The sequence below is a fragment of the Lemur catta genome, chromosome 1 (genome assembly GCF_020740605.2).
Source record: "Lemur catta isolate mLemCat1 chromosome 1, mLemCat1.pri, whole genome shotgun sequence".
In the NCBI taxonomy this organism is placed as follows: Eukaryota; Metazoa; Chordata; class Mammalia; order Primates; family Lemuridae; genus Lemur; species Lemur catta.
This window is the reverse complement of record NC_059128.1, coordinates 214,950,787-215,239,144: the sequence shown is the minus strand read 5'-3', so window position 1 is coordinate 215,239,144 and position 288,358 is coordinate 214,950,787. Positions and strand designations below refer to the sequence as shown.

Here is a 288,358-nt window from a genome sequence, read left to right as displayed (position 1 = left end):
GACAAGTGATGCCAAACGCTAACCAAGAGAGATGCTAAGGATATATTGTTTCTCAGATACAAGGAATTTTTAAAAAGTCAAATGAGTGAGGAATTGAAAGACACTATCAAAAATAGGACCCCAACAGCCTTTTGAGTTACCCAAGATTTGAAGTTCTCAGAGGGCCAAATAGCAATCGTATCTGATTTCAGATACAATTCATTAAAACACAAAACATGGGCTTGATCCCAAAGTGAATGACTCTTGACCCTGAAAGCAGCTATCATATCTCTAGCTGATAGAAGCTCCCATAGCTCAGTTTAATTTATGGTTTAGTAAATTTCTTTCTCTGGACCTTATTTTACTCATTTTAAAATGTGGGTCCGGGCTAGGTGTGGGCAGTAGAATGCCTGAATACATGGTACAATACATATGAGATAATTCTAAGAGTCTGTGATTCCATAGTCTCTAAGTGTGTTTTTGAAGTAGTGAAGAATAATCAAAAAAATTTATTAAAGAGATGGTGACATGGGGATAGTTGTGGATAGTAAGGTCTAATTAAGAAAATATCATCTTTATCTTTGTACAGCCAATTTCCAGCACAACTAGTATCTGCTATTTTTTAACTGAAAATCAATTATAAAAGAGCTTGAATCAGGGATTAAAAATAGTTTGTTTAGTGAAGAGTGCATGGACTCTGAAGATCAACTGCCCGGGGTTGAGTCCTACCTCTATCACCTGCTAGCTAAGTGACCATGGGCAAGGACTCAAACTCTCTGTACTCTAATTTCCTCATGAGATAAATGGGAATGATAATACCTTCCTATGTAGTTTTTATGAATATCACACAAACCAATGCCTGAGAAAGGCTAAGAGTTATTACCTGACACATAATAAAGGATCCACAAATGCTTGACATTACTAAAGAGAAAGAATACAAAATGGGTTGTGTAATAAGTGTCACACACAGTGTTAGGTATTTTAAAATAAATTATATCATCTGATTCCAGCTATTAAAAACTATAGATCGGAATCCTAGCCTTAAGTATTTTCTCATATCCCTGTACCTGGGTATATCAATTATTCAAGTCATTTGAGTATGTGTGGGACTATACTAGGAGTCACCCCAATTCTGGGGATTGTTTGAATCTTATGATTAGTAGTATGAGAAAAGTGTCACATTGAAAACAAAAAGAAACTAAGGAGCATCTTTATCGTGGATCTGTACAGTATTTGCCATGTTTCATTTTGTTTATCTCTAAATTCAGTACTACAGCTGACTTTTCTGTATCTGATTAGCATACCTGAAATGACAACACAGAACATAGTCATATTGTATGGATAATAAGCACATGTCCTTATTTCCCTTAGTAGCTCTGAGAGTCTAGAATGTTTCAGTGTTAAACAGCTTTAATGTCTGCTAATTTTGAGTCCAGATGGATTTCATATTTAATCTATCTTTAGGTTCATAAACAACTTAGGGCTTACATTTTTACCTATCTATTCAGCACAAAAATGCAAATTTGCTCTTGCTAAGCCATGTCTGCATAATGACTTCCACTTTTTATTATTAATAACACAGTGATATTTTACGGTTCTAAAAATAAAACCATCTTGGGTTGTTTAAAAAGTAAAATAACATTGAAACAGGATAGGATCTTTTTTTTCAATTTTTTTTCCTATCTCTGATTTCCTCCCAAATGATCATTTCATGTTGAGAATTGTTTGTAGAACCCCAAACAAACATTTAGAATTTTAAGTGCCAATATCAAGCAGCTGCATGCTTGAGAGCAATGATTACAGGGGGAAACAGAGGATTGAACAACATCAGTGTTATTTATCATCATTCCTGGGCTGCTGGATATCATGTTCCTTTAATTGTTGACATTTGTGTTGCATATTTCAGCTTACAGCAAAATTGTCATGTGGAATATGTCCTTATGTAACCCTATAAAGAGGTGTCATCTTTCCCCTCTTAGACCATGAAACTGAGGTACACAAAGGCAAGTCAGTAACAGAACAAGGGCCAAACGTTCTGAGTCCCCTCCAATCCTACCATCATCCCCATTGCCAAATCATGTCTTCCTAATCCAAATAACACTTCTCACTATTCTACATGATTTCATGGTTATTATTTAGGTTTCCAATCAGAATACCTGTTGCCATGTGTTTAAAATGCAGACCTATAAGGGACCACTTAACTCAAGAGTGCTGCCTTTCAACAAAATAAGGATCATCCCTTCATTGGTCTATTTATTCTTTAATATTCTTCATTTCAGAAAAAAAAAATTCATTTTATTTCTTTACCCTCAATCCAAAGGCACTAGACAACTTGTCTTATTTGCACTGATGCTTCAGAATTTGCAGTCTTATGAACAATAGACAAGCTGTTAAATTTCAGTAATTTGACAATGCAATAGTGTGTTCACCTGGCTCTTCAACAGCTTTAAAGGCCCAGACTTCCAGCCAGGTACAGAAGAGACAGAAATTCCTAAATCATTCCAGGTAAGTAATGCTAAACTTTGCTGAACATTAGAATCACCGGGGGAGCTTTTGAAACATGCCAATGCCCAGGTCCCTCCTCTAGGGAGTCTCATTTAATTGGTCTGGCATGCCGCCTGAGCACTGGGATTTCTTAAACCTCCCTGAGTGATTCCAATGTGCATCCAGGGGTGGGAAACACTAACTTAAGACATAACCCCAAGCAGTACTTCTCAACACTGGCCATATATTAGAATTTCCTGGAGGATTTTTTAGAACTACTGATGCCAAAACCCAATTAAAGCAGAATCTCTTTGAGTAAGGTGCAGGCATTGGTGATTTTTAAAGCTCCACAGGTGATTCTGACATGTCGTCATGTATGGAAACCATTTTTCTAAAATAGTTACAACTCAGTATGTGGTCTACAGATTAGTAAAAAGAAACAAACAAGCAAACAAACAAAACAAGTAGCATCTGAAAGCTTGCTAAAATTGCAGAGTCTGAGACTTTACTCCAGAGGTACTGAGTCAGAATCTGCATTTTAATGTGAATTCCAGGTAACGAGCATGCACTCTAAAATGTGCAAAGCTGTTTTCGACTGCTTTTCTAAAGACCTAAGGAAACTGTTCACTTTACCTAATTCCTCCATTTCTTCTTCTCATTTGACTTTCAAGTTCCATATGAAAATATTCTACTCATTAAGGGCCATTGGAAGTAAATCCCTACCATGCATGCCTAATTGCCACACAGTACAAAAATGATTACTTACACCTAATTATCATTAAATAGCTCTACTAAGCTAGTATTTGAACCTGGAGTTCAAGGCCTTTCATAATATAAACTGATTTAACCTCTTTCTTGACAACTTTACCCCATGTATTTCCACCCAGGTACTCTACCCAAATATAAAAAGCTCAGTTTTCCCAAGCATGATCCACACCTTCTAGCCTCCTACCTATGTATCCATCTCTACCTAACATGCCTTCCTTCCATGTTCAAGCATATCCTTTAAAGTTCAGTTAATGCTATTGTTCAATGAAGATTTCTATAATTCCAGCCCATTCCTATCTGGTAATAACTTCTTCTAGTACTGAATGCTCATAGTGTCCTACCTATACATCTCTTGTGGCCCATTTTACATTCTTCTTTATGTTAGTTTTCTGGACTTGTTTTATATCCTCTATTAGATAATAAGTTATGTTAGGAAATAATTCACTTCTATAAAATTCACACAACTTTTCACAGAGCCATGTTTATAGTAGGTAATTTTTTATCTTTCTTCTTATAATTTCTTATGCTTACCCAGTTCATGTCAGTCTTCTTGATATAGTCAGTCTGTTCTTATGCTCTCTGCCTAGGATACATTTAGATCAGAGTTTCACAAACTGTGGTCTTTGCAGAATGTGCATTATGAATTTCTAAGGAAGATATTGTATGGAGCAGTTTGGAACCTTATATGCCAAATACCTTTATTAATGAGCTTATCACAGGCATCGTGTGATCTGCACTCTTTGAGATATTTTTAATAATAATGAATAATAAATCATCCAAGATAAAGTTAGGACTGTTCACTATTCAGGCTTTCAAGGCTTACCCAGGTATATCATCACCATTTCTTCCTTTGCAATGGGAACATGAGAGTTCTAGCCAAAAGAGACAGAATGCTGCATTAGTATTACTCTTAGACTGAAGAGGTAAAAATTTAGAACCAAATATCATCATATGAAAAAAACAAGAAAATACAGACAAAAACACTATGTTGTTCTGTTGGTGGGGTAGGAAACCTGTGGTCTTTGGCCCTCATGTGGCCTTCTGGATCCTTGAATGCAGCATTTTATTAAAAGGATTTGTTTTGCAAAGTTTGGATTCAGTTGAGAGGCCATGCTCAAGCATCCAGAAGGCCACATGAGGCAACAACATGGATGGAAATGGAGAACACTAAGTGAAATAAGTTAAGCACAGAAAGATAAATTTGACATGTTCTCACTCATACAATTGATCTCATGGAAACAGAGAGTAGAATGATGGTTACCAGAGGTACCACAGGGTGGGAAGGGTAACAGGGAGTGAGAATGGTTAATGAGTACAAAAATATACTTAGATAGTTAGATAGAATGAACAATATTTGATAGCACAACAAAGTGACTATAATCAACAATAAGTTAGGGTATACTTTAAAATAACTAAAAGAGAGAAATTAGAATGTTCCTAGCACAAAGAAATGATAAATGCCTGAGGTGATGGATACTGCAGTTACCCTGATTTGATTAATATACATTGTATGCTGGTATCAAAATATTACATATACCATATAAAGATTTATGAACTGTTATTACCCATAGTAGCTAAAAAATTAAAAATTAAAAACCAAAAAATCAAAGAAAAAAAAACACCATGTTGTTATTGCTAGGGAAAATTTTGTGTTATACAGGATGATTCACTAAGGACCGCTGGTATACTGTCAGTAATGTCTGAGAAATAAGAAAGTGCCTATTAGGTTCAAATTATTCTAGGAAAACCTTTTTTTTCCCTATTTCTAATAAACTTTTTATTTTGAGAAAATTTTAGGTTGGTGGTATAGCGGTGAGCATAGCTGCCTTCTAGGAAAATCTTAACAGTAGCGATGGTCTTAGATGTAGTGTATTCTACTCTGCTTCCTTGAAAAATATGAAATAAAAGTAGGAAAGCAGGTAGAAAAATGCTTTTAGTACCTTTGAAAGTCTTAGAAGCTTTTATTATTTTAATAAACAACAAAGAAAGCCACAGAATTATACCATTGTAACACATGGTATAATTACCATCTTAAAATTCACTGGAAACTATGTCAAAGTTGACTGGCTGTTTGCAAAAATATTTCCGACCTGTTCTTCTCAAAATACTTTCATAAATATATTGGGACATTTTACACCATTTTATTAATTTTGAGAAATCCAAAAGAATAAGACATGGTGTCATGGACACTATTTTCTTATTGTTTCCCAGCAATGTCAGTTCCCTGTCAAAGCTGATGCCAGAGCATCCCTCCCTTTCCTACTTGATGACTTTAGTATGGATTGGAGGAGATAAGTAGTGTAGTCTTTATAGCTAAAGACTAATACAAAGATGTCAGGCATATTTATGTCATGTCTTTCTGACATATATTTATCTCTGTTGACTCCATAGTTCAGATCATCTCAATGACTACGTCTTTTGTTTTCTGCTTCCTACAAAAGGATAAAATGTACGTCTGGAGTCTTTCTTATTGATGGTTCCAGAAACACATGGACTAGAATTATGGGATTCTTGGTACAAAAAAGTTTCATACTGACTTGCTTTGCATCTTTTCAAATGTTTTTTAAGCAAAGCCCCATTACTTCTAATCACTGGTTACAGTGACACTGTAAAAACACACCTATCACACAACTTTCCCCATTAATAAACTTTTTTTAAGTTATTTAAATACTTATAAATATCTACATTAATTAAATTGTCAAAGAATTTGACAACATTTTTTACTGTCACTTGGACTAGTGGTTTCTAACTTTATCTCTAAAATCTGAAATTACCTTAGCATTTATAAAAATATTGATGCCCAGGCCCCATGTTCAGAGATACCTATTAATTAGTCATGGATGTGGCCTGGGGACCAGTATTTTTTAAATCTTCCTACATAATTCTAAGATGTAGACAAGGTTGAAAAACAACAATTTTGACCAAGCTTTTCAAAAACGGATTTTAATAACCCCTTTAAACTTAGGTGTATCGATGGCATGAATTCTAATCTTCACTTTGCCATTTTATTATTTTATTTTAGACTTTTTATTGGCTACTCCCCAAGTTCAGGAAATCCTTCTGAACATTAGACTTCAAATCTAAAGATGACCTACTTAACAGGGTACTGATAAAGACTAGGTAGTAAATGACCTGCAAAATCCCTTTCCAGAAAGAGAAGGACACTGAAATGCATAGTTGCCACAATGTTAGGGATGCTACATCCATTACCTCTAATAGCCACCTGAAATTCTGATATTTTTCCCCATCCACTGTGAATATGACCTTAATAGCCACTTCTTTCCTTCGTTACTTTCAGATACTTCTAGAGATTGAATGCACATTTCCTTCATTCTTTGCTTTTTATATTTCTATGAAAGTCATAACAATAAGTGATTTTAGATAACTGAATTATAGCCAATAGTTACAAACCTGTGAATCAAATTATAAACCTGTTTAGAAGTCTAATGCATAAAAACCAATATATAAAAATGTAAATTAATGCCAAAAGCAATTAGCTCAATGTGACATTCATGTAGTTTCTCCTTCTGGACTCCATGTTCTTTCCAGTAAAACACCAACTGCATTACATCTCACATGGAAAATAGCCAAGGTGAATGGCCCTTATAAAAAATAGTTACATTTTCCAGGAAATAACTTTCAATGGTTGAAAAACAGCTCAAATGTGAGAAAAGTTATTAATTGAGGTTAGACTCAATACAGAAATGGGAACAAAATTAGCAGCTGCGGTATTCACTGATACCTAGATATAGTCACAACCCCCCTCCATAATTTCTCATCTTTCAAATTGTAGAAGATTCTTTTTGTAAACTACCCTAAGCCTATTTGACATGCCCAAGTACAGGGTCTTTTGGTAGATAACATTAAATAGTAGTTGCTGAATAAGTTTGAGTTGGGTAAACTCTCCCCCACAGCATTGTTACCAAATTATAAACAAAGTAACCCACAACTAATGGACGTGGTGAGTGTTGCAGGGTGGAAAGGGCATGCCTCAAATCATGGCTTAGGTTTGGCAAAGTCATAACATGTAACCAAAATGTTTGTGCCCCCATAATATCCTGAAATAAAAAAAAAAGAAGGCAAATCTCAGATAAATTTTTCTACATACAGACATTTATTAATTAAACATTTATTAGCAAGTTAGCACAAGATAAACTTTGCAATCTATTCCAGGGCTTAACAAAATACAATCTTCTTGTTCTTTCAGGTATTAAAATACCATCTTTCAAGAAAATTTCACTGGAGATAGTCGTATCAAGATTCCAGAAGCAGGATTCTGTTATCATTATAGATGTTACCCTTATAATTTTCACCAGACATGCAGAAATCAGCATTTACAGCTGTATACTGTATCTTTTGGGATTTAGTTGATTAAGGGTATTGGCCTTGCTGGATTCTTAGACTCTGTTCATACAAGTGTACAATGTGTTTCTTAAATATTTTTGACAATACATTTCTTTTGGAAAGCTGTAATTTTACCAATAAAGGATTCATCTACTCATCTTTCTAACAGTATACCAAGTTTGCCAGTTAAAACCCATTTCTGGCATTCAGGGTGAAAACCAGCAAAACTTTGGTTGTAGCCCAAGCTATACAAACTAGTCACAGCTGCCTCTGGAATAGAGGCTTGCTAATAAGAATGCTAGTGGTCCAGAGTGTGTGTCCTTGATTAGAATTCTAGTTGTACCTGGGGGTTGCTTAGTGATACATTTAGTTTCTGATTATATCTATATATATAAATATATATATAAATAGAAAACAAAAATATATGTCTATATGTAGGTATATATATAAAATCACATTGTCTACAACAAATTATTTAAAATAACTTAGTCATTATAACAATGCTGCTTCTTATTCTATTCTGGAATTTGTTTTCTTTTGTTTCATCATATTTTTACATGACTCCTTCCCTTGATGACACAAATATGCTGTTTATTTATGTCTCCTCCACCTCCACATTTTTGGCATGATAATTCATATACAAATATATTTAATAAGTATTTTGAATACATAAACTATTTTCTGGATTTTCTAATTCGTATTCTATGTTTAATATTTTAGCTCTCAAAAATCATTTTATTTAAAATTATGTTTTGATATTTTTACCTGAAAAAAATGTGAATCTAAGCAGACTTGGTCATTTTATCTGAGGAAAGGGGAAATCTAGGCAAAAATGGCTTTGTGGCCATTAGACAGAAATTAAATGATCACTCTTTGTCATTTTTAGGGAAAAAAAAAACTGCAAGTGGCCTCACATGACTCAACAGCCTGGTACAGAACACTTTTTCCAAACCAAGACCACACAGTTGTCATTGCTAACAAACAGCCCCACGGTAATCTCAAATCCTAGCCACTCACTTCGTCAGAAACAAGATCAATAGAAAATACGCACTCATCATTAGTCATCTACCTTGCTGGGGTCTCCATCTATTGTTCTCCAGTGTCTTCCTCACAGGCATGTTACAAGATAGATGTGATATGGTTTGCCAGATTCATTTTGAAAAATCACTGATTGGGAGATTAAAACTGACATTTATTTTTGCTTCTTTATTATAAAGGCTGAATTTTGAAATACCTAACCATTAAAATTCTTTAAGAGTGAATAACTCTTAAGATCCTCTGACAATTTGTGAGGCTAATTGTATCTCTCACAGTTTTACCCATAATCTGAATTCGTTAGATTTGTCTCTCAGCAGACAGCCTTTCCTTGGAAACAATATAGATGGACACAAAGCATAAATCATTAAATTTCTCTACATGGTTGTCGGAGCTTCTCTGTGGACTAGGATTATTAGACAAGAGATGAGGACCTTGTTCCTTAATGCTGCAGCTTCTGCAGTCTCTAGATGCACTCACCTTTAGAGTTGAATTTGAAAGTCAGCTTCTCAGGGGATGTACGTTGTTTAGTCACCCCCAAAGAGGAATGCACCAAAAACAGTAACTAATACCATTTTCTGGCTCAGTTCTTGTACTGTTCTATCTCTCTACACACCTTGGAATTAAATTTACCAGGTGTGCCCTTGAAAGTAGAATGAGGCAGAGTCTCCATTGTGACTAAGTAAATAAAAAGCATCTTCAGGACTAGGGAAGTTAAAAAATGAATAAAATTGTCCAATTTGTGAAATTCTGAATTTTTCTGAAGTTATGTATCATAGCTCTGCACTAAATAGAAAGACTCCAGTTCAGTTGTGTAGAAGTAATAATATATATGACTGGACATGAGTCTCTGGAGCATTATCTCACTGTCTGATTTACCTTCCAGGACAATTTTCTATCTGTTGACTTTAATACAGTAAATATAAAGGGTATTGTGTAAGAGATCATAAGAGACAAATTGATAAATGAAATATGTCCTTCTGCTGGGAGAATGGACACAAACAACAGTTGACTGATTTCAGCTATTGTAATACGTGGAAAACACATAAAAACATTAAATTAGGGATTGTAAAAAAAATGGAAATAACCTAAGACATTAACTCTATAGAAAACAGCCTCAAATATGATTACAAGAATAAAGAATTAGAAAAGAGGAATGTTATTGTATAATAAAAGTAATTATTAGAAAGCTCTAAAATGGTAACAGAAAGCAGTAAGGAACTGAAAATACCCACTGAGGTCAAATAAAGTTGATCTCTGACAAACAGAAATCATTAAAACTTCTTTCCACTACTGAGTCATGGTACATAGTACCTCACAACTGAGGTACATTACATAGAATTTGAGTACAGCAACAACTAAAGTATGAGAGATTTTTAATGGTGTGCCACTCTGTCATAAGTTGGAACAGACATGAAGCTTCCCTTTTAATAACTTCAGTCACACTTCTTGCCTTTCTGTTTGCTATCTTGTGTGGGAGACCAAGCTAGAGCTACTTTCAGGGAGTTGCAAAAACCTCATCTATTAGATGTGCCAGAGCAAAACGCAGGAAGCAAACAAACCAATGCACCAACAGAAAAAGCGGAGAACTTGTTTGTGATCAATACTCCCTGACACATAGAGACTTGGCAGAGGGTAATTAACAAATGCTCTATCTATTTAATATGTGCTTATACTTCAGGAATGTTCTCTCTGCAGAAACTACGTCAGTATTATTTCTTTACTTCTCTGAATTTACAGTGCCGAAAAAGATTAAGCTTAAAGAGTTAACTCTCAAGAAGCCGAAATTTAATAAAAGGCATGGTGAAAGTACATGCTGCTACAATTTACTGAGTATTTATATTTTTCTGGTTTGCTAAGCTTTTTACATATATTATCTCACATAATCCTCATCAATACTTATGAGTTTGGTATGATTATCTCTATTAATAAGAAATATGAGGCTTTAAGAATTTAAGAAAGCTTATGTGATGTTGTATAAATATTGGTCAGAGAATTGGAATTCCGCACTAAATTTATCCAATATCAAAATCAATGATTATCTCCATATAGCCTCAAATAACAATAATGAAGTTAAAACACCGTAAGTGCCATAAGATGGTAAAGTAAGAACTGTTGGGTTGGGAGATGAGAGAGACCTCTCTGAGACAGAGTCATAGAAAAGCTTTAAAATACAGGTAGTAGATAAGGATCTTATACAGTTGTCCCTCAGTATATGAGGAGGATTGGTTCCAGGACCGCCCACATATACCTAAATCTGTCAATCCTCCATATACATGGGTTCAAGTCAATCGTCTATATACATGGGTTACAATGCATCCTAAGAATACTGTATTTTAGGTCTGAGTTTGGTCGAAAAAACATCTGCATATAAGTAGACCCATATACATACATATATATATATATATATATGCACACACACACACACACGAGGGAGGGGCGGGGAGATTACAAGGAACTGGAACTAGCTATTGTGATTGTGGACGCTGAAAAATTTTACAATCTGCCATCTCTAATCTGGACACCCAGGGAAGCCAGGGCTATAGTTCCAGTCTGAGTCTAGAGGCCTGAGAACCAGGAGAGTTGACGGTGTAAGTACCAGTCTGAGGGTGGAAAGAGATACCCCAGCTCAGCAGTCAGGTAGAGAGAGTACATTCTCCCTCCCTCCACCTTTTTGTTCTATCTGGGCCCTTGATGGGTTGGATGATGCCCACTCACATTGGTGAGGGTGATCTGTTTTACACAGTCTACTGTTCAAATGCTAATCTCATCTGGAAACACCCTCACAGGCATACCCAGAAATAATATTTAAGTAAATATCTAGGCAACTCAGTGCCCAGTCAAGTTGACACATAAAATTAACCATCACAGATATGAACCAAACTAGCATAAAGGCATCATAGAGTCCCTGTGTCTTAGGAGATTTTTGTTCAATCCCTTCAGCCTATTTCTCTCATGTAGGTCAAATTACCAATTGAATTATGAGTGTAGCACTGCCTTTGGGACTGACATACATTACTGAGAAGAAACAAACTTAATGGGGAAATTGCTATCTTCTCATTTTCTCCCAAGAACTGCAAAAATCTGCAAATTTTGTCTGACAGTCAGGAAATCGTTTATAATGTGTTATTTTCCAACTCTTGGTCTTGAAGGAACTTTATTTGCATTATTGATTGAAACGTAATTTAAATCACCTCTGCACTAAAGTGGCTTGTGAAGTGAGTATAATTTTTTAAGGATGTCTTAGAAAACAAACACAATGTCCAGGTCTCATTAGCAAGATCAAATAACAAAAACAGTTAGTGTGTTCTAGCCCATCTTCAGTTTATCCTCTAGTTTGAGTGGGTTGATGAAATAGGGGTAGATAGAGCTCCCAAATCTGTGTGCTTCATCAAGACATCTGGGTAGCCTTGAATCCACACCATGAATCTTAGAGATTCTCCAAGTGTGGAGTAGTTCTAAAACTCTTATGTTTTTAATAATTTTCTTTTATAGAGAGATCACCACTCATTTAATGATCAAAATAATCTTGTTTACTTTTGATTCTTAGTTGCCAGAGGCAAATCTATTTTAAAGTTTATTTATTGTGAAAACATAATAATTACATAAATTAAGAAAAACCTACGGTAATTTTATTCCCTCAACTTTAAAATTCTTTTTTTGTTGTTTTTCTTGTTTTTCTGTACCTTTCCCTAAAAAAGACAATTTTATCTTAGTTATACATAATATTTTGCAATTTTATTTTTATCAATTATAGCAGAAGCATTTTCCATGTCACTAGTCTTCATATTTAACATTTTAATGACTAAAAAAATCTTTAATGATTCATTTATTATTTCACATGATTTTCTTTAAATTCTTGTCAAAGTAAAATATAATATTCAATTTTAAAATCGCTGAATCCTAAGTTTTGGGAGTAATTATTATTGTGTTTTATTTCTCTACATGATTTCTGAAACATGCATTGATATCTATTCTTCTTTCTTATTTATATGTGCTATTTTAAGTATTCTCAAATTATTTCTGAAAGTATGAGGAATGTATCTAACTAAATGAGATAAACAAGCAAATAAACATATCCTAAAATTCACATGTTGGATTTTGTTCTAGTGAGGGACAAGGGAGGTAGCAGGCAAAAATGGAAAGGAGATCATTATTTTGATTCTATAGCTGTCATCTCATTGATGTTGCGTCTCACTATTTTCCCTTACTCCCGTTTGATCCTGGTGACAAATCTTTGCTCTCAGAATATAAGGCAAAGGACAACAACTTTTTAAAGGGTTACTTTTCTAATCATGAAATTTCTGGCAATATATTTCATGGAGAAAACATTTAAGGAGACTTTCTTGAACCACTGAAATTTAGTTAAAAGTTTGTCCTAGTTACCCTTATGGCATATGGGAGTGTGTCAGAAAGATTTTTGTAGTCATGGCGTCTTCTAGTCATTTTTCAAAACATAACTCAGGTCTACTCTGCTCTGGGGTCCACCACATTTGGGGCCTACTCCCACCACAGGTTCATTTTTATAGGTTCTACTTCTCCACTGATAGGTCATGTTTTTCATATATTATGAGTGCAGTTTTCTATTAATAAAACCATAGTTTATTAATTGCCTAAATGTATTTTTCTCCTTATTCTAACATTTGGGCCATCCCAAGTTTAGCTTCCATTATTGTTTATTCTCTTGAGAATGGGTCAGATTTATTCTTCCAAAGAATGATATTTTTCTTTAGTAAGCAATTACTTTGTTGGACATAAACTGCAAACTTTTTCTCCTAGGCAGCAGCTCCATTCCATCTGGATTTTGTTTGTTTGTTTGTTTTCTTTTGTTGTGTCTCCATAGGATTGCTTAGAGGCTACCCACACATGTATGGTTCAAGGGTCAGCCAGAGATTTGAGTAAAGTTTATATACAGAATAAGGGGTCCTTCTCTCTAGTTTTATCTTTTCTGGGATTCTGCCCTCACTATCCAGAAGTCGTAATTACCCTGAACTCTTTTCTCTGATTCTTGAGGTCAGAAAGTCTGAAAATTTTTAAGGTTTTAGTCTTTATGCTCAACACTAAATACCACCTGCCCTCAGGCTAAAACACCAGGAAACTCACTCCGTACATGTCCCTTCTTCCTTCCAATTTTCAATTCCCCTCGTGTTCACTCTACAGATCCATTAGGTAGTTACTTTTTGCATTTTGTTCAGAGTTTGAAGTTGATATCTATGGGAAAATAAGCTCACTTGGCCATTACAGAAGCAGAATCTTGCTTTCTAATTCCTTTAAAACAGACAGAAGTAGAAAATTAGAATATCCAGAAAAAATCAAAGCCGAGCCATGGAGATTCTTGGATTTATGCCCAACTTGGGCATGAGGAGTTTCTTTACGAATAAAGGGCAAAATCATTGAGGGTAACTTTATGAGCTTTCAGGAGCCAGTCACCTGTTGCCTGCACATGTCAATAGTTCTTCTAGAACAACTCTAGTAGAGATCTCATCCACATTACCCTGGACTTCTGCAATTGCTTGCTAAATCATTTCTCCTCTTACAGCTTCTCTCTCCTTCCAATCTGGTCTCAACATTAGTTTGAGCATCTCTCTGCTAGAATATTTTAATGATCCATTGTCTACTTAATTAATTCTAAACCCCTCTGCCCACTCTTATTTTTTTCACTTTCCCCTTCAAAATTGGTGTGAGGTGAATGTGATAAAATCTACTCCATGGAAACCTGTTCCTCTCCTTCATAATTGGTAAGTAAAAACAAACAAACAAAAATATTCTACTGAAGATGTACTGGGAAAATCAGCACACAAGTCCATATTGTGTAGCATATGTAAAATCAAATATGTAGTTTATATAATGAAGCAGAGAAGCCATCCCAACATGTTCAAATCCAAGCTTTATCCTTAATAGTACTGCAAGTCTGAACAGGTTTTTAAACCTCTCTGGAGCTCATTTCCCTACCAGTAAAGTGGAATTAGTGTAATACTGTATCATAAGGTTGTTTTACAGATTGAATCAGGGAATACTTGAAGGGATCTTAGACCAGTGCCTGGCACATGATGACCCAGTAACTGTTAGATAGTACTATCATTATCTGTGACTTTGCTGAGTTCTCTGTAAAATGGGAGATATAATTCTATTTGAAAGATTAATGGCTTACATGAAAGGAGTGTTTAAACATTTAAAATACTTCTCAAATTTGAAGGCAAAAGAATTCAGCTTCAGATACATAGAACTATTTGTCGTTTCTTGCTCTGTACAATATGCAATTTATACCATCCCACATCGAGATGATTTTCATATGTGAAATTACCATCTTTCCTTTCTATCTGTTGAATTTCTTGTCTTTCTTTAAGGCTTAACCAAACAAAACACTCAACCCACTCTAAAACCATACCTAATCTTACCCAACTAATAATCTCTCCTTTCTCTAGCCTTCCAAAGAGGCACATCTTGCATTTCGTATGTCATTTTTCCATTCATGCCGTATTCTTTGCTCTGGACTGTGGGTTACTTAACATTAGTAGCTACAGTTTATCTATCATTGCATCTATAGCAATACCTACATATAGTGTCAATAAATATCTGTTGAACTGAATTAAAACAAGACACTCATATTAGCAAACAAGAAAAATAAATTTGAAAAATGTCCATGTTTATAACCAGGAAAAATAAAATGCTATATAAATGATCATATTTCTTAAATGATAACCCAAATAGGTAATATTATCTTTAAAATGAGAAAAATTTCTCTCTGGAGCATATTTTAGGACTTTGGTTCACAGGCAGTTGAATTTCGTGGTATAACTAATGACATTATTTCAAAATCCAAAGTCCAGCCACATGGCCTCTTTGGCTCAGTGCAATTCACAGCTAGCAAAAACTGCTTAGTGCTGGATTTCACACCTGGTCTCTGGGGACCGGATGGAGGTGCAGTAAATAATACTGAGAAAGATCATATAGATGCCAGAGAACCATCTGCACACAGTGGTATAAATGACAAACCAAAGCATTTCATCTGTCATCCCCAAAGTTAACCTCCTACCTAAGGGACTAAGACATAAACAAAAGCGGAGTTTCTTTCTGCTGGGCTGGCAGCAGCTTTGTTCTCCCATCTGACTAAAAGCAAATGCAAAGCATGCAGGCAAATAAAGCCTGCCCCATTATCAAGTGCTTTCTCTTGCTGCAGCAGTGTGATTCTATAAGGCTGCCCTTTCAAGCTGTCTTTCTAAGATCCATCTGGAATTGTTTACACAAGGGCAAATCTTATTTGTTTACTTCTAGACATCACTATTTGTCCTCTACCTGGCTTAAATGCTGCTCTATAGATCCAGACACATAAAAAGAGACTGCTTAATGGGTTGAGGAATGACAAATACAATTTTAACTTTTAAAACACCACAGATGATAAACTACAGGTACTCTAAGAGATTGTATATCTCTCTTTCTTTGTTTTGCAATTGTGGAAATAAGCTTCTATGCCACAATAACACCAAAAATTCAAAGCAATGAAAGCCCAAAAATGTGGAATGTATAGCCTGGCTCTCCCACCTACAAGCTGGTGATTGAGGGGTTTACACCTCTAAATCATGGCTGTGTCTTCTGTTAAACAAGCAGATTTTTAAAAGTTATTGAAGGTCATTCTAGCTCTAAGTCTCTCAGTCAAATCACCTATGATTCTTTCAAGATTATTTAGGTTAGGTTGTTGAGAGAATTTATTTCCTTGGGGTTGTAAAATTGAAGTTCCCATTTTCTTGCTAGCTGTTGGCTAGGGACAGCTCTTAGCTCTTAAAAAGATGAAATGGATTAATTCATGTAAATCAACTTGAATAACACCCAGCACCTAATCAGTGCTGAGTAATTGATGATATTCTTATGCCAACCACCTTGTTGGTCTCTGTGATAAGTTTTAATCATTTGTAAACTTTCTATGAGGCTTATATAAATTACTTTCTTAAAAAGTAATGACTATTTTATTTCTTCTCTTTCAATTCTTAAAATCATACTAATTATTATCTTTAATAATATATAATCTGGTACTTTCATTACAATGTTGAATTTAAGCAGTTATCATAGAAACCTTGTCTTTTTCCTCAATGTAATGATAATCCTTCTAATACTTATCCTTGAACATAATTATTGTGAAGATTTGATATGTATATTTTATCAAGTTAGAAAAAGTTTTCTTCTATTTTTGTTTACATTATCTAAAGAAAATAAGTCACCAGTTTTCCCTCTTTGCTCTCTGAAACTATTTTTATAAAATCTATTTCTTGAAATTTAAAAGAAAGTAATTTATAAAACTATCTGAACCTCGTATCTTTTTTTTTCAAGGATATATTGATAATATAGTTCTGATTACCAAAGAGATTTTAAATATTTTCTTGGTTTATTTCCTTTTTCAACTTTTTCTTGAGTCAATATTTAAATTGTTTTCTCTAGAAGTAATTTAGAGATAAGGTTAAAATAGACCATACAGTTTCTGCCTGTTTCTCTTGGGACTCACACTCAGAAAGTCTTAAGTTGCTAGGCAAAATAAAATAACTACCTCAGTCCAGTGCAGTAGCTCATGCCTGTAATCCTAGCACTCTGGGAGGCCAAGGCAAGAGGACTGCTTGAGGTCAGGAATTTGAGACCAGCCTGAGCAAGACCAAGGCCCCATCTCTACTAAAAAATATAAAAATTAGCCAGGCATGATGGCACACACCTATAGTCCCAGCTACTTAGGAGGCTGAGGCAGGAGGATCACTTGAGACAAAAGTTTGAGGTTGCAGTGAGCTATGATGATGCCACTGCACTCTAGCCTGGGCAACAAAGTGAGACTCTGTCTCAAAAAAAAAAGCATGTGAATATTTTCTCCCATTTTTCAGGTTGGCTATTTGCTCTGTTGATTGTTTCCTTGGCTGTGCAGAAGCTCTTTAATTTAATGAAGTCCCTTTTATTTATTTTTGTTGTGGCTATGATTGCCCTTGGGGCCTTCTTCATAAATTCTTTGCCTAGGCTGATATCTAGAAGAGTTTTTCCAGCATTTTCTTCTAGAATTCTTATGGCTCCATGGCTTAGATCTAAGTCTGTTACTCATCTTGAATTAATTTTTATGAGTGGTGAGAGATATGGATCCTGTTTCAATCTTCTACATGTGGCTGTCCGATTTTACCAGCACCATTTATTGACTAGGCATTCTTTTCCCCAGTGTATTTTGCTCTCTACTTTGTCAAAGATCAGATGGCAACATGTGGATGATTTTATATCTGGGTTCTCTGTTCTTTTCCATTTGTCTATGTCTCTATTTCTGTGCCAGTACCATGCTGTTTTGGTTACTATTGCCTTGTAGTGTAGCTTAAAGTCTGGTAAAGTGATGCCTCTAGATTTGTTCCTTTTGCTTAAGGTTGCTTTGGTTTTTCAGGTTCTTTTCTGCTTCCAAATGAGGCATAGAATTATTTTATCTAGATCTGTGAAAAATAATGTTGGAACTTTAATGGAGATTGCATTGAATCTGTAAATAATTTTGGCTAATACAGACATTTTAACAATGTTGATTTTGCTGACCCATGAGCATGGTATATTTTTCCATTTGTTTACATCCTCTGCTATTTCATTCCGGAGTGTTTCATAGTTCTCTCTGTAGAGGTCTTTCATTTACTTGGTTAAGTATATTCCTAGGTATTTTATTTTCTTTGTTGCTATTGCGAAAGGTATTAAGTCTTTGATTTGATTCACGGCTTGACTGTTGTTGGCGTATATGAATGCTACTGATTTGTGTACATTGATTTTGTAACCTGAAACTTTGCTGAATTTATTTATCAATTCCAGGAGTCTCTTAGCTGAATCTTCGGGGTTTTCTAGATATGAGATCCTTTTAGATCTTTGAGGAATCAAAGCTTCTGTTCATGTCTTTTGCCCTCTTTTTAATGGAGTTGTTTGATTTTTTCTTGCTGATTTGCTTGAGTTCTTTGTACATGCTGGGTATTAGCCCTGAATGGGCTTTTCAAAAGAAGTTAGATGAATGGCCAATAAACATAGGAAAAAAATGCTCAGTGTCACTAATAATCAGAGAAATTGCAAATCAGAACCACAATGAGATATTACCTAACCCTGTTGAAAATGGCTTTTATCAAAACTCCCCAAACATTAGATGCTGGTGTGGATGTAGAGAGAAAGAAACACTTATACACTGTTGGTGGGACTGCAAACTGGTTCAACTTCTATGGAAAATAGTATGCAAATTCCTCAAAGATCTAAAAGTAGACCTACCATTTGATCCTGCAATCCCACTACTGGGTATTTACTGAAAGAAGAAGAAGTCATTTTATCAAAAAGACACTTGCACTCGAATTCTGATTGCAGCACAATTCACAATTGTAAAGATGCGGAATCAACCCAAGTACCCATCAATTCATAAGCTGATTAATAAAATGTGGTATATGTACACCATGGAGTACTACTCAGCCATAAAAAATGAATTAATATCTTTTGCAACAATCTATATGGAACTCGGGACCATCCTCCTAAGTGAAGTCTTGCAAGAATGGAAGAACAAACACCACATGTACTCATTATTAAATTGTAACTAACTGATCAGCACTCATGTGAATAGATGGAAGTAAAACTCAACAGAAATCATGCAGGTGGGAGGAGGGGATAGGTGAAATCATACCTAATGGGTAGAATGTATCATATCTGGGTGATGGGCACCCTTAGAACTTTGACTCAAGCAGTACAAAAGCAATCCATGTAATCAAAACATTTGCACTCCCATAATATTTTGAAATTTTAAAAAATGGGGGAAAAAAAGCCTACCTCATAGCCACCATGAAGAGAAACTACATGAAGAAATCACATGCAGACAGATGCCTGAGGAGCTCCAGATGTTCCAACACAGAGATGGTGGAGTCCTAGCTGTGGTAGGTCGAATTCTACAATGACCTCAAAGATTCTCACCCCTGGTATATATGCCTTCTGTAAACCACCACTACAACCACCACTTGAGTATGAGTAGGACTATAAATATGATGACTTAACTTTCAGAATTAGGTTATGCTATATGACAATGGCTAAGGGATTTTGCAGATGTAATTGAGTTCTCAAATCAATTGATTTTGAGTTATCTTTTAAAAGGTAGATTATCCTGTCTGGGTTTGACCTAATCAGAAGTGTCCTTAAAAGGGATAGGACCCTTCCTGAAAGAAGCAATTGTGACAGTCTCTCGACTGCTAACTTGGAAGGAACAAACTCTCATGTTGTAGAGCAAACAATGTGGCAGGGTAAAGAGCGACCTCCAAGAGCTGAGAACAACCCCCAACTGACAACCAGAAAGAAAGTTTCTTAGCCCTATGATAGCAAGGCATTGAATTCTGAAAATGACTATTAAGCTAGGAAGAGAAATTTGAGACTCAGATGAAATCTCCGCTCTGGTCAACACCTTAATTTCAGCCAAGTGAAACTCTAAGCAGAGAACCGAATTTGTGTTTCCATTTTTATTTATCTCATTTGTATTTTTATTTATCTTTTTTGGCTGATATTGTACACTTTAAACTCCATCACTCCTGTCTTTATTCAATTCTAAAATATTCTCAGCTAATAGCTCAATATCTCTTCAAATATTTCATTGGCATTATCTCTATTCTCCTCTTCTGGAACTCTTATTAGACATATATTGAATCCTCCTAATCTATCATTCATCACTATTTTTGACTTCTTTTTTAACCAGATCCATTTTTAATAAATTTATCACTACTATAATAAAAATAAATTATTATACTATAAATAACACTTATTTTAAAGTCTTTGTAAAACTGCTCTATAACATTAATTTCATGTAGAGTGAATTAGTGATCTAATCATTGCTTTTCTTGGCTGTATTTCTTACTATTAAATAACTTCATGCAATTAGAATTAAGGACTTCAAGTTTATTTTAAGGGAAACGGTTGATTTATTTTTATATTTACTTTTTCACTTTCCCTTTATACTCACTTATCATTGTCCAGCAGTTTCTACTTACATCTTCCAACCCATCAATCTAGAACTGCATTTACAATAACACTTCCCAAGTCTAACACTGCAACAAAATAGGGACCCTGCAGATCCAGTCATTCAGACAGGAGTAGTTTGATTCAGTTCTTTTCTGAAAGCTACGTCTGTACTCCTTCCTTCACTTCTCTATTCAGGACTCCATATAAACTGTGACACCAGGGAGCAGTGGATAACTGTTCTAGTCAGCTTTCTCAGATAAGGAAGACTGTCACACTCTATTCCTGTGTCCAAGTAACAAGATTCCAAGCCCCCAACTTGTGTGGAATACTCATTCTTTGTTACCCTATAGAAACAAACCTTCAGTTACCACTATTGATTTTTCAACACAGACTAAGGCATTCATTATAGCTCCTTTACTACTAAACACTATGTTTAACTCTCTCTCAACCACTGAGATAGTCATGTTGTTATTACTCTGAATATGCCTTGCTATCTTATTTGCTTTACCTTTATCTAACCAACTAGCATATAAAATGTTATTGCTAAATGTTTGGTCCCAAGGGTTTTTTTTAGTATGAACTTACCATACCTTTTGACTCAAAGACACAATGAATTTTTACATAATCCATAAATTATTTAGAAGGAATTTTTATTATTTTTTTGTCCATTTGTACCTCTTAGTAACTTTGTTACCAAAGTTATCGGTAAAGATGGTGTTTATTTTACTCCATTTAGTTTTTATCTTGACAATTTTATTTGTCACTCCTAGGATTTCTATTTGGTCCACTCACAAATTTATTTCTTAAGTCTATTCTCTTTTTCAAATTTTATTCTTAATTCCTGGATTCTCTTCTATTTTTTTTTTCAAAATTTAAACATACCTAAAGTTCCTAGCAGATGAGTCCTTGTTATCTTGTACCTTGGGTGTCAGGTACAAGATTTTCCTATCTGTTATATTCACTAGCTGTTTCTCATAACCATGTATGGTCTCCCATGTGGTGAAATTTGTGCCTATAATGTTATTTTTAGTGGTTATTCTCTTCCACCCTGAAAGGTAGTTTTGTAATTACCTTTACTCAGCCCTACTGGGCTCACTGGTTCCATAACATTTTTTTATAGTTTTCAATTTTTTCTTTTCTTTCTTGTTCTCAACATTGAATAGGTAGTGGAATTTCCACCCTATATCTTCATTCATCAAAAGTTGGATGTCCCAAACACACCCCCCAAAATAATTATTTTTATACACAAAGACAGGGTCAGGTGACTATATCCTTAGTGTGTTTGGCTAAGTTTTTCTAGGATGATGATTATGGTGATGAACATCTCTTGAAGATTCCTGGTTTATTTATTTTTTTCCTTGAACTTATTACCATTCTACATTATTTGAATTTTGATATAAATTTTATTTATTCTTTATTTTTATAGATAGAGGGGGTACAAGTGAAGTTTCATTACATGGGTATATTATGTAGTGGTGAAGTCTGGGCTTTCAGTGTATCTATCCATCACCCAAATAATGTACATTATACCCCTTAAGTAATTTCTCAGCCTTCACCCCCCTTCCCAGCCTCCCACCCTTCTGAGTCTGTAATGTCTGTTAGTCCATTATCTATGTCTATGCATACACATTATTTAGCTCCCACTTAAAAGTGAGAACATATGGTATTTGACTGTTTCTGAGTTATTGCCCTTACAATAGTAGCCTCCAGTTCCATCCATGTTGCTACAAAAGACATGATTTCATTCTTTTCTATGGCTGGGCAGTATTCCATAGTATGTGTGTGTATATACACACACACTACATTTTCTTTATTCAGTCATCCCTTGATGGACACTTAGGTTGATTCCTTATCTTTGCCATTGTGAATAGTGCTGTGATAAACATATGAATGTAGGTATCTTTTTAATGTAATGATTTCTTTTCCTCTGGGCAGATAGCCAGTAGTGGGATTGCTGGACAGAATGGCAGTTTTATTTTTAGAACATTAAGAAATATCTGTACTGTTTTCCATAGAGGTTGTACTAATTTACATTCCTACCAACAGTGTATAAGTGTTCCCTTTTCTCCACATTCTCACCAATATCTGTTATTTTTTGACTTTTTAGTAATAGCCGTTCTGACTGGTGTAAGATGGTTTCTTATTTATTGGGATTTTAATTTGCATTTCTGTGATGATTACTGATGTTGAGCATTTTTTCATATGCTTGTTGGCCATTTGTATGTCTTCCTTTGAAAAATGTTTATTCATGTCTTTTGCCCACTTTTTAATGAAGTTACTTGGGTCTTTTGTTGAGTTGTTTGGGTTCCTTGTAGATTTTGGATATTAGTCCCTTGTTAGATGCATAGTTCACAAATATTTTCTCCCAAAACTAAAAAGCTTCTGTACAGCAAAAGAAATAATCAACAGAGTGAACAGATTCCTGGTTTATGAAGGAAGCTCAGTTCAAAAGTTATTAGCTAGCGTGATCCTGGTCTTTTTGTGGACTTTAAAATGTTAATAGTCATGATAGCTTTGTTCTTGTGTTGTATATGAAAGGAAGTCACTATTCCTACTCACTTTGGAGCTATGCATTCATCTTTGACACCTGAAAGATATCCCTTTCTTGTTTGACTCACAGTATCATTTTGAACAGAAGCATAACATTTTATTTTTATTGCCTGCAAGCATGTGGAAGTTGAAAGGAGTTAAATAAGTAAAAGATAACTTTTTAACATCTAAAACTGTCTAATAGTGAAACAGGTCTAGAAAATAAGTGAGTTCTCTATTACAATATGTGACAAATCACAGGATAGAGGGCTATATCTATCAGAGGTGACTAAAGCAATTTCTTTTTGTGTAAGAAGTTTGATGAGGCTACTTAAATTCTTTAGTTTAATGATCTAAATAAATGTGTAAATGTTCTATTAAGACATTTTATAAAGCTGCATAATGTATCCTCAAAGCCTTAGCTCTCCCACCTAAAAGCTGTGTGACTTTGGGCAAGTCATTTTCCTTTTAAGGGTCACAGATTCACCATCTGTAAAATGAGAGAGATATGGATCACATTATCCCTAAGCTTTAAAATTCTTATGAGTCTATGACTCTCACTTTCCTTCAGTTGGCTTTATATAAGAAAAAAATTTAACAGAAGTCTGACTCTTGAACTGCTGACTGAAACACTCTTAAGATTTTTCATGCCCATAAAGTACATTAAAGTGCTGGGAGAAATGACTTTCTCTGACCATGGGATTATATGCCACACTCATTTAGTGCTAATATAAATTCAGAACCTCTACATAGATCCTCAGCTTGAAAGTTTATATTGCTCTTAAACTGTTGGGCAGAAAAGCAGACATTTTTCAGTTCTAATGATCAGCTTAAATTGGCAAGAATACATGAAACTGGTGGCTAAAAAAAAAAAGCTTATTATTAGCAAACCATTTAATCATACCTCTTATCATAATGAATTCTAATTGTCTGTTTTCTTCTCATGTCCTCTTAAGTAGACTGAAAGATTCTTGAGTATAGTAGTTTCTATGTAGACATCAGTAGAACCTGATATAATAAAAATAATAGCTATGTGCTATAATGCTGAGTATTGCTTACATGTATTATTTAAGATGCTATTTTAAATATTGTCAGGATTACCTAACCTTTTAAGAAAAGTACAAATATTATCCCAATTTTACACATGAGAAAATTAAGGAAAAGAGAGGCTGAATAATTTACTGACGTACTTTAAGTGGTAGAGGCAAGATTCTTATTTTGACTGACTCTAAAGCCTACGGAACTATCTTGTATGGTATATTATAGTAAGTAGCATATATTTGCTTATATTTATTAGCCTATTAAGTGAACCATCATTATCAGGAGCCAGGTACTTTGATAGGTAATTGGAAAGCTACAGAGAGAGTAGAAGGTAGTTTTTGCATATAGGGTTCAGAGTCTAGGAGAATAAATAAGATTGAACACAAATGACATTATTACAAGTCAGAGAGATTAAGGGCTTTAAGGAAAGTACTGAGTGCTTTAGCGGTTCAAATGAAAGAGAGGTTGCAACCTCATCACAATAGACTTCACAGAGGAGATGTATTTGAGAAAAGCCATGAAAATAGATAAGATTTTCATAAGAAGATTTTGATTAGAAGAAATATTATGGGGGTAAAGAATGAAGATGGCATAAGTCACAGTCAGGAAAAAGGTACAAGTAATAGTTTGGTTCAAGCGAAGGGTGTCTGCACAAAAGTGGATAATGAGACTTTAAAAAGATAGCTAAGGGCATCCAGTTCTCATTTTCTTCCCTCTCCTTCTACGCAGAGCTTTCCTGGTGACCATTACTGTTTGGGCAAGAATATCAAACAATATATTAGCTGACATTCTAATTCTAATTGTACTATATCCAGGATTGAGATGTGATCTTTGATGCCCAAGAATTATATGTCATGGCCATTGACAAAAAATATTGCCAGAAATTATATCGTTTTCTGAATTGTTCCCTTTCCTAGAGATTTGACAAGAAAAAAAAATCAGATTCTACCCTCATCTGTATATTGTATTTTTTCTTAGACCCAGAGAACTATAGCAGTAGAGAAAGCCTCAAGAAATCATAGACACTCAAGGTTGAAAGGTGCTTTTAGTGTCTTCCAGTCAGTCGCTTTTCCCCATCTTCCTGGAATTTTTTCTATGTCTGCACTAAATGGCTTCCTAGTCTCTTCTTATAGTTCCCCAGAGGAAATTAGTCTCTAAGTCATCTCTAGGTCACATGTTCCTTCATTTTCAAGTATGGAAATGGTCTGATTGCCCTGACTTAGAGTCATGCATTAGCGCTTCTGCCAAGAAGTGTCAAGTGACACCAAGGGTGTCAAGAAGGATGGATTGCAACCTTGTGAATTTGTGACAAATAGAGCATGTTATTTAGAATGGCAGAAGATGTGACGAGTGAATGAGAACTTGAAGCCTAAATCTCAAGAAATTTTCTTCTCTTCATGATAATAGGGTGAAGTTATTCAATTTGTTGGTGCCTGCATTTTCCCTGTCCCCAAAATGAAAAGACTAGTGTCATATTATGAAAATCTTTGAGATGCTTCCATAGCTTAAGGTAATAATAAAAACAAAAAGTATATAGCTACAAAATATAATATATACCCATAAAATTCTACCATTTTATGTGAAGCACAGTGTATGTGTTTAGTTCTTACTCTTTGCTTACTTTCTATTACTTAACTAGAATATAAGTTAGATGAGGGTAGATCCATTCCTCTCAGCTTCCAGCATAACCTCTGGCCCCCTCAAAAAAGGGAATTTAATAAATTGAATTTTTTTGCATTTTACCTTGCCAGAATTGCCATTTAGAAAGTTTTTTATTAAATTTTTGGTCACTTTATTTGATTTTCCTTTTTTTTATTATGTAACTCACAATGATTGCATCATTACTTGGCTGTAAGAATTATGATTTAATTGTAGAATAAATGTCAGAAATTTTGTCTGCTTGCATATAATTCATAAACAAAAGATTTTTATCCCCAAGACTATTTAGAAATTCACTGGAAGCTAATGTGAAAACAATTATATTAGGACACATGCAAGCAATTTATTCTTCACAATTAAATAATATCTCCTTGAAAATAGGTTGTACAAAAAACCAGTGAAAGGCTATGTGTTAATCTGAAATATTACAAGCACAGCAAAGAAAATTGATTTGTAAGGTTTAGGCCACATGCATTTTCTAGGACACCAAAAGATTTTGGCATTTGAAACCACCATTTTGCCCTTTTCACCTGCTTAGGAGATTATTCATAGTTGCATTAAATTATTTTTAAGGTAAAAAAGAAACTAAAGAACACATGAATTCCCCTCATTTGAGTACCCGAAAACATTTTCCTTAGTGAAACTATACCACCGAATAGAAATAGTCAAGCTCACACTCAGCACTCAGACAGACACTCAAGTCAGATGCCAGGAGATGCCCACTCCTTGCATAGCTACCCCGAACTTCTTCGATGGAATTAATCATGAACAACCCAAGAAAATTTCTTAAGTAGCAAATTTCTACTAACAGTTTCTTTATCGAACTAAGTTAGAAGAGTGAGCCTGAAGTGTTTAAAGCTGCTTGTTTTGTGTTTTTAAGAAGCCTGTCCTTTTTTTAAATGCCTGCTTTTGGATTGACTCTATTTTCATGTTATTGGTAACAGAATTACTGCTTACATATAGAAAGCCACTTTCATCTTGAATTCTAAAGACCTGTATGACTGTACATGTAAGACACATTAATATGGGGAATGTCATGAGCTCTGAGGCACCAACCCTCACCTCCTTCTGTGGGAGGTAATGGTTGGAAGTAGGCCAGATATACAGGAAGCTTTTGTCTGGAAATGAGCACTTCATTTAAGTAAGCCTACTTTAATCTGTATCTTGTCAGCATGTCCAAGGGGCTGGGAGCACACCAGTGTTGGCTAAGGTAGCAGGGAGTAAGCCTTCAAATAGCAGCTGTTTATTTTACAGGGCCCAAAATATTTTGAGGTGTCTCCACTCTGGATATACTGCGGCATCCAATGACATCCAATGAGAGAAACTTTACTGAATTACAGCGCTGCTGAAATGCCTGGATATTTTTGTATAATTTGATTTGCAATTAAACAACAACACAGTTCAGTATTGTTAACACATTATCTCTGGGTGGTAGGATCAAAGATGAGTTTATTTTCCTCTTTGTACTCTTTTGCATTTTAAAGTTCTCAAAAAAAAAATATAAGACAATTATTTGGGGGGACAGTAGGATGTAATGAGGTGGAGCACAAACAGTGGAGCCAGACTACCAGTTACAATCCTTGTTTAGGCATTTACCAGCTGTATGACCTTAGGCATGTTACTTAGCCTCTGTGGGCAGGAGCATCCTCACTCACAAAGCAGGGATGATGATAATAATTGTAAGTACCTTAACAGGTGTTGTGAGGATTCATTAAGTTAAAATAAGTAACGCAATTAAAATGACACTGGCGTAAAGTACCCACTTTATAAATATTAATGATTATTTTCTTAAAAACACATTTCCACCAATGATGCTGTTTATCCATAGCATGACATGGTAACATCTTTCATCTCTATGGCTCACTTCAGATCCTGTATCAAAGCAAACATCTCCAATATTGATAATAGATTATTTTTTAAATTCTCAACATTGATCTATTTCTAAGAAAATAACAATGTTAGCACTAGACAGTATAGTAGAGGCTTGAAAGGAATTCAAGAGAATAGGGTAGCAAGGATGAAAGAACATTAAAACTGGGATGAAGACATCTCATTGTTAGTGTCAGTTCTGTTACTAATTATTCATGTAACCTCAGGCAAGTTACTTGTTTTCTCTGAGCCTTCTCAGCTTCTTAATCTGCACTATTGTCTATTCCAATTCCCTGTTATCCATTTCCTCTGCTGCTTTATCAGTAAGATCAAGAGAAAAGTATAACCTGCTGAATAAACAGTAAACAGTAAAATATTCAAAATAGTACGTCCATGCAAAACATCTTAGAGTCCTGCACTCGTACAGTGAGAGTGAGCTGATCCTCAAAACGTTTCTATGATGGAAATAATACCTCTCCTCTACCTTAGAAGTTAAATAACTGACACTTTGGAAGTTTAAATTTAGACATCATACAACTTTCATCAAAGGCAGAGTGCAAAGGAGAGCAATCGAGCATCTGTTAAGTGGATATGGAAGTGTGTTGTTCTTCCTCAACCCCCCATGGGGGAATTTAAATGATTCATTGTCTTTGCCTACTAGTATAGCACTATATATTTCCATTCTTCATCATTCCTCCTCTTTTCTAGGTAAGGGGAATGTTTAATAAATCAATAAGAAATGATATCTGTACCAAGTTAGTTATCTTTGATGATTAAATACACACTGATGAGAAGGGGACATTCAGAGATGATCTTGCCCCGTGTCCCATAAAAGGGGTAGACGGGTACACCAAAGATCAAGTTACAGAGGTCACATATGGCAGGTGCCATATAACCTTCTAGGCTCTGAAAAGATTCTAATAAGATGAAATGACTTTTGCTTCAATTTACATAAATTCAAAATGACTTTGGTTCATTGTTATCATCTTCTAAAATATTTAATAGTACTTCTCAAAGGATCTATACTTAAGCCAGTATTTAATAAAGATTCTCAAGCATCAAAAATGAATACTTTAATATTCTTATAAATTACAATATAAATGAATCCCCACAAAATAAAAGGGGAAACAACAAAAGCATAGCAAAAATCATTTATTGTATAGCATTTATGTTTCCAGACTCAAGGACCATGCTATAGAATACCAGAAATTCAAGGAATCTTCAATAATTCTTCCTTCCCAACCAAGTAATTTTATACACAAGGACCCCAAAAATCACAAATGTAAAGGGATTTACCCAAGGTCATATAACTCAACTTGACATATTGGGAACAAAAACTCAAGTGTTTGCACTTCTACATAAGCGTTCTGGAAATTTTTTTTATATCGCCTATGTGACCATCTTTGTTCTCTATGTTCTCATTCTTCTTTTTAGAGAGGTTTATGCAAAAAGATAGTCTCTTCTCAGTTTTCTCTTATACAAATTATCCACTTTAGATAAAAATCATTCTCCTAACTTATTGAGAACATGCTCTTTTTTTCAAGTTGCCTATCTTAACCTTCATTATGGTAACCTACAAATGTTGGTTCACCTTCCTTTCTTCTTTCAAAGGACTTCTACAGTGAAATGGAGAAGGACAAAAGGGTAAGAAAGATCATTTTAATGCTTCAGAGTATGACCATTTTTTACCTATTACCCCTTCAATTATTCACATAAGTCAATATCCACATCCACAGTAATTCTATATATATGAAAATAAAATTGCAAAGACATGACTGTACCCTCAGAAAAGAAGCATTGTCTCTGGTTACTTTTTTTTTTTTTTTTGAGACAGAGTCTCACTCTGTTGCCTGGGCTAGAGTGCCATGGCATCCCCCTAGCTCACAGCAACCTCAAACTCCTGGGCTCAAGTGATCCTTCTGCCTCAGCCTCCTGAGTAGCTGGGACTGCAGGCATGCGCCACCATGCCTGGCTAACTTTTTCTATATATTTTTAGTTGTCCAGCTAATTTCTTTCTATTTTTAGTAGAGATGGGGTCTCACTCTTGCTCAGGCTGGTCTCAAACTCGTGAGCTCAAACCATCCATGTGCCTTGGCTTCCCAGATGAACTATGTTACTTTTATTCCCTACTTCCTCATTTGGTGTTTGTGTGTGGGTGGGTGTGTATTCAGGTCTTAACTTTAATTTGGAAAATAGATGGGCAACAATCCTTTCATACCATAAGACCAAGGGCATGTCATCTAATCACTGAAACTTCTATGGTCATTATCACCTGACAATTCTAGCTGACAAAATGTAGAATGCCTATAATATTTATATTACTAAGACAAATAGATTGGATAAATCTATTTTTAATTCCAGAGATTCTATTAACTCTTGATGACTCTGTAGCCTATTCATGACCATAATATTGCTAAAATTATAATAGCCCAAAATAAAACTATATCTTCTCAATATAAAAATTATGCTGCCTATCACCTGTCAACTTTATCCATTCAGGCTGCTATAACTGAATAACCTAAGGTGTTAGCTGATAAACAACAGAAATTTATCTCTCACAGTGCTGGAAACTGGAAAATCCAAAGTCAAAGTGCTCGCAGATTCTGAGTCAAGGAAAGCCTTGTTTCCTGTTTGGTAGGTGGCCATATTCTCACTGTGTCTTTATGTGGTGGAATGGACCAAGGGTGCTCTCTGGGGCTTCTTTTGTAAGGGCACTAATTCCATTCATGAAGGCTCTACTGTCAAGACCTAATCACCTCCAACAAGTGCTTTCAGATTCCATCTCACTGGGGATTAGGTTTTAACATATGAATTTGGAGGGGACACAAACATTCAATCTATAGCACTTGTTACCCCAGCACACTCTGAATCTCTCAATGCTTTGACCTTGGACTTCCCAGTCTCCAGCACTGTGAGAAATAAATTTCTGTTGTTTATAAGCCACCACTTATAGCATCCTGAATGGATAAAGTTAACAGGTGACAGGTAGCATAATTTTTATATTGAGAGGGTATAGTTTTATTCTGGGTTATTATAATTTTAAGAATATTATAGTCATGCATAGGCTACAGAGTCATCAAGAGTTACTAGAATCTCTGGCATTAAAAATAGATTTATCCAATCTATTTGTCTTAGTAATATAAATATTATACGCATTCTGTATTTTGTCAACTAGAATTGTCAGGTGATAATTGTCAGCACATATTTCTAAAACCTACTGAATAATGTGTTCAACATGGGAGAACAAGAGTAAATCCAATCCTGTGTATTCTTCAATTCTTTAGATAAAGAATTCTCAAAATTTTTGAGAAAAAGATCTATTTCTGTAAAAATGTGCATGTCTGTGAGGAAAGCAGGAGGTGCTCACTGCTATCAGTTTTGATCCTCTTCCTCTTGAAATCCTGAAAAACCACCGTGAGGAGAGAAAGGAGAATTATAGTAGTGATAACACAGGTAAATGCTGTGTAAGATGTACAGAAAAAATAATGTGGAGCTGCTTCCCAAAATAATTTCTTTATTTTAAAAAATATGTGTATATGTTAGAGAAGCCAATATTTGACTGTTTGGCTGACACTGGATCCCCAGTATGAAATCAGACTCCTCGTAAGTTCCAGTAGACTACACTTATTGATGGTCTATGGTCACCAAATGCCGTATGTCCAAGGCAAAACCTCTCATCAAAATTTGAAGCTTTAGAAATAAATGGTATAAATATGTTGATTCTTCCTCTCTTTTCTGAACATTAGCCATCCTATTATTTTTAGTTGTAGTGTGTTTTTAGCTACAGTTCAATTCTCTCTATTGCATCTTCAATTTACTTCAATTTAAACTATATTAACAATTTTCAAACTAACCAGGCAGAAATATACTGAACTATAGCCCCAGAAATGAAATCAATGTTACTAAATCTGCATGCAGTGATTATAGATAGAAAAATTCCATTGTTGCCATGACAATGCCACAATGCCTTTGATTTTTTTCTTTATGGAATAACAAAATGTGCATTTAATAGAGATGTCTAATTGTCTTTCACTCTGGTTTTTGCTCATCGACATAGCAACATGCTTTTTGCTAAACATTACAGTATTGAAGGTGCTCTGCCTCCAGCTGCCATTAACATATTTTGTATTCATGCTTTGTATAAATTCTGGAAAATGTTTGCAGTTAAGCTTCCCAACTATCATTTAATTTATATTTAATGAGATAGGAGAATGTAAAGTAAATGTAAATTGATTAACTTAAACTAGATGCATTGATGTTTATTAACCTAACAGTAGGTAATTTCATGACCACTTTCTGAAGCTATTAAACCATCATACCTAAACATCTTTTCTAGTTGAAGTTAAAGGTAAATTTAAGCAGTAGCAGAATTAGATGATCCAGGGACTGGCCCTTTCCTGCAATTAAAGTTGTGAATATCCCAATTGTCCCAAGCAATTCATGGCAGTTTATGAACAGGCCCTTGGAACTTTTTTAGGCCTTCTAGCAAATGTAGAACTTTCTTTTATGGCCAAACCAGTGGATGGTTATGCTCAGCCACCTTTACGCTATGAGTCAAAATACACTTAGACACTCTATTCTAAGTCTAGGAAGCTCCAATGGTTAGAAAAATCTCCATTCAAGCCATACTTTGTTAATGTAAATATTACTATTAGTCCTAAATTGTGACATTCATGGTATAGAACTTTAAGCATTTAAGACAGCTCTCGAGTTTCCCATAAAACTATTCTTTTGTTGACAAATTAATCCCAGGTACATGGATAAAATTTATACTACCGACTGCACACCCATCTAAGCTGGCTGTCTCTATATGTCAGTTTCTTCCTTAAATTATGAATTTAGTGTTCATATATGGTAGAAGCAGGCTATAATTCCTTATCTTTGTACTACATCCCAGCCCTTCCAACACAAATTCTCCCCAAATTCCATCAATAAAGGTTATGACAAATGTTTAAGTATTTTGATAAATATGCTATCAAACCATCAGTCTGACTTTCATTAACTTTGATTTCTTTTAGGTGCAAAAATTAAGCAATGCTTTTTGACATGAAAGACCTTCAATGGAACTAGTTACCAGCTATGAGGCTATATGGCAATGCCATTTTGACATTTCAAGAAAGTGACCTTTCGAGATAAAATCTAGAAAACACAACTTAAATGAAATAATAGAAGCCTGGCTAAAAATATATATATATATTGCTTACTGAAAGTCAATGGGACTTATAACTGAAAATTTCTGGGTATATTGCAATGAAGAAAGATATACTATGTAGTGAACTCCTCTTAAAAGCCTTAATTCATACAATTATTTCTTTAATTAATAGATTTCTCTCAGAGGCCAAGGGGGGAGGATCTCTTGAGGTCAGGAGTTTGACACCAGCCTGAGGAAGAGCGAGACCCCATCTCTACTAAAAAAAATATAGAAAGAAATTAGCTGGACAACTAAAAATATATAGAAAAAATTATCCAGACATGGTGTGCATGCCTGTAGTCCCAGCTACTCGGGAGGCTGAGGCAGAAGCATCACTTAAGCCCAGGAGTTTGAGGTTGCTGTGAGCTAGGCTGACGCCACGGCACTCTAGCCTGGGCAACATGGTCATGCCATAGCTGAGTAGCAGATCCAAGATTCAAACTCCAGTCTATGACTTTAATGCCAGTGCACTTTTTATTATACCCAGCTCCCTTAATACTGAGACCTCCCTAGAAAGTAGAACAGACAACAAACTCCACCACAAGCCAAGGAATTTTCTCACTGTATTTACCATATGAGTTACAGTATTAACTAACCCTGAAACCCGGGGCATAAGGGCAGATCATAAAGACTGGTCAAAGTCTACTCTAAATTACTAACTCAGAGAGGGTTTCAGGTCAGAGTGGGACACCAGCAAGTTACCAGGGGTCTTTGTTTTTTGTGGATCTATCATTTTACCCTTAAATTAGCACCTTCTCATGAATTCGCTATTTATGTGAATAACATTAGTATCCTTCCTCTTCCATTCTAAATACCATAAATTGAGGAACCTGGATATATGGCCTCCAAATGACAATGGGCACACCTGAGTCACTCTCCTTCACATGCCTACCTCTGCCTCACAGTATTACCCAAAAAACACCCCCCACATGCTTTCACTGTCTCTGTTCTGGATGCCGCATTTCCAGGATACCCTACATAATTTACTAAATTAATCTTTTTAGAATGTACTTCCAAACGTGTCAACTACCTAACCAAAAGTGTCTGGATACCCTATTACCTATAACATAGTTAATTGTTTGTCATTTAAAGAGCTTGAAAGTACGTCTCATTTCTATTTTTTCAGTCTCATTTCACATTATCTTGGATTTATATCATATATTCCAGCCAAACTTCCCTATTTTATTTTCCAAACATGCACTAAATTTTCTCATTTATAGGCCATTACCTTAAGACTAAAATGATTTCCCTAACCCGGGGTTATCCTAGTCAACTGCAGTTGATCACTGAAGACCCACATCAAGTGAATCTGTAGTACTGAAGCCTATTCTTGTTTTGCAAGCACCATCATATTGAGATCTTAACTGTTTTTAAATTCCTCATAGATATTACTTAAAATACTGTAATTATATTATGTATCTCTCTCACACACACACACACACACACACACACACACATATACTCTTGCCTTGCATATTCCTTCTAGATTCAATTACTCATCTCTACATCTCTCACAGAGTCTCACTCATGGAGTTCTGATAACAAGTACCCCATAAGTGTTGCTTGAAATAAATTAAAGTAACATAAAGCACGCTCCTTTGCAAAAGATTGAAAAAATGTCCCAGTGTTTGCATACCAATATGCTTAGTAGTGAATACTACTATGCCTTCCTACAATAATAAAGCTGCCTGACTTCACTAATGCAAGGTCAGAAATATGGGCCAGCTTGGTGCAGTAAGCACTTTCACATCTTCCTCATTCTCACCCCACCATACACCGAGGAACAGTTTTTTTTTGTTTTTTTTTTAACCAAGTAACAGATGGCATAAGAGAGAAAAATGGAAGAACAGCTGGTAGTTCCACAAAGGTACCTTGGGCTCTCTCAGAAGCTCAGTTCAAACTGTCCCCGTAGCCAGAACAAAGCAGTGAAAGAAGCAAAATTGCCTGACAATAAAGCACTTTATTTCACTTGAATTGCCCTGAATTGCCTCTACCCTCTGTTTAGCTTTAACTTAGGTGACCTGGCAGGTACAACTGCAGTATGCGGGCTCCCTTAATAACAGCAACAGAGGCATAGTCCCTGAAACTGCCAAAAGTGATAGCCTCTAGGTGTCGCTGGCCAGCCTGAGCATAGGTAGTGAGAAAAAAAAAAATACAAAGAGGGATGAAATGATGGAGAAGTCAGAAAAATGGGAAAGAACAACTAAGTGGTAGAATGGAGAGACACATGCTCATTCCTCTGCAAAACAGTGTTACCTGTAAAATTGGCAACAACTCCTTCAAAAATTTAGTAGATATCCTGTCTGAATAGATTGTATAGTTTACATTTTGAGCAGAAGAAAGTAAAATAAGGAGAAGCTCAGTACAAAACATATTTTATATTTATGTAGCATATTCGCCAGGAAAAAAAAAAAGATTTTTGCACCAGATTTTGGAATTGGATAAATAATTCTCTATTATGTGTAATTCTAGGTTTAATATACAAACCTGAACTTTTTCTCTTATTGAAAACCTCTCTGGAGTTTCATTCTTCAAAATACAACCTCCAATTTGAAACCATGACCCAACCCTCCTAGGAAAAATATATTTATTTATAAAATAAACATCAAGTACTTACTATGTGCCAGGCAATACCATTAACAAAAGACACAGTCCCCAGACCTCATGGAGCTTATATTTCAGTAGAGGAAGCAAGGACTGGTGGGTAAGGTGAGGAGAAGAGAGAGATACAAAGAGAAACATAAGTAAGCCAGATATTTTGGATAATCCTAAATGATCTAAATAATACAAAATAAAGCAATGTGATAGAGAAGAATTGTCAGCTTTGGATTAGGCCTATAATTAAGGTCATCAGGAAAGGAAAGTTTTCCTGAAAATGGGATATTTGAATTGTGGCCTGAATGACAAAATTAAATAGATATCAGGAAGAGAGAGAAAGGGGAGAGAGAAGAGGGACAAAACAATTGAGTAAAATATGAACCCAGAGCATTCTAAGCAAATGGTCCAGCATACTAGAATATTTCTGCCCCAAAGTATTCGAAGATACAGAAGCCCTAAGGTGGAAATTAGTTGGAATAAGCTTGCTGTACTTGACAAGTGCAAACAAAGCCACTGTGGCTGGCTCATAGTGAACAGAGTGAAAAGTGCTAATATGGAAAGCTGGAATAGTAGCCAGTGGTCAGATATTGCAGGGTATTTAAGACCCTGGAAAGGACATTGAATTTGATTCTAAGTTCAGTAATAGAAAGGATCACCTTTGAGGATTTTACACAGAGGAACAACATGATCTCATTTGCATTTTAAAAAGATGACTCCAACTTCTGTGAGGAGAATGGACAGTGTAGAGCGAGAGCAAAGAAGAGAAAGAAGAAAGGTAGGGAAGAGTTCAGGTGAGAGCTGTTGGTGGCTTGACTCAGAAGGGGAGTGACACTACCTTCACCACGCTTCTGCAGTACTCTGAATGGAACTCTGCTATTGCATTACTGCACTGCATGATGTTCTAATTTTATGTGAATCTGTTACCTGTATGAGACAATAAACCATTTGAAAATTGAGACTGCACCTTATTCATCTTCATAGCCCCCACCATTCGGGGTACAATACATAGCTGACCCTCAGTAAATGTTAGTGTCATGGATCATAGTACTATATTTTTTCCCTGTGATTCTGAAAGAAAGCATGAATGTAAAAGCCAAAAACCCATGATGCCAACCTTGGTCCAATACTTATAACTGGTCAACTAGACTAGATAATTTGACCACAACATCCCCCAAGCCTCAGTTTCTTCACCTGTAAAACTGTATGCCACCATTTAAACTTGTAGTCTTATTAAGAGCAAACTAGACAATGGAAGAGAAAGGCCCTGTAAAATTACATTCCAGAGTCCAATTGAATGTAAAGCATTAACCATCAGTTCTGTTCTCTTCTTAAATATTTGCCTTTTTTACCATAGAGATTTTTTCCCCAAAATCAAAATTCACTCAAAGTCTCTTTGGAAATCATGGGAGATCTAATTATGATGGGGATGCAGACAAATCACTTGATTCTCCTCATCACTTGATTCTCAATTCTGACACAACTACCTATAGTTAGCCCAGATCCCACAGGTTAAGGGCTCAGTCCTACAAGACTGCTTCCACTTCAGATGTCAGCAACAGTGGGCTCCTCAGGATACCTCACTTCTACCTGGCCAACTATAAATTTAGGGGTTCCCTTCAGGTTTGATAATTTACTGGAATGACTCAGAGAACTATATTTACAATTATTGTTTTATTGTAAAGGATTCAATTCAGGAACAGCCAAATGGAAGAGACGCATAGGGCAAGGTATTGGGGGAGAGGGACGTGCAGAGTTTCCATGCCTTCTCTGGGTACACCACGCTCTCAGCACATGGATATATTCAGCAAACTGGAAGCTCCTTTAACACAGTTTTTGTTTTGTTTTGTTTTGTTTTTAGAGACGGAAGTATTGCTATGTCACTCAGGCAGGAGTGCAGTGGCTATTCACAGGCATGATCACAGCACACTACAGCTCAAATTCCTGGGCTCAAGTGATCCTCTTTCCTCGGCCTCCTGAGTAGCTGGGACAATAGGCACATGCCACTGGGACTGGCTATATTTCAGAGTTTTTATGGAAGTTTCATTACATAGACATGATTGTTTAAAAAGTATTAGCCATTAAATTCAATCTCTAGCTCTTCTTGCTTTCTTGGAGGTTGGTGATAAGGCTAATAGTTTAAATCCTCTGACCAGGTAGTTGGTTTTTCTTACAGCAACTAGTCTCCATCCGGAGCTATCTAGGTGCCCTCCAAGAGTCACTTCAGTAGCATAAACTCCGGAATGGTGGGGAAGGGCTCATTATGAATATCAAAAGGCACTCCCACCACTGAGGAAATTCCAATGTTTTTAAATGTTTTGTGGCAGGAACCAGAGACAAAGACCAAATACGTATAATTTTTATTATACCACAAATGACAATCAACTAGATTATTTCTAGTTTTTCTTCCAGTTCTAAATATTCTGCCATTGGTTGAGTTTTATTTATACTCCAGTCCTTAAAGTTATAAACTGCACTATTGAGCACAAAACCACATGAGTTTAGATGTATGAGGACTATATGAAAAACACAACAGTGGTATAAAAATGGTTAACTCTGCATTCCTTATCATCATCACAAAAAGAAAAGATTCTCAACGTTAATAAAATTTCCCAAGATTAGGTAGAAAGAAATAGGAGCAAAAATAAGCATTCGAGAAGTGGAGAAAGAAAACAATTTAATGCAATAAATTTCATTAATTCTGACTTCCTTAAAGGTTTTATCATATCTTAGACTACATATAATAGCAAATGGTTTTTCCCACAGACAATTCAAATGAATAGAATGAACATACTTTCTGACAGGAATACTTAAAACCTATGTAAGATAATTAAGTTAAATATCAGAAATACCTACACATATTCATGAACGAAAAATATAAATAATGATATGCTGCTTACAACAATATAACTCATCATCAAAACACAAAGCAAAGAATTCCAAATTGTAAAAAAAAAAAAAAAAAAAAAAATTTAGAAAGAGAGGTAAGAAAGAAAAAAAGAAAAAAAAAAAGGAAACTAGCCTTAGTTCCTATAAGTTAAAAACAACGAGAACTTTCTGTTCTTGTGTTTTCCTTCCATTTTTGTTTTTGTGGGAATTGTAACCAGAGATTTTTCACTTTGGGATACAGGCAGTTATGGTAAAGATTTTGCTCTTTACCTTGAGAACAAAGAAAATGTCATATTTTTATCCAGATCATTTCCTGTACATTCTCTCATGGCCTGTAACAGGTAATCAGAAAGTCGCTGATAAACGCTTTATAGTTAACCAGCAAGAAACCACAAAGCACAGGGTATGGCAGCTAAATTCCCAAGTATTCCAAAATGTACCAAAGGTGTTGTATTTTTCAGCCAGTAAAGGGAAGTCACATTTATAGCACCACCTTGTGAAAGAATTAAGGAACTACCTTGCCCAGGTTAGGAGCAAAGAGAAAGCCTTCCCAAACTCATTAAAGGAAATTATTTAAAAAATTCATTTCCTTTTAATTGTCTATTTGTTCTTTCACATACATATATGCATATGTATGGGCAACTCAATTTGGAAAATTTTTCTACTGATTTTCAGTATTTTTCTCTCAGCATAAAAACTTTTGATATTAATCATTAGAGCCACATGAAATAAAAACTCTATGTATTGTACTTAAACAAATATGATTTTATATTCAGGAAAATTATTATATTCATTCCTTTTATGCATTTCAGTATTATATTCTTTTAACCTCCTTTCTTGTCCCTCTGTAGATACCAGGACACTCTATTGTTTAAAAATGAATGGAAAAAAATAGAGATCCCAGAATTCAATTCTAATAATGTCTCATAGCAGGCATGAATCAGAGTAACATAAATTGTGTGCATAGCATCTAGTACTCCAATCAATATATGTTCTACAAAGTTAGAAATGGAAAATGTATGGATGCTATGTTGCTTATTATTAAACTGGTTTTCTGAATTTTAGGAATAAAACTCATCAAATGTTTTACTCCTTAAATTGTGTAAATTGTCATTCTAGATGTTTCCTTTTTCTAATTATCTGCAATGTGTGCAATTACCTAGTCCAAGGTTTTCAGACTTTAGTGTGCATAAGAAACATTTAGAGTATTTCTTACTTGTTCCAGAGAGCTAAAGCGGGAACCCTACAGTCTGCATCAACAAGGCTGACAGATCACTATAAAGTGGGTAACCCATGACAACACTTTAAGGAATAACGGTCTGATTCTATATCCTCTCATTTTGCCATTTGAATCTGTTGGCCTCTTATGGGATCCTTGATTTGTGCTTACTTACCTCCTCCCCCATTTAATCAGTTAATTTTTCTCCTCTACCATATTTTCCATGTAATAAATATCTTGGCCCTGGATCTATAGCTGTCCTATTGTTCAATTTTCTGAATTCCTTAGTATAACATAGATTTATTACCCAGTGTTTGACTTTGGATGAAGGAACAGTCTGTTAATGTCTAGAACAAAAGAGACACTTAATAGTACAACAATTAAAGATGTCTTGACAAGATTTTGAATTGCTGAGGGACTTGTGTATCCTATTTACCACAATATCTCCATGACCTAGCATAATACCTAGCTTGTAATAGATAGTCAATACATATTTGCTAAATAATGACTAATTGAATAAACAGATATTGAAAATAATACAGCTTGCCATTCCTATGAAAGCAGTCAGTTACTGACATTTGTCAATTTCTACTTTCTCATTTTACAGATAGGTATATGTTCCTGAGGAACACACATACAGCAAGCCAATTATAGAAACAGGACCCCAGTCAGAAGTAAAATGCTCCCTCCGTTACTATAGCAGATAATCTAGGTGTTTTCACATTAAATGACCTTATGGCTATTTAGTAGTTGTTTTTAACTGACATGCAATTCTATCCATACTGCTTTTCCTGAAATACTTGGGATTTTTGAGGGCCGATATCTCTCCACTCTTGTTCTCTGACCTTCAACCTCCAAAATCTAATTATCTCCAGCTTTAAAATCTGCTTGAGTAAAATCCTTAAGTAGGAAGAACAGGCACAGCTGTACTCTAAGCACAGCTCTATTTACTACAATTGTTTTAACTTTTCTAATTAAAGTTTCTACAGTCGGGCATTTATAAGTATGTGCAGTAATTTTGTTTTCACTATACTCAAGGTAGGTCATTAGTCCTCACAGTTGATGTAAGAATAAGATAGAGGAAATATTTGTATATATACTGTATATATAATGTATACATTATAAATGTATGTAGATATATAGCATACATATATACATATAAATAATAGACAGGAAGCCATTGCTGTCGTAGAGAGAACTCTATACACTGGTTATTGGGCAACATGAATCTAAGCTTTGATTCTGCCACTAGCTTTTGCAACATTCCCTTCCTTGTCTGTGCTCTGTCATCTTCCAAATCAGTGGTGTGAATTTGATGGTCTAGGGAAGTCTAGCATTCCTTTGAGATCCAGTATCTTGGGAATTTTAAAGTCACAGAACAGTCAAAGTGCTCACTTTATAAATTATCAAATCTCTACTATTAAAGCTAGAAAGTCTTTTGTACATTAGGAAAACCTGGGCCACAATTCTACTTTCAGCCCATTTGTAGTATGCATCGACAAGTTCCACCCCGGCAAAGGAAAGTGGAAACTAAGGCTGTTGCTTCTGTCATTGCTCACAGTGGCTGAGCTATCCTTTTCATCTCTTAGACCCTTTGTTCTGAGCCTGAATTTTGAGATCACTGAGGATTGTTTGTGTGTTTCCAGTAGTGTCATCTCTTGGTTTCATGGCAGTTTATCATGCTCCTCTTCATTCCTAACAAAAAACACCAATTCTCCCACCTTCAAGAACCCAGCTTGGAATCTTTTACAAAAGCTTATTCTGTAATCCCAGTACTGAACTTCAAAAAGTTCATAAGATGATTAAAAATATTCAGCTGATGGAGAATCCTATCTCTGCCACTTACATTCTCTGACACCTTGACCAAGCTCCTTTGTTGCACTGTGCCTCTACAAATGAGGATTATAACACCCACCTCCCCAAATTGGTGTTGACATCAAAGAGGATGGTGTACAAAGAATCTGTCCCAGAGTCTGGCCCTCACAAGTGGCTAAAAACTGTCAGTGCCCCAGAGGCCCTTTCCACTCCTCCCGTTTAAAAGGGAGATGTGTGAGAGAAATTTCATTTTACATGATTTGAAGTCTGTAAAAATATGATGCTATTGTCATTATTTGAGAAACAAAGTTCAGTGCTGTACAAAGAATGCACAGAAAGCTGCCCAGGCAAACCCTATCACGGTCATTTAGGAAACAGTTGTAATTCCACCAAAAAAAGAGGGAGGGGGCGGGGGACGGGGGGAGGGGGAGAGAGAGAGAGAGATGCAGATATGAAGATATGCAGCTGTATCTGATTCTACCTGATTTCTGACTTTGTATGTGGGTAAATCACTTGCCCACTGTGAATGCCGAGGACCTCATCTGTAAAGCGATGGAATGGAGCTGAGCGACCTCTAAGTGTCCTTCCTTTTCAAAGATTGCAGCAGTATAGTCAGACGGAGGCTCTGCCATCGCAGCCCTGCGCCCCGGGCTGGCGCTCTGCCAGAGCGACGCCCGCCTCCCCGGGAAGGGCTTCCCCCAGCCGGCGGCTCCAAGGAGGCTGCAGGCGAGCGGGGGCGGCTCTCCCGCGCAGCTCCTCGGAGACAGGCGAGTGCTGCCTTCCATCCATTAATAACGCAGTCTTTTGTCAGCAATAAATTCCCTCCAAAATTAATGAAACAGCCCTTTTAAATCCTCCTGTCACTGTCTCATACAGCAGGAGCTGGGCTAGGCTTCCTGCTCTCTAAATAAATATAAAAGCCACGTAAGCTGTCTGGAGGCGCTATCTAGCTTGCTGGGCCACCATCTAATCTTCCTCAGCCGCCTGCAGAAACAAGGAGACACACGGACAACCCAGCACCAGGGTTTGATCTTTATTGCAGCTGGCACTCACTCTATCATGCACACGAGAGCCCACACACCTGGGCAGAAGTTTATGGGCATCCATCTTCCCTGTTACTTCCACTTTGCAGTTTTCGGCAATGTGACCTAGAGGATACCCTTAAGGATACTAGAGATAAGGGGACTTTAGATATTACCTAGGCACACCCTCTTTCTTTACAGGTGAAGAAACCAAAGCCCAGAGGAAGAAACAAAGAGCCACAATTTGCAATCTAGTGTCCTAGTGTTCTAAATCTGTGCTTCTCACATTTTAATGTGCATAAGATTAAGCAGGTCTCTGGTGAGGCTGTGAGAGTGTTCGTTTCTAAGAAGCTCCCAAATGCCTGTGCTGGTGCATGAGCCACGTTTTTAGTATCAAGTGTTAAAAAATCCATGGGCTCCACTGTGGTAGAGCCAGACTTATTTTTACTATGTTCCTAGCACCTAACACAACTTCAATGCAGTAGGTGTTTAATAAAAATTTGCTGAATAATTAATTGGAGTACATAAGAGGCAGCATTGCACTGCGGCTAGAAACACAGACTCTGGAGCCATACTACCTAGGTTCACATTCTGACAAGGGAGAGAAATGAGCTAATATAAATAAAGCACTTAGAATAATATCTGGAAAGTGGTTGGTAATATAGATATCTGACTTGCTTATGGCATAACTACTTAGAGAATCTGGACCACTACTTTACTTCAGTATCATCAATCAATAGCTGACAGAAGAAGAACATTCTATGTATTTAGTTATGAAGGATAGCATTTCCACCCTACAAACCTTTAGAGTTGTAAAAGGTAAATCACATAAAAAGACACTGTCTGATTGAAGGTAGCAAATAATTGAATGTACACATGTAAGCCAACCAAAACCTCACACAGATATGACTTAGCAATGAAAAGAAGCCCTAGATATGAGTTCAAATTCCAGGTCATTCGCATCCTAACAGTGTACAGATGAACCAGTATTTCTCTCAAAATGACATTTGGCATATGAATAAAATGGAGAAATATCTAATTTAGAAGGTTGAGGTAGAGAATAAATGAGATAATGAGTGTAGGGCATATAATGCTGCTTTGCACATAGGAAAAGCTCAAGAAATAATAGCTAGTAATGGTGGTGGTAGTAAAGCCATAAAAGCATTACAACAGGTAAGACTGAAAAAAAGGAACTATTTATCTGTTCCATAAAAAGGTGGACTGGTAGATTGTTCATGCTTCCTCCAGCTCTGACATAGTATAATACCATAGTTTGTCTCCGGAACAATAGAAAGGTATAACTTGCAATGTGGGGTAGAGACTGTTTCAAGCCAGAGAAAAACCTGATGGAAATAAGGAGAGGGACCAGAATAGGGCCTGCCTAGGACCCAAAAGGTCCAGAGAGGAATGGTGGATTGTCATATGACCTTAGGGACCCTTAGAGATAATACATTAGAATTCTCTCCTTTTAACATGGGGAAATTGAGACAGATTGTTTTCCCTCTAAGAAGAATTTAAACATGAATGGATGAGTAATACAAACCATCAGTACAACCTGAAGCCCATGCCCAACCTCAAATAGTAACCCCATCAGCTCATGCCCCAAAGTTCATAAAATTATATGAGGGAAAACTGCTGGGATCATCTTTAATATGTAAAGAGCCTAGAAGTCATCAATAAGAAAAAACTAGACAAACTAAAACAACGACTTTTCTTGGACTTATCAGAGAACTGAAATCAAACACTACTTGATCTCAAGACTTCCTATAAAGCTACAGAAATGAAGATAGCATAGTATACTGGCAAAAGAATAGAAATATAGTTTGATGGAACTGAATAGAGAGACTAAAAATAGACCCATACAAAATAGTCAACTGATTTTGAAAAAGGCACAAATGGAATTCAATAGAGAAAAGATGGTCTTTTCAACAAATAGTACTGGAAAAACTGGATGTACATATGCAGAGACACAGACAGACAGAGCCTAGACACAGAGCTTACACATCACGCAAAAATTAACTCAACACAGATCATAGGCCAAAATATAGAATACAACACTACACATTTTCTTATTGGAGAAATTTAGGTGACGTTGACTTTGAGCATGAGTTTTTAGAAACAGCCTTCAAGTAAATGTGTGATTGATCCTTTAAAGACTAACTTAATAATTTGAATTTTATTAAAATTTCAAACCTTTGATTTATGAAAAATACTGTCAAGACTCAAAGTGCAAGACAAGACTGGGAGAAAATATTTGCAAAACACTGATAAAGACCTTATATCCAAAACATGTAAAGAACTCTTACAACTTTGTAAGATAACAAACAACCCAATTTTTAAAAAATTAAGCAAAAGCTCTGTGCAGACACCTCACCAAAGAAGATATACACAAATCAAATAAGACTATTGAAAGATGCTCAAATCATTTGTCTTCAGGGAAATGCAAATTAAAACAACAAAGAGATATCACTACAATTCTATTAGAATACCTAATACCTAAAAAAAATAACTACCAATTGCTGGCGAGGATGCAAAGCAACAGAAACTCTCATTTATTGCTGGTGCAAAATGGTACAGACACTTTGGAAGACAGTTTGGCAGTTTCTTACAAAGCTAAATATAGTCTCACCATATCATTCAGTAAGTGCACATTAATGTATTCATCCAAGTGATTTGAAAACATGTGCCCACACAAAGATCTGCACATGAATGTTTGTAGTAGCTTTATTCATAATAGCCAAAAACTGGAAGCAACCAAAATGTCCTTCAAAAGGTGAATGGATAAATAAGCTTTGGTACATTCATACAATGGAATATTATTCAGTAATAAAAAGAAATGGCCTATTAAGCTTTACATAAACATAGATGAATCTTTATTTTTTTTTTTTTTTGAGACAGAGTCTCACTTTGTTGCCCAGGCTAGAGTGAGTGCCGTGGCATCAGCCTAGCTCACAGCAACCTCAGACTCCTGGGCTTAAGCGATCCTACTGCCTCAGCCTCCCGAGTAGCTGGGACTACAGGCATGAGCCACCATGCCCGGCTAATTTTTTTGTATATATATTTTTAGTTGGCCAGATAATTTCTTTCTATTTTTGGTAGAGACGGGGTCTCACTCTTGCTCAGGCTGGTCTCGAACTCCTGATCTCGAGCGATCCACCCGCCTCGGCCTCCCAGAGCTAGGATTACAGGCGTGAGCCACCGCGCCCGGCCCATAGATGAATCTTTAAATCTACATTTCTAAGTGAAAGAAGCCAGTCTGAAAAGACTACATTCTGTATGATTCTAATTATATGTCATTTTGGAAAAGGCAAAACTATAGAGGATAAAGACAGATCAGTTACTGGCAAGGATTCAAGGGGCAGGTGGAGGGTTGAATAGATGAAGCATGGGAGATTATTTTTTAAAGTGCTGAAACTATTCTTTGTGATACTATAATGACGATTGACAGGAGTTTGGGTGGCAGGGAGGATTGAGTAGGTAAAGTGCAAGAAATTTTTCAAGGTGGTGAAAATATTCTGCATGATACTGTAATGGTGGTTACACAGCACTATGCATTTGTCAAAGCCCATAGAAATTTACAAAGAGTGAACCTTAATGTATGCAATTTAAAAACCCACATTTATGAAGTTGAAGAGTCCCAGAATAGAGCACAAAATGTGATTAAAATCTAACTGTATAACAAATTTGTGAAATAACCTCACTGAAGGGACTGGAGGGAAAGGTACTGACTCAAGTAACTTTGGAAATAAATGGACTCTGTAAGGCTAAAGTCAAAAGGAACTATAAATAAGCACTGTACTCTAAATCAAAAGTTATTTTCCACCTGGGTTAGGTTAACAACTCTTAAACTACTATACTTACATACTGCAATTGAACAACTAAATAAGTGGATGACAGATGGTGGGAGCCAGGTGTCTCATTATTGTCATGGGAAGTTACAGAGAACCAAGATGAGAAGGCTAGAAGGATCCATGTGATAATGGATTAAAATGCAGACATCAGTATAAACTCATGTTTAACTTAATATAGACATAGATGGTTACAAATAGTAATATTTATAAATATGTGTAATATGCATAGGTTAGTATATATGTATACATTTCTTTACTGTTTCAGGGAGAAAGCCAAAAATCAATGATATCGCATCCTCAATGAGCACAACTAGCACCTAGATCTTGGTTTCCAATACCATTTTCCAGTAAGAGACACCAGGACTTTTTTGAAACATGGTTGATTCTAGGACTAGGAAAGGAAAAATACAACATGACCTTAGAGCATCTGGTATTGCCAAAAAATAAGAAAGTGTTCAAAAAAAAAAAAAGAAAAACCCCCGCAATAATAGGGATATGTCAAATGGACACAGGAGCCAATTGAAAAAGCACCCAGTCATAAATACTGCAACAATTTGAACAATAAAACAAATAAAGTGGTATCAAATTATACTGCAAACATCTATAACTTCACAGTGATATAAATAAATGATTGAAAAAATAATGAGAGAGAATAGACAAATCTCTTGTGCATAAGAATTCCAAATAATTTATGTAGAAACTCTGCTTTGAAGGAGGCAAAACATAACCCCCACTCCTTAAGTATGTAAGTATGGGCTGCACATAGTAACTTCCTTCCAGAGAGTACTGTATGGAAACCAAGAGTAACTATACAATGGAGAAACCTGACAAACCCTACTTTTGCTAGGTAATCATGTTTAACATCAATGATGATAAGTCAGATTGAGAGTATATATCCTTGATCTAATATGATAAGAATGTCCCTTTACCTCTGTGGTTTTCCTTCACAAAACCCATAACTCCAGTCTAATCATAAGAAAAACATCTGACAAATACCAATTGAGAAACATTTTACAAAATACCTGACCACTAATTGTCAAAGCCACAGAAACAAAAGAAAATCTGAGATATTGTCTTAACCAATAGAAAAGGCAGATACTGTCAAATGCCAGGGTGTTCTGGCATAGAGTGGAAAGAGCAGAATGATCCTTTCTGTATTATTTAGGTCAAATCATTTGCTAGCTTTGATCTCAGTTTTCCCATAAACTTAGTAAAGGAATTGAATTATAACTCCTACAGGGTCATTCGGCTCTGGGGTTCTGGCCTTTGATGATGTCATGAGTATGGTTCTATCATGGGCTAAATGGCAATTTAAGAAGAAGCAGAAAATTTTACTTAAATTAATTCCTTTTCACTTTTGTGAGTGTCAAATTCATAATCAAGGAAAATAGCCTATTGCGTATTCTTGTATGACACATTATCTACTTAAAAAATAAAGAAACCAAATGAAATTCAGTGCCATCTCATTCATCTTTTGGTAATGAAAAATTTGCCTTTTAAATAGAAAATTTGCATTTGACCAGAAAGAGAGAACACAAACTTGGCTTATTTTTTTGGCTTGGTTACACTTCACAGAAGCAGACTCTTGGGGTAATAATATCTATATATCCCAGATGCCAGAAAATTATTTATGGTATAAAAGAATAGAAACATATGTCTATTTAGATAAAGTAGCATAAAAAGTACAGTCTCTACTTCCTATGTATACACGTTGCCTCTTCAAGAAATCTCTCAGAGGTGACATCATCAAACTCATGTTACATTGCCAAAATTCCATAAAGAGATATCAAATTTTAAAAATTGTCTATTTTTAGAAAAACATTAATGACATAAAGGTTAATGGTACAGGTATGTTTTATTTAGTGGAGAAAACATAATTGAAGAAACACAAACAAAATATTTCAATAATAAGAATAAAGAATTATTTCAACTCAATATATAGTTATTTTAGAGAAGTAGGATGTTTATTCAGAATTTAATTTATAATTGGCAAAACCAGTAAAAAAAATTTAAAAAGGAAGCTCATTTATAGCTATTTAATCTCACATTTTTGCTATGCTTTCCTGATAGTACTAACATTTGATGCTTGTACAGTAAGAGTCATTGTGATTGATTAGAGGAACGCTTGGCACCTTGACTGCTACAACTATAATAGATCTTGGAGATCATCAATTCAACCATCATATTTTGCAATTGAGAAGCCTTAATCTAAGAGACATGAAATAGCTAACCCAAAGTCACCCAGTAAACGTATGCCAAGGCCAGGACCAAATCCAATGCCATGAGATTCACACTTCAGTGCTGTTTTACGCATACTAGCTTGTGAGAGCCAATTTTTACATATTCAGGAATTTTGTGAGCCCGGTATTAAACCATTGGCAACTTGAAATTGGCATTGGTGGGAGTATTTATCCCATGGAAATTAGCAAATACTACACCTATGGCTTTTCATTCTTTCCTTCCTTTTTTCCCTCTTTCCCTCTTTCCTTTCTTCCTTCCTTCCTTCCTTCCTTCCTCTCTGCCTCCCTCTTCCTTCTTTCCTTTCTTTCTTTCCTTTTCCTTTTCAGAAAGTTGGTTTACTGACACACCAGTGGTACTCACCCTCAAGTTGCAATTATATACAGTAGTTGGTGATTTCATGTAAAAATAAGTTTTATACTGAAGATCAGAAATGTTGATATTTTTAGTTTATAGTATTTCTGGAAAATGGTGTATTCTACTCATTTGGGAAAAGCTTAGAAATAGCATTCTATATTTTAAAGACTTAAACATATGTGAAATTGGTATAACCATGTCTTATAGAGAATGTCAATTCCAAGTAAAAGTAATTGAGTATTTTAATTTAGCTGTCCTTCTCTTGTATTCATGTCCTTACCAAATTAGAAATAGGCATAGCCATTTAGAAATGCAGGGTTATTCTTATGGTAGTTTTGTAAGAATACAGTGACTAGTTAGCCAGAAATGCAATGGACATGACCTGGAGAAGAGCATGAATAGGACGGGAGGCGGTGAGAAGCCAAGGTAAAAGTAAAACAAAAGGAACAGATTCCCAAGGAAGCATTCACCTTCTAACAGGAGTGAAAGGCTCACAGGCCAGCTGCTTTTAAGTCCTTCCTCATCAAGTTGGTGTTGTGGCTTTGTGAAAAATGTTGACTCAATTCTTACCTCTGTGACCTAACTTCATTATAGAAACTGTTGATAGTTGAATAAGTATTATCAAGGCTACACCATACTGAGCTCTGTCAGAACATTCTTTCTTAAGGTTTGGGTGATGAAAAACATGATGTATTCCATTTGATTAAGTATAAATTAAGACATGGATGATACATTCAAATGAAAAGACCAGCTTGATGTATAGGTTTATAGCAGGGTTTCTAATCTTAGCACTTTTGATAATTGGGATGGGATCATTCTTTGGTATTTGTGTCTGTGTCTGTGAGTAGGGACTGGAGAGTGTCCTAGGCCTTGAAGGATGCTCAGCCCATCCCTGGGCTCTACCCACTTGATGCCAATAGCACCCCCAACCCCCATCAAAAATGTTTCTCAACATTGTCAAACATCCCCTGGAGGAAAATTGCTCCAAATTAAGAATGACCCAGTCTATAGTGTAGGAAGAAAAGTAGGGACTGAAGAAACACATTTAGAAATCATGTTTTAGATAACTGTTAAAGCCGGAATAATGATACCTAGCTGATGGTGGACATCTCCCAGAAAACATGTTTAAAGTAGAAAAAAAATAAGTAGCCAAAGTCAATGGATAAGGTAGAGCTCTTTCTGCTATAAATAACAGTTACCCAACTCAAACTAAAGAAATAAGAGAATTTATTGGACTTTTAGAAATGAAATCCTGAGTAACACCATTTAAAGAGCCAAAATTTTTTGATTCCATGAAGGAGATGAAAGAACAGGCAACAGATGTAGAAAGAAGCCCAGAAAAAAAATGATGTAACAAAAGCCAAGAGATTCATTATTTTCTCTACCCATCTCTTACTCTGAGCCTCCCAGTCTTTTAAGGCCCAGTTCAACTCTCTTTTCTTTTAAATCATTGCTAACTCTTCAGTCATTACTAGCATTCCTCTCTCTGATCTCTTTTCTTTGCAATTACAAATAAACTTGCAATTAAGTGTATGCTTTTCAATATTATTTGTTGCTGCTTTGTAAATTTTATCTTTCTCTTTTTCCAATCAGTTTTCAATTTCCTGGAGGATAAGGTCATGCTGTTGTAGCCTTCCAGAGCCTTTTACTGGGCTCAGTGTAATCAGAAAGTAAATAGATATTTCAATATTAACTATTGATTGGTTCCTTCTATTGTCATTTTAGAAGAGGATCAGTTCACTTGACATTAGTGAGTAACTGCCCTGTGCCTTGCTTTGTTACTTATCTACCTAGAAAGATAAAGATGCCACATGTGGTCAAACCAATATCAGCCCCAAATCACTCTCTCACAGTGCTCCTGTTTCCACCATTGAGCAACATGCTAGTTACTGCCCATCTAAAAGGGAGATAAATCTGACTTCTTTCTCCTCAAAATTGGATTTCCCACTTAAACATTCTAAGACACGTGACATGCTTTTAATTGTTTTCCTTTAACCCATTTTATGTTTCCAACAAAAATGTGGTATGTTCCTTAGGAAGAATACTAAAGAGGGAGGAGGGAGATATTTTTCTAGCCTTACATTACCACCGACTTTTACTGTGAAATTTCATTAAAGTATTGCTTTTTCTGGCCCTCAGTTTCCTACTCCGTAAAATGAAGTTTTTTGACAAGTGATTCCTTCCAATCCCAAAAACACAGGATTTAGTGATTTAATCAAGTAAGTCATTCTACTTAATATCTGACTGCAGCCTCTGAGAAGTCAAATGCATTGCAGAGGATAATAATATATACATACATATTTCAATAATTAAGAAAAGCTAATTTAGTAAAAGCACCAAATGTGTACACAGCTTTATAAGTCATGTCTATTGACATCTCCCTTTTTTGCTGCAAACAAATCTAGTTCATCTTGGCAATAAGATAGAGATGGAGAGACCTATGAGTACTATTGCAACTAATTTTGCTTCTAGCTACCTTGAGAAAATGCTGAGGTTAGCAAAACAGTGAGGTGGGCAATAAATTGCTTTTTGGATAGATGGATATATTTTACCTTCTTTCACAAGACTTTCTAATAAGTGATTCCCTTGAGCACAAGTTTGCTTCTACAAAATGTTACTTAATCTTTGCAGTCATCACTTTAATTTAAATAATACTGCATATTTTACTTTTTCTACATATAGCAAAGCTTTGTCATCATAACGCCCTGCTGAAAAATCAGTCCTTCCTATTAGATGGTTACCTATTAGATGTGTCTTTTACTGTAAATGAGGACACTTTGCACACATATTTATGCCTCCTTTCAAATGCTAAAATTATGGGAAAGGAAAAATGAATTTATGATGGTATCTTCATTTTGCTGGGTTCCTAGAAATTAAAGAGTGTGAACAACAGCCACTGAGTTTAATGTGCAAGTTATTTGTATTTTAAGCTATGTATAAATAACTTAAATCCTCATATTTGCAAATGTAACCATCCATAAACTACTTTCATGTATTTCCAGCTATTGAACATGTAATAATAATCAAAAAAGAAAAAAGTTAATTGGAATTTTTCTACCTTAATATCATTTTGTTGTGGTTAGTATTTCCTTTCAGCTTTAGCTCATGTGCAGACATAATTTACAAAGTTGAAGTTGCAGTACAGACATAATTTTATATTTGGTTTTCTTAGATTGCATACTAGGAAATATTTCTCATTCTGCCTCATAGTCATTATAATGTGAAATGGCTGTTTAACATTCAATTTCTCATGTTCAAACTCAAGCCAAATGGTGCTTATTCACCATTTCTTGAAAACAGGCCATGATTTTTGGCCTCAGAACCTTTGCATATGTGGTTCCTGTGGCTTAGAATGTAGGCCCATCTCTACATGTTTAAAATCTACACATTTTTAAAGCTTCAGTTCCATGAGTAAGACTTCAGTGAACATTTTCCTGATGGCCTGTTTCTCTGCTTTCTCTCAGACAGGAATCACTTTCCCTTCTTCTAAATTTTCAATGAGCTTTCGTTTACTGTCTTTTCGTTCTTAGATTCCCCCCTTGAATCAGTTGTGCATAAGATTCATCTCTTCTGCTTAACTACAAGATTATTGGGGAGAAATTCCATGTCTGGTTTTTCTTTGTGTTCTCTACAGCAACTAGTCCATATTGCAGATGAATAACTGTTAATAGAATAAGTGATATGAATGCTGTATTCATTTTCTATAGCTGCCATATCAAATTACCACAAAATTTGTGGCTTAAAACAACATATTAATAGAGGTATTACCTTACAGATCTACAGATTAGAAGACTAACCCAGGTCTCATGGGGTAACATCACAGTGTCAGCGTGGTTGTGTTTCTTTCTGGAGGCTCTAGGAGAAGTTTCACTTACTCGCCTGTGACTTGCTTCTATAAACACATCTCATTCTGACTCAACTGGGAAGGGTGCTCTCATTTTAAGGTCTCATGTGATTAGATTGGGCCCAATCCAATCTGGATAATCCAGAATAATATCCCCATCTCAAAGTCTTTAATCACATCTGTAAAGTTACGTTTACCATGTAAGGTACATATTAACAGGTTCTTGGGATTGAGATGTGGGATGTCATTATTCTGCCTACCACAAAGGCTCACATGGAGCTGAAAAGTGTCATAAAAATATTGGGAGTACCCCTTCCTTATGCAGATAAGGAAACTGATATTCAGAAAAGACAGAAATCTTGATCAAAGTCCCAAATATTCTAAATAGAGAATTTAGATCTTGATTTGGTGTGCAGTAACCTTCTTATTTAATTACAATTATTCCCAACTCCACAGATATTTACTAGAAGCAGGAAAGAATTTATTTCAGATGCATAAAGCTCAGAGAGGTAAAGATATTTGCTCAAAATCACCCAGAGGATGAGAATGCTTAAAATCTTCTCTTTTACCAATTCTGAAATATACAACACATTATTAACTATGGTCACCATGCTGTGGAATAAATCACTAAAACTTATTTCTCCTGCCTAACTGAAACTTTGTAGCCTTTGACCAGTATCTCCCCTTTCCCTATCTACCCCTCAGCCACCGGTAACCAACATGCTACTCTCTACTTCTATGAATTAGACTTTTTTAGATTCCACATATAAGTGAGATCATGCAATAAAATAGTAAGTAGGTGAGGTGATAAATCTGTGAATTAACTTGATTTACTCTTTCTACAACATATACACATATCAAAATATCACATTGTACCCCATAAACATATACAATTATTAGTTATAAATTAAAAATAAATAAATAAGCATCATAAAGATGAAAATAGAGAGAACCAAGCTGAAGTTCTCCATATTTTTAAATTCTATTGCAGTGTTCTTCCTCTTCTACCATGCTAGTCATAACCCCCACATATATTTAATAAAGACTATTTTTAAATCTAAATAATTTATAATAACAAAAACAAATTTCTTTTAAAAATTCTCAATAATAAGAAAGGACTTGCTAATAAATCTAAGTTGTCTGGATTCAGCTGGAGGTTGGGAGCAGGGAACTGGAACTGGCACCTCAGGAGAAAATTCCAGCCCAGGACAGTCTGGACGATAGTTATTGCTTTTCAGGACCATAACATATATCCTTCACTGAGTGCTCTTGGGAGAAGTCAAAAATTAAAGATACCCTTAACCTTAGAGCAAGCTATGCCAGCTAATTGTTTTAATGAGGGGAGTAAGTATTACATTTTTCATTGCTGCTCTACTGAGCAAAGGATAAGAAGGCTTGTATGAGTCCTACATTTTGGGAGAAGCATCTAAAGAAAAGTAATTCTGAAATTAGATTATTCTGTAGAGTAAAAGCCAACAGTTCTATAACGCATTGGAGCTATGTATGACTTTCGCATCTCTTCAGTTCATTCTTACAACATCTTGTGAGGAAGGGAGTTTTCTCATACCAATTGACGGGGTGGAAAAATGAGACCCAGATCATCTTAAAGGGACTTGTACAAGACTTCTCAAACACAGAGCTTCTTACCATATTTCCACACTTTGTCCCATAATGTAACATTGCTCTAGATAAATGTCTTCATATAGTTATGAATTAGGTGTTTACAACATTTATCAAGTGTCTATATAAAAGGCAATGAATGAGTATAAATAATTTTTGACTAGTAGTTTTCACTATCCTCTCTTTCCTAATTATGTCTTTGATGAGATCTCATGAACAAGCTGCTCATCCCTCAAATAAAATATACCATCTTTCCCATGTTCTCATCCAATTTTCCTTTTCTGTGGACTGTAAAATCTGTTGGGCACAACCACTTCCAGTGAGTGCTATTGTTTCTCCCAGGCATGAATACTTTTTAGGAGGTGCTGTAGCTCTTTCAAGGCCCTACCACTTTTGCAAGGTCACATCTGCTTCTTCTGGATACCCTCATGTCCATTGTACAGAGTAGCTGTTTCCACTAGATTCTGCCATATTACTATGTCCACCAACCCTGTTAATCCCTGTAAACCAATATCCTTGAATGTTATTGTTAAGGTCCTGGAGATTTCACTGCTGGGTAATATTCTGTAATTATTCCCCTTACCATTTTTGTATTTTATTCAGTTATCAGGATACCAAATTATCAAAGCCATAATACCCTGTACCCTAACTGCCCTATAAAAACTTTAGCAAAAATAACTACCTTAAATTTTACTTATTTGCTTCCTCTCTAGTAACCAGGCATGAGTTTATGAGAGAACTTTTAGCTCTAACGATTAAAACTTTGTTGTTGGTCAAATAGTCCTGACCCATTCATTCTCTCTTCCCTTACACAATTTCTCCATGACTCCTCAGTCTTCAAGGCATATTTCTGAAAGCCTTGTCTATGGATTAGATATGAATTGATCTAAAATATGGCATGACATTGAACAATTAATAGACTGCAAAAAAAGAGAATTCATTTGGCCTTGACTTGCAAGGCCAATTCTCTTTAAAGTGACTCAAATATAATGCCTTAGGATTATATTTCCTTCTCTCTATAGATCTAATTTCACTATTTGGTTCTACAGTGAATACTATTTACATAATCCTAATAATGTAAACACATTTGGGTTTCATTTTTTTCAAGTTTGTAAACAAAGCATAGAAGTCTCAAGCCTATAAAGAACATTAAAATGTTAAAATGGTAAGGAGGGAAGAATATAGAGATAGGAGTAGTTTATATAAGAGCAAACATTACATCTTTTGTTTTTGAAATCAGTTGCTCCTGCTGAAAGTTTATGGATCAACAAATGGAGTTATTATGATTGTTTCTTAAACTTATGGGTTGTGGAGTGGGGAATACCACGTATCCATCAGGAAAATGTGAATCAGAAATGGTAAAAGAGATCACATCTTGCAGTAGACCTACAATGAGGAGATGGGGTGGGAGACTTTTACTTTTGATTTTATGCTCTGCTTGCCATCGTTTGACAATATTTGGGGATCAATTCCTTATGTTTGCTTTAATAAATTTATTTTTAGTTTTCATATGGAATTTGCCTATCCTTGGTAATATCCATGAATCACTGGTTAAGGAGCACCAGCCTACTAACAACACAGAGTAGTGATCCCCAGAATTTTCTCTCACTCTAGTTCTCTGAGAGGCAAGACAGACTAGCCACTTGCCAACATTTGGGCACCTAAAAATCAGGACCTACATCCTGACTTCTATGCCATCACCATCCTCTGCCTCCTTAAGCCACGTTGTTGGCCAGACCCCTAAACCAGGTCCAACGAAGGCTTCTTGTGATGTCTAAACATTAAAGTTTCTCAATGAATTATAAACATGTTTACATAAAATGCAAGGCCAAATCCCATGGTCTCCACAAAAGAAAATTTTGAAATACACATAAGTGGAAACACAACACAAGCTTGATGAAGACACATGGAAATGCCACATATGAAAAAGGAGTGTTGGCCGGGCATGGTGGCTCACGCCTGTAATCCTAGCACTCTGGGAGGCCGAGGCCGGCGGATCACTCGAGGTCAGGAGTTCGAGACCAGCCTGAGCAAGAGCGAGACCCCGTCTCTACTAAAAATAGAAACAAGTTAGCTGGCCAACTAAAATATTTATAGAAAAAATTAGCCGGGCACGGTGGCGCATGCCTGTAGTCCCAACTACTCGGGAGGCTGAGGCAGGAGGATCGCTTAAGCCCAGGAGTTTGAGGTTGCTGTGAGCTAGGCTGACGCCACAGCACTCACTCTAGCCAGGGCAACAAAGCGACACTCTGTCTCAAAAAAAAAAAAAGAAAAAGAAAAAGGAGTGCTGCTTTCAGCCATTTTCTGGTGACTGGTTTTCAGTCCTGCCCTGTCTGGTAACCTGCTTATGTCTTCCTCACTTAGGGGGATGATATGCACAAGACCAGCATTTTAGAACAATCATCCTCACCTTAATAAAAAGTGTATCAAAGAAAACTTGTTTTCTTCCAAAAATCATAAGGCAGCCGCTATATAATTTTTGTATGATAACATCTAGGAAGCCCTGAAAAAACATTTGTTGAGAGTAGAAACTATAAACAACATAAAAAATGGTAAACTGAATCACCATAGAGATGAAAATGTTGTGATTTTTTCCCTAAGATCACACAAAATGAGAGTGGAAAGAAAAGCTATGGGTCCAGTTGCCCATCAGACCTTTACCATTCTCTTTGCAAGGCAGGAATATAAAAACATTATTTTTTTCTATATCCAATTGCAATCCAAATGTGATATCTATTAGGATATAGGACAGTTTGTGGATCATAAATATTTGGTCATAAACTTTTATTTGAATTTTGTAATTGAATGTTATTTTTCCATGCTGAAAGAATTTTCTAAATTATCTGGACCATCTAAAGCTTATAAAGCAGCAAACTGTTCTTTTCTCTTGTTTCTTTCATTCTGTGAAATAATTCTTCCAGCAGTTAGAAAGCATTTGGGTATACTGCTGATTTGTAGCCTGCAATGATTTTTTTTTTTATATAACCATAAACACTAAATTTTTGATGGCCCATCTCATGCATGATGCTGATTCTAAGATACCAAGGGATTAAGCAAATTTCAAAACTGCAACTCACCAGAAGAGCCTGAGATTATATCTACCCATGTGTGTTTAAACCATGGAGTCATCAAGAAAAAATTGCCACTGTAGCTCCAAGCCTGGAAGTGATCTCTGATCATCTTTGACATTTTTAAAAACAGAATATTATTTGGCATTATTTTAAATGTCACCCCTCAGCAGGTGAAGAATTTATTCATTTAGGAAAGTGCAGGAGGGAACGAACTGTGCTGTTGTGCACTGTCCACAGAAAATTTAATAGAATTGACTACATTCTTGTGAAATAGAATTTAAGTATTTGCTGAATCATATGGCGCAATGATCAAAAGGAAAGCTCTTACTTTGTCTTCAGAAGCAGTGGCATATGGAGGGATGTTTCCTGGTGTAAGAGCTAGAATGTAGGATCTGAGTCCTGAATTCATCAATTACCTGCTTTGAGTCTTTAGGCAAGTCTACTATCTCCTAGGTCTCTGTTTCCATAACTGTAACAGGAAAGTCAGCATTAGCTCTTGGGTCATTTCAAAAGCCTTTGGTTCCTCAGGAAGTCATTAATATCTCATCCTCAAGCTTCTCATCTATAAAGTAGGGCTAAAATTCCATGCCTTGATAATTTCTGAAGCTATGAGAATGCAGTTGAGAATATAGATAAGAATTCACTTTGAAGACCATAAAAGGCTACCAACTTTAAGATATTTGTTTTATTAATGCATATATTTGCATAATAATAATATATTCAGAAAGACTATTGCCTCCATTTTCCTAAAATATTTATTTATTTTATTCTAACCAGGTAGTAAAGTTAGCAGTTATGGTTATACTCTAATTTGTTTGGATTGGTTGGCTATTTCTTATTACTTTACTCATATGGACAATTATATGTGGACATGTAATTGTTAATGTTAATGTTACATGAATGGGTACAGATATATTTAAATGCTACAGTTATCTCAGTTTTTACCAGGCTACTAGTAAAACTAAAGTCTCATTATGTTAATAACCAAATCTTGTTAGTTCTGAGTCCACAGTCTCTAAAGAAAATTCAGTCCCCTGCAGAGAGTCCTTTTCACCTAAATATTCATGAAATCATCCAAGAAGTCTGCTCATGTTTTGCTTAGAATTGTTTGTAATATGCTCTCTTTTTCAGTTGATGATGCCTCATGATGCCTTCAATGAAAGCACAATTGTTCTAGCTAAAGGTATCTAGTCTCTTTAAGGGTAAAAACTGAGTGTATTTCATCTCTGTAGTTTTCATATTACCCAATACATTAACAAGTATACCATAGTAGATCAGCAAACATTTGAAAAAATGAAAGCACACCAGTTGCAGAGGGAAAATTCAATGGACCTCCAGAGTTTGCCTTCAAATGCTTTATCATGATTCTGCAATCTAGTAGCATTAGACAGAAATAGAGTACAGGAGATAAGATCTACAGTATCCTGGCCCCAGCTTTATTAGATATGTGACTGTATCTAAGCTTCAATATTCTAATCAGCAGAATGTAAATAGAGTCAGCCTTCCGTATCCATGGATTTCACATTCACGGATTCAGTCAACTGTGGATTGAAAATATTCAAAATAAAAAAATAGATGATCTGTACTGAACATGTATAGACTTTTTTTTTCTTGTCATTATTCCGTAAACAATATAGTAACTACTTCATAGCATTTACATTGTATTAGGTATTATAAGTAATCTAGAAATGATTTAAAGTATGCAGAGGATGCGAATAGGTTATATGTAAATACTACACCATTTTCCATAAGGGACATGAGCATTCCTGGATTTCGGTATCTGCGGGGGGGGGGGGGTGTCCTGTAACCAACACCCCACAAACACCCAGGGACCCACTGTAATAGTCAGGACTGGCAACATAATCTGCAGGGCTGGTGGAAAATGCAAATGCAGGACCCCGGGGGATAAGGGAGGGGCTGGTCAGTCTCTTCTTCCCAGGGGCGTGCCACCCAGCCCATGATGCATGGTAACCCCAAAGGAATTAAAACTTTCACACTGGAATGAGTTTTGTATCTGAATTAAAGGAGAGCAAGAGGCCCCCACTAAGTTATTTGCCCAGTGCTCTATAGGTGGAGAGCAATGGTGGCATGCAGACTCCCAAGCAACCTGGCTGTATCCCTGTACAAAGAGTGGCAGGTCACAGGGCAAGGGCAAGGAGGGCAAGGGCAACCTGTCCCAGGGAAGTGATGATGGGATGGTAGGTGAGACAGTACATGTGCCCAGGAGGCTCCACTCCCACTGCACATGCTTCATCATCCTATCAGACTTAGCTTAGAAACATAAGTTCAAATATAAAATTATCAAAATGATCAAGACAGCAACCAGCTGCAGAACATTAAACCCCAAGTGCAGGGCCTTCTCAGTAGAAAGCCCTGTGCAGCTGCACTGGTTGCAGGCCCATGAAGCCACACTAAATATAGTAAAAAATCTCTAGAGTTGATGTAAAAGCTATATTTGCATGCACTGAATAGTGAAAGGACAACGTACAACTTTAAGATTTAATCTGCTGTTTATAATCATTGGGCATCAAAGCATGAACTTGGAGTTGGCTGCAATATGAATATTTCCTGAAAACCTTATTCAAAAATAAAAAAAAAAGGAAAAAAGAAAGAAAGAAAAAGGAAGGACACTATCAACAAGTAAGCTCCATTTTCACCTTAACTAGGAAACAGAAAAAAATCCATAAATTTAAATTCATAGTCTGAAGCAGCTGAAATTGACCTTACTCCCGTGGGACACAGTGGCATAGGGAGCAGTGGTGCCCTGTAAAGAGGGCAAGTCTTCAGGAGACTGAAAATAGCAGAAAAAAGCCAGAAAAAAATGCATTCCCTAGAATTCAGGGGCCTATGGGAAAGAAAATTTGGACAGGTAAGAATTTTGAGCAGGGATAAGATGAAATAGCCTAAGATTGGACAAAACCTACGCATGGGATAAAATAAAGTGGAAAAAAGTCAAAAGATGAGTGAGTTCAGCCTTTATAAATTCACAAAGACCCACAAAAATATAGATTCTGACGGTGAGAGGACCAGCTGTTTCCCTTGGACAAGAACTGTGTCTTGGTCTTATTAACCAACAAGTGACCAGGAGAGGCACCCAGGACAGGAAGAAGCCTTCCTCTGCCCAGTTTGGTTGAGAGAAGTTAAGGAGGTGTATCCTCACAGAGAAACAAATGGTGGGACTCTGTGTGAAGAAAACAGGTAGTATTGTTTGCAACGGTGGACAGAGTGTTTGAGAGAAAAATCCTGGAAGGTTACAGCATACCTTGTTCTCTCTTACTCCTTCCCAAACCTTTGCAAAGAGCTCCATCAGTAAAATTTAACTCACTCAACCATCCATCATAAACAGAGGATCTGACACCATCTTGATTAAAGAAACTGTAAGATGGTAAAAAGGAATTTAAGGAGAAAAAAGACACTATAAGAAAGGAAGGTGAAAAGAGAGAATTAAAACTAACAGAGCAGAAAGAATATTGTCATGTAAATACGAAAATTATAACCAAAAAATCTACCATTTTATTTAAAAGTTTAATAAAGCAATCATGGCTGTAAAAGAAGATCACAAAATTGAAATACAGGAATTCAGGAAAAGAGTTGAGATAAATGAAGGAAGCAAAATATAAACTGACAAGTTGGAAGAAGCACAAAGGAGAATGGACACTGTGGAAGAAAACTCGGTGATATAAATAAACAAATTAAATAAAGAAGTGGAATTAAAACAATTAGTGTGATAGAAAATGGGATGAAAATAGAATAAAGAAACAAAATAAGAGTGAAATGACAGATATCGAAGATTGGCAAAGCAGATCAAATATAAACATAACATAATCTCAGAAGAAAAAAACAAATACAATGACAGAGACAATATTTAGAAATATAACTGAAAGAAATTTTTCTGGTATAAAAAAGCTTAAATATGCATTTTGAAAGAGAAAATCATGTACCAGGGAAAAGTGACTTAGACCAGTAAACATTGACCTATTTCTTATCAAGTTATTTGACTTAAATAAAAAATTATTTGGGCAGTCAAGGAAAAGTTCAAATCTAATATTGTGAAAAAGACATGTTGGCCTCAGATTACTACATAGCAACATTCAATGGCAGAAGAAGATGAAAAAAAAAATAACTCTTATTTAAGGAAATAAAATGTGACCCAAGGAATTTCCATCAAGCCAAGCTGAGTTCCAAGTATAAAGGAGACAGACTAATAGTTGATCCAAAGGGCCTTTATGAGGAAACAAAAACAAAATCAACTGGAGGACAAACTTTAGCCAAGCAAGAGATGACTAGGGCAATGAAAAATGAGTGGCAGCAATAATAGAAGATATCTGATCACAGAACAAAGACATTTTTAAAAATGCTGGGAGTAGGTGGCAGGATAGAATATAAACATAACAGTTGATGATCTAGAAAAATACAATTAATATATATGAGAGAAGGAAGGTGGGAAAGAGGATAAAAGTTCAAATAAAGCTAGAAGATGGCCTTGCAAGTAGTAAATGGGACTCAAAAGATAACATCTAAAGTAAAGCAATAGAAGAATAGGCATCTTTTGCAATACAAAGCTAAATATTAAGAAAGTTAATAATATTGACTAAAAGTGGGTGAGAAGAGAAAGTATACAAACTATAATAACTTCAGAGAGACTTAGAGAACTATTAAGAAGTCAAAACTACCAAGAATTGGATCAAAACTCACTAAAAGTAGGGGACTTTAATTTACTTCTTTCAATCCAAAAGAGATCAATATTGAAAACCTAAATAACACAATCAAAAAGGCATCTTATTAACATATCTTAAATTTTGTGCCTTGAAAATAATTCTTGCCCTTAATTTTTCAAGTTATATTCAAGAAAACTGATGAGACAAAGAGAAAATTTCAGTGAATTTCCCAAAGTGAAAATAATACAGACCATATTTTCTAATTTCAATGTAATAATTCCGGATGATAAGAAAAAACTAAATAATTCTTTAAATCATCAGTGTATTAAAAATATGACACAGTTATCAACTAGAGTTTATTCCAAAAATGCAAGGATTCTTAACTCTCAAATTTAATATTATGTTAATAAATCTAAGGAGAAATATTATTTGATGATATCCATTTAAACATTTGAACAAATTAAAAATCTGTTCATAAAAAACACTAAATAAAAGATAAACCAATGGATACTCATATAAATATGTGTATAACCATAATTATAAGGGATATATATTTCAGCACAAAGGTATAATGTCTTAAAGTGACACACTACAGGAATTTGCACCAAACTTAGGGCAAAGCAAACACTAGAGACATTTTTACTTAACATTATACTAACCAACTTCAAGGAGAAAAAGAAAATACAAATCTAAAAATTGGAAATGAGGACATAGATGATATTTGCAAATGGTATAATTATATCCCTTGAAAACCTAAACAACTAACTAAAAACCCTAGTATAGTCAGAGAATTCAGTAGTATAACAGGGTATCAAATTATAAATCAGGAATGAAAAGAATCCATATATACAGAAAATAAGCTAGAGGATAAAATAGAGGAAAACCATATTTATAGTAGCAGCAAATAAAAAGATAAAATTTTTCATGGAAAAACAAGAAATTTTTATGTCTTATTCAAAGAAAACTTTAGAACACTGCTAAAGGTCTCAACAGAAGAACTGAACAATTAAAAGACATTTCCTTCTTCTTGAATAGAAATCAACATCAGAATGTCAATTCCCACTAAGTTGATTCATAATGTAACATGATATTATTAAAAAATAGCCAACAGCTCTATGTCATTTGCATTTTTGTGATGATAGTATCTTATTTTTGTTGTTTGTGTGTTTTTATTTGTGTATTGGAACAAGAAAGCTAATTTTAAAGTGCATAAATAAAACTAAATAAGCAAGAATAGCCAGAAAAAGCTCTTAAAAAGAAAAGCAATAAAGGATATCTCTGCTGATAGATATTAAAACACAGATGGTCCTTGACTTACAATGTGGCTGTGTCACAATAAGTCCATCATAATTTGAAAATATCTTAAGTATAAAATGTTTTTTTGTGCCCCCAATAAAGCCGTCATAAAGTTGAAAAATTAAAAGTTGAACTATAGTAAGTCAGGGACCGTCTGTCTATATCTTCTATATTTAAAATGGCTTGATATTGGTGCATGAAGAGACAGACAGACCAATGGTACAGGATAGAAAGTCAAGAAATAAAGCCAAATATATTAGGAAGTTTACTATCTGATGGTAACATAACATTTCAAATATGTGGAGAAAAGATGAAATTGTAACAAAGGGTTCTGGTACCATTGGCTGGCAACCTAAAAAATAGAATGCTGGATACATTCTTTATACTTTGGTTAGGGAAAACTCTAAATAGATTAAAGATTTAAAGGCAAACATTAAAATATAACCATGAATGAATCAAGAGTAAACAGAGGAAAATTATTTTCCTAGGGTAAGAAAGGCCTTTCTATGACTTTAATTCAGAAGCCATTAAAGTGATGATAGATTAATACACCTACATAAAATTATAGGCCTTTGCCTGGGGGAGAATTATAAGTAAAGTCAAAAGGCAAAAAAAAAAAAAAAAAACAAGAATATTTTGTAACTTATATCCAAATAGATCTAATCTCCTAGGTATAAAAACAGCTCCTAGAATTAATGAAAAAAGATCAAAACAAAGCAAAACAAAAGTGCAATAAAAAAGAAACATTGTCATGAGTATAAATAAATGGTTCATTGAATGGAAATATTAACGATCTTTAAAAATAAGAAAAGATGCTAAAGATTCATTCCTCTTTCTTTACATTTTTAACAGATTTATTGAGATATAATTCACGTACCATACAACCTAACCACTTAACAAATACAATTCATTGGTTTTCAGCATATTCACAAATATGTACAACCATCAACACAGTTGATTTCAGAATATTTTTATCACCTCAAAAAGCAACTTTGTGTGCTTTAGCTATTACTGCCTATTCCCCTACCCACTGCTCTCCTTCTCTGCACTAAGCAACCACTGATCTACTTTCTGACTATAAATCTAGCCATTCTGGATTTTCATATGAATGGAATCATATAATATGTGATATAACCATATAATATTTGGTCTTTTGTGACTGCCTTCTTTCATTTAGCATAAAATTTTCATGGTTTATCCATGTTGAAACACATTATCAATAATTCATTTTTTATGTCCAAGTAATATTCCATAATATGGATACATTAAAATTTGTTTATCTATTTTCCATTGATGGACATTGGGGTGTTTATGCCTTCTATCTATTATAAATAATGATGCTATAAACATTTGTATTCACAAGTTTGATTCTAGTTAGAATTTTGGGTGTGAACACATATGAACATATGAACACATTTTTATGTCCAAGTAATATTCCATTGTATGGCTATATCACAATTTGTTTATCTATTTGTCTATTGATGGACATTGGGTTGTCTACACCTTTTGGCTATTATAAACAATAGTGCTATAACCACGTGTATTCATGTTTGATTCTAGCCAGCCTCATAGGTGTGAACTGGTATCTCATTATGATTTTGATTTACATTTCTCTTGACTAAGACTGTGGAACATCTTTTCAGGTGCTAATAAGTATATATTTGTATATCTTCATTAGGGAAATATCTATTCAGATCTTTTGCTCATTGTTTAATTGGCTTGTTATCTCTTTATTAAGTTGTAAAGTGTTCTCTATAATATACAACTCCCTTATTAGATATATTATTTGCAAATATTTGCTCCCATTTTGTGGGTTATCATATTTTATTTATATCCTATGAAGCATAAAAGGTTTTAAATTTGAATAAGTTCAATTTATCTATTAATATTTTTCCTTGTTTTTTGTGCTTTTGATGTCATAGTTAAGGAACTTTTGCCAAGGTGAAGGTCATGAAGATTTACTCATATCTCTTCTTATAAGAGTTTAATAGTTATAACTCTCACATTTAGGTCTTTGATCTATTTTAAGTTAATTTTTGTCTATGGTGTGACGTAGAGGTCTGACTTCATTCTTTTACATGTAAAAATTGACTTGTCTCAGTACCACTTGTTGAAAAGACTGTTCTTTCCCTATTTCGTGATGTTGGCACCAAGTCTACCATATATGTATGGGTTTACTTTTGGATTCTCAATTCTACTTTATTGATCTATATGTCTATCCTTGTGCCAGTACCATACTGTCTTAAGTACCATTACTTTTATTAAGACTTGAAATCAGGAAAGGTGAGTTCTTCTAGTTTGCTCTTATTTTTCAAGATTGTATTGGCTTTCTGCGTCCTTTGCAATTCTAACTGAATTTTGGAATTATTTTGTCAATATCTAAAAAAAAGTAATTTGGGATTCTAATAGAGATTGTGTTGAATCTATAGATCAGTTTAGGGAATAGTGGCATCTTAACAATTTCAGTCTTCCAATCCATGGACATGAAATGCTTTCCACTGATTTAGATCTTCAATTTATCTCTAGTGTTTTATAACTTTCAGAGTATAAGTTTTGCACTTTTTGTTAAATTTATTCTCAAGTATTATATTCTTTTTAACATCATTGTGAATAGAATTGTTTCCTTAATTTAATTTTTGGATTGTTCATTGCAAGTGTATAGAAATAAAGTCATTTATTATGTATTAATATTGTATCCTGACTTTGTTGAATTTGTAAATCACTTTGGGAAGTACGAGTATTTTAATGATGTTGATTCTACCAATCTATGAGTAAAGGTTGTTTTTCTATTTGTTTAAGTCATCTACAGTTTCTTTTTTTTTTTTTTTTTTTGGAGACAGAGTCTCACTCTGTTGCCCACGCTAGAGTGCCATGGTGTCAGCCTAGCTCACAGCAACCTCAAACTCCTGGGCTTAAGCCATCCTTCTGCCTCACGCTCCCCAGTAGCTGGGACTATAGACATGTGCTACCATGTCCGGCTAACTTTTTTTATATATTTTTTAGTTGTCCAGGTAATTTCTTTCTATTTCTTTTTTTTTAAGTAGAGACAGGGTCTCACTCTTGCTGAGGCTGGTCTAGAACTCCTGATCTCAAGCGATCCTCCCAGCTCGGCTTCCCAGAGTCCTACGATTACAGGTGTGAGCCACTGTGCCCGGCCATCTACAATTTCTTTCATCAGTGTTCTGGAGTTCTCCTTGTAGAGATCTTTCACCTCCATAGTTAAGTATATTCCTAGGTCTTTTATTTCCTTTGTAGTTATTGCGAATGGTATTGAGTCCTTGATCTGACACTCAGCTTGACTGTTATTAGTATATAGAAATCCTGCTGATTCATGTACATTGGTGTTATAATCTGTTTGCAGAATTTATTTATCAATTCTAGGAGTGTGATTGCTCTGGCTAGGACTTCTAGTACTATGCTGAATAGAAGTGGTGACAGTGGGCACCCTTGTCTTTTTCCAGGTGGAAATGCTTTCAACTTTTCCCTATTCAGTATAATGTCAGCTGTGGGTTTGTCATAGATGACTACCACATAATTTTGAGGTATGTTCCTTCTATGCCTAGCTTGTTGAAGGTTTTTTATCATGAAAGGAGCTGGATTTCACTGAATGTCTTTTCTGCATCTATTGAGATGATCGTATGGTCTTTATTTTAGCTTATGTTTATGTGGTGAATCATGTTTACTGATTTGCATATGTTGACCTATCCTTCCATCCCTGGGATGAAACCCACTTGATCATGGTGAATTTATCTTTTTGATGCGCTAATGAATTCAATTTGTTAGTATTTTGTTGAGAATTTTTACATCTATGTTCAACAGAGATATTGGTCTGTGTTGTTGTTGTTTTTGTTTGTTTGTTTGTTTTTTGAGTATATCCTTTCCTGGCTTTGGTATCAAGGTGATACTGGCTTTGTAGAATGAATTCAGGAGTATTCTCTCCTTCTCAATATTATGGAATAATTTCTGTAGGATAGGTATTAGTTCTTCTTTGTTGGTCTAGTAGAATTTGGCTGTGAATCTATGTGGTCTGGGGCTTTTTAATCATTGGGAAATTTTTTATTAATGCTTCAATCTCACTGCTTGATATTGGTCTGTTCAGGATTTCCATATCTTCCTGATTGAGTCTTGGGAGATTGTGTTTCCAGGAATTTATCCATTTCCCCTAGGTTTTCTAGTTTGTGTTCATAAAGGTTTTCATAGTATTCACAGATAATAATTTGTATTTCTACAGTATCAGTTATAATATTTCCGTATTCATTTCTGATTGAGCTCACTTGAATCCTTTCTCTTCTATTCCTGGTTAATCTGGCTAGTGTCCTATTGATTTTGTTTATCTTTTCAAAGAACCAACTTTTTGTATCATTGATCCCTTTGTATTTTTTGTTTTTCGGTGGTTTTTTTTTTTTTTTTTTTGGTTTCCATTTTGTTTAGCTCTGCTCTGAGTTTTGTTACATCTTTTCTTTTGCTAGCTTTGGGCTTAGTTTGGTTTTCTTTTCCTAGTTTCTTGCGATGTGACATTAGGGTGATAATTTGTGATCTTTCTAGTTTTTTGGCATAGGGGTTTAAGGATATGAATTTTCCCCTTACCACTGCTTTTGTCATATGCCATAGATTTTGAAAGCTTTTGTCTCCTTTGCCGTTCATTTTGAGGAATCTTTTGATTTGCCTCCTTATTTTGTCATTAACCCAAGGATTGTTCAGCAGTGGGTTGTTTAATTTCCACAACTTTGTGTAGATTTGAGAGTTTCTCTTAGAATTGATTCCTAGTTTTATTCCACTGTGTTCTGAGAAGATACATGGTATAATGTCATTTTTTAAAAAATTGCTGAGACTTATTTTGTGGCCTAAGCTATGATCAATCTTGGAAAATGTCCTGTGTGTTGATGAGAAAAATGTTCTGTAAATGTCTGGTAGGTCCATTTGTTCTAAGGTCCTAGTTAAGTCCAGTGTTCCTTTATTGATTTTCTGCTCTGATGATCTGTCAAGTTGTGTCAGTGGGGTGTTGAAGTCCCTAGAAATTATGATGCTACTGCTTATTTCTTTGCTTAGATCTATTAGAATTTGTTTTATGAAACTGGGAGCTCACATATTTGATGCATATATATTTAGGATTGTTATATCTTTTTGTTGCATTGTTCTGTTTACCATTATATAATGATCATCTTTATATTTTTCTTTACCATTGTTGATTTAAAGTCTCTTTTATATGATATGAGAATAGCTATACATGCTGCCTTTGATTTCCATTTGCATGGAATATTTTTTCCATCCCTCTACCTTGAGTCTATGTGTGTCCTTGCACATTAGATGGGTTTCTTGGAGATGGTATATACATGGGTTGTATTTTTTCATCCATTCAGCAAGTCTATCTCTTAGATTGTTCATGTTCAGTATTAGTATTGATATGTGTGATACTGTTCTGTTCATCATGTTGGAAGATACTTTGTTGCTTTGTTCTCCTTCTTGTGCTATTGTTTTTAAGAACTGTGAACTTTAACTTTCACATATTTTTATATTGGTGGATACTATGTATTGTTCTGTTTCATGTAGAGTGAACTATTGAACATTTCCTGTAGTGTAGGTGTAGCGGTGACAAATTCCCTTAGTGTTTGCTTGTCTGGAAAAGTATTCATTTCTCCATAATTTATGAAACTTAGTTTTGCAGGATAAAAAATTCTTGACTGGCAGTTGTTCTGTTTAAAAAGACTAAAAAAGGGCCCCAATTGCTTCTGGCTTGTAAGGTCTCCAATGAGAAGTCTGCTATTGGTCTGATGGTTTTCCTTTGTAGCTTAGTTGTTGCTTTTGTCTTACAGCTTGCAGAATTTTCTCCTTCATTTTGACTTTGGCCAGTTGATGACTATGTGTCTTGGAGATGTTTTATTTGCTGTGAATCTTCCTGGCATTTGATGGCTATCTGAATGTCTGGCAATACTAGGGAAAATTTCATGGTTTTTTTTTTTTTTCTGCTTTTTCATCCTCTCCCTGTAATTTATATATTGGCTCACTTTATACTGTCTCATATTTCTCTGAGTAATTGTTCATTATTCTTTATTCTTTTTTCTGCATATTTGACTGACTGGGTTAGTTTGAAAGTCTTATCTTCAAGCTCTGAGATTCTCTCTTCTACTTGGTGTAGCCTGTTGTTGAAGCTTTGTGCTGTATTTGAAATTCCCTAAATGACTTTCATTTCTTTACATTCTATTATATTATATCATTTTTTATGTTGTTCATCTCTGTAGCAACTCTTTCATTTTTTTGTTCATGTTCTGAAATATTTTTTGTCTTCTTTATGTGGTTTTCAACCTTCTTTTTAATCTGATTCATCATATTTGCCTTCTATAGTCCCATTTCTGACATTTAAACAATTCTCTTTTGGTTGGGGTCCATTACTGTGGATCCATTGTGATCCTTTGGGGGTGTCAGACTAGCTTGTGCTTTCATGTTGCCAGAGTTTTTTTGCTGCTTTTTGTTTGTTTGTTTGTTTGTTTTTTCTCATCTAAAACCTCTTCTCTCAACTCAGGGCAGATAAGTTTGTGTTGCACCTTTCTCCTTTTCTGGGAACTCTCTTACTTAATGAGAAGAAGGAGAGGTCCCTGGATGGCATTTTTGTGTGCTACTCCATAAAATAGACCCAGCAGGGCAGGGGTGGATGCACTGAGGGCCTGTAACACAACTCTTCTGTGTTGACCCATTCCCCTGGGATTGTTTCACAGTCCAAGTCAACGCTGGAGTGATGGGCTATTACCCAGGCCAGTATTGGAAGCTCAGGCAGAGGGCTAAGAGAGTCTCTCTCCACAGAGGCTGGCATTGTGGGAGATAGCTCTGTCTTTGTCTCTCCACAGTGGTGGCAATGGCAGCTGGGTGAAGCTATCTAGGTGGAGGTCATGGGTGTCAGGGCTGCAAGTGTTTGCTCCAGCTGGGGCCAGGTGCAATGACTGCTCATGACTACCAGGTCTGTGACAGACTGTTGGACCATGGGGGCGGATCCTGCCAGGTGGTAGGTGGGAGCCACGGGGACAGATGGCAGCAGAGGAGTCTCTGTGGTGGGACCATGGGGCCAGGCCGCCAGGTGGCTGAGGCTGTCTCCCTGCCCAGGACCCACTGAGGCAGCTGCTGCATGGCTTCGCAGGTAGCATCGCCAGCATCTGCTCTGTTTGAATCTCCTGTAGGTGAGAGGGACACTGAGCTCCCAGTCACAGGGTGTGCAAGAACATCTGCTCTCCTTGCTCCCTCCCTGTCTCAGCAGGGGTGACACGGAGGTTGTTGCAGCAAAGTCAAGCCCTGTGTAGACCAGGCACTCTGGGCCTAAGAGCTCAGAATGGCATCCTGGGATGCCACCTGGGAACGGAAGCTACTGGGTCCCTGCTGTGCTCTCCCCAGTACAATGTCACTGCACATTCTCCAACCAGCTCCCTGATAAATCTGGAGGCCTGTGGTGGTGGGAGAGTCCCCTTACAGCTCTGGTTTCAGTGTCTGCAGGGGGCACATGAAATCCAAGGGTTCTCTCTTTCTGTCCTTCCCCACATGTGGATGCCTCCAGGTACCTTTCAGTCTTGCCAAGTGGATCACACTGCCACCTTCTCCTGAACTTTGAGTGTCTCCTGTTACTTCTCTGATGATTTACAATGCTCTCTCCAAGAAGGTCCACCCATAGGTGAGCATCTATTTGCAACTTTCATTCCTCTCCTTGAGAGTTGTATGCACAGGCTGCTTCTAGTCCACTACCTTGGCTCCCTCCTCAGAATTTTACATATACAAGACTATGTCGTCTGCTAATACAGATAGTTGCACTTCCATTCCAATCTGATTGCCATTCTTTTTTTTTTTCTTATCTAATTTCCTTGGCTAAAACCTCCAATACGATGTTGTATGGAAGTGTTAAGAGCAGACAGACTTGTAGTTGTCCTGAATTCAGGGGGAAAATATCCAATCTTTTGCCATTAGATATGATATTAGCTGTGAGTTTTCATAGATGACTTTTGTAAGATTGAGGAAGTTTCCTTGTATTCCTAGTTTGTTAAATGTTTTTATCATGAAAGGATGTTTGTTTTTGTCAGATGCTTTTTCTGTGTTTATTGAGATAATCATGTAATTTTTGCTTTTAGTCTATTGATGTGATGAATTATGTTAACTGATTTTCAGATGTTAAACCAATCTTGCAATCCAAAAATAAATCCCACTTGGTCATGGTATATAATTCTTTTTGTATTACAGTATTCAGTTTGCTCGTATTTTTTAGAGTACATGTTTCAGGTGGAATATACATTTGTATGACTCCTAGAGAAGGCAGTCCTTAAAAATATAAATCACATAAACATTTATTCTTTAACCTGGCTTTTCCACCACTAGTATTTGTCCTACAAGTATATCTGCATCTATAGCATTATTTCTAAAGCAAAATATAGTCATTCCTCACTTAACATCTTCAATGGGTTCTTGGAAACTGTGACCTTAAAGAAAACCAAATTTAACATAGGTGAATTGATATAAACAAGAACTAAGTCCCTATAGGATACTTCTGGTCACGAAAACTTCACCAAACTTCTAAACAAAGACAAAAATACCTCTAATATGAAACATTAAAATAAATGTGAGCTATATATACACTTAAGGGAGATTACTAAAGACAAGTCAAATGATTATTTATCCACTTATTCCATTTCAGAGTTGTGAGTGGCCTGAGTCTATCTCCTGGCAGGTGAGGGTACAAGATGGAAACCAACCATGGGCAAGACACCATCCCTTCACTGGGCACACTCACACACACCACACTCACTCAGACTGCGACAATTCAGACATGCCAATTAACCTACCATGCACATCAGCAAGATATGGGAAGAAACATGAATACCCAGATAAAACCCATGCAGATACAGGGAGAATGTGTAAACTCCATACAGACAGTGGCTCCTGCTAGGAATCTTCTTTGTTTTTTTCCTCATCAAGTTATAGTGAAATGACATTGAAATATTAGTCAAGGATCTGCTATATTGGAAATAATGGAATGGGAGAAGCTAAATAGACAATGAAGGGGCTGAGTGTGGTGGCTCACACCTGTAATCCTAGCACTCTGGGAGGCCAATGTGGGAGGATTGCTTGAGGGCAGGAGTTTGAGACTAGCCTGAGCATGAGCAAGACCCCATCTCTACTAAAAATAGAAAAAAATAGCTGTGCATGGTGGGACATGCCTGTAGTTCCAGCTACTTTGGAGGCTAAGCCAGGAGTTTGAAGTTGCTCTGAGCTATGATGAAGTCACTGCACTCCAGCCTGGGTGACAGAGAGAGATTCTCTTTCAAAAAAAAAAAAAATAGAGAATGAGGAAGTGCTTTAGATAGTGATATGAAAAAAACTCCAAGATATATACAGTGGGAAAAAAGGCACATGCTAACTTCTGTGAGAGAAATAGGGGGGAGAGGAAAAATATAAATTATATTTGCTTCAATTTTCATAATGAAATTCTGAAAAGATATAAAAGAAATCAATAAAAGTGGAAATCAGCACAGAGCATGATAGATATATGCAGGGATGGAAGGGAGGATTTCACAATGCTTCTTTGACAGTGATACATTTAAAATCATGCAAATATATTACCTGTATTAAGTAGTTCATATTTCAGAAGAATTGAAACAGAATTTCTAATATTAATAATATAAAGTTATTGAGCAGGGAGTTTCCTTTGGTGTTATCATTTTCAAATCCTTGAATTTAGATGAAGAAACAAAGGTCCAACTAAAAAAAAGGATTTGCCGTAAGATATATGGCAGGTTCTTGGTAGAATTGAGGTAAGGACCCACATGTTCCAATTCAAAATCAGGTCTCTGCCTACTTCTGCATGACTGCTTGTCACATTAGAAAATCCTGCATTTGATTCTTACTAGGTATTATGGATAGGAAGCATCCTGCCTAAAACTAATGTTCTCTGTGCCCTTTCTTCCCTGTGGTGCCTTTGGGTCACTTGGAATGTGTGACCATCTTGGAAGTAGCCTCCACATCACCCCTAATGAAAGCACAACAACTGTATGTGCCAGGAGCTCTTCATAAAAAATTCACAAAAGCAGGCCACAAATGTTCATATTTTGTAGTATTTTCTTCTTGCACCCATGTAACATTTTCCTTTTTTCTAAGGGTATTTCTTCTAAGACAAATACTCTCTATGCATCTTCCTATCCTGATGATAGCATTAGTACCATAACCTCATTTATATCCTTAGCAAGTCTGCAAAACAGCCTGTTGCTCTAGAGATGATGGTGATGGTGTCTACGTTATTAATTACTAAATCAGAGATAAAAGCTATAGAGAACAAGTCTTCATTCAGGCAAGTTTAAGCACTTTCTACAGGTATTCCTTAGTACATTAGTTCTAGCTACTTCTCAAAATGTACAAAGTGGGCATAATTTCTCTCTGTCTAGTCTCTCCTTGTGAATCTCTCCACCCACGCATTCTCAGTCCCTGAGTTTCAAAGATTGCTTACTGACTCTACAAGCTACAGGAATGGGCATGTGATCCAGATGTGGCCAAACAGAATATTCCATCCCCTAAAGTATAGTGATTGGATCAAGGACAGGCCCATAACTCAGGATGGGCCAACAAAAACATGTGGAACTTTGCTGGCACTATCAAAAAAAGCCTCACCTTTCTGCTGGGTTTACTAAACTGAATGAATATAGTAAGTCTAGGTCTTCCAGTAGTCATTTTTTTTCTAACATCAAAAGAGTCCAAATGAAAATCAACATAGAGAAATCAGTCCAAGAGACTCCCAAAGACCGTAAGCACCTAAATCCAACTATGCTTTAAATTTCATTTGTTGAATCCCAGTTGTATGAAAAAATAATAATGTTCTCTTTTTGGTGGTTGCATAGGCTGTTTTTGAGTACCTATCTCTTGCATTTCAAAGAATTCTAACAAATAAATTTTGTTATTAATTATGAGATGCTGATACATTTTCCTAGCTATTATTCTTTACCAAGTATGCAGTATATTATTTATTCTATCCAAAATAATTTCCATGAAATGGAAAGTTTATAGTAAGATAGTAGATATTCAACTTAGTATGTAAAATTTTCTGGAGCACCTAGAAGTTTTTGAATAGAAGGCTAGTATTCTAGAAAGAAAAAAATGAACACTAAAAAAAATAATGTTTAGAATCCTTCTTACAAGTTGTAAAGCACCACCACAATGCTACCTTCACTCTCCTACCCTCACAACAAGCTTTTATGGTGGACAGTGTGTTATAATCTGATTGTGAAAATGAACAAAGTAAAGTTTCAAAAGCCATAATTTGCCCAAAACCATAGAGCTAAGGAATGAAATGGAAACTGAACAAAAGCATCTCAATTTGTTCTTTGTGCTTCCATTATGCCACATTGGCTTAGACAAGGACAAACAAAATGTGACTGTTAAAATAAAGTATTTAAACTAAATTGCAACTTTTCATTTTCACTTGGGTTTCAGAAATCATATGAATTTCCTCTTTTACATTTGCAAAACAATAAATCTTTCTGTTCTACTTTGCCCTTACCAAGTCCTGTCCAGAAAATCTGTGTGCATATTATACAGAGGTATTGATTTTTCTCACCATTTTAAAAGACATAATTTTCAAAAAGTATTATTTATGAAGAGTGTAAGGGAAAACTTTTTTGTTCATAAGAGGAAAGTAAATAATTCTTTCAGTGCTGCCTGGGGCTGCTTTAAGATGATTTAATTTAACTCAAAAAAACATTTACAGAGTTGATGCATTTGTAAGCCCTGTGAAATGGTGGTAGATACTATGGTGGATAAAGATGAGGAAAGTGATAAAGAAGAATAAGGCACAGCCCTATAATGGAGAGAAAAAAGGATAGCATAGTAGGTAGGGGGATATGGTGTATTTCTCAGGGTTTAGAGCTGCAAACCACAAGACTCATTTTAGTGAACAAAAGAATCTGCTTTGCTCAAAATATATCAGAGGTGGACACAGAGTCAGTGCTGGAAGATGTGCAACCAAAAACAAGGTCCAGAAACTGCTGCTGGACACCACACTGTTTGTGCCCATGCAGACACTCACTGTAGCTGTGTTGGATGCTGGACGCATCTGACATTGCTGTTCCCAAAGCCACTTGCAGGCTTGCCTGAAAATAGCTTCCAAGGAGGTGGTTTCTTCGTCACATTGCTCTCTTCTGAATCAAAGTTTTATAAGGATGTTTCTGATTGAGAATATCTTAGTCACATGCCTCTATCCTTGCTTCAAGGAAGGCTGGGAGGACAAATTTCTGGATTCTACATTGAAAATTAGAGAAAATTGAGGTAACTTCTTCAAATATAAGAAAGATGTTGAAAAGCTCCTGGCATTTTCTAAGCCTACACATGTCTGCAAGATACATTAGAGGAAATACAAAGAGGTATGAAGGTTTTTATTAGGAACATTACCTCTTTTTTTAACAGGAAAGATGCTTCTGATGGAAGAAGCAGCAGAGGGACTTGGAGGTAATGGCTTTTGAGTAAGACTACTTTAAGCAGACATCGGGCAGAAAAGGCATACTCCAAGCTTACCATTATTCTAATTCCTCTACAAAAAGCTTACCCATCCCTTAGCTCTCTACTCTTTGGGTAGCTCAGATAAACTGATTGCGCATTAAATATAATTTTAGATGCTTCAAGGTAGTTTTTTACATACAATAACACTGAATGTTCAATTGTCCCACCATGGCCTCAAACATCAAACCCTCAACTGAATTCTATTATACTGAAATAATTTGAGAGTAACATCTAAAAGTCCACACATAAGGCAAGTAAAGCCGGTTCACATTCAACTTTTTGAAGGGATTGCCTAAAGTGCTGAATTATTATAACCCTGAGCTGGCATAAAGCTGGTTATAAAAAAGTCTGTCATTCGTACTTTAAATGTATGACAAGCACAGCATTAGAGAAATGGGCCAGCTTCCACCAAACGAGAGCCAGGTTTCATGATTAGAATGTCCTCCTGGGAGGTATATAACTCCATGTCAAAGAACACAATCCCTGGACAGCACTCACATATTCCACATTGTATCTCACAAGGAAATGACAAAATTCCAGGTATATAGTTCACCCAGCCAGCTCCAAGTGCACATTAAACATTTTCTATTTGGGTTTAAAAGGGATAATAGGAAAATAGGAAAATAATTCTTACTCCTGTCTTCTGGATGTCAAACATACACAATTTACATTATAATTGTATCATTTTATGAAATTCATAATCACTAAAAAGACTATCAGGGCCAGGGATGGTGGCTCACACCTGTAATCCTAGCACCCTGGGAGGCCCAGGTGGGAGGATCCCTTGGGTCAGGAGTTTGAGACCAGCCTGAACAAGAGGGAGACCCAATCTCTACTAAAAATAGAAAAAATTAGCCAGGCATTATGACATGAGTCTGTACTCCCAGCTGTTCAGGAGGCTGAGGCAGAAGGATCGCTTGAGCCCAAGACCTAGGAGGGTCATTTTGAGTGTGAAGACTGACACCCACGTGGCCAATCCACCTCACCAAGCTTGTTTCCAAGTTTACAGTCCAATCCCAGAAGGGGCTTGGGTATGGCCCTTTTTGGCTTCTTACCTGCAACGAAAACCATCTTCCAAGGGGTCTAGAAGGAATATTACGCACTAGTGTGTTGGCAAAAATGTTCATCTGCCCGCTGATATTGGTCCTGGCAGTGAACCTGAAAGTTGCCCTGTGGCACTTCTCCAGCCTTCCTTAGCTGAGGTCTCAGCTCAGAACTGCTTGCACAAAGACTCAGAGTGAGACTTGCCCATATGTCCAATCCCAGGAGTCTAAGCCTGTCAGTCAGGCCCTCCAGCTTTCATCCCATAGCAGATCCTGAGGGGCCCAGTCTCAGCTCCAGCCCCTCCTGCTGCAATCAAGGAACTATCCTGTTTGTGCTGAAACCTGCTGAGAAATGTGTACCTCTCTGAGCCGATGTGACAGGCATGACAGCCTCCATTCCACAGGAGATTTATAGGTGGCCCAGTCTTAGCTCCAACTCCTTTTGCTGTAGTTAAGGAACTATCCTATCTGTGCAGGAACTTGCTGGGTGATATAAAGACTTGTGAGCTGAGACTTGGCTCTCCAGCCTCTATTCCACAATAGATTCCCAAGGAGCCAGCTTCTCTTGCTGCAGTTGGGAACTTATTAATATCACATCTGTACTGAGACTTGCTGAGAGACAGCCAATATGACAGGCATGCCAGCCAAAACAGCATGGTACTAGCATAAAAACAGACACATAGACCAATGGAACAGCATAGAGAACCCAGAAATAAATCCATGCACTTGCAGCTAACTCAAATTTGACAAAGGTGCCCAGAACATACATTGGGGAAAAGACATTTAATAAATGGTGCTGTGAAAACTAGATATCTATATACAAATGAATGAAACTAGATACCCATCTTTCACCATATACAAAAATAAATTAAAAATGCATTAAAAACTTAAATTTAGGAACTGAGCCTCTGAAACAACTAGAAGAAAATACTAGTGAAACACTACAGGACACTGGTCTGGGCAAAGATTTTGGGGGGTAAGACCTCAAAAGCACAGGCAACAAAAGCAAAAATAGGAAAATGGAATCACTTCAGGCTAAAAAGCTTCTGCACAGCAAAGGAAACAATGAACAAGGAAAAGAGACAACCTATAGAATAGGAGAAAATTTTTGCGAACCATCCCTCTGAGAAGGGATTAATAACAAAGATATATAAGTAACTCAAACAACTCCATAACAAAAAACAATCTTATTTAAAAATGGGTGAAAGACCTGAATAGACATTTCTTAAAAGAAAACATACAAATGGCCGAGAAGTATATGAAAAAATTATAAACATCACTGATCATCAGGGAACTGTAACTCAAAAACCACCATAAGATATCATCTCATCCCAGTTAGAATGGCTATTACCAAATAGAAAATAACAAATGCTGGCAAGGATGTAGAAAAAAGGGAATCCTCATACGCTGTTGGTAGGAATGTAAAGTATTACAGCCATTATGGACAATAATAGGAAGTTTCCTCAAAAAACCAAAGACAAAGCTACCATATGATCCAGCAATCCCACTGTTTGGAATATATCCAAAATAAAGGAAATCAGTACATTGAAGAGATATCTGTATCCTCAAGTTTATTGCAGCACTATTCAACCTAAGTGTCCATCACCAAGTGAATAGTTAAAGAAAATGTGATGCATATATACATAATGGAATATTATTTAGCCATAAAAAGAATGAAATCCTGTCATTTGCAATAACATGGATGGAACTAGAGACAATTATGTTAAGTGAAATAAGTCAGGTACAGAAAGACAAATATTGCATGTTCTCACTCATATGTGGGAGATAAAAAAGAATTTCATGGAGGTAGAGAGTAGATGGTGGTTACCAGAGGCTGGGAAGGAAGGGATGGATGAAGAGAAGTTGGTTAATGGGTACAAAAATGTAGTTATTATAGATAGAATAAATAAGTTCTACTATTTGGTAGTACAATAGGGAAATTACAGTTAAAAAAAATTATTGCATATTTCAAAATAGCTAGAAGAGAAGAATTGTAATGTTCCTAGCACAGATAAAAGATAAACATTTGAGGTGATAACTATCTGAATTACCCTGATTTGATCATTACACTTTGTATATACATATCAAAATATCACATATACTCTGCAAAAAAACTATGATATATCAATGAAAAATACCAAAAATTAAATTTAATTGGGATGTATCTTAAACTGATGGTGTCTTACAATTGTTGTGGCCTGGTGACAGTGGTAATGTCATTTTCTGCCCAACTGCAAATATCAAAAGCACCATCCTCAAAACTTGCAGAATAGGTATCCGCAGCTTGGAAGAAAGTCCCACAAGTAAAGGGTGAGCCCTCTTCAAAAAAATGCTGCAACATCAATTCTCCTAAAGGTACAGAGGATGATATTGTGAGAAACAGCATGGACATGGGTAGCTGTGAGTCCAAACACGATCCAGATGAGTCTGAATGGGGAGGAGCTTCCAAAAAATTCAACCATTTATTTAGGTATGCATAAAAGGGGTATATAATCTTATAAAATGTCAAAAACAACTTTAAAGTCTCTGCTAATAAATATAAAATAAAATGCAAACTGATGCAAAAGCATGTATTATTTTTATTGACAGCAGTTTTCTTTCTTAGCTGTATAAAAAATATTGATGTATTTGATAATCAGTGGTATCTTAGATACAGTGAAACAGGCAAATATTCAGTTGTTTTGTGATTTTTTTGTTTTTTGTTTTTTGCTGTTGTTGTTTTCTATCTTGTTACCCTGAATACTTCAACATATTCCCTTAGAAATAAAGACACTTTGTTCTAAAATTGTTTTGCCATTATCATATCTCAAAAAAATGAACAATACTTCTACATAATGTCATCCAATATCCAGTCCATATTCAAATTTCTCCAAATGTCAAAAAATGTCTTTTATATTTTTAATCAACATCTAATCAAGTTTGATGCATTGCATTTGACAATTGCAAATTATTTTTATTATTAGCATTGTGTATTACCTACTCAGTAGGGACAAATTTATTTTAAACTCCCATCTAAGGCATTGGCATTCATTTTGTTTCATTCTGTTTTTGTCTTTTGAAACTAATTTATGGTAATGAATACTTAGCAACCTTATCAAAAACTCTGTTCATCCAGAATCTATATTATTTTCTTTCATTAAGTTTTTCAATCTTTCAGAGGTAAAAATAAATAAAAGGTCATTTTTAAACAATTTTTGGTTGCAGCAGGACTATATTGCTCTTAATTCACTAAATAAATTGGTCCCTGGAGCAGTACTTATGTACACTAGCAATACCTTCCCAGATATCTGGAGAAGTTGAGTCTTTTGAAAGTTCAGTATAGTGTTCTCTGAATGTTTTGAGTTTGGCTAATTTTGAGGCACCTCCTTATTTTGATGAAATATTCAAATCTTCCTGTTACCACTTTGAAAATAGCTCCCTCCAAATTTCCTTTAGATTTCCTTTCAAGTTGTTGCTTTGAACACAATGTTCATATCTCTGGAAAGAATAGCAACTCTTGATGAATAAAAATATTCCTCTTAAAAAAAGAACTTGCTGTTCCATTATTATATAAAATGGTTCAGTGCTGGTGTGAAAAAAATGTATAGACTTGTGGGTAGTGTATAGACTAAAAAAGAAAACAAATTAAGTTTCCAGATAGTGGAAAGCGAACACTGTATATTCTTATTATGCTTTTCATTTATCATTGAGCAAAATATGAGAGATTTTTTGAAAAAATTTTTCCATTAAAAACCACAAAACCTTATATCTAATATAAAGTACAATAGACTGTCAAACTTACATTATTTATTTTTCATTTAATAATCAAGTGTCCCAGAATATTTAATTGAAATTGTCTGGCAACACTAGCTAAAAAGGAGTTGTATATTTCTATTTTAAGTTGTTTAGAATGAATATTTTTTTGTTTCTAGTTTGCAGTAGGGCTTTCTATAAGTAAGACATCTGGAAAGTAGAGTTACATATGAATAAAGTTTTTGCTGGTTATAAAAATTATTTTTTTACAAAAAATGATAAGTAGCTCAGGTGATAGATTTGTTAATTAGTCTGATTTAATAATTCTACATTGTAAACATATATCAAAACACCATATTGAATCCCATAAATATATACAATTATTATTTTTCAATTATAAATAAAATTTCAAAAAGAAAAATAATTATTTCTATTCAGCTGATATAAATAATAAGCTAACCCAGAAATATGCAATACGGGGTTTGTCTAATCATTGGTTCAACATCAATACCTCTATTATGTAGATTTACTTATGTTGACTAGTTTCACAATGGATTAGTGTTAACTTCTACTCAACTGGCATGTTATTAAGTAAATGAGCAAAGTCTATTAACAAACATTCTCTTTTTTTCTGGTTATATTATAGTCCTAAAATGGAAAAAAAAATCCAAACGTGATTCTGGAATTGAAGCTTTCTAGATTACTCTTCCAAGAGTCAATTTCATTGCCTAAGCATGGGGCATTTCAGTGAACAAGCCAGGTCAAGACCATCTCTCTTTTTTGAGGCTCCCATTTGCAGAATGAAAAATATGCCAAAATATGGCTACAAGACTGATACCTAATAAGGTTTCCATTTAACAAATTAATTATTATTATGCTCTAGAAAATTCATTCACTGCATATGTGACCTATTCTGGAGACAATATCAAAAATGTTTTTGAGGCCCAACATTATGAGAGACCTTAGTCTTTCTAGTTACTCTTCCACTTCTAGTCTAAGTTTTGCTAATCAAATATTCACTTCATTAAATAAATAGACTTTCAATACCTCTATAATCTTCCCCTCCTATAAACTACTTATTATAGCTCTCTTGTCATGCTTGTATAATACTTAAGAATGTGCCATGGTAAATTACCAAATGTTGACATCCACAGCAATAATGATTGAAAAGTGTGTCAGAATCTCATGCCACACAACTTTTGCTAGGACAAATAATTTTATATTTAAGCATACCATCTCAATTTTATGGATACCAGCTGAAATCATGTGAAAATAAACTAGAGTTTAAAAATCCACAAAAACTGACATTTCATCATTTTTTTTAATTCATAAAGGAAATTTCTCTTATTTCACAAGGGGTAGCTCATCACTTAATTCCCTGATTTTACCCCATCCCTGTCCATCAATAAATATAGCTGTATCTCCACTTGTTCTTATCATCTCTCTCTAGTCTCACAAGAAAATTTATCATATATCAAGTCTAAACATAATCTTTCAAACTGTGCCCTACATCTTATTCCCTTCTTCCTTAGAGACCTCACAACATCTTTCTTTTGGTACCTTCAACTGCTTCTTCTGCTGCTTTCTTTCTCTTCATATATAAATAAACATAAAGCTCCCTCCCATTATTTTAGGAGATGCTCTAATTTCAGAGTCTTCTTGACATCGTCTAATCTCACTGATTTCCTCGTGACTAACTTCTTTATAGAGTCCACGCTTTCTCCTTCCCATTCTACTCTCACCCTACTCCTATATCATTTTTATCCCTATCTCCCAAGGGAAATTTTTCTCATAAGGCTGAGCAGTTACTCCATTGTTTCTAATAAAATGAACATGTTTGGTTTGATCTTACTTTATTTCTCTGAAATATGTAGGAATCTGGACCAAACTTTTCTTGAAACTGTCTCCTATAAAACATCCACAATGCAATTCCTGCCTATTATTTCATCCATACTTTTGGCCACTTCTCAATCTCCTTCACAGACTTAATTTCTTTCAACTATCCCTTAAATGACAGTGTTTCTCAGAGTTCCACCTTTGTTCTTCTTTTCCTCTCATTTTATCTCTCAAGATAGCACCATCTACTCATACAATTTCAATTAAAACTATGTTGATAAAGCACAGATCTATTGTTCTAACCCAGATAGCTCTGGAAGCACCTGCTCCAACAAATACTTTTTTTATTTCTCTATCTACTTATTCCAGGGCCATGTTAGGTTCCACAGAGTCACTCAATACTTTTCAATGAAATCACCACAAACCTCCTCCCTTTTCAGTCAGTAGAACCACCACCTTGCCTAATCCAGAACATAGGAATTACGCTTGATTCTTCTCTCTCCCCTACTTGTCACAAGCCACCAAGTCCTGGTGCAGCTACCCACAAAAGGTCTCTCGGTTCTGTCCAGTGCTCTTCACCTGCACAATTCCAAATGCTTCCTAACCTTATCATTTACATTAACATCTTAGCTCTTGTCCCTGCCCCCAGTTTCTTCACCACAATATTACCAGGATGATCTTTCTAAAATGCAGAGCCAATTAAACTATTTTGCATTTCCTTCCATGCTTAAAACAGCTCATGGGATTCCTATAGTTTTCAAAATAAAATAGCAACTCCTGAGCTTGGCCCTCCACAGTCTGGCACTGCCTATCTCTGCAGCCTCATCTCTTAACACACTTGCCTCGCAGCCTACATTTTAGTCATACTGAAACTGAATACTGACATTTCAGTCATATTGAAATAAATGCTTTGAATAAGTTTCTGGAAAAAGCATGCTCTTTTAAACATCTGCACTTCTGCAAATCCTCCTCATTGACTCGAGTATCATCCAGGAAGTTTTGTCCATTTTCTCCTAAAGGGACTGGGAAAATTTGCCTATTGTGTATGCTCATACACTCTCATTGAAATAGTCTCAACCACAAGATTGCTTTCTTATTTTATTATAGTCAATTTATTTACTTGTGTGTTCTCTAGGCAGGTAGGTTCAGTTCCTTGAGAGCATGATGTGTATCTTCTTTCTCATATCCTGCCCTCCATCTTCTGCAATGGCTGGCACATGCTATGAACTCCATCAATGTTGAATGAATGAATTCAAGCCCTACTTACTAATATTCCTCTTGGTTACAAGTATGCATGTGGTCTAATTTAAAATTAAAAATGTTTTACTTTGTTTTTGTTTTTTTTTAATTTTTTCTTATTTTAGCATATTACAAGGGTACAAATGTTTAGGTTACATATATTGCCTTTGCCCCACTGGAGTTAGAGCTTCAAGCATCTCCCCGGCTGTGCGCACTGCACCCATTATGTGTGTATATACCCATTCCCTCCTCCCCCCTCCCATCTGCCCCACACCAGATGAATGTTATTACTATATGTGCACTTAAGTGTTGATCGGTTAATACCAATTTGATGGTGAGTACATGTAGTGTTTGTTTTTCCATTCTTGTGATACTTCACTTAGTAGGAATGGGTTCCAGCTCTATCCAGGATAATATACGAGGTGCTAGTCCACCATTGTTTGTTATAGTTGAGTAGTATTCTATGGTATACATATACCACATTTTATTAATCCACTCATGTATTTATGGGCACTTGAGTTGTTCCCACATCTTTGCAGGGTTCTCAGCTCTGTTCCTTTGGTCTATGTCTCTGTTCTTGTGCCAGTATCATGTTGTTTTAGTTACTACAGCCTTGTAGTATAGCTTGAAGTCTGGTCAATTGATGCCTCCCAATTTGCTCTTTTTGCTATATGAGGTCTTCTCTGGTTCCATACAAACCATAGAATTATTTTTTCTAGATCTGTGAAAAATGATGTTGGTATTTTAATAGGGATTGCATTGAATCTGTAGATCACTTTGGGGAATATAGACATTTTAGCAATGTTGATTCTGCTGACCCATGAGCATGGTATTGTTTTCCACTTGTTTACATGCTCTGCTATTTCTTTCCTCAGTGTTTCATAGTTCTCCCTGTAGAGGTCTTTCACCTCCTTAGTTAAATATCACAGGATGCTTTCATATAGATTTCATATGATCTTCACAATCATATAAGTAATTTTACTTTTTATTTTATAGATTTTAGTAGGCTAAGCAATATTACATTAATTTGGAAATTTTTACAGCTATTAGCTGATAGATCCTGAAGTTGATCCCGTGGCTTTGGACCCCAAGTCCAGTGTTCTTTCCACTACTTCATTCTGTGATGTTGCTGAGAATGTAACATTAGAAAGAGATTAAGACAGTTTTGTTTTCAACAAAGTTATTCAGAGTACATATATCAATTTAGGTTTCTGATTATATTTGTTTTATGAAGATATGCTTCTATTCCAAGAAAAAAGTATCTAAATTTCAATTCTGTAAAAAAAAGTAGAAACCACCATTAAATAAAGGATAAATAAGGTGAAAGGATAGAAAAAGAAAGAAGTAAAGAAGAGAAAAGAAAAGAAAAGAAAGAAGAAAGAGGGGAGGGAGAAAGGAGGGGGAGAAAGAGGAAGAAGTAAGGGGATGGTGGGAGGAAAGGAAAGCAAGAGAAAAGAAGGGAAAGGGAACATCAGGTATTTATAATTGTCAAGAAAAAATGATGCATTAGATATCTGAAACAGTCCACCTTTTAGCAAACCCTATGTAAAATTCTTCTTATATAAATGTGTACGGTTTTCTGGGGCTAAGAATGTAAGTCTTTCATCTACTATAGTACACTGTAGTATCATTAAAGGAGTACACTACCTAAAATAAGGAATTATTTGTGTAGGAGACATAGAAACTAATAGAACAAATTGTTCTAGAAGTAAAGAAGAAGCAACTGATTAAAGCAAATAGAATTTGGAAAGGGTTTATGACTCATGGAATTTGAACTGGGTCTTGAAAAATTGGTTGAATTTCAACTGGAAGGGGAAAAGAAGAGAGGGCATCTCATGCCAAGAGAAAAGCAGGAGCAAAGACACAGAAGAAAAATGTTTGTTTTGGAAAAGCAGATTCTTAACACTTGTTGAAGGGTACAGATAAGTAGGAGTGCTTAGCAAGGGAGCACTGATCAGAAAACAAATCGATTTTCTTATTTTTGGGAATAGTTTTCATTAGCTTCAATAAGAATAGTAACACTAGTCTCTGAGCTACAAATGATTATGGGGTTTCCCCTTTTTTTTACAGAGGAAAAACTTGAGCCCTAATTCTAGTATCCTACATTGTGGTTTCTCTTAGTCTCTTAGTTCTTATATATAAAGGAAAGGCAAAGTTATATTCCATTATATAAAGCCCTCAATAACTACTTGTTAAACTAATCTAAAAGCACTTCCTGTCTCACTGTCAAACTATTTAATAATTTCTTCCACTGAAGAAATCAACTAATTTCATTTAAGTATATAGTGAAAGCATAGGTCAAGGAATATTATGTAGAAAAAACATTAATGTTTGCTTTTTGGTTAGTGTAGATTCTAATTATAAATCTTTTTAACAAGATGAGTGAACATCCCAATCTGGTCCATTCTCATTTCTCTTTGTGTGCCTTTTACTGATTCATCTACCTGAAACACTTCCAATTCAAATAATTTAAGAAAACTGAATTAATGAAGTCATGTGTATCAAGAGTAAATTTACTTAAACCAAGGAGGTGAAAGATCTCTACACAGAGAACTACAAAACCCTGATGAAAAAAATTGTAGATGATATAAACAAATGGAATGATATCTCATGTTCACAGATTGGTAGAATCAACATTATTAAAGTGTCCATACTCTCCAAAGTGATTTACAGATTCAATGCAATCCCCATCAAAATAGTAACGTCATATTTCACAGATCTAAACATAATAATTACAGTCTTCATTTGGAACCAAAAAACAGCCCAAATAGCCAAAGCAACCTTATGCAAAAAGAACAAATTTGGAGATATCACATTACTAGACTTCAAATTATACTATCAGGCTATTGTAACCAAAACAGCATGGTACTGGTATAAAAGTAGAGACACAGACCAATCGAACAGAATAAAACACTCAGAAAAAACTACATACCTAACAGCGAACTGATCTTCCACAAAGCAGATAACAATATACACTGGAGAAAGGAAGCTCTATTCAATAAATGGTGCTGGGAAACTGGATAGATACATGCAGGAGAATGAAGTAGGGTCCCTGTCTCTCACCACTCACAAAAATTAATTCAAGATGACTAAAAGGCTTATGAAACTATAAAAATTCTAGAGTAAAATGTAGGAAAAACTTATAGACATTGGCCTAGGCAACAATAAAAATAAATAAAGGGGACTTGATTAAATTAAGAAACCTGCATAGCAAAGAAAATATTCAACAGAGTAAATAGACAGCCTACAGATTGGGAGAAAATATTTGAAAACTATTCATCCAATAAAGGGCTAATATTCAGAATCTACAAAGAACTCAACAGGAAAAAAAAACTCCATTAAAAGGTGGGCAAAAGACGTGACCAGAAGTGTTTCAAAAAAAGGTAGACAAATGGCCAGCTGACATATGAAGAAATACACAACATCCCTAATCACCATGAAAATGCTAATTTGCTGATATGGTTTTAATTTAAACCACAATGAGATATCACTTTATCCCTGTCAGAATGGCCATTATTAAAAAGTCAAAAAATAATAGATGCTCGCATAGATGCAGAGAGAAAGGAATGCTTATACACTGTTGGTGGAACTATAAATTAGTACAATCTGTTTGGAAGACTGTATGTTGATTCCTCAAAGAAATAAATGTAGACTTGTTATTCGACCCAGCAATCTCACTACTGGGTATCTACCCAAAGGAAGAGATGTCATTTTATCAAAAAGACACCTACACTCAAATGTTTATTGCAGAAAAATTCACAATCTCAAAGATGTGGAATCAACCTATGTCCCCATTAATTCATGAGTGAATGAAGAAAATGTGGTGTATATATAAAAAATATATATATATATATACACACACACACACACACACACCATGGAGTACTACTCAGCCATAAAAAGGAATGAAACAATTTCTTTTTCAGCAACTTGGATAGAACTGGAGACCTAAGTGAAGGATCTCAGGAACGGAAAAATAAACACCACATGTACTCTCTAGTAATTGGGAGCTAATTGATGGGCACACATAGGCACAAAGAGATGTAAAGGTCATTGGAAATCAAGAGGGCGGGGAGGATGAGGAGGGTAAAAACCTACCTGTCAGGTACAATGAACACTGTTCAGGTGATGGGCACACTAAAAGCCCCAACATAAGCATTATAAAAGGTATCCATGTAACAAAAACATTTGTACCTCCTTAAAATTTTGAAATTAAAAAATAAAATATTTGTTCCTCTCCAAATATATAAAATACTACATATGTTTTCAAGTTAACATAAAAATGTGAAAGATGACATATAATTGCAGAATTATGAAAAAAATAATTGACTATTAAGTGGAAATAACTTCAGAAACTTAAGATTCATTGATTAGATAAGCTCTGAAGACCTCTAAAAATTGTATTATTACATGTTCTCAAATTCTTTTTTCTTTAGAGGAAAACAACCTTTATATATTCTATTTTGGTTCTTTTTAAATTGATTTAATGTGGTTAAAATTGTTTCCTATATTATTAGTGTGCAGCTGTACCTTATATAGAGATAATTAAGTTCTAAAATTAGCACAGAGAGAGAAAATCCCATATTCCAAATCACCAAATGCTAATTTAAAATATTCTCTACCAAAGATACAGAGAGACAGAAATTCATGAATTACAGAATGAAAACATATAGAGTTGAAAATCACTAAGTTAAAGTGCCATTTGATGAAACTTTATTATATATTTAATTACTGGACCCTGCACTGATGGTGGTATACACATAGAAAAAAATTATTCTCTTTGTATTAAAAATTATTGTGATTTTACTGATTAATTTTCTATTTTTTCTACCCTCCAAATTCATTTTATACTCTGTGATGCTGGGGCTCAAAACATGGCAAACTGTATTTCCTAGACTCCTATGCCAGATGACTAACAGAAATTCTGCCAATAGGCAGCATTATGGGGTAATACTGGAAGGTGGCAGGAGAGGGGAAAGGCCTCAGGCATTTCCCCTTTATCTGTGCTGGCAGTGACATTTGGTCAAGCCTGCAGCTTCTTCCTGTATTCACTAAACCAGCCACATAGGTCCCTTACGTTCTTTGTTTCCTCTTTATCCCAGGCTCTTCCTGTAGCTATTGTTCTAGGTCACCAGTGTTCCCTTTGTACTCTTTCAGCTCATCAACATCTGTGTAATGACATCCCAAAGCAAATCTGCTCTATTTTAAACAACTAATGTGGTTTCTATTTTCACATCAGGACTCCGACTGATGGTATAAAAGATTTCCAAATGAATTCCAATTTGTAAAATATATGCTTTGGCATCTCCTATAATGACCATAGAAAGGGTATGATGAGAACATTCAGAAAAAACCCATGACAGTGTCCTGCCCTTTGGAGCCAGAAAACAGTACGACACAAATATGTGCTGAATCTAGTGAGCAAAAGATTTATTCTCTGAAGTTACTCAAGGCAAAACAAAATTCCCTAAACATCAATCACTCAGAAAAGAGAAAGTGAAAAGAGAACAATCCTATAAGAGAGCTTTCCACTAAAAACTAGGCCTAGTCCAAAAAGGATGGGGTGGGGCAAGGAGGTGAACAACAATCTTGTCTTTTTCACTTTGAGGGCTTTAACATTATTTCATGCTTTTCAGCTTCAAAAAATGCTGAGTTCATAAAAAGATTTGGGGGTAATTTAGGTATTTTCTGCAAAAAATACAGAATATCTAATGAGTTTCTGAGTTTGGAGGTTTTTGCCACTAGCAACCAATTTCTGATTCCTCTCATAAAGACACCTCAGATATTTGGATCCCATTCAGCTACTCACATTCTCAGTTAGTGAAGAATCAAATCAAATGAAGTGAAGAATCAAATGAAAACTAAGCACCATAATTTTAATGTACCCTTGCGGATAAAGACGTCATTTTAGATGTTAAATATTTCAGTTCCAGAAAACATCATGGCCCTTAAATTTCTTTTAGAATAATGGAAATAAATAGCACTAATAGGCTACCCATTAAGGTATACTTGGGACATACATCTATGGCTACACTCAACGTAAGTCATTGACAAGTGAATTAAAAAAGAGTTGTTCCAATAAGCACAGTCATATTGAAACTTTACTGAGTGCTGCCAGCACAAGTTAACATATAACCTATTAAAAGTAACCAAGGACCAACAGAATCTCTGAAATAGGAGTACATGTATAACGCACAGGTGTTGGGAACAAACTGAGCTCCTCTACCCATCTGTAAGTGTTCAGACAGACCATTTAGTTCATTATATTGATATACCTAGAGACAGATATTCCAAGCAAAACAGTTTGGTCTCTGCTCATTTTAGTCTTTTTAAAATACAATAATGCTATTCATATTTTTAGAAGAATGTGCAAATCCTTTTCACATTTCATCTGATCCATACAGAAGCATCGCTCTCACTTGACAAGTGAAAAAGTGCTCATGGAGGTGGAGGATGATCACACAGATAGTCAACAGGGAGTCAAGATTAAGCAGTCAGAGTTGTCAGAAAGCTGGGAAATATGCTCATCAATATTCCCAACCAAAAAGTGTATACTTTGGGGTTAAATTCCAATTTTCCAAAGGAAAAAAAAATGTTAAGTTTTACTCCAAGTTTCAGAGATGTAAAAGGACAAATAATTTCAACCATACCCAAGCAATATTCTGTCCTATATTCACAGGAAACTAAACCAAATTATCGCATTACATACATCCCTTTGGAGCTAAAGTCTTTCTTTCGAAGTAGGAATTCCAAAGAATGAAAACTCTGATCTAACATGCCCTAGAACTATCATCGGATTACTCGCATATGTATAATAATATAAAAGATGTTGATGGCACTTGACAAACTAAAAAGCAGTATAAATTTCTAAAACATAACCACGGTAGATGACCATTTCCAAGATCTCAGCATAGTCTAGGCCAGTGGTTTTCAAAATAAGGTCCCTGGACCAGCTGCAGAGTGGCTTAGTTTGTTTGGGCTCCTATAACAAAATGCCATGAACTAAGTGGCTTACAAACAACTGAAATTTGTTTCACAGAATTCTGAAGGTTGAGAAGTCCAAGATCAAGGAGCTAGCAAATTTGGTGTCTGGTGAGGGTCTGTTTCCTGATTCATAAACCGCTTCTCACCATAACCTCACATGGTGGAAAAGGGGAGGGAGCACTCTGCCACCTCTTTTATAAGGACCCTAATCCCATTCATGAGGGCTCCACCCTCTTGACCTAACTGTCTCCCACATATCATCACATTAGACATTAGGACTTAACATATGAATCTTTGGAGAACACAAACATTCAGTCTGTAGCAATCAGCATCATTTGGAAACTTGTTAAAAAAGCAAATTTTTGGACCCCACTGAAGTTTTACAAATACCTCCAGGTAATTCTGATGCAATTTAAAGAATCAGAAACTCTGAGCTAATGGAAGAATTAAACTTAAAGTCAAATTTGGATTTGTAAACAGACTCAACTATCTGCTGTGTAATGTTGGGTAAAAAATTTATCACAGCCTAAATTTCTTCTCTATAGAAAAATGAAAATAATAAAACTTCTCTCTGTTATTTTAGGATTTAAAATAATTATAATAGCCAGTGTTTTCATGCTGAAAACCCAGCCCATATGTACCCTAATGAGAGAAGAGAATCAAATAACCATGTCACAAGAAAGTTACTACTAAAATAAAATTCAGTGGACACCTGCTTCACCTTGAGCAATGCCTGGGACATGAAAATTAAAAAAATCACAGAGGTTGCCAAAAGACTCCACACAGAGAGAACCATTCTGTAAGAATGCTGAGCATGGTTTATTCATTGAGGCAGAACTCAGTCCTCATCCATATTACATTATTCTTTGGAGAGTGAATGTAAAAGATTTCAGGGCATAAATAATTTACCTAAACACCCACGGATCTTCGAAGTATTAGGGCTGTCCTTTTAAGGAGGCCACAACCTGTGAAAATTTGCCAAAGACAGCCAGCCATGTCCAGAAACAAAAGCTGTTCTTTAATGAGAGCCAGGTCTAGCAATGGAATTGCAATGTCATGCCAGAACTAATAACATTCCTGAAAACTGGGGATTTTCTCATGCTCTTCCCACTGAGTCTGGAGGGCCTCAAAACTTTGCCTTGGGTCTTCCCAACGACTCCTAGAACAGATTTAATCTAGCTTCTGTCTAGCTTCAGAAATCTGTTTCCAGAACCTCATTTACACAATGCCAGCTGGTCTTCCTGACTCCAAAGTGTTGTGCTTAGCTGTTTCTTCTTACTATAGTGGAAGGAACGGACACAGATACTCTTCCTAGATATGGGACCTCCAGGCCTGATGGTTCCCAGGATGCACAGTGGCTGAGAATAGAAGACTCCTCCTCTCCTAAGAAAATTCCAGTGTGTTTTTTAATGGTAAATACCCCCCTTCATTTGAAGCTCCCAAACTCCCAGACAATTCTTGGCATCAAGAGAACTTAGGGCTATAGAATCTAACCATGGTATCCTCAAAGTTCCCAGAATCTGTTCATCTTATTGGCAATCCATCAAGCCATCTCTGAAAGTCTCCAAAGTTAGGGAATTCCATATCATTTGTGAACTCTGTTGGAGCCCAGAATTATTTCTGTAGCTTATGGTAGGTGTGATATCCAGTGATTAACCTTAGGTCCTTCTGTGGAGGCCAAGTTAGTTAGGAACCCTATGAATTCCCTCCTCTATCCCATAAGGACATGTGCACCTCTGGAGGCAGAGTCTTAGCACCTGAGCTACCTTTAGACACAGTGAAGATGTTCATGCTGCCCCTTAAGCTGACCGATTGTGCCCTGATTACCCTCAGAAATCTTTTACCTCAACTTCTCATGGGAAACCCCCCCAGGGAGAGCAAGCATAGCCCTAAATGCTACCAGGAGCAATGCAATCCAAGATAGAGATCCCAGAGACTTCTCTTACTTTTCTGGAGTAGGTAAGTGTTGTCACATAGCCTCTCAGAGCAAAAGCCAGTAGTTGTTACCTAGTATTCCTCTTGAGATAACTGTGAAGATCTCAAAGTTGACATGAGGATCCACAGATCGAGTCTGGTGAGGTTGATGTTGTCAAGAATTGGGTTTAAACTTGCAATTACAGGTGGTGTTCTGGACACATCCAGAGGGTCTCAATTCTGAGACCTCTAGGAACTTATACTTGCACTTCTTTAGGGTAGAGAAAAAAGTCCTATATATACCAACTCCTAGGCTTAGACAGTTAATATTATTGAAATGGAGAAGACTTCTAGGTAAACTTGACCAGATTATTGGGGAATGTTGACTTTTGTGAGGAGACATGATATGACTGAATATCTGTCTCAGCCTTAGGAGCCTGGTGTTAGAGGCTTTTACTACAAAAACAAACAAAAAGAAATCTGACAGTTCTTGGAAAACTCCACTCTCCTTATAGCGGGACATCCATAAAAGAAGTTGCTCTGCAAGACACATGGAATGGGCTGAATATTTGTGTCCCCCTCAAATTCGTATGTTAAAATCCTAAGTCCAGTGTGATATATTTGGAGGTGGGGCCTTTGGGAATAAATAGGTCATGAGGGTGGAGCCCTCATAAATAGGATTGATGCCCTTACCAAGAGGACACTAGAGAGCTCTGTCACCTTCCTTCCACCATGTGAGACTACAATGAGAAGTCAACAGTCTGCGACCAGAAAGAGGGCCAACACCAGAACTCCACCATGCTGGCACCTTGATTTTGGACTTCCATCATCCAGAACTGTGAGAAATAAGCCACCCAGTCTATGTTACTTTGTTGTAACAGTCCACACTTACTAAGACAGCACAGAAACTCCTTCACAGTACAGAGAGGGCCTTTATTTAGTAAGACCTATATATCTTCCAAAGACCTGGGAATCCACAGGTTATTACCTTTGTGTCAGATTTGTTACTTTCTTAACAGAGGTCCCTGAGACAAACTATTTTTTCTGACCTTTTTATAAAACTAAAACTAAAAATCATACATGTTTGCTATAGTAGCAATTCAAAAGAAAATACAATAGTTTATAAAGTAAATCTATGCTTCTCCCTTCTCCACTTTACCTGGGGAAATCTAATATGTATTTTAATTATATTCTTTTCTATTCTCTATATATTTATGTATATATATCTCTCATATATCGGATTTTAGGGGGATTCTTTACATAAATGAGGTCATACAATACACACACACTCAAGTATTTCCAGGTTTGTTTATCTCTCTCTTTTAAAATCAATGCTTCAGTAATCATTCTTGAACATATGTGTCTCACCTTCTCTTTCTCCATCACTCCTAACTAATAACTTTATTTCCTTTTCATTAAGAAGTTAGGTAATTCTAAGGGAACTTCCCCAACAACCTTCCTGCCTGCACCTATGTCCAGATTCTCTGCCTTCTCTCCTGTTCTTATGGCTGCCAGGACACTGCCTTTTACTGGTTTTCTTTCTTTATAGTGGGTCACTATTCTCAGTCTTCTGGTTTCTCCTCATATCCCCAAGCTCTTAACTCTGGAGTACCCCAGGGTTAATTCTTAGACCTTTTATTTTTTCTAGAGACAGTCACTCTCTGGTGATCTTATCCAGTTTTGTGGCTTTAGAGCCATATCTACACTGATGCTCCCAAATCCCTCTCTCTAGATCAGACCCGTTTCCTAAACCTCAGAGTCATGTATCTAATTTCCCACTTCAAATCTTCAGTTGCAGGTCTTAACAGGTCTCTCGAGCTTGACATGTCTGATCTGCACAGCCTCCTCCCTCTTGTTATTGTTGCTTTCATCACAGCAGCATTATGGCAAGTTTTACTCTCTGGTATGCAGGACTCTCTCCCTTGTTATTTGTCAAAATTTTCCTCAGGTTCTGTTGGATCTATTGGATCCACATCTCTAAGTCTCAAGCAATCTGTCTATGAAATAGGAGAGTTGAACCAGATTTTGTGCCTTGATGTGATCCCTAGAGCAGTGACGTAGGCACCACTTGGGAGATTAATTAGAAATGCAGAACCTAGGTCCTTACCTCAGACCTATATTTTTAACCAGACCCTCAGGCGATTTATTTGCCCATTCAAGCTTGAGACATATTTAAGTGGGCAGCGTTCTCTTATATTCCTGCAGCTCTGGCATTATAGGAAAAGCCAATAATCAAGTTATAATTCTGGTTCTCCTGATTTCCCTTACATATCAGACTGAATTAAATCTAGGAATATGCTCCAAGGTTTAAGAATTCCCAAAACAGTTTGTAAGAGGAAGGGAGAAAAGCACTACAAAAGGTTTTCTTGTAATTTTCCTGGCCCATAATAAATACAAAAGTCTCTGTCTCTGCTCACTTGTATATGACAAAGATTCTCTCCTTGACTGAACACTACTCAGGTTCCTCTAAGATTTTTTTCCAGCTAGGCCTGACTTTTGGACTTCTGTGTTCATCTCTGCATTGTCCAGTATTAGCAATAATCCTGCTAAGTCAGTTTAGCAAAAACCCCCATTGTTGATATCTGATCAAATTCCTTATTCCCCACAATGGATATTTTTTACAATGGCCTGCCTTCAGCAAGAATTCTATCAAGCCAGTTTAGCCAGAATCCCCTTTATTCTTGATGTTTCTTCTTAGTAATTTTCTATCCACTTACCCCCACCCTGCTCCTTGGCTATAAATTTCCACTTTTCCTTCTTATATTCAGTGTCAAGCCCAATCTCTCTTCCCCACTGCAAGACCCACTTCAGTGATTGCCATACCTACCTTGATAAATACAGTCTTCCCTTACCTTAAATAAAGTCTTCCTTACTGTCTTCAATAAGTGTCAGAATAATGTTTTCTTTACCACATAATTATATCTTTCCATTAATACCTAGGTTTTTTGCCTCCAATTGTTTCTCCCTTCCATTCATTTTGCAAATTTCCACTTCACTGCTCAAAAATCTTTAGCTAACTCTTGGTCTCTGGCTTCAACCTGTGTAGTTACACTTCATCTATTTTACATATAGGATTTCCTTCATTTCAAAATGGGACCCCTGGTTTAAAAAAAAAATAAAACAGATGAAGTTATTCATCTCTAGCATTCTCATAGTTTAGTATTTAGTATAAAGTGGAAGATAATTTACATAAGAAACAAATAGCCAATAAGTATATGAAAAGATTACTCTTTCTAGAAATCAAGAAAATGTGTCTTAGAACAACATAGTATTTTTAAGTTATCAAGTTGACAAGAATTGTAAATATTGTCCAAGCTTTTGTAGAATAAAGATATTTACCAAAGTGGGAGTATATAATATTATACCCATTCTAATGGAAGAAATATTTATCAAAATTCTTTTTAAAATGCACAATCTTTAATCTCATAGTCATATTTCTAAGAGTTTGTCCTAAGAAAATATTTAAGAATGTACACAGATATTTAGCTAAGAGGGCTAGTCATAAAAGAGTTGCCACTATTGCTGGGTAAGAAGAAACTGGAAATGATATAAATATCAAATAAATGTGAATTAGTTTCAGCTGTTTATGGTAAAATCATAGTGGAAAACATGGATGAATTAGAAGGTATTTTCCCCAGTATCTGTTTTCTTTTCTTCATTTTCTAATTTATTTTCAATATTTGTGAATTTTAACTAGAAAAACAATAAGGGGAAAAAAGCATTATTAATTTTCAAAAAGTACAGAGTCTTTCTCCTAAGGCTGATGACAGAAAAGAAGAAGGTAAAATTTAAGGAAAAGTTCAGCTTGCCTTGTTCAGGTCTCTATTTTTTGTTGTTTTAAGATGACAATTCCTAATTAGTAAATCACCTTTTGATGCACACTGATTGCCCTGGTGTGCTCAAAACACAATTATTTGGGCAATTAATTATTCATTAAAGAAATATATCCAACAAAGGACTAATATCCATAATTTATGAGGAACTCAAACAACTTAGTAAGAAAAATAACAGATAGCCCCATTTAAAAGTGGGCAAAAGACAAGAATAGGCATTTTTTAAAAGAAGATATACCAATGGCCAATGAACATATGAAACACTGCTCAACATTGGTCATCATCAGAGAAATGCAAATTAAAACCACAATGAGATAGCATCTTATTCCAGTCAGAATGGCCATTATTAAAAAGTCAAAAAGCACTAGATGTTGGCAGGAATGTGGTGGAAAGGGAACACTTATACACTGCTGATGGACTGTAAATTAGCATAACCTGTTTAGAAAACAGTATGGAGATTTCCCAAAGAACTAAAAGTAGATCTACCATTCAATCCAACTTGCCCACTACTGGATATCTACCCAAAGGAAAATAAGTCATTATATGAAAAAGATACCTGCATTCATATGTTTATTGAAGCATAACTCACAATAGCAAAAATTTAGAATCAACCTAAGTGACCACCAATGGATGACTGGATAAAGAAAATGTGCTTTGTGTGTATACACACCACACACACACACATACACACACACACACACAATGGAATACTACTCAGCCATAAAAAAGAATGAGATAATGGTCTTTTGCAGCAACTTGAATGGAACTGGAGGCCATTAAGTAAAGTAACTCAAGAATGGAAAATCAAACACCATACATTCTCAATTAAGTGGCAGCTAAGCTATAGGTATGAATGGTTATACAGAGTAGAATAATAAATACCACAGACTCAAAATGGGGACAGCGTGAGGGTGGGGAGGGATGAAAAATTACCTCAATAAGTACAATGTACACTGTTTGGGTGATAGTTACACTAAAAGATCAGACTTCACAGCTGTATAATACATCCATCCTACAAAATTTCACTTGTAATCTCTAAATCTATTGAAATAAATAATATTAACTTAAAAAAGAAATAAAAAAGAGAAACATGTAATAATGACTCTTGTCCCTTACATAAAAAGTCTATATGGGTGTTTGTTTCCTGAGATTTTCTCTGTGCTTGACTTTTGTTCTTTTTGGCATTTGTTAATATCTTCACCAATGGGTTTGAGGCAAATGTGTGTGTATGTGTGTGTGTGTGTGTGTGTGTGTGTGTGTGTGTGTGTATCTAAACCACTTTGTTCATTTCTCACAGCTAGAGTTAAAACTCAAGTGTTTAAGTAGGTAGGAACTATTTATTATAGTTGGAGAAAGAAGAAGAAATTTTTTTTCTATGTCAACATCTACGAAAAACTAAATACAAGGGAAACCCTTGATTTGCTGATAACAGTAACGTTAAAATAGACACTAACATTTTGCAAATTCAGATGTGAAATAAACTCATTACTTGAAATGTTAATTTCCAAACAAGATTGAATAAAATCTAACAAAAAATTTGCAAGCATAGTAATTGTATGTGTTCTAATTTTAATAATATAATCATTTGAATAAATTATGAAAAAATAGGTAAGCCCCCCAAAATGTTAAAATCACCCATAATACCACTGCCAAAGAATTATTGTCATTAATGTTTATATGTTTACTGTTCTAGTCTATTTTCCATTAACTTTTCCATATAACTTGAATCACAGTATGCCTATTGTTTTGTAAACTCCATTTCATTAAAATATGTCATGAAGATATTTTACAGATTACTATCTTATAACAGAAATGTAACAGGAACAGAATGATTTGCATGACAAGGTGAAAAAAATTCTTTTCCATTTTTTATCTCAAAATTTTAGACTCAGAATAGTTGCTGTAATAATATAAAGAAATACTAAAATTCTTAAATTACCTCAATGTTAATATTTTATTGCATGTGTTTATCATTTCCATGCGTGCTTTCTCTTTCTCTCTTTCCCCCTAATAGTACCTTTTCTCTTTCTACATATATAAGTGTGTGTGTGTGTGTGTGTGTGTGTGTGTGTATAAATGCTTTTTGCTGAACTATTTAAGAGTAAGCTGCAGATTGAATGATGTCCCTTTACCTCTAACCAGGTCAGTGTAATTTTCTAAAAGGTTCTCTTACATCAACACAGTGCAATTAGTAAAATTAGGAAATTAACATTGATATAATACTTCTGCTAATACACAGACTCTATTCAAATTTCCCCCATTGTCCCATTAATGTCATTTAGAGAACAGGAATGTTCTTTGTCTTATCCAGAATCCAATCAAAGATTGCACATTGCCTTAGTTAATTGGGTAAGACCAAATCATAGCAGACAATAAGATGAAGGTCTGTTAAGTTTTTACTTAATCTTGTAAGAATAGAAGACATTGGACGTTATAAGCAGTGGTTAAGATTCTCAGATTTTGTTTTGTTTTTGTTTTTAAAAAGTCATTTCTGTTGGCATTGCAGAAAATGGCTAGAAGAACAAGACTCTGATAAATATCTGGGATAATGAAAGACAAGAGGATGAGGCACAGACTATACAGATAAAGAGGAGGGGAAATCAAAACATGAATCAAAATCACGTGTGCAAAAGTAACCTCTGCCACCACGTTCCACAGTAGGAATAAAATAGCTTAAGTTGGTGATGCCAGGTCTTTCCTTACCACTGGTATGTGAAACTTCCATATAAGAAAGAGGACAAGAAATTTTCCCTGCCTTCAATTTATGGTTTGTAAAGGATGTTTTAAGATTGCTTATTTCTCAGTGCAAAAGGATAGCCCAGTTTAACATCTTTCTATTTCACTTCTAAAAATCTTCTTCTACTGTCACATTCCCAAATTAAGACAGGCCTTGGATGTCAGCCCCAAAATGGCTTCCTTTATCCAACAGTCAGTCCAGCGTTAGAGATCATTCTTGGTTTTGTATTTTGATTTCAAGTAACATCTATTTACTTATCTACGGTGCTGAACTTTTGTCATGTAATAAGCTAACTTAAAGAATGAACAGTCTGAAGAGTCAAAATAAAAACATATACACAATATATTACTTTCTAATCCCATAAATCTAAAAAAAACCTACCCTAATGAAATATATTCATCAATTAAGTTTAAAAGTCTCATCTGACAATTTAGTTTATCACACTTCAATCTGCACGTGAATCTACAAAGTTAAAATGCAGATTCTGATTTCATGGGTCTGGAGTGGGCCTAAGGTTCTGCATTTTAACATGCTGCCAGAAGTTGTCTGTGATGCCAGTTCCCAGATCACACTTTAAATAACAAGAATGTAGAAATGGTTGATTGATTGTCACTGGATCATAGATTTTACTTGAAAAGAGAGGTAGGACAACAGATGAGAGAGAGTTCAAGGATGGGAGTCAAGGATAAGGAATCCAACACCTGTCTCAGCCCTTCATGAATGGGGTGACATGGGGCAGATGCTGTGATCATTTTGGGCCTCGCTTTCCTCAATATGTGCATCTGCAATAGAATAGTGAACTGCTTTTCTAGGACATAAATGTTTTTAGTAAATACTTAGCAAAATTTGAACCTTAATGAATAAACATGCTATGTTTGGTTTAATTGCAACAAAAGAATTTGTTTAAAAATGTTGAATGTTTTCCTGCTGAGAGTGCATCCCAAATAGTTGCCATCTGATTATAAAGAAAATGGAAAACTAAATTACCTTCAAGAGAAAGTGACCTCTTCTTTTTATAAAGTCTCAGGCTAAAGGAAACAGCAAACAAAGAATGTGGTCAAAGAACCATGAATCAAGTGATTAAAATATCCCTTCTCATATATAGAAATGGATACTCTACTTTTCTTCATCAGGCATGGCTTTTAGCAAAATATACTCTATTTGAATTTGAAATGAAGCAGCTTTTCATTTAATTTCAACATCTGGCTCTCAACTGATGGGAGGTAAAGAAATATCAAGTGTAGTCTCTTGCTTGAAGCATCCAGACTAGTAGGGACAGAGTGCCCCAAGAAATAGATAGGGTCCAGTTGGAACACCCAAAATTCAAAATTGTACACCTTACACAAAATATCATTTATTATGTGTAAGTAGTACACTAGAAAAGATGGATTTCTGAAAAGAGAAGATAGAAATAGAGGGAATGAGAGAGAGAGAAAGATTATTTAACTCAGCAGAGCTTTATCTTGAGCACATTCATTCACTTTCTCATGAATCTTTGGGATCAATTGTGTTTTTGAAGCAGCTGAGCATCCAGCAGTCACCTCTTGCCAGCTGCCTGAGTCCTGCTGCTTTTGATCATTTTCTCTGGCAGAAGTGACGTGATTCTATTTGCCAGCCTGATCCTTTGAGTCTGCTAACTCGGTGCCCACTGCTCTCATCTCACTAGCTGGGCTACCTCTGGGTGAAAGCGCTCACTCCTGCCAAAGGTGATCTCCCCGTGGAAGGGCTGAGCCCTGTCATCTCCTGACAGCCCAGACTCCCACGGCAGATGCAGCTCTCCTTCTGGTCCTGGTGCCAGATTCAAAGACTGACCAGCTTCCATCTGCAGAAGCTTCTTTTTAATTGCTGCAGATCAAAAGGTGCTGAACATGTCAATGAAAATAGAGTTGAAGAGGGCAGAGCAAGAGATGAAAGATCTGGCATTTACCAAGGTAACACAGGCTTTCTGTATGCCTCGTGGCCCTGCCTAATTAGTGGCCTGGTCATTTCCCAAACAATGCCACAAACAAAGCAACCGATTTCAGTGTTGGTTTTATTGACTCTTATGAACTATTCTCTTTCCTATAATTTGTTCTCTTCTTTAGGAAAAGGGTATGTCCCTAGAGTTACCTCATATTTCCATTAGGGGAGACACACACACACACACACACACACACACACACACACACACACACACACACACACACACACACACGAGAGAGGGAGAGAGAGAAAGAGAGAGAGAGAGAGAATTTGCCTACACTCATTTCTTTTTATTTACATACTTATTATTGCTTTTTCCCCCCATTACATTCCATCAAAGTGGCTAAGAACTTGATTTTTAGAGCTAAGGGAGCTTCACTAACTAGAACCTAACAGATAAGTAAACTGAGGCAGAGAGTTGAATTGATGTATGCAGGGCTACACAGAAGCTCGACTTACCACCCTATTCCTATTTGATGTACATTTCCATTTCACAGATATGTTTCTATGCTAGTCACATTCCAACAATCTAATTTAGAACCTCAAGATCATGTACTTGTTGGAAACCAAGCCCTCTGTGTCACACTGGCCCTGGCCCAGCTACTCAACAGCTTCCTCGGGAAGTGAGAGCACATAGCTGTTCCCACCTGCTGTGAACATCACAACTATTTTCTTGGTGATTCGCTCTAGTCCTATCATATGGTGATTTCTAATTTATTGACTATCTCTTGAGTGGAAATTAATATTCAGAGGAAGTAAAACATTTGTAGTTTGCTCAACTTATTCAAAGTATATGAATAAGTTAGAAACCAATGGTCTCTAAAAATTGAGGATTTTATGGTTTTTTTTTTCATTTGGTAGATCAACAGATTGTCAAATTTTATTTTCCCAAGAAAGCAAATTTAAAATAATTCCCATTTACTGGCATATCTATCTTATAAACTAAAGAATACTTAATTTCAAAGTAGTATAAAATACATATTTTGAAAAATAAAATTAATGCTTCCCAAAAAGGAATAATACTTTTGTTTTTGATAAGAACAATGCCATGGACCAGTGTCCGTACAAGCCATCTGTCTCTATCTCATCTCTGCTAGCAGAAGCTGTATGTTGTTCCCCTTCTTCCTGTGCCTGGAAGAGGCAAGGCTCGCAGGCTGTGATTGAGAAGACATTTTCTAGGGTTTTAAATGAAGAAGCTGAGAGTCACCCAAGCCTTAGCATTCAACAGTGTTCATCAAATCTGTACATAAGTCCAATTTGCCTGAATCAAGATCCCAAAAAGTCCATCAAATTTGGACAATAAGCAAATCTAACAAAATGAAAGCTGGAAGAGCAAGCCCTGCCCCGTCTTGCAAAATTCACCTGTACTTCCGGTAAAGTCCATAATAATGATGTATGAGAATATAGGCTGAAAGCTTAATAAAAGATCACCGTGGGCTGTAACTGCATGAACTGTGTCCAAACTTGGAAAGCCATGACCCTACTCAGTTTTTTGGAATTCAGACCATGCCTGGAGGTGAGTTTCCCAAAGGGACAGAGACCAACTAAAACGGGCAAGAAGAAGCAATCAGAAGTGCAAAGGGTCTGGACTGTATCCCATAAGGATACTGATGACCCCAGGGGTGTCTACCTCAGAGAAGTGAAACGTCAGGAGAAACAGTCACTGTTTTCAAATGTCTAAAGAGCTGTCATGCAAAAGAGAAAACAGAACTGCCAAAGGGCATAAGAAAGTCAAAATGAGTGGAAATAAAGAAAAACATTTATGCTGCATAAAGGAAAAACTCTTAACTTTTACATATACTTCCCCCCGACCAAAAAACAAACAAAAAAAACCTCAGAAAAAGTAGAGTGGTTTTCTTGAGTTAGTTGTGAGCTCCTTAAACTAGAAAGTATTCAAAGATATGCTGGATAAAGGTTCTTTAGTGAGGGATGCCCACACTAAGGAGTTAGGCCAGGTAGTGTAACAGAGAAAGAAGGTTCTGGGAGCTAGAAATCTGATAATCTCACCCTATATCTTGAACATCTCCTGATTTCTTTCTCCATCTTGCTTTACCCACAATTGAGGCTGTTGTATATGATAAACTCAGAGCATCCTTCCAGTCTGAATATTTCTGGCTTCTGTCAATAAACATACCCATTTTTTTCTTACCTGTCATTATGCAGTGACTATTTATTGAATATTTTCCTTGAAAAAGACACTGTAAAATTTTAAAGTAGGTTATATTATTATTCTTACGTTATAGATAGAGAAACTAAAACTCAGAGTTTATATATCCTTTGCCCAAGCCACACAGCTAGCATGTCAAAGACATAATTCTAACCCAAATCTGTCTGATACTTTTAAACCACAGCATGCATGGCCTGGAAACAGTTAAAATTTACTATTTTGACAGTATTCTCGTTTTGCCCAAGCAGCCTTTGTTTCATTGCCAAGACCTATGCCTAGAAATTTACACAAATTCCTGACTACCCAAGGATTAACTTGGAGATCAACATCATGAAATTGTTGCCCTTCTCAGGTCTGTTTTCTTTGATATTAATGCAAACTTCCACAATAATGCCTCCTTTCATGCTCTGGGACTCAGTGCCTATGGCAATGATACCTTTAATAACCTAGGGTCACATGTCCTTGGCCCCTCAACTATAGCTGTCTTTCCTTGCACTCCACTTCAGTTATTTATTCTTTGGGCTTAAGACCTATTCCATATCTAAAACATCCTCTTTCTGACAATAACATTCCATCCTTTACAATAACTCCCTCATTTTATGACACTAGTACTCTGATTTTCCTGTGATATCTTGGAGAACTATTCTCTGTTCTCCAACAATGTTATTTTCTTCCCCTTGGCCTCATCCAAAGATCTCATGGTGCTTCAACTCAACCTCTTTGTCTTTTTCTGGCCCTACAACCCCCTACTACACATGTTCATCTAAACTTCCACAATGGAGCACTTCCAGCCATTCACGTCTTCTGTTTCTACATATGAGCTGCTGCTTCTGCTGCTGCTGAAAACCAAGCAGCCGTGAAGATTGATGCCACAATAAACGTATGGAATCCAATCACAGCTGCTGTCTCGATCTACAGTGCTCAGCAATTCCTAGTCGGTCCTCTCCATCATTCCCCACAGCCATTTTTCTAAACTGTCACCATTCTCCACAAGCTTCTAAATCCCACTCTTCTATTGTGTAATATAACTTGTCCTCTCATTTCACATTCCCCAAACTTCCAACCTTACCTCCTCATTCTCAGCACAGGAATTCCCTTCTACATAGAAGGAAAAAAAAAACCCAAAGAAATAAAAAAATAGAAATTCTACCCACTTCCTACCACCAAATATATGTGCATCTGCACTCCCTTTTCTCCTGTCTTCATATTGTATATGACCTATCCTGTAACATGGCATACAGGCACACCTAAAATATTGTAGTTTCGGTTCCAGACCACGACAGTAAAGCAAATGTCACAACAGAGCAAGTCACACAAATATTTCGGTATCCCAGTGCATGTAAAAGTTATGTTTAAACTATAATGTAGTCTATTAAGTGTGCAATAGCATTATGTCTAGAGAAAATATACACACTTTGATTAAAAATATTTTATTGCTAACAACTTCTAATGATCATTTGAGGCTTTAGCAGATCATAATCTTTTTCTGGTGAGAGGCCTTGCCTTGATCTTGATGGCTGCTGACCAGAGGGGTGGCTGTGGCAATTTCTTAAAATTAGACAACAGTGAAATTTGTCACATCCATTGACTCTTCCTTTTACAAAAGACTTTTCTGTAGCATGTGATGCTGTTTGATAGCATTTTATCCACAGCAGAGATTCTTTTAAAATTTGAGTCATTCCTCTCAAACCCTGCTGCTTCTTTATCAACCAGGTTTATGTAATATTCTAAATTCTTTGTTGTCATTTCAACAGTGTTCACAGCATCTTCACTAAGGAATCACTCTCTCAGCACGTCCAGAAGAAACAACTCCTCATCATGTCAAGTTTTATCATGAGATTGCAGCAATTCAGCCACATCTTTAAGGATCCATTTCTAATTCTAGTTTTCTTGCTATTTCCACCACATTTGCAGTTACCTCCTCCATTGAAGTCTTGAACTCCTCAAAGTCATCCATGAGGGTTGGAATCAACTTCTTCCAAACTCCTGTAAGTATTGATATTTTGACCTCCTCCTATGAATTGTGAATGCTCTTAATGACATCTAGAATAATGAATACCTTCCAGAAGATATTAATTCAATTTATTAATACTTTACCCATATCTACCAGAAGAATCACCATCTTTGGCAACTATAGCCTTATGAATTATATTTTTTGAATAATAAGACTTGAAAGTTGAAATTACTGCTTGATGATGGACTGCAGAATACATGCTGTGACAGCAGACTTGAAAACAACATTAATCTCTTATACATCTCCATCAGAGCTCTAGGGTGACTTGGTGCATTGTCAATGAGTGGTAATATTTTGATCTTTTATTCTGGCAGTAGGTCTCAACAGTCAGTGTAAAAAATTCAGTATACCATGCTCTACACAGACCTACTATCATCCAAGCTTTGTTGTTACATTTACAGAGCACAGGTAGAGTAGCCTGAGCATAATTCTTAAGGACCCTGAGGTTTTCAAAATGGTAAATGAGCACTGACTTCAACTCAAAGTCACCAGCTACCTTAGCCCTTAACAAGATGGTCAGCCTGTCCTTTGAAGCTTTGAAGCTAGGCATTGACTCTTCCTCTCTAGCTATGAAAGTCCTAAATGGCATCATCTTCCAATAGAAGGCTATTTCATCTATACTGAGAAATCTGTTCTTTAGTGTAATCACCTTCATCAATGATCTTATCTAGATCTTCTGGGCAACTTGCTGAGGCTTTTATATCAGCACTTGCTGCTTCATCTTGCACTTTTATGTTATGGAAACGGCTTCTTTCCTCAAACCTCATGAACCAATCTCTGGTAGCTTCAAACTTTTCTTCTGCAGCTTCCTTCCCTCTCTCAGCCTTCATAGAATTGAAAACAGTTGAGCCTTTCTCTGGATTAGGCTTTGGCTTAAGGGAATGTGTTGGCTGGTGTGATCTTCTATCCAGACCACTGAATCTTTCTCCCTATCATCAATAAGGCTGTTTCGCTTTGTTATAATTCCTGTGTTCACTGGAGTAGCACTTTAATTTCCTTCAAGGACTTTTCCTTTGCTTTCATAACTTGGCTAACTGTTTGGTGCAAGAGGCCTACCTTTTAGCCTATTTCCGCCTTAGACATGCCTTTCTCACTACACGTAATCATTTCTAGCTTTTGATTTAAAGTGAGAGACATATGACTCTTCCTTTCATTTGGACACTTAGAAGCCATTGTAGGTTTATTATTGGCCTAATTTCAATATTGTTGTGTCTCAGGGAATAGGGAGGCCCAAGGGAGAGGGAGCAAGAGGGGGAACAGCTGGTCAGTGGAGCAGTCAGAACACACCCATTTATTTACCTATTAAGCTTGCAATCTTATACGGGCACCTTTCCTGATGCCCCCCCAAACAATCGCAATAGTAACATCAAAGCTCCCAGATCATAGATCACCATAACAGATATAGTAATAAGAAAAAGTTTTAAATATTGTGAGAATACTAAAAGGTGACACAGAGCCATGAAGTGAGCCCACGCTGTTGGGAATGTGGTGCTGAACAACTTGCTCAATGCAGGGTTGCCACCAACTTTAAATCTGTAAAAGACACAAAGTATCTGTGAAGCATGGTAAAATGAGATATGCCTGTATAAGGCCAACTCCTTATATATACATCTGTATGTCTATGTTATACACACATGATGTGTACGGCTACGTTTCTCTGGCTCCTGTCTTAATTAGGAATTCTAGTCTATCAACAATGCACTTTGCATTTTCTTCAAACTCTTTTCTCTCTAGTTGATTATCCCCATTGTGATTTAAACACGCTCAAATCTGCCTGAACCCCACATTACTCTCAATATGACTACATTTACATCAAATTAAATCCAGCGTGCAGAAGAGAGCCTGGAACAGAATATAATAAAAGGCATTTAAGATTGCTTTTCAGTGGGACAATGTGTGATGCATTAATGTATTTAAATTCTACTTATCAATATTCTCAAATTTTCTATAATTAGCATCTACTACTTTTAAAGATAAAGTATCGCTTCTCTAAAGTACGATTTTTCCTACTGAACCCTTGTGTTGGTTTTTACATCCAGCCAATCCAGTTGATTGTCTCGCTGAGTCTCAGAGGGCTTCAAGGTTAATGCTGTCTTGCCATCTCCGGGCGCCCTCTGCTGGCCGAATTGCAGTACAACATGCAAAGAAACAGTCTGGCGGAGGTTAAAAAGCACCACTTTTTATTCATCAATGATTTTGAAGTTAAAGCGCTTTCACTTCCATTATTGTACCTGTTAAAATGTTACTATCCCTGTTTCCATTTGAACTTACATAGATAACAGGTCTGAGCTGTCCAATAGATTAGCCACTAGACATGTGCGACTCCTGAGCCCTTGAAAAGTACCTAGTTGGAATTGACAAGCCTATAAATACACATGATATTTCAAGCACTATAATGAGGAAAATGATGTAAAATATATAATAACTTTCATATTGATGAGATATTAAAATGATAATATTTGGATGTATTGGGCTAAATAAAATATTAATTTCAACTTTTCATTGTCTACCTTTGTAAATATGGTTACTAGAAAATTTAAAATTACACACAGGTCTTGCATTGTGTTCCTACGTTACAACATGGCTTAGATACTACATTGTAAAGTCATAGTAACATGCATAAATGTCAAAGTAGGTGGCTAAATAATGGTTAGATGACTCCTGAAATTCTCATGTGTATCAAGGGAACAAAAACACTGGGAAAGTAAAGATTGAAGAAAGATTTGATTGATTTTTTGGATGAATTTTAGAGTGAGTTATTAATGTGTTAAATATCAAGAATCTCCACATTTCCTCCTTCAGGGAAGGGAGAGGATGGGAAGAACCTGTGCCTCACTTCAAGCCTATTGAGAGCGTCAGTGGGACCATGGAAAGAACTTGCCAACAGGCTGGCCTGTGGAAGCAGAATAAGAGGGCTGTGGATGGAAGAGCAACTGAACTTCCATACTTGGTCAGGGTAAAGGAAGCCTCTTCCCTCAGGCTAAACATGGACCACCTGGGTTACATGCAGCCAGGTGTGTGGTTTAAGAGCTTTTCAAAAAGGGTTGCCTAGAGGGGGATAGAATGATAACAGATGGAAATTGGAGGTGGTCTATAGAATACTGGGGAGTGCAAAAGATTCTGGGGATTCAAGATGAGTGATCCCAGTGATCCAGTGATGGGGGTGAGGAGAGAGGGGGTAGCAGAAACTCTAGGTGACACAGCCCTCACAAGGCTGCCAGCTATCCCCCACCCTCGGCATTATAACACTACAGAGAAAAATAAGAGAACTCTTTCACAAATCTCTGAACCAGAGATGTGTGGCACTCATTTGAAGTGTTCATTTCTGCAAACATAATCTATAAACAACTGATAGGTTTAAAACACTAGCAATTTCCAGGTGACCTCCTCCAATCCTTATGTTAGTCCCTGGCCACTTCCTGCTATTCATTAATTTATTCATCAGTTCTTGAGTAAGACTGCTCAGTGAATTGGAATTACAATAATGTCAAAGTTGGAGAGGACTTTAGGAGTACTCTTTCCTTTCTATCCATAGACTTATTCAACATATAAACTTCTACATTGAACTCCTACCATGTGTCAGGCACTATGCTAGGCAACAAGGATAAGATGTAATCCCAGCTAAGGCTGTGTTTGGTGAATAATCACCATCTATTAGTGCAGCCCACTCTACTTGGAGAAAATTATCATATTAGAAATATTTTGTTTATATCTACTCATAGAATTATAAAAGTGTTTGGAGAAAGTGAGTTCAGAGTGGTTGGAGCATAGTATGGTGGACAACTTGCTACTTCCTGAACAGCCTAATCTAGACAGCTTTGACTCTTAGAAAACTTTGTCTATTTTGTCAAAATCTTCCTGGTGAAGTGGTTTTTGCTTTTATAAAATGTTCCTCTTTTTCACTAGTAATATGTTTTATGACAGATTGCCTTTCCAGATATTTATCAAAGCTTTAGTTTGGTTAGTTTTCACGGAACATCTTTTTTTGTCCTTTACCTTCAATCTTTCTGTATCATATAAATATTTCTTACAAAGCAGCATATAGTTGAGTTCTATCATTCTGACAATTTTGTGTCTTCGAATTGGAGCATTTAGCCCCCAAATATTTAATATAATTACTGAGATATTTGGGTTTGAGTCTACCATCTAACAACTGGCTTTCTATTTGGTCCACCTTCTGTTCCTTTCAGATTGATTATATTTTATTATTCCATTTCCTTCATATTAACCTGGGAGTGCAGGACAGTCCACTGGATGACCATGGACACATACAGCTTTCCCCCTTTTCTTGCTTGTAGTTCTCAAGTATAACTGTAGAATGTGCAGAGAATGCTAAATCTTGAGATAGGGAGGGACTGGACAGGACAGCCTGGGCTCTGTGCCAGTCTAACCATAGAAACAGGACATCCTTCAATGCTTTAGCCCAGTGAATCACAGTGTCCTAAGGTATAAAACCCAGGGAGGGCTGCCCTCCAGGATGGCTCAGCTTCAGCACAAGTGGGACACACACAGGTGACACTACATCTGCCCTGGGACAGATTTCCTAAGCTTTGGGGGACCAACTTGTGATGAATTTTAGGCTTCTGTTGTCCTTTGTGGCCTATCCATAGGTAACAAACCCACTTCATGTAACCTGTGTATGAGTGTGTTCAATCTCACCAAACTCAGGCAACTTGGCAACCAGTGCACAGTGAACATGTTTCACAAGTAGTTTTACATTCTTTTACTACTCTTTTTGTAATTATAAGGATTACATCAAGCATACTTGACACATCAAAGTCTAATAATATTTTTACCTCTTCCAAGATATTGAAGAAACTTCACCTTACTGCCCAAAATATGTTCTTAAACAGGCACCATAAAAATCACCTGGAAGCTTGTTAAACATGCAAAATCTCCATCCTTGGACCTTTTGATCAGAATCTACATCTTAACAAGATCCCCAGATGATTAATACATGAAAACGTTTAGGCCATACTGCCTCAGAACACTTTAACTCCATTTACTCTTTCATAAATAATATACTATTTTCATGTCTTTTGTTTATATTTTAAACCCATATCGTTGTTTAAACAAAACAGTCAATATTCACTTACATTTGCCAATATATACTTTTAATTTATACTTATTCTTTTTATTTCTGACCTTTCATCCAAGATCATTTTCCTTTTGTCTGAATTATATATATATATTTGCTTTTCCCTGCATAGATTTTTGTTTGAAAATTTTCCTGCCATTTAAAAAACTTTATTACGGACATTTTCAAACATCACAAGAGAAAAGAGAATAATAAACCTGATTTACCTATCTTTAATGATCAATATATGGTCACTTTTTTTAATACCTCATTCATTCACTTCATACACACTGACATACTTGTTCAAATATTTCCGTGTATATCTCTGAATTATAAGGATTCTTTTGTCCTTATGTTACAACCTAACCCCAATATTATTGCGCCTAAAAGATTAATACTAAATCCTTAATGTCATCAAAATCGTCTTCATATTTCCCCTATCATCCTAAGGATTTGGTCTTCAGTTTCTTCACAATTAGATAAAGCATGACTTATATTTTAGTCTCTCCCTCTCCCCATTTCCTTACATTTTCAAGAATTTTTGTCATTTGTTTTATAAAGTTTCCCACTGACTGGGTTTTGCAGACTGCAAACTTATGTTGTTATTTAAAATGTTCTTCAGTATCCTGTACTTCTTCTAAGTTAGTAGAGAAATGTTGAAACTTGGTCATTTTGTTGCTAGTATTGTTACTTCTATTTGGAGACATACAATGTCTAATTCCCCCTTCTTTTATGTCAACTGTTCATGAAAATAATCATCTTGTTCTATCATCTTTTACTTGACTGTAAAACTACTTCTATCAAGGGAAATTAACCCTCATCAACCATTCATTACCCTAAGGTACATATACTAGTTTTGGGGTTTTGAGTTTTTATGAGATATTTATTGGATAATATTGATAATTACATGAAAAATATTCCAATTTATATGGAAATTGTTCATCTTTTTTCATTTCTGAATATCATGGGGGTATAAATGTTTAGGTTACATATGTTGCCCTTGGCCCCCCCTCTCCCCTCGAGTCAGAGCTTCAAGCATGTCCGACACATCTTAGTTTTAAAAAGGCAGGATGTAAGCTCAATTATTCCCCTCATTTACCAGTTTTCAAAATAATGAGTGGCTCCTTGGTAACTGCTGTAATTGAGCACTAAGAATTATTTTGAAATAATAAAGATTGTTATAAGTTTATGGATTTAAACACATTTAATGTGTTTCTATCCATTGCAGTTACTATGTTTATTGATAGACAATTTGTCCCATCTTTTGCTGGCAGAAACCTCTTCAAGTTGGGGACAGTTTGACATGACCCTAGTAATTTTTGATAGCTTCTTTGACAATTACTGGTAGCATAAGTATTTCAGCTTTACCTTACAAATTAAAATCCTAGAAATAAATGAGTCATTCCTTTATGAAGGTCTGATTTCTTTTGGTAGGAAATACTATTTCAAGACCATAATCTGAGAATGAAGGATGGTCATTGCTACTGAGTGCTCATTGTTTCTAGGCTTTTTCAGTGGACAAAGATGGTTGAATTTCTTTTTTTAATATGTGTATGTGTATGGAGATAGAGAAGGGGGGAGGGAGAAAGACAGAGAGGAAGTCACTTGAAATAGTTCCCATTTATATAACCGTTAACCAACTGAATACAGTCAAGTTCACTTGTTTCATCTTCCTTTAATTTCTAAAGTTTGCTTATTTATAAAATTTTGTTTCACAATGATTTAAGTACCTAACTCTAACATCAAATCTGCAAAATAAAGAATATTATGTCTAGCTTCTACATCTCACATATCTCCTCCATCTCTACAACCTCAAAATTTTATTCTATTTTTCTTAATAGAAAACATGCATACATAATAGAATCATGCTCCCCACCCTCTTTTCCAGATACATGATAGAAAACCTGCATGTTTTCTTTACCTTGCTTTTGTCATTTAAATTACATCACTCTATGGTTGAGATCTTCTTCATACCTTTGGACAGTTAAATAATACTCCATGGTGTATTAACAACCTAGCTTTTTCATTAAAAATATTGAGATCAATTTTCTAACATTAATTTACAAAACGACTCAATTTCCTTTTTAAGCAATTGCCGAGAGGCATCAGCAAAAGATAAGTAAACAGCTCCAAGCTCCTGCTCCCACAAAGAAACATCAAAAAACAAGCAGAAACTGTCCGAGTCAACATTGTTAGAACTCTGGAAAGCCATCAAAGGCTTACAGCAAACTAGTGAACACTGCAGCAAGGAAAAGTTAATTTATAAATGGTAGGAAAACTTTCTGGCATTTTACTTGTCCTTGCTTCCTCCCCTCTCTGGCTCAGCAGCAGTCTTGAAGGCAGCAGACCACATGTGCAGGATGGGATTCTGGTCCCCGGTTCCAGAGGAAGCAAAGCAGACCTTACTTGCAAATTATTGTGTAGATCTGTTCTAGCCTGACTGAGGCCTTGCTGAGGATGATGCAAGGTGCTTATCTCTTTGTTTTGTCTCATTTGGAAATCACTCAGGCCAGAAAAGCAGTGGGCATTACTTGAAAACACAGCAAGGTCAACAAAAAACTCAAAGACACCTAAGGCAAGAGATTACCTATGAGACACATAAAAGACAGCTTTAGGCCTAAGAAAGCAAGCTATGGAGAAAAAACCAATGCCAAACAAAAAATCTTGAAGGCAGCAAAACAGAAGTAACTCATCAAGTTTTCAGTGAGGTTAACAGCCAATTTCCCATCAGAAACCATGGGAGCCAGGATGTGGGATGACGTAATGAAAGGGCAGATCTTCAAAATATAAAAAGCAAACACTGACAAAACTAAAGGAAAAAATAGTTCTAGAGTAATAGTTGGAGGCTCCAATACCCCACTTTTATTAACGAATAAAACATCTAAACAGAAGACCAATAAAGAAATAGAGGATTTGAATAACACTACAAACTCACTAGGTCTAACAAACATAGAGAACACTACATTCAACAGCAGAACACACATTCTTCTCAAGTGCACATGGAACACTGTCCAAAACAGACTATGCTGGGCCACAGAGGAACTCTTAATAAACTTAATAAGATCAAAATCATACAAATATCCTGTCTGATTATAATTTAATGAAGCTAGAATACAAGGAAACTAGAAAAACTAAAAAATTATGGAACCTAAGCAACATATTTCTACACAACTAATGGGTCAAAAAAAAATCAAAGGCAAACTAGAAAATACTTACGAAAAAATGAAAATGACAAAATACAATATACCAAAACTTATGTGATGAAGCAAAGGCAATACTCAGAGGGAAATTAATAGCAATACATATTCATATTACAAAGATGTCAAATCAATAACCTAACTATCCACTTTGAGAAACTGGAGAGAAAAAAGAAAACTAAACTGAAAAGTAGCAAAAAAGGAGAAATAATAAATATCAAAGTAGAGATCAATAAAATAGGGCATAGAAAAACAATTGAGAAAAATCAACAAAACTAAAAGTCAGTTCTTTGAAAAGATAAATAAAAGGAACAAACTTTAGTTAAGACTCACAAAAAAGAGAGAGCCAGCAAATAACTAAAATCAGAAATAAGAGCAGAAAAATTACTACCAACCTAAGAGAAATTATTAAAAAGTATTACAGAAGAATACTATGAACAGTCGTACACCAATAAATCAGATAACCTAGCTGAAAGGAACCAATTCCTAGACACATAAATTACCTAAACCAACTCAAGAAGAAATATATAGTCTCAATAGATCTATAATAAGAGACTGAATCAGTAATTTAAAAACTCCTAACAAAGAAAAGCCCAGGAATGATGGATTCACTGGTGAATTCTATCAAACATTTAAAGAATTAACAGCAATCCCTCTCAAGCTTTTCTAAAACATAGAAGAGGAGGTAGCAATTCCTAATTTATTCTATGAAGCAAGAATTACCCTAAAAGCCAAATAAAGATATCAAAAAAAAATTACACACCAATACCTCATATGAACACAGAGGTAAAAATACTCAACAAAATACTAGCAAACAGCATATTAAAAGGATTACAACACTATGATCAAGCAGAAATTATCCCAGGAATGTAAGTGTGGTTCAACTTCAGAAAATCAATGTAATATACCACATAAATAAAGAGGGGGAAAAAGCATGGCCAACTCAATCAATGCAGAAAAGGACTTAACAAAAATCATGATGAAACCATTAAAATAATCTAGGAATATAAGGGAACATCCATGAAATGATAAAAAGCATTTCTAAAAAACCCAGTTAAGATATTCAATGGTGGGAAAATGAAAGCTTTCTTCCTAAGATTGAAACAAATCAAGGATGCCCACTTTCTCTGCTGTTATACAAATACTGCACTGGAAGTTCTAGACAGAACACGTAGACATAAAAAATAAATAAAAGGCTTCTCAATTTGAAAGGAAGAGGTAAAACTATCTCTGTTTGCCTATAACACGATCCTACATATTGAAAATTCCATGGAATCCACAAGACAGCTACTAAAGTTAGTAAGTGAATTCAGCAAAGTAGCAGGTTACAAGATCAACACATAAAAATCAGTCATTTTTATACACTGGCAATAAACCTCACCCTGAACCTTACACCTTATATAAAAATTAAATCCAAACTGAATAAGGACTTAAATGTGAAACTCTAGAAGTTCTAGAAAAACATACAGAAGAAAATCTTCAGGATCTAGGGCTAGGTAAAAAGGTCTTAGACTTGACACCAAAAGAACACACAAGACAAAAAATTGATATTCAACAATTGGTACTGTCCTCTCCAGGCCAAAAAAGTCCATCATCATTCATACATACACGCTTTAAAGGTAATGACAGATTTACCTGCAGACACACACACACACCTGCCCCAGTTCTGTCTGAGCACCACTAAGGATTGATCAGGAATTTGAGGGCATGAGGTTAACAGATCAGCAGGAAAGGCTTCAGATGAATGCTAAGAGCACTGCTAGTGAAGACAAAGATAAGGTAGTAATCACACAAAGTAATTAAGAGTGGCAAGTATAATTAAAGGCATGTCATGATTCACATGACCAATATGAAATCTGCATAATTAGGCCCAGGAATTGGTAAGAAAAGTGAGTGTGTCTTGGGAGTACGGAAAGCAAGGTATACTAGTGGGAGGTACAAGAGTTTACAAGAACATCCAAAGACCACTTGATGAAAGGGGCTCAAATGCGAAACTTGGGGATAAAAAAATTGAGATAGACTTTGGTTAGAGAAACACATTCAAGTTAATGACATTCTGCTGGATGTGGAGCCAGAATTAGCAGAATAGTTCAGCCAAGAACACAAGATCAGGATTAAGCCCTTTCAGATGAATGGCTAGGGAAGTCTTTGAGATTTTCCAGGCCTCCCGTAGTGCATGAGGCTACTCTCCACCGGGCAACATCTTAAAAGAGCCCAGCAGCCCTTGACAAAAGGAATCCTAGAATGTTAAACTTGAAGAAATGCTTACTGCACAGATGACAGAACTGAGGTACAGAGGATAAATGAATTCCAAGGTCTTGAAGCAAGGTCATAGCAAAACCTGAACTAGGACCCACGACTTATTCCTGTGGATTTCTTTAGTGTACTTTTTGTTGCAGCCCTTGTTTGCATTTGTTCATTTAAACATGATACCTGGATCTAATGAGGGGAGTGAACAAGTTGTCTTCTTGCCCTTTGAAATGGGGGTAAAATTCTCTTGAAACCACAACCCTAGGATTTTCTGTAGTCCTGAGCCTCTTCAAGATATTTTTCAACTCTCTATGGTGTGGGAGGTGGATAATGTTCTCTTGGCTGCCTTTAAGGAGGGGCTTTCTAGTGTGCTACTTCACACCACGTGGACAGAACCTAACACTCAGGCTCAGTCATAGTCCATAAAAAGCACTCTATCACCTTGTGCACCATCTAACACAGATTAAAGGGAGCTATATTACTTAAGTAACTTAATTGGCTTCAGATCATGTATTTTTTTTTTCACTGACAACTTTATCTAGAATCTTCTAGAGATCAATGGTTGAAATCAACACTCCAACTTTCTTCAAATGAAATAATAGCACCTGCACATCACTGGTGCTCCTCAGGATCTTCCAGTGACTACACATATCATTTAGAGTCCCATTATATTTGCCGGGGAGGAAACTGACACCTAGAGAATCTCCTTCAGGGAAACTAAACGGTGTCCTCTTTAAAAATCAATTTAGTGGACAGTGAAAATACTATCTTGTTTTTATCTTATCTGCTAAATTTCTGCAAAATCAGTTTTTACATGGTGGCTATTTTATTATCCATTTTCTCAAAATCCATTTAAGTGTCTACAAGGTGTCAGGTACAGTACAAACTGAGTTGTACTCACGGAGTCTCTAACCATTAGGATTACTGTGCAAACATCCACTTACCTGTTTTTTTTCTCCCAAATACATCAATTAAGCCACCATATACCACACACAAAACAAACCTACTTCTCTGATTCATACTTGGGAGTTTCTGTTTAGAATTTCAATGTACTAGGCATCAGTATCATGTTATACATGTTTACAGAAAATGGATAGAATCGGAATAAGAAGAAATTTTACTGTTATTAAACAGACATATTAGCGTTATTATGTAAGAAAGAAAGAAGAAAACAAATGTTACCATAACTTACCAAGTCCTTGAATGAAGTAAAGAAAACATGAGACAGAGACCCCTGACTTAACAAATGAATGACTTTATTAAGAGAGAAGGACAAGACTGGTGTTTACCTTGGTCAAACCATACAGGAAAACAAAGCACATAGACTTATACAATACTTTGGTTTAAAAATTATTCATAATATCAATGTTAGACCTGATGTTTAATAAATCAAATGTGACATAAGGTGTAAAAATTAAACCATAAAAACACAAGCTTGCATAGATGAATTAATGTAGGTGTACAATTGGCATCTAAGGGAGGCTTGAGCACTGGAGAGTGACTGAATGATGGTGCCCACCTCAACCTCCCAAGACATATGAAAGTCACCAGCACCATGTTTCTCATTTTCCTCAATGAGGTCATGAACAAGGACAACTTGTGCTGTATGAAGGTGAATTAAAATAAGACTGTTTCCATCAGCCTAATCCAGACGGGTACATACATACCCACCAGTACCCACTACCGGTCACCTATAAGGCATCCACAAAGTATCCTTCACAGTTTCACTTAATCTCTAGATAGGCATGTGGTCTGAGGTGGCCTCTTTGTTTTCTGTCCTCATACAGGCAACTATATTCCATGAAGGCTCTGTTCAGTTCGATGAAATAACTATTTGAAAGCTGCCTTTCCCTCTGGGGCTTGGCTATAAAATGAGGAGCACTTGGGATAATCTCTCATTTGTTTTATGAACATATCCACATTCCAAATGTCAAAGAGGCATTTACCAAAAAATCTGAAAGTGCCTGGGCACTGTGTAGGAGATCACTTTTCCAAATTATAAGACAAATGACAGCAACACCTCAAATTTCCTGAGCAACTTGATTTATATGAGCAAACTATTATACTTTTTAATTCAGCACCTTTTCAAAATACAATGTGCTGGTATGGATTCTTCTTTGGGGAAACCCCATTACAGAGAATTCTCATTTTGGAACATCATTTTCATATGCTGTCTCCCCACTATCCCTTCTCATTATTTATAATAGTTCATGAAATCAACATTGGGTTACTTATAAGAAGCAGGTGAAAAATATAGCTATTTCTGAGAAAGGGTATTTGGCTTTCCATTTATAGCAAATGCTGAAGTTATAGTCTATGGGGACTTCACAAGCTAATTCAATCAGAAGTACAAAAATTCTGACATCAAAAACCCTCTCACCAAATTTAACAGCTAGAAACTATTTTAGCAAGTATAGTCTGAAATTCAGTGCAACAAAAATGTATCCTAAGTCTATTCTTTCAACTGTCTTCACTGTTCTTAATCATTGTTCTTTCTGTGAAGGAAATGTCACTCAAACCCTGTCTTTCAATTCTTCTATTCTTTATATATGAACCTCAGCAATGAATAATGGGGCACTAAGTTACACAATCCATTCTGCCCTTATCTGAAGTGTTGAAACCAGCAGAGTGTTGGCTCCCTACACTATGAAAAATTACTAAAAAAAGAGAAAAATATTTTCTAGTTTACTGAGAATATACAAATGCATATTAAATCTATTAGGAACATGTTGTTAGGTAGTGTTCACACATATATAAGGGAAAGAGAATGGTTTTAGGGCCATCTATTTCCACAAATCAACATAACTGTGTTAGTTTGTGCCAACCAATAGAATCTTTAAAAACCACTCTGATGTCTTCCTTACCATAGCAAAAGTTTTCCTGGTTAACTTTCTCTTAAAAGTAATAAAACAGAAACACTTCACATTAGCAAATCTCCCATTTCAAGTAAATGTCTCTATTTTGTTTGGTTTTCTCCTTTTTTTGTTAAAGGTAAGGATTTCAATACGTAAGAATGTTGGTGAAATTCTTACAAACAAATAATCTGAATGTCTTCACTGCACAGTAAAACCTTTGGAAATAATCTTCTACATAGTTATCATAGAAAAGGAGGGCAGTCAACTCTCAATTATTCAGGAAGTGATCACCTGGTATGAAGGATATGGCCAGGATGTTCTCACTCTCCTTCTACCAGTCTTTTTGGTCATGCCACTGCTTATTCAGAGGTTGACAGACAACTTGAAATAAAATGATATACCTGTCAATGTTACAGGTCAGCCACAGCTCAGCAGGAGAGTAGGTCCAAAGCTCCTGATGACTAGAATGCTTGGGGATCATCTGTGAATTTTGTATCTCGACGGAGAGTTGAATGTGGTTCACAGATAGGAAGTAGTGTGCCCTGACTTTGGTCAGAGTCAAGCTAATTTAAGGCAATAATGCTCCTCACAGGCATTGCTGGCATAAAGTGCAGGTCTCATCAGAAAGGTGACTCTGTAGTAGTGAGATTTTCCCAGTTTACCCTTTCTTTCTTGACTTTTCTAGAATAAAATTTCAGCATTTCTAATGATAGTTGTTAAAGGCCAGGAGCAACAACAGCCTCTGACTCTTCCCCTTAATAGTATTACATATTACCAGGGATAAAAGAGATTCTTCCACCAAGATTTGGATGACATTGTCCCCCATGCAGCATTAACAGGACATTCTCCATTTTGCTTCTACCTGCCCATATTGCCTATCATGGGCTAAGAAGAATAAAGTATTCTTTTACTAAGTAAGATAAGCAGATATGGCTTTAAGACTCACAGGCACCACCAGAAATGAGGAGAAATGGGGTCATTTTATATAGTCACTTCTCTATGACTAGTAAGTCATGGGGAAAGTACTGTAAAAAAATCTGTTTTTCTTTTTGCTGAACAGGTTTTCACTTTTTGTGATCATTTCTAAAATTCCTATGTCATCAGAATATGGCACACTATGTACAGTGAAATCTACCTGAACAATGTTCCCATTCAATGTTAATGTTCCTTACACAAATACTGTCTTCCCAAAAGGGAAAAAGCCTTTGATTGCAAACTCTATTCTGTTCTCAGTCCTTCAGAAAGCTGTCACAGGGGTCTTACTCCTTTATTAGGCTGAAGATCTTACAGCCCACCATCACAGTAATCTTTCAAGAAAATCATCACTGAATAATGACTCCATCTTGGTATTCCCCAAAGTGATTTTTTTCAAAGGCAACATTCATTTAAAATCAAGGCTTTAAAATGTTAACCACTTGAGTGGTAAAGTCAATGCACCATATTATAGTAGGTATTTCCAATTTGGCACAACACAAAATTTAGAGAAGTTTTGACAGTATTAAAGAAAATTAATTATCAGTTAAAAACTAATTTTTTTTTATACTTAAAAGTTCTGACTTTGAGGAAAAGAGATGGACAACAGTCAGCAATGAAATTATTCATCATCTAGTTCAGCTTCAGGCCCAAGAAGGGAAGAAAAAGGGGAAATGGGCTGGGCTCACAATATTCTAGAGTGAATTCAGTAAAAATAAGGACCAAGGTCACACATTTTCAAATATGTTGACCTAGATCCATGTGGCCACTGCCATTCTGAAAAGGTTTTCTGCCTGAGAGCATCTATCCATATCTTCCTTTCCTAATTTAGATATTTCTCTATGATCAAAAACCATATGGGTTTTTTTTTAACCGTTCATTAGTATGCTGCTGGTTATTGTAGTCACTTGAGAAATGGTAATTCAATAGTACGAAAAGTCACTTTCTAAAAATCTCAATGTTCTTTTATAAGCCTTTATAATAAAGCTCCATAATATATTGTGCTTATACAACAATACTGGTGTTAATGGGGCCTGGTCTCCAAAGAACAGAGATATAGGAACAGAAAGGTTTTCCAAGGCCAGAAGTATTAGTACATCAAAACATTAAAGCATAATACGCTGTGGGCCTAAAAATTAAACTGCGCATGTTCCAGCAGCAGCAATAATACAAAATCAATGTAAAAATGACAGAGCAGAGAACACAGTGAAGAGTGTCTGGCAGTTCATTAAAATACAGTTGTTAGTTGCTTCTATAGTCTCAAAAGATAATTATCACACTATTTGAATGAGAAAGAATAAGAGGATTTAACTGGTTGAGTGTGATTTCTATTTCCTTATTCATAGGGCAATAATTGCTCTGATACTCTTAAAAAAATGTTTGCTTTACAAAAAAATAAGATACAATATTTTAAAATTCTAATCTCCTAAAAACCTAAAAAAAGTAACAAATTTTTAATACAGATATTGATTTGATATCACAAGGGAAATACCACTTTTGGTCACTCACTAAGACAGCCGAAACATTAACATTCTGGTTATGTGTTAAGTGGCTTGACATTTTTTGAATGAAATATCTCCAATTAACATTTTACAATAATAAATATGATTGGATGAAATACATGAGAGGCAGAAGAAATGCATAATTTTTAAAGTAAAACTGATCATTGTATGAGATAGAAAAATAAACATTTATAAAATAAAAATATGGCAAATGATGTTGCCCATTTTTCTAATTATCAAATAAAAATATAATGTGTTTCTTTTTTAAAGTTACCATAAAGAAAAAGTTTAAGAACATGAAGCAAAATCACAGGGCAGATTAAGAAAAATACAGCATTGCTACAATTCAATAAGGCCTAAGCTTTGAATATTGAAACCACTATCTGGAATTTGACTTAAGGCCAGGACCTCCATTTTGTCTCCCTATCCCTATTTAAATGAAGATTTTTCTTTATTCATTTCATCACAGTTATATAAAATCCTGTTATTTTTCCTTTCTTCCATTTCTCCAAAATGATTATATCCCTTAGGGATAGAGATTATCTTTCTAGATTATCACTTACCCAAAACATAACTCTTTAGATGACTCTTACTCAATTTCCTACAATACAAAAAGTTTATGAAACTAAAAATCTTTCTCAAAATGAGAAATCCAAATCTATTCTGAGAAACTGTTCTAAAGAGCTTCCTCAATATTGCCCAACTTTAAAGACTATCTGGAAAGATAAGGCAAACAGAAGGCAATTCCCAGTGGGAAAAAAATTAGTAACTTTTTCTCCAGTGACCTATATAATTCTTTCCTAAACAAATACCATATTGAAATGCCAAAAATTTCAGATTTATATAATGAAAAATAATAGCAAGTCAAGCTAAAGAGATATATTACGTATGTGTATGTATATGTGTGTGTGTATAGCTTGACTGCCATGTGTTAACTAAGAAGTATGGAAAAATAAACAATTCCATGAGGTTAGCAGCTACACAAAGACTCTAAATTTCTTGAAGATAAGTTTAAAGGTCTTGTACAAAGGAATACTATCCCCATTAACAAAGGTATAAAACCAAATACTTGAATAAAGAACCACTTTATCAAATGCAACTTCATGTTGAATTAATCTAATTATTGACAGGTTAAACAAAACATTATTGAGAAGTTGCCAACAAACACTGCTAGAACGTTAAGCAAGAGAAAAACTTCAATCTATAGCCAGAGAGACTGATGGCATCGTTACTTATGCAATCACCTTCCAATTCCATTTCCCTTGGCTCTACAAGTAAATGTAAAACAAAAGAAGGGATACAAATTTTTCATTTACAGTTGACTTTGCACAAATTTGAGTTAAAATTTCAGAGAATCACCTTTTTTGCCAATAAATACTAATAAATGGTCCATTGGCCAGAGGCCTCAGAAGGCCTTACTGAAGAGGCAAAAGCAGAGTAAGTTACAGAATGGTATCTAGGCCAATTTCTCCAGAAAGGCTTAGAAGGATACACAAAATCTCTACAGACCATGCAGTTGGAATAACATATTTCAACTGCTCCAAGTGTTTCTTTTTTTAATACTTAATGGATGTAATTCTTTTCTTTTCCTGAAGAGTACAAAAAGCAAAGGCTCTGTCCTTCAAAAAATATCATATACTAATGCACCAGAAAAGCTATTTCTTATATTCTTTTATTCTGCATTGTATCCAAACATTATGTTTTACTTTGAACATTCATCTCCATAAAATTCAAACTGCTAAATAAAGCCTAGTCCCTAGATACTAATACTCCATACCTAACAAGATGGTATTGTACAGAGCTCTTAGACACTATATCCCAGGAAGTATAGGCAGCATAGAGATGGCCAATATTCAGAAGCTACATTTTCTTACACTGCCCAAGTGATCACAAATAACCAAAATGTATGAAATGAATTAAAAATATTCATGATCAAAAAACACTTGAGGATAAATCCTAGGAATACAAACATGAGAAGAAAAAATAAGTGTAGAATGCATTCTGTATCATCCAGTAATATTTACTACAGTGAGTCCATTTTTGAAGCAGATTCCTAGATTTTTACTGCTTATAATGAAAACCTGGGGAGGAGAAGAAAAAAGGAAACAAAATTAAAGAAACATCTTTGAAACTCCTGACAGTTTTAATCCCTCCCCAGGCAAAATAATCCATCTTTATTTCTATGCATTTCAAGTGGTTTTTGTTTTCTTTGTTCTTGATGATAAAATATTTATATACAGAATCAATGTGTTATTTTAATATCATACATTAAATGTATGTGAAGGACAGTAAAGCATCCCCTCAAGAATGATGCACGTATTGTTTATGAAAGAAAAACATGAGCTACTTACAGATAAATCTGGGATGGCCAAAATGCCACCAACTGATGGAAACTGTGGTGGGTGGGTTGTTTTGATAAACTCACCCCATCTTTTAAATAATGTCTTTTGTCTTATTCTCAATATTGAATAAATGTCAGAAGGGGGGGAAGTTTTTTAAAAAATGGAAATGACTGACAATTCCCACTCAGACTCTAATTTAATTAGTTGAGAGTGTCACCTGTGCAATGGTATTTTTTTAATGACAGTAGAAAAGGTAATTTAAAGAAATTTTGGGAGACTATCATTAGATTTGGATAATAAAAATACTAAGAAATAATTTTATTTTTATTTTAACTAATAAAATTTTATTTAATTATATATTTTTGAAATAAAAAAATCACCTAGGAAATCTTCAAAAAGCATTACAACAAATGAACTCCATTAAACAATAAGACTTAATATATTTGTAAAGTCTATTATAATCTGCAAACTTCTTTTACACATTTTATCTTACATGATCCACACCTCTCACACTTTCTATTTAGATAGCCTCTATTTTATAGATAAGGAAATTAATATAAGAAACTACTTTTTTATTATTTCATTTTACAACTTCATAAAAATGCACATAAGTAAATATATCCTTGGAAGAGCAAATACATCCAACTACTTCTTCTACTTTAAAGGCTGGTACAATTTAGGTATGTATATTCTTTCCTCATTTTCTTTGCTCCATTTTTCTTTTACATAAAAGTTTTGTGTGGGAGGTGTGGATATTTTACATCTAATTAATAGAGTCATGGGTGGATGGGAAGCAAGAGCAAGGATAGAAAAAGCTGTCCTATGATCTAAACAGAGGTCAAAAATCACCCTTTAGTAAAGATTTGGATGGAAGCTCTGAACTCTCTCTAGAGGAAAATGCAAATACACAGAAAATCTTGCATTCATTTTGAGGTGTTTTGTTTTCTGGTTTTTGCCTTTTTATTTGTGTTTTAATAAATGAAGAACACTATAAGGATCTGCTGAGAGGAAGATAACATATTTTCCCACTTTAGTGATCAGAAGATGATATTTGAGTTTTCCACCACCACAAGGGGCTTATAAAAAGAGGCCCTACACTTGACCTTACACACTCTTCCTTACCTTTGTGAGAGGACTCTGATTTTGAGAAATGACGTGTGGAACTCTGCTGGTTTGTATAATGGGTGTAATCCAAATCCTCAGCATCTGTCATGGTGGGTGGTGGTGGCCTAAAAAGAAGCCAGAATTTAAAGAGATATTCTAAGTAATGTTTACTACAATTCCACTTCTCATTGGATTGTACAGTAAAAACATTTTCTATAGAAATGAAAAGCCAAATGCTTTAGAATTTGCACTTTAGTTCCGGGACAGTTATATGTGCCTGAATAAATTATTTTGTCTTACTCTTCCTTTGTTTTTATGCATGTAATTCAATTAAGAAAATATTTTTCTCAATAACTGATATGTATGAGGCACTGTGCTAAATAAACAAAAATTAATGAGATAGGACTGCTGCCATTAATAGGAAATATACTTTATTTTGGTAGGTTTTACCAAAGAGGAAGAAAAGAAAGAATAAAAAGAAGAAAGTAATAAAGTTAAGGAAGAAAGGAAAGAAAAAAGGAACAGAAAAAAGGAAGACAGGCAAGGAGGGAGGAAACTAGAATAAACATAAAATTTCATGAACAAAGTTCCTTTATCCACTAGGTGGCGAAGTAGATCTTAATACATATGCAACTTTCTATGTAATACATTTGCTACTTTTTATGTCAAAGAAAACAAAACGTAAAAAACAAAATTAGGTAACTTTTACCAAATTTTTTATTATTTTAAATTACTTAATGTAAAATTTTACAAAGATTTGGCATTAAAGACAACGAGTAAAACCTCTATTCTTCTTTTGGTTTCCCAAAGGCATACTCGTATTTTTCATTTAAGCATAGAATCAGATGAGGTTAAGATTTATTTTAACCAGTATTCTTAACTACTCTACTATGCTTTGCTACATAAGTGTGTATTTTTATCAGGAGCAACAGCATCTGTATGCAAGATTATATATGTGTGTATATATATGCATCTGTATTTGTATTTACATATGTGTCTATATCTTATACTTTCAAATACCATTTGATATTTTTATGTATATTTTTATATTTTCAGGCATTTGTTATACACATAATGTGAGAGTAGTGAATAATGTAGCATTTTTTCTTGCTTGTTTTGCTCTTTGAACTATTTACAAATATTAAAAAATTAAATGGTATTTTTCTTTCATTAACTGACATTTATAATATTTACCTTAAAAAAGGAATAAAAGACTTACTAGGAAGGGTTGAGACAAATCAATCTCACTCCAGGATTAAGGAATTTAGCTTCACAAAACAAACAGGTAGCTAAAGAAGTGACTTAGGCCCAAGAAAACAGGGTTGGTAATCAGGGTGGCAGAGTCTACTCTTTACTCTTTTATTAACCTTACTCAAGTGATACAAAAGCAACTTACGTAACCAAAACATTTGTACTCCTATAGTATTCTGAAATAAAAAAAATTTTTTAAACCCAGGGAGACAAAAACTGAGTAGGACTCATAATTAGTGCCTCACCATCAACTAATCAGCAAGGAAAAGGATGCTAAAGTTACAAACAGAGCACAGGATGTCAGCAAATTCTCTAGGACCTCCATGTAAGGATAAACAAATCAATCCAGAATGCCCTCGGTTCTCTTGATGTATTGTACTGTTCAGTTTTTGGGTTATACAGAGAACAAATCTTGGCTTATTGCTACTGGGAGTCCTACCAAATTATTTTGTTGCACTGGAGACATTTGTTTCAAAGTTAAGGGTATTTATATTCTAAGTTAGAAAAATCTTATTAACCAGTAATTTCTTTTATAGTTTTTGTTGTATTAGGATTACCTGTTTCCTACTGTTCTCATGAAATAATTTGTATCTTTAAGTTAGTGATATAGCCTAGATATCCAAACCAGGTGACCTCCTTATGCTTTTATAACACCCTGTACTTTTTCAACCATAGCATTTAACACAATCATAAGTTATTTAGATAATTATTTGTTGAAATTATATATTTCATGAAACCAAGAAAAAAAAATTCATTCTTGTTGACTGCTGCTTACCCTAGTTCTAAACAGTTATTAGGGTACCAATAAATATTTGATAAACATTTGTATCCGTGTAATATTCTGAAATTTAAAAAAATAAGCATTTTGATCAGTAAGTGGACATAAAAAGGTATTTCACATTCATAAGACTGTGCTAGGCACTCAACAAGATTTATAAAATCTTTAACTTTTCCTAAGGAAAAAATGCAAATAAAAAATCAAGTAGTATTACCAGTATAAATTCCTGTAGTTAAAACAATTTAGAACTTGGTTTGAAACTTTTTCCAATTATAAAGAGTTAGAATTTATCCAGATTGCTAACTGGTTCTCTATTTCCTTAGACAGTAGAAAATTTTGTAATGGACCAAGAAATTGAATTTTTGACAATGTAATCAGCTCTGATGAGAATTTGTTTCTCCTCTACTACTACTATTATTATACTAAAGTAATAAACATTTGACCTAGGAAGCTCCATGTTTTTCAATCCTTGAAACTCACTCTCTGTCCTGATAGCTAGTTAAACCTTTCCACATGATTAAATGTGAAGGAGGAAACCAAAGACTATAACCAGAAAGCATATATTTGGAGATTAGCTGTGCGGATATCTATATATCCAAAATATACCAGCTTTAATTTTTAACTATGGAAATACAGGTTTCATAAGATTCTTACTCATTTTGTTTTGCCATACAAAATAATCTTTCTATAAATGATATTTAAAGACAAATGTTTCTCTAATGTCAAAGAAGATTTCCATTCTACTGGCCATAGTCACTTTACACTAATTTGTAACAGCCGCTTTTAATACATGGTCATTTAATTATTCATACTTTCAAAATGCCAAATATTTCTGAAGTACCTATTACATTCCAGAAACTTGTTTTCAAACTTTAATAAACCTTTTTAAATAGCCATCCCAGACTGCTCTATCATATCTGCTTTCAAAATTATTAATATGCTAAAGAGGCCAAGGACTTTGAAGATTATAAAATAACCCTAAAGACGATTTGAATGCATTTGACTAAAAAAAGAATAATAATCCAGGCATATTTACCTACTGAGAACAGATTAGCTGCTTCTTATTTTACTTGGATACTGTGGGGATGTACTAAACTATACAGTTCTAAAATGTGCTTTAAAAAATGTTTGGCATTGCTTAACCAAAAGCTACAAGAAGAACAGATTTTATATAATTAGATAAACTATACTACTATTGTCCTCAGAGCAATACAAACCTGATATAATTTTCTGAAGATTATTTATCTTCTAAAAGCATGAGTTTAAAAATAGAGGATGATTTTTTAAGGACACTAAATATATTCACTTGAAGAAAACAAGTCTAGCAGCTTAAGTGTGGGCAATGAGTGACAACAGTGTATATTTTTCAGTGCAATAAAACCTGTATTTTAAAAGTTAATAAACATTAATAATCAGGACCAAAATTCAGGTTTTAATAATTCAAAGTTTTCAAAATTTTAGATTTAGTGTTACTTTTGTTCTTTTATTTTTAATGTTTTCTCTTCATATTCCAATCATATTTTCTTTTGAAAGGCAAAAAAACCAATAAAGTAAAAAAGAGGTTGCTTCCCTGGAGACTTAAATGTTAACAACTTGAACTAGAAAGACAGCACTTGATCCATAACTATGACCCATACCTGCCTGAGAGAAGTAAGAAAGTGCATATACCATAGCCACAGCTATTTGACATACTGGAATTTAGATAGTCTACAATGACTCACATATTTGCCTAGGACATTGAGACTCAGAGAGAAATGAGTTTGAGCATGTGTAAATGTCATGCACATACCAGCATAACCGTGAAACCCAGTAAAAATTTAAAACCTGAGATTTTATTTAGGAAAATGGTCAATCTCATCCCTTCCTAGCTGACAGCGTAAATTTAATGAATGCAGAGATAAGAATGGGTCCTAACAAAACATATATCCCTTCTTAATACCCTAGTTTTTGTAAAATGCCCTGATTTGACTTATTTAACCTAATTTACAACTGGAAATAAAGGTTGAAAATAACCCTGCAAGACTTGACACCACCTCACAATTGTAGATTTTTGGATCTCCTCTCCAAAGAACACATACTCTTCTTAGGCAACTGACATCTCCTTACTCACCCCGAAGTCAACTTCCTCACTCTCCTTTTCAGGTGTCATCTTACCGTGCTGGCCTGTCATTCTTAGAACGGTGAGGTTCATCACTTTCTTTTGACTTTGAGTGTGCTGATTTAGGTGTTTTGGGCTATGTACAGGGAAAAAAAAAAAAAAGAAAAAAAAGAAACACACACACAATACAGAAACACCAAACAAACAAAGGGGAAAATTAGGTTTAGAAAATATGTATACCATGCCAAGCTCTCCTTTAGTAATTTCAGGTTACTTACATTTAGCTGAGCAACATAAAATATTTTTATATATGGCCATTCAGAAGTAAAAAATTATAACTATAAAGGTATGCTGGAGGCTGTCAGAGCAGCCAGATCAGTAGGCTAAACACATACAAACATGCTCTCCCACATGGGCATGCTTGATCACTAATTATTAACGTAATAGCTGCATGGCAACTGATAAGAATGGTGCACACACACAAACAGAAACTATGGAATTTAGGTTTGTCTCTTGCAAACTTATTCTTGCACACCTGACTTAGGGCTAATGATTTTCAGTCAGCAAACTAAGGCAAGTTCAGGTCAACTTTCGGAGGAGAAGAATTGTCCCAGCACCAATTATAAAATGTGGAAATCACAGAAGTCATGACACTTGATAGAAATGTGGCCACTGCCCTCTGACTTTCCTGATTTATAATACTTAAAATACCTACCCTTTCCTGATTAAGAATCTGAGTAACTCCTGGGCAATTATATGTGGCTTAATTTATGTAACAGAAGTATTTGGGAATCTTTGACTAAAATGAAAATATGTAAGGAAAAACCTTGAGTTACTAAGAGGGGAAAAGGGGAAGCTCTAGATACACACAACATGGAAATAATACTTTTGTTTTTAGACTAACACCTGGGTAACTGAACAATAGGAAAAAATACAGCAATACTATTGGCGTGATTTTTACATCTTTTTCCTCACAGCCATTACTGAGACTGTGAGGTGGGACCAAGACACCAAGGGAGGAATTTATTCCAGAGAAAACAGTGCTAAACATCAAGTGCATCATAGATACACATCTATGGTTGCATCTTTCCAGGCCTAGTGCAAACTCCCTCTCTAAAAAGTCTGTACTGTATGAATTTTCTTCCTCTTCCTCTGGTGTTCTTACACTCAGCTTGACCTTCTATTTGTTAGTTGTCTTCCTATCTACATTTTATACTCTTATCAGGAAAAAATATCTGTGTTTCCATATAGGTCCAGGGTGATGCCTTGCACACAATCACTAATGAGTAAACTCTACTGAACTTGCAACTACCTACAACAATCAGATTAATCAGATTACTTTACAGCAGAATGAACTGCAGTCACTTCTCACTTTGTCAACTATTTCTGATTAATAAGAGATAAAATAACAGTCTAAGCTCACACTAGATAGTTCTTGCACTGTGTCATAAGCAATGATTGCTGGTGATAAGTATGTATCTGTTAGTCTGTCATAGATGAAGTTATGTCAAAGGAAAAAGAAACAGGTGCATGACAGGGCTGAAGAATAATGCAAGCACAAAGAGAAAGTAGACAGAGGAAGAGAAGGTCACTGGCAAATCTGAAAGCATGTGAAAATGTTACATTCTTCCATAATCTAAGTAATGGATGTGAAAACTAAGATCATTCATGACCAGAAGCATTTGCATCTCAGTTGGTCTTAAAATGAACAGAATGAGTTTTTCAATCTTAACAGTAACTTTTTACATATTTTCAAGAATTCAATAATTTTGCATAATGATAAACTTTTACAAATCAGATTCACATGCAGTACAGATAATTTACATATCCTAAATATGTTTGCAGAGCTTACCCTAAAAGCAGAGTCCCCTTTTTATTTCTAATTAAAAACAACAACAACAAAAAACACACCTTACCTTCCACTCAGGGTCATGCTTTCTTTTGTCCAAAGATGATTTCTCCCTCTCCTTGGCTTTCTTGTAAGCTTTCTTTTCTTCAGCCATCAGAAGTCGAGCGATTTCCTAAACAAAATCCAGTCATTATCATTAATTGCAAAGTTGTAGGTAGAAAAATACTGGGATATTTCTGAAGAATACAAGCTAAACTCTTTAACTAACATGAAACTTACCTCATCCTGGGCTACTTGAGCTGCTCTCACGTCCACCTGGGTAGCCTGTGGTACAAAAAAATAAAAAAAAATTGGAATTCATGTTGTCCATTTAAAAAAATCTTATAGAAGATAAACCAGTATTTAAAACTAGTTGTGATTAACATTCTTGAAGTTGATAATGAGTTGGTATACTTGCATCAGCCAGAGCAGGGGCTCTTTTTATAAATTCTACAGCAGGGTCTTAGAGAATTATTAGAACTTAATCATGGAGAGAGAGCGATATGAGTTCTGTTGTTAATGCTTACTTAATAAATAAAACTAGATACTCTATTCCCATTGTCTTGATTTTTCCACTCATAAAAATGATATTAGTATCTCAACTGATGTAGGACTATAATGTCTATATTATATAATCTCAAAAATTGATTCAATTCACAAAAAACCTAATTCACCTGAATTCTTGCCTTAAAATATGCTCACCAAAAGTTCTTCTTCTTGCAGCTTTCTGGCAATTTCAGCATCATACCATTCCTGATCCCTGTGGGTTACTCGTGAGGGAGTAGAGACAGCTTCTTTTACAACTCTTGGCTTCATTCCTTAAAAAAAAAAAAAAAAAAAAACTCAATGTAATAAGGCAACTGAGGATGTTCTCTGAAAAGCTGAAAAATTTAAGGTAAAGAAGTTTTTCTTTAGTATCTAACATGGACAATACTTCCTCCACTCCAGAATTCAGTGTGGGGTGCATTTGAAATATTTTCTGCCGTACATGGAAATGCCAATGCAGATAATCCACACATTTAAACAAAATTATCCACTCAAACCTACCTGGTAAAAACTCCCCTCTTACATAGTTTCAACAACAGAAAATCATATAAGGAACTGCAAGTGAGGCCTTGGCAAAATAGGAAGTGGAAAAAAAAAGAATTTAAAGAAAATCAAGTTACAGAGTCAGAGTTTAAAAGACGCTAAGCTGTGAAGACTGGGAGATGAGAGGCTTCACTCGATTTACCTCAGCCTCCATACACTACTGCAGAGGGAACAGAAACAGCATCACCTCAGAGTCATATGATAATACCCATTAGCCAAGCAGTGGAACCCATGGCTTCTGTTCTGATGGTAAACAGACCTACTGGCTTTAGATTTTTCCCATAGCTTTGATCAGTTTAATGGCACTGTTAAACCTCAGGGAAGATATAAGGGAAATATCAAGTGCACAATGACTTTAGAGTTCTATTCTTCTGAGGGGAAAGAAACATGCGGGACTGGTCGTCAATTGTGGCTATATACTCCTACTCAACTGTGTGAATATTAATACATTATATTCAGAATCAACAAAAATTCTAAATGCAGTCAACAAGATTAGCCATCTGAAATAGTGACTTTCAGTAAATGTACTACTGAAGGAAGAAAGAAAATACTCCTGATTGCCTATTTCTTTACACCAGTGGCTGTGGACCAAGGCTACATATAAGAATCACTTGGGGGTGCTTTAAATAAATATATTTACCCCAAACCTGAGAGATTCTAATCTAAGTAGCCTGAGTGAGCCCGGGCCTTCAGTAAGTCTTTTTAAGTCTTCCCAGTTGATTCTTACTTACACTTAGCATTGAAACAACTAGTTTAGTATATTATGCACATCAAAATTATCACGATGCCTAACAACACTTGCTTCACTTACTGTTAACAAAAAATAAAAAATAAAAAAACTGGAAGGAAAACTAAATATTGAACAAATACAAAGAACTTAAGTTATCTTATGAAGCCTATCTTTGTAGAACTTTCAACCTAGCTTTGTGGCAAATTCAAAAGCCAGAGATTCATATCCATCTGTCTTTCCCACAAACAAAGACTAGTAAACCTGGCTTTGTTAGCTTTAGGCCTAATAGAAGCTGATTACACAGACCACTTCAAATCATCTCTAAAGCTACTCTATTTTATGCTGGGCTGGACTGGTTTTAATCTGGATTCCTGAGTGGTTTGGGACAGCATACTCCCAAGAGCAGACCATATGTAAATAGAACATTAACCTCCCTGAGTTGCAATTAACTTGGTCATAACTAGAAAGGCAGATTTCAGGAAAAATAAATGAAATCAGACAAAGAACTTAGTACTGGGCAAGGTGAGTGGACAAGACAGGCTGCTATACCATATTCTAATCTATAGAAAAATACTTCAATGAGCAACCCAAAGCCTAGTTGAGGATGACAGAACATGCCTAGCTCTTTTGATTCTCCCATCCAGTGAAATGATAGAGTGGGGATGTGCTCAAATTTCAAGATACCAAACTTTCCTATTATGCCTCCTACTGTATACCACAGAAATAACTGAGAAGTTATTTTATTTTAAATTTTATCAAAGACATGTTTAAAATTCTATCAAAGACATATTCAACTGAACAGTCTTAATTGGTTTGACAGTGTGATAAGACTGTAAACTCTGACAGATAAAAAGAGAATGACAACTTCATTAATAAGAGTCAGAATTTGAGGTAATCTCAGTCCCAAATATTTAGAGGCGAAACAGTTTGCAAGTCTTATAAAGAAGAAAATCCCCACAACCTGGGATACCAGATTTCCGGACTGGCAGGATACCCACCTGCTGCAGGTCCTCTCTGTACCTGATGTAACAGGTTTTTGTAAGTATGTATAAGAAGGAATCACAGATAACGCAGTATAAGGCTGTCATTACAGAGAATGGAGATATTTAAAAAAACATAGTTAATTGAAAAAGATTAATGAAATAGCTGTTCTTGCCTCCTGTAACCTAAACAGAATATGGAAACTAGTTTTGAAACAATCAGGTGAGCCATATTTTCAACAGTTCCATATATTTCTTAATCTAGTTCTTCCTTGTTTATTCTGTTCATCATCCTACAGTTTGAGAACACAAGACCTTCCCTAAATGAATACAAATAAAATGTTCCCCCGAAATAAATTCTGATAGAATAAAACTATTAAAAGCACTGGTATTCAAGATAAATTTATTCCAAGTTTAGAATAAGGTAAAATGATGACTGGTAGATTTTTTTAATATCACACAAGAGTATTCTGTAATAAACTGGCCTGACATTTAGGGAATACCACAGTACATTTGACTAACAATTCATAGCAGAAAAGTGCAGGTATTTTATGGCCCTGAGAGGTTAGAAGTTAACCTGCAGAAAATGATAAGCTGTTACAAATTTACAGTTCAATGGAGAAGTTACTGTAGAAAGTTAACCAATGTTGTACTTCATTTAGCAATTTTATTTTGCATTCCTTTTTCAACTGATTCTATAAATGTGGTTCTGCAAATGCTTAGTACCATCATTATGTCATCCTGTTAGTTTCTTCATTATTAAGTTAAATAAAACTCTGGCCTGTGCTAACAACTTTAAGAACTGTGATTTTACAACAGCAAGAATAGATACCAGTACCTAGTAATTATATTCTAATGTAATCATCTGACCTATTGCAGGGGGTTGAAAATTCAAATGCCTACAGGGGCAAGAAAGGTAAAACTTAATCGGCAAACTGAATATAAAACTATAGACACTAAGCTGCTATGTTGGAGCCATTTTAATACCTGCCTAGCCACAATGTTTTTTAAAACCTCATGCTGGCAAAATAAAACAAAACATTCACAATTCCAGTAATGGAGCCTGTGAGTCAGTATTTAGTGTCATGCTTCCCAAGCCTGTTTAAAACACCCTAGAGCACAACTAAAAGCCATAAAGCCTAGCTAGCCCTCAGAGCACATTTAAAATGTCAGATTCACAGAATCAGAAATGTACAGGTCAGTGTAATTATTCCTCCCCTATACTCCCCTACACCTTTGGAACTCCAACATGTCTTTCTAAACCTAGATAAAGCATAACTTCCTCATAAACCTACTTCAGATTATACCACTCTTGCCTCTATTCCCCATCAGCATTTTGTTCTTGTCTCCCTAACAAAGTATATGTAATTTGGAATCTTTTTGGCTTGACTATTAATCTCTGAGGCTCAGATCCAAATATAAAGCCCAAGGCAAGAATATCTGTGGCAGACACTCAGTATGGCTTGCTGAACTGAATTTTAAGTTTTTTTTAGAACCAAGTCCTTTATAAGAGATAACATGATAGAAAAACAACCAACTGAATCAACCTGAATCTGCAAACTGGAAACCAGTTTTCCAACCACAAATAGAGTTTGACTGGGCCACAAGAAAGAAGAAAACAAGAACAGATGCCTCCTTGGTACTATTTTCCCAATAACCTTACATCTCTGTAAAACTTCAGTAAAAGTAAAATGAAACTTGAAAGATGAGTACTAAAATACCAGATAGTGTGGTGCTATGACTTCTCCTGTAACAGCCACATGGAATACATCATGTCAGCAGATTCCAGAAAATAGAAAGAGCTATTACTATGTCAATGATGGACTTCAGAGTTAAGCCTCAGAGATGCTAGAAATTTGAGGCTTACCTCTAATACTCACTTCATTCCTACACAGGTACCAAGAACTTACCTGTATCGGCAAGTTAGAACACCAAGTAGAGTGTTAAGCTGGAGAAAGTTAAAGCATAAAAAGTAACTTAAAGCAATGATTTTTAAAGTTTAAGTTCCTAAGAATCACCTCCAGGTCTATCTAAAACATTCCCAAACTGCCAAGCCTTAGTCCATATATGATAATATATGTGAAACCCAGAAATCTGCCTTTTTAGGAAAGAGCTGATTCTGACAAAAATGGACTAAGGCCAATAATTTGAAAAATGCTGTCTTAAAAGACTGCCTATCCAACTCCTCATTTTACAAATTAGAAAGCTGAGGTCTAGAAAATCTAGTACTTCCAGCTCTACTGGCCTTTTAGTTAGGCAAATACTATTAAGGCAGGATCTCCTGGGTTCACTGACATAAAACCAGAAATTCAGGAGCTTTGATTTCAGGTAAGAATCTCTGACATATAGTCTTAGCAAATGAAGAACTGTATTTGGGATAGGCACCTCCAATGTAACCTGGGCCTGGAAGAATCTTCCAAGGAATCAGTGCATTCTCACAGAAGGGGTAAGGTACAAATATTTTTCTTCCTCCTAAAGACCTGAGATTAAGTATGTACCTTTTATACTATTTGGTTCTGGGACTGATTTCAGTCATGAGCACAAACTGTAGAGAAAGAAAGTTTGCTTAAGATGCTTATTAAATATTACATTATTAATGACACATTGGTTTTACGTTTATACATGATACCAGGACTTCCAAGGAGACCGTCCTTTATTACCTGGGTTGTGAAGGTGAAGCTGCTCTTCACTCTCTGAGAAGGGAGGGGACCTGGGTCTGTGTCTCCTTTTTCTGAGCTCACCTGGCCCATGGTCCCTCCCATATACAGCTTCCTTGTAGTGAAGCCCTGCTTTCTGTGAGGAGTTGGGAGAAAGTCGGTCTTGGTGTCGAGGGTGTTTTTCCCAATTCCGAGTTCGATGGCTATTCTTAGCCTCCCATTCATCAAATTCAGTGCTCAGGAATACCTCACCACTGATCTTGGGAAGTGGAGGTCTCCGAGGCCTCTCCGGACCAGACCGTTTCCTTTCATGCTGCTCACAGTTAAGTTGGGGATCATCTCTCACTTTGCCCCTGCTAGAGGATGACAGGGGTCTGTTTGAGGAACAAGGTTCTTCTAGCTCTTCCAGGTTGTCCAGTGAGTGTTTTAGTTTCTCCTTCCTCTGCTTCACAGTCTTTTCATCACTTTGGAGTCTACGAGACCTTGAGAATCCAGAACCCAATTCCCCAGCCCTCCTTGACCTTGGCTGGTCTGAGGAGAGGTGGAAGGATGTGAAAAATAAAAATGCAGGTTAACTTAATGAGAGTATGAACTCATTACAGAGGGGAGAGTCCGGGCCCAAGTTTAACACACTCTTAAAATGGAGAAAACTGCCTTTTTAACTTAAGAAATTGAGAAGAAGGGATGAGCATTACTGAAATGGTCCATGCATACATGAAGGATTCTGGATACACAGCAAAAAAGCTAAAATTAAGTGACTTAAATGTGAAAGAAGAATTTGATCATGATTAGGCAGAGTTAGGAGAGTAGTTCAATATTTGCCAAACAAAAATTATAGCCATTAAACATTAAATTCTACATATAAAACCAATTTGAAACTAGTACAGGGTAAAAAAGTAGGAGTTGAAGAGTATTGTAAAACAACAAAAAGATTAAGCTTTGTGATTTCAGTTAGAAGCTTTCAAATATTCTTATTGGACATGAGAATAAAGCTATACCAGAATGTTCCTAGTTTCTGCTTAGTTCAGAAAAATGATCTACAAATTTCTGTATTCCTCTATCCCCCCACCTTACAGAGCCAAAGCAAAAAATCCTAGCCACTTCATAGAACAGCTCTGTATTACAGTTCAACGTGGAAGAGGATGGAGTAGAGGAAAATTTTAGCTGAGTAAATGACACTGTTATCGTTACATAACTCTGTTCTCAATCTTACTTAAACCTTGGCAGAAGAAAAAATCTAAAAGCAATGCCTTAATAAAACAGATAAAAAGGAGTCACTTCCTAAATGCAGTTCAAAAAACTTTATGATATTGTATTTTTTGTATAAAAACAGTTTTGTGGTAAATATCTAAGTCCCCCAGTTTAATACATACTTCAAAAACAGAACACAGATGGATGCTTTTGTCAGGTGTCATTTAGGTATAAGCATATTGTGAAAACAAAAGCAGAAAATTAACATGCACCTTGCAAGAATATATTGATTTTAATATTTTCTAAAACTTTTACTACACTTTTGAAATAATAACAAGAAATCCTAATTCCATGGAAAATTGCTAAGAGAGCTAAGATACATTCCTTGTCGGAATTAACCACTTGCTGAATTGCATTTGAAATATCTACCATAATTTAGTGAGATGTAGATGAAATAAAGAACTATATGTCTTATTTGTTTTTTTCTTTTTTTTAATTATTTCTTTCATTTGATATTGTTAACCTGATAAACGAATAGAGTGAGAAGATAAGTGCTAAATGCACCACTGATACCAAAAGCTTCTGCTCAAAAACTCGAAATTGTTTCCTCTTGAGTTTTCCACAAGAAATGGAAATTTGCCTCAAAGATAAATTTAGATTAAAATTTGTCTTCTGAACAGTCCTTAAAGTATGTATCTTCATAATTTATGATTAAATTTATATTTTACATAAATCAAAAGTGAAACAGGACAATTATTCTGTGATAAAAAAGTATCTACTCTTTTACCCAAACTATTATTTTAAGTCTACATTGACAACTGAGAAAGAATCAACTGACTACTGCTGTAAATTAATATAACACTGACCAGCTAGTTAAATGATGACCACATTCCAAGAAATAATGGTTTACAATGTTAACACCAATATGCCCACAGACAGCTGTAAAAGTGAAGCTCACCTTTAAGCATAAAAGAAACAAGAAGGGTTTTTTTTTGACATTGATTTGTGAAACCATGGTAGTTTTTGATTTTACTTTAGGGAAATGTGTTGTGGGAATTATTAAAGAGTTGCCACTTCATTTTCATAGTGATGACTGGCAAAAAATATTTATTCTCTAGCTCACCTACTGTGATAGCTTTTAAGTTTGGAAAAGAAAAAAAAAATAGAGGTGGGGAATGTGTTTGAATCCTTCAAAACCTTCCAGTTGAGAACTGAGATTTGTATGCTTCTTGAGAGGACATTATTTGGCAAATATAATTAACTCCCTCATTGCCAAAGCATATATATACATATACATATACACACGCATGTACACATATACATATATATTTTATATGCATGCCTCCATGTTTCTTTCAAAATAAGATTTTTGTTTAGATATACAAAAATACATTATACACACATAACATTGATATATGTATAAACAACAGAGTTTATAAGTCCTTCATCAAATTGCATTATTTGATCTTCACATCCATGTGAAGGACTTATTTTTATAATCTTTATTTTACAGATGAGAAAAATATTTAGAGTAATTATAATAGAAAACTTCATTAAAATTATAATTGTTCTAAGAAAGGGATAAAACTTGAACTATGGTCTTATGACCCCACAGACCATGACTAATCACTAATATGACTGTAATATAGGTAAGTGGCTTTGAAAGAAAAACATGGATTCACTAGTAAATAATTTATACCATTTAACAGTTGACATAAATTTGATATGCGTTTTGGATAATTTCAAGTTTGTAGGAAATCTATAAATGATCATTTAAAAGATTAATTTATTAAAGTTTAATATAAATAAAAGTAGAAGAGATGACCATTTCTATAATGACATACTGTAATTATTAAGTAAAGCAAAAATCAAATTACACATAAATATAGAGGAGTATAATTAAAGAATATCATAGATGTGCTGGGAAAGGACCAGTGCAAAGAACGTAAAGATTGCTTTGTAAAGATAAGCTGAATTGCAATATGGTTTCTGTGGAACTCACCCTGGTCTAATTCAAAGGCATATAAATGAGGACTGCATGTTCAGCAATATTTAATCTACTAACAACAGCAAAGCTGAGGTAAAAGAAATTCCAGTATTTACACACGTGCTCAGGAGGTCACCACCTCCCATTCCTCAATATTCCCTCAATCCCCACCCCAAACAAGCATATATGCTACTATCTACAAATTTATAAAAGTAGTTAAAATATAGGGTACTGAAAACCACCAAATTAATTGTTAACATAGTCTCCTGTTCTAGAGAGATAAATCAGGATGACAGTACTCTGGTCAAAGCAAATAGATTTCAGTCTCAATTTTAGTCAGTATAAGGCTTTATTAGAAAAAAGGCTAAAATTAATACTTTAGTATACTTAATTACTTGCCATCCTAATGTTTTTATAGACTTAAAAGTCTGAAATATTGACTTTTATAGTGAATATGCCTCTAGTGCAGAATTTAAAATAAAAACAAAGGAAAAACTCCAGACCACATTTCTAAGATTTTAATTGAAGCCAAAGAGTAATTCTTTACCTTCTGTTCTCTAGTATAGCAAAATATGGCAATAATTTCTCTCTTTAAATGATGTAATATATAATTTCATCAGAACAACTAGTATAAGGAAAATGACTACCACAAAAGAGATGAGCATTTTACATACAGAGTAAGAATGTATCAAGCAATAAATAGAAAATCAACCCATTTATTAAACAGGCCACACAGCTGAGCACTACTGATTATGGTAAATTTAGAGCAAAAAATGTTACTGGGCAAGATTATACTCAAACTATAATAATCCTGCCATCTACATATGCACTGCTTTCATTCTATTCATCAAAGACAAACACATACTTACCTTATATAACAGAATTATAGAAAATCAGATGATAATTGGTTTACAAGGTCCTTTATGATCACTGACCTTAAAATTTTTACTCTCTAGAAATTGCCTTTAGGTTTTGTTCACTTGTTATCCTAAGTATGTTTTCCAAGCTGAATGTCAATAAATATCAATGCTTGAAACTGTAGGAAATGTCTTTATTTTGACAGATCTTTGAGAAGGAATGAACGATACTTGCAAATACTCATTTCCCAACACATTTTTAAGATAAAGAATCACCACCACCACATTGCCACCACCACACCTTCACCACACTGCAAAAGTAGACACTAGAGAAGTGAAACTCTGAAAGGACTTCTCTCCCTCAGAAATTATTCTATAAGGTAATCAAATAGCAAAGAAAGCATCAAAAGCAAAAAATGAACAGTAAATCTTAAAATTTAGTATTGTTTGTCATCAGCAGGCTAAACCCTTGGCCTAGGTTTAAAAGACAAGAAAGCATAGAAAAAAGCTTTGTTACCCAGTAACTGACGTATGGTGTATCTTCTTCATTCACACCACTTTGCTGCTTCAAACAGCACTGCCCAGACTTCCTTGACAAAGGTTAAGTCCAGAGACTCACCCATCATTTTCCACACCCCACTTTATGTATTTAGAATGTAACAAAGCATTCCAAGTGACTACAGCACAAAAGAATGCATGCTAATCTTTATAAAACTATATTCAAATTTTAACAGTCATAAAAATGCCTCTGGTTGTCCAATTAAGGAACAGACGAATTCATCACATTCAAATAGAATCCTGACAAATCTAAATACACCCAGTGCCTAGGGATAAGAGAAACATTCCCAGGTCACTTTATAAACAAAATTAAAGGGGTATCTTACTATCGAGTCTAAGGGTGGAAGAGATCATGATATGTATTGTTACCTCCATCTTCGTAACAGTAATTATCTCCATAAACATTGGCTCCAGAGAACTCTAGAACATGTTTCTTTCGCTTTTTCTCTTCCTGTAACTCCTTTTCTTGCAAAAGGCGAGCTATGTCCTGCAAAGACAAGAGGGATGGAAATATTACCAGAGAATGAACAAACATTTATAGTGGAGTTTGACATTCCACTGCTATGTTTTTATGAGCTCTGTCCATGGCTCTCCAGACTTTCTGGCATTTATTTCATGCCACCCAAACGCCACAGATGATTGCTCAAAAGGAGTGGCATATGACCTAGATGAGTTAGGCTGATTTTTAACAGAAATTTAGATTTAACATAATCTGAAGACATTCAAACCATAGTACTTCCTAAAGCTGGTTGGTTATACAACAGTATTTTTAAAATACATATTTGTGGGCCCTTTTTCCAAGCTGATGATTAAGTTTGCATGCAGTAATCTATAAAACTTTATAAATTATATTTATCATTTAATTTTAAAACTTTTAAAAAGACTTCTTTGGGTGATTCTGATTTAGGTTTGCATTAGAGTACCACTGTCTTAACTGAAAAAGAGAAAACAATTTTCCTCCTGTCTCCCACCTGTTTCATCTCTAGGCAAATTTTTAGGAGTTACTATGTGCAAGGCACTGTGAGGGACAGAGTGATGAATAACATTCCAACCCTGCTCCCCAAAAGATTATAATCCCTTTATGAAAACAAAAGTGCATGCAAATAATGACAATAAAATTAAATTTAAAAATGCCTCAAAAAAGAGTAAAAGTGTCTATGGGAGTACAAAAGAAAGAATATTATTTTTACTTGAAAGATTTTAGTTAACACTTTGCATTGCATTAGGCTTTGAACAAAGAACTGAATTCCAATAGGCAAATCAGGGAGAAAAAAGTTATGAACATTTTAATGGGCATCAATCTAAGCAATGGGCAATAGTCCAATTAGAACATAAATGTGGGGTGTTGTGGAAAAAGGTAAAGCTAAAAAAACAGTCTAAGGCTGGATCGTAGGCACTTCTTATAGACAATCTTAAGAAGTATGGAGTCTATAACGTAGGGGATGAAGGGTTACTAATGGTTTTGAGCTGCAGAGTGACAGTGTTCTGAATCTGAGAATTATTTCTGTGAAAGTCTCATGAAATAGCATATAAATGTACATGCTCATGTACATTTTTAATGAGAAAAGTCCAGATCGCTCATCAGATTCGTACAGGCTCATACAAATGTGGCAACAATACTCACTGGTACAAATGGTAATAACAATCATACATAGTCTGAGATACTTATTATATCTTTCTATTTATAATAAGGAAAACAAGAAGTACTTAAATGTTAATGATGGAAATATGAAGCAAGAACTATTCTTCCTCAAATTTTATGATATATCCAAATGAAGAATACACTAAGACTTCAAGGCATAGTAAAAAAAAAAAATTCATCTCAGTGAAGCAGAACGTTTTTCACATCTACGCACAAACAAATTTGGATGCTGAGGCTAGGTAAATTAGCAATGATTATCCATATCCTCAACTGTTTTTTCACTTTTCCTCAAAATAGCCTTACAAATCTGATTTTATGTTAAATAAATGCTAAATTCAAACTTAAAATGTACCATTAACACATTGCTTCTAACCAACATATATATATATATATATCCTTGATATGTAGATAAATATTGACAGATATAGACAGATAAATAATCTACGGAAAAGCCCAGGATATAATGTCAGACTCTTGAATGGGTACTCACAAAATGTTACAACTCAGAAAGGGAGGTAAGGGATACACTCCTACTTGATACAAGTATACTTTTCATGAATAGAACTTCAGACTCCTGAATGGGCACTCACAAAATGTTACAACTCAGAATGAGAGGTAAGGGATACACTCCTACTTAACACAAGTATACTTCCGTGAATAAAACTCTGAATTTCTAGGAATTTGAAGGAAAAACTATCCCCTACATCTGAAAGTTAAGACGATTCTCTTTTTCTTTCCAGTTCATGCCAGAGATGCTTTAAAGAGATATTGGGAGAGAAATAGTAATTACTGATATGAATTTTGAGGGGCTTTAATTCTTTATCTGTATAATGGAAAGTTTGAATGATTTAATCTTAAAATCAAATGTCTTTGACTCCCAATGTATCATGTTAATAAATCGGTCAGTGTTTACCAGGTGCCAGTCCCTGTGCCTGATTCATCACCTTTGATGTCTTACAAAGTAATATATTAATTAGCCAGGAAGAGAGATGGGTGGAACAGATAGCTTGTTCTTCAAACACTACTATTTCTTATAGAATTTTCCAAATTCCTATATTGTTTGTTGAAGAAGTGGAAAGAAATGTAAACACTTCCCTGAGTTGTTATGTTTACTAAGCATCCAACAGTACATTTTCCTAAGTGGTTTGGCTTACAGTAAACAAAAATTTCCCCTGCTATAACTGAGGAAAAAATATAAACGAAAATTATCAGGCCCAACTGCCATCAGAAATTATTATACTACACTCCAAGGACTTATAATTGCTTTCTTGCTATTCAATTTAGTCCTAATGAATACATAGTGATAAGCCACCCTCCCAATGTAAAGAACCAGGAGAGAAACAAAAATTATGCCCCTTCTTCATTACGTATTGGCTAGTCAAAGGAAGTACTTTTAATTAACTAGAAAAATAATAATCATTATAATATGTTGTATAACTTAAGCACCCAAACCTTTTCACTATTCTAAGCTCTCAGCTCTTTTTTGAGTGAGCTTCTATTCCAGTAAGGAGAAAAGGTTTGCTAGGCTTGAGGAAGGAAAGGATAAAACATTCAATGGAAAACTGCGACTAAATTACAGCTAGGGTTTAGCACAAGTCAGTTCTCCTAGCTGCTTTCCACCATTATGGTGCAATGAGTTCAGTTAGATGATTTCAACATCAAGTATTAATAATTTCCCCTAAAACAAGCTAAAGATGGCAATTATTAGTCACAGTACTTGGATATAGCTAACCAGCTTAGTCACCTTTGACAAAAACAACCTCCTTGGTCCTCAGCCTCTATGCTGGTCACAGTTAGTCCAGAACAGCACTTCCCAAGGTCTGTTCCTGGGAACACAGGTCCCAAAAGGTTCTCCAAAATAACATGGCATTCAACAGAAGGCACGTGCCATATTTAACTCTTTAAAATATACATCGGCATATTTTAAAACTTTGATAAAAGAAAAGAAACCTGTTCTCCTCTTTTAACCTAGGATTTTCCAAATTTACTTTATGAAAGAAGCCTCTTTTTACATTAAAAAAAAAACCTTATAGAATTAATGTCCTACATAACATAACTTGGGAAAACAAATCTAAAAGAACTCTTAAGCCCCTTCAAAATCATTTTTAATTATTTTCTAATCAGGTGGACTTACTTTGGGTTAATATGGAAAAATAACCCTGTTCCTTAAAAAACTTTCTAGTAAAGACATTTGGAATAGGAATTTACCCACTGTATCTCACCTCTCCCTTTTCTGTTATCCAAGCTCACCCAACTCTGGAAAATTTGAAACTACAACCATAAGAAAGGGCACAGTTAAGGATCTCTAGAATGCTAGAGGAAAGTAATTTTAATGAAAACATAGATTCACTGATTCCCTTCAATGGGACAAACATCATGCTACAGACCAGCAGGGAACTGGTTATACGGTCAATATTCTTAAAGTTCTTATTTACTAAGTGTTAAAAGCAAAACGATTACCATAATGTAAGACATGCAAAGATGAGGGAGGGCTCTAAGAGAGGCATTAATATAAATGAGGTGTGGTGAAGCACAGAAGAGCCCTGCACATCTTCCCCAAATAGATGACAAATTACTGAAACATGGTGTTGGGTTCTGTGGGGTATTTTTATGGTTTACTGGCTAAGTATTCCTAATCTGAAAATCCAAAATCCAAAATGCTCCTAAATCTAAAACTTTCTGAAGCACCACTGACATGATACTCAAAGAAAATGCTCATTGGAACATTTTGGATTTCAGATTTTCAGATTACAGATGCTCAATCTATCAGGGTTACTTCTCCCTTAAAGTTTTCACTTCTATCCTACAATGGCAGTGGTTTTCAAAATGAAAATCCTGAGTTTAAAAATAACCAGAAGAAGACCTAAAAATACAATTATCAAAAGACTATCAGAAAGAAAAAAAAAAAAGAAAATCATTCCATTAGCTTTTTAAACATTAATTAGCAATTAATAAATTGACATCTAACTCAGTAGAGATCTCAAGCCAGGTATAATCCCAAAAGGATTATCCTACAAAACCAGGAATATATTAATAGGATAATACCAATTCTATGAATGTAAAATATCAATATAACTAGGAAAAGAGAGAGAAAGAATTTTCTCAACCCTCCCACCACTTCCCTTTCTGGTTTTACATATATATATATATATATATAAACTTTTTTTTTTTTGAGACAGAGTCTCATTCTCTTGGCTGAAGTAGAATGGCTTCATGACAGCTCACTGAACCCGTGAACTCCTGGGCTCAAGTGATCCTCCTGCCTCAGTCTCCTGAGTAGCTGGGACTACAGGGGAACACCACCATGCCTGGCCAATTTTTCTATTTTTTGTAGCGATAGAGTGTTACTCTTGGTTAGGCTGGTATCAAACTCCTAACCCCAAGAGATCCTCCTGCCTCAGCCTCCCAGAGTGCTAGGATTATAGGCATAAGCCATCTGGCCTACATATGCATAAATGTTATTTTTAAAGTGCCTAAATGGAGGAAAATTTTTAATAGCTAACATATATGGCTATTTGAGCTGGTCTCTAAATATTGCCAAAGAATATATAAATATTCTTTCAGAACATGAAATTCTAATCACAGTATGGGGGCTATGAATAAATACCATGGTTCACACTAGATTCATTTTTTACTGTAAATTGATTACAAAATTTATCCCTGAACAGTTCATATAATAAATAGCTTCAAATTGCTGGACTAGCACTACAAACTTTTCATGACATGTTTGCTATGTTAATGTTTACTTAAGAAGGAAAAAAGTTTTTCCCTAAAATAGTTGTACATTCACATATATTTAAACCTTGGTACACACACACACACATATATCTATACACAGTCACACACACAGATACACACAAACTTAGAATTTTATTTACTAAGTTAAATCAACTAAACACATTCCTTGGCTCTCACTAAATAACACTAACAAATGCTTATGCTGTGTCTGAAAAGAAAGATCCCAATGAAATTAAGAATTAATCCACTGTTATTAGTCACAAATTCCTACAGTCCAGTATTCCTAAAGGCTACAAGCTCCTTCAATAGGGAGCCTAGACAGAATTCAACTACTACATTCAAGACATTAAGTAAAAGAGTTTAAAAAATAAAAAGAGCCAGGCACAGTGGCTCACACCTGTAATCCCAGCACTTGGGGCAGGAAGATCTCGAGGCCAGGAGTTCGAGATCAGCCTGGGCAATACAGTGAAACCCAGTCTCTACAAAAAATAAAAATAAAAAAAGTTAGCCAGGCATGTGCCTGTAGTCCTAGCTACTAGGGAGGCTGAGGTAGGAGGATGGCTTAAGCCCAGAAGTTTGAGGTTATGGTGAGCTGTGATCATGCCACTGCACTCCAGCCTGGGCAACAGAGTGAGACCGTATCTCTAAAAAACAATAATAATAATAATAATAATAATAATAAAATAAATAAATAAAAAGAAAGAAACAAAGACAGGACAGTGAGATAGACAGTAAATAACCCAAAGGAACAAAAGACATTCTATAAAAAAAGACATCTGCACTCAAATGTTTATGGTAGCACAATTCACTATTGGCAAGGATGTGGAAACAACCCAAGTACCCTTCAATCCATGAGAGGATTAATAAAATGTGGTATATGTATACTACGGAATACTACTCAATTACAAAAAACAATGGTGATTTAGCACCTCTTATATTATCCTGGATAGCGCTTGAGCCCATCCTTCAAAGCGAGGTATCACAAGAATGGAAAAACAACTGATCAACACTAAGGTGCTCAAATGGTAGTAATAATATTCATTGGGTTTTGGTCAGGTTGGGGGGTAGTGGAGGGTAAACTCACAATTAATGGATGCGGTGCACATTGTATGGGGGAAGGGCACACCTCTAGCCCTGGCTTGGGTGAGGCAAAGTCATTAGTTGTAACCAAAAATGTTTTTACCCCCGTAATATCCTGAAATTAAAAAAAAAGAAAGAAATACAAAAAAAGAGAGACGGTAAATAAGATGACAAAAAAAATTTTTCTTTCTTTTTTAGCCTTTCCACATCTGTCTCCTTGCATGGAAATGCTACTTTTCTTACATCTGTGTTCTGTTAACAAACACAATAAAATTATATCATAACAAAGGTAGAAATGCTAATTCACCCACACAAAGTTGTATAATTCCACTACTTTTCATGCAGAAGCACAATGTTTTTCAGAATAAAAGACCTCTGTCCCAACAGGAAAGGGGCCTTGGTGTCTACAATCAGTTATTTTTCAGGGTTATAAACAACCCAAGAAAGTTAACCCCCCAAATCTCTAAAAGACATTCGGGTAAAAATCCAGAGAGGAATTTTCCACAGCCTGCTGCTCAGTAAGAACTTATTAACTGAGCAAACTCTACAGGGAAGCAAAAGGCAGAGAGGAGAGGGGGAAAAAAAGAACTTGAACAGTTTGTAAGTAACAAACAGGCAATGCTTTTTTAAAAGCTGGTTAGAAGAATTAGCACTATCGTCTCAGTCTTAGTCTCCTCTGTCTTTTAGGCATCCTGTTTCCAATGGACTAAAATAAACAAGCATTTTCATACATCCTTCAATGACAAACCTTACTCGTGCACATTTTGTTCATTTAATATTAACAACATACTAGTTAGCTGAAAGTTACATTTTTCTACAATAAAAGAGTGTCTTGGCACAGTAGCCACCTTCTCATCTTAAGCATGAGTTGAAAAGTCAAAAAGTCTGAATGAAGTTTTCAAAGGCTATGCTAGTCTAGTCATTAAACCTCCACAACTGGTTTTCTATTGGGGAAGGAGGAACATGTCAGTAGGTCAAATAGTAGTGGAGGTCAAGCTCATGAGGGGCCTATAAAGGCAAATAAACACTTGAAGACCTCTCAAATCACACCATATTGGAACACATTTAAGCTTGAGTAATTTTCTCCTTTCTTATCTAGCTAGCATGTATCTCTCTGTAAGAGAAATCAGGGTTGTTAAAAGGGGCAGAATTGTGAGAAAAACACCTGGCAAGAAAGCAAAAAGAAAAGAGCAATTATTAACACATAGTGGATGCCTCATATATATGATCTCATTTAAGCCTCACAACAGCCCTTTAGGCTATGTACAACTATCATGATTTGCCCATTTTGGAACCTGAGGTTCTGCATCAAGTGAGATGCTGAAAGTCACACAAGTTAAAGAGCTAAAATTCAGACCCAAGTCAGTCTAATTCCAAGGCCCATATGTTTTATGTTGTGCCACAGTATGTATAAGTCAGAAGCAGTCAGTCAGAAATTGTACAGACACTTCTGCAGCATCTTATTTTAACTTGGGACCAATCATTAACTTCTTTAATGCTTAATTTCAACATCTGAAAAATGGAATTAATCACCACACTGCTTACTTTATATAATATTACCATGAGATTACTTATTGTGATTACTATTTAGATTCTACATGCCTAAAATAAAGTGTTTTGGTTTCTCTTTCTATCCTGTTTTTCCCTAAATGAGGAAATAGGACTACAGGAGACCAGCAGCATTTATAAGAAGCCAACTTCATTACTCAGTTATCTTTAAAATAGACGCTTTCAGTTCCTAGTTTCATCACCAAAGCAAAGTCTTTTCTACAGAGAGGCAACACATTATGTAGTAAGAAAAAGCCTCCTGTGTTGATAATAGAAAGGGTCAAAAATAATCCCTAATTCTTACTTGCAGTTCTGGTTATCACATAATCATGGTTTGTTTCTCAAAGATAAAAGTAAATACATTTACACCAGCTGTCTCTCACTCATGTGGCATTGAACAAGAAGTCTTGTAGGAACAAGGGTGGCTCAGTGGGAGTAGCAGAATATGTATGCTAGTTTACTGATGACTATGATCATATTTACTTAATAGGGTGATCACAAGTGCCAGTTTATCCAGTACAGTCCCAGTTTATGTAATTATTAACAGCATCCCCTTTAACTCTCAAAAGTGTTTCTGGGTACATAACAAATCATATGGTTACCCTACTATTAAAAATGATAAATTATTTTCTTCTCTTTTATAAATCAAGTCAGTGGCCAAGAACAGCGTAATAGGTATGAAAGAAGATAGACATAGAATTGATGCAAACTGAAATGAATTTTATAAGAAGTGCTGAAAAACTTAAAAGGAAATAATAGTTAACTATAAATTCTAGTTTTCTCATAAACCAAACATACTATTGCTAATTTTAGTCATTTTTAGCTTTAAAAACAATATAATTTAAAAATATATACAGAATCGAACAGATTAGTTTTTTTGAGCCAACAGATCATAGGAAAGGAAACCATTAAAAAAAAGAGAAAGAGTGAGAGCAATGCCAACTCCTGGTCTCTCACAGGGACTGTTAAGGCTGCAGTCAAGATCTACTCTCTCTAACACTGCAAGAATAGGCCAGGGACAGACGTCTCATAGTGAGCTGCACAGTACCTCCCAAAAATTCATTTCTACTCAAATCTCAGAATGTAACCTTATTTGGAAATAAGGTCTTTCAGATATAATTAGTTAAACTGAAGTCCCATTGGATTAGGGCAGGTCCTTACAAGAATACCAGAGAATACAAAAATACACACAGGGAAGAAGGCCATGCAATGCCAAAGACTGCCAGGAGTCACCAGGAGCTAGGAAGAGGCAAGAAAGGATCCTTCCCAAGAGGTACCATGATCCTGCCAACACCTTGTTTTAGACTTCTAGCTTCCAGAACTATGAGACAATAAATTACTGTTGTGGTAAGCCAAGTTTGTGGTAATTTGTTACAGCAGTCCTAGGAAAACTAATTCATGCCTTGCATCAAATTATCAATTATCATCTCTCAAGACTTTACCGCTTATGCAAGTGATCAACAGGGAAAAAACAGTGGTCCACAGACGAAAATGCTTGAACTACTATATCCCAAATAAGGAGAGTTCTGCTGCCCATCCAGCAACCCCTCATTGAGCCCATGAATACAAAAAATATTTCCTCCAGAGCTAAGCACCCCTTTCTCTGTGGGGTAGAGGGACATTAAGTTGTACCTCATCCTTCTTCTCCTGAATGCGTCGTCTCTCTGCCTCAATAGCCAGCTTCTCCTGAATTTCCTGAGCAATTTCACAGTCTTGTTGTTCACTAAAAAGCAAAGGTAAAAACAACATGAATAAAGAAAATAAGGAATAATTTTTCCTAAAAATAAAAATAATTTATTGAATACTCACTATGAAAAGTCCATATTTTTACCTCACTTAATCCTCAAGATAAAGATGCAAAGAGATTGATATTGTCACATTTTACAGATGAGAAAACTGAGGGCCAGAGAAGTTAAATCATTTCCCCAAGATCACAAAGAAAATATGTGGCAGAGCTAAAATCTGATCTCCACATACTACAATGGAAAGCTCCATATAGGAAAGACACGTTTTCTCGAGATTCTGCTAAGGCATATAGACTATGAGATTAACGTACACAAATATCCCAATACAAAGTGCACAAAAAAAGTTTAAGAGTGCACTCACTAAAATGTCAATTATACTATGGTCACCTGGAGATGGCTGCTAAGAATTTAAAATGATTTTTATAAATATTTTAATTATCTGTATTTTTTTCTCACTTTCCACAAGGAATATTTAAAAAAATGATACTTTAAAAGGGGGAAAAATATCAGTGTATATTCCACAGCTTTGGTCTCCAGTAGAAGCCTCTCTGGCTAATGCCAGTTTTTTTAACACTCTGCACACACAAGGAAAAAAGAGAACAAGAGAATATAAGACAAAGAGCACAAGCAAGAAAAAGCAAGACTTTTTTAGAATCAGTAGGAAAATCATTGGACAAAACTCTGCAGACTTGATTTCTGGTCCTGTCCCTCTCACTGATAACTGTATCATGCCCTCTCCTGCCACTTTATATGCTATAAAAAATTTTAGACTTAATAACTTCATATTACAAGTCTTGTATTCTAGGATTCTTATTCATTCAAACCGAAGAAACTAAAATAAACAAAAATTTACTCAGAGCAATTTCTGTTTACAGTCCCTCTTTTTATTCACTTACAATAATTAAAAATCCCTTTTCAAAGACTTCTCTGCCTTGATCTCCCAAATTAATATAAAATGTATATAGAAGTGACTACTAACTACATCCAAGGTGATAATAAATGGGGAGAAAGCAGAAGCACAGCAGAGAAGGTAAACCCAAATGAAGTGTTAAAGGTCACAAATGACACAGAAGATATATATATCTCCTGGTACAGAAAATAGGTTTCAGCTGAGTTTATTGATTTCAAACCATATTTCCAAGAAGGATCAGCTCTGGTTCAGTCAGCTAATTACACAGAATCCTAAGAAAGCAAAACTGAGAAAGGAGTAGTAAACAATTAGTAGGCCTAACTTTGGACGGCAGCCCCAGTACCCAGATTAAGTAAAAGGTTCCAGTTCATTAAACACTGTAGCATTTCATTCTTCCTAGGAAGTCCAGCTTTCAAGATTGCCGGGGAGTAAAAACTGAAAGACTTCCTTTATAACTTATTTATTTCAGCCAGGAACACTTTCAAAACCTTGGAATCCCAGGCAGAAATAGTAATACTTGGTTATTCTCATTTAAAACCTATAAAATATCATTCTCCAACTCCTGATTTATATTTTACAATGGTTTGTATTCATAATCTCTGAATAACCTCATTACACACTGTTATTATCCTAATTCAGGATCTAAAACTTCTATATTAACCTCTGAACTGGTCTTCCTAACAGAGATTTGTGAATAATGTAAAGAGTACCAATTTAGAATTCTAGAACATTCTAGGTGTAGCTCTCACCTTAATTTCTGCAACACCAAGTCTCAAAACATCTCAAATCTGTCTCTTCCTCTTTATATGTCTGTTACTATTACCTTCAACTTTAGGCCTCATCATCTCCCTCCTTTCTCTATATCTCTGTCACCACTGTCCTCAATTCAAGACTTATTATCTCTTAATTTGACCAGTGCTCAATAGCTGCCTTCAATCTTGCCCCCTCCGAGTCTTTAACCACCCAGTCCCCAGAATGGGTCCAAAATAAAAACCTAAAACTTTTTCAATGGTTCTCTATTCCTCATAATATAAAATCTTTGAAAACGAAATCCCTTAACATAACTTATGTGACACTTTTGGTCCAGCTTTTGACTACTTTTCTGGCCTTGTCTCCTACTTATGCTCCTACTCACATTCTCCACTCCAGCAACACTGAACTTCTTGCAGCTAACACGAGATTCCATGTCCTTTCACCTGCTGCCCTTATGCATGCTACTCCTCCTGGCTAGAAGGGTTTTCCCCATTATCACTATAAACTCCTAATAAACCTTCAAGTTTCATATTAAACATATCACCTGTTCTGTGAAGCTTTTCCCAGTCTCTTCTCTCTTCATAGGCATGAAATTTACAATTCGATTCTCAGGGACACGCTTGTATCTCCAGATACATAGTATGCTCAGGATGCTTTCCTGGGACCCTTAAAGGCAATGGCTATGTCTTGCTCATATCTCTCGTCTCCAGTGACTTTTGTATGTTCCAGGTTTAGCATCAGTCAATAAAGGTATTTATTTTCAAAATAAGGAAGCTTAATGAAATGATGAATAAAGTCCTCTCCTCTATACAAATATTAATAGTAAACAGAAAGACAAACTCTTCTTCAAAGGCAGCAAAAATAGCTGGCCTTCTTGTTTTATTTAAACATGATACTCAAGTAAATTAAGGGATCCCTTCATTTCTCCTTTACCCCTTCCTCCTGAACATAGATCTTATGGTTAGGTCTACCATGAGAGATTTAGGCTGAGAGCCACTCACTCTCAAAGACATGTACACTGGGAGCTTTAACAGATTGAAAAAGAGCAAAAAGCCATTGTGCTGAAAGGAACCTTAGAAACGATGATTTTCATTTATTTATTAAAGGAGGAGATTGAGAGAGAAGTTTTGCCAGACACTGAATTATGAAAAGAACTGGGTGTACAATTCAGAGCTTTCCAGAACATTCTGCTGTCTACAGAGAAGGGACTCAAGGAAAGTAAGAACAACAAGCACAGCTAGGAAATAATGAAGGGAATCCAATACAACTCATAAAGTTCTTTGATGTCCATTACTTCACTGGATCCCCCAAACAAACTATGAAGCAGAACGGATAGAGATTATTTTCCCCATGTTATGTATGGATAAGGAAAATACAATCAGAGAGGTTGACCAGTTGGCTCAAAATCATACAGCTAAAAGTGTTGGAGTTCACACCGTAATCTACATGTCCCAAAACCTAGTGTTCCAACAACAAAGAAAATTCTTCAAATCAAAGAAAACTACTAGATAGCCACTATAGGATTTATAATCTAAATCCTGACATTACTACCCCCCACTCCCCAAATCCTCACAGGTCTTTGTAGCGCTTTTGAAGCTGAGCCTGGGCTTTCAGATCTTCCTCTTGGAGCTGCTTAGCCACCCGGAGATCATGCTGGACCAAACGGTTCCGCTGAATGTTTGATGCCAAATGATGCTCGACTGGGACAGAAAAATTGAGGAGAGGAATTACAGTGTTTTGGCTTGTTAGTAATAAATTTCATAATAAAATTAAGAAAAGCTTTGCCATTAAAAAGAGCTTCACATCCATCACTTCATTTTATAATCTCAACGACACTGTGTAATAGGCAGCACAGGAATTATTACCCCATTCTTCCATTAAGTACAAAGAGGTCCAAAGATATTAAGCAATTTGCCTTTGGTCACATGGCAAAAAAGTAGCAGCACCATGACTTGTACACAAATACTCTAAAGCCAGGGCCAGTGCTCTTTATAATACCACATATGTTGCTACTCTATTTATTCACTGCATTATTCAATACTTAATTTTTATACTGACATATGAATTATTGATTCACAAATCACATATTCACAAAAAAGTACTTTTAGATAACACATATAACTTAGATTTACTTTCCATCAGTACAATGCATAAATATTCAGAAAAATATAAAATGTGATCTAATTTAGATGCCAGAGTTGCCAGGAAGAGATGTTCAAGTCCCTATTCTAGGGGCAGGAATAGATTCCTATGCCAGCCTTCCATGGACCCCAGATACATCTACAACCAGTGTCTCCCTCCTATAACAGTAAGGCAAGGGAAAAGTTCAAACCCCTCTTTTCCTCCTATATACCCAGCAGTCTTATAATCCCTAGCAGCCTGTCTTACTTCAAAACATCCAAAACTTCATTCTTTACTCAGGCATCACTTGCCTAGACAAATCCCTCAGGATGAATGGACAGTGTAACCAGGTGACTGTTTTCTCTCCTTTCTAACCCTAAGAAACCAGCCTCAAGCTACCACTAAAAAAAGAAAACTGAAGCAGCACAAATGAGGGTCATTACTCACTCTCCTGTTCCTGCAGGCTGTGAGCCAAGGTGTGGTCCTCCAAGACAGCAAAATCTCGACATACTGCAGGGGATTAGGGAGAAAGAGCAAACAGAAAGATTCATTAGTAGTATTTTAACATATAAAGAAAAGGATTTTGTTTACTTCACAAATCAATCCTACTATTTCAGGATGATCAATTTTATAACTTGCAATGCATAAAATAGTGACAAGTATGAAGTCTCCATTCACAAAAATCCACATAATGCCCGCTCAGTGCCAAGCACAGAGAATCATAAAATAATTATTAGATCTGGCCCCTGGGCCAAGGTGAAACTATTTACCACAGAATCAAAAACCGTAAGTCCAGAAATTCCAATGCACTTCTACAAGGGGTGGGGAAGTACTGCTGAAATAACAGAAGAGTGGACAATGCTTTGCATATTGCTGTTGAGAGACAGCTGAGTCCGTACATGTTCAAAGGAGTTAAAAGAAATCTAACCTATGCCTCAGCCATCCATGGTTGAGAATGTTCTCTCCCAGCCTATCTTGGCTCTTCCTTATGGAAAAACCCGCCTTCACTGGTCCCTCAGGTGGGAGCAGATCTCTACTCTAAAAATAATCACATTCTTTAATGGGTCTACCCCTGGGACATGAGTTAGAAGTGGGTCTGCAGGTCCCTTTAAGGCTAGGGCTAGTCCCAAATAATCTACAAACCTAAAGAAAATGAGAAACCTGGAGGAAGCCAGGCATCTGCCCCTAACTTTGCCTCTATCTGGAGATGTAAGCAAGAACATTTGCTGCCCTGTTTTTTAAAAGCAAAATGGGAAGAGATGGTCTCCAAGGTCCATTTTACCCCAAACTGCAATTTAAACTGCTGCTTTTTAAAAGACACATACAACCAAACAAAACATGAAGGACTCATAAAAAGTGCCATTTTAAGGACACGTAGTTTAGGTGATATGTTTTCACTCTATTACAAACACATAATTTACATTAAAAAGGAAAATTCTCAAAAGCCTCAGAATACTTCAATGTGTGGGACTCATGAAGTGTCCCCTGGAGCTTATGGAAGTATAGATTTCTTTCTGTAGTTTTGGATTTGCTTATGAGAACATTTAACTGAAACAAAATGAAGAACATTGCTTTGCCATTCTCAGCACTTACATATATTCACATATACATCCACAGTCCTGTCCCTCACTGAGAGATAAGGCAACAAAAAGGTAGGGAGATCTTGGGGATGTCAAGATTATTTTGAAAAGATTTTATTATGGATGAATAATTCCTGCGCCAAAACCACAGTAAACTGAACACGATCTGTTTAACCCTTTCTCAAATGCAACTGCAAAACCAGTATTTCCAACAGAAAACCTTGTTCTTTTTCATCAGCTATAGTCTCGACAAATTTTAACAGCTTGTGGCCCAGGTGCTAGTTATCTTATATTTCACAGGATGAAAGTACTTTCAAGATGAGCTAGGTAACACCCTCATTTAATAGGTGAGGAAACAGAGGACCAGAAGGAAAAAAGAACTTATTAAGGCTAGATACAGTTCACTGGTGACAGGGCTAGGAGCTGGAGGTCAATCCCTGAGCCAACAAGGGCTCCCTTCCCTGACACTATGACAGCCCTCCTTACCTCCAAGTAAACCACAGCTACAATGGACTGAAAGAAGGTATTCTATACTGATCAATATGTCCTTTCTAAACACTTCAATTAATTAATATCTCATTTTTAAATGGATTTCATTTATAGAAAACATTCAGAATGAATTAGCTAAAATGAATATAATCAAGTCTTATGTAAAAGAATGTTATTTTAACACATTGCCTTACTATTTGAAGCATCTTTATTATATTAGAAAAGCTCATGTTTATATATTAAAATCAACTTAAGTTTAGATTAATTATGATTAGATCAATTTTTGAGATTAATCTCAGATTAATGTTTTTCAAACCATGGGTGGCAACCTATTATTAGGTTAAAAATCAATTTAATAAGTCAGAGACAAGCATTTTAAAAATGAATAAGCTAGAAAATAAGAGAATACAGTTGGCCTTTCATATCCAGGGGTTCTACATCTATGGAGTCAACCAAACACAGATCAAAAATATTCAAAAAAACTGTAGCTGTACTAAACATGTACAAACATTTTTCTTGTCATTATTCTCTAAAAAATACAGTATAACTATTTACATAGCATTTATGTTGTATTAAGTATTATAAGTAATCTAGACATGATTTAGAGTACACAGTTGGAAATGCAGATGCAAATACTACACTATTTTGCATCAGGGACTCGAACATCCACGGATTTTGGTATCCATGGGGGTTGGGGTTGGGGGTTGTGTCCTGAAACTAATCCTCCATAGATATTGAGGGATGACTCCATATCATACAGAGTACAGGAGACTATGGTTTGGAGAAACTATTTTTCAGTATTATATATCACATATCACATAAATATACTCACACGTAAATGATATGCACTAGGTCAAAATGCAAAATATACATCATTCTGTAGATTACAGTCAAAAAAGTTTAAAAGCCACTTCAATTTATGTTATTAGATCAGAATGTTATGTCAAAAATATATATGTTTTTAATGTCATGCATAGTAAAATAAAAAATCATAAAATCACTGCATTTTTCCAAATGGAGAATCATGTGAAGAACTATAGTAATTTTATATTTTTCATCAGCAAAACATTAAAAACATAAAATATATTGTTTATGGAAAGATAAACCTGTAATAGAAATATTTTTTAAAATATCTGGCACTGACACAAACTGAATTCAGAATAGTGATTATCTCTAGAGGGAGAAAAAAAGCATGAGTGCTTTAGCTACATATGCTAGGCTATTGCTTCAAAACCAAAAAGAGAAAAGACTGACACAATTAAGGCAAAATATTAACATCTATTTAATGTGGGTGGTATGTTCCTGGGTTTCTCTATTTCCGTGCTTTTCGTAATGTTTTAAATATTACATTTTAAATTATATGATTAAATACAAAATTTGTTTCACATTTATTTCATTTTGTCAATAGCATATATTACTAAAACCGCAAACATGAAGACATGGTTTAATATAACATGCATGAAGAATTTATGAATTACTGATTACCTTAATGACTCCTCATAATTATTTCATAATATCTAAACAGCAAGACTTAAGTATATTCAATTATTGCAATTTGACCTTGAATCTTCTCACTGCAGAGGCAGAATTGGTACAAACAAGATATGAGCAGGGCCTGAGCTAGAAGAGGATCTAGAAGATCTTCAGCAACTATCAGAAGTATACTGTCAAATACACTGAATAGTGCTTTGGGGTTTACTAAGGGCTTCCAAATATATAATCTCATTTATAATGAAATATTATTTGCCCAATCTACAATTTCTTCTGAATCTACTCTAGTTCCTTTCAAGATCTGCCTGCTATTTCCTGCATCAGTATTCTAATGCAACCTGCAAAATAGTCACACATCCAGTCAACTTTGTAAATCAGTAACTAGACTGGGAATTACAGAAAATATTTTAAGGCCAGGCCAAGTTTAGAGCCTGGATGGAACTTTGCTCCTTCTCTAACATATGCCACTTTAACATAAACAATATAAATAATATACTGAGGATAAACAACATAAACTCATCTTACCACCTTTCCCTACAGACACATTTAAGGTACAACATTGGAACCTGAGCTTTCAACCTCCCACTTTTCAAACTTTTTCTCTCCTATGTTCACTTTCATTCACCCAGAACTCAGGCTAATCTCCTTGACATAAGCCAACCCCAAAAATGTCTTGTATTATTCCTAGCCTGCTACTAAAGTGAATTTCTTCACTATAGCCAATTCCACAACTATTCTCCTTCGTTCCCACCCAGACCTCAATAGTCCTGCAGCCTCTCCTCTCTGCCCAGATATGTTCCCAAAGTTAGGGAATAGTGTCTAAGTCTCTTTCGAATACTAAAAACCATGCAACTCTTCTGATTTGTTTAGAAGAGTATTAACAGAAAGAAATGCACTTTGCCCTTAAATTTGAGCACACAGCAGGCACCTTAACCAGTTGCAAACTCTTCAGGACAGAGACTCTATTGCTGTAATCTCTGTACTTTCCACATAATTAGTACTGTATGTAGCATACAGTAAGCTGTCAGGAAATGTCCATTAATAGAAAGAAGAAAAACTGGCCAATAAAGTCAAACAACAAGAGTTCCAAAGAAAAAGGAAAATAACGTCATAAACAAAATTAAGCTCTGCTGCTATGACAGTATAACAGACTAATAAAATTTGTCAGTCATTTTAATAAATTATATAAAAACTAGAAACCTCTCTCCATTCCTATTAAAAGAAAGAGATTTAATGATATGTTAATCCAAATGCAGGCCAACTTCAGAAATACTGCAGATTTGGTTCCAGATCCCCACAATAAAACAAATATGGCAATAAAGTGAGTCACATGAATTTTGCTTTCCCAGTGCACGTTTATACTATATTGTAGTCTATTAAGTGTGTGACAGCATTAAATGTAAAAAAACAATGTACACACCTTAATTTAAAAATACTTTATTGCCAAAAGATTCTAACAATCATCGGGGCTTTAGAGAGTTACAATCTTTTTGCTGGTGGAGGGTCTTGCCTCGATGTTGACAGCCGCTGAGGGATCAGAGTGGAAGATGTGAAGACTGGGGCGGCAATGTCTTAAAGCCAGACAACAATGAAGTCAATCAACTCTTCCTTTCACAAAAGATTTCTCTGTAGCATATGATGCTGTTTGATAGCATTTTGTCCACAGAACTTCTTTCAAAATTGGAGTTAATCCTCTCAAAACCAGCTGCTGCTTTGTCAACCAAGTTTATGTAATATTCTAAGTCCTTTGTTGTCATTTCAACAATGTTCACAGCATCTTCACCAGGAGTAGATTCCATTTCAAGAAACCACTGTCTATGCTTATCCATAGGAAGCAATTCCTTATCGAGTCAAGTTTTGCCATGAGATTGCAGCAATTCACACCCTTAGGCTTCACTTTTAATTCTAGTTCTTTTGCTATTTCCACCAAATCTGCAGATACATCCTTCACTAACGTCTTGAACCCCTCAAAGTCATCCATGAGGGTTGGAATCAACTTCTCCCAAACTCCTGTACATGATGATACCTTGACCTTCTCCCATTTATCACAAATGTTCTTAATGGCATCTAGAACAGTGATGCCTTTCCAGAACGTTTTCAGTTTACATTGTCCATAGGAATCACTATTTATGGCAGCTATAGCCTTACAAAACATGTTTCTTAAATAATAAGACTTGAAAGTCAAAATTACTGCTTGATCATGGACTGAAGAATGGATGTTGTGATAGCAAGCATGAAAACAACATTAATCTCTTGTATATCTCCATCAGAGCTCTAGAGTGACAGGGTACACAATGAGCAGTAATATTTTGAATGAAATCTTTTTTTCCAAACAGTACATCTCAACAGTCAGCTTAAAATATTCAGTAAACCATGCCCAAGACAGATGTGCTATCATCCAAGCTTTGTTGTTACATTTACAGGGCAAGTGTAGAGTAGCCTGAGCATAATTCTTAAGGATCCTGGGGTTTTCAAAATGGTAAATGAGCACTGACTTCAACTTAAAGTCACCAGCTACACTGGCCCTTAATGAGACAGTCAGGCTTTCCTTTGAAGCTAGGCATTCACTGTTCCTCTCTAGCTATGAAGTTGTAAATGGCATCATCTTCCAATAGAAGGCTATTTCATCTATACTGAGAAATCTGTTGTTTACTGTAGCCACCTTCATCAATGATCTTATCTAGATCTGCTGGGCAACTTGCTGAGGCTTTTATATCAGCACTTGCTGCTTCATCTTGCACTTTTATGTTATGGAAATGGCTTCTTTCCTCAAACCTCATGAACCAATTGCTGAAGGCTTGAAACTTTTCTTCTGTAGCTTCCTCACCTCTCTCAGCCTTCATGGAATTGAAGTGAGTTAGAGCCTTTCTCTGGATTAGGCTTTGGCTTAAGGGAATGTGTTGGCTGGTGTGATTCTCTATCCAGACCACTAAATCTTTCTCCCTATCATCAATAAGGCTGTTTCGCTTTTTTATCATTTGGGTGTTTACTGGAGTAGCACTTTTAATTTCCTTGAAAGACTTTTGCTTTGCATAAACAATCGGGCTAACTGTTTGACACAAGGGCCTCGCTTTCAGCCTGCCTCTACTTTTGACATGCCTTCCTCACTAAGCTTAATCATTTCTAGTTTTTGATTTAAACTGATGGACGTACAACTCATCCTTTCACTAGGACACTTAGAAGAAGCCATTGTAGTGTTATTATTGGCCTAATTGCAATACTGTCATATCTCAGGGAATAGGAAGGCCCAAGGAAAAAAAGAGAGACATGGGGATGGCTGGTCAGTGGAATACTCAGAACAGAAAATATTGGATTAAGTCTGCTATCTTATATGGATGCGGTTCGTGGAATCACAAAACAATTACAACAGTAACATCAAACATCACTGATCACAAAATCCCCAAAAGAGATATAATAATAATATAAAAAGTTTTGGCCGGGCATGGTGGCTCACGCCTGTAATCCTAGCACCCTGGGAGGCCAAGGCGGGAGGATTGCTGGAGGTCAGGAGTTCAAGACTAGCCTGAGCAAGAGCGAGACCCTGTCTCTACTAAAAATAGAAAGAAATTAGCAGGACAACTAAAAATCTATACAGAAAAAATTTGCCGGGCATAGTGGTGCATGCCTGTAGTCCCAGCTACTTGAGAGGCTGAGGCAGAAGGATTACTTGAGCCCAGGAGTTTGAGGTTGCTGTGAGCTGGGCTGATGCCACGGCACTCTAGCCCAGGCAACAGAGCAACACTCCGTCACAGAAAAAAATAAAATAAAATAAAGTTTGAAATATTGAGAGAATTATCAAAGTGTAACACAGAGACACGAGGTGATCAAATGCTATGCTGTTTTAAAAAACAACGCCAATAGACTTGCTCAAGGCCAGGTTGCCACAAATCTTCAATGTGTCAAAAAACATAGTATCTGTGAAGTCAAATAAAGCAAAGTACAATTAAACTAGGTATGCCTGTATATACATATAAGTATATAGTGAATTAGTTTTCATTAAGCCAAGCAGGTCTCAGAAATGGGGAGGACTGACAGATAGATATAGATATATAGGTATATATAGAGAGAGATATAGATAGATAGCTATAGATATTTATCTCCCCACCCATTTCCTTGAAGAGAACGATGCTTTTCATTTTGTTGTGGATCCTCCCTAAATACACAAATGGCACATTATGCACCTGCAAACACTCATTTATTCAATAAATGTGTTGAGCTCTATTTCAGGATGAATAAGTCATTTCCAAGCCATCAAAGAAGTAGAAATGACAGAAAGGTAAATAAGGCATAATATAATTTGATAAAGGTACTACAGACTTATAGTAAATTCTTTGAAGGTATAAACATTGGAGCAGTCCTAGTGACAGGACAACTTGTATGTCCTTTTGAGCAGACTTGATAACCTAATTCTGCTCAAAAGTTTAAAAGTTCTGAACAAGCATTAAACTGTACTCCTGTTAGCAAGAACTCTTTTCACTCCAGTCAAGCATACAGAATGAGTACACATCTAATCACCCCATTCTGACCAAATCCATAATGTTCTGCTTCAAGGAATGGTTACATGTCACTTTTATACATTATCCAAATAATGTGCACATTCCCAGTGCTTTAATCAAACCAGAAAAGAAGTGAGAGAGTCATTCCTCTTTCATCATTCTTTTACCCACACCAACACTTTCTGAAAGTACAATTCCTGTTGCTCAATCTTTACAAGCTTCCACGCACATAAAAATGCCTGTCCCAGAGTAAGAGGCTTGTTATGAACTGAGGATAGGTGTAAGAAGCGGAGGTGACTTGAACTGAGTATGTCAAGAAATCTTGAAGTAGTTAACATATGAAAGAGATCTCAAAGGAAGGTTAAAATTCCTACGGACATAAGTAAGTGATAAGCATTCTTGGCAAAGGGACCAATTATGACAAAAATGCATAGGCTGTCCTGGAGTTCTGTGTGTTCTAGAAACACAGAAGCACCAAAGCGAATCATAGCAAGAGGTGAGACAGGAAAGGCCCTATGCACCTTCCTGAGAAATTGGTTCTCTATGCCATAGGCATTCCTGGTACACAGCATACATGACATGCAGAAAAGAAAATCTGATAATTACCACCACATTCCACCTCAAGCCGACCAAATTTAATGTCTTACATTTTTCCTTTTCTTATATTTGCTCCCCATGTTGCTCTTATTCTTGTTTTCTTATTATTATTTCTCCTCACACACCTTTTTTCAGGTACATCTGCTTGCCAACTTTATCCCCACAGCTCTAGGCACAGCCCACTCCTCTACCAATAACTGTGGGGGCTTTCTGTAAATGTATTTGCAGAACTACTTGTTCTCCTTTTACAGATAACACCCTTATCTGCCCTCCCCTTGAGAATTAGTAGGAAAACAGAGACTAAATTTGTATACTCTACTGATTAACATTTTAAAGCAAAAGAGAGAACTAAGTATCACTGATGTGAATGTCTCCTAAAATTCCATCCCAATCATAACAAATTTGAAGTCCTAAAATAGTATTTAAATTTTTTTTTCTTAGTCATTAACAGTACAGGAGTAAGATCTCCTCAGCTTTCCACAAAGGAAAAATGTAAATGACTGAATATTTCGCATAACACAGTATTTAAGATTGTTACTTCACAAAGTTCATTTTAAGCAAGTTTCTCTCTTCCTCATTCAGAAACAAAATATTCTCTGTGAAACCTGTTTCAGAAGGTGATTCGGATTTAGAGGTGATGGGATAAAAAACAGTCTTTGGATCCCCTTATCTTTTAACTTTTTTTCACAGAAAAATAGAAGTGTCCCCTCCCAACCCCACCACACATACTCTCTCCCCATACACACCCCTAACGGCACCAGGAATTTTGTTTACTCTTTCACTAAATGAACATATTCTCAAATTTTAGCCAAGAATCAAGAACTTAACCTATATTTATACTGGCAACACTAGTGAGAAAAAATTTAGTGGGGGGACATTTTGCTAAACTAATTTGCTCAAAAGTCTAAAAGTTCTGAAGAAGAATTAAATTGCACTCCTGTTAGCAAGAACTCCTTCTTTCCCTCCAGTCAAGTATGCAGAATGAGTACACATCTAATCCCCTCATTCCAACCAAATCCAGAACCTCCTGCCTCAAGGAATGGCTACATGTCACTTTCATACATTATCCAAATAATGTGCACATTCCCAATGCTTTATACAAACTAGAAAAAAAGTGAGAAAATCATTCTTCTTCCATCATTCTTTTACCCACACCCCAAGACTTTCTGGAAGTACAATTCCTATGATTCAATCTTTATAAGCTTCCACCCACACAAAAATGCCTGGATTAATAATACATTCACTAGAGACTATTTCTTTTAACTATGCCTGTGTTCCCTTTTATAGAATCATGGAATTTTGTGAATTATTCTTTTTATGTAAATGCTATGAGTAGCAGTTGGACTAAACATTCATTGCTTTAAGAGCAGGAATTATGCTTGCTTTCCTTTGTTCTATACACATGAAAACACCTTCTATGAACAAGGAAATATTGCAGAGACACATTTTGTCCTGAGAAAGTTTGGTAATCACAGACAACCACACTGATATTTATAAAGCACTCTGTAGATTACAATGCACTTTCACATATATTCCTCCTAACCACGTGAAGATTAAAGGTTTTATCAACATCCTCATTTGTGAGGAAATTAAGGCTCAGAGAAGTAAAGTGGCTTGAGCAAGATCAACCAACAAATATTCACCTCTTCTGGCCCCAAAACTTTCTGCTCAAAGAAACACTCCTGCAAGAAATGGGTATGTGTTTCAGTATATCAGAAAAGAGTGGTATTATTAAAAACTAATTAAAATGACATAAATGCACATTAGGTTCTTTGAAATCGAGGATGAAATTAAATTTTGGTAAAGGTGGTACATATATTCAGAAAGTGGGTTTCAGGTCCCAAACAAGAAAAGATGGGACATAATTTACTTTGCCTATCTCCCAAGAATGGACCTTCAGCAATCACAGTCAGCCTGTATTTACTCCTATAAAACAAAAGCAATAAAAAGTTCCTTTCTTTCTCAGTGTTATATAAATGACCTATCAGAAAAACCCTAGGTAGTACCTGCAGTGGGAAATTCTGAGGAAAATCTCCCTTTGGGACCTAACCACCTGGCCCCATCTCTCTGGCTCTCCTTCCAACATCAATGAGTTTCCTTCCCTTTGGGAAGATAGGGTATTGATAAATTTTAGACTAATGTGTCTAAGAGATATTAATGACAATTTGAACTAAGAAACAATAATATATGTAAATTTCTATTCCACCCTAAAAAATAAATGTCTCCCTAATATAGTAAAGAAGAGTCTCTTCTCTTTATTTAAAGTTCTAATAAAATTGCCTCAGTAGAAGAGAAATGGGATTCAGGGGAAATGAATGAATCTTATCCTAATGACAAATCCTCTACATTCTCAGCCCCAGCAAAGTTTATATACACAGGGACTAAGATGACATGAACATCACCACCACCAATCCCACCACCTAAACCAATCCCCACCCTTACCACCATCAGTGGCTAAAGGAGCAGACAGGAAGCTTCTTAGAGATGCTCAGCTATAAACTGCAGACATTCTTCCAACCATTGGCCCCAATTATAAGCCCCAAAATAGTAAACAGCTCTGAGTTGCTGGTCACTCTGAAACTGATATTCCCCACTTTCAGGCAGATGGTTGAAAACAGAAAGAACAATATTTAAGTAATGTTTGAGCAATTAATTTACTAGGGAAAAAAAGGTAAGTGAAACCTTTGATTCTTCTGTTTTTAGTGTCCTAAAATTTTCATCTCTTTGAAATTAAAAAAAATCCAAGTACAATATGACAGAGGAAGGGATGTGGCATCTAATTTTGCCTGACACTAAGCAAGTAAACTGCACAGATATAGCATCCTCATTTACGCTGCTCCTATTCAAAGTCATCAATGACAGGACTTCTTTTGTGATCAAGTCTCCAAATCCCCTGTTCTTTCCTAACATGCCTTTGTCTGGGAGATAGATGATCCTCCTGAGCAGAGATCCATAATATAATTAAGTCAGATGCACTTTCCTGTAGTCATCATCCTTAGCAAAATTATCTTCCTTGCTAGACTGTCCACAAGGTGAACACAGATTTCTACAATTCTTTTGTGTAAGACAAAGACTTCCATTCTATGCTTTGTACAAACGATTGAGGAATCAAGTAACATTAACCAATGTTTCAATTTTGGGGGGACTTTCATGGTTATTGGTTTTGGTTTCTGTTTTTAGTTGCTTGGTTGTTATGGGTGTAGAACACAGAGAATGGGAGAGTCCTGCAAATTGGAAGGAAGCTTACTCACCATTACACACAATTGCAGGGGCAGTGGTGGGACTCTGTTCTATCTGCCTGAAGCACTCATCCACCCCCTCCACTGTCTAGAAAATTCAGAATGAAACTTCAAGATCCCCATTCAAATAGCATCTCTCTATTAATCCAATCCTATATGACATACAAACAAAACCAACGCAAATGACTCACTCACAAACACCCAGCAGACTCACCAATACTTTTCTTTCAGTGCTTCCCTCCATTTATCCAAGTGCCTGAGATAGTGATTTTCAAATAAACATTTGTGGAAAGCATGGCTCCTGAGAACAAAGATGACCAGTATACTTGATGTTCTATGAAATATTGCATTTTTCCATCCACATTCTTCAGCTTACCAAAAACAAAGCTAAGGAGCTACATGTCTACTAATACTACCTGAAATGACAGTAAATTCCATCACCTCAAATTCAGACATATTATAATGGAAGAGTATATTATCTGATAGAATCCTAGAATATCTAGAAAGGTGATATACTCAGGCAGGTGGTCAATTGTTTGTCCCGCAATTAAATAAACCACTCAATTTATGAAGAAATGATGGCTCTGAGATTTGGAACATGCCCAAAATGGCATAGCTAAATAAGTGGCACTGCCTAGATGAGAGTCCAGTATCATGAAAAATATGTGTATACATATGGATATGCCTGTTAAGCTAAATAGCCCAATAGGGTGGTTAGAGTATATGTAGCCCTCTGGAGCAAAGAATGCAATGTGCGCTGAGATGTTGGCAGGAATTTGCAGAATCTGGAACTAGTCTCCTGAGTCATTGAGTTGAGAAAACTGTCCTATGTCCTCCTAAGTCCTCTGTAGTTACAGGCTGATGAAAAGTCCTAAGATTAGAAAATGTTAATAAATTAAGTATAAAGTAAATGGAGGCCGGGCTCACACCTGTAATCCTAGCACTCTGGAAAACCAAGGCAGGAGGATGGCTTGAAGCCAGGAGTTTAAGACTAGCCTGAGCAGGATAGAGAGACCCTGTCACCATAAAAAAATTAAAAAATTAGCCAGGCATGGTGAGGTGTGCCTGTAGTTCCAGCAACTCAGGAGGTTGAAGAAGGAGAATCACTTGAGGCCAGGAGTTAAAGACTGTGGTAAGCTATGATTGCACGAATGCAATCCAGCCTGGGCAACAGAGCAAGACCTCATCAATCAACCAGCAAATAAATAAATAAAGTATATAGAAAAAAGTAAGTCACGAATAAGTCAAGAAACCAAAAAAAAAAAAAAAAGGAAAAAAAAAAGAAAAAAAAAGCTAAGAGAAAAATCTTGAGAAATTCTGGTAACAGACTAAAAGACATTTTCAGGGTTAATTATCCTGCAATAAACATTACAGAAAGATAGACAGCTAACTTTTTTCACCAGAATAGCATAACTCAGGATCCTCTGCAAAGTTCTTCCAAATATCTGATCTGCTCAAGTCACCATCTTGGTTACACCACCAAACTGTCAGGGTATCAAGAATCTTTAATCCTAAGGAAATACCTCCAAGAACAATAACAGTCCCAGATGATAGATCAGGTTCCCAAGTTTCCTCAAATATTTCTAAATTTCAGTCATTGTTCATAAAATGGTGCTGATTCATCACTTTCTTAAAATTACACACAATGATTATCAAAAAGGGTTTTAGTATTTGTCAAATCCAGTCTTATCTTATCCAAGTAATCATCTGGACTGCTTAAATATTTCAGCCACAGGAAGCCCACTTCTTTCAACACAGCCCCTTTGCAGGTAACTATAGGTAAAATGGTCATTAGTAGGACGAAACCTGCCAATCTATAGTAGTTATCCACTAGTTTCAGCCTGGCGGCATTCACATTCTCTAGAGTGTATATGGGCATTTTGTAGACCACTGACACTCTAAAGTCAGTTATTTTACATACCCTATGATGACCATATGGGCTAATGCACAGGTAAAATCCTAAAAGTACTGTCCATGTTATGGGCAGAAGAACCCACAGCTGATATTGGGAGTGTCTCTAAAGTATACTCAGACTACAGTTGAAATACTTGATTTTCCAACTTAAATTTAGAAAGTATTAGAAAGCATCAATATTAGAACGCTAACATTATATACTGTAAGATTACAATGTAGTTTTTCCTCTTTAAATACTTCTATATTTTCCAATTTATCTTCCACGAAGGGAAATCTCACAATCATTTATTCATTTTCAAAATATTTTACAATAAAAAGAGATTTATGTCTTTTTTCTAATTTAAGCATATAAGCAGTGAAGCAACAAGTGTATACTAGGAATAAAAAATCAGCTGCAGTAGTAATGTTTTATTGATTCAATTTATACTGCTCCGTTAAATTTACAGAATGAAAGTTTTGTTTTCTTATGAAAAAAAATTATGCTAACAAAGTCTATATAAGGCCCCAAATTTGTCTATGATCTTCCTCAGCACCAATGCAACATGGGGTATATGAAAAGTTGCTCAGTTCTCATTATCAGAAAGGAGAAATAATACCAATTCTTTACTGCAAAGAAATGTTTTATTAGTACCAAATATGAAAGTAAATTCAGTTATGTGAGGACTTAAAAAGGTAGGACTAAATTATATAATAAATATCATCAATAGTGTTATAAGGGTAATAAGCATGAGTTTTACATGTGTGCCCACACACACACACACACACACACACACAATTTCAACCAACACACAAGGCTAAGCACAGTAAAGAAACATTTTGAAAAGGAAAACGATTGATTTAATCTTAACATTTTCACTCTGATGCAATTTATCAAAGTAGGTTCCCGAGTTATTTTTTTTTCTAATCTCCCACATTCAAAGTTAAATGAAAACCCCCGTAACCTAAACCACTTGTTTGGCAAGTAGATATGTTATAGCTAACCACAGACATATCAGATTGCAGGAAAGTGGGTTTTGAAAATGCTGAGATAATGTAAGTCCTCAAATCAGAAGTACTACTTTAATATCACAGACCATCTACATCATTATCAGAGACCACAGAGTAACTGGGTAACTTATTGGAAAATAGAAAATGGCTGAGTCAGAAATTTCCATTTGACAGGGTAAACGATTAGGAGTGAGAGGAATAGTGAAAAAGAGTGGGAGAAAGGTAGCAGGGTGGAAACACAGCAATTTTTACTCATATTGATAGAACTGTCAAGTATAAATAAAACTTTCCATAAGGTTTATCTTACTCAAGTTACTATAAATAATTTCTAAAATGCCCAGAAACACATTTTGTGTTGTTGGAATCAACTTTATAGATTAGTGGTTTAAAGCCAAAAAAAGATTTAGTCTGAGTCCCCACCAAATTGATTCCTGAGTTTTGTCTTTATATTACCAACAGTGGTTTCTAAGGTTTTCTTCAAAATGCCAAGTGATGTGCATTCCACGTGGTCTAATGTTGAATGAAACCAATATTAGAAAACATTTCCTTAAACTGGACCAAAATCTATATGTTATACTGATCCATCATTATTCAATCCTCTAGGGTCACAAATAATTTTTTGCATAATATATATATTACTCACCAGTCACATGTACCTATTTCAATTTAAATTAAAATTAAGTTTTAAAAATTCAGTTCTCCTCAGTTTCATTAATCACATTTCCAGTGCTAAATAGCCATATGGGGCTACTATTTTGGACAACGTGGAATATAGAACATTTCCATCAATACATTTGTTCTATTAGACAGCACTGCTCTAGACAATAATCAATGCGTGACAAATAGGATAGTGCTAATTTAGGTAAGTGGACCACTTGGTGAACCTGAATTAGGCTCCACAGCATTTAAAACAATTTTAACTATGTGTGTTTGTGTATGTGTGTGTATATGTAGATGTGTAAGCACATTTATGTTTTAACTAACAGTTATAATTCAATTTGCCATTATGGACAACCAAGGGTCTTGAGTTTATCATTGGTCTTGTGGTTAGCCATTGATTTATCTTCAAAGTGCTTGAATACTGACATTCATCCTATGCTGCTTCTTCCTCAGCCCTAAAGTGATAGTAGTTTTGCTAACCTCAGCAGGGTGAGAAGGTCAAGAGTTACTCTATATTTATCAAGAAACCGCTGTGCATATGTAATCACAGAGCAAAGTGAACAAATCTCTACTTGGAAAGGAAAGTGAACCAGGTATTCAACATAGTTAAATTTTTGCATACAACTGCTACTGAATAAATTCACCAAATCTCTAATACTTTACCAATCAAAAACTGAAGGACCTTGGATTCTGATTAGCAAATGAGTATATTTATGAATTTCAATTGGCCCTGAAAATTAAACTGATCACAGTTGAAGAAGCAGTCTCCCAAATTTGTCACATACAGCTTTTTTAAAAAACAATTACATTTTACATGGGTGCTCTACTGTAAAATAATCCAGGAATATTTGAACTTACACAGTAAATAAATAATTATACAATATCATAAAAATTAGTAAAAAGGAAGCACTTGTTTTGAAATGGTTCATTTTAAAATGGATTTATAAAATTTTATAATTAAACATAAAGAGATGACTATCAGAATTACACTTAGAAAAAGATGAAATTCTTATACAGTGTTTTCTATATAGTACACTTGGTTCCATGAGACACTCAGTACATACTTACAGCACAAGGAAGCAGTATGGTGTAACCAAGAGAACTCTTACTTGGCTCCAATCCTAGCTCTACCACTTATTAACTTAATAATCTTAAACATAATAACATCACTTACATTTGCTTACCTGAAAAATGAGAGAAATATTAATAAGCATCATAAATACAGTTGTTCTTGGGTATAAGCAGAGGACTAGTTCCAGGAATCCCACGGATACCAAAATCAGTGCATACTTAAGTACCACAGTAGGCCCTGGGAACCCATGTATATGGAAAGTCAGCCCTCCCTATACGTGGGCTTCACATCTCACGAATACTGTATTTTTGATCCACATTTTGTTGAAAAAAAAAATCGATGTATAAATGGACCTGCGCAGTTCAAACCCATGTTGTTCAAGGGTCAACTGTACTTAAGCACTGCAAGGAACATTTATTTTTTTTTTTAAAAAGACACAAATTATTCTGACGGAGATAGACCTTGTATTATTATAAAAAAAAAACCACTGACAGCCACAAAGTGTCTTCAAAATGGTAAATACCATCATAGAAGCTGTAGCAAACAATATTTTTCAAAGCAATTTTTCACAAAGAGTATCATCTAGATAGTAAGAATTTAAAACCCCAACCTTCTGCTGTTCCACTGTTTGAATGGCACTTTTCCTGGCACTTATACAAGCCCTCAAATGGTTTGGCAGCCAGTTCTCTGTTTGCCTTAGCCTAGAAAGAAAAGCCACCCATCTCCTTAAACCTCTGTAGGATAAACCCAGTCATACCCATTAAAACCCAAAAGATCACATCCAACCCAACTTAAGTACAAGTTTACACCAGGGTAAGAAAAACCATTTTGGTTTATTGGCTTCATATGACAAGAGAGTTTCCTTAAGAACTAGCTACTGCAAGTTCTATTTATCCTTGAGTCAGATATTTCCACTTGGGACTTCTCTTCTGCAAGTATATACTTAAGCTAGCACTTTCTACTTTCCTAATAGGATTAGTAAATTCATTTCAATTTCAAACAATCAAGAGTAATACTTAAAATCCCCAAACAACTTTATTTTAGATAGAGATCATGGGATAAGTAGGTATGGTGAAATATTCTCTTAGAATCTTGCTTCCATAAAGCAGACTGCAACACTCATGATTCCATTCTGGAAACCATTTGTCAAAACTGTACACACATTTCTAGTTATCTTGGATTATGTAAATAAAAAGGTAGGAATAGACAACAAATAAGTAAATCTTGAGATTTCTGGATTTCTACTGTGACATGTCACCACATGCTCAGTAATTGGTCATGTTCACTGACTAGAAATGTATTTGTCTAAAAGATTCTTGAGATCATGGGCACATTCCTAAAATCAACTCAGTGTTATACAATCTAGAGGAATGCCTTCATAGAAGATCAGAAGATATATCTTCCTAATTATAATAAAAGTAGGCTTACATTAAAATCAGGTTTCTTCCTCTAGAAATATAGTCTATACAGAATAAGGAGTGATCTCACAGTAAATTGGAAAAAGTTAGCTGGTATTTGAAAGTATACCCAGGAAATTCCCACACCAATAACAGGGAGTTGCATATAGATTCTAAGAAATGATTCCGTCAACCACTTTTGTTCTCTATGTAGTCTCATCAGAGTAGGGTAATTTTTTTTTTTTTTGAGGAAGAAATTTATATTCATCTTACTGGTACTTCAGTTACATGTGAACTTTTGATGGTTCTCTATTCCCAATAAAGGGTAAAAGCTCAACTAGTACTCTGAGAAGAGAGAAGCAGAAATTGAAGCTGTCAATCATAGTGACAGATTCCAATAAGGAGGATGCTGAGATTTCTTCCACAATATAAAAGTAAACAGAATACACAGAGTAGCAACATGGATATGTTTTGTATTCTGCTTAGTATTTGAGAAGTATTTCAGAAAGAAACATCAAATTTGCAGCTATATGAGTATAGATAATGATTCAAATATTGCTTACTCACAGGCTAAAAGACCTTGGGCAAATATTTTTATCTCTTTGAGCCTCAGGTTCCTCATATGTAAAATAAGGAATATTATGAGGACTAAATTAAATAAAGTATGTGAAGGGCCAAAGAATGCATCTGCTACTCAACAAGAAGTGTTTCAATAAATAGATCCTGTTATTATTATTGGCATCATCAAAGTTAACAAATTCTTATAATTAGTTATTTTCTAGTAAGTATTTCTTCTAGTCAGGTTTTAGCCAGGCCTCTCGAGATTTTAGTACGCAGGCATTTTTTTAATGATTAAAATAATGTAAAATTTGACTAGGCCCTTGTTTGTTTGTACATGTTAAGGGCTCACTTTTTGCACTATATCCCTTGTTTTCACAGTAATTATTAACTATTCATGGACTGTTTCTTTGTCAAGCAAGAGAATACAACTCTAGGGCAACAAGGAAAATCTAAGAGTTTGTTTTGTAGAAGAAATGGATGGATGCCCCTGAGAAAGCTCTGACTAGCTGCTGACGCCCAGAAGTCTGGTTACCCAAGGTGTTATGTGAGACTAACAGCAACATAGCCTTCCTCTTTCAGTTCCCCAAAACTACCCATGCCCTGCTCCCTAGCTACATAACTTCATCTCTTTAAGATGGATCTGAGAGATCTTGCTCTCCCATCTTCCCATCTTCTCACTTCAGCCAAATCAAATAAACCTTTCTCTATCTCCAGGCCCAAGTGTCACAGTGTTTGGTTTTAGTTGCGTATTGGGCACACAAGCTTGAATTTAGGGTTTGACAACAATTCTGGTGACCATAAAGGGATGTTGTGTGTGTGGTTGGGTGGCCTAGACTGGCATCCGAGTACATGAGGAGTCCCTGCAGCTGCCTGGATGTACCAGTAAAAGGTAAACAGATGATTTTTTTTTTGTAATATGATCTGGCCTCATATTCCCTAGATTCAGGGGGAAAAAATGGCCCCTATATTGATCTTTATATTACTATTATACAATTAAAATTGTTTTATAATAGAAAAAGAAAATGAGATAAAATTTTGTATGTATGGGCTTTTATGTTATTACATCAGAAGGAGTCTACACAGAGAAGGTACAACTTGATGGTGCAAAGCCCTGAAAAACTCCAACCAAAAGTATCAGAGTCTAAGGGATTAGATGAGGAAGATGAGGTTTTGATCTGCTCGAAATCTTTCTACCACACCTCTGGCACCTCCACCAGCACCAGCGCCACCCCCTCAGCTAACACCTGCCAAGTTGGTACCTTAATGCCTTCCTCTTCTCTAGGCGGACCTCCCTGCTAGACCCACCTCCATATGAGGTAGCCATGAAAAAGGGCCCAAACTCTCCCACCAGTGAAAAAAAAAGGCAAGTCAGGATATAGTCTCACTATCCCATACTCGACAGGTTATACCCAATTTGGTCCAGGGAGCTGGGACTCCTCAAGCAAGGCAGTTTCCATTTGGCCAGTTCTTAGTGGGAGGGCTAAATGCCAATGGAAGCCAGCAAGTATGATGTAGATACACTCCCCATTTCCCACACTGACTTGCTGAATTAAAAAAATAACAACTCCTCCTATTGGGATGACCCTAAACACATGGCCAAGTTGTTTTCCTCCATCTTTTTAACATATAATCCCACCTGGGCTAATATTCAAGCATTAATGAATGTTTTTTGCTAATGCCAAGGAAAATCATATGGTTATTAAAAAGACAAAAGAAATAGCCTATCTGCTTAACCTTGAAGATAGAAATAACTGCCCTACATCTACTGACATTGTTATAGTTGAGGCAAACTGGGATCTAAATGATAGAAGGTAATCTTCCTTGAGCATTATAAAAATTATATTCTAAAGAGATCATTAAAAAGAGTCCCACAATTAAAAAGCCTCAACAAAGTTCAAGAGATTCAGTAACAACTGCAGGGACCTCCCAGTTGTAGAACAGTTATATCAGGCATATAATAAATATATTAATTCCAATCCCAAGGCCCCTGAAAATCAGAAAATAGTAAATATGATCTTTATCAGCCAAAGTGCCCCAAATATCAGGAGGAAACTGCAGAAGACAAAAATGGGGCCCTTGGGCTGCCATTCTCACATTTAGTAGAATTTGCTTTTAAAGTTTACAACAATAGAAAAGATGCAAAAAACCAAAGGAAAATGAAACAACAGGCAACCTTGCTGGCAACAGCGTTCGACTAACAAACTGATAAGAAGAAAGAAAAGGGAGGATCGCAGAAGAAAAGAGCACCCTCCTTTAAGAAAAAAAATCAATGCATGTATTACAAAAAAGAGAGGCACTAAAAAATTGATTGCCCCAAATTGGCAAAGACAGTAAAGAAAGGTAAGACCCCCCTCAACACAGACAGAAAAAGTAGAGGGGGGAGACACAGATAAAAAATAAAAAAGTCCAGGGGCTCCAATAGACTTAGATGGAGCAATCTGTCATCATATTCCCACAGAAGTGGGAGACAGTGAAAAACAAACTCGTTGACTTTCTTATTAATATGCGGGCCACAGAGTCTACAGTTAACACCCGCTTATCCCCTGATTCAAAGGAGACTATTATGGTCACAGGAGAGTCAGAAAAAATTGTGACTTGTCCCCACCTACAACCTAAAGGTTTGTCATCTTGGAGACACAAACCTAAAACTTAATTTTTTATATATGCCTAAAGGTCCTGCTCCCCTCCTGGGTTGAGATGTACTTACTAGATTAAATGCTCAAACTGTTTTTTCCCCTAGACATCTAGAGATAAAGATTCCACTTGAATATGCCAGCAGTTTCCAGATGTTGCTGCTACAGCCAGACAATGGGTCTCCTTGCAAGATACCCAAAAAAAGTTCTGAGCAAGATAAGAGAGAGCATCTGGACAGGCATAAAACCAGGTCAGGCCATAATGGCCAACCTAGTAAAAGTCATCTTGGAAAAAAAAAAAAAAAACAAAACACAAGTAACTAATCTGAGACAGTATCTGGTAAAAGAGAAAACACAGCAGAAAAACATGACCCCAACTAGAGACTTTCCTAAAGCAAGCCCTAATGTACCCATGTCAATCTCCCTAAAACACCCACCTGCTGCTGGTGCTCAAACCTCATTCAGAGGAATGCCAATTTGTTCAGGATCTTCAAGCCATAAATCAGATTGTCCAGGCAATACACCCAGTAGTGCCAAATCCATATACTTTACTGACTACCTTTGTTAGGAGACCTATGCTGGTTTATGGTTTTAAATTTAAAGGATGTCTTTTCTTTGCATCCCATTAGATAAAGGCTCCCAAGAGATCCATGCTTTTGAATGTCAAGATCCTAAGAGTAATGCCAAACAAATTCTGTTAGACTATTTTACCTAAAGGTTTAAAAAATACACCATGATATTTGCGAAAATCCTAGCCAGGGATCTGAGAAACCTCCAACTAACAGATATTTAATAAAATCTTTTTACATATATGTAGACAACCTTCTTATTGCTAGTAAAACCCAAGAGAGAACACCATTCAGACATGAAAGTTTTTGGCCTGGTAGAGGCTATAAAATAACCAAAAAAAAAGACTCAGATTTACAAAGAGACTATTAAGTATCTAGGATATAAATTATCAAAAGGACAAAAAAAGCCTATTCCCGGATAAAAGAGAAGCCATCGCTCAAGTAAGAACTCCCACCACCCACCAGCTACTGTAGGGACTCCTGGGAATGACAAGCTTCTGTCACATTTAGAAATCTAATTTTAGACTAATAGTAAAGTCCCCATATAAAGCTTTAAAAAGAAAAGATTTTGAACCTTTAATATATACCCTAAAATGCCAAAAAACATTTAATCAAATTAAGAAAAAAACTGCTAACCATCCCAGCTCTAGGACTCCCTCATTAAATCCCTTAGACTCTAACAGTTAAGTTTCTCAGCCCTTTGTACCATCGGGCACATGAGCCTAAATTTGGGGTTTGACAAGGTCCTACTAAGTCACTGATTAACAACATGGATCTAGTTACCTTAGGAGTACAGAATCTATACTAGCATATCCAATGACAACTTACTCTTCAGAATCTGTAGACATGTTTCCTCGTAAGGAATTATTATATAATCAACAGTTTACTGAATTTCTATAGCTCTTTCTACCCTTAGATGTCCAATTTTAAAAAGCTGGGAGATGGAGAATATGTTTTCTATATACATTGTGGCCCTGAGTTAAGGTAAAATCACAATGTCTAAAATGCTTAATGAGCTCTACCACTCCGCACTTTTGCAGTTACATGTCCAGGATTAGAAAGCAAAGTAGAATTCTATGTGAAAATTATGTAATTACAGTTTACCTAAATAGAAGAATCATCAAATTATCATCATCAAGAATGGTATGAAGGTAAACTATTAAGTAGAGTTGTAGCCATTCTGAATCTAAGAAACATATTAACATGTAGATTAAAAATTTTTGGCATGGCTAAAACTAGATGGTTTTTCCTGATTTCCGCACTTTGAGTTGCTCTAGTAAAAGCTTTCTGCCAAATCCACATGACACCTGGCATCTTAAACATAAGAAATGTGGATATTTCTTGCCCAATTTATAGAAATATTAGGATTTTATTGTAAGACATAAGGTACAAACAAATTTAAGTACAAAGAGCTCTTAATTGCAGATTCCTGTCAGAATTTTAGTCCTAGCTCTGTTAGCAACTCACCAAATGACCTTTTACAGTCACTTTTCAAATCAGAGCTTCTAGACCAGTGAGGATACAGTCTAAATTACCTTTAAGAACTCACCCAACTTAGATATAAGGTTGCATGAAATATAGCTGATTGAGTATAAGTGATATACATTTGTCTCCTGGATAAGAGCACTTCATCTAAGAATGTGATAATTGCAGCCAATATGAAGCCTATTCATACAGGATGATTGCTGTGATAACTTTCTCCTGCATCAACTATTGCTTTCTTCACTGTTGCTATTGATTCCACTATTTCTAATATCCAAATTGACAAACATCTGCTTTTATCCATCTGTATAAATGCTTTAACCAGCAGTAAATCTTAAAATAACCTTTCGTTCAATCTGATGCCTTATAAAAAAAGTAAGCTTTTCCTGTTTCAACTAAAAGTTCTCACAAAACCTTCAGTATCAGACTATAAGTCAATAATTGCCCAATGAATACAAATTTGGACTATATCATTTACTAAAAAGTTTTCCTCAGGCCAGAGGATCAGAGTACAGCCTGGGAAAGCTAACACCTTTCATATTTGGAAGGCCTCTTGAAGATCACCAAATTTTTTCAGTTCATCTAGAATGTGTTCTAAATACCCTAGATGTCTGTATGTATTGCTACTGAAACTGCCTTCCATATACCCTACAATATACTTGGTTATCATATAATGCCCCTGGCAGAGGAACTGAAAGAAAATCAGGGGCAGCCTGCATCTGTGAAAAGGAAGACAAGCTATGCAAATACCTTTCTGCTACAAAGGATTTGCCTCACTTGTTTTTTAAAGAGTCAAAATTATTTAGATGATTTAGAAAATTTCATATAACTCCTTAGAAGTATAAATTTGTTTTTTGTAGGACTGAATGTTTTTAAAGCAGCATTAACTTCTAACATGCCATATGAAGCTAGAAGAAACCATTTTAAAACAAGCACAAATTAAACATATCATCCCCAAACAAGAACTCTGGAGTTGATTCTCTTGCTCACGCTTTCTCCCCTTTTTTTCATAAACCATGACAAATTTGCAATCTATACACATTGATTACGGTAGTTTCCAACTCAAAACTTTCAGATTATTCACAACTATCTCTCTTTACAGTCAAGAATTTAAAAAATATATGTTACATTTGACCTGTATAGTTAAAACTGCATAAGAACCTTCCACCCTTTATCTAAAAATAAATCTAAAGAAAAAAAGAGTATACACAAAAATTCTGATGGAATCCAATACCATCTACGAAACTAAGTGGCTTCTGTAGTAACAGCAACAAAATGATAGATACATCACTTTATTGAAAAATATGCACATATTACCAGAGTATTATGTCACTAAAATTAATCCTTAAACAGGTAAAATTATTGCTTCCAAAGGAGACTATTGTGGGTTTAAGCATCGAGCTAATCTCAACAGCAATCAACCTCTTATAGGAATTTGAAAAGTGGAATAACTCATACAACAAAAAGTAAAAAATAACTTGCTCCTAGTCCCCTACTCCTAATCCAGTGAATTCAGGCAAAGGATCATAGCTCTGACTCTAGTGTCATTAGTTCACTTACAAATGATTAGTTTGCCCACTGAGCGAAAATTGTAAGATATTCTAACAAGTTTTCTGAAGTATCTCCTATGTGTAAGGACTTCTAAGAAATACTAAGACCAGTCAGCTATGAGACTCATCTTGAAAGAACTAACAGCCCAATACAAAGAATGAGACATGTTGCTTATGGAAACAAATACTTCCAAATGAGTTGATGAGATACACAGGAAAGAAACAGAGAAGACTTAACAGAGAATCAGCATTTGAGCTAGGCCAGGGGTTGGAGGGAGAAATAGGCTATATCTGGATAGTGGACAAGGAAACTCTAGGCAGAGGGTTAGGGTTAGGGCTCAAAGGAACATGATTTGGAAGAGAGAAAAGTGGGAGTACTTATAGGGCAACTTGAACAGTAATATCAAGAAACTGAATGTATACCACTGCATTTTATGAAATGTTTCTACACCCAGTTCTTCAGTTAATATCTCCCAGCAAACCCATGTATTAGGCATAGTAAACACTATGTCCAATGAACAAACAGATAAGGAAATTGGAACTTAAGAGATATTTTCTCTGAGCTCGTATAGTTAATAAATGGCAAAGGAGATGTGAAAACAGGTCTTACAAATCTAGGTTCAAAGTATTAATATAATACTTCCCTTTACAAAGAAGTTAGTTGAACTTAAATTTTATACTCTAGAAAGAAAGCTAACTAAATAAAAAGAGTTTTGATAAACTCTATGACTACCAAATATGAATAAATGAAACCAGAATGATTTTTACTACATTCTAAAGAGGAGATTTCACGTTTCATTTAGTAACCAATTATAAAACAGAAAACAAATTAAGAGCCTCAAGACAGTCTATGGGAGACAGGTAACCTTCAGGTTTTAAGAATCAATGAAAACTTTACATTTACATAGCCAGAAAGTTTTGTAACGAGGACCTCACTTGCTCACTCATCATATCCAATTTTCTATGGTATTTCACCAATATACCCAATAGTTGGTTACCAGTATATACCTCTTCTGGTGAAATTATCCAGGTTTGACCTGCAAATTATCTGGTTACCCTGCCTTTAAGCCCTGAAAGTTATCCTAGTTTGAGAAATTTGAGTGCCATTAAAACCAAGTTCCTGGAATTCAGGGGTTAAAAGCACAGGAAAGTGGCATCCATAGCCCCCTAACAATATTTTCCATCTCTAGTCTGTCACTTTAACATAGACACATAGCCAAAATGGTCTTTCAAAGATCAGCTATACGGAGCTTTAATGGGGAAACTATAAAAACAACAGACAAAAAGAAATGATTTCTGGATATATTAAAGCACAATTTGAAATAATGAAGTCTGACCATAGAAGCCTGGGAAAACAAAAGGAGCAGACATGTCCACTTAGAATCCAGCAACCAATGACAGAATAGAAAATCTTTTGTAGGCAAAGCCAGAAAGTGATTTGTATAACAAATGCAGACACAGAGAGGATAGCCCCTCCAAAATCGCTGCTGGCCCAGATAGATGTTAGGATAAAGTAAGATGTGCAGATGGGAACAACAAGTATCTTAATCAAGCCCCTTTTTCTTTTTCTCTACTTCAAGATTCCCCTGTAGACAATAAGGAGTTTTTCACAGTTATTTGTCAACCCTAACCTTCCATCTTTATACAGAACTTCATAATATGAAAGAAAAAGTTTAAAGTATTCAGTGGGAAGGTGCTACTACTCAAAAAGTGGTGACTGTAATAATCCTTCACAGTCAATAAACAAAACAAATTTTGTTGCTGATGGGGAGGTAGTGAAGAGGGAAAGATATCCTTATAAGTCACTCACACTTTTAATATATACAGTTAAAAGTCCCAGTGTAAAGTTAATGGGAACTGACTCAACGTTTATGACTCATTAGAAAAGGAAAAGCCAAAAAGTCCAGGGGAGACTCCCCTGGTATTTGTCATTAGACAGCTGTATCAGGACTGGAAACAAGCCCTCAAAGTTTGGTGGTAAATTAGCCACGGTATCTCTGATACAAGTTTCCAAGAAGACAAAATCCGTACTTCATTCAGGCAACTCAGTAACAAGTTCTGAATAGAGCGGTAACAAGTAATAAGCTAAAAAACATACGCAAACTTTTGTAAACAGTTGTATCTGCTGGGTGCTCATGTACTTTACTCCTGAAAGTCCCACAGACCCTTAGTCAGAGCTGGCATATAGCATACTCTTACTTTACGTAAGATTTCTACACAGATTTCAAGCTCCTAAAAATTTATAGGGAGTGTAAATTCTTTCTTTTTAAGAAAAAGGATAAAATTCTATGTTTTTAAAAGTCACTACAATAATTAAATATGCTGTCATAAGAATTCAATCAACAATAGTTCCCAAGGATACTATTAAGGCAAAGTTATGATAACTAGTGTTCATACTGACCACTGAAATATCAAAAAAAGTTTAAATAAGAAAGTTTTTGAAAATTTCTCTGAAAATGGTTCCAAAAGACATTATTTTTTTCTGTATGGTACCAGATAGCAATAATTTTAAGCTTTACAGGCCATATGGTCTATGCCACAACTACCATCTCTGCCTATACAACATGAAGGTAGGCATGGACAACATGTAAATGAATAAGCATGGCTATTCCAATAAAACTTCACTCATAGATGCTGAGATCTGAATTTCATGTAATTTTCACATGTGACAAAACATTCCTCTTTTTATTTTTGCTGAATAATTAAAAAATGTAAAAACCATTGTCAGCTCGGTTGCAAAAACAAGTGGCAGTAGTTTGCAGGCCCCTGCAACAAATTTCAATTACTGGGTAGAATTGTTGCTCATTCTTTAAAATTATCAGATAAATGAGCTATCAAATGAAAAACTTAAGAAGTTAGAACAGCGGAAGATCCCTATATTGGGGCGGCCACAGTATTCTCATTTTGTATTTTCCAAATGCCCGTTGCATAAGTCTGAGTGTAGAGTCTGTAAAACTACAAATTCCTGAAACCATCTCCAAGAGATTCAGCTAGTACCAAGTAAGATTAGGAATCTGCTTATAACAAAGATCCCCACAACATTCTGATATTGAACTCATGCTTAAAAACCATTGACATTTGCTAACTATATATATATATATATATATATATATGTATGTATGTATATATAAGACTTGTATCCAGAATATTTAAAGAACTTTCCAAACTCATAAGAAAATGATCTAATTATTTTAAAAACTAGACAAAAGTTTAGAACAGAAGCTTCAACAAACAATATAAGAAAGGCAAATTAGCACAAGAAAAATACTCAACATTATCAGTCATCAAGGAAATGCAAATTAAAGACACAATGAGATACCATTATACCTCTGATAAAAAAAAAAAAAAAAGGACCTGACAATATCAAGCCCAGCAAGGATGCAGGAACCCACACACATTGCTAGTGGGAATGCAAAATGGTTCAGCCACTTTGAAACACAGTTTGGTAATTTTAACATAATAAACTAGTCCTATGATCCATCAAGCCCATTCAAGAGAAACAAAAACTTGCGTTCACCAAAAAAAGCCCATACATAAACACTTAGAGTGGCTTTATTAATAACCACCACTAAAACTGAAAACTCAAAATTCTTCAACTAGTAAATGTATAAACAGTATGTGTATGTATAGGCATATAATGGAATACTATTAAGCAATAAAAAGAACGGAATTACTGATTACTGATACATGCACTGTATCAGATACATTATGCTAAAAGAAAAAAGCCAGACTCAAAAAGCTACTTACCATATGATCCCATTTATATAACATGTTTGACAAGGCAAAATTATAGGGGCAGAAAACAAACCAGTGGGTGGTGAGGGCAGGGAAAAGAGGTGGAGAAGTTTGGGGGTTATGAACTGTTCTATACCTTGATTATAGTGGTAGTTACAAGACTATACATTTTTCAAAACTCAGAACCACATACTAAGAAGAATGAATTTTTACTGTATGTGAATTATACCTCAATTAACTTGACAAAAAAGAAAAAAAGAACACTGATATATAAACAAGACTAGCTATATATTAGCTGTGGTTTATTAGAAAGTCTTTGCTTTCACTTCAGTATATAGTTATCAACTATCCTATGCATACACATTTAATGTATGTGTGTATGTGAGTTTTGAGTGCTTTTTAAATGAAATGACAAAAGGAAGTAATTATTGTTTGTTTATTATCTCCTTTATTAAGTAATATCTGAGAACTCTTGCACTGGTTTCTAAATTTGAACATCTGGAACATTCTAGATTCCAACATCTAAATAATTCACAGTCTTTCTGAATATAAAAACCAATTATCCTTTGTAGGTCTTAGCTAAGATCTAGGGTATCCTAATTTCACATTTTTAAAGCACAGAACAACTTTAAATGGGGCATCAGTTAAAATCAATCCAATGGCACTACCAGTGGCTACCTTTGAAATTGGAAATATAGCTGTTGTAAGGTTTGTTTCTCTTCTATGGATCAGAGTGATTCATTTTTTAAATGTGCTTCTGTACTTGGAGAACTGGGATTTTAAGCAGGATTTACTTAAGTTTGGTAGGATCTACAACTACTTTATGAACAGTACAATATCATATTGCTTTCTGTCACTGAGGCAAAATTTACTTATCTCAATAATAGCTGTTATGTCCCTGACACGAACTGAGGAAAGACCATGGCCTATGGGTTTCTTTGAGTTTATATACCTAATATGTTCAATTTTAGAGCAGCGGTCTCCAGCCTTTTTGGCACCGGTAAGGGAAGACAATTTTTCTACAGATGGGGGGGGGGGGGGGCAACAATGGTTTTGGGATGATTTCAAGCCCATCACATTTATTGTGCAGTCAAACCTCTCTGCTAGTGATAATCTGTATTTGCAGCCAACGCATTAGACTCTGATAAGGAGCATACAACCTAGATCCCTCACATGAGCAATTTACAGTAGGGATTGCACTCCTGTGAGAAGCTAATGCTGATCTGACAGGAGGTGGAGCTCAGACAGTGATGTGAGTGATCTGTCAATACAGATGGAGCTTCTGCTCACTGGCCTGCCATTCACCTCCTCTTGTGCAGCCAGGCTCCTGACAGGCCAGGGACTGGTAGTGTCCCCAGCCCTGGGGGTTGGGGACTCCAGTTTTAGAGAGTTTAAGCCCTTAAACATTAGCCTCTTCAGGCTGAGTATACCAGAGAAGACCTGCATTTTTGTGTGATTTTTCAGATAGAGAAAACACTGAGGAAAGTGTGACTTCCTATAGTTTACTGAATAATTGATTTGCTGAATCAAAAATAAACGCTCAAAAAAATTTAATTAAAAAAATAAAAGCTATGTTAACTCAGGATCTGTATGAAACATTACCCCTAAAATAACCTCATAAAAATCTCTGAAAGTCTTGTCATTCATTATTTTCATTATACTTTTTTAAACATATGACAGTATTAGATGAAACACATCAGGAATGAATCTTATATATCTACAAACAATTTAAAAGAAAAGAAAGATAGGGAGAGAGAGAAGGAAGGGTGAGGAAAGGAGAAGGTAGGTAAGGAGGAAGGAGGGAAGACTAAAGTGTGTAAATATTCAAAGTTGTAAACTTTTCTAATTCTAGACCCTAACTTGCCAATTCCTAGCTACTTAGCCTCAGCTGTTTAGCGTAACTCACTTCCTCTTCCTGGCCGTCAGATTGTAAGCTGGAAAATGAGGAGGCTGGCCTAGATCAGTGTTTTTTAACGTTTTCTACTTTGAGATCTCTTTTTAAAATATCAATTAACTCTACAATTTTCCTCATGGGAGTTGTCCTTTAAATGCTTGTTAGTTTAAAAAATTATTTTACAAGTAACAGTTATATCCATTTGAAAAAAAGTTCATTTATTCATTCAAGAAAGTACTGCATCCACACACATAGCAATAACCTAAAAGATTTTTTGTCCTTATGCAAGAGGCACCTTGGGTGCACATAAGAATTTAGAGGGTTCTTTCCAACAAAGCCATGTATCCTACACCACAGTAAAGATCACGTCCACACACCAAAGGGCATTTTTTTTTATTGTGGAACTACCCTCACACTATACATAGCACCCAGCAGATCAATAATTACTATTTTTTAAGTCCATATCTAAGATTCCTTCCAGCTCCCGAATTATTTACTGCTTTACATTTCAGAAAAAAAATTAAACCTATTACTCAAATAAAAATCAAAACCACAAAAGAGCATTTTTAAAATGTTTTTACTAAAATTCTATTCTTAATTATTACCTCCAAAGCCAGAAGAGAAAGCAATGATCCACTTTTTTCCCTATGTTTTATACATATATTTTTTAATGAATTCTACTTATAAGACATATTTCCAAAAATAAATTTTTTTTAATCCAAGAAGATTTTGCAAATTTCATGTTGGCATTAATGATATGTGACACACATGGCTAAAGGCATTATCTCTGCCCTTGAGTAGCTTATACAAAAAGAAATATAAAATAATTATGCTAGAGATAAGATTCCTAAACAGGGAACATCTAATAATGTATTCATTCATTCAATCATTCATTTATTCACACATTCAAATATTCACTGAATATTTGCTGAGTATATGACAGACATGAAGCCAGATGGAGATGGTGAAGCCAGGTAAGTAAGATACAGACCTCCCAGCTCAAGGAAATCCAGCCAGGGTCTCATTAAAAAGCAACAACAGCAGCAAAAACTGCTGTGGAATTCTGAATAAAAGGGAAAGCAAGTTTGCCTGGATCCAGAAGATGTACATCTCACAGACACTGCCATCGCTTTAGATGCCTACTGTACATGTGATAAGCTTTAGATTTCTGAGACTACTGGGTTAACTGATTGTAACAGACATAATTTTCTATCTTTCCCTTGAAGTTCTAGATTTATGCCATTAATTTAAATACCCCATTATGTGATTGGGGTGTCCCGAATGTAAACTTAATCAGTGCTTAATAGGTATGTTTCCTTGTATAGACATTTCGAAAAATGTATTAAATTTTACCTTTCATTAAAGAAAAAGGATGTGCTCCCAGAAGAGCTAGCTACCTATACTTGAAGAAATAGGTACACTTTCCTAAGGTACACTGATTTCAGATGTTAAGCACACACATGCTCACACACACACACACACACACACACACACACAGTTCACCAACTTTGGAGCTAGTAGAACTTTCCATATGAAAAACAGTAAGACTAGAGAATAAAAAACAAGATTTGGGAAAGTGCTGTAAGGAAAGATAAAATAAGGTAAACACTGAAAGAAAGCAGGAGAGTTGGAATGCAAGTGCTAAGTGGCTAAAAGTGGGAAAAAAACTAACAGTTAAAAAATTGCAAAGAAGTTGATAAAAGTAAAAAGGTCTAGAATGGCTTTGATGAACAGGCTAAGGTTCTCAGACCAAAACTTTCTGATAATATAAAACCTTGTTTAAATGGGGGAAATAGTAAAACTAAGTAAAAATTAAGTAATAAGTGGGAAATTCAAATTAAGTAGTGATATGGGAATCTGACTGGAGAAACCAAAAAGGAAAATGGGGAGTCTTGATTACTGTTTCAGGAAGAAAATTCTGTGAAGATGACTAAAATTGACCAAAAAAATCTGAGTCTGTCAACTAATTAAAAGTGCTTAGAAAAAGCACTACTTTTAGAAAAATATGTTCTCAGCTATGAACTCTAAACTAAGAAGCTTTCAGAATATGTTGGAATATGTCTATTCCTTTGCCTAACATTCCCAAACTGCATGTTATATTTCAGTTATAGATCTAGTGATTTAAAAAATGGCTAGGAATTATTTCAAATCTTGTTGCATAGGACATCATGTTTCAGAAAAAAATAAAGGATAATTCCTAAATATCGGCAACAGTATTGTCCATTACAAAATGTAGATGTTCCAAATATGCTTTTAACCAGAAAAAATGACGTGTGTTGACATTTAGTTGACTTAATTTTCACCTACATAAGAACTCAAACATTTCCCTTTGTCTCCTAGTTTGAGAGATTTCCCAAGATATAAACACTGCTGTAGTTGTGTGTGTTAAAAAACTTGTCTAAATAACAAGTATCATTGACCTCCTTAAAAACTAAGTAAGCAAGCACTAGATCAAATATCTCCTTACTAGCATGTCAGCTGCTATCCATGACCTCTGTTGAGATGTTCACAAGAAAGGTCACAAGGCGCCCCACCCCCCTCCTAAAGAAATGGCAGTGGAAAAGGGTGTACTTTCATTGCATTATTCACAATTTCTATTGGCATCTACACCATGACACCAAATTGTAATAAACTGTAACTATTATATATACAAACCTACCAAAGATTTCAATTAAAAAGTGAAGTGGAAGAGACAGATACAGAGATTTTTTTAAATGGGATTCAAAAATCTTGTATCAGAAAACTAAACAAATTGCTACTACTAAATCATCTTCTCAAACTTAGTTGTTGTGTTTCAGTGTTAGAACAGTCCCAATGTTAGTGTATGTTTTACCCCATAATGGCACCAGCTTTGGTCTCTTTAATTAGGGTAAAGACACTGCTAGGGAGTAACTGGGCCATAATTAAGAGTTATGTTAGAGAAAGATATACTTTATTAGACTTTAATACTTCCCAGATCAAAAACTTCACCACCAGTAATAAGACATTTCTAGTGTATCATTTCCTTTGATGTTCTTGGAACCAGAAAGGTCAGATGCTTACAAAGACAAAGATCTTCTCAACAATTTCTGACCACCTTCAAACTTCATAAATATTTCATTCTAATTTAATGAAGACACATGAAAGAGCCACACTAAATTTCCTTATCAATTTACTAGACTATGTAACACAGATTGCCAAACACCATATTATGTAAAACGAAAGCCAATTTGAATGTATTAAAGTCTAGAGTTTGGGAATAGAAAAATCTTACATTTTTATATAGAAGGTATTTGTGGAACTCCTTGAGAAATAATACATTATAATAAATCATTCATGTCTTGATTAAAAAACAATCAAAAGAACTAAGAATAAAATAAATGTATGTAAAGAGAGTTTTAAGTTTTTTCTAGGTCACTCACATGAATAGGAAACTGGGTAAGATCACAGCACTATATTACCAATATTCCACATGTCAGGTTTTGTGTGAACTCCAATTCTCATTCTATTCATCATCTACCCCAAGGCAGCGCTACACACAGCTCACTTTTCTCTAGAGACACACTCAAAACACACACACACACACACACACACACACACACCCTCACATCCAAAAGCAAGAAATAACCAATCTCTAAGACGAGGACTCTCACGTCTAAACTGTTAGCCCCATTAAAAATTCTACATAAAATCAGTGACAGATCACTAGTCTCTTAGTGTTTGAAACCCTGGGAAAGAAAGCAGCCAAGGAGTCACTAATTTTGGTGGGAATTCTGGGTTGGCCTGAGCACCCACAAGACCATGTCAGTCAAATTAAGCTGGCAATGAAACACGCAGTTCCAAGAAAGCAAAAATTCTTATTTTCAATTCCACTTCCCAAGACAGGTCAGGCCACAATATTCAGCTGAAACAACTGACATCCACAACAAAGGCAGGCTTTGCAAGCCATTGGAACTTGGGCTTGCAATAGCATTCTGGAACTTCTGTGCTTCCTAGGACCAAAGAAAAGCCAACGATAATTAAAGGGTAAGGTGATCCAGCACCCAAGACCTCAATAAAAAATGCTAGGTCCTAGGGCAGCTGATGAAGAACAGAGAAGGAATGTCAGGGCTCCCTGCTGTTAGCTACACCAGACCAGTACTAATCAATCAGTATTTTCCTGGACAACATTAAAACACAAGGTCACCAGTCCCATGCTCCCTTCGCTCACTGCTTTTTGTAAGAAAATGCTTATAACCACTTCCCATCCGCCTGTGTAAGGCAACGCCAAGACTAAACTTTTAAACCTTGAGGAAGGTGGGAAAGTCAGCCAGATGCAGGCCTAGGAAAAGTGGGGAGAGAAGGAGGGAAAGAGTCATGTTTCAAAACAAAGGCTCCACACGGAACTGAACGTCAAACCCTCCCCACCTCCCAGCCTTCAAGCCAGCCTTGATTTTTAAGAACCATAAGTAACATTTACCCAGCTTTTCAGCTTTCACTAAGGGCTTTGCCATTCATGGGAACATCTGCACAACTACTTGCCGGGGGTGGTGCTATCCTCCCCCTACACACTTACATAGGAAAAAAGGCTTAGAACGTAAGTGACTTGCCCAAGATGCCACAGAAAAACCTAAATTCAGTTCCCTCCACCTCCAGGCCAGGACAGCACAAGGCGGGCGCCGGGCGAGGGCCGCGGGGGCCGAAACGACGACGCCTCTGCCCTGAGAGAACCCGGGCTGGGGAGAGAAGAGGGGGCCTCCCGCCCTAACAGCCCGGCCCCTACCTTCCTTAACTCCTGGCAGCTTGGACTGGTCGATACTGACTTCAGCCATATCGGGCCGGGGTCCTGGCTGCCCCTCGCCCCGCTTCCCGGCCGGCGCCCGCACGGAGCGGGCCCCTCAGCGCAGCAGCCGCGCCCGACGCGGCGCCGAGTCCGGACGGCGGCGAGCGCGGGCCGGGAGGAGGCAGCGGGCGGGCCGGGCAAGGGCTGGCGACAAAGGCGGCGGGAGGCAGACGCCGGCACACCGGGCTAGGGGCCCAGCTGCCCGGCCACAGCCACCTGCTCCGCGACCCCAGCCCTGATCGATACCAAATATCCGGAGCCCGGAAATAGCCCCGAGCCGGCCAGTACGGAGGGAGAGAGGAGACAGAAAGGCTGCCGGGCCGGCCTGGCGGGGGAGGGGAGCCGCAGGTCTGTAACCGCGACTGCGAGCGGCGGGCGAGCGGGGATCGGCTCCCGCCGCCACCTCCCCGCGGTCTCCTTTGTGCTCACTGACGCCTGAGGCGGGGGCCCCGCTGCGCCCTGCCTCCCTCCCACGGGAGCGTCTCCTCTTTAGGTGGGGGCTTTGTGACCTAAAGGCCTCAACAAAAAGGCCGCAAGGGTCACCCAAAATATAATCGTTCTGTCGGTGGTGTAAGTGCTCTGGGTCTGGGATTGAAATTTACACGGGATGTTTACTGAGTGCCTGCATCTGTCTCAGACACTCTTTTAAAAAGCACCTAGGATTACAGGGGCGATAAAATAAGGGCATAAAAAACCTCTACTACAACACACAGAATTAAGAGCAGCTGATGAAATTTTGAGCCAATTTAGAGAAGAGGCTGTTCACAACCAGCTGGAGGAACTGATTTACTGATTCATCAAAACTGCATGCAATGTTCTACCAAGTGTGATGTTAGGTACTGGGGGTGATAAAGATGTGTGTCAGACATATCTCTGTTAGAGTATTTCACACGTGGGCTATAATTGTGACATTTCTATCTCCCTGAAATAAACAACCTCTCTTCTTTCATCTCCTGGCAACAGAATTCTCCCTCCGTTTGGGAAACTGCACCTTACCCCCCACTCCTTAGGGGTGGGCGTCTCCTAAACCTGTGCAGTGGTGGGGCTCGTCTGCTTAGCCCCTCCACGGCCAGTCTTCTCCCTTCCACCGCCCACGCAAGTTCATGTGTGACTGAGACAGGTCAAGAATACTTTCTGGGGCTTGTCACACAAAGAGGGACAGATAAGTGTACTATTTCCTGTGGGGAATGTCTATCTCACTACCAGACAGTGAGGGAGATGAAGAGGGCTTGTTCTGATGTTACCACAGTAGCAAACCAGGATATCCCCAGAACAGCTGGCATTTTTGCGGTTCCTGGATTCAGGTATGTTAGGTCTGGAGCCAAGAGAGAGAGAGAGAGACAAAGCCTCATATGTAGCAAAATGCTGTTTATTTTGGGCATCTGGGTGCAGATGAGTGGAGGCCAAAGAGCCCCCACACTGAGAGAGGGGAAAGCCTTGGATTTTATAGAGGGTTTCTTAGCGGGGGAGTGAGTACCTGGGCTAGAGCAGCTGCTGCAATAAAATTTTTTTTTCAAACAACCAATTTCTGGGACCCCTGGGTCAGTCTCATCCAGTAGAGATAAGGGTGGAGAGTAGTTCTGTCCTTATCTGGGAGATAGGAATGCCAACCTCTGCAGCTGTCTGTTAGATTTTACAACCTCCAGGGAGACCCCTGTGGCTATTGATTCACAATCCTTGGTTTTCCATTCACTGGGTTCTGTCCCGTACATACTTTTCGAGTTCCCACCTGGAACAAACCTAACGGTATCTACCTCAGGCATCTTGTCTACTTATCCTCAGTTTTACTTAAAAGGTAGTAAAAGTTGATTTTCAGTCACTTGCAGGCAAAAGTCCTGGTATGAGAGACCACATGGAGGAGGTTTTAGTTGAACCGAATATTGAAAAGGCAGACTTTAGGCTAGAAAAAATTTAGAAGACTGTCTAGGCCAGAGGACAGCAAGCTACAGCCCACAAGCCAAATCCAGTCTGCTGAATTTGAATGACTGTTTTTTTACATGTTAAAATGATATCATTTTAAATGGATAGATAAATGGGACATATTTTCAATCTTGCCTTTGAAGCCTCAAAATCTATAATATTTATTTTCAGACCATTTACAGAAAAAGCCTGCCCCCCCTTGTGCCAGGCAGAGAGGACACTAAGTTAAATGTGAGAATAAGAAAGAGGTACTATTAGAAAGGTAAATTTATGGTGAGGTGTTTTTTTGTTTTGTTTTGTTTGTTTGTTTTGTGAGACAGAGTCTTGCTCTGTCCCCTGGCCTGGCTAGAGTGCAGTGGTATCATCATAGCTCTCTGCAATCTCAAACTCCTGGGTTCAAGTGATCCTCCTGCCTGAGCCTTCCAAGAAGCTGGGACTACAGGCACCTGCCAGAACGCCCAGCTGATTTTTTCCATTTTTAGTAGCGACTGGGTCTATCTCTTGCTTAGGCTGGTCTTGAATTCCTGGCCTCAAATGATCCCCCAACCTGTGATTTCAAGAGTGCTAGGATTATAGGCATGAGCCACGACACCCAGCCTATGGGGATTTTAATTGTCCTGCCATGTAGTGATTTTTTTTTAAATGTCCCATGGTCATAGAGAATATTTATAATGATGGTATTTTTTTGTTTCTCTGTCCAAGTCTATTGTTTTCATTTCTGTACTCAGCTGTGCCCTGGAAGGCTGACATCTATGAATGAATCACTAGGGTCCCCTTGCCTTGTGAGTGACTTCCTGTTGTGTTTGACCAATAGGAAGCACTGGCAGAAGACCAAAAGAAGTGAAGAGAAAAACATCAGGGTATTCTTCTTTCCCTTATGCTAAACCAAAATTATGGCCATAGTTGTATTCTTTTATGACTGCAATGCCTATCTAGAGGCCTTTTTTCCATGGCTTCAGCTCTCATGGGTCTCTAATAATACCATTTCTTTCCAGTGCCCCTTCAGGGCTATGGTGGTAATAGCTTTATGTTGTTGGTAGTTTTTTTAAACCAGACAATACTTCTGTAAATCGTCTCTTTATCACATTTTTTTCAGTGAAACCATTTTGACTGTGTTAGGTATTGTTCCAGGTGGGAACCCGAAAAGTATGTGTAGGACAGAATGTAATTAATGAAAAACTTAAGCTTATAAAATAGCCACAGAAGTCTGGAGAGTCCCCGAACTTTGTAAACCTAACAGACAGCTACAGCCATCATTCTTTCCCCCTCCCTCCCTGATAGAGATGAAGGCTATCGCATCCTAGCTCTCCTGATAAGAACCACTCCAGAACAGAAGGATGGATGTGAGTGGGCCAGGGGCCTCAGGAGTTGGTTATTTGCAAAAGAATTAATTACAAGCAGCTGTTCTGGCCCACTTACTTCCCCCGGAAAAACCCTCTATAAAACTCAAGGATCTCCCCTTTTCTGTCGTGGACCCTTTTTCACCTCCACCCAGATGCTCAAAATAAACAATATTTTGCTGCACGTGAGGCTTCATGTGTGTCTCTTTCTCAGCTCCAGACCTCACAGACGTGGCTTCTGTTTCCTGCGTAGACTGTGACTGATACAGTAAGATATGGCAAGAGGTCACTGTTTTGTTTCCCTTAAAAATATCCACATTTCTGCCTCAGATAAAAAATGAAAACATACATTATAGCAATGCCCTATTGTTTAAGGAAAAAGCTGCCTTCAATAGAAAAAGTAGAGAAGAGAAACCAGGAGCTCCGTCCTGTTGCCGGAACGGATGATCTGGAAATGACTCCACATAGTTGAGCTTTCCTTTTCCAACTGGACACCCAGTGTGTATCTGTCCCCAAACTAAGCAAACATTAGCAAACTTTCCAACTGAATACCCAGTGTGTATCTGTCCCTAAACTAAGTAAGCATTAGCAAACTATTTCCATATTCCATGTATATGCCATATATATTCCATATATAATATAAATAACTAAATTTATAAATATATATTCCATATATAATATAAATATATACATTCATAAATATATGTGAGTTGAGGCTAGATCATGGAGAATCTTCAATGTCAACCTAAGGATTCAAAGTACACTCCGGTTCCAAGAATATGTGATTCTGCATTCACACAGAGTGGTCGGAACAGGGCTCTGCATCAATAAAATAACTCAGAGCCTGTGCAGGCATTCATTAGCTAATTAAACTGGGGAGTGAATGTTGCTGATTCTTTCTTTTCACGTAATTCCTATGAATCTTTCATTTGGTTACATGTACTATACTCTCTTTCCTGCCAGTAACCATCTCTCATGTGCTGAGAAGGAAAGGTCTGCCAGAGGTGAATCAAGGCTTCTGCAGAGAATTAATTAACGAGAAAATCTTTAACAACCCCCCAATTAAAATTTCTCCTTCTCCCCTTTCCCCTCCTTAACAGAAGAGACTACTTAATGTTGGGGCAGATTGAGAACCCCAAGGCAGGTCTTCCGTACCGTTATCAATGTCTCTATGCTGCTTTAGGCAATTTTTGAAACTAACATGGAATCTGGTTGCTGTTGTATATTTGACTTAAATTTGGGGATGAGGGGATAAAACAAGGATGGATACAAACTAATAAAATAAATTATTTGCAAATTGTAAAATGTGCTAGAGTTCAATCATCATTATGCCTTATTAATAAATGATGAAATCAGTGAGCCAGTGAAATATATCTCTGAAATTTACTTGTGCTTTTATATCTTTGAAGCAATGTAGTCTTTCTATATCTTATATTGTAAATGAGAGAAAGGAAAAACAATATCAAAATATCTAGTGTTTGGTGAGTTTCCATACAATAGAGTTTTGACATTAAAAAAGATATGCAAATATTGCATTCACATTGTATTAAATATGTCTAAATTTGCTTTCTGCAGAAGCACACCATGAGACAAAAGTCTAAATAGAAGTATTTTATTTGGGAGGAAATACCATAAGAGAATGATAGGGAGTGGAGAAGTCTACCTGGGACAGGAAAAATTGGCAGTAGAACACATTAACTAGCAAGTTACCTCTATGGGCAACTGAAGCATAATCCCATTAGGGAATTTGGGATGATAGTGAATAACTTCTTCCAAAATTGTTCCAATCAAGGTCAAGAAGCAGTAAAGTGGCACTCCCAGAACTGGAGTTAATCAAAAGTCAACATAGTAGATCATCATCAAAGAGGAAGTTGCTTTAGCCTCCACAATCAGTTTCTTTTCTTTCATTTATAGAAGTGACTTATTGTCCTAACCACAGTATGTCACCTTCCTCCTTGATTAACCGAGCCTGGAGCCTGTTCCTCTTTAGGTGGATTCCAGCCCTCTTTCTGGGTAGCCAAACAGATTCAAGAATTTACATAAGCTTTAGTTAAGCCAGGAGAATTTGTTTCATTCTAGCTGGTGGCCTGAGCATTTGAATGAAAAACAATAGAGAAGTTCAAACATCCCTGGCTTTGCAAAATGCTGTTTTAATCAGTCCTAGCTGATTCACAATACTACTACCTTGCCTTCGACAAATTTTACTTTGTTTTTCACTACAATATTGTTCAAGGCTTCACTGTGGAAACCCTTTAAACTCATCAATACTTTGAGGCTAGATATTGTACAATTCAGATTTGTTTTATTAACTAAATTTTGGGTAATGTTAATACATCTACAGAAACCCTGCTCTAAGAGCAGTCCTTTAAGAAGATGCCATTATCAAAATGAGATTTGTTCTTCTGACAGAAATCATTAGATGGAGTCAATATTTATGGAGCTTTTATCGTGACTTGTATAATTTGTAACTACTGTCTGGGTATGACTATTCAGCTCAGCTGTTCGTTTAGTCCATTAACTACTGCAACAAGGTGAACCGAGATTTATTGGCACTAATGGGAGCTTCAGCTTTTTCTTATAGTATATAAGCCCTGGGTCTGGGGAGTAGCAGTGCAGGGATTTACTGCCTCACAACTGCCTGGGACATGGCTTTTGTTGACAAGTCCTTATTAAGTGTTTCTTCCTGAGAAACTGGATTTGTCAGCCTCTTTCTTCAGCCTCTCTGTTCTCTTGGCCTTTGGATAGTTTTGCATATATCTACTCACCTCGGAACAGTAATAAAATGGAATGCATACAAAAAATAGATTTATGGAGGAAGAAGAATAACCATACCATGTTAAGCAAAGCAGTGACTGTTTTTGTAATCAATTCATGAATTTTTCACAAGGCTACTGCATGTCTAGCATTGTGCTAGCTATTATGTTAGGTGTTAAATGTATAAGAATCTTGAATTATCAATTTTTTTAAAAATAAAAAGATGAATATACATGCTACAACTAGAGAACAACAGGTGATAAGAGAGTATTTATTAGACTCTTGCCAAAGAATGTTCAAAGGGAAAAGATCTCAGATGTAATTAACTTCCATATCCTCCACCTGAGACTGAAACCCAGTCCTTGGAAGTCCCAATGTTATATGAAACAGGTAGAAAGTGTTATTTATTTTCTAAAGTAGGTGAGCAAGGAACAGTTAACCTGATGGATGCCAATGTAAATATTTAAGTGAAATATGACTATAAATAAGGTTTTCTTAAAATTAATTTGCTTAGGAAATAGATATTATTTATATTAGGATTATCAGTGATGGAATAATTACTCACTTTAACCAACATTTATGTGCCAGGTGCTATGCTAAATATTTTATATCTAGTTTCTCCTTTAATCTTTAGCACAGGCTAGAAGGTATGTGTACAATGAAAAATGAGGAATTACTGTACTTGTCCTCAAGCAACTCAGAATTTAAAGGGAGACTCAGGCTTTGACTTAATTACTAACAAATATAATATAACAGGTAAAATAACATATTATATTATGCTCCAAGTATATAAAAGAAGAAGCAATTAATTTTGTCCCAAGGAGAGGATCAAGGAATTCTTTACTAGAAAATATGATCTGATTTTTAAAGTAATGATTTTTAAATTAATTTTCAGGTAGGCTGAATGAAGCATAAAGATCTTCTAGACACGAGGACTTGTGTGAACAAATGAATGATGTCTTCAAAACATTCTCCTATCTCCACTGAACACTGAGGCAAAGTCTGAACCATGTATTAGAATAAAGGAAAAGATAAAGCTGACATCAGGGCCAGGGAGGAGCAAATAAGACATCAGAGATTAGTTCCCAATAAGAATAAGGCCAGGAAAGTAGCCAGGGACAGATGTATTACTCTGTAAGTCAGATACTTCTAAGGGACAGAGCCTTTAGGTTAATCTGCAGTCCAAACCCAAAAGGCACATGAAAGAAGGAAAGTCACAGAATTTACAGGAAGGCTATTCATTTGAATAGATTATAATTAAAAAAAAAAATGCTTTTTGCTTGACTTTAGACCCTAAGTGAATCTGCAGGAGGCTTGCCACTTTCCTTCTTGACATCTCTCAGCTTCAATACTGTTCTTCCTCACAGATATTGTCATTGTTTCCCAAACACAGCAAGCATCATTAGTTTTTTGCCTCATCTATGAACACATTAAGGCATTCACATATTTTTCATTAATTTGCCTATCAAATCACCAAAGTCATGTTTGCCTCCCCTCCACTTCACTTGCTCAATGTCGGCCATTTCCTTCACTTAGGAGAAAAACAAACATATTTATGTCCGCCTTTTCTTTCTCTTGCTCTCTTTTCCTCCAGGCACTGAGATTCTGAATTTGAAATTCTTAGTCCTGCCTAGTTTTGAAGACATTCATTCTTTCACTTTCCTTGAGGTGGCTCTATTCTGGGTCTAAAATAGTCATAAGACTCCTTCCTTCTAGCAGGTGGGGTCTGAATTAGTAAACTAATAGAAGACACCAAAGCACAAACAGAACCACAAATGGATTCTTAACACTATTTCTTCATTCATTTATTTAATAGTTATTTCGGAGTGGGGGCCACCATTATAGGACAGAAATTCTGGTTGCTAGAGATAGATACAGTTATGAAGAAGGCAAATATACAAGGTGGCATATTGAATCTTATAGGGCAATGGGGACAGACATTGCACAAAAAACATACATAATTGATTTGGAGTTGAGACAGGAGCTATTCAGGAAATGTACAGTGCACTGAGAGGCTATGACAGGATGACCCACTTAGTCTGGATAAATCAGAGGAGATTTTGCTGAAGAAGTAACAACTTTGAGGATTAAAATGGAGTGTGTGTGTGTGTGTGTGTGTAAGTGGGGTGATGGGAGTATGCCTCCCTCCAGCTGCAAAGTACTTGTGGCAGAAAGTAGCTTGACCTTTCTGAAGAACTGAAAGAAGGTCATCGTAGTTGACTATGGTTAAGAAGAATATAGATCTGTTTGACACTGAGAGTTAGGTGGAGGCGGGTAATGAAGGAACTTCTAGACCATGTTATAACTTTAAAGATTTATGCTAAGGGTGATGGAATACACTTGAAAGGTTTTAAGCAGGATATTTATTGCACACAGATATTTGCATTTCCAAAGGATTACTTTAATAGCTTTTTGGAGAATTGATTGAAGAGAAGAAACAGTGGGTATGAGAAGACTTGTCAATGAGGGTAGTTCATAAGTGCAGGTGTAAGTTGACATCTTTTTGGTCTAGGGAGCTGGTAAGAAAGATAGAAGGAAATGAAAGGTTTTGAGAAATATTTAGGAGGTTTAATTGCAAACTTTGTGATTGAATGGAAAAGGAGAGGCAAGAAAGAAGGAGTTTCTTGAATGAATTACTGGGCAAATGACCTTACTATTTTCTTAGGTAGTGAACACTACTAATAGAGAAGTAGAAAAAAGGTAAATATGAGTAGTTCAGTTTTCGATATGCTTGAGAAGCTTATATGAAATCCAGGTGGAAAAATGTCTTTCTTTGGATGCACAGGTGTGATACTCAAAAGAGAGGTGAGGAGAGAGGTGTAACTTTTGGAGACACTGACATGCAGACAGTAATTAAAGCCACCTATCTCCTAGGCATAGATTGAAGTATGGTAATAAAAGAGAATCTAAAATCAAATTCTGAGAAAGTTCATCTTTAAAACATCAGAGAAGGAGGAAACGGTAAAAGAAGGCGAAAAAGAGTGACCAGCAAAGTAGGAGAAAACTAGGGAGTTTCCCAGTGGAAGGATATTGTTGACAATGTAGACTCTGCAAAGATATACAGGAAAATGAGGATGGAAAATGAGGACAGAAAAATGAGGGCAGTTCCTTGGATTTAGCCGCAACAAGATTTTTGGAAAGGGCTGTTTCAGTGGAGTTGTTGGGGGAAGGGTGAAAGCGTGGTTGAAGAGTAAATATGTAGGAAAACCTGGAAGCAGGAAAATATTTTAGGAATTTTGGCTTTGATGGGATGGCAAGACTGGTGGCAGTAAGTAGGAGACTTTGTGAGAGGTCTAATAAAATGTATTTGGTTTTTGTTTTATTTTAAGATAGGAGAGAAAAGGTTTTTTTTTTAAATGAGAGTTGGGACAATCTTGGAGAGAGAGAGAGCTATAAAAGGAATAATTGATAATATAAAGCCACTAAGAAGAGTGGAGGAGCACAGATAGAGACCCTGATCCTTGATAGAAGGATAGATTTCTTATTTTTTACAACTACCATCACCCTGGTAGCTGAAGAAAGAAGGTGAGAATAGGGACATTTGTCATAACCCAAAGCCCCCGTTGACCAACAAGTCTACCCTTTAAACCGGGGCCCAAATCATTTTCTTCACAGTTTCTACCTCTAGTTTCAGAGTTTGGCTTCCTGCTGTTTACAACATCCTTAGGCTTGGGGAATCTTTCTTCTTACACAGACACTGCTAATTTAATTTTGCATCACCTAACAGACCCTAGATTTTGAATCCAGTTTTTGTTCTCTTGCTGTTCCCAGGGACTTTATATTTCAGATGAATTCTTGCTCAGTGGTTCCACCTTAGTCAAGATTCTAAATAATGTTTTGTTTTGCATTATGTGCTACAAGTGTCACCCTGTATCTCTGATCCTCAACTTGAAATCTCCAGACTGGACCAGAATCTAAACCCCACACTCACTTCTGCTTAGGCATCTTCCATGCTTTCAACCATCACTGAAGTTGTTGCTTGAAAGCAGACTAAATTTCCACATGACAGTGTGTCTGTGACTGAAAATGCTCACTGCTATATCCACCCACTGGAGAAAAGCCCCATCTAGATGTTAGTAGTGGTTGGTGTTCAACAATTGGTGGGTATGTTATTATTATTACTCTTCCCTAGACTCTGCTAGAGAGGTCTATATATCTCATAGCTTTTCTTAATAAAGATGTGACAAAATATCTCACAGTGTCTTATTTCCAGATTTAAAAAATATAATCAAATTCCAGGGGTTAGGGATATTATTGCCAAACTTACAGAAATTAAAAAAAAATGTAAAGTATACTATAATTAATTGCCAACAATTAGAAAACCTGTATGAAATGGATAAATTCCTAAAAAGATACAAACTATCAAGACCAAATCAAGAAGAAATAGATCTATAGAAGTAAAAAGATTGAATTAGTATTTCAAAATAACTTTTCACAGAGAAAAACCAGACAACTTAACTATTAAATTCTACCACAAGTTTAAAGAAGAATGAGCACCAATCCTTCACAAACTCTTCAAAAACATAAACAAGGAGAGAACAACTCTCAATTTATTCTGTGAGGTTAATAAAAAGAGTTCAGCAATGTTACAAGATATAAGATCAATACATAAAAATTAATTGTCTTTTTATATCCTAGCAATGAACAATACAAAAATGAAACTAAAAATATAATTCCACTTAAATAGCATCAAAATGATAAAATACTTAGGAGTAAATTGAATGAAAGAAGTGTAAGACTTGTTCACTAAAAACTATGAAGCAACATTGAAAGAAATTGAGGATCTAAATAATTAGAAAGATATCCTGTGTTCACAGATTGGGAATTAATATTATTAATATTATTAAAATGTCAATATTTCCCAAATTGATCTACAAATTCAATGCAATCACTGTCAAAATTTCAGCTTCCTTTTTTTTTTTTCGCAGAAATTGACAAGCTGACTCTAAATTTATATGGAAATGCAAAAGATCAAGAAAAGTCAAATCAGTCTTGCAAAGGAAGGAAAAAGTTGGAAGCCTCATACTTTCCAGTCTCAAAGCTACTACATTTCTAATGTTAATCAAGACAATGTTGTACTATTATAAGGATGGATAAATTGGTCATTGTGATAAAACTGAGTCCAGAAATAAAAACCATATATCTGTAGTCAGTCAATTTTGACAAGATGGCAAAACAATTCAATGAGGGAAGGAATAGTCTTTTAAACAAGTGGTGCTGGGACAACTAAATATTCACATGCAAAATAATAAAGTTGAAACTCTACCTCACACCATATATAAAACTTAACTCAAAATGGATCAAAGATCAACATTTTAAACTGTAAAACTCTTAGATGAAAACATTGGCATAAATCTCTGTGACTGAATTAGGCAATGGTTTCTTAGATATGATATTAAAACATAAGAAACAAAAGATAAAACAGATAAATTGGCTTTGTCCAAATAAAAACTTTTGTACATCAAAGGACACTATCAAGAAAGTGAAACAGCTCACAGAAGGTAAAAAAAAGAACTTTGCAAATCAAATATCCGATAAGGGACTAGAATCCAGAATACAACAAACTCTTACAACTTAACAATAAAAAGACAAAATCCAATTTTTAAAAGATCAAAAGATTTGAACAGACATTTCTAGCCCATTGTAAATGCTTTAAAATGATAAAACAAATTCAAGTGCCAGAACCTCTACTTTTACTTTCCTCCTCTGCATATTGTTTTTTTTCACTCATTTAACTATATGATAGGAATTCTACCTAGAATTAACAGAATCAGAGAAAGTTAAAAATGAAATTGTTCAATTTTTCTGCTTAATAAAAAAGTGCTTAATAGATTCTGAAAGTAATTATTCAAATTAGTTTGAATCGCTATAGGAGCACTCATTGTGCATTTCTTTTTACTCACTATGAGAAAAAGTTAAGATGTAAGTAAATGTTAGAGCCACCTGCTCACTGTAAAGTGTAATATAACTTGACAATGTCTTCATTGACAAAATGGAGATGCTATTTATATGCTGTAACTGATATACAGACTAAGTGACCACAGTATTGCTTTTGAAAGTACAAAGTTAATATGTAAGTTTTCCTTAAAATGGGGATATATATCTGTTATTGGAACAGTCATTTTCCATCTCTGTGTTTCTCCAATTGTGGTATGTGGGCAAGAGATTTAAGTGTGTGGCTCTGTGTTGGACAGATCTGGGTTTCACTTTTAGCTCCAAAAATTTTTTTTTTTCCTATAAAAGGTAAAAACTTATGATAGTTTTGTAATTGTTGAGGGACTGCTATGGAAATCATATGAGGTACTATTTGTGAAGTGCTTAGAACAGTGCCTGGCATGGGATGAATGCTTAATAAAAGGCAACAATGATATTGCTACGTATTATTACTGTGTATACCAAGAACCTCAGAAACAAATATTCTAACTTCATTTATTCATTCAATACAGTCACTAGTAAACATTTACTTTCATTTGAACAATTTGGTTATGCACTCATGACAAGAAATTAGCAAGATATTTTATTAGGAAGAGAGAGAGATGAAAGATTCAATGAAAGGCCTTTGCAGACTTTTCCTCAAAGTGAATGAAAATGGTCATGGATAAGCGACTTTTTTTTAACTAATTTTTAAAAATTGACACATAAAAATTCTATATATCTACTGTGTACAACATGATGTATTGAAATATGTATATACTATGGAATAGCTAAATTGAGCTAATTAGTATATGATTATCTAACATACTATTTTTATGGTGAGAACACTTAAAATCTACTATTAGTGATTTTTCAGAATAAAATACATTGTTATTAGCCATAGTAACCAAGTTGTACAATAGATTTTCTGAACTTATTCCTCCTATCTAACTGAAATTTTGTATGCTTTGTACACCTCCATCACATCCTCCTTCCTCCTAACCCAGGGAGTCTTCTCTTCCTTGGGCAGATACCGAGTAGTAGTGAGATTGCTGGATCAAATGGTAGGTCTACCTTTAGTTCTTTGAGAAATCTCCATATCATTTTCTGTAGAGGTTGTACCATCATGTAGTCCCACCAACAGTGTATAAGCATTCCTTTCTTTCTGAATCCAGGCCAGCATCTATTGTTTTTTGTCTTTTTCAATAAAAGCCATTCTAATAGGGGTAAGGTGATATCTCATTGTGGCTTTAATTTGCATTTCCCTGGTGATTAATGATGATGAGTATTTTTTCATATTTGTTGGCCATTTGTCTATCTTCTTTTGAAAAACTTGTGTTCATGTCTTTTGCCCATTTTTTATTGGGGTGGTTTGTTTTTTTCTTGCTGATTTGTTTGAGTTCTTTGTGGATTATGGATATTAGCCCTTTATTGGATATATATATATTGTGAATATTTTCTCCCATTTCATAGGCTGTCTGTTGGTTATTTCCTTTGCTGTGCAGAAGCTTTTTAATTTAATCAAGTCCCATTTATTTTTGTTGTTTGTATAATTGCCATTGGGGTCTTAGTCATAATTTCTTTGCTTAGGCTGATATCTAGAAAAGTTTTTCCTACATTTTCTTCAGGAATTTTTATAGTTTCATGCCTTACATTTAAGTCTTTCATCCATCTTGAATTAATTTTTGTGACTAGTGAGAGATAGGGGTTCTGTTTCATTCTTCTTCATGTGGCTCTCCAATTTTCCCAGCACTATTTATTGAATTGGGCTTCTTTTCCCCAGCGTATGTTGTTGTCTGCTTTGTTGAAGATAAGTTGGTTGTATGAATATGGTTTTATATATGGGTTCTCTGTTCTGTTGGTCTCTGTTTCTAGTTTTGTAAAAATACCATGCTGTTTTGTTTACTATAGCCTTGTAGTATAGTTTGAATTCTGGTAATGTGATGCCTCCAGATTTGCTCTTTTTGTGTAAGATTTCTTTGGTTATTCGGGCTCTTTTTTGGTTCAAGATGAAGCATAGAATTAGTTTTTTCTAGATCTCTGAAATATGCTGTTAGTATTTTGATGGAGATTTCATTAAATCTGTAAATCACTTTGGGCAGTATGAACATTTTGACAAAGTTGATGCTACGTATACATAAGCATGATATGTTTTTCCATTTGTTTATATACTATATAATTTCTTTCCTCAGTGTTTAATAAGTTTTCCTTGTACAAATCTGTCACCTCCTTGGTTAATTATATTCCTGAGTATTTCATTTTCTTTGTACCTATTGTGAATGGTATTGAGTCTTTGATTTGACTCTTGGCTTGACTGTTATTGGTGTATAGAAATGCTACTGATTTTTGTACATTGATTTCTATAACCTTAGACTTTGCTGAATATATTTATCAATTCCAGGAGCCTCTTGGTGGAGTCTTTGGGATTTTCTAGATATAAGATCATATCATCAGTTGAGAAGTAATAGCTTGACCTCCTCTTTCCTGACTTGGATACTCTTTATTTCTTTCTCTTGCCTGATTGTTCTGGCTATGACTTTCAGCACTATGTGGAATAGAAGTGGTGACAGTGGGCATCCTTGTCTTGTTCCAGTTCTTAGGTGAAATGCTTCCAACTTTTTTCCATTCCCATTATGATGTTGGCTGTGGGTTTGTCATATATGGCTCTTACAATTTTCAGATATGTACCCTCTATGCCTAGTTTGTTGAAAGTTTTTATCATGAAAGAGTGCTGGATTTTGTCGAATGCTTTTTCTGCATTTATTGAGATGATCCTGTGGTCTTTGTTTTTGCTTCTGTTTATGTGGTGAATCACATTTATTGATTTGTGTATGTTGAACCATCTTTTCATCCCTAGGATGAAGCCGGTTTGGTCATGGTGAATTATTTTTTTGACATGTTGCTGAATTTGGTTGGATGGTATTTTATTGAGGTATTTTTTTGCAGCTGTGTTTATAACGGATATTAGTCTGTAGTTTTCTTCTTTTATTCTGTCCTTTCCTGGCTTTGGTATCAAGGTGATACTGGCTTTGTAGAACAAGATGAGGAGGATTTCCTCCTTCTCGATGTTAGGGAATAATTTCTGAAGTATGGGTACCAGCTCTTATTTGTAGCTCTGGTAGAATTTGGCTATGAATCCATCTGGTCCAGGGCTTTATTTCTGAAGGAAATTTTTTTATTATTCCTTTGAAATCACTGCTCATTATTGCTCTGCTCAGGAGTTCTTTTTATTCCTGATTGAGTCCTGGGAAGTTGTGTGTTTCCAGGAATTTATCCATTTCCTCTGTTTTCTAGTTTATGTGCATAGAGGTTTGTGAAAGTATTCATGGATGATATTTTGTATTTCTGTGGTATCAGTTGTAATGTCTTCTTTTTTATTTCTGATTGAGCTCATTTGATCCTTTCTCTTCTATTCCTGATTAATCTAGCAAGAGTTCTATTAATTTTGTTTATCTTTTCGAAGAACCAGCTTTTTGTTTTGTTGATCTTTTGTATTTTTTTTTGTTTGTTTTCCATTTCATTTAGTTCTGCTCTGACCTTTGTTATGTCTTTTCTTCTGTTGCCTTTGGGTTTGGTTTGTTCTTCCTAGTTCCTTAAGATGTGTCAGTAGGTTGTTAATTTGTGATTTTTCTGTCTTATTGATATAGGCATTTAAGGCTATAAATTCCCTCCCCTGTGCCCCCCCACCCCCAGGAATGCTTTTGTTGAGTCCCATAGATTTTGATACTTTGTGTTCCCTTTGTTGCTCAAGTTAAAGAATCTTTTGATTTTCATCTTAATTTCATTGTTGACTCAATAATCATTCAGCAGTAGGTTGTTTAATTTCCATGACTTCGTGTAGGTTTGAGTGTTTCTCTTATGATTGATTTCTAGTTTTATTCTACTTTGGTTTGAGGAGATACAGGGTATGATTTCAATTTTTTTAAAATTTGTTTAGGCCTGATTTGTGGCCTAAAGTATGATCAATCTTGGAGAATTCCCCATGTGCTGCCAAGAAGAATGTATATTCAATAATTTTGGGTAGGATGTTTTGTAAGTGTCTGTTAGGTCCATTTGATTTAGAGTCTGGTTTAGGTCTAGTATTTATTTATTTTCTGCTTTGATGATGTGTCCATCAGTATTCAACTTTATCAGAAGGTAGTTAAATTATTTTGTTACTTTCAAGAAACCCATAAGAATTGAGATTCCTTCTACAGTTTGCATCAAAACTCGAAAAAATTAGAATAATCTTATTTATATTTAAAAATTTTTTTAAATTAAGGAAGTATGAGCTGAATATATCTTTAATACTAACTCGTATTTAATTTTCCCATTTCATTTGGAAACTTATTATCAGGTTTTCATTTTGGATTACTGATTCAATTTATTATGAACATATTTTAGACATTATTTTTTACTTTTTTAAAATTTATAACTTGTAATTATATATATTTTATATTTATATATTCTTTCTACATTAAGTGATATTGATTTCCTATTTTCCATTTTTGTATAATTTTTTAAATGGAGTTTAAAAAGCTAATTTACATGATTTATTGAATAACTAATGATAGATACCATCAAAGTATATTTGAATAACACAGGTTTTGAAACACTGTAGTATGATAAGCCTTTAGGATCAAGGTTAAAGACTTTGTTCATTCTTGAATTTTTAGGCTTAAGAAAATATAGATATTTAAGGAGCTGCAATAATTATTTCAATTAATTTAGCTTTATAACTAGATGTAAAGTTTTAGGGAATTATTCTCATTTTGCCTTTCAATTACCAGAAATTTCATCCATTATTTAGTCACACATCAAATATGTTTTCACTTATTTTCCTGAAAGTCACTATGATACTTGCAAATAAAAACAGAAATGACTATGAAAGTAACTACTCTCAAAGTATTTACAATTTAATAGTGGAGGCAGATACACAAACACCTAACTGTAATAAAAGGAGGAATAGATTGTGAGCTATGATAGATATATAAGAAAAATGCTGTGGCAGTTCAAAGGAGAAAAAAATTATGACTGGAAATGAACAAAAGAGAGATCCAAAGGCTAAATAGAGCTGGTGGCATTTAATTAGCGGCTTCAGGAATAAGTAGGTAAAATGGTCATGGAGTAAAGGATTTCAGGCAGAGAGAAATATGTCAGCAAAGCTCTAGAGTGAAGAAAGGGCAAGATATGTTCCAGAATTAGCAGTCTTATGTGACTGGTGCACAGGGACACGGAGTGAAAAGTGAACCTGTAAAAGAAAAGCATAAATATCAAAAGAAGTAGTTTAGATTTTATTCAGGAAATTTGTTATAGCAGTGGGTTAATGAAAAGTTTAGTTGTTGTCCCTATTTAATATCATCATGTGCTGCAGTTTATGCACTTGGAACTGAATCAATTTTAGGGCTGATGCATCTAAAGTCCTTTGGGAAAGGTAAATGCCAAGATCAGAGGTCATTATAGCCTCTGTGGAACCATAAAATTAAAATTGGAAATATACTGAAAGACACTGGTTTAAAAAGAAAACCATGGCAATTAAAGCGAGTACTAAAGAGAGTAATTGATGGGACATTTGCCATCTTTGAATTAATTAAATTCAGCCTTAATTTTTAAAAGTGCTGGTTGCAGCAAAATGAAACCATCCTTCTCCAATACAGTGAGATGGTAATGTTATCCCATTAAGATTCATTTCAAGTTTGAGCTCTTTCCAACTTTAACCTATTTGGTTAATTAAGAATGAAGTGATGACTGCAAATAACTTCGTTGTCAGGAAGATAGCCACCTGGCTCAAAATTGGTCAAATGGAAGGCATCGTTCCCATTTTCACTTGCCTTCTATGCTCTCAGCTTTAGTTAGGATTTCATGTTAATTAATCCTGGAATCAGGAGATTAAATAATAAATTATCTGAATCCAACCAACAGGTTCTGCATTCCAAGTTTTTGCTTCATACCTATGCATCTATTTGAGTGTGTGGACATGCGTATGAATGCCTGCTTTTAGTGAAATGGGCAGATGTGAGATGTATTGATTGGATTCTTCCTGCCATTGACTGTGTAACAAACCTGTCACTTCTCCAAGTAGTGAATCATGTTGACAGGGTGCATTACATTTTATAAGTTTCTTTTTCTTTATCCAGAACATTTGTAACTGAAGCACACTTGCCTTTTAAAAGTGAGCTCTGCTGCATTCCAGAGACATTGAAATACTCATCTTGACCTGGAAAATCAGTGTCTTTGCTAGCACAGAAAATTTTAACATGACCAAGATCTTCTCAACAGCTTTTTGCTTTGGACTCCTTACTTTGTTATCTGTGATGATCTTTTTAGAATTGGTGCATGGACGGCCATATCTTACCCAAGGTACGTGCACATGAATCTAAAAGCCTATAGGTGAGTAAATCTTAATTTTTCCATTTGCATCACTGATTTTTTTGCCATTATTGAAGTAATGTTTTAAGACATTAATATAATTGAATGGCCAAACTTCCCTTTTAAGCAGTTGCTGTTCAGAATTAAATGTAATCTATGATGTTGTTCTTCTTAAGCAAATGGTACCAAATTAATTTTACCCAAATTTTACTAAATTAATTTAAACTACACTTTATTTTTTGTAATGATGAGGCATTTGTTTCTCATTTGTACTCCATGAGCAAAGATTGGGAATGTATAAATAATAATATAGTCAGGGACATAATCTATCCAATCTAATCATATTTCGAAAGTACATCTTGGGGAAGGAAGGAATCTTCATTTTATGAGATTAGTAAATTACTTATGAAAGGTAAATAGATCAAAGAAAAATACATCAAGATTAAAAACTTGTGTTTACAGAGATTTGAGGATAATAAAGCCTTGGAGAAATCTCCAGGGCAGTGCTAAGACCCACATTATGTATTGACTGTATTTTTCAGGTTTCTAACATACCTAGGGTATTTATGTAAAAGAAATAATGTAATCTATGACATCTACAAATATATCATGATAAAATAGGTGAAAATAAGTTTTTCTCTTAACAACATTGTAACTTGTATAATCTTTCTTTAAATTTTTCGGTACATTCTATTGCAGAAATAGCTCTTAATCTGAGAATTAATAGAGCTAGATTTAGTGCTTATTTAGTAGATAAACCACTTAACCTCATTGAAACTTTTATATATTTCTTTATGCTTTAAAAGTAGTGACTTAATATAATACTCTCTAATATCCCTTCCAGCTTGAAATTCTGGGGTTTTCTTTTATCTAACTGACCTCCTTGTCAGGAAGAGGCAGATAACCTTTTACTCATCTTACGTAGGGGGAAATCAAGATAAATACAATACATTTTATTTACATGACGCTAGGTTGAGAAAAGGATCAAGTGTCCCACTTCTGGATCTAATTCAACTTTGTTGGATCTTATTGCCTCAAATGTGATCTTAAAAGTCAATGAAAATGAGAGCATTACTTTTGGTAGTGGAAATAAATTTGCGTAATCACTTGATATTTATTTAGAAGAATTTTGCCTTGAAAAACAAATAGTCTCAGAGAAGCCTGGGAATCAAAGATTATAGATTTTATCCATGGTACTCACATTTTGTCTTTGTCTGATTTAAATCATAGCACTTGATAGGCCTCCATTGTGCTTTCTGTAAAATAATGAGATTTCCAGTGTTTCTAACACGGTATCGATGTGTAAGGAAAAATGTGGTCATTTGCTGAGGACTTTGCAAAATTAGAATGTGTTAGTATTAACTGTAACTTTAGATTTCATGTATATATGAAATAGAGAAAAATGTGACTCTAAAACATTCGTTAGACTTACAATTAGATAACATCTCTGACCTCAGAATACCACACAGTGAAATGCATGTATTACTGGCAGCATAGTGGAAATATTTCTTTCTGGGACTCCTTTGATCTCAGTTTTATTATCTGTATTATAAATAAGGAAGATTAAGTTATTAGCAAAGTTATTTTCTGTTGTAAATTGTCCAAGATTAGAGTGAGTCTCTCTCCGTGTACACATTTTTTAAATCAACCAAATATGTGACTTATTTTAGTCTTTTAACATATTTTTTCAAAGAAGCATTTATCTGCTGACACAGACCACAAAGTTGGGGTCACCAGCCTTCTCTCTATGTGTTAGATGATATCAAAGACAAATGGCACAATCCTGCCAGCTTTCATTTAGCGAGGACCATATAAAAGCAGGCCTCAGCGGGTAAGCCTGAAACTGGGAAAATTGCCCACCACAAAAGGTTGAAGAAAGAATACCATGACCAAGAAGACTATGGGGAATTTATTTGGGGTGATATTATCATTTTTGGAGTTTCTAGGTTTCATTCTGATAAAATTTCTTGTCTTTATCCAGTAAAAAACTTCACAAGTGAATAGAAAGGAAGGAGACAACTAGGTTTTTTAAGATTCAGTATCTCCAGTAGTAATGAAATAGTATTTTCTATGTAATAATTGCAAAAGCACTCACTCTTTCACATCTAAGCAGCTTTGCCATCCTTTGTGCCAAATGTGTATCTCTACTCAGATTTTTTTTTTTTTTTTTGAGACAGAGTCTCGCTTTGTTGCCTGGGCTAGAGTGAGTGCCGTGGCATCAGCCTAGCTCACAGCAACCTCAAACTCCTGGGCTTAAACGATCCTACTGCCTCAGCCTCCCAAGTAGCTGGGACTACAGGCATGCGCCACCATGCCCGGCTAATTTTTTCTATATATATATTTTAGTTGGTCAGATAATTTCTTTCTATATTTTTAGTAGAGATGGGGTCTTGCTCTTGCTTAGGCTGGTCTTGAACTCCTGAGCTCAAGCAATCCACCCACCTCAGCCTCCCAGAGTGATAGGATTATAGGCGTGAGCCACCACGCCCGGCCTCTACTCAGATATTTTATATTCAAATGTTTCCCTTACCAATATTGACTCTGTTCAAAGATGGAAACATATTAAAAGTACATTTTTTCTTTTAAAACTATATGTTTTAAAACTAAAAATGAAAATAAGAAACTACTTAAATTTTATTATTTTTTCTTAGCCAATATCTTACTTAGCTTTAGAAATCAATTTCAGAGTTTCCTATAAAAGATGTTTGTCTTAAAAGATAATGACAGGAATTTCTGATGACAAATAGTTATGCAGGTATAGTCACTGGAAGCAAAATTGATAAGGAAAATTTTGTTTTTTGAAAAATGTTCCACTTAAATATGCAGAGGAATGGACTGTGAATTAAACAAATAAAAGATTCAGATCTATACTTTCCTAGTTACCTTACTCTTAGTCTTATGAATTCTCTAAGTTGAATACAATGAAATTGTTTACCTTATCACAGTTCTCTTTCTAAAACAAATAGTCATTATTATCTGTCTCTAAAATGTACCTTTTTTCCAATGAAAACATTTTAAAGATTACAACTTAACATTTTGATGAATGATAAAATAAAACTATATTATCACATAATCATGTCTTTCTTTTGAACTATCTCTGAGGGTCTTTGTATAATTGATGTTGAGCAAAATTTACATTGGTATTCTATTAATGTTTTAAATACTCAAAAAGATCCTAGAATCTCAAAGATAGTTTTTATGTTTATGAAGCAAAGAAAATTAAAGAACTGAGCAACAATCTTTGGTCTATGTGTTAACAGAAAACTTTGATGCTGTCATCTGCCTCAAATAGCCCCTTTTCTTCCTTTAACCATTTAGTTGTTAGAGTTAATCAACTGACATTTTGTAGAAACAAGAAAGACAGATGATTTAAAGAAATTATCAGGTCAAATTATGAGCAATCATTTCTCTAGCTGAGACCACAGTATTCTCACTCCTAAATTTGAACCTTATTAATCTAGCTTCTGCCCACACTGTAGCTGTTAGTATGAGGAGATAGGAAGAGGAAAAAATGATCCCACAGACATTATGTGATAAAGGTTTGATTTTTCAGACCACCTCATAAAAGTTCATTAGAATATATTAATTATTATTTCAATGGCATTATTTGTTAATAGATAGTTTGTTGAATCTTCAGGTTTTATAGCCCGAATGAAGTCTGTTGTCCTAACTTCTACTCCAGAATAAAAACATTTATAGTGCTGAGAGAGATAGGCACCTGAGCAACAAATGGCTATGAGGTAAATTGACAAAGATGGAAAAATGTCAATAAGGACAAGGCAGACACCACCCCAGCTCTTCTGTAAAGCTTCTTGGATGGTTTAAAAGCAATTCCTGAAAAGAAATGGCTCACATTTATATGTATATGTCAAATAAAATCACAAAATCAAATATTTTTTTCTTTTAAAAACAACTGTTAGTTTACATTTCCTATGTTAAATGCAATAGTAGAAAATTTCAAAAATACAGATCAGAAAGAAGAAAGTAAAATTCACCTGCAATTCCGCTACCCAGAAGTAATCACAGGTAAAACTTTATGGTGCAACCTTCCGGGTATATCCTCTTTCCCTCTCTCTCTCTCAATCTCTTCCTCTCCCTCTCTCTGTGTCTTTCTTTGATTGTTCACATACCTTTATATGTTCAATGATTTTTAAAACAGCCCATTTCTTTGGATTATACACCTCTCTCTACATCCCTTTCATGGGTGAATATACGAATTGATAATTGCATGAAAACCCATTTAATTAGACATATTTTCAGTAACTCAGATTGAAAATGGTGGCTTGTGATTATTATAGGAAATGAAGTGTTTCCCGATAAAAAGGATACAAATCATGAGGAACTCTTGCTGGCTCTACTGCACAAAAATTTTGATTTCCAAAGACTTTCCAACCTTGGTGAGTTAAGAATAAAGTCAACCTTCATTTATTAAAAAAATAACAGAATCTATTCAATCTTGAAACTTGCTCTTTCTAAATGTTAATTTTTATTAAATAAAATAACTGTTTTATATGCCACACTCAAGGGGCTTAGGTGTTTTCCTTATTTCATATTCATCCTAAAATCTATGGAGTTATTAAAAAATATTAAAAGCCTATTTTGTTTAATTTGGGGTTTCTAATGGTATTGGTAACCATCTAGTTAAAAAATTGTTACCTTTGTTCATATTCCTTTTATTTATGCAACTCTCTACTTTTACACTTAGTATTTCCTTTTACTAAATATTTCAAGATTACTGTGTTTATATGTTTCTACTAGAAATTTCATAAATTAACTGCAGTTTTGTGGTAGTTAATTTAGCACTTTTTTCAATCCAATTCTTCCAATTTGGGAAGTGGAGCAGACAGAGACCATGAACAGGAATTTAGGCTGTACCAGTGCAGATTAGTTTCAATTGAAGAGCAGGAGAATCTGACTCACAAACATGCATCACACTGTTCTCCAAGATATGAATGAGATTTTGTCCAAAATTTAGCAAGTCTAGCCTAAGAGAAAACAGGACAATATGACAATGTTGTACTCTCTCATATAACATCTGAAGTATTCTAAAAAATGCCTGTATCCATAGGACAAAATGCTAGTTAAAAGAATTAAAAAAATAACTTAATAAAAACTCTTAAAATGCAGAGTTTTAACAGTAGAAGTAAGATATTCTTATTGTAGAAAATAAATGAAATTATAGAAAAATTCATACCTAAATTCTAAAACCTGGAGAGTTAATATTTTGGAGAATTTTCTTCTTTATTGAATTATGTACAGAATTTGTGACCGGCTTTTATTTTCACTTAATCTTGCTTTATAAGAATTTACTCAGGTCAGTAAACATATTTTATTTCTAAATAGTAGGCCATGTTAGACCTATGGTCTACTTTAGCAAACTTGTGCTTATTGTTAGAAATTATATATTTTCTCGTAAAAAAACTGCATTTCAGTATTCAGGGCATTGAAAAATATATTGAGGGATTTATGTTAGGAATGGGTGGGTGGGTGATCTCAAATCACGTGAATAAGACCTTTGCCTAAGGTCCTAAATGTGTTTTCTGAAGTGAATTAAATATTACTTCCAATGTACATTTTTCATGTGACAAATGTATCTTGCAGATATAGAACTGGCTAACAAATTGGAAGAACTTAACCAGGTGAGAATGTGAAATACTGAAGTGATCGATTTTAATAACAATTATACAGCAAATCCTTTTTGATATAATGTTTTAAAAAATCATGAATATTACAATGCAAAGTTTTTATTACTGCTAGAGAAAGGGTGAAGTAATTCATGAGAAAAAAATCAAGTTAAAGTAAAAAAACAAAAACAAAACAAAACTATGGCTAAAGTGATCATAATATAGAATGTGTAGAAATCTGGATTCTAGTTTTAGCTCTCCAGTTGCCTAACTATGAAAACTTGGGCAAACTACAATTCTCTAGATGTGAATTCTCATCCGTAAAATAGGAGGCTATAAACACATGGGTGTTTTCTGATGTTACTATTCTTTTTAAAGAGCAGGAATCTCTTTTTCCCCAAACAAAATGTTAGTGGTTCCAGCAAACGAAACATGCGAGTATACAGCTGCTCTGCCTGAAGCAGCTGGTGTGGAGAGCCTGAAGAGCTACCCTCTTCCTAGGGAGGGCCCTAGCAACCCTTCTCGACTTCTTGATACACTATGAAGAAAATTTGAAAAGATTGGATGATTTCTAAACTCTTTCAAATACAACTACATGCAATTCCATCATTGTGCAAACTGGCCATTTGGGAAAGAAAATTATATCTATCATTCTCTTCTGAGCAGGGAACATGGAGATATGCTGTGGTCCAGGCTGAACCCTACTTTGGTAGAGTTAGGTTTGCAGGGCTTAGGCAGTTAGAGAACTTACGAAAAATTAGGATGAGTTGAATCCTGTGTGGAAACACATAGCTCTTTGGAGCTCCTTGAAAAGGCCTGCTAATTATAGGTGCCATAAAATCAAGTCCAGCTACACAGGCTATATTTACATGTTCCCCATTAATTAACACCCAGAGTTGACTTCCTTTGCCCAAAACCTGTTTCTTCCTAATCTCCTGTTGAATCATGTACCTTTTCCAGCCAGCCTTTAAATTCATGTTTCCTATTTTCCTACTTGCTCACTTTTATTTTCTGTTATTTCTTATTTCCTTTTCCTAATTATCATTTTTAAATTTTAACAGCTGGAAAAGCCAAACGAACTGCTTGTGAGGGCAAAGGATACTAAGATGCTCTATGCTATAGATGGTCTATTCTCTTCCCATCCTAACAAGCGTGGTAAGGTTCTATTTCAAACTTTTAAAATTGATTTCCAAAAGATTATTTTTACAATTATTTCAGTTAGGGAAAAAATTCAGTTGACATTTCTTAATCTGTGGTGTTGGAGATCAAGACTCATATATTTTTAAAAAAGATCCCTATAAATGTGTTCCATTTAAATGTATCTGAGCTTTGTCATGTTTACAATATCACACTTTCCAGGTTTACATAAAATAGGTCTTTATTGTATAAATCTTGTTTACTTTTGCTATTTTGGCTTAAACATTGAAGCTTGGAGGATGGAAAATAGAAATAATCAAGTTTTAAGTCTGTTCAAAATTTTAGAGAATATTTTTTGACATAGGCAAAAACCCCATAGTTGGTCCAATGTTTCATTCATAACATTTAATTTTAGTACAATTACTCTCTTGGATCACTCTAAATTTTCATAACTTTTCCTAGGATATTCTTATTTTTTACTTAGTTCTTATTTTTGAAACAATTATATTAATGATTATTCATATAGTGATATGAGATTTTCTAAGGCATATTTATTTTTACTTGTCCCCATCCCAGATTCCTTTTTAACCTCTGTAAAAACATATTTTTGTAATAACTACTAAAAGGGAAGAGGATGAATTAGTATTAAGCACTTAGCATATACCAGACATTTTATATTTTAATATCTCAAAATATAGTGGTTAAATACTTAGACTTTAGAGCTAGACTATCTGAGTTCAAATCTTAACTTTGATATTTCCTACCTATGTGATTTTGGGCAATTATCTAATTTCCTCTGCCTCATTTTCTTTGCCTGAAAATGGAGATAATAATAATAATCTTCATAGGATTGTTGGGAGGATTAAATGAACTGATTTAATTTAGAATAAATACTTGGTACGATGTTAGCTTAACTATTTTTTTTATCATTTTGATCATTATTACTATAATTCTTATGTTATTCTAATGTGACTGTTTTATGGATGAGAAAACTACATCTTAGAAGCATTAAATTATATGCCAAAAATAATTCAAATGCTAAGTGACTTAGCTAATGAGCCTGAAGGAGAAAATGGCAGATGAAGTGGAAGGTGGAAGAGAGGGAACCTTGTGGCTTTTTAAGGATTTTGTGTCATATAGGAAACCACTGGATAGTTTTGAGCAAATGAGTGATAAAGTTTTACCAGAATCACTCTTGATGCTTCATTGAGAATATACTGCAAAGGGGGGGGGGCAAAGATGGAAGCAGAGACCTTTAATGAGCTACTTTCGTGGTCTGTGTGATGCATGGTAATACTTTGGATTAGGATGGCAACAGTGAATTGAGAAGGGCTCTAATTTTGGATATATTTTTAACATAAATTTAACAAAATTTTCTTTAGATTTACATGTGGAGTGTAAAAGAAAGGCAGGTGTCAAAAATTACTCCAAGGTTTTTTTTCTTAGCAACTAGGAAAAAAGCAATTTCTATTTATTGAGCCAAGGATAGCTAAAACAAGAGAAAATTTGGAGGAGAAGGGTTGAAACAGATTTTTTTTGGACCTTTCCTGAGTCAGTATAGCTTAGGCTATGATGTGTTAACAATTTTAATCTAAATCTCAGAAGCTGAGTGTAACAAAGCTCAAGCACAAAGTCCAATGCATGTAGCACAGCACCACTCTATTTTGTAGCTATATCATCTAGAATGTTCATATATCTTAATGGCCTTCAAGATTGCCAAGGCAGAAGAGAAGGGGAGAGAACATATCCCAGCGTTCAGCTGTCTCAGTTCAGAAGTGACTCACATCAATTCTACTGAAGTCCATTGGCCAGAACTAGTAACTTGGGCTGCCACCAACATATTAGTAAGACAGGCTGTTGTTAAATGTAAGGAAGTACCTATAATACTTGGAGAGCACTGCCTTACCACGATCAATCCTTTGGTCTCTTCTTAAAAACAGACTATATTCAACCAATTCCCATTACAGACAACCTCAAATGTCTTCTACTGACTGCATGCAGTACAAAGAAGAGGTTTTCCAGGATATGCTTACTAGTCTTCATCAGTTACAACGTGGTTGCTCTTCGTTCACAGACCTATTAACTAAAAAGACAAGTTATTTACCCCACACAAACCCAATAATTGGCAGAGGAACAGGGAAAGGATAACTACAACCAATAATCCTGTTCATAAAGAGAAGAACAAGAGACACATAACATCTGGAATGCTGGCCTCCAACAATTCTCAAATCTCCCTGGGGAAACATTATAATGGTCTCTTACCCTGGGAATAAAGAAAGGTTTCTTAATTAGGGCCTGGTAGTTTCCAGGAAGATCCCTTTGTCCATTGTGTTGTTTCCCCTGGTCCCACCTTTTCTCACGCTTTTGCTTTTCTGTTATTATCCCTGGACACATGTCCTACTTAGGAGAATATTCTATTCTTGTGAATTGCACAGTTATCTCAGATCTCTTCTTAACTTTCACAAGGTTAAAAGCCTGTGGTTTATTTTGTCTTAAAGTTCCCAAGACAGTTTTTATTCTAGGATTCATGGATTCTTTGGCAATGATTTTGTTTTTCAAGATTTTGGGAAGCTTCTCAACAATTTTTTTAAAAAGCACTTTTAGTTATTTTCCATTATTACCCTCAACTTAAGGGTAGTTGCCTTGAAGGTATCTGGAACACACCTTAAAGTCCACACACTTAATCTGATATTTTCCCCGAGTTTTTTATTACAACTAATATTTACTAAGCATCTGTCACTGACAGTCATCTGACAGTGATTTTAAGTTCCATTTTATAGTGTTTGGGATCTAGAACCAGTTAGTTTTTTCAACATTTCAAGACATTGTATTTCTGAACTCTCTTTATTCCTTTTTTATTTGTTTGCAAAGAAACTAGTTTCTTCCTGAGCTCATCAATTTCTTTCAATTCCTTGCTAAATGTCTGCAAATTTTCTGTTTTTCAACCTTTTCTTCTAGAAGTTCAAGAGACACATGATCTGAATTCCAAACTGTTGCAGATGTCTGTTTTGCCACATATTTTTCCATTTAATAAAATGACTCTTAATTTCTTCAACTAATGACATCAATTTCCTTGCCATCAATGAGTTATTGACACTGTACCACATTTTAGGTACTTCTTAGAGTAGCACCCCTCACTTCAAGTTATGAAGTTGTATATTGGGATATGCTAGGCAAATTACATCAACAAAATAACCTTAAAATTGCATTGGTACAACTTGCTATAAGTTTTATCTTGAGTTCACATGAAGCTTTAGGTATGTCAATCACTTTTCCTTCACTTTGTGCCTACGCTATGTGAAACTCATGGTCTCTAATGCTCCCCTAGTAGACTAGGAGAAGGATAAAGCAGGTAATCATGCTTTTAACTGCCAGAACTAGGCACATGATCCCAATCTAGCTTAATGGGGATGGAGAAGCTCCTGGGAAAGGTAGAGAAGCACAAAGAGTAGATGAAGAATTCTGTCCCTACCATAGATTTTTGGGGTTTATTATGCCATGTATGATAAAATCTTCCCAGTAGTAATTTGAGTATACCATTAGATATATGGATGTGGAGTGTGGGAAAGCAGCCCAGAGTGGAGATATAAATTTGATAGTTATTAGCATATCATTATAGTTTGGCATTGTGATGAGACTATCTAAGGAGTGACTAGAGATATAAAGGGAAGATAGCCAAAGACTGAGGCTCAGGTCCCTTCAAGGTTAGAGACGGGGCAGATGAGAGAGATTCAGCAAAAGAGGCTGAGTAGGAGCAGCTACCAAGGAAGCAGGTAACAAGTAAAGTAATGGCCAGAAGTCACATAAAAAAAATAGTTTCTAGGAGAAAAGGAGTTCAACTGTTTCTAAAGCTATGATAGATCCCATAATTTGAGAACTGAGAGCTTCCAGTTGAATTCAGTAGTGAAAAGATCATTAATAACCTTGATAAGAATTGTTTCATGAAATTTTGCTTAAAGAAAATATGATTAAGGAACTGGAACCACTGACAACTCTTTTGAAGAATTTTGTTCTAAAGGGTAAAAAAAACTGGGACATTAACTAGAATGAGTTGAAAGGGTAAAGGAAGCTGTTTGTTTGTTTTTAAGCAAATTGGTACTAAAACATATTTGTATATAGTAGGAACTAAATAAATATTTGTGGTGATGAAAGTATGAAGTAGATGCCTAAGATAATACACAAAAACATAAACCACATTTTACATGCAGTATAGTGCTATTATCAAAACTAGAAACTGATCATCATGAATACCAATGAATGAAGACAAAATGAAATTATAAACCCAGTTTACTGGATTACTGTGAAATATTATAATTTTCTTTAATCATTTGTATAGTTGATAGACACTTATTACACATATAGCTCTCCAAAATCCAGCATCGTGCTAAAAACAAGGAATATAAGAGTGCACCAGACAGACATCAAGGGACATTAGAATGCTGGCTGGGGTTTTACCACATGCAAATGGTAAGAGATATACATTGTAAACATTGGGGAATTAGCTCTACTGGCAATACCATTTGTGACAGTTTCTTTAGATCAGGTCCCAAACATTCTCCAAACTGTATTTCTTTACATACTTAATTGAGCTGCTCATGTGGTGTAAGTCTTGGATAAGTGAAGGTTAATATTTTTTTCTTCCAGACAGAGGTATTCAAAGATATCTAAAAGGACAGAGTGGGCAGTGATGATAACTTTCCAAAGCATACTATAAAAAGAAGTTTGTATGGGCATGGTGGCGTGCCCTTGTAGTCCCAGTTATTCAGGAAGATGAGGCAGGAGGATTGCTTGAGGCTAGGAGTTCGAAGCTGCAGTGAGCTATGATTGTGCCTGTGAATAGCCACTGCACTCCAGCCGGGGCAATATGGTGAGATTCTGTCTTAAAAAAAAAAACAAGAAAAGAGGAAGAAGATTGAATTTGTGGGCAAAGCTCCTTAGTTCAATGTCTGAAAATAGACTTCTGCTTTTGTAGGGTTAGAATGTTACTTTGTTTAAGAAAAACTAGTTCCTCTGGTAAAAAGGAAAAGTAAACTCTGAGTGCTATCCTAACACCCTGTGTATATGTGGTAATGAGCACAGGGGTTGCAGTTTAAAGACCAGGTTTCATTGGGGAAGCAAACCTGGGCACACACAAAGACTTTCATCATTTATTTCAATGAGTGGCTTAACTGTACTATAAATTTTTCAATTCTTTTTCATCATAAATCCATTAATCAGTAGTGAATCAAAGATCTCCCAAAGATCTTAGTTTTATAAGCTATTTAGAAAAAGGAAATTAAAGAAATGTATAATTAGTTAGATGAAGCTACTGTATGTTAGACAATTGATTGGGAACAACTTACAGATTTAAAATGACTCATTTATACATTTGAAGATTGAAATGCTAATAGATTTGGTTTTGTTTGTCTAAAGTGTTATTTTATGATCAGAATGGGGAGACTCAATGTGATACAGAATGAATTTAATTAAATATTGTTGGGTGGTTTGCAAAGTGATCTTTAAATTTTCTTCCTTCTTCTTCTCTCAGTAAACAGAAGCACATTTAGAACTGCTTTTTACTTATGTGATTTTCTCTCCAGTATTTTGGTTACCCCAAGTGTAAAACAAATGGGTGAATCTCAAAGAACTATCTGTTGTATTCTCTGGACTGTGTCACATGTATTATAATGTATAATAGTGCTGTCCAGTAGAACTTTCTGTGATAGGAACATTCTCTAATTTGCATTGCCCATTGTATCAATGGATACAAGTCACTACTGAGCACTTGAAATGTAACTAGTATAATGGAAAAGTTGATTTTTAAATTTATTTAATTGCAATTAATTTAAAGATCCACATAAAGCTAATAGCTACCATACTGAACATCCCTTTTACAAAACTCTCTTTTCTCTCTCTTATTCAGGCACATAAATTATTTTATTCAAATGTAAGTTTTTATCAAATATTCTCCTAATAAATAATTTTTTTTTTGTTTTCTTCTTTAGCCTGCTTTTGGAAATACTGTGTTTAAAGATTTTTCTCTGGATGCAAAAAAGATAAAGATATCAGAAAAAGATATATATATACTCACTCTACTGCTTAAAGGTTGTTGCGGTTTCAAGCATAAAGAAACCGTGACATTTATTTTGCATATTATTTTCACACCTTGCTAAATTGTTACTAAGTAGGTTATAATATGCTGTAAGTTTATGTTGTGAAGAATGACAAATCACTTGCATTTTTGAATGGCATGGGACTATCAAAATGGCTTTGTAGAGTTAAAGTTGTATGTCCAATTGCATGTTTTTTATAAATTCATTGTCTACATATAGTTTTCTCCTGTTGTGAATATGTTGTTGAGCTTTTACTTAAAATATTTTCAAAAGCATCTTGGAAAGTTAAAACAAATTATGTTGTCTTAGTTTATGTGAAAAATATGCATTATTATTCTCTTTTTTATGATTGTAATAGCCACCCTCTCTTTTCTGTTAATTTGGACAGTTGTCACTGAAACTATTACAACAAATGAATACATTACTAAGAAGCAGAAATATATCATTTGTTGGGCTCTGGGAGAAAGTAGTAAATGTCTCAGATATAAAATGTTAAGAAAACTTTCTTACAGAACAATTTGCCTTTTGTTTCTCATTCCTGCCTCCTTCACAATATGAGAAACTGTGTGAGACTCTCAACATGACTGTAAGAGGCTAGAAATAATGTGCTAAATCAACCACAAAAAAATTTTAAAAATTGGCTTTTTCTTGATTAGTTTTGTTGTTTTATATCTATACATCAAACTGCCCATTGCTGGGAGTTCAACCCTAATTTTGTTTGCTACCTGTGCTGGCACAGATATATTGTCAAAGTAACTTTATAATTAAAGAATATTAATGACTACATTAGTATGTGATAGGAGATTAGATGAGCCTACTTACATTCCCTTACTTTACATTATGGGGGGGAATGTAGTTTTGTTTATATAATATTAATTTTGTGGTGCTTAAAGATAAAACTAGCTTGCAAGATAAAATGAACAATATTGCTTAAACTAAAAATGAAGAATAAACAAGGACATAAACAGTCCAAGGTGAGCAATATGCTTGTAGTGCTGAGCGTGCTTAGGAACCACTCAAATGTACATAAATAAATATTGGTTGCACAATGATGCCTGAAAATGTTCCCACATATTTACAACAGTTGTGAACACAAATATAATGCTATCATAAAGAAAGATGAAAACAACTGCTTTCATCATCTCTAGTTTATTAACTTTGGAAAAGTTGATCAATATTCAAGCATCTTGAACTTTCTGATATAATGGGTAATGTCTTTCAAAAAGCTTTTGATATTTCTTCTTTTTAAAAGATTCTATCAATTTATTTTTTAATAATTTGCTTTACAAATTTAATTCCCTAAAGCTATCTGTAGATTAAAGGTACAATTTGACAGACATTTCATAGTGTGACTAAGTTTTAAGACAAAGTGTGCAGGAATTAAGTCCTATTGAAGTTGATTATGCATTTGACACCAGAATTCAGAAATCCATATTCACATATTCATTTGTTCTATGAAGCTCCACACAGGAAACAAGAGGAAAAAAGGTAATGCATTATTTTGAAGTTGAAATGTAGTCATATTTGGTACTATACAATGCACTGGACAAATAAATGAGATGATTCGTCATATTCTTAACAGAAATTATATCTTAATTTACTGCTACACTAAAACAATACCTTATTTAAGCCAGTATATTGCTGACTTATTTTCTACTCTGTATAAAGTAGTGGTAAAAATTAAAATATGAAATAAAACAGAGTTATAAACGAAGAAAACATTTTTCTTTTTTTCTTCATGGAAATCTTGTGCATATATTATGAGACAAACACATTATACATTAGAATAGAGCATAAATCAATATTTTGTCACTTCTTACTATAATTAAGTTGGATGCCATGGCCCATTTTGAATTAGATAATAAAGAATATAGGAAATCAGTTTGTTTAATCCAACTTCAAATCTTTATCATGATAAATTTTTAGGCTGAAGTAGGTTTTAATACTTTTTGTCAAAGCACAAAGCAGCACCGGCTGAATTAGAAGCTTACAAATATCCAAACGGGAGAAAAAGGAAAGAAAGGGTATCTAAGGAATAGGATACAATTCTATAGTTCATTAGAAGCTTGGGAAAAGTTGAGATGAGATAACTTCTTAAATAATGCTTTCAAACTGTAAGTCCTGCAGGGTACTCACCCAGGTAACACTACTAGCTTTGTAATACAAGTTTATGAAAATCAGAATTAGTTAGCTTGCTCAAAATTCATTTCTCTTAGCTATAGTCCTCTACTACAATTACAAGAAACATTCATTTACTGTTTTTGCCCAAACTTAAATCTGTAGATTTTCAATTTGAAAAATTTCTAGAAAAACTAAGAAGTTATATACAAAACCAATATGTATTCTATGTACACATGTTCATTTCTGTCACTTCTTTTCAGCTTTTTTAAACTGGGTCTCTAAAAAGCACATTGGACAACTGAACAATTAGCCTTTTATAAAGGTCAATCATTGAATTCAGCTCTTTCCTGATGCATTTTGTCATCATGATGTTTCTTTGAGTTTATTTTACTCTTTGGATCATACAAGTACAATAATTTTTAGTGAAAATTAGCAACTACTCATTTCTCTCTTCTTTGAACAGAAAGACATGTTCTCATGGCACTCTTTATGCTAAAATAAAGCTTTGCTCTACTGGCCAAAACTTTTTTTCTCCCATGTATCAGGTCTGTTTGACAGTGATTACTAAGGCTTAAAGAAGTGTTTTCCAGATGCTTTATAAACTTTTGCTAAGTAACTTATGCTGAATCTCTGGTCCAGGAAATAAGGTTTATTGTGTGTTTTGAAAGCATACTCAATGCACAGCAGACTTCTGTTCCTAACTACAGTAACATCACAATTATTGCTGAGAACTGAGCTTTCCAGAAAACCAAAACTTATGCTTTGATAGGTCAATTAAAAATAATATGAAACATTTTAAAGAAATAATTTTCAAACACATTATGCTTGTTAATGGCTTATTAAGCACAGCATATGAAACAGATTAAACAGTTTCTTAGATGAGTCAATAACATCAAAATGATCGCTTATTGTACTATGCTGAAATGTACTGTGTTAAAATGATGTGCACTTAACTGACCCCAAACTGCTCTGGTAGTTTACTACTTGGTGATCCTTTAACTTTTCCCCTACTTTTATTTTTACTTCTGTGTGTAGCTATTCCTTTCATAATGCTCTTAATTAACTATCAATTAAAATTTAGACATATGGAAAGTTGTTAGGGGACAAGGAATATCTGAGCTTGGCAAATGAGTAAAGCTTTCACTTTTTAAATTCTAAGTCAACATGCTCACTGGGGCTGTGTTTTTATTTGGTTGAACATAACTGAAACTTGAAAACAATAAGAGAAGCCTAATTTCATAATTATTACCCAACAGGCTCACTGACAAAAGAAAAGAGTAATATGAAAGCACTCAAAAGAAAATATATAGCATTGCCTTTCCTTATTCTCCCATAATGAACAAAAAATTTGTATCTAAATTTTACAGAAGCAAATCTGTCTTTCATTATTATTCTTTAACTGCAAAATGTGAATGGTAAATGCATATAGAAGACATTTCACTAAATTGTGCTTTTTAATTGCTATTTTAAAAGTAAAATTTTGGGGGCAGGTAACCATACCTGAATAATTAATATATATATATATTTTAAAATATACATGCATCAAAATTATCAGCATGGTATAATTGAAGCTGTAACAATACTGTGATGTGATGAACTGAAGTTCAAGCTTGGGAAAGGATTTGCAGAAGGCTAGTTCCTTAAAAGTTTAATCATAAAGGAATGTGAAGAACTTCACTGAAGCATCTTTCATATTTCTGTGACATTTCACCCAAGGATGTTGCATCTGCAAAAATGAAAGTTGAAGTTGTTAAAGCTAATGAGAACTTTGTAGATCACGTAGAAGTCTACTAACTTCACTTAAGCTCTTAATCTCTAATTATTGTTCATTATGGCTTTTATTTATATGGAATGTTTTTATTTCAAAGACAATAATGCAGAATGATAATTTTAGGTTAAAATGCATTAAAAAGAATTTTTTAAACATATAAGCTAGGTGCTTATGCTCAAGTTTTTTTTTTTTTTGAGACAGAGTCTCTCTGTGTTGCCCAGGCTAGAGTGAGTGCCATGGCGTCAGCCTAGCTCACAGCAACCTCAAACTCCTGGGCTTAAGCGATCCTACTGCCTCAGCCTCCCCAGTAGCTGGGACTACAGGCATGCGCCACCATGCCCGGCTAATTTTTTCTATATATATATTTTAGTTTGCCAGATAATTTCTTTCTATTTTTAGTAGAGACGGGGTCTCGCTCTTGCTGGTCTCGAACTCCTGACCTCGAGTGATCCACCCGCCTCGGCCTCCCAGAGTGCTAGGATTACAGGCGTGAGCCACCGCACCCGGCCTCAAGTTTTAATAAAAATTATAAAATACTTTTTCACAATTCTTATCTTCAGGTACCTAATATAGTATATTTTGCTTTAGTTTTCAATCTTGGTTCAAAGGATGCTTCCATGAAACAAAAGGATAAAGAGAACTGACTACTACTTTCTGTTTATTGTTGTGATAACATAAAGATAATTTTATACATTTTGCTCATGTTAAAAGGATCCAACCATATCCTGGTATTTAAACATGATATTCCTGCTGTATTTGAGAGTTATATTAATTTATTTGAATGATAGTGTACTAATATTGCTCTATAATAAAAATTGTCGGTATAAAACAGCAAACATGTGCCTCACTTTATTGAAAGAAAAGTTTTAATGCATGTGGCACCAAGCGATAGTTCAATTAATGGTCAAATTTCTAATTTCATCAAGTAGACATCCTGAATTCAATGGCAAAGACTGAGAATTTGTCATCTAGAGAAGAAGCTATGAAACCTTAGACAAAATACTTCTTTGAATTTGAGTCATTTAGAACTAAAGCCTATTAAAAACTCAAAGTTTTGGTAAAACATAGTAATGGTTTGAAGAAGCCATTGCATAAATATCAGATTATCTTCCTTTCCAAAACAGGTATCAGGGAAGAGATTAGCGTTTGGTGTGGAAACTAGGTAGCACACAGCAACTGTATCTAGACTTGACCTCAAACCAAGCAAAACTTCCCTGATTAGGTACCAGTTTCATTTTTAGTGTGAAGACTTAAAATGAAACCTAGAAGGTGAAAACTCACAAATTGACCTGCTCTAAAAGAGAATACATCAACCCTCACAGAAGTGAAAGGTTTTACTGAAGTCTGAAATACCATTTTTGTTTGCTTTAGAAATGTATAACCAGTGAACTTAGCATCCCACAATGAAAATTTAGCACTTAAGACCTTTTGGGTCATGAAGAGAATGTTGAACTAGAAGTCCAAAGACTTGAGTCCTAGATCTTGCTCTGCCCAATAGTCTATCAAATTTTGGGCAAATCAGTGTCCTCTCACAGCTCCAGCTCCTGAATTGTTTAAAAACTGGGTTTCAATGAAATGAAAGTTTATGTTCTTGAATCACTAAGCTCGATGACTCTGTGAACATTATGTAATGATTCTTAACATATAATCTACTAAATGATGCACATATTACATCCCCTATTTAAAAGAAATATTGTGACCGTAGGAAAATATTATCAAAAATAACTCTGAAAATTTGATTGGAAATTAGAAATAAATTATTATTTCATGATTGGTTTTGTTATTCATGAAATAAAACATGAAACCACATGAGGAAGTAAAAACCATATGGGAAATCTTGGTGATAGTGGTGGGAAATAATATTAATAAATAGAAACAATAGTTGAGAAGATGAACCCACAATGATTGACAAAAGGGAAAGAGAAAATATTTGATGAGTCCTTCTCTAAACCTACTCTTTTGTGATGTTACTATCTCCAGATTTTAATAATAAGGACAGAGATTATCAAGATGCTCAACAAAGTTTGCTAAGAGAAGGACAAAATATACAAATTTGGATTTAACCCAACAGTGATTCAAGAAACACTATATTAATTCAACTCTCTTCATAGTTTAGTAGCTATCTGAAGTTTCTATGGTCTAAGACTTCACATGAAAATTCACATGAAAACAAGTTCCCTATGTGATTTGTTTATCATAACACTGTTTTGGTTGAATTCAGAAATGTTAAAATGGGTGATAATCAAGGGTGGCAAAGGTATGTAAACCAGTTAAGGTTAATTATTTTAATCTCAGTGTCATAGTGTTCTCCATACATCAAGAAACTGGAGTATCATGACCCTGATTTAAAGAGTTGCTTGGTTTTTAATAGCGATTAGCTATTTCCTACTCAGATATAATGTGGCAGATTTTAACAACCCTGAAGTGTGACGATACTTTGTACATCTCTAGATATGAAAAAAATAAAGCTCAATCTGAGTTTTGAAGATGGTGCTGCAAAAGGCAGTGTTCTTGGAAGTATTCAATAAATCCTCTTGTATTTATAGGCATTCAGTAATTTGAGAACTTTGTTAAACAACAACTCCATGAGACACAAATTTCTTTTAGTTAAGTTATTCTGAGAATGAGAGTAGAGGTAAAATATTGACTACTCATTGTGGCTTTAGAGCATTTGAGGATGAGGAATAAAATTGGGTGATTTAAATTAAGAGATCAGGGCTAATGTGATGCTTAGAGGGTCTCTGTATCATTAGTCTGAAGATCATCTTGAGAAAAGAAGGAGAATTCCCTCTTCTCTAGCCTGATATTGTTAGAGCAATTCCAGGTTGTCTTATTTGTTTGGGAGGGAGGATGCACCTTCTATAAGCCTTATTGGGAGAAAACATATTACCAAGATTTCAGATTCAAGAAACATTTATTTAGTGTTTAAAATATATAATATGCATGACTAAATATAGTGTTTAGCATATAAACTCAGGATTTAAGCCTTCTGGATTTTAATTCTATTTGCATCACTTATACTCTATGTGGCATTGTAAGTTAATATTTCTAAGCCTTCCACTTATTTGTGTAATAATAATTACTAATGATTATTAAGTACTTAATATATATCAGGTACTATTTTAAGTATTTAATATGTATCTATTCATGTAGTCCTCAGGACAATGCTATGTGATAGAAATTATTATTCTAATTTTATGGAGGAGGGTTTCAGAATTTAAGCAAGTTCACACAGCTAGCAATAGATGGCTTGGTATTTGAACCCATGAAGTCTAATCTCCCTAGCTGGCACCATTACCCCTTACATTATACTACTTCTCAAGCTACTAGAGATAGTAATAGTACTACTTTGTGAAACAAAGCGATTAAATGAAGCAATACATGTAAAGCACTAAGTGTAGGGCCCAGCACAGAGTAAATTTTCAGAACTGTAGTATAAACTGTTATTCCTTGCATTTATTGTGTGTCCAGTACATTCTTGGACTACCACAAACATCTAATTTAATCTTCATAATATTACTCTTATTATCAATATATACACAATGTAGAAAAATAAGGTATCTTGACAGAGATAAGACAATGAATGAGTGACAGAACCAGGATTTGGATAAGGTGTTTTGATTTCATGGCTAATACTTTAATAACTGCTACATCATTCTCTCCTGTATGTTCCATGTTATCATGGTAATGTATTTATTGGCAACAAAATGATATGTATCACAGAAATGTGTCTTCTTCATAGCACAGGGATTGCTATACATTAATGTATATTTAGGAAAGTGATTTAATATGTTAATTACAATCTTAACCCTTGTTTGCATATTAATACTCAATAATTAAACAGGACTCTGTAAAAATAGCTAAATCACTAATTTTGTGGGCGATTATTCAATATTAACATACTATGCCAATTGAATATAGAAAAGTTTGAAATTGTGGATTTGTAAGATAAGAAATTAAGAGGGGGATTTGAATTGATTAGTCCTTGATGAAATGTTAATCAAAGGCCTGCACACATTCTTACTTATTTAAATTGTACTCACAATTGGAATCGATTAGCCTCTTGAGTTTGAAAGCCGGTTTCTACCAATCCGATCTATGGGAATACCAAATCGCTTTTTTGGATGGTCCACTACTTTTCTGAAACAAACCAAGGAGGACATTTGTTAGCTAAAGTCCAAGTTATCAGTCATTACTTTTGTTCTTTTATTTCATGCTTTCTTCGAGAGTTGGAATAAAGATGATGGTTACTGTTCACCAGTACCTGCTATGTGCCAGACAGTATCTAATATTTTCTTTTTTTTTTTTTTTTTGAGACAGAGTGTCACTTTGTTGCCCGGGCTAGAGTGAGTGCCGTGGCATCAGCCTAGCTCACAGCAACCTCAAACTCCTGGGCTTAAGCGATCCTACTGCCTCAGCCTCCCTAGTAGCTGGGACTACAGGCATGAGCCACCATGCCCGGCTAATTTTTTTGTATATATATTTTTTAGTTGGCCAGATAATTTCCTTCTATTTTTAGTAGAGACGGGGTCTCACTCTTGCTCAGGCTGGTCTCGAACTCCTGACCTCGAGCGATCCACCCGCCTCGGCCTCCCAGAGCTAGGATTACAGGCGTGAGCCACCGCGCCCGGCCTAGTATCTAATATTTTCAACATCTGTAGAAGTAGGTTAGGTATTACTACCTCCAATTTACATTGAGAAAACTGAGGCTTAAAGAAGTTAACTTATCTAAATTCAAATAGACCACATGAAAAGCCAGGTCTTGTCAGCATACTAATCTGCCAACTAAGTGCTTTAGTTAGGGAAAATCCCTTCCCTGCTTCAGATTTTGGTTTTTTTTTTGTTAATTGAGGAAGAGTAGACTAAATCAAGTTTTTTTTTCCCCCGACATCTGCTTCAGAAAGGAGTTCTTCCGAGGAAGGATGATGTTGGGAGAGGAGAGAGTACCGATGCTAAAACTGAATGCAGAGTAAGCGTGCCTCCCATGTCTTTACTTGGACTTCACTCTGAGAAGCTGTGTATGTGATGGTCTACGTCTGCCTATACATTCTCTATGTTGAATATTGTTCAAAAACAATTAAACAGCTTCATTATTAAAATGAAGTTTAAAAATTTCACAGAGAGCTACCAGCGGCATAATGTACCTTCCAGCTTATGTTTTCTATAAATTATCCCTTTAAAAATAAAAAAAAAACGTTCTAGAAATATTTTTATTTGATTTGTTATTATCATCATCACTTAGTTCTGTCAAACCGAAGTACTAACAGGACAGGTCCCAGAACTTTGAGTGTGTAACTTTCACTGGCGTTGGAGTTAAGAGAAGTGTGTCTTCTTAATGAAGAAAGAGACAGGCAGGAGAAGCTAAGAAGCCTATGTAAGTAAGTTACTTATCTCAAAGCTAAAAGTAATTGGCTTTTAGATATGCTAGGCTTTTTGTTGATTTATATGCGCAGAAAAGAGAACAGAAAAGAGAGCATATTATGGCAACGTACAGACTACAAACGCAAGCTCCCGAATCAAGAAACAGAACAGTACCAGCAGTCATAATACTTTTGGAATGAGAAAGAATCTTAAAGGTTATTCTTTCACCAAATGCAAGGATTTCAACTTTCATTTTTTGACTGGTAAAGATACATACAGTTCATTGCTTGAAAATTTCAGTGGTGTGAGACTTCGTGCCTTACAAGACAGTTTAATTTTCAGGAGCTTAAAGAGTTAAAAACCAATTTGTTTCAGAACATTTTCAATAGCTTCTTTAGTTCTTTTCTAATTACTTGCATTATATTGTTAATCCATACTACATAATTTAAACACTAAAAATGAATGAAAATCACAATATCTTTGAGGTTTTTCCTATTGTCATTCAATTGTTTTTCTTTTTTTTTAAATTTACTCTTTCACAGAATGATTGTTTTCTTATTATAATTTACAGTGTATTTACTATGCATAAGGTTCTTTTTGTGTCTGTCTTGGGAGAGATGAATCAGAAATAGTCTTTGACTTCAAAAACCTGTAACTGACTACTCTCAGACTGATAATGACTTAATGCAAATACTAGAGGAAAAATCTTTCGTTTTTACTGATGCCAAGTTTTTACCTTGACTACCAGGTCTTATTAGTATTCCTGATATTACTATTAAGTAAATAATGTATTAAAAGGCTTTGAAAAGTGTGGAGAACAATGGAAACATGAGAGATTTTCATTGCTGTAATTTGCACATAAAAATCTATAAGCATTGATTAATTCTAATTAAAATAACTTGAAGACACTCAATATTTACTTAGTGCCTTCTACATGCCAGGTGCTGTGCCTGGTAGTGTATATACAAGAATGATAAAAGAGACTTGGAACCTGAAATGGTGCTTATCCTCAAGTGATATTATAGGAATAGGGCTGCTTTATGTTTTTAAACTTATTCAGCTTTCTTTTCTGTTGATTCACATCTATCTTCCTTTCTAGGTTGGCTCTTGGTTTTGTTATCTGCATTGACTATATGTTCGATCTTTATAAGACTTTATCTTGTAGACAACAATTTGATCAGTTACTTAGGTGGGAAAAATCTAGGAAAACAATATTTAATGCTTATCCTTACCCTATCCACACCCCTGCCTCCTTTCTTTAGATTTCTGGAATACATATCCTTGTAAGTGGTATCTATTGTTTGTACTTCTAGATTTCTTGATAACAAATTGGCTACATATTTTTCAACTTGATAACCAATTGGGAAACATACTATTTATAAACATGCTATTTGTAAGACTAGCATAAAATTCATGGTCAAGAGTCATTAGAAACTATGCATATCAGTCATGGTTTGATGTAATTATAAATAATGGCTATTGAAAGAAAAGAAAAATTGTCTCCTTTACATTTTTAATTATATTTATAACATTACATAAGTAAATTTATAGACTCTAACTTTAAATGGTTGTTCTCGTTGTGGTAGTCAGAATAATGGCTTTCCAAAGATGTCTACTTCATAATCCCCAGAATTCATAAGTATGTCACTTTACATAGCAAAAACAATTTTGCAGATAGAAATAAGGTTAAGGATCTTGAACTAGAAAGATTACACTGGATTATCTGGGTGGGACAAATCTAGTCATTGGAGTCTGCAAAAGTAGATGATGACTGAAGAAGAGTTGGACAAGAACAGCAATCTGAGGACTTCACCACCATTGCTAGCTTTGAAAATGGAGGAAAGGGTCATGTATCAAGGAATGCTATGGCCTCTAGGAGTTCTGGAAGCAAATGGGGACCTCAGTCATACAATTGAAAGGCACTAAATTCTGCTAACAACTTGAATGAGAGGAAGTGAAAAACCAACCCCATTCAGGAATTTAAAGAACTTGTGAGAAGGGAAGGAAATAGCAGCTGGGAAAAGGAATCATATGACATGTGTACTGATCTCTTAAGGCTTCTTTAAGAATAAATGTTGTCAGGAAAAAATAACCCTTTTGCTTCTTTTAAAGAGAAGTATGATTAAAACAGAAAATTTATTGGTCCCTACTATCAATTTATTTTTTCAAAGATGAATGTAAAATAAATGAAAATAGCATTTTCCTTTCTTGCTTTACCACAGTTGATCTTTTCCTGCTCAGGCAATTGAGAGGCAGCTGTAGGATAGTGGAAAGCAAACTCCCCTCCCTCCCTCCCTGCCTTCCTTCCTTCCTTTTCTCCTTTCTTTCTTTCCCCTAGATATGATCCAGAAAGTATTAGGAACCAGGAGATGGAGGATTTGGGTTCTTCTTGATTCTTTTACTTGCTTATAGTGTAGCTCTCTGAAAGTCTGTTATTGTAAGCTACTCTTTCCCTTTTGATAGAATTCAGAGGATACTTGCTGTGCCTATCTTTTGGAGCTGTTTATTCATTTAACATACTTATTTGTTGATTAATATTTGATTGTTTTGTGATAACCATATGTATTCGGTCTCTGCACTGGGGATACAGTGCTGAATAAGACATATATTACCTCTCAGAGTTCACATTTTACATTGAAAAAAGCTAATGAGGCAGCACACGTGAAAACATTTTACACATTTTAAATGATACTGTTGTTTCCTACCAGTCTAGTCCAATGGTTTTCAAACTATTTGTAGCTTACTATTAATATTTCCACAAATAAAAGCTTTATGAAAGAGAGCAATATCTAAAAAGTTAAGTGAAGAATTGTCGCAGTACCCCCATCTCTCCATATATAGTGGCTCCTCAAAGAACTTCCAGAAACACTTTAGGTTGCTCAGAGCAGACTGTGAAAGAAAACTGCTGGTCAAGTTGATAGAGACTTAGATTGTGCATGTTATTCTAGCAATAGATCCATAATTACTTTGATTCATTCTATCAGAATTGGAGCTGGTTGCAAATGCTCACAGGTATTTAGAAATCAAATAAGAAAAATAAATAAAACAAATACAAATAAAATGCATTTAGTGTTTTAAATTTTTAGCACTAATACAAAATGAAAACAATTATTTTCATAAAGCACATAAATAAAAAAACATAATAGTTCAGTAAATTAAATAATTTCTATGCAATCTATATCCATTCAGAAGTAAAATGGCAAGCTAGTAGCTATTTTAACATTTTTACTGATATGAATGTATACTAGTACTACACTGTATAACACATACACTGAATGTAGTGTGTACAAAATAAATGTTAGGTAGAGAAATATTCTTAAGACCAAAAGGCAAAGCAGTACTTTCTGACTATCTAGTCCCTCTTGTGACAAAATAATGGTATGACACGGCTTGTATCATATATGCATTTAAAATAATCCACCTTTATCATTCTAAAATTTTCTGTAAGTAGTTTAAAGACATAGAATGTCTATCAAACTAAATAAATAGAATGACTGGATTGTTCATTTTGAACAGAACTTTAATCTTTACACTAAAATATAGACTTTGTGTGTGAAATAGGGTTTTCCTTAACATTTATATTCTTGGATAAGTCCACTTCTAAAAAAGCAGTTAGAAAAATTGTATTTAAACTTTTTACTGAGAATCACTTTACACATATGAAAAGTCTATAAATTTATGCTCAATTTAAAGAAAACAGAAATGAACATCCCTATTCCCAGAACCAGCATAAGAAATAGACTATCACCAGCACTTTAAGTATCCCAGATGTTCCCCCTCCAAAACTGCATCCCTCCCATGGCTCAGTCCCAGAGATAATCTGTAGACTAAATTTTGTTCTAATTGTTCCCTTGATGTTTCTTATTATCTTATAATCTATGTATATATTCCCTAAATATCTGTTGATTAGTTTAGACACTTCTAGAATTTTACTTAAAAAGAATTATGTACTGGAGACTTTATATATACCTTGGTGACTATAGTTAATAATAACATTAATATAACATTCTTATTAATATGATTCATCATGTTAATAATGTATACTTGAACTGCACTAAGAGAGCAGATCTCAATTGTTTTTACCACAATAAAAGGTAATTGTGAGGTGAGGGATATATGATTTTGGTAATCATTTCACAATGTTTACATATATTAAAACTTCATGTTGTATACACTTAATCTGTACAATTTTTATTTGTGAATCAACCTCAATAAAGCTGGAAAAAATAAAAGAAATCATATGTGAATTTTTCTCTAATTCTTTCAGCAAATATTATGTGTTTTGAGATTTGTCCATGTTGACATATGGAGCTGTAGTTCCTTTTTCACGGCTGTGTAATATTTCACTGCATGAATATACAAAAGTTTGTTTATCCATTCTACTGTGGATGGAAATTTGAAGTATTTCCTTTTTGTTGTTGTTATGTACTGTTCAGCTGAAAATTTTCTTACACATGCCTTTGGTACTCATTTCATTTCTCCACACTATATTTTCAAAAGGAGGACTGCTAGCTATACCTATATTTAATTTTATTACATAGTTTCAGACTGTTTTCCAAAGTTGTACAAATTTATATACCCAAGAGCAATGTATGACAGTTCCTATTATTTCAAATCTATGCCAATCTTTGTATTGTAGGACTTTTAATTTTGTCAAACTAATACATAGTAATCATATTTCATTGTGGTTTTAATTTATTTTCCCTAAATACTAAAGCAGTTGCTCATCTTTTCATTTTATTGTCCACTTGAATTTCTTCTTTTGGAAGTGCCTGTTTAAATCTGTTGCCTATTTTTCTATTGGCTTGTTTTTCTTTTAAATATTGATTGGTAGGAGGGCTTTGAATATTCTGGACTTTGTCAGTTATATATATATATATATATATATTCAGATAACTTCTTCCATCTTTCTTTATTTTTTTATGGAAGTCTTTGATATTGTTTTAGAATTTATCAATATCTTTGCATCTCATTTAATAAATTATCTTTACCCAAATATTATGAAGATATTCTTCTATGTTACCTTAAAATATTTTTTGTAGTTTTGCCACTCATATTTAAATTTTTCATACTTTGAAATTGATTTTTATTTTGGGGTAAGGAAAGATCATGTTTCTTTTTTAAAAAATGCATGTTTAATTATTAATAATTTTAGATTCAGCTAGTCAAGTTCCATGGAAAATCTTATTACAGATTTTTTCTAATATATATATTATTTTTAATTATTATGGGTACATAATAGTTTTATATCTTTTTAAGGTACATGTGATGTTTTGATACAGGCATACAATATGAATTAATCAAATCAGGGTAATTGGGGTATCCATCACTTCAGGCATTTAGCATTTCTTTGTACTAGGAACATACCAATTCCACTCTTCTAGTTATTTTAAAGTATGCCCTAACTTATTGTTGATTATGGTCACTTTGTTGTGCTATCAAATATTATTCATTTTGTCTGACTATCTAACTATATTTTTGTACCCATTGACCATCTCCACTTAATCTCCCCCTCCCTGCTACCCTTGCCAGCCTCTGGTAACTATCATTCTACTCTCTGTGTCTATGAAATCAATTGTTTTTAATATTGAGCTCCCACATATGATTGAGAACACGTGAGATTTGTCTTTCTGTGTTTGGCTTATTTTCACTTAACATATAAGGTTCTCCAGTTCCATCCATGTTGTTGCAAATGGCAGGATTTCATTCTTTTTTGTAACTATATAATATTCCATTGTGTATATGTACTACAATTTTTTATCCATTTTTCCATTGATGGAAACTTAGGTTGATTCTATATATTGGCTAGTGTGAATAGTGCTGCAATAAACATCGGAGTGCAGGTCTGTCCAGTGTTGATGAAATCCCTCAGCTTTTGTTTGTCTGGAAAAGTCTTTATTTTTCCTTTATGTTTGAGGGATCTTTTTGCAGGATATAATATTCTAGGGTTAAGGTTTTTTCCTTCAGCAATTTGTGTATGTCATGCCACTCTCTGTTGAGTTGTAAAGGTTTCCACTGAGAAATCTGCTGCCAGACATATTAGAGCTCCTTTATATGTTGTTTTTTAATTTTTTCTTCCTTCCCTCAGAACCTTTTCTTTATCCATGATCTTTGGAGCTTGAGTTTGAAATACCTTGAGGTAGTCTTGTTTGGGTTTAATCTGCTTGGTGTTCTTGACCTTTCTGTACCTGAATATTGATAACTTTCTCTAGGTTTAGAAACATCTCTGTTATTATTTCTTTTCATAAACTTTCTACCCCAATCTCTCTCCCTATTTTCTCTTTAAGGCCAATAATTTGTAGATTTGCTTTTTTGAGGCTGTTTTCTAGATCTTATAGGCATGCTTCATTCTTGTTTTTTCTTTTGTCTCTTCTGACTGTGTATTCTCAAATAGTCTGTCTTTGAGCTCACTAATTCTTTTTTTTGCTTGGTCAATTCTGCTGTTGAGAGATTCTGATGTATTTCTGAGTTTGTCAATTGAATTCTTAAGCTCTAGAATTTCTGCTTGATTTTTTTTATTATTATTTCAAACTCTTTGTTAAATTTTTCTGATAGGCTTCTGAATTCCTTCTTTGTGTTGTCTTGAAATTCACTGAGCTTCTTCAGGACAGCTGTTTTGAATTATTTATCTGAAAAGTCACCTAGCTCTGTCATGCCAGGATTGGTTACTGGTACCTTATTTAGTTCATTTTGTGAGGTCATGTCTTCCTGGATGTTCTTGATGTTTGTTGATGTCTGAGCATTGAAGAGTTAGGTATTTAGTTTAATATTCACAGTCTGGGCTTGTTTGAACCTGTCCTTCTTCAGAAGGATTTCCAGATATTCAAAGAGAATTGAGTGTTGCGGTCTAAATCTTTGGTCACTGCAGCCATATCAGTACTAGGGTTTCCCCAAGCCAGTAGTAGTCTGACTTTTGCAGACTTCTTGCGTACTGCTTTGGTGGACTTGGGTAAGATATGGGAGAATTTCCTGGATTACCAGACAAAGTCTCTCACTCTCTTCCCTCATTCTTTGTGGTGGGCTGCTGGAGTTGGGGGAGGAGTGACATGGGCACTTCCTTGTGGCTACCAGGGCCAGGTCATACCTGACACCAGTCCAGTCTCGCCCAAACGCCGTGGTGACTTTTGCCTGCCTACCTCTGATATTTATTCAAAGCCCAGGGGCTCTTTAGTCAGCAGGTGGTGATTCCTGCCAGGATTGGGTCCTTCCCTTCAAAGGCAGGATGTTTCCTTCTGGCCCAGGGTGTCCAGAAATGGCATCCAGGAACTAAGCCATGTACTCAGGGCACTCAGAAGTACTTGGTACTTTACTTTACTGTGGCTGAGCTAGTACCAAGTTGTAAAATAGAATCCACTGAGCTTTCTTTCCCTGAGTGGAAGAAGACTGTCCCTGAGCCATGCTGTTTATAGTTGGGGGAGGGGTGACACAAGCACTGGATTGGGCACAGCTGCTGGTGTCTAACTGGGTCATGTGCACCTCAAGTCCACTGGCTCCAAACCAGTACAGTCCCAGGAATTGTCCAAGGACTGCAGCCTTTGTGGCCTGACCGCCATACGAATTTTATCCAGGCCCCAGCTACTTTTTGTCAGCTGATGGCTAGCTGGAAGTCAGGTTGCAGGTTTGAGGATTTCTCTCTGGCCAGTCTGCTCAAAATGTTCCCTCATGGGCACCAGCAGAATTCTGCCCTGTGCTGTGTTCTCTTGTGCCAGGGTGGCCCTGAGTTTCAATGCAAAGCCCCACAATAACTGCATTCTCCCTGCCCCAGGCACACAGATTCTCTTTCCATGTGACATGCTGTCATGGCACTGCTGGGGGATGGGGGAGGGGTGGCATAGGCAATGCAAGACTGTCTTTTCTCTCCTCTTCAGTGCCTCTTTCCTTGATATGATGCTAAAACCAGGTAGTATGATCACTCACCTGATATTTGGTTTTTCTGAAGGTGCTTGCTTGTGTGGATAGTTGTTGAACTAAGTGTTCATGTGGAGGGACAATTGCAGGAGGTTTCCATTTGGCCACTTTGCCCCTGTCCCTATTGAAGTTTTGACTGGAATAAAATTGAATCTAAGGTATAAGTCACTTACAAGAGAATTGAAATCTTTATAATACTGAGTCTTACTATCAAAAATCATTTATTTAGGTTGTTTTTAATGTCTTCAAATAAAATTTTTATAATTTTCTCCATAAAGATGTTTTATAGTTTGTTGGATTTATTATTGTTGTAAGTGGTATCACTTAAGAATATGTGTTGTAGGTGATTTTTATAGTGTCCCATACTTTATTAAAAAAATTTTACTTCTGCTATTAATTTACTCGTGATTTCAATCATGAAGAGATGTTTAACTTTATTGAATGCTATTTCTGCATCTATAGGGATAATGTGATTTATATCTTCAACTGGTTAATTCCACTAATTGATTTTCTAAAGTAAATCAACTTTATATGGTATTTTCGTGATAAACCCAACATGATAATGCTGTATCATCTTTTTAATACATTACTGGATTTATTTTGATAATTTTGTTGGAAATTTTTGCATCTATAGTGATTTATGAGGTTGTCCTATAATTTTCTTGTTATCTCCATATACAGTTTTGATATTCAGATAAAGCTATTCTCATTAAATAAGTTGAGAATTGCACCCTCTTTTTTGGCTAACCCTTTTTTTAGTTATTTAAACACATCATGGATGGAGAACATGTTCAGTATGATAACCATGGCTTTAAAATTTGGAAGGCTTATTTTGTGAGTGAGCACTCCATTAATTTCATGCGTAAATGTTATTTCATTATACTTAATAGGTATTTCGTGTGTACCTTAAAAACTTTCCCCCCCCCAGTTATTAGAATACAACAACTTTTACTGATCTGGTTTATGGTTTTGAGTTCTAAAGAAAGAAACTTGGAATTAGAGTATAGAGAATGTTCCTTAGAAATGATAGATTTGCTGCTACATCTTAAAGGGGCAATAAAATGCTAGGCCCCATCAGGAAGTCATATAGCTCCACCAGTGCTGAGTACTATCCAAAAAGGGAGGGTATAATAAGTAACAGCTGACAAAGGATGTTCTTTTAAATAGTTTGGTAATTTAGATTTGTAAAACAGGGAAATAAATTATTGTAGTATAAAGCTTATATTATATGAGTGCAGTAACCAGACTCCAGGATGGCCCCCAATAATCCTACTATTAGGTAGTCTCCTTCCACACTGAATATGGCTGATTTCTGTAAGGTATTGTGGAAATGACACTCTTTGAAGTACTGAAAGCTATTATAGCTTTTGCATTGTTTTGTTGGATCACTCACTCTGGGAGAAGCCAGCTGCCATTTCCTAAATATCCTCTAACAGCTCTGTAAAGAGGTTTACATGGCAAAGAACTAAGGCCTTCTGCCAAGAGCCAGTGAGGAACTGAGATTTCCTGACTTCAGCCAAGTGAGTGGGCCATTTTGGAAGTTCATACTCCAGCCTCAGTATAACCTTCAGATGACTGACTTTCTGGCCAACATCTTTATTGTAACTTCTGAAGAGACCTTGAGTGGGAAGAAGCCAGTCAAGCTTTTTCTGGATTTCTGATGCACTGAAACTGGGTGAGAATAAAAATATTTATTGTTGTATTAAGCTGCTCAGTTTTAGTTATTTGTTACATAGCAATAGATATCTATTACCATGAGATTCAAAGTACTCTGAGATTCCACAAGAGAAGAGATCACACCAATTTGGGAGTTCCAGGAAAAACTTAGGAAACAAAGGAGAAATTAAGGGAGCATATGAAAATACTAAAACAAATGATTATCCTTGAATCTTGCAATCTTGGTTACTGCAATTTAAAATTAAGGTACAAAATTGAGAAATGGCTATAGCAAGGAAGATACATCAATATATACAAGTTTGGAAGGACTAATGTGTGAGGACAGACCAAAATGAAGGACTCAGCAAGGCCTTGTAAAATCCACAGAACCATGTTTAAATTTAAAACAATTAGAATTTAAAATTCAAACTCCAGAATGTTAGGATGAAGGACCACATTAAATCTGAGTGATGATGTGATTTTAAGGGACCAATATATAATGTTTTTTCCCCCCCACCAAGTTCACATTCGGGAACAATAGGGAAATAAGATATGAGTGATCAATGCATAGTACTCAAAATGTCATTTTCATTATTGATCATGTTGAATGTAGAATATGGCTTTATATCTGCATTTCAAAGAGGTTCCTGTTGTTTTCTCCCTGGATTAGACAGATTTACATGACTAGTCATTGTTACCCAATAAAAACAGGAAGGAAGGGGATGAGCTGAACGTATTAACTACTCTTCCCAAACCAACCCATCAGGTAAATGTCTATTCCTCCTCTGGGAAGGAGTGAATACAGGCTGGGACAAAAGGTCAGTCTTCCCCTAACAGAAGTTCTTTCACATGGAGAGGGGAAAGAGGTGGTTTCCTCCTAATAAATGGGATAGTATGATGAAAGAAAGCACTACTTCACTTGTCAGAAAGTATACTTTTGATTTTTGAAATTCTATCTAAAACATGGTAATTCAATGTTAAACAGGTTCTGTTAAATTTATGATGATAGTGCTGACTAGGAATAATATCAGTTTCTGACATATTATCTCAAGGAATGGGCCATACAAACAGGCATTCAGAAGGAAACCCTGAGCACTAGAATAAAATAATAAGGTTTAAGTGACTGTAAAGTAACCCGGGCATGTTTAATTTGGAAATGGCTGCAGAGTTTTACCATAAGGCAGAGGGGATATCCATTTGCCTGGCTCCCGAATCTTCTTGAGGATCTAATGAAATTTTTAAAACTTCTATCCAGCAAATGGATTTATACAAACATGTCTTGTAGAATTTTCTTTCTGGGGGTGAAGTGGGTAAGGAACATCACAAAGCCTATGCATGGAATTAAGTAAAATCCCTTTTGAGAGAAAGTTTTGAAACTTCATATGTAAGTTAGAGTAAGGAGAAACTGTAAAAGGACTGTCTCATTCTGTGGCCTTGAGCTGGGGTGAGTGAAAGGGGTGGCCTTGCAAAAGTAACAGGAAAAGACCTAATCTCACAATTTCCCCAGGAACAGTTAAAGTTCAATCCTACGAGTTCTCTGACTAACAGGTACCCTGTAGGAGTTCTGTTTTGCACAAGAGCTGAAGGGATGGAAAAGAGATGTAAATCTCTCTCTTTCCAAATTGGTTTTTGAGAATCTGCTCTTACAGAGTTCCTGAGTAAACAGCAGAAGAACAAGCTACAGCCTCAACCATAACTGGATGACAGAGTCACATCTCCTGTGATAATCCCTTCTCCAAAGAAGGGCAGGAAACCAACTTTTAGACTGACATCCTTGCAGTTTTTGTTATCCACCTGCTGCCTTTTTTATTATCAACTGACAGCCATCATTTTTTTTTTCTCTTTGTACCCCTTAAAGTCAGGGAGCCACTTGGTCTCCCTGCTGGCATCCCCTTCTCTTTCTTTGGGATGCCACGCCATCTCCCTGCTCTCTTCCCCCAACATTCCCCACTCTTTCTCTCTCCTCTAAGAAGGATAAAATAAACTTTTTTACTTTTATAACTTAATCTCTGCATCAGAAATCTTTCTCTACCCACACCATGATCACCTACTAGGCTTTCCACCCTAACAGTGAGAAGAAGCATGCGATAAAGAACAGTTATTGGCAAGAATGGTCCAGTATCATTACACTCCAGTGTGTTTCCCATTGTGTGGCCAAGCTTTTTAACTAAGAAAAAGGGAGCATATAAAAAAAGGGTACCACACTGAATCTCTTTTCTGGGTGTCTCACATCTGAAATGGACCCCATTCTGAACTACCTCCTTTGAATTACCAAATAAGAGCTGGAAAGAAACAGCAAAAACCATGAGATGCCTAGGTTGGCCTAGGTCTGTGGCACTTCTTCACAATGAATTAGAAAGGGAAATAAAATGTTAGGATTTTTGTCTTAGGGCTGTCATCAGGAAGTGCAGTCATATCAGACAAATTGAACCTTATACTTCTATTCTCAACTTTAGCCCAAAATATGTATAGCTTAGGATAGAAACTCATATATCATTGGTATGGAAATTCTAAAAGTATTTATTTAATGCATATATCCTAAGTGAACCTCACCGTTCCTGGTCCTTGACAAGCATCTTATTCACACAGAGCTTTAGTTTCTTTATAGGAAGTAGCTTATTTAAGTGGAAAGTCATTGGTCTTGGAGGTAACCTGTCATATAATTTATAGCTAGTTAATCTCAGGTAAATCATTTTATCTATCTGAAAATACACTAACAAAATGGGGATAATAATACTTCCTTCTTAGGGTGTTATAGGGATTTAAAAAAAATGAATTTATCAGTATGTTAAAATGGAATTCTTTCTATCTCAGTTTTTGGCTGTGGCCCAGAAAGGCTGAGGGATAACAAAAAGAGTAGGTGGCAAGTATTACCTCTTGCATTCCAAAGTGAGGTGCTAGACTTGTATAATATTAGCAAAGAAGGTTGCTACAAAATGTTTTCCAACTTTAATCCAATAAAAGGATTGATGTTGAATAGATCATGAAGGAAGGATTTCTTGGGACCAAGTTATTAAAGAACAGCAGCATTTGTGTTTGTCCTTCATATAGGGAAAGGGCTTCTAGAAAACCACTCATAAAGTATAAAATATACCCACGGAAGCATGGTAGAGTAAATAGAACAGTGTCTATGAGATCTAAAGGGTGAGAAGCCATAAGAATTAACTTGATAGCAGAGTGAAGAGATGCCTGCACAAGGAACAGCTTCACTTTCAGTAATCAGAGTCAAGGCTGTGGGTTTTCTGGGCAGAGCCTGTGGATAGGGTTGGCCTAGGTTAATTACAAAAGGGACCTTGCCTGCAGGGCTTTCTACCAGGGCTGGTGGGTGAAGCAAACTCAGCAGGCTGCTGACGGTGGTGTCAGTGGAGAAGATGAGAGAATAGGATGGGGGTGAGGGGTATAACTGATCTGCAGAAGAGGAGCATTGCTGGAGGCAAGGATGCCTACGTTAATGTTCCCACTGGGGGTTATGTGCAGACCCCAAAATAGTTCCATGATAAGGAGTCAGTTTGGGGCATTCACCAAGGCCAGAGGGCACTAAAGGTAGGTCATGATAGTATCAGTAAGTAAGACTTTGTTTTACTTCTTGCATGCATCTCCATCTTCAGTTCTGAAGGAGACAAAGGCAGCCCACTGCCATAGGGTAGCGTGTGAAGATAAACCGGCTACAACCCCCTTCCCACTGCAGCTTTCCATCATGAATGGGGCCCAAGATAGGGAAAGGAGATGCTTTCATGATATTCATGGTTTGGGCTAAGACATAAGAATGGTTATTTTAATTATTGAAATATAGTTTTTTTTCTAATAAATTTGACCAGAGGGATTCATATTATTTAATATTTCAGTGTGACCAGTGGAGCCATTAGTACCTGCCATTGGGTTTATCCAAGGGATGGGGAACAACAGCTCCCACTGAGTGGGTTTGAATGCTTGTGGGTGAGGGGTTAAATTGCTTTTCTGATTATGTCCTATGGAGTTCTTCTCTTTCAGTTAAGCGGTTATAATAATAATGCTTTCTAACAAAGTGTTTCTTGACCTGAATCTATAGAATATGCAGAATTGTGCTAGATATCCTCCCTCTGCTCTCCAGTCTACTTTCTGCCTTTTCTCACCCTACTTTCAACCCAGGAGGCTGACCTTTTTGGATCCCATAAAAGTTCCTGTGCCCTCTGGCTTTGGTTTGGGTCAAAGAATAGGCAGCTTTGGGAAGAGAGACTGGAGAGAGGTCAGAATAATTTTCTCCTGGCTCCTTCCTTGGAAGACCTCTTCCAGTGCGTCATGCTCCTGAACAAAAGTTACTGCTTTCCTCAAGGCATCTGGTTCTCCACAACTCTCTGGTTTTCAGAAACCTCTCCCTTCATCATCTCTTCAGGCCAAGGCCCTGGGCTGTTGTGCCACCCATTATGATCCACCTATATACAGATTTTTGAAAATAGTCTTCCTTTGAATAAATCCTCCTTAAATTTTCCTATTTCAAAGGTGGCACCTATTTCCTGTCAGAACCCTGGCTGACACAATAGCGTTCCTTGCTTGGCTGACCTCATAATATTAATGAGAGAATTAAAGGAATAACTGTAGTGAAAACGTTAAGTAGTAATTCAATTCAAATATAGAGTATTATTATTGTTATTGTTTGTAAGATATTTTCAGGATTGTGTGAACGAGGGAGAGAAACCATTTTTTAGAAAAATTCCAGGCCAATTATCAATCTCTTCTAACATTAAAGAGTCATTCAGATAGTAGATACTCTTTTGCCAGAGATATAATCATACCTGTGCATAGAATATACTGGATATTACCATATTCACCTCTATATGGATTTCATTCTGTATTCCACACTTAGTCTTAGCCAAAAGGCCAGGAAGCGATCCATTTTGTATTCCAATCAGCAACACATGGAATGTCTTTTCTTCACAGCCTCACTAAGTATTTTGCTTTTTTAAAAACGCATGTTTTGCCATTCTAACAGGTGAGAAATAGTGTATTAATGAAGTTTTAATATATTTTTTCTTATAATGAGAATGGTTGGCATCTTTTCACATTGTTAACAGACATTTACATTTTTTCCCATGAATTGTCCATTGTTTTTACCCCATTCTCTATAGGTTTGTTCTTTTTCTTCTCTATTTTTCAAATTTCTTTATATATTGAAGATATTAACCCTTTGTCTTTGATATAAATTGCAAACATTTTTTTTCCAGTTTATTCTTTGTCTTTCTACTTTGCTTTGTTCTTATCTTTTGCCGTGGAAACTTTTTAAAAACACATAATAAATTTTTCCCTTATTTTTTCCTAAACTTTTCCAGATTTTGCATCAGAATTTAGAAGAGTTTATGTATTCTCTCTATACATAGAATTTCACCAATGTTTTCTTCTATTACAATATGGGCTCATCTCTTTTTTTTTCACTTAAATCTCTAATCCATTTAGACTTTATCATGATGTATAGTTTGAGAATTAACCAATTTTTTTCATATCTCATCATCACTTATTCCAAATCTATCCTTTTAACTCACTAACATGAGATGCTGTTTTTCAAATGTAATAAAGTTGCAAATATAATTGAGTCTATTTCTTGAATTTCTGTTCTGGTCTATCTGTCTGTCTGTTAATAGGCTACGCTATTATAAAGAAAAGACTATTTAAAAAGATCTGGATATTAGACCTCTGTCAGATGTATAGTTTGCAAACATTTTCTCCTATTCTGTAGGTTGCCTGTTCACTCTGTTCATTATTTCCTTTGCTGTCTAGAAGCTTTTTAATTTAATTAACTCCCATTTATTTATTTTTGTTACAGCTGTATTTGCCTTTGGAGTCTTAGTCATAAATTCTTTGCCTAGGCCAATTCCTGGAGGAATTTTTCCTACATTTCCTTCTAGAATTTTTATGGTTTCATGCCTTACACTTAAGTCTTTTATCAATCTTGACTTAATTTTTGTATTATAGTAGAGATAGGGGTTCTGTTTCATTCTTCTGCAACAGAATCTACAAGGAACTCAAACAAATCACCAACCCCCCCCCCAAACAATAAAACACTCCCATCAAAAAGTGAGCAAAAGACATGAACAGAAGTTTTTTTAAAAGAAGATAGACAAATGGCCAAATAAACATATGAAAAAATGCTAACGTCACTAATCATCAGGGAAATGCAAATTAAAAACACAATGAGATACCACTTTACCCCAGTTAGAATGGCTTTTGTTAGAAAGTCCAAAAACAATAGATGCTGACATGGATGCAGGAAAAAAGGAACGCTTAATGCACTCATGGTGGGACTGCAAATGAGTACAACCGCTATGGAAAGCAATATGGAGACTCCTTAAAGAAATAAATGTAGGCTTACCATTCAACCTAGCAATCGTACTGCTAGATATCTACCCAAAGGAAAAGAAGTTTATCAAAAAGACACCTACACTGATATGTTTATTGCAGCACAATTCACAACTGCAAAGATATGGAATCAACCTATGTGCCCATCAATGGATGAGTGAATAAAGAAAATGTGTATATAAATCGCGGAGAACTACCCAGCCATAAAAAGGAAGGAAATAATGTCATTTGCAACAATCTGGATGGAACTGGAGACCATTATCCTAAGTGAAGTATCTTCAGGAATGGAAAACCAAACACCCTATATTCTCACTAGTAACTGGAAAGTAAACACACAGTCACAAAACAATATAAAGGACATGAGAAATCAAGAAAGGAGGAGGGTGGGAGTGGAGGGGTAGGATAAAAACTGACCTAATGGGTACAATGAACACTATTCTGGTGATTGACACACTAAAAGCCCTGACTTAAACATTATTCAAGGTATACATGTAACAAAAACATTGTACCTCCTTAATTAATATTTTGAAATAAAAAAATAAAACATATTGGACTACATGTAAAAAAAAAGATCTGGTAGGGCTCTTCTTTCTACTTTTCTCAGACTTTTCCTGGCTCTGCTAGCTTTTATTGTTTCAAATGAACTTTATAAGCAGCTTGTTTATAATTTGGTTTAAGGAGAGCTGACATCTTTGTGATTTTGAGGATTTGACTTAAGAATTTATTAAGTGTCTTCATTTGTTCAGATCTACCTTTGATATTTTAGCATTATTTTTATAGTTTACCTCATATATTCTTTGAATATTCTTTGTTAACTTTATGCCTAGGTATTTTCCTGTCTTTATGCTTTTGCAAATGAGGTCTTCTGTTATATATTTTATTTGATTTCTGTTTGTAGTTTTTTATTTATTATATTTTGTGTTGTGCTTTACAAACTTATTGATTTCAGCTTTTGTCATTGTTGATGTCTACCTTCTGATTTTTTTTTTCCTGCTTATCTTGGTTAACTTTGCTGTTCTTTCTTTTGGCATAGTGTTTGTATTATTTGTATTTTTTTAAATCTAATATTTGTTTTGTTTGCCCATAATATTTTTGTTAATATTTTTTCAATAAAATGTATAATTTTATTTTGTATTCCTCTTTGACCAAATAGTTAATTAATGACATGTTTTATATTTTCCAGGTAAGCGTGTCTTTCTTTCTGGTTTTGTTATTAAGTTCTAGTTTTATTCAATTTTAGTTAGTGATTACTTTTGTAATACATCTTCTCTTTAGAAATTCTTGAGGTTTGTTTGTCACCACATATATGGTAAATTTTATGAATGTTTCATATTCACTTGAAAATAAATTATATTCTCTCTATTACAGTCAAAATTAAAAATAGATTTATAAATTGCATTTCATGGATTATGTTGTACTGGTCTTTTATAAATTTTGAATATATAATCTGTCTTAGATTTTAAAAAATGAATTTAAGTCTCCTGTTATTAATGTATTTCTTTTTATTTCCTAGCATTTCCTGTAGTTTCTCTTTGGTATATGTTGTTGTATTGTTTTTCGTTTTTAATTTATATTTTTTCTTGGTATAATTTGTCCATTTTTTTACTGTCAGCCATTCTAAATCTTATTATTTTTAACTGTATCTCTTAAATACAGAAAAGCATTGGATTTTCCTTTATCTGCCAATCAGAAAACACTGGTATTTTAATAGGCAAGTTACATCCATTTGCATGTATTAATATATTTGACTTTTTATCACATTTTAAAAGTTACATTTAGGCCGGGTGTGGTGGCTCACTCCTGTAATCCTAGCACTCTGGGAGGCCGAGGCGGGTGGATCCCTTGAGGTCAGGAGTTCAAGACCAGCCTGAGCAAGAGCGAGACCCCATCTCTACTAAAAATAGAAAGAAATTATCTGGCCAACTAAAAAAGTATATATAGAAAAAATTAGCTGGGCATGGTGGCGCATGCCTGTAGTCCCAGCTACTCTGGAGGCTGAGGCAGGAGGATCGCTTGAGCCCAGGAGTTTGAGGTTGCTGTGAGCTGGGCTGACGCCACGGCACTCACTCTAGCCCGGGCAACAGAGCAAGACTCTGTCTCAAAAAAAAAAAAAAAAAAGTTACATTTAATATATACAGATTTAATATATACGGCTAATATATACAGATTTTCACTGTGTTCTATTTTATTGTGCTCTCTTTTTTATAGAGAGGTTTTAGTTTTTATTCTTATGCTATCTTTGTGCTATTATTTTTACATAGTAAGCTTGAGTCCCTCTCTTTTCAGTTTTGCCTATTATTCTTTAGTACAGGATTCATTAAACTTAGTTTATAATCTTTTCTTTTCTCTCTTCTTCATGTCTTGAAGCATCTATTTGTTTTAATACACTTTTATTCCCAGTTAATAGCTATGAAGCAATCAAAAGCTCATTTTAAATTTTATGCACTCTCACCATCGTCTCTGAATGTCTGATAGTTGTGCTGTATCTGTATAGTCAGACCATACACTATAACACATGGCACTCTCTGCTGCCATCATTTCACTTTAGTTCTAAAGGTAATGAATGCTTATGACCAGTTGTTATGGTAATATGTCACCAATTATTTTGCTTGCCCGAAGTAATTTAGCTAGTTGTTTCCTCAGGATGTGTGCATGGGAATAATATTGTCTAGATTTTCACATGTTTATTTTATCTGTAGACTTTATATATAAAAATCTGTTCAGCAGTATATTAAATACTTGCCAGTTTCCCATTATTTCTTGCAAGCTGGCTATATTTGATGAATAGATTTGTAGCCTTTATATATAAAAATCTGTTCAGCAGTATATTAAATACTTGCCAGTTTCCCATTATTTCTTGCAAGCTGGCTATATTTGATGAATAGATTTGTATCTCTTAAGACAGATCCTTATTATGATACTTTTTAGACAAATTATTATGGTAAAACCTCAATATTTTATACATATACATTTATATTATATTTATAATATTTATGCAGTATATGTTTGATATACATGCAGTGTATTTGTGCTATAATAAATTTATATATACTTACATATAGCATTTATATATGGATTTTGAGATTATTTAGTTGACTATGCTATAAGATCCAAGAGTCAAAGAAATAATATTCATTAGAGGCACAATATTTTCTTCTCTAACACTTATGCCTTGGATTTTCATGGTCTTCTTTTTAAATTGCTCTTTAAATGTATATCTCTTCTTGTATTGCAATTCATTGTAAACATTTCTGTTTCTCATTAGTATGTAGTTTCTTTGAGGGACAGAGACTATATTTCCCTCTTCTTTCCTACCAGACTCTAACACAGTACCTAGAACAGAAGTGGAACTAATTTGCATTTCTCTAATTAGAGTAGGGTCTGAATTTCAAATTGTAAGCATGAGATTGTTTTTGAAGTACAAGTAGGATAAATTGCAGTCTCCAAGTGATGATTTTATTTTCTAGTGTAACTTTGAGAATCTTGCAGAACAGAGGTCTAGTAAATGGCATTCTGTATCCTGACAATCATTGATCATAGAAAAATCATGGAACTGTGAACAAGAATGACAAGTCCTAGAACTCCAGGAACCAAGTAAGATTGGAGCAAAGAATGTAAAGATGATTACAAGAAGAAATGAGGTGCTAGACCATAAAATTCTTTGTAGGGTTTGCTAAGGAGTTTAACTTTTACAATGCAAACAATGGGCAACATTTCACACAGATTTTTATTTTAAATGATCATCCAGGTAGCAGAGCAGAGGATAGTTTGATGATAAAGCATGGTGATGGAGGTGGAGGTGGAGATGAGGAAAGACTGGAGAAAGAACAAATGTAAAAAAATAATAATTTAGTCCAGAATTAGAAAAGTCTTTATGGGAGAGGATATTCTGGGAATACTTTGCATATAAAATAAATAGGATTTAGAGAATTTAGTGAGATATGGAATGTTCAGGGTGAGCAAAAGGAATCTATAATAGTAAATTTCCCAGATACCTGTCTATGTAATTAGGTGAGCTTTTGTGCCATTGCTAATATGAAATATACAACATGAGAAACAGATATTGAGGAAGGAGAAAATGAATTAAGTTTGAAATGATTGCTTTAAAATACTGACAGTTGCTCAATTATTAAAGGGAGATTGACTACTCTAATTCTGTCATGATAATTAACATCTTATAAAGCACTTATATTTGATTAGCTTATTTGATTTTATAGAAAGAAGTAAGTATCCCCATTTTATGGATAAATAAGCTCAGAATAAGACAGGATAATATACATGTACAAGTCACCTGGCTAGAAATGAGCAGAAATTTGACTTAAACACATGTGTTCTGATTCCAAGTCCTGTGAGCTCTCCACTCAGGATTCATTCACATATTTTGGAAAGCTTTATATCAAAAGTCAAAATAAAAGTGGAAATCTGGTGACGTCTAGAAAATGGCATTCTGTATTCTGGCAATCACTGAGCATAGAAAAATCACGGAACTGTGAACAAAAATGACAAGTCCTAGAACTCCAGGAACCAAGTAAGACCGGAGCAAAGGATGTAAAGATGAGTACACAAAGAAATGAGGTGCTAGAATGTAAAATTAATAAATAAAAATATCAAAAAATATTTACCTCAATGCACACGTGCCTCCTGACCTCACTATTTTATGTCTGCATACAACAAAATCTTCCTTAAGAAAGGTATGACAAAAATATTAATTTATACTGTAGCAGTCATTTTTCTCCCTAAATAATTATTTCCAAAATTGTCCTATTAAACCCACAAGTTAGCAAACACACTATCAAAGCTGTTTATATACAGGGTTTTTACTGTATTTTTTGTATGGAATTCTCTGTTTCAGAACTCAGAATGAAAGAATTAGAAAATAAAAACTTTCCTTCTCCAACAGTTCACTTACCTCTGTTTACCTTTATGATCTACAGAGCCAGCTGAGAGTCTGTCTAGGGGAGACCCAAAACCAGAGAAACTCCTCTTTTTCTTTGTCTCAATCACATCATTCTCCAGGGACACCAGTTCATCAAGAAGAAAGAGTTTTGCTGCTATATCAGTGGCTGATTTCTCTTCCGTGACTGTAGGTGGTGACTGTACATCTATGCCTGCAGAATCAAATGCCTATAGGGCAAAGAAGGGTGATTCCATTCATTGAGACAAAGAAAATCCAAATATATAAAACATCTGCATTTGGCTTTTGCTAACTTTAGCTGACATGCTAATCATTAATATTTTATATTAATGATTTCTCATGGGGTTATGTTCCTGAGAGAAATCTCGACCTTTAGGGAATGAAACACATAGAGGTGGGGTATGTATATCCAAGACAAAATAAACCAAAACTAAACGAACATATAAAGGAAAAAAACCTTCCTGAGCTGCTTCTGAAATTTATCATATTACCAAATCATTTTTTTCATATTCTTTTCCCAGTAACAACTTCATCCTTCCTTATCATTCCCCATAGTGCCTTATCTATTCCTCTTTCATCATTGCACTCATTATATTTACACTGTATTAGATTGGTTATAATATATTTGTATTTCTTATTAGATTGAAACTTGTGGCCAATGACTTTGTCTAATTAGTCTTTTATTTTCTCTACTCAATGCCTAGCCCTGTATTTGTCTCAGAGTTAGTGCTCAATTAATTTTTCATGAATATTTATTGAATGAATTCTGAAAAAAAGAAACCTCATGCTATTTCCTTTTAACTACTCGTTCATTCTTTATTGATTCAAACCATTAAGAATCCACTATGTAGCTTTTGCATAAAACTTAAGGGATACAAAATAAACAAAATCCAGTCTCTGTGCCCAGGGACCTTACCATCTCCATCCATATGATTTATTAACAAATACTGAATGTCTGCAACATGTCTGAGCTTTCCCAGTAACTTTATTGACCCATGTAAAATTTCTTGTTTGTTTACTACACATATTGCCACTTTGTACTTCATCCCAGCCATAAAAGTATAGGTGTTCAGTTTGTGAAGTCTATCTTTTCCTTTCCCAGGCCCAATAATGGCATTTTTAAAAATGCTCCTATTAACAATCCTGAGTCATTCTGTAGCCCCAGAGTGCTAGTTTTTTTTTTTCTCAGAACCTTGAGAAGATTCCCCTGTGGGAAAAATTCTTAGCTCCTGGGGATCTCTTCCCTTTCCCCCTTTATTTATTTATTTATTTTTATTTTTTGAGACAGAATCTCGCTCTGTTGCCTAGGCTAGAGTGCCGTGGCGTCAGCTTACCTCACAGCAACCTCAAACTCCCTGGCTCAAGCAATCCTTCTGTCTTAGCCTCCCAAGTAGCTGGGACTACAGGCATGTGCCATCATGCCTGGCTAATTTTTTCTATATATATATTTTTTTAGTTGTCCAGGAAATTTCTTTCTATTTTTCGTAGAGATGGGGTTTTGCTCTTGCTCAGGCTGGTCTCGAACTCTTGACCTCAAGCGATCCTCCCGCCTCAGCCTCCCAGAGTGCTAGGATTACAGGCGTGAGCCACTGCGCCCGGCCCCCTCTCCCCATTTAATCACACTCTTTCATGTGCCAGACTCTTGGTCTTGGTTTTGATTTTTCTTCACTTTCTGTTTTTCATCTTGGATTATTTCTTCCGTTGTCTTTCTATTCTTTTCATTTTCTCCAATAAAATGAAAGACTAGCATTTTTCAAGCCTTTTCATCATTGACTCAAGCAACACTCTTTTGAAATACATACAGACTGACAGACTAACTCAAAGCAGTTGAGCCTCCTGTTTCCTTATCCAATCAGATTTGCGCTAAGTCTGATCAGTTCTTCCCAGACAACCTCTCCTGATCCTGCTATTTTTGATTCCCATCAGTACTGACTTAAATCAAGTTCTCTTCACCACTTAGTGTACTCCCGCTATCACCTTATAACTTGTTTCTATACCTTCTATCTCCCTGTTCACTATTTCATCCAGAATACTGCCATGAAGTTAGTTATCCCCAACACCACTTTCATCATACAAAAAGAAACTTTAATGCTTCCCATAGTTCTTTATTACTTACAGTGCAAAGCTCAAACTACTCCTGAAATCTCCTTGTCATTTCCCTACTGTATAAGCCCAACAATATAGAAAGTGGAGAAGGGAAGGATGTTGTAATCACGAGAGAAATCCCAACAAGCATGAGACAAGCCTTCAATGGACAAAGAGTTTTTGCTCTCTTTCAAAGCATCCTCTAAAAAATATGCTTTTATTCTTCCAACTGACACACATACAAATTAGAGTATTGTTTGTTTTCAGAAATATCCTTAATCTTCAGAAAAAAACATACAATTCATACAAAACTGATCCTTTTTTAATGTGCATTTCACACTCTCACTTTGTTATTTAAGAAGCACAAATAATATGTTTCTAGAAAGATCAAATAAGCCAAATTAATTTTTCTCTGTGTGATGGCCTGACATTTCCTTTTTACCTCAGTCATAGTACCAAGAAAACATTTATACTGTAATTAAAATTTTGGACAAAACTATTCCAATTTTGGCATGCCAACAACTTCAAATTTACATAAAAGTACTTCATCTTGATGTAACTGATTTTACTAAAATATGGCTGAAATGATAATGACTTTTCTTTAAATGCTTTTTTGTTCAAGGAGTACAACTCTTTGTTGTTACTTTAAGTTTCTTTTAACATTTAGATAACTGGCTTGCTTGTTATCCACCGTGAGGGAAAAATCATAATCACTACTCTTTACATTTAAAGCTTGCAACCTTGAATGTCATGTTGGCAATAAAAATAAGACAATAGAAAAATACTTATTTTCTTGATTTTGTGTTATTTCCCTATTTGATTTTGTGTGCATTTTCCTATTTGTCAGCTGCCCCTGTACCTTCTGACCCTAGTAGAAATGACTTACATTCATGAAAGAATGTATGTGTGCATGTATATGTTGTCCTGTAAACTAGTTCCCATTACCTGTGTTGCTACATCCTCTGAGAGCACTTTTCCTGAGCTCCCCAGCATCAGCGTCATAGCCAGGATGAAATGTGCACTTGCTAATCTCCAGTCCAGCATCTATGGGTCACATAAATCAGAGTTAGCATTGATTATTCATTTGGAATATAAAGATAGAAAACAAAAGCTCCTAAAAAGATTGTTAGAGGCAAATGATGAGCCAAATTGTTCAGGTTCAATGTACTGGAGTGCATCTCTATAAAACTTAAATAATACTTAATAGATGCTGTCAATTTCCCAGAATGAATTCTATCAAGCCTTCATTTTCATGGAAACCTAGATTAGGGTTGTACAGCTATAATAACAATTTAATTCAAACTAACTCAAGGTCTGAGAAATACAATTCATGCAACTTTATTCTTTGATCACCTAATCCAGAGAGTAGAACCTCATGTACCTGAGAAGAAATGTCTAAAAGCAATTAGGTGTAAAAAAATAAGGACTGGTAGGTTCTATGATGAACCAGAGAGAATGTGATGCTTCTAAAAGCACTTAAATTTAAAATCTCAAAACACCAAATATCAGTTAGAAGTATTACTTTATGTATATTACAAATTCTGTTGTGTCAGGATTTCGTAAGCAAGATTCAAAAGATGGACATCTTATAAAAAATTGTCAAATTTCACTATATCAAAATTGAAAGATTCCATATGATAAGATGCAATAAACAAAATCAAAAGACAAGTTACTAAATGGAAGATATTTCCAACATATATAAAAAGAAAGGTTGGGATTTAGAACATGTCAATAAATCTGATAAATAAAACTTTAAAAATAGACATACAGTAAATAAAAATTGGCCAAAATTATAAATGGATATTTCACAGAAAAGAAGAGAACTAAATGGAAAATAAACATTTCATAATAAAATTTATTTAATGCAAATAGAAAGAGAAATGATACACCATTTTACACACATCAGAATGGCAAAAATTTAGTTAACATTGCAAATATTAGAGTGGTGTTAGGAAACAGAAGAATACAAAAAATACTGGTGGAGTTGGAAATGGATCAATCATTTGGAGAAAATTGGGCAATATACAAAAAGGTTGTAAATGGTCATCTTCTACCTATGACACATTTATTTCACTTCTAGGCATGTATACATCCCTGAGAAACTCAAAATGTTTATAAGAAGACATGCTCCTGAAAGTTTATAGCCTCATTGTTTATAGTAGTAAAAAACTGGAATCTATCCAAGTGCCCTATTGAAGAGAAAATAGATTTATTAATTGAGATATATTCAAATTATTAAATTAAAGCAAATGATTTAAATACATGTGTATTTGTTGTTAAATGTTTTAAATGTATGCATATATATATGCATGGATTTCAAAGAAACAATATTTGGGGGAAATGGGAAGTGTAGACCAATATATATGACATGACAGAATTTACCTAAATTGTAAATACACAAAGAAAATCCATATATTTTGGAATATATACAAATAATTTAAAGTATAAGCCAATTGAGCTTGATTCATAATTATTATTGCCTCTGGGGAGAAAGAAAAGTGAATAAGATTATGGAGGAAACATAAGGGATTCAGTTTTTAATCTACAATATTTTAAAGCATATACATAAAAATATTACATTTGTTAATTCTAAGTAGTCAGCACAAAGGTGTATCATTTATATATTTCTGAATTTTTAGATTAAAAAACCAATTAAAGCTCATCTATGGTCCGTATCAGGCTTGCCAGCTGCCAGTTTGACCACTGGAACTCACAACACCATATAGTAAAGCAGAAGATGTTGTCCTGCTAAGGAAGATCACAGAGTATGAGCTAGAACAGAATAGCCTTAAACCTAAGCTTTGCTACTTAGTAAATGGTATTGGTAAAATCTTCCAAATTCATCCTTTATGAATGAGATGTCTCAGTAAACCTAATTCCTTAAACAACAATCATTTGGAAAACCTGCTGGGGGCAAAGAGAAAATGGAAGCTGGGAATGGAATCTGAAAGATTGGGTTTGAGTCTCATTTTTGCTTTAGTATTAGTGTGACCTTGCATATATATCATTTAGCTTACCTGAACTTCATTTTCCTTATTTGAGAAATGAGAAGTAATTCCCACATCAAAAAAGCTTTGAGAGGATTGAATTGATTAATGTATAACTCTTTTATCTCATTTATTATTTGTAATTTGTTAGTGTAAGAATATTTATGAGGTATTACTAAATATTTCTTTAACAGCTACATTTGTTTTATTGTGACCCAAGATTTTATGACATTCTCAAAACATTATTTCTGTGGAACCTCAGTATAGATTTTAGTAACAAATGTTATGTGCTAGAAAATGAACAAATATTTTATGTAGACAGAGTATCTGTATTAACTATGTCATTTAAGACTTAAAATAGAGATAAAATATTTTAGCACTCTTTATAACATTTTTTTATGTATTGTAGTCTAAACTAATTCATTATGACACCAGTTTGTCTATTTCAGCATCTTGTCACATAATGCTAGTCACTAGCAGCATCTCTGTATTCCATTCTTTTTTGGACGGGAGCAGTAAATTCTCTCTGTGTTCTCTTTCTTATAAACTGATATTTGAGCTGAGTTTTTTTGTAACTATCAACACACAATAAATCATGAATATGTCTCTAAATTGAGAACATGGACAATAAGAATGCAACAGTTATCTGTTGAAAATAAGAACTCAAAACTGCCTTTAGAAAACCTGCCACTTAATCATATTTTTTTTCTGATTTTGCTGATGTCTCTAGAATTTCCTCCATTTAAAGAATGATATGTTAAAAACATAAGTGTATTTTTAAAAAATGATTTCATATTTCTAATATATCTTTCTTTAAAAAAATAGTTCTCATTTAATCAAAGATAAACAATTGTGATTTTTTCTTGCTTTTATCATGTTAAAAATAGGTTACAAAGTGTGAAATTGTCTAATTTTATAAGCTTTCCATGTGGATTTCCTTTAACTATTTTTATGCATATTTTACTAACCAGGTTTCTTTTCATCTCTGCAATCTTATAAATGGCACAGGATGATGGATGTTTATAATATTGATGATTAGGTCTAAGGCATATATTTTTGTGCTTGGGTGTATATAGGAAAAATCATAATGTATCATCTTACAGATAACCACATCCTGATTATTTGGATAGGGAGATGTAAAAATAAATGCTGAGTTTAAATACACACATTTAATGGTTTAAAGCCAGACCTGTAGCCAGTTAACCAGAAGGCCAAGTTCCTAAATATGGCATTTGGTACACTAATGAAAACAAACACCCTGGCACCTGCCACACAAAAGACATTTGATTAGTTGAAACTTGATTGCTACAAAATTAGAAACAGAGAAAATTATAGGGAGGAAAGAAAAAGACTAGGTTCAGCCCCATTTTCCTATTTTGTTGATAGTGGATAAATATAGCCCATGATTTAAAATTCTCCTTGGCCTCATGTACGCAGAAAGAACATTAAAAGGATTTTCATTGACTGTGTGAATAAACCAAAGTGGAGGTTTTTTACAATTTTTTCTGCACATTGATCATTTTTATTGAGTAATATTTCTCTGGGTAGTGAGGAGTTTCAAAAGAGACAGTGGGCACAGGATCTGCCTTATAAGATGATTGGCTGTGTATTCAATTCAAACATTTGGACTATTATGTGTTTTTATTTGTTAAATAGTACTGTTGAATAAACAAACATCTTACATTGCATACCATCTTAAGCATTCTTTCAAAGACTTTCCACATGTAAGAATTCATTATATCCTAAAAGGATCCTCCAAACTGACTGAAGTGATGGTGGATGGAGAAAGGCAGGGAGGTATAAAGTTTTTTTCATTTCAGTTTGGGATATACTGTATATTCCTTTAGAATAGAAAGAGTTCATATTGACATATTAAAGACTCTGAAAGTCCAGTGGTAAAAAAAAAGTCACAAATCTAGTTTAATTACATGTAAACAAGAATTTAATGAGAAGCCTATTAAAATGAAGAAAGATGTTTTCATTATTAAGAATCAGTGGGTGCAACCATTATGAAAAACAGTATAGAGGTACCTCAAAAAACTAAAAATAGAACTACCATATGACCCAGCAATCCCACTGCTAGGTATATATCCAAAGGAAGGGAATTCAGTGTATTGAAAAGATATCTGCACTCCAGTGTTTATTGCAGCACTATTCACAATAGCCAAGATATGGAATCAATTGTTCATCAAGGGAAGAATGGATAAAAAAATGTGGTACATATACACAATGGAATATTATACAGTCACAAAAGGAATGAAATCCTGCCATTTGCAACAACATAGATGGAACTGAAGAACATTATGTTAAGTGAAATAAGCCGAGCACAGAAATAAAAATCTCTCATGTTCTCACTCATATGTTGGAGCTAAATATTAAAAACAATTGATCTCATGGAGACAGAAAATAGAATGATGAGTACCAGAGACTGGGAAGGGTAGCAGAGAAGGGGAGATAAAGTGGGGATGGCTAATGGGTACAAAATATACTTAGAAAGTTACATAAAATGAACAATATTTGATAGCACCATAAAGTGACTATAATCAACATAAATTAGGGTATACTTTAAAATAACTAAAGGAGTAGAATTAGAATGCTCCTAATATAAAGAAATGTTAAATGCCTGAGTTGATGGATGCTGCAATTACCCTGATTTGCCTAATTCACATTGTATGCTTTGTCAAAACATCACACGTACCCTATAAATATATACAACTGTTATGTACCCATAATGATTAAAAAAAAGAATCAGTGGGGCAATGAGCCATTATTATTGTGGAAAAAAATCTCTCAAGGGGGTTGGGGAGCAGAAACAAAAAAGGCTGAGAACCCCTGATCTAAAAACTAAATAACCAGTCTGAGCAAGAGTTAGACCCTGTCTCTATTAAAAATAGAAAAATTAGCTGAGCAAGTAAAAATAGAAAAATTAGCCAGGCGTCATGGCACACACCTTTAGTCCCAGCTACTTGGGTGGCTGAGGCAGGAGGATCACTTGAGCCCAGGAGTTTGAGGTTGCTGTGAGCTAGGCTGATGCTACAGCACTCTAGCCCGGGCAACAGAGTGAGACTCTTGTCTCAAAAAAACAAAAAACAAAACAAAACAAACAAACAAACAAAAAATATATATATATATAACTAAATAAAAAACAAAGAGCAAACTTGAATGAGGGGAGGTCTTAAAATTAGAGATGATTAAGCTGAAAAAGAGAAGCAATGTGAGCCAGTATCTGATCTAATTCACTTTTTAACTGATAAAACTATTAAACTATCTGCATTTGAAAGCTGGTGTTGAAGAAAAACAAACTACCCAGGTGATTAAGGAAATTTCTCTTTAACCTGAGACTTTATGGTTAATATCTACTTATGGATAGTTGATCCAACCATCAGAAACTCACAAAGGTACAGGGTTTCTGAGTGAAACCAGAAACCATTTAGAATTTTTTATTTACACTAATATCTTGACCGGAAATATTTAAAATAGACTCCACTCCACCCCATTTCAAAAAATAAAGAACTTAATTAAACATAAAAGATTTACAGGTCCGGCGTGGTGGCTCACACCTGTAATTTTAGCACTTTAGGAGGCCGAGGCAGGAGGATTGCTGAGGCCAGGAGTTTGAAACCAGCCTGATCAAGAATGATACCCACTCTCAAAAAAAAAAAAGTATTGACAAAATAACTCAACTTTTACCTTTTCTTTACTTTCTCTTCCCACTGTGACAGAGCACAAACATTTAAAAGAGATTTAAGAGGATATTTTTGTACAGGGGCCTTAGTTCTGACACCATGAAATGACCACATGTGCCTGCCAACAACACTGTCTACAATCTTCTGTCTCTGAAATGATGATTCTATGAAAGTTGTGAGTCAGCTTGACTGCTAAGTAAATCTTTAAAACATAGTCAGTTCTTTAGTTTAGACTTTATCTCACTCCATTCAATTATAGTCACTAGGTCTTTTTGATAACAGAGAAGAGCTTCAGGAATTATAGATGACAGAGTGATAGGAATTTTTTATTTGGAAAAACCCAAAAGGACCAGCGCTTAACACAAAATCTGTATAGCTTGCTGTAATAGAAAGAGATCCCATATGGGAGTTGCGAGATAGGCTTTTCATTGACTCTGTTGCTATTTAATGATACAGTGTTAGGCAAAACATTTCCCTTTCCTCCCTAGACCAAGTAAAATGAGGTTGATGTAACTGACTTCTAATGTTGCTACTGGCTTTTAAAGACTTATTCCAATTTTAGAGATGTTAAATGTGAGGCAAAATTATTAAAATATGGTATATATGTATGTTTTTACTTTCAAATGCTTGGTTGGGATTTTTTTTTTTTTACTTTTCTCTTTTTTTCATCATTCATAAATCAGTACATCTTTTCGAAACAACCTCAGTTAGAACTCAGGTTCCAGATGCGATAATAACAGTTATATTACCTCTTTTGGTGTTACAGATGGAAAGGATGGAATGACATTCAAACTGATTATCAGATATATATTTTAAAAATCACACAATTAATATTAAAAATTTTTAAATTTGATTGAATATCATAATACTTCCCTGCATTTGGAATTAAGTCTATCTGTCAAGATAAAATAATCATTTGAATATTTTCTCTGTAATAACAGATCTTAGTGGATATAAAATTAGTGAATACAAAAATAGAAATTTTTGATAATAGGAATTTATAGACATCTGAAACCTCTGCCAATATCACACACATATGTCCATATATGTATATGTATTTTTTACATGATGTTACTCCAAAAATCCTGTCTATGACTAATGAATATTTAAAAAATAAAGCTCTTTCATACAACAAATAGGTATTCAACAACATCAGAAAAATATTTCTGTCATGGTGAGGAGAAAACTCAGGGTTAGACTTGAAGGATAAGGATATGTGTCCTTGCTGTGCTCTTTATTGACTTGGTGACCTTGAACAAGACTTTTAAACTCTCTAAACTGTCTAATAAAACTCATTTTATTAACTAACAAAATTTGAATGAATTAATTTTAGTTAATTTTAAATTATCTAATTTATTAATAGCACAAATCCTGGAATTGGCTTAAGGTTGCCAAATAAGAGCAATAAACATATTTAATTTCATATTTAATATTATTTACTAAAAATATATGAGGATATAAATTTATCCATGAAAAAACTTATTACATCGTTTTTATTTTTATTTTATCATAAGTGAAAACTTAGCAATGGGAACTCTAAAAAGGGGCATGAAAACATTGTAAACTACAAGATAATATGACAGAGCAAGATCTTCTTAATTACATTTATAAATCTGATTATTATGAAGCTGGCGTCAGGTTCTGAAGCGAAGTTCTTCCAGCAAACATAAAACTTAACACTCAACAACCATTTAGGAATTTAGAGCCATTCATAAAGACGTTTGTCATTATATTGATAATCTTGACATTTCAATGAGTGACAATATTTAAACAAAGTGTTAAAGAAGGTTTTTTTCCTATCGTTCTTTGATGAGGGAAGCAATGAGGTGATCGAGACACCTGGTAGAAAGCAAGGACTGGGACCTCATGCCATTGGGCTTTCTTTCTTACTAAACCTGTGATTCCACAGTCTTTAGTTAATTTGGCTCCACAAACAATACAACTGAGTGTGGCTGTGGCACTCAGAACTTCAGAAATGAGGAATTAGTTTAAAATCCTCATTAAATCGAACACGAGATTTAGAATTATACTGTGGATTTTCACCCAAGAGCAATTGAACTGGCTTGTAGCTTCTGTCACTAAAATATATATCATCCACATTATCCTCACAAAAATACGTCTGAAAAATACTCATGGTGCTTACTCATTTATTTAAACTTTTCCTTGTGAAATTTGTTATTTCTAAAAAATTGTGTGACGGGAATTTACTTGCTGTTTTGGGTTGCTGAAAAGAAGGTGCAAATTGAGACTAGGAAATTTAGCATTTCTCATTTTTTAAAAAAACTAAAATATCAGAAGTGTGTTTTTATCATTTTTTATTGGTCTTCAATTTGCAGTAGTAGATTTTCCAAAGTCAGAAAGCCAGTTAGAAGAAGAGCCAGAACAACAACTTACATTTTTAGTCTTCCAGTTTCATACTCTTTCAAGTGTAAACTATTTGTTTAAATGTAAAACATTTTTCCATCTCCAAAACAAATTTCTTATAATGTAAATATTTTATGCATGAGGTGCTCTTAATGTAGCAGATCCCTACATTTTAAAATGACTTTCCCTGAATGCTACTAATCATGAAGAACAATAATTTACTAGTACACGTGTTAACTAATTTTATTCTATTTGGCACCATTTTCACTCTTTTTTAGACACTTTTGTCTTCCAAAATCTCAAAATTTTGTTGTTATGTATCTCTGTATTTTTTTTCTATTTGAATCATACCACTGGTTTCTTTCTTGCAAAAAATTAAGTCAGAAATCTACAATGCCACTTTAAAGAAAGATCCTTTTATTAAAAAAACAAAAACAAAAACAGATTTCCACATTTAACAGAGCACTTAGCTGTTGCTGTAAACTTACTGAGGACAGGGATTATGTCATGTTCATCATTGCATCTTTGCAATCAACAGAATGCCTGCTATAAAGTCAAAAGTATGTACTGAATGAATGAATGAAACAGCTTTATGTGGTAGGTAAACAGGAATATCCCGATTATAATTATATGGAAACTAAGGCTTAGAGAAGAGAAGACACTGGTCCCAGTTTTTATATGTATAGTACAATGTGGTGAAGTTCACGGTGGAATTCTGATATGTCCTTTAATATTTCACATCATAGATTCTCATTCTTATAAAAGTGACACTCTATCTAACTGTATTTTTGCATCCATAACTATCTAACTATATTTTTGTATCCATTAACCATCCCCACTTCATCCTCCACTCCTCGCCCCACTACCCTTCCTTGCCTCTGGTAACCATCCACCTCTCTGTCTCCATGAGTCCAATTGTTTTTAATATTTAGCTCCTGCGTATGAGTTAGAACACACCAATTGACTATAATGAACAATAAGTTAGGGTGTGCTTTAAAATAACTAAAAGAGTAGAATTGGAATGTTCCTAACACAAAAAAATGTTAAATGCCTAAAGTGATGGATACCCCAATTACCCTGATTTGATTAATTCCTATTATATACCTGTGTCAAAACATCACATGTACCTTATAAAAATATAAAACTATTATGTACTCATAATAATTAAAAATTTAAAAAAGGAAAAAAGTGGCACACATCAATAAATATTCTCCAATAATCTTCCCTCTAGAGTTTAAGATTTCTCCTTATGAAACAATCTGTACTTAGATCTCTAAGTATTTCTTGATATAAAACTATGTCATTTAGAAACAGAAAAGAACTTTAGTGTATGATTGCAGACAATTCTCCTACGAAAATTAGTTGTTTAGTTCTCATGTTCACTAATGGAAAAAAGAAAACCTTTAAAACTATGGATAGGAAAAAGGTGATAGAGTTGCACATAAACATGATGGTTGGCCATTTGATACATACACAGTTTTTATGTGGCATAAAAAGGATTTCAGAGGGTAAAGTTGGATAAATGAATTTAAATATAACATATTTAAGCCTCAAGATAATGTAGACTATCACCACCCCTTTCACTCTTTACCCCAATTTGTGTTTACATATAATTTTTAATAAAAGTCTTACATTTTAATTACATTAAACTAGCCAATATAATCAATGGAAAAGGACCTTTAACATGTAAACAAAGAGTCAAAAATATAAATTTTATAATAATCAACAACAGGATGCATTTATTAGTCTTACACCGTATGTCTGGTACTGGGGATATAAAAGTAAGACAGTCTCCCTGTCCTCCAGTTGCTCACAGCCTGGCTGGGGTGGAAATCTCACAACCACTTGCCCTGCCCAGGGATTTCCTCCTGCAAAAGCAGACTCTTTCTGGAATGCTTCCATTTTCTTCAAGTATAATCTTTATAAGTAACCTTTTTAAAAATAACATTTCCATAGTGATTTATTATTTTGAAATTAATTTATCTCCCTTCATTCTCACAAAAGTCATGTTTGTTTGATCTATATGGAAAACATTCTAATTCTATTTTTTAAATTGATGAACTGAGATAAGCTGAGTTACTTTAGAATTGTGGTGTCCTAACTCCTGATATTTTACATACACTTTCTAATACAATGAAGTGAATTAGTAGGAAGAGGTTGGTCCTCAAGTTATGCAGACCTGGATCTGAATCCTGACTAGGCATGTTATTTAGCCTCTCTATTTTAACATCTTCGTCAAGAAAATAGGGCAAAGACTTACTTTGTAGACTAATTATGAGGATTAGGAATAATACAGGTAAAGTGACTGGCACAAATTGGTTACTCAATAAATCATAGTTATCATTATCCTGATAGTACCTTCTAAATATGACAACTTTTCAAAATATTTTTACTACTTTTTAATTTTATGAAAAAATATTATTTTTAATCATTTCTTTTAAGGAACAAAATTAGTCCTTGGAATCTAGAATTATGGCAGAATGATAGGAAATAAAATGTAATAAGGAAAATAATATTGAGTAGGGGAAGGTGATTTTACTAAAGAGAGTTATAGATAGCACTCTCACATTTGATGCATTATCATTATTTTGAGTCACAATATTTCTATAAAAATAGCATACAATTATAGAAAATATCATCCTGGGAAGGAATCAAAGGGGAGAAAGTTTAGCTATATTCAAGGCATAATGATTCTTCAAGCTCCAATTATGCTACCTAAAATGAATTTTTATCATCATTTTATACGATATTTTAAAAGTGAAGTTTTCACATTTAGAGCCTTATATGTCACAGGAATATGGAATTTTAGAAAGAGAGAAAGCAATTGTCAGAGTTGTGGAATTTAACACTCTGAATAGATGGAGAAAATGAGGCTCAGAGAGAATGAGCTTGCTCAAGGGAGAGCAGATAAGACAGGGATGTAGAGGAGAGGGAGCAGAAGAAGGTGGAGGCAGAGGCACTGTTACTGGAGGGAGGAGGTTCTTCGTATGAGGCTTGAGCTGATGGGGTGTCAACAAGGAGACAGAGTAATGCTGGGCAACAGCCATTTCAAGCCAAGCAAAGCACAAGGCAAGTAACTGGCAAATCATGCTCATCACTGCTCCAGAGAGGTACCCTGAGACATATTTGAAGAAAGGAGAGGGATTAGCTAAAAAATGCTCTTAATCAGAGAGATATTCAGGCATATGCGGAGTTGGTTCATTTAGAGAGCTGCCCAGGGAACTTGTAGCTACTTATTGTATTCCTGCAGACTCCAGTTTTACTGAGAAGAGAATACCCCAGAGAAGATGACTCATTTGTCCAGGGTCACAAAGCTGTTGAAGTCAGAACCAGGATCAGAAGTCTGGTTTTCTGACTCCAAAACTTGTCTTTCTCTGACTGCACCATTGAATCTAAGCAAGAGTTGTCAAGTGGGTAGGCATCACAGTAAATGAGATATTTGCGAAGCGATTATATTAGGTCATGGCTAAAGATTAGCCCTAAGATTCTGTGATACTGAGTACATATTCTCTACCATAGGGAAACTTTTCCAACATGGGGGCTTCCCCACATCATTATTACACTCAGCATCCTTGGCACTTCTATTTCTTTTGTCTCTTTCAATAATGATAGAACATTATTGAGCCCTAATTTGTGCTTAAGCCTTGCCTGAAGTTGCAAAAGTAGATAGTGGCAGAGCTAGAAATTTTAGGATTTCTTACTTTGACTTCTTTTGCTTTGAGACAAGCTCAATTAATCTAATTTTATTAATCAAATGTTCAAATTATTGAGAGTATATGAACAAGAAGTTAAAATTATAGCCCTTGGGTTCTCATACCTAGCCAACTAAAGATATCTGCTTCTCTACTGCCCATGATTCATTATATAAGAATCACTTCAAAACCCTGGAAAATAAAGGAGAGAAAGCAAATGTCAACCTTAAATACTTTCAATAGCTTCTTGAATGAAGCCATAGTGAAATTCATTTACACAGAGGAGACTTTAATTCACATTGATAGAAAGCTCTCCTTAGAAAAGTTCTGTAACAGTGCTGAAGAGTAGTACCAAAGTAAGAGAAGACACAAAATGTGCCTAAAGTTTTTAGGTAGACCATTAGTTATAACATTACCAATTCTATAACTTATGTGGACATTAAAATCACCATTACTCACTGTTAAAAATATTTTAATTTTAGAAGGATAACTCAGAAACAAATAGTAATTATATTTATAAACCTATACAGTCTGTTATTGCAATTCAAAGGAACAATATTTTGCATTATTAGACCTGAATTTATTGGGTGCACACTTAAATTTCCATAGATCAAAATCTGAAACAAAATTTTAAATTTGTTCTCAAACAGAACACAAATGCATGCTTCAGATAAACTCTCAATTCAATCACCAAATAGCAAAAGTACTACAAATTCTGAAGAACAGACATGATCTAAGTCTACTCCAACTATGTTATTAATGTCATATTTCATATTTGATTTTTATAAGAGAAAAACAGAGGATACTTTTCATTTTAAGAATATGGAATATAACATTTGATTAGTTTAGAGATGTTTCTTAAGCTCCAATTTTGACAAAATAAAAGAAAAACTTTCTTTTTTACCCAGGTTGTTTAAACTAGACCACTTTTGTACATTAAAAAATTTCCTTATATTGAACATCTTTGATGAAAGCAAAACAATACTTATAGCATACATTACAGAATCATAACCTTAAGTTCCCTTTTGAACTTTCCCTTTCTTTGTTTTGAAATGCAAAAAAAGCAAAAAGCAATGTAATAAATATGAAATGTCTGAGGAAACAATTATCTCCACCTTAAGTTTGCATTAAAAAATATCTTTGAATTTCTACTCATTTTAGAGAGGGAAATATTAACGAAAATTTCCTAATTTTAACTAAATCAAGAAAGAATCAAAACATTTTAAAAGTCTGTGAAAGTAAAAATAATAGTTAAAAGGAAAAAAACCTAAATCTTTATCAGTTTTTACATATAACTTACCTTGTAAAAAATCAGGAGATTCTAATTTTAGAGTCCTCTCTGTGCAGTTTATCCCAAACTCAGCCCTGATGGTGAGTTTTCTCTCCGAGTTTTTATAGTCTCAGTTATACACCCCTTACTCCAATCCCTGCCTTTGCTTTCTCTTACATCATTTCTACAGATTTTCCACTGAACATTTTCCCAAGCCTCTCTTCAATCTCTCTCTCTCCCTCCCTCTCTCTCCCTTCTTTTCTCCCTCCCTCTTTTCTCCCTCTCCATATTTATTCTATCTATTTCTTTGATCATGGTATTTAAGTAGCAATGGGAGCTTGGACTTTGGAAAACTTAAGTATACAATTAATATTGGGTTCAGCTTCAGACCCATCACCTCTTTCTGAGGTTTTTGTCCAGCTCTGATTATTACAAATCGTATTTGGGAAATAAAATGCACTAGGATTTGTTACAAAGTCACCAGGAAATTTCAAAGTAAGATTTAGGGAGAGTATAATCAGACCTAAACATTAATTTGTGTATTGTTTGGACCCTTAATTTAAATGATCCACCATGCAAATAATGAGCAGTTTCAGCCTCAGTCAGGTGCACAGCGCTGTGTCAGTGAAATACAATGACAGCTACTTCGTAATTAACATTGCTATAATAGGAAGGCTGTCACTAACAAACCTATAAATACTGAACTGTGACATGTGGGCTATAAATGCAGACGTTGTAATCATTCTTATCTTGCTCTTGTTCTCCAGTATTTTGATTTCCTTTCAACCAAAATATTCCTGCCCCTGTCTGAGAGATTCCTTCATTCCCCTCTCCCACTAATGACATTTGCATCCTTACATACACAAATTATTAAAAAATAAATTATTAACATCTAAAGGCACTATGTTATGTTATTAGATCATTATTGGCTCATTTGATTCACCAGTAGATCCCCACTTGACAGATAAAGCGACTGAGGTTCAGATAAATTGATTGACTTCATGAGATCACACAGCTAGGAAGTGGTAGCAGAGCCGGATTTCAAATACAGATCTTAATTTCATATCCAGTTCTTTCCCCACAAATGTATTCTGTCTCACTATTTAAAAAGCTAGAAAAAAGAATCCAAACCAGATTATGTTTTTGCACAAATAGAAATAAATTTGTTCTTTTTGGTTTTGCTTAAAAAGCCATTTAAAATACTATTCACTAGTATAGGAACTATTACATGGTTAATTTGGATCTAGATGGGGGAACTGACCATAGTGCACTGAATTGGTGGGACGGTAAAATGCTTCATTTTTACGAAAGGTTTCCAGGGATAACATATGTCTCAACAAGCTTGAAATTTGAGTAGTTGGCAGCGACAGTTCACAAGTCAAGATAAAAATACAACTTAATTGTAGACCCTTGTTTAGACATTACTGCCATGAAACAATTACGTTAGCTTGAATCCACATAATGGAAAACTCTCAAAATATAATGGATGCATCATAATGCTACCAGAAGCCAATATTCTTGACGTACCTTCTATCCTTATTTGAAACGCCTCTCTTAGCATGCTGACAAGTGATATCTGTGGCTGATTTATTCCAGATCTGTCCCTGCTTAGACAGTCCAAAGATTCCACCCTATTTGTGGATTTTGTTGACCTAATTCAAAAGTTTGACTTAACTGTTCTGCAGCAGTAGAAATAGCAACAGTTTATTCCAGGAATGTAACCATGGTACATTTAAGCCATTTATACAGTCTTCTGTACAGTATATACCCCTATGTGATTTATTATGCATTTATACATGATAGAAAAATTCTGTTACCTTAAAAGAGAAAGGATAAATGGGAACATACCAAGAAATAAAAAGATAAAGAGAATAAAGGTCCAGTGATGGATGGGGAGATATTAAGATGAGAAAGGGAAAAATAGTAATGAAATTTTTTTCTGTTAGCACGTCATTATTTAATTCCCATAACAACTTTGCCAAGGAGGTATAATCATTCAGATACAATGAATGACAGAACTAAAGCTCAAATCTGTTAAGTGGATAGCACACGTCTTCTTAGCTTACAAATTATGGAACCAGGGGTTGAATCTTACTATCTGTATCAGTCAGTCTCTGGCATGAAAGAGATGGTGTATTCAAATTGAGTAATTTGAGAGAAAGTGATATGGACATAGTGTTTAGGAAGCAGAAGAGCTAGTACAGTATAGCAAACACTAGTCCTGAAGGGTTGGGGTTGGTTACAGGGAGCCAGAAACAGAGGGATCTGGGTAGAAAAAGTTGTCTGGCAAAAGTGATTTTTCATCAAGGGACACAGCCAGTCAAGAGCAATCTACAGGGGAGGGGACTCTTGAAATGAGCACCAACTTCCTTGTTACAATCTCCTGTGGTGTTTCCCTTTGCTGAAATCCAACTGGAAAAGGGATTGAGAAAGGGGAGACAAAAGAAACCCAGCACATTGCTTAACCTCAAAACAGTGCTTTAGAGGCATATAACTGATCCTTCGTAAAGATCAACATGACTGCAGATGCCACTGTTATTCACATTAATTCTCTAATACTTCCTACTATTTTTAAAATCAGGTTTATTGAGGTATAATTTACATGCACAAAATTCACCCTTTTAAAGTGTACAGTTTAATGAGTTTTGACTAATATAGACAGTATATAACTTCCACTACAATCAAGATATGAAACATATTTATTTTCCCCCAAATTTTCCTCATGCCCCTTTGTAGTCACGACCCCACCCCCAGGTCCTGGCAACCACTGATCTGATCTGTGTCCCTATAATTTTGCCTTTCTTAGAGGTTGTGGGAACATGCCATATGGTATGTAGTCTTTAGTGTCTGCCTTTTTTCACTTAGAATATTGTTTTTGAGATTTATTCATGTTTTTCAATGTATTAGCAATTTTAAAAAAATGATAAATATTTTATTGGGTGAATGTACCATAATTTGCTTATTGATTCACCAGGTGGTGAAAATTTGGGTCATTTCCAGCTCCAGTTTTTGACAGTTATGAATAAAGCTGCCGCAGACATTAATGTAGAATTCTTTGAGTGGATATATGTTTTCATTTTACCTGGATACTCACATAGACATGGGATTCCTATATCATGCAGTAAGTATATTTTTAACTTAATAGGAAATAGCCAAAATAATTTCAAAATGGCTTTACCATTTTGGATTCTCACCGGCAATGTATGAGAGTTCTATTTGCTCAGCATCCTTGCTAGCACTTGACATTGCCTTTAAAATAATTTAGCCGTTCTAATAAATGTACACTGGTAAAATGTGTCACTGTATTTTAATGTGTATTTCCCTAATGACTAATGCTGTTGATAATCTTTTCATGGACTTAGGTATCTTCTTGGGTAATTTGCTTGTTCTAATCTTTTAAAAAATTTTCAGTTGGGAGAGTTCTTCATATATTCTGGATACAAGATTTTGATAAGATTTGTGTTTTGCAAATTTTTTTTTTTTTACTTTATAGCTTGCTTTTTCTTTCCATTTTCATAACAGTTTCTTTCACAGAGCAGGCATTTTGTAATTTGATGAAATCCAGTTAACCTTTTTAATAATAGATCATGCTTTTTGTGCCCTAAGAAACCACTCCCTAGCTTTGTGCAGTGGCAGTATCGTAGCCAATGAGGTTTATCTGAGGCACAATTATTGCTAATTGAAAACTTTTCCTGATACCCTGCCACGATGACTTGGAATATAGTCAGCATTGGCAATCTTAATGGTCCCTATGTGGACTGAAAATCAATTAATCAATCAATCATTCCCTCACTCAAGTTTGCAAAACTTTTATATTTTATTCTAAAAGTTTTTCCAAATTCTTTTGGCCATTTTAAATCATTTGCATTTCCATATAAATTTTAGGATCAGGCCAGGCACAGTGGCTCACTCCTGTAATCTCAGCACCTTGAGAAGCCGAGGTAGGAGTTTGAGGTTACAATGAGCTAAGATCTCCCTACTGCACTCCAGCCTGGACAACTGAGAGAAACTCTGTTTCCAAAAATAAATAAATAGATAAATTTAGGATAAGATTATCAATGTGTAAAAAAGATTCTGCTGGGATTATGACTGTTGCTTCAGTGAACCTATAGATAAATCTGAGAATTAACATTAACATTAACAGTCTTCTAATTTATAAACATAGTATATTGCTCTTTCATTTAGATACTTGATTTCTCTCAACAATGTTTTTATTTTTACCATACAGATATTGCACATATTTTGTTAAATTTGTCTCTAATTCTTTTATATTTTTGATGCTATTGTAAATGATAACTTTTAAAATTTCAATTTCCAAGTGGACATTCCTAGTACGTAAAAGTACCATTTATTATTGTATATTGACCTTGTTATTCTGTGATCTTGGTATACTTATTTTTTTGTTCTAGTGAGTTTTTGTAGAATATATAGAATTTTCCATGTGTATAAAATCACCTGGTTTGACAGCAAAAACTTTTATATCTTACTTTTCAATCTGTATATCTCTTATTTCCTTTTGTTATTTATTGCCTCAGTGAGCTCCTCCAGTGCCATATGGAATAGAAGGGAAAAGAGTGAACATCCTTATCTTGCTCCTGAATGTGGGGTAGGTCAGTTGTGGTGATGGAGGAAATTCACCAATAAATTAATAACGGCAGAATTTGTATAGATGCCTTTTATCAGGTTGAGAAGTTTCCTCCTATTATTAGTTTCTTGAAAATTTCTTTTTCGGGGAGAGGTCATAAATGAAGATTATATTTTGTCATTTTTTCCATTGTTCTTCAATAATTGAGATGATTTTGCTTTTAGTCTATTGATGTAGTAAATTATAACTTTGTCTTCTTGAAATGAACTCTACTTGATCATGACATATTTTCACTTTTCTTTATTGTTGAATTTGAAGTGCTAATATATTAAAAGGATATTTATTCATAAATGACATAGGCCTTTTATTTCTGATAAATATATTTTTCAGATTTGGTATCAGGATTATGCTTATCTCTTAAAATGATTGAGAAAAATTAAAGCCTCGCCTATTTTTTGGAAGAGTTTGTGTAGTTTATATTATTTCTTAAATATTTAGAGAATTCACTAGTGAAGCCATCTGAGCCATTAGTTGTCTTTGTAGAAAGGTCTTTAACTAAAACTTCAAATTCTTTAACAGATATAAGGCTAATCATTTTAGTTATTTTTCCTGAATACACTCTCACAGCTTGAGTCTTTTAAATATGTCCGTTTCATTAATTATTAATTAAAGTTATTATATTAATTTCTTTTTTCCTTTTGATATCTGTAGGATCTGTAGTGAGTTCCATACTTCATTATTCATTCCAATATTTCAAAAAAATTTTATGTTTAATTATTATGGGTACATAATAGTTGTACATACAGTATTCTTTTTCTTTAATTTTTTTCTTGATTATTCAGTCTAGAATTTTATCAATTTTATTTATTTAAAGAAATAGCATTTGGTTTCATTAATCTTCTCTACTATTTTAATCATTTTATTTGATTTCTACTTTGTATTGTTTCCTGCCTTTTATCTCATTTGTGTTTAATTTGCTCATATATTTCTAGTTTCTTAAAGTAGATTCTTAAATTATTGATTTTGGATATGTCTTCTGTTGTAACATAGGCATTTAGTGCTATAAATTTTCTCCTAAGCACCAGTCTAGCTATATCCTTTATATTTTAATGTGCTCTGTTTTCATTTTTTATTTAATTTGAAATATTTTCTAATGAAAAGTTTTACTATGGTTGTACTAGTTTGCAGTCTCACCAGCAGTGTATGAGTATTCCTATCTCTCCTCATCCACACCAACATTTATTGTTTTAGGACTTTTTTATAAAGTCCATTCTCACTGAAGATATCACAGATGGGAGTGGGGAGGAGGGGCTGGGTATATTCACACCTAATGGGTGCAGTGTGCACCATCTGGGGGATGGACATGCTTGAAGCTCTGACTTGGGTAGGGCAAAGGCAATATATGTAACCTAAATATTTGTCCCCCCGTAATATGCTGAAATAAAAAAAAAGTTTTACTATGGGTTATTTAGACATATACCATTTAATTTCCAAATATTTGGTAATTTTCCACTGTTACTGATTTCTAGTTTAATTGTTTTCTTGTCAGTAAACATACCTTGTATTATTTTAATTCTTTTAAATTTGTCAATATTTGTTTTATGGCTGACAATATACCATATATTGGTGCAGTTTCATGTGGGCTTTAAAAAGAATGTCCATTATTGAGTGGATCATTCTGCAGATCTCAACTATTAATAAGTTGGCTGATAATGTTCAAACCTGTATTTTAATTTTTATCTACTTTGTTTTCCCAATTACTGAGGAAAGATTGCTGATGTCTCCAAGTATAATTATAAGTTTTCCTATTTCTGTTTTCAGTTTTATCAGCTTTTGATTTATGAATTTTAAGCTCTTTGTTAGGTGCATATTCCTTTATCATTATGTAATTTAACTTTTTATCCCTAATAAAAGTTATTGCTTTGATGTTTACTTTGATATTCTCTTCACTATACCTTTCTTTGGATTATTGCTGGCATGGTATATCTTCTCCCTCTATCTTTTTACTTTTAATTGATCTATGCTGTTATTGAAAAATGAGTTCCTGTAGAGAGCACAGAACTAGTTTATACTTTCTTTTTCCCAATCTGACAATCTCTTAATTTTAATTGGTGTGTTTTGACTATATGCATTTAATGCAATTATTGATATACTTAGATTCAAAACTACCATCATGAAAGTTTTTCTTTTGGTCTTATCCATTGTTTTCTGTTTCCCCTCATTCTGCTTTATTTTAGATTATTGCTTATATCTTTTTTTTTTAAATTGTTGCTAGATTTCAGGTTTGCCATATGTATCATTATATTGCCATAATCTTTCTTTAAATCATATTTTTCCCTTTCACCTGCAATGTAAAAATCTTTCATTGGTATACATCTATTTTCCTCTCTCTCATCTGTTACGGTATTATTAGTATATACTTTAATTGTACCTGTCATAACACCACAATTTTTTTTATATTTTTGCCTTACACAATCATTTTACTGATATAAACATTTTTTCTAAAATTTTCATATTTACCTACATTTACCATTGCTGATGCTGTTCGTTGGGTGTATTTAGATTCACATTTCCAAGTAATACCATTCTCTTTTTGGCTGAAGAACTTCCTTTAAAATTTCTTGTAGTGTTTTCTCTAAACAAATGTTTAATTCATCTTTATTTTCAAATGTAATTTTTACTCATTATAGAATTCTGAGGTAACACATTTTATTCTTTTAATGTTTTAAAGTAAATATTCTATTTTCTTTTGAATTGCATAGTGTCTGATGAGAAGTCAACTATCATCTGTTTGTCTATGACGTGCTTAGTTGTACTTTTCTTTATATTTATCCTGCTTGTGGTTCTCTGAGTTTCCTGGTTGTTTTCTTCCACTAATTTTGGAGAAAATGGCAATTACCTCTTCAAAATTTTTTTCCCTTTCTCTCTCTTTCCCCTTTCTGTTACTCCAATTGCATGTGTATTAGATCATTTGATATTATCCCATATCTCTTGGAAAGTCTGATTTTTGTTATAGTATTTTTTCCTCTCTGTATTTCAGCTTAGTTTCTACTGACTTAGCTTCAGATGCATTTACTGTTTCCTGCTCTGAATCTAGTCTCTGATACTGTGTGTGTGTATGTGTGTGTGTGTGTGTGTGTGTGTGTGCGTGTGTATACTTTCAGCATATTATAGGCCTAGAAAATAAATATGGATTTCACTTATGTTTGAGGCTATCAGGAATTCTAAATTTCTCATGCAGACTACACATTTACTTTAATATTTGTTAAAGTTTCAACTTTTCTTATGTTAACCACTTTTATGATGTTTAGATCACCATCATAAAAGTCTTCCTCAAATGCTCTGCCAAAGGTGAAACAATTTGTGTGCCTTCTCTTCCCTCACAAGGGTTTGTAACTATTTTAAATTTATTTAATAGCACCCCTGGCTGTCTAGTGACCTCTCTGAAGGGTTCAAAGATGATTTTGCATGAGTTTTTGGAAGTGATATTGTCTTGTAGCTTTCTATACACTAAGTAGAAATGCAAGTCTCCTTCCCAATATTTTTTCTTGTTTTGTAGTATAGAAATATTTTGATAATTCATTTCCATTTTTTTTCTGACAGTGCTATTTTTATTATAATCTCAATTTGTAAATGTGAAAACAGATCTGAAAGCATTCATAGTATATGAATAAGATGTAAATTATGTCTCTTGGCTAAGTTCTACCTTTTCTACTGCATTTTCATCATTCTAATGATAGAATTCAGAGGTTTGAGAACTGTATTCATAAACATTCTCATGTTTTCCTCTGTATCTGTCCTGAAGGATGTATTTCTATTTCATCCTGATATCCTGGGTAAGGAGACTGATTTCCACCTCTGGACCACTACAGGACTTCTCATGTTACTTTGACTTTGTACTGATTTTTGATGTATTCCATGTATGGGAACATTGTGCCTACATGGCTGCTCTGGTGGGGGCTTTTTCAATAGACCAGAGGTTTACAGATTACCTTTGAGCCAAAGCACATTATCTTTAACCTTTATTCTTATAGGGGTAGAGCTGCCATTAGTCTTGTTGGCTTTATTTCAAGAACTGTTTTCACAGCCACGTTATTAGCTGACCCTGATGAAATGCCCTTGTCATCTGATACACACTTTCCCATTAAGATCATCTCCACTAGTTACATTAACTTCAGAATTCTACTGGCTACATTCTAACAGCTCATCACTAACTTTAAGTGTAAGGACATGGAAATTCTGCGGACACTGGAAGTCACACCAGACAATTTGCCATATATCCCCAATTTTATCACACAGCCATACACTTGTACACCGACACATCCTGTGCCTAAACATAGAATGATGTAATGAATGTAGACACAGAGTTCTCCCTAAGAAAATTGGTTACCTACAATGAGGCAGTGATATGATAGTTATTGTATGATATAATTATATAATAACCTACTAGCATATAGCATATCAAAATTTAGATATATTTTTATAATATATATCACTGCTATAGTAACTGTTCTCTTGCTGTTACAACAATTCTATTAAATAATGGAATGGCTATTATTAACACCATCATACAGATAAAGAAACTAAAAATTTAAAATATTTACCTTTTCCATTTGATGTACAAGGAATTTTGCTGGTTGGGTAGAACTAGTTACCCTACTCTCTAGAAGCCTATATTTTAGTGGGGAAGGCAAAATTGAAATGCAAATAACTCCAGGAAGGTTTCTGCATTATTCTATGAGGAATTCAACACTCCTCTCTGAGCTCTTGCTTGCATTATTTTTATGGGATTTCCCTCATGTTGAGTCAGGGACTATTGTCTTAACATTAAGGGAAATTATAGGAGTGGACACTGTGTAATAATAACAATGATTTATTGATTATCTTGTATGAGGCAGCACTGTATTATGTTTTTTACAGTGATTATAACAATCAACAAACTTTATTGAGAACTTACCATATGACAGCATTGTTATTAAATCCTCATTTCTATACAGCAAAGGAGAAATTATTTTTATTATCCTCATTTATAAAAACATGAGGTTCCTTGGCATTTCTTGTGAGCAGCTCTTTAGGCCCTCAATTTTTATCATTGTGGAGGAGTACCATCTGTGAATTGCACATCCCTTAAACTCATCTCTAGGAATTCATAGTAGGAAGGATCCTCAGGCATCACAAATAAATTAAAATTTGCCCAATATGCCATGCTAACTAAGTAAACACATTTCTGCTAACAAGATTATTACATTCTCTAAGCATCTGGTAAAGCTTATATACCCAGTGCAAATCAACTGTTAATATTATATGGATGCCTAAAAATATTAATAAATCTTTTAAACCCAGACATGGTATCCAAAAAATGGAAGTAATAGCCCTGCTTTCCTCTATATTGATCAGATTAGATCATGCTATAAGAAAGAGGTACAGACATACTAGTGTGTCCCAGAATGTGGACCCAGCATAGGGTAGAAACTGGAATCTAGTTAATCTGAGGACCATTTGGGAGTATGGGTATGTTTAGTTTGAAAAAAAAAAATAGAGTTCTAATAATTATCTTGGCTTATAAATTACAGGAATATAGGTTTGAATTCAATACAAATAAAAAGACTACTTACCAATTTTGTTTTTATTGGATACTTTTTGACAATGGAATTATTTTCATTAAGGAAGAGTGAGCCTCTACAGCTAAAGATATTTATGCAAAAGTAGATATGTTGGGGATGCTGGAAAAAAGATTGTCACATCAAGTGGGAGGTGAGATTAGGAAACTAATAAGGTCCTTCTATGCTTCTGTGCTTTGATATATAAACAAAAATAAAAATTAGACACATACTTCAAATTCATAAAGAGTGGCTTTTTAAAATACTCTTTCATATCTTGTTCAAAGTTAGTACCACATAAAAGTATTCAATTATAAATCACATACTCTAGTATGTTCATCCAACATATTGGGCAATCAAAATAAAATTTTATTTGATAATGCTCATTTTTGCCATATAGTCAATTTATATCCTGTTATATAAACAAATAAACTGCTTAAATGAAACATATATGTAATATGTGATTAAATCACTCATCTTTCTTGCTTCAGAATTAGTTCTCTTCATAATTAGCTCTCTTATCGCTGGGCCCAGTGATGCCCAGCGACGCCAAGCGATGCCCAGTGATGCCGAGCATTGCCCCTATATTTGCTGGCAAAATTATAAATATTTTCATTTTAAGTGAGGATAGACTAATGTAGGTATGAATGTAAGTCCTCATCAGTCATATTCTTTGTCAGATTTCACTCATTTCTCTGATTATTACCTCCGTGTATTAACTTATAGTGGTTTTCTCAAACCACGTGCAAATGGCTCTAGAACTATAAGCATTTTAGTTTTTAATTTATTACTTTATCAAGCAACAATTTTTAAGCTTAGTTTCCTCTGTCTGTTTTAATTAATAAACTCAAGTTGAGAAAGGAAGGAGGAAATGACTTACAAGTGATTTGATGGTTTCTTTAAACTTTGAATTTCCTTTTCTTTCAAGTTCAGATTAGGAGGCATACTGAAGAATTCATAACTCAATTTCTGGGAGTTGGGGATAAATTTTATATATATATTTATATCTAACATTCAGTGAGCACTCAGTATAAACCCCACACTGCTCTAAGGTGTTTTACATGTACCAGTTTATTTAATCATCACAATAATCCTATGAGGCAAGTTCTTTTATTATTTTCATTTTGAAATAGTGACACTGAGGTATACAGAGGTTAGTCATCAGCTTTTGTTTGATGCGGAGGCCAGATGCCTGGTCCTCACTCTCTATTGATAAAGAAAGTACAATGTGTTAAGGCACTGACAAGTATCAATCTTAGCTAGAATAGCAGTAAGTTTTAATCATAGAAAATAGTCAAAATTAGTGAAGATTTTTCCTTTTTATTTTTAAGGTCAATATTTATATCTCAATATTATATTTATTTTTAAATTTTAGATTTTATAATTAATATAATTTCCTTGAGAATATTTTCTTATCAAAATCTTGCTCTTTCCATGTGGCTATCCAGTTTTCCCAACACCATTTGTTGAATAGAGATTCTTTGCTTTTTCTATTCTTTTGTTGAATAGGGATCCTAGTATAGTGCTGTCTACTTTGTCAAAGATCAGATGGCAATATGTGGATGATTTTATATATGAGTTCTCTGTTCTGTTCCATTGGTCTATGTCTCTATTTTTGTGCCAGTATCATGCTGTTCAGTTACTATAGCCTTGTAGTATAGTTTAAGATTTGTCAGATGATGCCTCCAGATTTTTTCCTTTTGCTTAAGGTTGTTTTGGCTATTTGGGCTCTTTTCTTGTTCCAAACAAAGCGTAGAATTATTTTCCTACATCTGCAAAAAATGACATTGGTATTTTGATTGAGATTGCATTGAACCTGTAAATCACTTTGGATAGTATGGACATTTTACCAATGTTGATTCTGCCGATCCATGATCATGACATGTTTTTCCATATGTTTCCATCATCTGCAATTTCCTTCCTTAGTGATTTGTAGTTCTTTTTGTAGAGATCTTTCACCTCCTTGGTTAAATATATTCCTAGGTATTTTATTTCTTTGTAGTTACTGTGAAAGATTTTGAGTCTTTGATTGATCCCCAGATTGACTGTTGGTGTATAGGAATGCTACTGATTTGTGTACATTGATTTTGCAGCCTTAGATTTTGCTGAATTCATTTATCAATTCCAGGAGTCTCTTGGCAGAATCTTTGAGGTTTTCTAGAAATAAGATCATATCATCAGCAAAGAATAATAGTTTGACCTCATCTTTCCCCACTTGGATACCCTTACTTTTCTTCTCTTACCTGATTGCTTTGGCTCGGACTTCCAGCACTGTGTTGAATAGAAGTGGTGACAAGTGGACATCTTAGTCTTATTCCAATTCTGAGTGGGAATGCTTTCAACTTTTCTCCATTGAGTATGATGTTGGCTGTGGGTTGGACAAAAGACATGAACAGAAGATTTTCCAAAGAAGATAGACTAATAACCAAAAAACATAAGAAAAAATGCTCAACATCTCTAATCATCAGGGATATGCATATCAAAATCACAATGAGATATCACTTAACTCCAGTGAGAATGGCCTTTATCAAAAAGTCCCAAAATAATAAATGTTGTTGTGGGTACAGAGAGATAGGAACACTTATGCACTGCTGGTGGGACTGCAAACTAGTACAACTTCTATGGAAAATAGTATGGAGATTCCTCAAAGAACTAAAAGTAGACCTACCATTAAATCCAGTATTCTCACTATTGGATATTTAGCCAAAAGAAAAGAAAACTTTTCATCAAAAAGACACTTGCACTCAAATGTTTATTGCAGCTCAATTCACAATTGCAAAGATGTGGAGTCAACCCAAAGTGCCCGTCAATTAATGAGTGGATTAATAAAATGTGGTATATTTACACCATGGTGTACTACTCAGCCATAAAATATGAATTAATACCTTTTGCAACAATCTGGATGGAATTGGAGACCATCCTCCCAAGTGAAGTATTACAAGAATGAAACAACAAACACTCCATATATCTCACTATTAAATTGTAATTAACTAATTAGCACTCATGTGCACAGATGGAAGTAAAACTCAATGGAAATAATGCAGGCTGGAGTGGGGAGGAGGGGATGGGTGAAATCATACCTAACGGGTACAATGTATGCTATCTGGGTGATGGGCACACATAATTTTGCCACAAGTACTACAAAAGCAATCCTTGTAACCAAAACTTTTGTACCCCTGTAATATTCTGAAATTTTAAAAAAAGAAAAAAATCTACTCCTTCCTTTTCTTTTACACGCATACACAAACACACTCACACACTAACATTTTTGTCTTTTTTCACATTTTATTACTTTGTGCACTAAAGGTGAATATATGTTTAGCAGGGGCATGAAGTTGCCTTTTTATTCAGGCAGAATTTTTACATCCCATATCCTTCTGCAGAACTGAACCTTTGGCTCTCAGCCATAAATTAATTTAGGAGTATCTCACAGGTTTTCTGTTTGCAGATTAAAAGTAAGATATTCAGTAGAACAATAACTCCCTGGAGCAATTTGACTATCCATGGACCAAGATTGCTGTAATTGAGATCAGGAAGTGAGAATGGATCTGTTCTGTGCTGGTCTTAGACAAATCTTACACTTTGTAGGTTTCTGCTTCCTCATCTGTGAAATAAAAAATTTATTCAAATGTCCCAAGGCCTTTTCCAGTTTGCAAGTCTCTTTAATTTACTAAGCCAGGCAATTGCTATTTGAGAATATGCCTACATTAATTACATTATTGTGTGTTTCATTTCCCCAAATATTTTCGCAGACTATTTTCTTGTATACCCAGTCCTGAGAAAACCCCTGTGTAAAATAAAGAGTTTGTGAGAAGTTTGTAAGAGATAGCTGTGTCTTCAAGTAACTTAAAGTCTTGCAGAGAAGAAGGGAAGAAAGTTCATTTATAAAATAATGGCATTTTGAGTGATTGGTACTATACAAACGGTATGAAAAACATTTTTTATGGAAGAATATTTTAAAGATGATTTAAGAGATTTACCTTCTGTCATATTACTTTAGTTGCCAGGGTGCTTGAGGAGTGGCTGACAGATCTCACACTAACATTAAGTATGTGCACACATGTTTTTTGAATAAGGATGCATCTTACCATGCACAAGCCAAGACTAGAATAGGCCTTTAAGGCCCACATCATTAAAATACAAGATTTACATTCTCTGTCAGCTTCCATGGATGTTTAAAAAAAAACATTTAATTTATAAATAAAAGTCCAGGCTTAAAATGATCATACCTACAATTATCACCATGAACTTGAATAGAAATCACACATGCTTAGCCTGTTCCTATATTTCTTAGACTATAAAAGACTGTTGTTTTCTGCTGTTCACTTTGAGTCTTTCTTTCAGCATTTGTACTGATCTTGCTCATTACCTGAAATAAACTCTCACCCATAAGTCTGCCAAGTTACTAGACTTTTCTGACCTGTCAAAGGGAAGAATAACAGTATACCTTTACATAAAACATAAACTTCAGTGTTAAATTTAATTATAAATGTGGATATGGTAACATTAAATTAAATATAAAATTAGGCCCTAACCTTATGCAGAGTTGCCAAATGAAAGATATGTGGGTGTAAGCAAAGCCATCCTCTTCTCAGTCCCTCCCACAACACTTTCCAATTTCATCCAGTCATTTCCGAGAAGCACTGGAGTGCTCTCATCTTGTTTTCATTTTTCACACATGCCTAAAATCTAGCATGAAATAAAACAAAAATACATTAAATTATTGGAAGAAAAATTAATTTCATTATTGACATAAAATTAATGGAATGAAGTAAAAAACTACTGAAAACAATAACATTAAAGTTTATGTATGTATTAATAATTACTTAACCACTTAATTAAAAATTAAAAAGGATCGATCCAGCTAGTTCTTCATTTATTAAAAGTTTTAAAATGCTTTCAAAAATTCTGAGTTCATTAAACAATAGAACTCTCAAAAAATGTTTCCTTGAATTATTTTATTCATGGATTCTTTGGCACAGCACTATTCAAAAATCATAATTTATTGAATCCTGTCTCATTGAAAAAAAGTGCCTATTTTTTTATTATGATTATGTGATCTAAACAACTTCATGAGCTTCCATTCCTGTCAACTGGAAAGTGATATTTGGGTTAATGTAAAGGAAGTTGAAAATGTAGAATGGCACATTTACTTCCATATTACCAAAACATGAAGTCTAGTAATAATAATGATTACTAACATTTACTCAATGCTTACTCAGAGATAATACTCTGCTATTACTGTTATATTCATTATCTTCTTTGACTCTCATGGGAATTCTAAATTTATTCTAAATTCTAAACTTATAGGTAATTACTATAAGTGCATTTAAGTATCCCATCAAAAGTAAATTTGGCATGAAGTATTTGAATGACTTATCAGTGGTCACCCAGCTAGTAGGTGGTAGACGTGCGATTCAAGATTGTTATGGTCAAAACCCACATTTCTCACTACATATTGTATGCCTTCTAAATATAAGTAATTTCTACATACCCTTTTTAAATTAGAACAAGTTACCTAGAATTAGATAACTTTCTTTCTTCCTTCCTTTCTTTTTCTTTCTCTTTCTTTCTTTCTCTTTCCCTCCCTCCCTCCCTCCCTTCCTTCCTTCCTCTCTCTCTGTCTCTCTCTTTCTCTCTTTCTTTCTTTCTTTCTTTCTTTTTCTTTCTCAGAAACCTTCTGCCAGTATGAAAAAAATATTTGGGAAACTTCAGAGAAAGTATACAGAAGACGATATGCTGACCATGTAAACATATAAAAATCTCTTTCTGGGAGGAAGGCTGGCCAGATGAAGGAAAGAGAAATTGGAGATAAGGTCATGGAATCTGGCCCATTATTTATTACCTTAGTACAAAGAATTCAAAATCCCAGGAAGAAAGCTCTCCACAGAATTGAAGATTTAAAGTGCAAGAGTTAATGACATATTGGACTACCTTGAAATACATGTCTGTTGGAAATGTTTTTCTATAACCATTATCTTAAAATTAAAGCTTTATTCATTCAAAGACATAAGCAAAAATTGATTTCCTTAACGCAGTACATTTTAGTTAACGTAAAACATTGATTCTGGGTATGAAATATAAAATTATATGCTTAAATTCAAGAGTTTAAAAGTGGGTTTAAATATGAAAAGCAGTACAATTCTTTTGTTAGTATCTTTTTTAATTAGGCCATCTTCAAAAATTGCCTTTACCTTTCTCAAAAGCCCCATCTTTTCTTCTATATCAGAGAGAAAATGCTGGTTCTCCAAATGTTTCTCTTCAGGTGGGTTTGTATCTGCTACAAGAAGAAATTTGCATCTAGGGACCATGAAAAAAGGACAGGTAGATTTCAGCTACTACATGGGTACTGAAATTTAAAAAGATATGGCTTCATTTCTGGCACATATTGTTCATATCTTCTGGTAGAAAGGAATGAGTGCTCTTTCTGTTCTTCTCAGCATCTATCAGGTGTTCCTGACCTACAGAACACTTACCTGGTTTGGGTTTAGCTTCTGGAGGCATCCTTATGTCATTTTGGGGAAATTTCCTTTTGTTCACTCCACTACTTTTATCCTTAAGTTTTCTGGTTTCTCAAATCACCAGTGAGCTTTCTTGCTGACCTCCACTAGTTACCTTACTATTTGGTTTGACTTCATAGTTTTGTGACTGCCGCTGGATTTTAATTTTTGGTGCATGATTCTGGTATCTGTCCTATGTTTTCAGGTTATCAAGATAAAAGTTTCCTACTCTAAGCTCCATTTCAGTCCTATGAAATATGTCCTAATGGCATTGGCTCTCATACTCTACCTTATATGGGAATAGAAATTATTGTTTTCCTTTACGAAGATAGAGTAGGATAAGTGGAGGAACAAGGGAATAGCAGTTAGAAAGAGAAATATCTATGGAATAGTTGTGAAAACTTATTCACTAAATATTAAACTAGAATTACAGAATTTCATTTAATTCCATAACTAATTCATTTTCAAAGACACTATTCTCATTTCCTATTGCTTACCTCCTGTTAAGAGAGAAATTAAGTTTAATTGTTTTATTTTCCAAATTTGGCTGCATTTCAGGAGGAAATGCAAAACATGAGCTAAATTTTTCTCTTCACAGTTTTGGTGCTGCCTGGTGATATACTTTTATTTTATCTCATTTTTTTTATTTTTTATTTCAGCATATTACAGGGGTACAAATGTTTAGGTGACGTATATTGCGTTTGCCCCACCCAAGTCAGAAATTCAAGCATGTCCATCCCCCAGATGGTGCGCACCTCACCCATTAGGTGTCAATATACCCTAGCCCGCATTCCCCCTCCCACTTGCCCAACACCTGATGAATGTTACTACTATATGTGCACGTAAGTGTTGATCAGTTAATAACAAATTGATGGTGAGTAGAAGTGGTGCTTGTTTTTCCATTCTTGTGATACTTCACTAAGTCGAATGGGCTCCAGCTCTATCCAGGATAATACAAGAGGTGCTATATCACCATGGCTGGCTAGAACTCCATGGTATACATATAGTACATTTTATTAATCCACTCATTAATTGATGGGCACTTGGGTTGTTTCCACATCTGTGCAAATGTGAATTGTGCTGCTATGAACATTCTAGTGCAAATGTCTTTTTTATAGAATGCCTTTTTTTCCTTTGGGTAGATGCCCAGTAATGAAATTGCTGGATCAAATGGTAGTTCTTCTTGTAGCTCTTTGAGGTATCTCCATATTACTTTCCAGAGAAGTTATACTAATTTGTACTCCCACCAGCAGTGAGTGAGTGTTCCTATCTCTCTGCATCCACGCCATCATTTATTGTTTTGGGACTTTTTGATAAAGGCCATTCTCACTGGAGTTAAGTAATATCTCATTGTGGTTTTGATTTGCATTTCCCTGATGATTAGAGATGTTGAGCATTTTTTCATATGTTTGTTGGCCTTACTTCTGTCTTCTTTTGAAAAGTTTCTGTTCATATCTTATGCCCACTTTTTGGCAGGGTTGTTTAATTTTTTTCTTGCTGATTTTCCTGAGTTTTATATAGATTCTAGTTATCAGATATTTATCTAATGTGTATCATGTGAATATTTTCTACCATTTTGTAGGTTGTCTGTTTGCTCTTGTTATAGTTCCTTTCTTTCACCTCTTTAGTTAAATATATTCCTAGGTATTTTATTTTCTTTGTTGCTATTGTGAAGTATATTCAGTCTTTGCTTTAGTTCTCGGTCTGACTGTTGTTGGCATATAGGAATGTTACTGATTTCTATATATTGATTTTGTAACCTGAGACTTTGCTGAATTTGTTTATCAATTCCAGTAGTCTCATGGCAGAATTTTTGGTGTTTTCAAGACATAAGATCATATTGTCAGCAAAGAGTGTTAGTTTGACCTCTTCTGCCCCCATTTGGATGCCCTTGATTTTCTTCTCTTGTCTGATTGCTCTGCCTAGGGCTTCTAGCACTATGTTGAATAGAAGTGGTGATAAAGGACAACCTTGTCTGGTTCCAGTTCTAAGTGGGAATGTTTTCAATTTTTCCCCCGTTCAGTATGATGTTGGCTCTGGGTTTGTTATATATGACTTGTATCATTTTTAAGTAAGTCCTGTCTATGCCTATTTTGTTAATCATTCTTATCATAAAAGGGTGCTGAATTTTGTCAAATGCTTTTTCTGTGTCTATTGAGAGGATCTTATGATCCTTGTTTTTGTTTCTATTTATGTGTTGAATTACATTTATAGATTTGCTTATGTTGAACTATCCCTGAATCTCTGGGATGAAGCCCACATGGTTGTGATTGATTATTTTTTTGATATGCACCAGAGTTTGGTTTGCTAGAATTTTCTTGAGAATTTTTGCATCTGTATTCGTAAGTAATATTGGTCTATAGTTTTCTTTTTTGTTGCATCGTTTCCTTTTTTGGTATCAGGGTGATGTTGGCTTCATAAAACCTGTTGGGGAGGATTCCTTTCTTCTTGATGTTGTGGAATAATTTCTTCAGGATAGGCACCAATTCTTCTTTGTAGGTCTGAGAAAATTCAGGTGTGAAATAATCTGGTCCAGGACTTTTCTTTTTAGGAAGGTTTTTTATTGCTGCTTCAATTTTGGTATTTGCTATTGGTCTGTTCAGGAATTCTAAAATTAATTATGAAATAACATTATATCTCATTGCTAAAATGCTGATGATTAATTGTTCTGATCACATGATAACAATATATAAAGTTTGTCTAAAATTTAGATTCTATTTTTGGGACCCATGCCTTTTGGATACACATTAGCTAAAATACAGTACCTCAACATTTTCCAAATAGACTAGATCTTCTAGTGTTATTTTTAAATTGTACATGACAATCTTATATTTAATATTCCTTATTTCCCATCTATCAACGATTACTCAGTTTCCAAAGATCACATAAATATTATCCCTTCTGTGATTCCTTTCCTAGTATTTCCAGTTGGAATTAGTGCTTTCTTACTCTGACATCCCATAATACAAGGACTTTTATTTCATTTCACCTATTAATTTTAAATTTCCACTGTCTTTATGATTCCTCCACTACATTATTTGATACTTCACAGTAACAGCAGCATTTAATCATCTTTGTTTCTATCTCAGCAGTCTAGCTTGATCTCTGACTTGTACTAAGGTAATGGTAAGTTTTCCATTAATTTAACTGATGATTTGTTATTGCCTTACCAGGATTACATGGGTCTGTTCTTGAGGCTCCAGCTCATGAGTCTTTTTAGTTATTTGCTGAAATATTCTTAGCTTTGTAATTATTTTCTTAAAAATAGTAGCTCCTATTTGAAAATGAATTGCTGGTTTATTGTCTTAACAACTTTTGTATTACACTTGATAAAAATCCAAATTAACTGAATGGTCCTATCTCCCTATTACATTGCAGTTGTCACTTGCCATATTTCAACTAATTTTGAGCAAATTACTATGCTAGTCATGTTTTCCCTTATCCCCTACCCCAGTACACACACAGAGAGACACATATACGCATACATAACCATGACTTTGGGTAAATTTTCTGTGCAAAGTAGATGAGAATTATTTATTTTTTAAGGCTGTAAGTGTGATCAAAATTAATAATGTATGTACAGCAAATTTAAATGCATAATATTTTCAATAAATAGTGACTACCATCACATTTTCATATGCAATTGAACTTTATAAAACAGCAATGTTTTTAGGTGGTTATTATGATTATCATAATTTTTCAGTTAAGGACTTGAGAAAAAGTGAAGTGACTGGCTCCAAATCATATATTCAACAAAGTATAGAGATTATCTTGAACTTTGAACAAATTGTTCTCTTATTCTCATATAATTAGCACATTGGAAAGTATCAGACACACTAAAACATATAGAAATAAATGTTTGATCTTTCCAGAAGTATTGTAAAGTTAAAATAGGACTGGGTGATGATGTAAATGAAGATACTCTATTGGTAAAAGTTTTGGTAGCTGAGGCAGTTCTCAGAAGTTACTTAAAATACAACAGAGAACAGCTCTCCTAAATTGTATATCTATAAATATCTTCTGTTTCTGCCAAGTGATGAGCAGTGCAGACTGATGCAACTCATTGAACAAAACTACTGTAACAAAAATGTGAAAAGTTTCTTAATGGCAAATACTCCTGTGTGTCTGAAGCCTAATAAAATACATTATGGGAGATACCATGTAGAAGGCAGATTGGGTCATTTAACAAATCACTTTTTTTCTCAGCTATGTTCCAGAACTGTGCTGAATAATAAAGGCATCAAAAGAGCAAGGCATGTTTCTCCTGCCCTTAAGAAACACATTCTGAGAGAAAAAGTAGAAAAATAAGCGAGTGATAACAAGTGCAATGGCTACTGTCAGTTCAGTGTGAGCATGAAGAAAGTAGCATAACTGTCCCTACCTGGGTGGATGAAGGTTTCATAAAGAAGGGGTACTTGAATTAAGATTTGAAGAGTGTGTAAAAATATGAAGTAATGAGTAAACACTACGTGCAAAGGCATCCCTGGATACAATTATATGTTCTAGGAGAAGTGAGAATTATATTTAGGTCAGCTTGTAAAGTAATTGGGAACATAGTCTTTCAATCTTGTAAATGGAAAACTAAAAAAATACTACCTTAGTAAGTAACAAGATGGGTGCCTCGTAATTAAAATAAAATTAATGCAGCTGGTTTATCATATTCAGATTTAAAATGCACTCACTTCGTGACTACTATTGGAACATCTTATCACAGATCTAGGTTTTTAAACCAACACATTAACCAGTTAAACTTAATAATCATAACTTGCTTATTTTCATTGAGCTATTAAATATACCTCATTCTGAAGTAAGGAGATTAGAAAAATATGAGCTATATATAGTCAAAAAGACTAAAAACTTCAGTAACTAGAACAGACATTTGCTTATTGGCATAGGTACACTGAAGGATGTCCTCCGCTCACATTACCAACATGTCAGGATTTTTAACAGATGTTATTAAGACACCACAGTAATGCAGAGATGTATGTAAGCTGAGAGCATAATCACTATGAGGACTGAAGGCTGATGATTTGACTGTGT

At 35.1% G+C, this 288,358-nt stretch overlaps 3 protein-coding genes and 1 non-coding gene across 10 annotated transcripts; 2 read left to right on the top strand and 2 right to left on the bottom strand.

Annotated features, from left to right (window-relative positions):
• Positions 1-117,075: 117,075 nt before the first annotated feature.
• CCDC50 (coiled-coil domain containing 50) lies at positions 117,076-189,919 on the bottom strand. Of its 2 annotated transcripts, XM_045539932.1 has the most exons (12): positions 189,300-189,919; positions 154,660-154,722; positions 153,665-153,791; positions 150,316-150,406; positions 141,045-141,162; positions 136,086-136,613; positions 131,329-131,444; positions 130,867-130,911; positions 130,655-130,759; positions 128,795-128,874; positions 124,630-124,736; positions 117,076-123,246 (listed from the first exon to the last, which is right to left on the bottom strand). In XM_045539932.1, the coding sequence occupies exons 1-12, from the start codon at positions 189,346-189,348 to the stop codon at positions 123,227-123,229; spliced, it is 1,449 nt and encodes a 482-aa protein (XP_045395888.1). In that variant the 5' UTR covers positions 189,349-189,919; the 3' UTR covers positions 117,076-123,226. The 2 variants fall into 2 exon arrangements, with proteins under 2 accessions (XP_045395888.1, XP_045395891.1); XM_045539935.1 differs by lacking the exon at positions 136,086-136,613.
• Positions 154,655-266,839, bottom strand: OSTN (osteocrin). Of its 6 annotated transcripts, XR_006732667.1 has the most exons (6): positions 266,664-266,829; positions 253,580-253,678; positions 250,544-250,758; positions 228,423-228,519; positions 208,836-208,890; positions 206,219-206,516 (listed from the first exon to the last, which is right to left on the bottom strand). XR_006732667.1 is itself a non-coding variant. In XM_045539939.1 (5 exons), exons 2-4 carry the CDS (start codon positions 253,676-253,678, stop codon positions 228,435-228,437), a joined length of 399 nt encoding a protein of 132 aa, XP_045395895.1. In that variant the 5' UTR covers positions 266,664-266,829; the 3' UTR covers positions 154,655-154,722; positions 228,423-228,434. The 6 variants fall into 6 exon arrangements, 5 of the variants coding, with proteins under 5 accessions (XP_045395895.1, XP_045395894.1, XP_045395893.1 ...); XM_045539939.1 differs by lacking the exons at positions 206,219-206,516; positions 208,836-208,890 and adding an exon at positions 154,655-154,722; XM_045539938.1 differs by lacking the exon at positions 208,836-208,890 and having other exon boundaries at positions 206,221-206,516.
• UTS2B (urotensin 2B) lies at positions 207,523-220,405 on the top strand. Its single transcript, XM_045539941.1, has 5 exons — positions 207,523-207,625; positions 211,933-212,031; positions 213,236-213,273; positions 214,320-214,413; positions 220,380-220,405. The coding sequence occupies exons 1-5, from the start codon at positions 207,523-207,525 to the stop codon at positions 220,403-220,405; spliced, it is 360 nt and encodes a 119-aa protein (XP_045395897.1).
• Positions 266,840-270,251: 3,412 nt separating the features above from the next.
• LOC123631042 lies at positions 270,252-270,391 on the top strand. Its single transcript, XR_006732926.1, has one exon. It is a non-coding gene; the product is annotated as a U4 spliceosomal RNA (small nuclear RNA).
• The last annotated feature ends 17,967 nt before the right edge of the window (positions 270,392-288,358 follow it).

Excerpts from the sequence above, each read along its gene's own strand:
- CCDC50 (XM_045539932.1), bottom strand. The coding sequence starts at position 189,348 with ATGGCTGAAGTCAGTATCGACCAGTCCAAGCTGCCAGGAGTTAAGGAA. Across the intron at positions 131,445-136,085 it reads GCTTCACCTTCACAACCCAG|GAATGAAGCCAAGAGTTGTA; the intron begins GTAATAAAGGAC and ends TTTTTTTTTAAG. Across the intron at positions 128,875-130,654 it reads AGCATGACCCTGAGTGGAAG|CCCAAAACACCTAAATCAGC; the intron begins GTAAGGTGTGTT and ends CCCTGTACATAG.
- UTS2B (XM_045539941.1), top strand. The coding sequence starts at position 207,523 with ATGACCAAGATCTTCTCAACAGCTTTTTGCTTTGGACTCCTTACTTTG. Across the intron at positions 207,626-211,932 it reads ACGGCCATATCTTACCCAAG|GAAATGAAGTGTTTCCCGAT; the intron begins GTACGTGCACAT and ends TGATTATTATAG. Across the intron at positions 213,274-214,319 it reads AATTGGAAGAACTTAACCAG|CTGGAAAAGCCAAACGAACT; the intron begins GTGAGAATGTGA and ends AAATTTTAACAG.
- OSTN (XM_045539939.1), bottom strand. The coding sequence starts at position 253,678 with ATGCTGGACTGGAGATTAGCAAGTGCACATTTCATCCTGGCTATGACG. Across the intron at positions 250,759-253,579 it reads CAGAGGATGTAGCAACACAG|GCATTTGATTCTGCAGGCAT; the intron begins GTAATGGGAACT and ends TTTGCCCTATAG. Across the intron at positions 228,520-250,543 it reads GATCATAAAGGTAAACAGAG|AAAAGTAGTGGACCATCCAA; the intron begins GTAAGTGAACTG and ends GGTTTGTTTCAG.